This window comes from Macaca nemestrina, chromosome 12 (assembly GCF_043159975.1).
Source record: "Macaca nemestrina isolate mMacNem1 chromosome 12, mMacNem.hap1, whole genome shotgun sequence".
NCBI lineage: Eukaryota > Metazoa > Chordata > Mammalia > Primates > Cercopithecidae > Macaca > Macaca nemestrina.
Window position 1 is genome coordinate 122589125 of NC_092136.1, and position 202565 is coordinate 122791689.

A 202565-nucleotide genomic window follows, 5' to 3' on the forward strand; every position below is an offset into this window, starting at 1 on the left:
TTAATAGAAAAAGCATATACATATATTAACTATGTGAGCATGTAGAGTATCACAGAGTGAGTGCCCAATCTCCCAACGGGGTACAGAGGCTTATATACCCTACATCTTAGGGGAAAGAGGATGGGGAAGTGTGGATGATTTCAGGCAGATAGTAAATGATTTTTAAAGAAATTCAATGGACTTGAAGAACATACCATGGTCTGGGACAAAGTCGGTTGGACCCACAGAGTGGACAGTCATTTGGGACAAAAGTCTGTCCAGGTTTGTTGTCAGACTTTAGTCTACCTTCCTGTGATGTGAGTTCAGTCAATGAAAACTCCGAGAAGGGACCAGAAGTAATTGTTTCCTTCTTTGGTAGATATGAGAATAACCTCATCCTGTGCTTTGGGACAGGTAGAGGACTGAGAGACAGGGGACAGAGGAAGGAAAAGCAATTATTCTCCTTGGTGGGTCTGTCCAGTCTTTATGTAGATAGGGGAAAGGTTTCTTCTAGCATCTGTTGATCCCTAAGGGCCTTTAATTCAAAATACTCAGCTGGGTGTTGTGGCTCACACCTGTGATCCCAGTACTCTTGGAGACCAGAGCCGGAGAACTGCTTGAGCCCAGGAGTTCGAGACCACCCTAAGCAACATAGCAAGACCCTGTCACTACAAAAAAATACAAAAATTAGCCAAGTGTGGTGGTGTGCACTTGTGGTCCCAGCTAATCAGGAGGCTGAGGTGGGAGGATCGCTTGAGCCCAGAATGTGTAGGTGACAGCCATGATCGTGCCACTGTACTCCAGCCTGGGCAACAAAGCAAGACTCAAACAAACAGACAAAAACCCAAAATACTCATTATACCATATTTGGGGGGGGAAGCCATATTTGGGGGGGGGAAGTTCCCTGTGTTCCTTTACATAACACAAAAACCTTCATACAGAAATGAAGATTTGAAGAAAACCAGTTAAACCTGAATATTTCAATGCAAAATTTGGTGAAGAGTAGACAGTCATGGAGAAACATGATAGAGCTAAGAGTGTGATCTAATGGTAATAAACTGGGAGGACTTACTGAGGCCTGTGTGTTCAGATTCCCCTGGGTGTCCCTCTGTCTTCAGAGATGAAGGTGCTCATTTTCTTTGGGTCTAGGGAAGACACCTTTCCTAGCATAACAGCTAGGAAACATAACCTGCTTAGGAAAGGTTAGAGTCCTTCCTAGGTTTTACCACCAATTCAGGGGAGAAGGGTGGGAAGGGAGGAATGGCCAAAGTGACCTTCCTGCTCCTGTTGTTTTCTCACATTCTTTCATCTTAAACTATTCAAAATGCTGAGATGCAGTATTTTCGGGTATTGTGCCCTGAACTCCATGTCACCTTCGTGGCTGACTACTACCCACCATCCACCTCAAGGAGCTGCACCAAGAATGATCCAGAGAGTGAGAATTTGGGTAAGAGAGAGGGCACATTCAGCTCAAACTAGGATCTGCACTTCTAAAAGTCATATACCATTTTTGTTTTGTTTTGTTTTTGTTTGTTTGTGTGTTTGTTTGAGATGGAATTTCACCCTTGTCGCCCAGGCTGGAGTTCAATGGCGCGATCTCGGCTCACTGCAACCTCTGCCTCCCGTGTTCAAGCGATTCTCCTGCCTCAGCCTCCCAAGTAGTTGGGATTACAGGTGCCTGCCACCACTCCCAGCTATTTTTTTTGTTGTTGTTGTTGTTGTTGTATTTTTAGTAGAGACGGAGTTTCACTATGTTGGCCAGACTGGTCTTGAACTCCTGATCTCAGGCAATCCACCCACTTTGGCATCCCAAAGTGCTGGGATTACAGGCATGAGCCACCACACCTGGCCGACCCTATTTTTTGAAGTAATTATGTGTTAGGCTAATAAGATCTTAAAATAAGCCTTGAATGCAAATTTGTACCAAGAACATGAATACAGATTTTCATTAACACAACTATCTACTACCTTGGCAGGGTTTACTTCCTGAGGAAACATAACAGCTAATGTTCATATGCGACAAAAGACCAGGCTATATTTAGCCTTCTGGCTGGTTCTCAGCGGTTCTCTGCTTGACAGATTCCCAAACTCATTCTGCTCTTTTGTGATGTATGTAAAGGCTGCTTGCACATCCAGAGAAAATGAATAATGTACTTGGGATTTGTTTAAGTTAAATCAGCAAAGTGTCTGTTTTTGGTTTTTTGTTTTGGGGGGTTTATTGGAAAGTTGTTTGAGGACCAAAAACAATCTTCTTCCTGAAGAAAGAAAATACTTCACCGTGCCAGAAATAAGCATGTAAAAGCTCAGATGGCTTGGTTCTGGCTATGTAAAGAGGTAGAGGCATGAAGGGGAACGTACCAAGGGAACTGGGTGGAAGATCAAAGGTGATAAAAGGAAGGAAAGACAGAAATGGTAACTGGTAAAGTAAATTTTAGAGGAGCCAGTTTGGAAGTTTTCCAAAAAAGGCCAATGAAGTTCTAGTTAGCAAAAAGGAAAAAGAAAAAAAAAAGAAATGCCAGATGCAGTGGTTCATGACTGCAATCCCAACACTCTGGGAGGCCAAGACAGGCAGATCAGTTGAGGTAAAGAGTTCAAGACCAGTCCAGCCAATATGGCAAACCCTATCTCTACTAAAAATACAAAAATTAGCCAGGTGCGGTGGTGCATGCCTGTAATCCCAGCTACTTGGGAGGCTTAGGCAGGAGAATCATTTGAGCTGAGGAGGCAGAGGTTGCAATGAGCTGAGATGGAACCACTGCACTCCAGCCTGGGTGACAGACCAAGACTCTGCCAAAAAAAAAAAAAAAAGAAAAAGAAAAAAAAGTGGGGGTGTGGGATAATTCAGCTGACCAAGAAGTTCTCATGGGAAAAAATATCCCAACAAGAAGAGAAAAGCCTTAAATATATATATAGTCTGAATATCACCTTTTAATTAAGCTGACTTCTGAGAATAATACTCTTTTAAAATGTCTTTTAAGTATATTATTACCAGTTTTGGGCAAACAGCAAACATTCTCATTTCCTGGCTTTTCTTTCCCTGAAGTTTGCATTTTAAGAGGGATGGTTTCTTAGGTAAGACAGGGGAAAGAATTGACAGGTACAGAGAAATACTGGAAGTTTTTAGAGGTTCAGGGTAATTAATAATCAAATTTTTCCTTTTGAGTATAAAGTACCTTTTTAGCTCAAATGAGAAGGGAGAAAACAAACCAACAAAACAAAAACAAAAAAAAAAGTTTTTAACATGCTCTGAATATAAACCAAAATTTTAATCCAAACCTATATTCAACAAGTGACTGAAGACTCAACTAATAAGCCCCTTTATGGCTTTAACCAAGGTGGCCCTTCCAAGATCCAGACCATTCTCACAGGACAGCCAAAGAAAGGAAAGCTTAGCAAGCCACAAATGGATGTAAACCCACATTTTAGTTTGGCCACGTTCTTGAGGCTCTCAACTTTTTGTTTGGCTGCCTGCAGCAAAGAAAGGTGGGATAATCTACATGCCCCTGATAAATGGAGAATCAAAAAGAAAGAACAGTCAGTAAGACAAAACAGGAAAACAAAAGTTGTCTGTGGCAGTGAAACCACTTTTGCAAATATTATGACTGAGAAAATTATCACAGTGAAAGAGATCTGACCTAACCAATTTTGTCTGGCTTCTAACCTCCAGGCTGTCCTTGTTCATTTCTAGGTGTAGGCCAAACTAACTTGGGGGAACTTAGTTTATAGTTTAACTTTGAAACAAAGACAATAACAGCCTTCTCCAAAAACAAACCCCCTTCTTGTCAGGGGACTATACTGCCTTTGTAGATTTAACAAATTAGCCACAGGATTAGAAATTATGGTTTAAGAGTCATTGCTGTAAAATCTGAGATCAGTGTTTGAGATATTTTGAAGACCCTGCATTGATTGATACACCAGCTGACGCCACCCAAATTGATAAACTGGCTCATCTGATTTTGTGTCATCCACGCAGGAACTGACAGCACAAGAGGACAGCTTCAAACCCCTGTGATTTCATCTTCAACCTGACCAATCAACACTCCCTACTTTCTGACTCTCTACACACCAAATTATCCTTTAAAACTCCCATACCAAAATTTTGGGGGAGATTGATTTTAGTAATAACTTTGTCTCCTATGTGGCATGGCTGGCCTCACATCAATTAAACTTTTTCTTTACTGCAATGCCATGGTTTTATTTGTGCAGTGGGCAGGAAGAACACATTGGGAAGTTCCAAATTTGAGGGCTCGTCCAGGATCACCCTTGTGACTCCTGCTTGTGGCTTGGTAGCCCCCTCTCTGGCGATGAATCTAGAGGCCAGCCCAAGAGGCTGCCTAATTCTCTTGAACTGGAGGCTGTCTCTGGCATAGTTTCTACTGGCAGGGCATTGCCAATCCATGGTGCATGGATTTCATTGCAATGGAGAAAAAGTCCTATAACTGTAACACCATCATTAGGTGTCTGTGGTCCTATCATGGAGTGTCTGATTTGGTGCATATTCTAGGTGCTTCCAGCACCTCCTTTCTCCTCCTGATTGGCTTGGCTTCTTCTGGGGTCTTGGTTCACCTCCTTTAAGGGGTTTGGCTGGCTCTCCCCAAATAGTAGGAAGAGTCTTGGTTCAGGAGATTTTTCCTTAATCAGGAAGATTTTGGGGAGATTTCTCAGGAAAAGATTAGGTGGTTAGTTTGGGAAGAATACTTAGGAGTTTTGGTTAGGGATCTTGGTTTAGAAGGTCTTCTGTCTGTCTTGTCTTTGTTGTGTGTTTGTTTATATATGTGGAGGTGATCTCTGAAGGAATTGTTAATGGAAGTCAAGCAGGCCTAAGTTGGAGACCCCTCCTTATTTTTCTGGTCATATTAGGTAACCCCTGAAGCAATTGTTAGCAGAAGCTCCACAGGTCTGACACAAGGTGACCATCTGCTCTTCATCTTGCCCATAGTTCACCCACTGAATTCTGAGTTGAAGGTCATCTCTCCCCACTTTGAGTGGATCAAAGATGACAGGGATGAACAGGGGCAAATTTGAGACTTGCCAGGTCAATATCAGGTGCTGAGTAAGGTGACTAGTGTCTATTTTGTTATATGTAGTTTGCTTTGGCTGGGATGGAAAATGTTCATTTGTTCCACATGCAGTCTGTTGGGCAGCATCTTGCAAAATTGAAAGGCTTTTGCCTATGGTTTTACAAAACAAAAAGAGGTGATTTTCCCTTGTGATGCTTCTTGGCTCCCATGGTCATTGGAATAGAGGGGGAAAAAACAAATATTCAGTATTCTCATAGAGAGCTAATATATTCATGTGGTTTGCTAATTCAGTATCAAGCAGAACAGGAGTTAATGCATGTGCTGAACAAGTAGAAGACTGAAATTATCTCTTATGATTTTTTGTTTAAAATATTTACTGATCCTTTATGTTTTCTTTTTAGAGTCAAGAAAACTTTTTTTTTCTTTTGAGCTATTTACAGCTTTTATCTACTGAGTAAAGTATACTCTGTGAGAAAACCTTGGAACATATGTCTTTCTCTCTACCTAATTTCTCCAGAATTTGGAAACTATTTGTGAATATTCTTAACTTATGGCAGTATAGTTATTTACCTACATGTAATAACAATGTTTGCTTTTGTAACAGGACATCACTGGAGACACTGATTATTTTACCAAGGCTTTGACTGCAATGGCATACTTTCATATACAAACAGACTGCTTTAAGGAATCAAAGTTGACTTATAGGGCCAATAAAAGCCCCTGGTAAAAACTGGCCTCAAACCTTTTCTATGCAGTCCCTGTCCAGGGTTCTAATCTGTGGTAAGTAAAGAATGTCACTTTCTGACAAGCCCAGGAGCCCCCAGTTATCTTGGAACCTCAAGGAGAGGAATTCACCCAATTCATACTGATATTTGCAGGCACAGATAAATCCATAGCTGGGCTCAAGGCTTTGAAAAATCTAAGCTGAGATTCCTTATGGAATAAAGTTCCATTAAAGCCAATTTTCAAAAAGGCCTATATGGCAAATAATTATTCTTGCTGACTTTATGCAAATATTCATGCCAAGTACGATAAGACTAACACTTATTTTGCAAGCAAATTTGTTTTTAGTAAAAACGGGAATGGAGAGAGACAAAGTGTATTTCAGAGAAAGCTATAGTACCTCTGTTGTTAGATTCTAGTCTTGTCCACCATTTTTGAGTTTTTATTATTTTCTGCAATTTAGACTGATTCCTGAATTCTGTCTGGGTTACAAGTCTCAAAATGAATGCTTTCAAATCTTTCTTTCATTTTTCTGACTTGAACTCTATGAAATTGCTACTACATCTTCTCTGAGGCCCTGAAAGCTGAAGCTTATTCCTTGTGGCACAGGCAAGAAAAATATGTCCGATTATCACTGCCTTCCTCCTCTATAACTAAAGATGCTTTGAGTCTAAAGTTTCAATAAATTATGCCCAACATTAACCTTTGTTTTTCTTGTTTCCACAGAAATGCCTCGTATTAAAAACTTGTTTGCTGTCATCATATATAGAGGCCTAGCTCATCTGCACTGCCCCTTCTTGATATGGTAAACAGCTATTTAACGGGACTGATCTAGTCTCAGGACTAGGAAACCAACTAAAAATATATGGGTTGGTATATTTAAATTTGTCCTTTCCTGTCTATCCTAATCAGCCTTTCTAATAACCTCTGACCCAAATATCTCTCTACTAGAGACCCCATGTCTGATTGGTTCTCCAAGCTATTCACTTGGATCCCTCAGAGATTCAGATCAGTTCTACAAAGGCTTCTGAAGCTAGGTCTCTCACTCCTTACCCTAGATTTCATTATTTACTTTATAGCTCATTTAAATGCTGTGCTAAAACGATAGAGGAGAATACTAATGCTTTTGTCACGCAAGCCTTGAAACCCCAGTTAGGCACCCTGAGTGTGTGCAGATAGCTGCAAGGCAGTTCCACTCCTCTTACCTTGGAGTCAACTCCTACTCCCACCATGCCACGTGTCAGCAAGAAAAAGCTAGAGTGATCATTGCCCTTTTTCCTTCTTCATAGCCCACATCTTAAGAATAAGGTGTTATAAAACCCAAAGAGAGAGATTGAAACTGCCTTTGCAAAAATTATTACTGAGAAAATTATTACAGTGAAAGCTAGACTGAATCCATCTGGCTTCTAACCTCCAAACTTCCCTTGTTCATCCCTGGATGTATGCTGAACTAACTTTGGGAGGAACTTAGTTTAAGGTTTGACTTTGAAGCTAAGATGATGACAGCCTTTCCCAAAACAAACTCCCTTTTTGTCTGGAAATTAGATTGCCTTTGTATGACTAAAAAATTAGCCACAGGATTAGAAATTATGGTTTAGGAGTCACTGTTGTAAAACTTGAAATCAGTAGTTGAGTTTGTTTTTGTTTTTGTTTTTGTTTTTGTTTGCACTCCCTGTATTCCAGTGCACCAGTTGATGCCACCAAGATTGATAAACTGGCTCATCTGATCTTGTGGCCTCCACCCAGGAGCTGACTCAGCACAAGAAAACAGTTTCAACTCCCTATGATTTCATCTCCTGCCCAACCAATCAGCACTGCCTACCTTCTGACTCCCTACTCACCAAATCATTCTTTAAAACCCCAATCTCCAAATTTTGGAGGAGATTGATTTGAGTAGTAACTCCATCTCCCAGGCCGGCATGGTTGGCCAGCCTGACATCAGTTCAACTCTTTCTTTATTGCAATGCCGTGGTCTTTATTTGTGCAGCAGGAAGAAGAACCCATCAGGCAGTTACAGCAGGGGGAGGATCATTAAGGAATGTCCAGAGTCGTACAAATAGCTTCCAAACCTCTAAACGTATTCCTTCTTCAATTGTGACTCAAAATCAGTAAGAATTTTTATGACTTAAAACCAATAAATGTAAGAATTGAGTTTTATAGAGGATATATGCAGTCCCTCTCAAGATCTAAAGTCTCTTTCAAAGATAGCCTAAGACAGCAAAGATTCTCATTATTAATAAAACAACAAAGTTTGAGACAAGACAAATTTTCTTGAGAGCTGGTACATTCAGATAAACAGACATTTTGGACTCTCAGCCAACTGGCTACCTGCCTGGCATAAAGCTGATAATTTATTCCCTTCAAAGTAGCACCTGAGAACAAATTCACTGATTACAAAGCCAAGTTTCTCAAGACATAAAAACAGGACAAAAAGATAATCTTATGGTTTTCCTCCTTATGACAAACCACACCAAATACAAAAACAAGAAGAACAAAGACCATTTGTAGGAGTTTACAGATCAATAATCAATAAGCCTAAAATAAGTCTACAAGAGTCACAGATTCAAAGCACTAGTTTTAAAAAATCTCCTATTATTTTAAATTTGGAAAAGAAAAAGACAAGAAGTGACTCTTACTGTCTGCTCAACTGGATCCCATAAGTAAAGATTCACAGGACTGCCTGATAAGAATTTCTTAACCTTTTCCCAGCTTCATCAAGTCCTAGGTTCTCTCAGTTGTAGCTTCCAGAGGAGCAGAGCAGTTTTAGTATCCTGCCAGTTATGCCAAATCTGTAAAGCAAAGAGAAATTCCCACCTCCTCTGAAAGTGCAAGTCTGCTAAACAAATGGACAATACACAGATTAACAGGAGGAAAGGCATACAAATTAACTAACCTCAGACATAGGAGTTCCACAAATACACGACTCTAAGAAGGGCCAGATTATTGAGGCTTAAATACTCTCTTTATAGGAAACAGAGAAATCACAGTGTAGGCAATTTTGAGGGGTGGTAAGTGATTTTCAGGAGAATTAAATGAGCGCAAAGAGCCAACAATAATTTGTAAGTGATTCTCGTTTGAAACCAAATGGGAACAATAAGTTATGGAAAGGTGAAGGGCAGAATTGCACTGCAAACAAAGGCTGTCTTATTATGCAGATAAAGTCTCCTAGGTGATCTCTCAGAGCTGTCCTTAGAATAATAGATGAAAAGTCTGTCTGGGTAACAATTTTTAGCCTCTTCTCTGATGGTTAATCTTGCCTTGTTATTTGATGAGATACTTACAGAGGAGGTCTTTTTTTATTATTATTATTATTTTGAAATGTAGTCTCACTGCAATGCCCAGGCTAGAGTACAATGGCACGATCTCAGCTCACTGCAACCTCTGCCTCCCAGGTTCAAGCAATTCTCCTGCCTCAGCCTCCTGAGTAGCTAGGATTACAGGCACCTGCCACCACGCCCAGCTAATTTTTTTATTTTTAGTAGAGACAGAGTTTCACTATATTGCCCAGGCTGGTCTCAAAAACATGAGCCACTGCACCCAGCCCAAAGGAGTCTTAAGACAAATTGCATTTCTTTTGAAGGCAACTTCCAGAGAGAGCCCCTCTCTGGACTCGGGGGAGAAAAGCAAGAGAAGGTTAGAAAACCCTGGGTGCTGAGGCAGCTTCTCAGACTTTCCTAGTTTCTTTAATTCAAAAGTGTTCAGCACCATATTTTGGCGTATTGTTCTCTGAATCACAATAATAATGGTAAAAATTGATGTGTTGGTTGAATTCTGTAGCTTGTCTAAGATGTTGCCTTAATGATTTACCACTTTCCTTTGTATAACTCTTTATAATTAAAAAAACAAAAACAACAACAACAAAAAACACTTTCTCATTTGATCCTCATAACAATTTTACAAAGTAAGGAGATCAGGTATTATCAACTCATTGAATGAAACTAAGATACTGAGCTTGTGGATTCATTCATCATTCTGTAATACTTATTGAACACTATGTTTCCAGCAGAGCAGCAGGCTGGAGCTATAGTGGCAAATAAGAGTGCAAGGCCCCTGCTCTCATGAAGCGGGAGAGAGAGAAGAATACATAGATAAACAAGATAATTACAGATTTTGATAAATGCTCTTTAGGAAATAAATTGGGTAATATGATAGAAAGTAACTTTGAAGGGATGTAGAGCAGGGGTTACACTCTTAGATAGGGTATGGTGTCCCTGAACAGGTGATGATGAAACCAACAGTTAAAACTGAGCAGGAGCTGGTTGTGCTGAAGACCTAAATGAGGAGGGTATGAGGAAGCTGTACATACAGAAGCCCTCACATGGGAAGAAACTAGCTGGGTTAGAGCAGAAGAGGCTGGGGAGCTAAAGCGTAGTAAGCATGATAGAAAGTGGGGGGCACACCCAAAGACATGGGGTCTTATAGACCAGGAGTCAGCAAAGTATTGCTTATTGTGCAGAATCTCACTCATGAGCAGAATCTGGCCCACAGCGTGTCTGTACAGCTGCAGGCTAAGAATGATTTTTAGCTTTTCAAATCTTTGGGGGGAAAAAAAGCAAAAAAAAAAAAAAAGAATGATATATGAAATTAGAGTTCCAGTATATATAAATAAAGTTTTATTGGAACACAGCCTCATTCATTCATTTATGTATTGCCTATGGCTACTCCAGGATACAAGCGCAGAGTTGAGAAGTAAAACTATTTAAAAATGTTTATACTTGGCCCCTTGCAGAAAAAGTGTGTTGATCTCATCATAGACCATGGTGAAACATTTGGATTTTATTCTAAATCTGCAGAATCCAGCACAAAAACTATTTTACCTGACATAACAATTCATAGATTGGTGGCATCCAGTGGCTGGCAAAGTAACAGCCAGCATTTGAGTGCTTGTATTTATCAGGCACTTTTCTAAGTACTTCACATGTGTAAGCTTTTTAAATCTTCTCACCAACTCTGTTCGGTAGAAACTATGATTCCCAATTTATGAAAGAGGAAGTTGAGTCTTAGAAAGGTTCAATAATTTGCACACAGTCACACGTCTCATGAGTGTTAGAGCTGAGACCAGGACCATGTCAGCCTGGTTCCAGAGCCTGGACTAATCATGGAAAATGTTTTTTGAAAGACATTTCAATGAAAATATTGCAGAAGCCTAAGGCATCTTGGGGATGCTCATGTTCTTCAGAATACAGTTTGGAAACCACAGCTTTCATCTAATCTCATTTACAGATGAAGACACCAGAGCTGGTCACTTATCTGGGCAGAGCTCCATGAGCTGGGGCCTGAAGCTGGCCCTTGCTATCCTGTGGTATATTCTCCAAAACCACAATTGCTTTCTGAAATCACCTCATGTTTGGGTTGTTTTCAGAATGATCTATTTCACTAGACTAAATAAAGTTTCTACCCTCACGAAAGCCCAGGTTCACAATGGCAGGTTTTTCAGGCAGAAGCCTTCAGAACAAAAGCCAAATGATCCCTTCCTCCTCCCAGCACACCTAACCTACCACAGTTCCTGTGGGGAGGAGATGCTGCTCCAGCCACCTGAGGTCTGCAGATTTATGGAGGATGTTTTTTGTGCCAAGGTGCTAGGTATTCGGGGTATTATTATATATTTAATTTAACCCTCCGTGAGTGCCACACAAAGAACGTGTGATCCCGGGTGAGCTGATTCTCTTCCACTGAGGGCAAGTATAAAAATGTGAAGTCTCTCAAAGGAATCTCATAGACAAAGCAAAAGATATATGTGTGTGTGTGTCTGTGTGTATCACGGATTCACTGTGTCACTTCAGGCAAACTTCTTAATTCTTCTTTTTTTTTTTTTTTTTTTGGAGACAGAATCTCGCTTTGTCGCTCAGGCTGGAGTACAGTGGCGCGATCTCGGCTCACTGCAACCTCTGCCTCCCAAGTTCAAGCAATTCTCCTGCCTCAGCCTCCCAAGTAGCTGGAACTACAGCTACTGTAGTCTGGCTGTAGTCTGGCTAATTTTCCGTGTTTTAGTAGAGATGGGTTTTCACCGTGTTGCCCAGGCTGGTTGCAAACTCCTGACCTCAAGTGATCCACCTGCCTTGGCCTCCCAAAGTGCTGAGATTACAGGCATGAGCCACCACGCCCGGCCAATTCTTCATTTTTAAAAATGATACAATCCAACTTTCTCAGCTCCTGCCTTATGATTCCTGGACAGTCATCTCAGGCTATAATTACTCTTCCCATTTTACAGGTGAGGAAACTGATTCCAACAGGCAGGTAATGTGCTTAAGGCTACACAGCTGCTAGTGACAGGGCCTAGGGGCCAAGCCTGGGCCTGTCTGCTACTCACTCCCATGCTCATTCCACTAAGCTCCTACTACTCCTAGGAAACTTTTCTCTGAATCAATAATTAATTTCAAAGGCTGCTGCTCTGGCTTAGAAACTCCCCAGTGACTTTGTGCAACAACAGTGCTCAGAAAACCTCAACGCTGGGTGTGAATTATCTGAGGCATCTTCTGGGAGATGCAGGCAGGCCCACCTCTTACTCTGACTTGGGAAAGGCCACGATTCTTCACAGGAGCTGTGAAATGTCAAGAAGCAAGTGTAGGCCTCTTTTGTAAATGCAACAAAAAACCCAGTGGCTTCTAGACACAGGGAAATCCCCTGTTTTCTGACCCCTTAAAACAGTTCATCTTTAGCCTGTTTAACAAATGTCTTCTTTTTCATGTTTGCACCCCCCTCACCCCCAAAACTCATGTTGACAAGGGTGATGATGAAAAATAGAGAGGATGTTTGTTTATTTCTCCAAAATATGTCCCCCTCTGCCACCCCACCAGATGTTACTTCCTATTAGTATTGAAACCAAATATGAAGATTTCATGAAACAGAGATCAAAATGACAAACTAGCTATCAGTTGTGAGGTCTCCCACATACAAGGTGGTCAGTGGACTCTTTTCCATTAGAAAAGAGGTAGACCACTTATTACCCTCCAGCCTCATCTTTTTCTCCCAATTCACTGAGCGGCTACAATCTGCTGCCCTCTCCTGTTGAATATTCCATAAGCTGCAGGCTGAAGTGGGGGTAATGAGAACAGGGACCCTGGAAAGCACACATATATGTCGTCCACCAGTTCACCATGTAGCATTTCCCCCACCAACCGTTCTTAATGTCCGAGTCCAGTGGACTACTGTGACATTTGTCAAGGTTTTCAACCAGTTGAATATAGCACCCGTGGATGAAAAGGATACACTCACCATTGTCCAAAGTGCAATTTAAAGTAAGCTCTTCTCTAACGCTCTGGGGAAATTGTAAGTCAAACATCTTTTTAGACTTCAGAGCAAAAAGAGTAGCATTTACATCTCAAATAAAGAGTCCATTTAGTCTTTCATTCACTCACTCATTGACAACCTATGTCAAGTGTTGTTTTGGGTCAGGTTTTGGGGAAACAGATGCTGAGACAGAGATCTGTGTGCCGAAGTTTATAGACAAGTACTCTCAGTGACAAGAAGGAAGCAAGATGGGGAATCAGTAGAGGCTGGACTGAGGTGCAGTTACAAAAGATCTCAGCTGATCCTGATCCCTTGGGGAGCTTCAGAGTTGCTCCACCTCAAGGCAAGGGAAAAGGGCCTTGACACCCCCTCATGGATGCCCTATGGAGGAACTGTGACCCTGGGTAAACCGTTCTCTTCTACTGAGGACAAGTATAAAAATTAGAAGTTCCTGGATGGAATGTTACGAGCAAAGGGGAAAAAATCAAAAAACGAAAAATTTGAAAGACGAAATATTTTGTTTTGGAGGTTTCTTTTACTTTTATTTTTTTAAGACAGGGTCTCACTTTGTCACCCAGATTGCAGTATGGTGGTGTGATCATGTCTCACTGCAGCCTCAACCTCCTGGGTTCAAGCAACCCTTCCACCTCAGCCTCCCAAGTATCTGGGGCTACAGGCATGCACCACCACGCTCAGCTAATTTTTGTATTTTTTGTAGAGATGAGGGTCTCACTATGTGGCCCAGGTTGGTCTTGAACTCCTGGCCTCAGATGATCCTCACACCTCAGCCTCCCAAAATGCTAGGATTACAGGCATGAGCCACTGTGCCCAGCCAACAAAATATCTGAAAGACATTTTTGATGAGTAAGACTTTTCCTACCCAAGCTATCATCAAATTTATCAGAATATTAACATTAATTTCAATTAGAACCAGTAAGTAGTGTTTCCTTTAAATTTTCCAAGCATTGCAGACTGATCTCTGTTTTCTAAACATAAACCTACTAATATTTTGCTGTGTGCCCCTGGAAAAACTAAATTACATCTATCTCAACTTGTCCAATTAATGAAAATTAACTACCAAAATTGTTCGTATGTACACTGTCTCCCCCACTAGATTATATTCTCCTAAAAAACAAGGAATTTATGTTTTTTATTTGAGCACGTCTCAAAGTAGTGCATACTAGATGTTGTATAGGTGACAAGATGAATGGGTGGATAGAAAGAAGGTTGGATACATATGGATGGACATATGTATAGATAGATGGGTGGGTGAATGGATGAATGGGTGGGTGAATGGATGAATGGGTGGGTGGAGAGATGGATGGGTGGTTGGGTGGATGGATGAGTATATGCATGTATAGATAGATGGTTGGCTGAAAGAATAGGTGATGGACGGATGGATGGATGGATAGATGGATCGATGGATAGATGGATGGATGGATGGATGGGTGAATGGATGGATAGGTGGATAAATGGATGGATGGATGGCTGGCTGGCTGGCTGGCTGGCTGGATGGATGGATGGATGGATGGATGGATAGATGGATGGGTGAATGGATGGATAGGTGGATAGATGGATGGATGGCTGGCTGGCTGGCTGGCTGGATGGATGGATGGATGGATGGATGGATAGATGGATGGGTGAATGGATGGATAGGTGGATAGATGGATGGATGGATGGATGGATGGATGGATGGATGGATGGCTGGATGGATGGATGCATGGATGGATAAATGGATGGCTGGCTGGCTGGCTGGATGGATGGAGAGCTGGATGGATGTATGGGGAATGAGTGGGAAGGTCATACATGAGTGAGTGGGGTGGATGGATGGATAAATGGATGGGTGGATGGATGGGTGGATGAATAGATTTGTATTTGTGAGTGGGTGGATGAAAAGATGGGTGGATGGGTGGGTGGACAGATATATGGATTTCAAAAATGAGTATATATATGAATGAATGAATTCATTCCCTGACAACAATTATAAATTGATGTCAGCATTAGAAATATAATATTCCCAAAGGTTGAGCAAAAATTGTCTAATTGTATTTATCTAATAAACTAGAAAAGTCAAAATAAGGATGACATCACTACACAGGGACATTTTACAGTATTTCTCTCACCCATCCTCCCTCTAAAAACCTTTGTAACTAGTTGATTTACCAGTACTACCCACTTGTGGTAAAACAATTTTTGTCACCAACACATCACTCACACTTCTCTACCATCAAGATAATACATGTGGTCCCCAAAATGTTCCACCAGGAGGTGTTTTGGGGGCAGTTAACTAAGAGGGGGCTTCCAGACAGGTGGAGGAGTTGATATACATGAGGTCACAGATCTACTCCCTCTCCCCCTTCAAAAGAAACTAGTTGGCTCCATTTGTCTCAGAATCTAGAGGAAGTTGACGAAGGTGCCACAGCAGCACAGCACAATATGTGGTGGGGAGTTTTCAGCTTGCTGGCTTGGTTCCCCTTACAAGGTAAGGACTTAGAGTCATTATTTTTGTTGTTGCTCAGCTGACCTAATGTTTTGCCAATCTACCTATCAGCCAGTCAACTGCATTTACAGAGGAGCTGCTGTAGAAGACAACCCAGGTAACTGCTCATACTTTCCAAGCCATGCTCAAATCATGCATCTGAGGGATGTTACTGCATTTATTTGATCTCTTGTTCAATGGCTAAAGAGTATAGAAAGGATCACTATAGTGTGTGTCTCTGTGGGTCCTATGTTATAGCAAGATGTAACAAGCTTATTAGGCTCTGTCTTTTAAGGGTATACCAGTTGAGAGAGCATCCACATTGAATTTTAAAATTTCCTTGCTGTATAAATCTTAACCAAATGATTTAATCTCTTTGAAACTCAGTTTCTGCATCTTAAAATAAAAATGATAAAAACGTTCGATCCACCAAACTCCCTGGATTGTTAGAAGGATCAAATTTCAAATGTGAAAGCACTTTGAAAATGATACAGTGCTGTACAATACTTACCTAGCTCAGAGGTAATAATGAGAGCAATGAAAACTTCATGTTTATTTTTAAAGAGTAAGTTATATTTTACATTTTACTGTAATTTTCAAATTTGGGTTTTAGTGCTTAATCCTAATGTAGCATTATGAAAATTAAGGATAGAAACAGTTACTTTTTTGAAGCAGGTCAAATTATTTTCTACCCCAAAGAGTGGGGGCAGGGGTGTAGGAAGGGACTCCTGTTGTCCTTCAGTCTCTGCAGTTGTATCAGATTCATGCAAAGGACATTACTCATAAATCCACTCAAAAATTTTGCTTTTTGTGTGTTTGTTTCCAAATACTGAATCTGTAGTTCTGTTTCATGAAATGCACCTATCCTTCCAAATCAACATTTAATCTAGCATGGCATCTGAAGGACGCTACTTTAAAAAACTCGATTTCCTATTTTACATGGTACTTCAATTCCCTATTTCATATACTTCAATTAATGCCTTCTTTTTTTGGTCCCTGTACCCTGAGGCACTTAATAAGGATTCAATTTTGGTAATGAATAATATTATTTTCTTCAATAAGTGGCTTAAAGAATAGCTAATACATTCAGAAAAAGTACATTTAGACAGCTAAAATTAGAATGATTTCAATTTTTCCAGAGTTTAAAGCCTTTAACTGACCTTAACTTTTTTAGGCTTTGAGTTATTGCCTCATACAAAAAAACTCATAAAAATACATTTTTTAAAATATAGCAAAACTTATGTTTCAAGGTAAACCTTAATTACTTAAATATTATTTATATGGAGAGGAAAAATATTTATTGTTTCACACACAGTGTTGAGTACTCTATGTTAATTACACTTAATCATAGCGGAAGTACTGAAGTAGTAGGTACTAATATCCCCAATTTAAAGATGAGAAAAGAAGTTAATGTAACCTGCCCAAGTTTTCAAGCTAGAATATGACAACATAAATATCAGCCTATAAAGCACACAGTAAAAATATTTATTTCATGAAACTTTTAATTCGTGTGTGTGTGTATGTGTGTATATGTGTGTGTGTATGTGTGTGTGTGTGTGTATGTATGTGTGTATGTGTGTATGTATGTATGTGTGTATGTGTGTGTATATGTGTGTGTATGTGTGTGTGTATATGTGTGTGTATGTGTATGTGTGTGTATGTGTGTGTGTATATGTGTGTGTATGTGTGTATGTGTGTATGTGTGTGTGTATGTGTGTGTGTATGTGTGTGTGTATATGTGTGTGTGTGTGTGTGTATATGTGTGTGTGTGTGTGTGTGTGTGTGTGTACTAGGTTGTGACAGAAAATGTGTTTATTAATGTGGATCAAAAGTTGGAAAACCACTGACTTTCACAATTTGGAGGATTCAATATTAAAAAGTCCTCATTTGAAAACTCGTTCAACGGGCCACCCGAGGGCATCTAAGCTCAATGGCATTTGAGCAGTGGCTGCCACATTCATTTAACCTTGCTCAAGCCCATCCCAGATGTAATTAGGAGAGGAGTTGACCATGTTGCTTTCTTGTCAGCAAAAAAGGCAGCAAATCATCAGTTTTGGCAAATCTATAAGCTGTCAGCTGATTTTAGCAAATTAAATTATGGGAAGATCACTGTGACTGCTTCTACAGTGTAACTTCTATGGCTGCCAAAAATTTATGGAAAAAAAAGTCACATAGTTTGAGAGCCTGCCCTCTTTTCAAGGCTACTCCCAGAATAAATAGTCTTAGGATTGGTAAAAACACCATAAAAATGAAGCATTTTTCAAAATTCATCCCATTAACTTACATTGTAGACAATGAAAATGTCAAATCCAAAAAATTTTGAACCCTCTATTTTCATTGTTTTGTGGAGGGTAGGATGCAGAAAACAAAGGAAAATTGCAAATTGAGTAGTTCTTTTCGTATTTTCTTTGCCCAGGAAAAAGTCACATGTTAGATGACATGTTGAGACAGCTTCTTTAAAATGTACTAAAAATAATTTGATTCTGACAAGTCTGATTTATTTTTATACCTGCAATTTTCTCTATTGATTCAATCTAAAAATAATAAAAATCTTTTTTTGTGATGATCTGAATTAAAACACATTTTTGCTTAACACCTCATGGCAGTCATGTAACTAGGACTCTGATGTGAGAATTAATGCATTGCATGTCTCTAACTTTAACTTAGCCCTAGTCTTTATTATTTGATATAACAGTTAAAGAGCAAAGTTAGCATCCTATTAAAATATTTATTCCTAATACATACATTTACTCTTTTTTTTTTTTTTTTTTTTTTTGAGATGGAGTCTGAGTCTTGCTCTGTCACCCAGGCTGGAGTGCAGTGGTGCGATTTTGGCTCACTGCAAGCTCCGCCTCCTGGGTTCACACCATTCTCCTGCCTCAGTCTCCCAAGTAGCTGGGACTACAGTCACCCGCCACCACTCCCGGCTAATTTTTTGTATTTTTAGTAGAGACAGGGTTTCACCATGTTAGCCAGGATAGTCTCGATCTCCTGACCTCATGATCTGCCTGCCTCAGCCTCCCAAAGTGCTGGGATTACAGGTATGAGCCACCAAGCCCGGCCTATTTACTCATTTTTATCCACTAATTCAACCAATATCTAAAATTTTACATTATGCTAAAATGAATGAATGGTAAATATCTTTTCCATGGGGAGTTTGTAATCTATCTACAGAGAAATACCTGTAACCAAATAATTATAAAGTAATGTGCTAAGTGCTATAATAGAAGTATATCTCAAGCCTTTGGGAAACTAGGGGAAAGACATTATGGGGAAAAGGGAGGCTAAGGCCTGTTTTGGAAGTTTTGACAAAAGTTGTGTAATTTGAGTTGAGTCTTTAAGTTGAGTCTTGAGTTGGGTCTTAACGTTGAGTCTTGAAGGAGATAAGAAAGGCATTCCAGGCCAAAAGAATATCATAGACAAAGACAGACTATCTTCTGGAGCCTGGAACTTTCTGGAAACAGCAAGTGGCCATCCATATACAAGGACTATCTGAAAAGGAGTATCAGGACATGACAAAGGAGGAGAACACAGGAGTCAAGTCAGCTGGAATTTGGGCCTGATTCCTATAGGCAATGGAAGCCATAGCAAATATTTGAATGAAGGAAGAGACATAATCAAATTCATGGGTTATATGTTTGTTTGTTTGTTTGTTTGTTTGTTGAGATGGAGTTTCATTCTTGTTGCCCTGGCTGGAGTGCAATGGTGCAATCTCAGCTCCCACAACCTCCACCTCCCAGGTTCAAGCAATTCATCTGCCTCAGCCTCCCAAGTAGCTGGGATTACAGGTGCCTGCCACCCTGCCCGGCTAATTTTTTGTATTTTTAGTAGAGACGCGGTTTCACTGTGTTGGCCAGGCTGGTCTCAAACTCCTGACCTCAGGTGATCCACCAGCCTCAACCACCCAAAGTTCTGGGATTACAGGCGTGAGCCACTGTGCCCAACCTCAAATTCATGTTTTTAAAATGTAATCCTAGAACCAGATGATGATGATGAATTACAGAGAAGAGAGACTAGAACTAAGTTATTACAATGGTCCAGGAAAGAAATGATGGAGTCCTTAAGTAAGGCAACAATAATAGTGACAAAAGAGGAATAAATTGATTAAAGAGATGTTTTAGAGAAAGAAGAGTTTGGACCACCTCTCAAATATCTGGTGTGCAGTGGTTGGTGATGACATTAATTTATATAAGCGAACTCTAGAATGGGGCAGGTGGTATATCTGTGTTAGACATGGGTAGAGCATGGGGACAGTAGAGATAATATATCTGTGTTAGACATGGGTGGAGCATAGGGACATGTAGAGTTTGGGGTCTTTGCAGGACAAACTTGCTCTGCTCTGGTTTTAAATTTCTGGCATGTAAAAACTAGGTTATTAAGGCAAGAAAAGGAAAGAATATTTTATTCTTTTCTCAGTCTACATGATAACCTATAGTAGAGGTAAAGATTACACATGTGAACTTCCAAAATCTTGGGAAAGAACGAAGAATCTTAAGAACTGCACTGGTTTTATCTATGTGTACTTTGGTAGGTGGCTGTTACTGCTGCTTGTCCTTTTGTTTGGGAGTAGATCACATGTGCTTGGGTGTAAAGTCATCCACTGATAGGACAATTAGTTCATGGGATTTGGGGTGGTGATGATGGTGAAGGTCACAGGTTCCATTTCCATATATAAACCAGTCACAATCTATAGCCCCAGGATCGGCTAGCAATCTCATAACACATGGCCATGCATGGATGGATGAATTCAGTCACGGAGATAATGACAAAGCCCAGAAGTCAATAATCCATTCCGTAAACACAACCTACCAGTAGGAAGTGGTGACCTCACAGGAGAAACACCACAGTCATTCATTGTCAAGCTCTGTATGCTCAGCATGTGGGGAGCCATGCAGGGCTAATTTGCAGATAAGAACTCTGAAGCTCAGATAGGACTAGGAAGTCGGTGTATGACACTCGGGGTCTAATAAGAAAGTTTAAAGGTGAATGGGGATGTACATGTCTCTAGAGCCTACAGAGGAGGAAGTGGTAAGCAAGGAAGAGATCTCACACCCTATCCCTCTGACAACAAAGGTGAAAGTCTGACTCCAAACTTAGGTGAAAGAAAAGTCCAAAGAAGTTCCAATTTAGTTTCCAATGGCAATGAGGAGACCATGGGGAACTTGTCCTTGGAAAATGTGCCACCAAAACTTAGGCACAGCATCCTGCTCATCCTCCTTTAACAAAACTACAAACATTGAAACATATTTTTAAGCAATACAGCCTAAGCAAAGCTGGGTGGGTCTGTGGCTTCTCACTGGGGCTATTCTTCCCTTCTACAGTGATTTCCTGTTTCTAAATCAAACATGGGGTCTACATGATAATACTGCAAGATAAGCAGAACTGTAAAGCCAAAAGTGAGGCTTGGTGCAAAGAGTAAAGGAAACAACTGATATTCTATGCCTCAAACACAGCCCTTTCTATATGAAACTCAGGCATCCATAGTGTGGTCAATAGCAGGCTGATACTGAATTCTCAAGAAGTGCAAACATTAATCTTAAGACATACAGTACTTTAGCATGTAATAAAAAGCCAAACTATATTTCATCACAATTTTTAAAATGTTGTAAGAATTAAATTATACCATTTAATTCATAAGCATGCATCCTATGAAAGAGAAAAATGATACATACAACCTTAAAATGGCAGACATTTATTCCTAAACAGGCTGCAGATAAATCTCACCACTCCCATCTTACCCAACACAGGCTTTCTGTTTAGACCATCATTTTACCAAAGGTAAGAACATTGGCAAAACTTCTGTCAATGTCTAGTCCCCAAGGATGAAATTAGGGCATGTTTCTTAACACTAGTCTTTATTCTATCATTGATTCAATGTGTAACTTTCTTCCAGTAACTTCTTTCCTGTTTCTCAGAATTTTTATTAACAACAGGAGAACAAAGATATCTGTCAATCACCTACATTATAGTGCCATCATGAAAACTAGCATTAAGCCAGAACTTTTCAAGCTCACCTTGTAATAGTTTCTGTAAAGAATGAATTTTAGAGAAATATAAAACATAGTCATTGTCCTCTAGAAACTTCAGTCTATTTATAGGAATCAAGACAGTGCACAAGAACTAGTGAGTGAATCGGGAAGCATCACAATGCTATGGAAGTTAGACAGTTCTAGATTCAAATCTTGGCTCAAAAAATGCTTAACCTCTGAGCTTTGATGTCCTCATCTGTGAAATGGGAATAACAACACCTCCTTTACGGAGTTATTGGTTTTGGGCCTGAGTAACTGGGCTATTTGCTGGTGGTGAAGTCTCAAATAACACATTTAGGGGGAAGAGTATCAGGAGTTTGTGTTGTACTTGTTAGGCGTTCAGACTTGTAACTGATCATCAGAAAAGTGATGAGGCCAGATGAGATGACCTACGGAGTGAGTATAGAGAGAGTCTATCCAGGATCTGACCTCCGTTGTGTGGAGGGCAGATTGATGAGAAGAACCCGGAAACGGAGCTGAGCAGCAGCAGCAGCCAGTGAGTTAGGAGGGGAGTCAAAGAGACTGACATCTAGGGAACCAAGTAAAGACACTGATTTAAGGAGCAGAGAGTGATCATTTATGGCAAAGGCACACCATAGATTGAATAAGATATGGTCTGAGAATGGAGCATTGGTTTGAGCAATGTGAAGGTCTTTGGCAACCTTGACAAAGAGCTATTTCAACGAAATAGTGGAGTTGAAAACCTGGTCAGAAAACAAAGAGCGGGATAAACAAGTATAGATAGTTCTTTAGAAAAATGTTTCAATAAAAAAGAGGGAAGGCAGGGCATGTGGCTCATGCCTGTAGTGCCAACACTTTGGGAGGCAGAGGCGGGTGGATCACTTTAGGACAGGAGTTCAAGACCAGGACAACATGGTAAAACTCCACCTCTATACTAAAAATACAAAAATTAGCCAGATGTGCTGGCAGATGCCTGCAGTCCCAGGTACTCGGGACGCTGAGGTAGGAGAATTGCTTGAACCCAGGAGGTGGAGGTTGCAGTGAGCTGAGATCATGTTACCGCACTGCAGCCTGGGTGACAGAACGAGAATCTGTCTCAAAAAAAAAAAAAAAAAGAGGGGCATAGGGGAGTATAGGGGAGTATAGGGTAGTAGCTGGAAGGAACTGTGATATTTTGTTTATGCATTTTAACATGGGAGAAATAGTATACATTTGTGTGCTGATGAGAATGACAGTTTTTTTTTTTTTCTTAATGTTTTGTAGAGACAAAGTCTTATTATGTTTCCCAGGCTGGTCTCAAACTCCTGGCCTCAAGTGATCCTCCCACCTTGGCCTCCCAAAGCGCTGGGATTATAGGCGTGAGCCACCACATCCAGCCAAAGAAAAAAACAATTAGAGAAAAAAAACAATGAAGGTAGAATTATTTTTGTACCAAATCATCTTCTGAAAGATGGAGCAACACAGAAGGGAATTCCTAGAGTAAATAAATGGGATGAAACCTGGTGCCCAAGTGGAGATACCAGGTACCCATTCCATTCACAGTGATGGAGGGCAGGCCAAGTATGCAGGATCTAAAAGCAAGTAGATGTGACTTGGGGATGACATTGACAAACACATATGCAAATAAGTTAGTGTTTCAATAGCAAACAATTTATGTGATGAAGAGAGGAGAGAAGTGAGAAAACATGTTATTATTTAATTTAGTTTAATTTAATTTTGAGATGGAGTGCAACGGGCTGGAGTGCAATGGCACGAACTCGGCTCACTGCAACCTCTGCCTCCCAGGTTCAAGTGATTCTCTTGCCCCAGCCTCCCGAGTAGCTGGGATTACAGGTGCCCGCCACCACGCCAGGCTAATTTTGTATTTTTAGTAGAGACAGGTTTCACCATGTTGGTCAGACTGGTCTCTAACTCCTGACCTCAGGTGATCTGCTCACTTCGGCCTCCCAAAGTACTGAGATTACAGGCCTGAGCCACCGCACCTAGCCATAATTTTATTATTTCACAGAGTTCTAACACCTCTGCCTGTCTGCCTGTCTGTCTCTCTCTGTCTTTTCATCAAATAATGATTGTGTACCATGAACTGAGTGGTATGATTAACTACACCCTTGGTTGGAATCTAAGGTCCAAAATAAAAAGACCTCATGATCACCGTTTGCTCCTCAAAATCTTTAATCCTCCTGAACTGTTCCCATTTAGGTTTACTGTGACTGGAACTGCTTCTTCCTTAATGTCTACTAGGACCTTAGAATGTTTAATAATAAATAGTCCCATAACACTGGGGAAGGAGATCCCTAGTGAAGAGCTGCAGAGCTACAAGGCGTTGGCTTTTGACACTGACTCTTTCCACTTTTCTTTATAAAGCACGAGTCAGCTCAGCTCTTCATATAATTATCAGGCACTACATACCAAGTGAAAGCAGCATGTCATGCTCACCTTGGACTAAGTACTATACTAGATTGTTTACTTTTTTTTTTTTTTTTTTTGAGACGGAGTCTCGCTCTGTCGCCCAGGCTGGAGTGCAGTGGCTGGATCTCAGCTCACTGCAAGCTCCGCCTCCCGGGTTCACGCCATTCTCCGGCCTCAGCCTCCCGAGTAGCTGGGACTACAGGCGCCCGCCACCTCGCCCGGCTAGTTTTTTGTATTTTTTTAGTAGAGACGGGGTTTCACCGTGTTAGCCAGGATGGTCTCAATCTCCCGACCTCGTGATCCACCCGTCTCGGCCTCCCAATGTGCTGGGATTACAGGCTTGAGCCACCGCGCCCGGCCAGATTGTTTACACTTTTTAAAAACATTTTCTCAATGACTCTATGAGATGAATACTATTGTTTTTCCTATTTTTATGGTAAGAAAACTCACACACATAAATTGCCCAAGTTTGTGCTGTTAGTAGTGGAGGAGCCAGGATTCCAACCCAGTCAATGTGGCTCGTGTGTGTGTGTTACCACTACATCCCATGCCACCCAGGTTAGGGACGCAGAGATGATTATAAACAGCTCCTCTCTGCAACAGGTTCAGATGGTACAAAGCCTAAGGGTCTATTGACAGATAAGACAATCAAGAGCAAGAATGTTCTCAGAAAGCTTGAACCCTCACTCCAAACTTATCAAATAAGACTGATGAGGGAGAATATGAAATCTGAACTTTGGTTCCAAAATGAAATGCATCATCAACACAGGATAGGGAGACGTGATGTGACACAAATTCTCTGAAGAAGTTCTGGGTGTTTTGGGTGACTGCCTCAACAGGAGCCTAGTGAGATGTTACAGCTCAAGGGTGAAACCCTGGGCTTAATAGAACAAGGAAGTCCAGAGGGTGGATGGCAATGCAAGTGAACGTCCCCCTATGCTCTTGCCAGCTCTGATGACACATGAGTCCCCTGTCCCATGCAGAGACATATTTTTGGAGGGACATTGACAAACTACAGTATATTCACATGTGGCTGTTGGGAAGTGGTGAAGAAATGCTAATGAAACTAAAGGCAAAGTTTCTTTCATTATTTGACCATGCTATGGAAAAGACATTTATCTTCGGAAGACCCAGTCCAACTAAGGGCATAAGGGCTTGGACACAGTGGTACAGTAGAATGTCTTCTGGAAGTCTTTGAAAGTGAGATTGATACTCATCTTCCTGTTCCATGTGGTTTTTCAGCAGCAGAGAGTTGGTCCTAAGTATCTGAGGAGCAGCCACAGAGCTCTGGAATTTTATTCATTACACTGCAAATGTGGGCTCTGGGAACAGGATGCTCTGAACACGTAGGCCTGGGGTCAGGAGAACCGATGTGTGGGCCCCACCAAGAATTCCGAGTTAATTAGTAGTGAATGAGGCCAGGACACAAACTCCCTCAGTGAGTCTAATGTACTGCCAAGGTGGAGGACCACTGGCTTTCCTACCTTCTTAATATGGATGTCATGAGGACACAAAATAGGGACTTACTGGCTTCTTAAACCTTTACTATCAGCAAAAATCCCTTAGAAGAAATTCTATTGTCATTCTCTATTAATATCCTTATGACTCAATTATGGATTGATGTCACAGAGAAGAATATTTCCAAATGGCCAAACCTAAGCAGAATTCTGGCCTTATGCCCCAATGCTTTTTTTGGAAAGCACAGATCTCTTTTTATTGCCTCCTTGTTGTTCATTTTGGTATTGGTGGATGATATGGGTGTTTTTCCATTAGAACTTCAGCAAACAGTTTCCCATGAAAGCTTACAGGAACACAATACAATAATTCTGGGTTATTTCTGCTAGAGGCTAGATTCAAATTAATGACCTAGGAATGGAACAAACAAAAAAGTAGACGCCAATTAATTCCCAGAGCTCTCCAAAGCACTTTTCCTAACACTTAAAATTTATCACAAGAAAATAAACTCTCCTGGTTTCTTTTTTGTTGTTGTTGTTACGGTTTAAGATGATGCAGTAAAACTTGTTGTATTTGCTATTCATAATTTATAGCCCCACGGTATTCTTCTGTTTATAAAAGTGTTTTATACCTTCATTGATAAGAATTGCCTTTTCCTCAGGAAAAATAATTTCATTTAAAATATGAAGGCATAATGAATGGCAATAAGCATGCCAAATCAGTAGGAATGCCAGTTTATTTTTCCATCAATTTCTTTTTTGGGGAGATAAATGTGAGCTACTTAGAACCAATTGTTCATCATTCTCTGGGGGTTGTGATTTGGAGAAATTAGACTCATGTTTGTCTGCAGAAAGCTCGGCTGTGGAATACTGAATTGAATGAAATCTTAGGACATTCTCCCTCTGGTGTAGAAGCTCTCGGACAGGTGGGACTTAGCTACTTGCCCTGAACTCCGCAGTTCACCAGAGCACCATGATTACAACATTCTTTCTTAGAATCCTAGACACACAACTTGAAGGTACTAGATGCTCTTTTATAAGCTGAGGCCAGAAAGGTTGCATTTTCTGGGGTCTTGTGGCTTAGATAGGCTGACGTGGTTACATAAGCATGGCCTTTGCCATCCACAGCCCTGGGTACAGATCCCAGCTCCATGACCTCTGTGACCTTGAGCCTCTATTCCCTGGTCTGTAAAAGTGAGCACAATTCTTCCTTTCTGGGATTAGTTTGAAAATTAAATTCCAGCCGGGCACAGTGGCTCACATCTGTAATCCCAGCACTTTGGGAGGCCGAGGTGGGCAGATCACTTGAGGTCAGGGGTTTGAGACCAGCCCGGCCAACATGGTAAAATCGCGTCTCTACTAAAAACACAAAAACTAGCCAGGCGTGGTGGTACGTGTCTGTAATCCCAGCTACTCAGGAGGCTGAGGCACAAGAATTGCTTGAACCCAGGAGGCGGAGGAGGTAGTGAGCCAAGATCACACCACTGTACTCTAGCCTGGGCAACAGAGCGAGACTCTGTCTCAAAAAAAAAAAAAAAATTAAATTAAATACAGGTAAATGGCGTGGCACAGTTCCTGGCATATGGCAGAGCAAGTGCCCAACACTGGTTGAACTGTAGTTCGACCTTCCCTTTCTTTCGTCAAAATCCTACCCCTTCCTTCAGACCTGGTTCCAGGGTCCCTTTCTTCAAGAGATGTCATTACTGCTCCTGCTCTCAGTTCTTGCCTCTCCCCTCCCATTTTGTTTGTATTTGCTTATTTTTTGGTTTCTAGAAGAAATAGATAATACATGATTGAACGAATGAACGAGACAAAATCCCCGAGACAGTGTGGCCACCCCAGGCCTGACCATCCTCATTTCTCTTCCCCCCCAGAGGCCTCTCTGACTAACCACACAGAAACCATCACCGTGGAGGAAGGCCAGACGCTCACTCTAAAGTGTGTCACTTCTCTGAGGAAGTCCTCCTCCCTCCAGTGGCTGACCCCCTCAGGGTTCACCATTTTTTTAAATGAGTATCCTGGTAAGTGAAAGAAAGAAAGAAAAATGCCACCAGACCTCAACCTGAGGGATTTTCCAGCTGGACAGGTTGGTGGGACAGAAAGCCTGCATGAGTCACCCAAGGGGTGAACTCAGCCCACCTACTGTTACACGTGAATCATGCCTCCAAAGCCTGTTATTATAGACGCGGTGGCTTGCTGGGGGCAGGAACTGTGAAATGGAAACCCCACCAGAATGGTTGTTAAAGGGGGTTCAAATTACAAAGCACATTTCCATGTCCCCACTCCACACTCACATCACTTTTTCACTCTCAGTAACCATCCCACAACCACAGCACAATGACAGACAGGCAGCCAACTGCCTGGGAGCTCGGTTCTCATGCAGCCACCACCACCACCCCACATAGGAAGCCAGCTGCTTCATTTTCCATCTGAGCAATCCAAAGGCACATTACAAAGCTCCCTTCCAGATAGCTCTTCTTCTCCTGTTGGTCTTAACACAAAATCAAGATTTTTAAGCAATAGAAACAGACAGGATGTATTAATGTGGAAATGAGGACAGTCATTTCTTTCTTCACAAACACACATGAAGAAAGTACAAGATGTCTTGAGATGGAAAAAGACTCTTAAAAGTCTCTTGGGTTCATCTCTTTGACATTAGGCAGGGTTTTACTAAACCCTAGATCATTTTATATCTCCATTTAATATTGCTAACTCCCAAATACTTGAAAAAGTCTAAAACACATTTCAATCTTATTTACAAAGCAGAGCCTCTTAAAACATGTCATGCTGGCTGGGCGTGGTGGCTCATGCCTGTAATCCCAGCACTTTGGGAGACTGAGGCGGGCAGATCATTTTGAGGTCAGGAGTTCAAGACCAGCCTGGTCAACAAGGTGAAACCCTGTCTCTACCAAAAATACAAAAAAATTAGCTGGGCGTGGTGGAGCACTCCTGTAATCCCAGCTACTGGGGGAGGCTGAGGCAGGAGAATCACTTGAACCCAGGAGATGACAGTTGCAGTGAGCCGAGATAGTGCCACTGCACTCCAGCCTGGGCAACAGAGCAGGACTCTGTCTCTAAAAAAAAAAAATTGTTATGCTTTAAAAGCATTATTAGATACTGATGTGTTAACATAAAGAAGTATGTTATTTCAAGCTAAATCAACTAGTAATACTAGATTCCAGTAGAAGTAAATACTAACTGTCAAAAGTTCTGAGAGAAAAACATTTTAAATAGAGATAATTCTGTTACACAATGCTGTTTGCTGTTTTGTTTCTGGTTTCGGTAAACTAGGAGAGGAGGGACTCTCGGGTTTCTGCAGCAGAATGGCTTGATCTAGCTCAGTGGGTCCCCACCTGGAATGATCTTGCCTTCCAGTGGACACTGGACAAGGTCTGGAGATAGTTTTGATGGTGCCAAATGTAGAAAGTGGGTGGTACTTCTGGTATCTAGTGGGTAGAGACCAAGGATCCATCAGATACCTTTCCTCATAACAGCTCTATTTCCCTCTTGTACAGCTTTTAAAAATTCCAGATACCAGCTTCTTCATCACTCGGCCAATCAGCTCTCCATCAGTGTGTCTAACATAACCCTGCAAGACGAAGGCGTGTACAAGTGCTTACATTACAGTGACTCTGTGAGCACAAAGGAAGTGAAAGTGATTGTGCTGGGTAGGTACTTGCAAGTAAACCCAGTAGGGGAGCAATATGGATAGGAACACGATACGTCATTTTTAAACCGAACCTTTTAGTTTAAAAATGTTGCCTAGAGCAAGGCATTGCCTGGGACACCTCTGCCATCTTGTATTGAAAGGAAACAGAAGAGAGCATTTTGAGAAGCAAGCCCTAGACTGAACTGTGAACTTGAGAAATTTGTCTTTGACAGCAACTAAATTTTCTCTCCGGGGAACTAAAAGAAAAGAAAATTAATATCTGATGAGCTGCAACTATGTGCCAGGCACCATGTGAGGCTCTAGGGAACCAAAGATGAATTAGGCACGATCTCTGCCCATAAGGAGTCTGCACACCAGCTCGGGAAGGAAAACATGTATGCAAATGAAGTGGAACCTCGCGACAGCAAATCCTAAGATAGAATGAATTCAGATGTAGCTGCACTGCTTGATCTGCTCAAATCCTCTCTGCCAAACAATTCCTCTTTTCTGTAGGAGGGTGGGATTAGGAGGTGCAGATAAGAAGTGACAGCCTCCTAATTGCCTAGGACTCACTCAGTTCTACAGATGATCAGCTGTGTCCAGTACGTGTCTTACTATCCTTACTCGTTTTGTCTTTTGTGGCAGAGCAGATCGATTAAAAACATTGCTTTTTATTGATCTCTGAGTAACATCATCCCACATATCACACAAATGAATGTCTTAGACTTCTCTTGTTGAATTACTGCAGTGTGGTGCCTGCCATTGGGTAAAAGCATGATGGGAAAGTAGCTGGGGAGGAGTGGCTCTCGAGGGGGTTTTGAGAACCACCGTGACTCAGCTCAACGTTGTCTTTTTGTAAGGGAGCACACATCCTGGCTCGGCTGCTTGTGTGCCCTTCTGGGCTCTCTTAACACCCCATGCATACTCTGTCATTGCCCTCAACACATAATCTTTTCATTAACAGTTTAGGGGCTGAAGCTACCACCAGACTATTAGCTCCTTGAATCACATCTTTTTCATCTTCGTATTGCCAACAAGTAACACATCTAATGTATATTTGGAGCTAAGAAGTGCCTTTACGAGGTCTTGATGGCAGATGGGTGGGTGAGTTAAGAAAACGGGGAAGAGTTCAGTTCTGGACCGAAGTGAAAGTAGAATGGGAAAGAGGAAGAAGCAAGCCTAACTAAAAAGTATTTCTAAGACAGAGGTATAAAGAAAAAGACGAACGTGCCCTTTATAAGATAAACGCACCTTTTTTTTTTTTTTTTTTTTGAGATGGAGTCTCGCTCTGTTGCCCGGGCTGGAGTACAGTGGCGCGATCTCGGCTCACTGCAACCTCCCCTTCCCAGGTTCAAGCGATTCTCCTGCCTCAGCCTCCCGAGTAGTTGGGATTATAGGTGTGCGCCACTATGCCCAGCTAATTTTTGTATTTTTAGTAGAGATGGGGGTTTCACCATGTTGATTGGCCAGGATGGTCTCGATCTCCTGACCTCGTGATCCGCCTGCCTCGGCCTCCCAAAGTGCTGGGATTACAGGCGTGAGTTAACTCGCCCGGCCTCATAAATCACATTTTAAGAATTGTTGCTACATTGCTTGTTTGGGAATTTTCAGAGACTCACAACACACTGAGTAATACACATTCTGGCTTCAGCCAAAGTTGCTTTGCAAGCACATAAAAGCCCTTTAACATGGCTGTATTCTGGAACAGATTAAGTTAAAAACATGGGCCGGGCCCAGTGGCTCACGCTTGTAATCCCAGCACTTTGGGAAGTGGAGGTGGGCGGATCATTTGAGGTCGGGAGCTGGAGACCAGCTCAGCCAACATGGAGAAATCCCGTCTCTACGAAAAATACAAAAATTAGCTGGGTGTGGTGGTAGGCGCCTGTAATCTCAGCTACTCAGGAGGCTGAGGCAGGAGAATTGCGTGAACCTGGGAGGTGGGGGTTGCAGTGAGCTGAGATCTTGCCACTACACTCCAGCGTGGGCAACAGAGGGAGACTCTGTCTTTAAAAAAACAAAACAAAACAAAAACAAAACAAAAAAAACACAAAAGGCCCATTAATTAGAGTATACCCTACAACAATCACCTACAGATTATTAGGCTCTGTGCTATGTTGAGATATGCAGACTCATACCTAATTATACACAGAAAAATCCATTTTCTTCTAGCAACTCCTTTCAAGCCAATCCTGGAAGCTTCAGTTATCAGAAAGCAAAATGGAGAAGAACATGTTGTACTCATGTGCTCCGCCATGAGAAGCAAGCCCCCTCCGCAGATAACCTGGCTACTTGGGAATGGCGTGGAGGTCTCCGGTAAGTGGAGAAATGGTTCTCTTCTTTGTCTTCCTTCCTGCTCAAATTTCCAGGGGATTTTTAAATGTTTTGGCACCCTCTAGTGGCAGAAGGTGCCAGAAGACACCATTTAATATTCTATTAGTTCTTTTCCAGACAAATTATTCTTACAACCAATCAACATTATGCCTTAATCTTGAAAGGCTAATCACAGATAATGAAAATGTTTTTGTTTAAAACAGGTAAAAATCTAAAGTGAACTGTAATGACTTCTTAAAATTTCACAAAATTTTCTAAAATAAGTAAATACAGAAGTATAACATCTCAGGCTGGGTGCAGTGGCTCACGCCTGTAATCCCAGCACTTTGGGAGGCCGAGGTGGGCCGATCACCTGAGGTCAGGAGTTCGAGACCAGCCTGACCAACATGGAGAACCCTTGTCTCTACTAAAAATACAGAATTAGCCGGGTGTGGTGGCGCATGCTTGTACTCAGGAGGCTGAGGCAAGAGAATTGCTTGAACCAAGGAGGCGGAGGTTGTGGGGTGAGCAAAAAAATCATACCATTGTACTCCAGCCTGGGTAACAAGAGCAAAATTCCGTCAAAAAAAAAAAAAAAAAAAAAAAAGAAGTATAATAGCTCTGAGCCTGAACTTTTTCCCAAATATAAAATTGAAAATACATTTAACATAATACATATAATTGAAACAGATATGATCTTCCCTATATTGTATAGTACTATATTGTGTCATACCCACAAGGACAGATTAAAAATATTCTTGTAATAAAGCATCTAAAGGTTGAGCCTTTGAAACAGAATAACTAATTAATTATGATGCCTGGGTACTGTTTATAGTTTGCTTACATTTCAACAGACATTACCTTTGATATCTATGTGATGAACAATTTTTTTTTTTTTTTGAGATGGAGTCTCACTCTGTCTCCCAGGCTGGAGTGCCGTGGTGTGATCTCGGCTCACTGTAACCTCTGCCTCCTGGGTTGAAACGATTCTCCTACCTCAGCTTCTGGAGGAGCTGGGATTACAGGCGCCTGCCACAACACCCAGCTAATTTTTGTAGTTTTAGTAGAGGCGGGGTTTCACCATGTTGGCCAGGTCTTCAACCCCTGATCTCAGGTGTTCCACGGCTTCCAAGAGTGCTAGGATTACAGGTGTGAGCCACTACCCCCGGCCTGTAATCAACATTCTTAGAGTTGCAAAGGACCGTTTACAGTTGAGAATACTGAGGGTCAAATGGAGTTCTAGAGAGAAAAGACCTAAACCTAGATCTGATTCCCAGTGCAGTGCCAATTCTGCTTCGTTATAAGACTTCCCCTTTAATTCGCCTTATTCATATAACCGGAATAAGGTCTTGGATCTTTGTGTTTCATAACAACATCAAGCTATCCTTCTTAAGCTTTGAATTTTTTTTATTTCCAGTAGTGAAAACTTTGTAGAAAACCATCATCTACTCTCATTCATCTGTTTGCCTTTGTGACCAGAGCCAAGCCTATACAAGGGAACTGGCTGAGGTTAGAATGAGGTTAGAAATCTAATGTCTGCCCTGAAGTCAAGGCCATTGGCCTCTAGTAGAACCTAGCATTAAATAGCCATAACCTCTTTAAATTGCTACGCAGGTGGAACCCACCATGAATTTGAAACTGATGGGAAGAAATGTAATACTACCAGCACTCTCATAATCCACACTTATGGCAAAAATTCAACAGTGGACTGCATTATCCGGCACAGAGGCCTGCAAGGGAGAAAACTAGTAGCACCCTTCCGGTTTGAAGATTTGGGTAAGAAGAACTAATGATTCTCTTTAATAATTTTTGATTTACTTTAATATTACACTATCAAACAAAATTAAATGCAGTGGGCAAAGTCCTTCAGAGTGAGATTACTGCCAACAAAGCTCTTCCTAATAGCAAATTCCTGTACTGATTGAAATTTCTCCAGGTGAGTGACGGAATTTCAACTATTCCAATGTTCAAAAGAACCCCAGTTAAGCAGAAAGCCTAGCAGAGCGCCATATGCAAATAGTGTTATGCTTGCTTTTTGATAATGACTTTAAATAGTTTTATTGCCGTTGTGTTTTTGGAGCAATCATATGAATCATACTACATCTTTGTACTTGACCCAGAAGGAGATAATATTAGCTGAAATAAACCGAAATTGTCAATATCATTTTATGTCAATATGAAACACACAGTTACATGAAGACATAATTCCTGTTTAGATTTATTTTATCGTTATAATTGCTTTGAAGATTTTAGTTTAACCATGTTAATATTCTGAGTTGAACACCATTTTAAATATCCAATATTAAATGTGAAGATGAGTTGCCTCCATTCTCAGAACCTCTATTCTGTGATTCTTTCCCCAAAAGTCCAAGAAATAATTTTAAAACTGTCCACAACTCTTTGAGCCAAGAGGTATCCTTTAAGATGCATGAGTCCTGTAAGAAGTTTCCAATTAGCAGGACTCTGAGTTTCATTGTTTTACAAGGTACTTCGTGTAATCAATTCCTGAAGTATAAGGAATTACTCACATTAGTGAAAGAGGAAACTGTAGCATGACAATGCATTTATTGAAAAACTTTTATCAAGCTGATGCTGAAAGTCAAGCTTGCTTAGGAGAACCTCGCTGTGGGAAAGCTGCCATACTGCCCTATGGGGGCTGTGGCTGCGGTTAACAGGCCCCCTCTGACTACCACATACTTTCCACGGGTCACTTTCTCACCAAACCAAAAGTAGTCATTGCAGAAGCTGCACTGTGAGACCCATGAACTCACAGACTGAGCTGCACAGTAACCTTACACAACCACCCCCGCCCCGCTGTGAGTCATCCCCACCCCACGCCCCCACCTCCAGCAGTAGAACTGAAGCACGGGGCCTGTGGGGGATGAGGCTATATCTAAAAGCTTCCTAAAGACATTCAGATTCTTCAATAGGAGAACCAACAATGTTGGAAAAAAATGCATTCTTAATTTTCAGCAATTGTTCAAGCCATCTACAAAAATTACTATGAAGGGGGAAATGGCAGTTCTCCCTTATGGCAATAGCTCGACATGACTCAAAATTATAGCTAAAGATGTTTTTAATAATAGGCTAAGGCCAGGTGTGATGGCTCACGCCTGTAATCCCAGCACTTTGGGAGGCTAAGTCGGGTGGATCACCTGAGGTCAGGAGTTCAAGACCAGCCTGGCCAACATGGCGAAACCCCATCTCTACTAAAAATAAAAAAATTAGCCGGGCATGGTTGTGGGCACCTATAATCCCAGCTACTTGGGAGGCTGGGGCACAAGAATCGCTTGAATCCGGAAGGTGGAGTTTAGTGAGCTAAGATCACACCACTGCACTCCAGCCTGGGCAACAGAGCGAGACTCTGTCTAACAATAATAATAATAATAATAGGCTAAGACTTAATTTTTATTTGTGATCTATTTGCTGTACTCACTGCCAGATCTCCAAATAGTATTCGAAGAGCAACACCAGCATCAGCTATTGACGGCTTCCATTAGTTCACTGTTTTTTCCATTTGGCTAGCTGCTACTATATTGACATACAGATGCTACAAACATTTTGTTCACCCAATTAGGAAAAAAATATTACTAGCCGAGGATGCTTTAAAACACATTTACACATAAGAGTTCTGACCCCTTTCATTCCTATGCTCTGCACGGAGGGACCTGGGGAAAGTGAGGGTCATGCCAGCACCAGGACTAGAGTGGTCCTGAGGAAAGAAGTGCCTTCCTCTGAAAAAGCCACAGTGTGATGCTTGGAGAAAGAGAGCAGAGCAACAGGAATAGATTTTTGAATAGGCTATCTTTGGTTTTTTGTTTTGTTTTGTTTTTTGAGACAGGGTCTCACTCTATCACTTAAGCTGGAGTGCAGTGGTGTGATGATGGCTCACTGCAGCCTCAACCTTCCTGGTTCACAATCAGCCCCCCAAGTTGCTAGGACTACAGGCATGCACCACTACATCTGGCTAATTTTTAATTTTTTGTTGAGACAGGGTCTCCCTATGTTGCTCAGGTTGGTCTCAAAACTCCTGGTCTCAAGCAATTCTCCCTCCTTGGCCTCCCAAAGTGCTGGAACTACAGGCATGAGCCACCTCACCCAGATTTCATAATTATCATTTATTTCTTTCTTTTTTGAGATGGTCTCACTCTGTTGCCCAGGCTGGAAGGCAGTGACACAATCTTGGCTTGTTGTAACCTCTGCCTCCCAGGCTCAAGTTGATCCTCCTGCCTCAGCCTCCAGAGTGGCTGGGAGCACAGGCATGAGCCACCACGCCCACGCCCCGCTAATTTGCATATTTTTTGTATATGGGGTTTCACCATGTTACTCAGGCTGGTCTTGAATTCTTGAGCTCAAGCGATCCCCCAACCTCTGCCTCCTTCCCAAAGTGTTGGGATTACAAGCATGAACCACCACACCTGACTCTTTTTCCTTTTCTTTTCTTTTTCTTTCTTTCTTTCTTTCTTTCTTTCTTTTTTTTTTTTTTTTTTTTTGAGACAAGGTCTCCTTCTGTAGCCCAGGCTGGAGTGCAGTGGTGCAATCACAGCTCACTGCAGCTTCTACCTCCCGGACTTCAGTGATCCTCCCACCTCAGTCTCCTGAGTAGCTGGGACTACAGGTGCACACACCACACCTGGTTACTTTTAAAGTTTTTTATAGAGACAGAATCTCATTATGGTGCCCAGGCTGGTCTGAGCTCCTGGGCTTAAGCTATCCTCCCTCTTCGGCCACCCAAAGCACTGGGATTAGAGGCATGAGCTACTGCACCTGGTTTGTTTCATCTTGTTAGTATTTAAAATGAGGAATCTTGGTTTTCTATTACTTAACTGGGGATAGGATTTTTTAAATATTTGAAAAGCAGTTCTCAAACTTTTGGATTTCAGGACATCTCTACACTCTTAAAAATAATTGCTGGCCGGGCGCGGTGGCTCAAGCCTGTAATCCCAGCACTTTGGGAGGCCGAGATGGGCGGATCACGAGGTCAGGAGATCGAGACCATCCTGGCTAACACGGTGAAACCCCGTCTCTACTAAGAAATACAAAAAATAGCCCGGCGAGGTGGCAGCGCCTGTAGTCCCAGCTACTCGGGAGGCTGAGGCCGGAGAATGGCGTGAACCCGGGAGGCGGAGCTTGCAGTGAGCTGAGATCCGGCCACTGCACTCCAGCCTGGGCTACAGAGCGAGACTCCGTCTCAAAAAAAAAAAAAATAATAATAATAATAATAATAATTGCGAACCCCAAAGAACTTTTACTTATGTAGGTGATGTCTGTCAATATTTACCTATTAGAAATTCAAACTGAGAAATTTAAAAAATATGTATCTGTAAATTTATTTTAAAATAATAAATCCACTACATGTTAACAGAAATGGCATATTTGTTTTATTTTATTTTTTGAGATGGAGTGAACTTATTTTTGGAGATAAGTGCAGTGGCCCGATCTCAGCTCACTGCAACTTTCGCCTCCTGGGTTCCAGTGATTCTTCTGCCTCAGCCTCCTGAGTAGCTGGCATTGCAGGCACCTGCTACCACACCTGGCCAATTTTTTTTGTATTTTTAGTAGAGATGGGGTTTGCCATGTTGACCAGGCTGATCTTGAACTCCTGACCTCAGGTGATCCACCTGCCTTGGCCTCCCAAAGTGCTGGGATTACAGGCGTGAGCCACTGCACCTGGCCTAGAAATGACATATTTTAATGAAAAAAAAAAAGGCATATTTTGTAAACTGAAAAGATTAGTGTGAAAAATGTCATTTTTTTTACATTTTGAAAATCTCTTTAATGTCTGGCTTAATGGAAAACAATTAGGTTCTTGTAACTTTTGCATTCAATCTCTTCCAAAATGTTATTTTGCTTTAAATAAAGACATAAAAATTTAATCTCACGTAAATTTATAATTGGAGAAGGGTAGAGTATTTTAATAGCTGGTTCAGATAATTGTGGATGTTCCTCTTTGACGTTACACCAAAACTTAACAAGTAGTAGTTTCTTAAAGATTAGTCGCTGGGCCCATGTCAATTAACTTTTCACACTGTTGTATTAAAATCCACTGAACTGTCTTGCACTTTGAATAGAACTTCTACCCAGGCATGATTTTTCTAACATTATGTGTTAGTCATTTGGAAAATACTGATTCACTAAGTTCTACAGAACTTTCAAATGTTGACATTTCAGCATCAGAATCACATTCATTAATATCATCATTGATCTCATCAGAAGTCTTTAAGCATTTGGAGGTTGTCAGGCTCACACTGGTTGACACAAGTTGCCCAAAATTCGAACTTTAAGTGTGACTATTGCAACTGAGAAAGTAATTTTTTTTTTTTTTGAGATGGAGTCTTGCTCTTGTCGCTCAGACTGGAGTGCAAAGGTGCTATCTCAGCTCACTGCAATCTTCGCTTTCCATCTCAGCTCACTGCAACCTCCACCTCCCAGGTTCAAGCAATACTCCCACCTCAGTCTCCCGAGTAGCTGGGATTATAGGCGCCCACCACCATGCCCAGTTAATTTTTGTGTTTTAGTAGAGTCAGGTTTCACCATATTGGCCAGGCTGGTCTCGAACTCCTGGCCTCAGGTGATCTGCCTGCCTTTGCCTCCCAAAGTGCTAGGATTACAGGTGTGAGCCACTGTGTCTGGCCTAAATTTTGAATATATTTTCATTTTAATTAATTTTAATTTAAATAGTCGTTGGAGCTAGTGCGTACCATATTGGATAGCAGAGGTCTACAATATTCTGACCAACTAGGGAGGTAGATCATCATGTGCCAGTATTCACCTAATCAAAACAACATTCAGTCTAAACACAATAGTTTGCTAGCTCGTTAATTAACAGGATAAATCAAAGCAAGTACAGAACCTAGTTTTAAATAGGCATAGATAAAACTTGTTTTGTACATAAACATAATTTTCTGAATTCACATAGTATATACTATGTTAGAAGATTTTAATCACTATTGATAAATTTTATTCTATATGTCCCCAGTGATGTTCTTCTTTTTTAAAATTTTGAGACAAGGTCTCACTGTGTCACCCAGGCTGGAGTGCAATGGTGTGATCACAGCTCATTGCAGCCTTGACCTCTCTGGGCTCAGATGATCCTCCTGAGTAGCTGGAACTACAGGGGTGCACCACCATGCCCAGCTAATTTTTTGTAGAGATGGAGTCTTGCCATGTTGCCCAGGCTGGTCTCAAACTCCCGGGCTTAAGCAATCTGCCTGCCTCGGCCTCCCACAGTACTGGGATTACGGCATGAGCCACTGTGCCCGGCCCCATATTCTTCTTAAAATTTGTTCCCAGTACTTCTATTTGACTAGCATTCCAGCTTTTCCCTCTTTTCATTGCCAGCAGTTCTCCTCTTTCTTCAATTTTCTCTGGCACCTGTGTGGTCAGAGTTCATTTTAGCCTTCTAGTCTATACTACTATCTCTATAACATTTCCTTAGTAATTCTTTCTTTCCTCAGAGCTGTTACACACAATTCAGGTATTTTTATATTTTTCATACATTTAAATGTTTGATCAACCAGATACATTTTCAAAATCATGGAAAATTATTTGATTAAATAAACACCAGGAAGCACTCACAAATTTTATAAAAAAAGAACCACCTGTGACGTGTCAGTATATATATATATATATATATGTATATACACACACACACATACATATACATATACGTGTGTGTGTGTGTGTGTGTGTGTGTATATATATATATATATATTTTTTTTTTTTTTTTTTGAGAGGGAGTCTCCTTGCTCTGTCACCCAGGCTGGAGTGCAGTGGTGCGATCTTGGCTCACTGCAACCTCTGCCTCCCAGGTTCAAGCAATTCTCTTGCCTCAGCCTCCCAAGTAGCTGGGATTACAAACACACACACCACCATGCCCAGCTAGTTTTTTGTATTTTTAGTAGAGATGGGGTTTCACCATGTTGACCAGGCTGGTCTTGAACTCCTGATTTCAGGTGATCCACCCACCTCAGCCTACCAATGTGCTGGGATTGCAGGTGTGAGCCACTGCACCTGGCCCGACATGTCAGTATTGGTATTTGTAAAATGACAGGCGTAGTTGTTACATGCTTCCCGGACGTGGGTCTGTTCAATGACTGGTAAAACCTATACTAAGCTGACCCTCTGGAAACATTCCTAAGCATTGACTAATATTATACAATAACGTGTAGCATTGTGCTTAATAAATAGCTAGGCATTGTACTAAACATGTTATATAAATGAACTTACTAATTCTCATGAAACACTCGAAGAGGTAAATGCTGTCAGTATCTCCATTTTACAGATAAGAAAAAAAAAAGTGTTAGAGAGATCTGGTATCTTGTCCAGCTCATTCAGGAGCAAGTAAATAGCAGCACTGGAATTCAGCCCAGTCTGAGGCTGATTCCAAAGCCATCTAACTAATAGATAGATAGGTGGATGGGTAGATAAACAGACAGAGGGATTGATTGATGGATAGAAGGACACAGATCGAAACAGTGAACACCTTTTGCCTAGCACTGCCACCACACAGAGGTCCAGCATGCTGTGCTTTAACCAGGCAGGTGAGCAGATGGACACTCAGTGGGATACAGATTCAAAAACCAGAGCAGGAGCCGCAGAACACACAGTTCTGGGGTTTCTGCACAAGCTCTACAAGCAGGTAGCCGCCAAATATATTCTCCAATCTCTTTTACTGAGCACAATGTGGGTAAAACTGCTCTCCATAGTAGCAGAATTTTGTTTTTCCCCTTTCCTAGTTACTGATGAAGAGACAGCGTCAGATGCTCTGGAGAGAAACTCTGTATCCTCTCAAGACCCACAGCAGCCCACCAGTACTGGTAAGTGTCAAATCATAAAAACATGTTTTAAAAAATCGTGCCTCCTTGGGAGGGTTATTTTTCTCATTCTAAGTTTTAAGAATATTTTTTTGTTTTAATTTTTACTAAGACCATACAGGCCCCCTCCAGCTGGCTCCAGCTTTGTAGCATCCTAGAGTAGAACCACATCAGGCATTGGAATACTTAGTGGGATGGGCTTCAGGGTGACATAAAGCCTTGCAAGTTCAGTTCTAGTTTGCTTGAGATAGAGATGTACACATATACACACACACATTCACGACTGTGACATTTGAATTTCCTCTGCGGTAAAGGACAAGGTTGAATTCATTTATACGGAGACTCATTTCTTTGTTTTCCCATCTAAAGCACACCAAACACAAAACACAGAGTTGGTATCAATAAAGAGAAAAGAAACAGAAGCTGGAGATTTGGTGTTGTCATTGAATAACAAAATCACCTTTGAAGGCACATCAATTACTTGATTGTCAATAACTCAGGTCATTTTTTATTATGGGACTGAACTACAAATGCGGAATACTTTAGAATGTCTGGATTATAATTCCAGTTTTTTAGACAGTGAACTCACTAGAAGTTAACTCAGAGCAATGATCATATATCTGATTTAACTTTGTAGTTTACCTAGCATAGTATCCAGCAATCGCAGCTGCTCAGAAAATGAATTACAAATGAAAAGAAAGAAGGAAAGAAAGAAAGATACAAAGAAAGAAAGAGAAAGGAAGGAAGGAAGGAAGGAAGGAAGGAAGGAAGGAAGGAAGGAAGGAAGGAAGGAAGGAAGGAAGGAAGGGAGGGAGGGAGGGAGGGAGGGAGGGAGGGAGGGAGGGAGGGAAGGAGGAAGGAAGGAAGGAAATGGTTATGGTGCTTTGAGTAAGACTATTAGCCTCATCCAGAAAGGCATAAATTCCTACATACTCTCTTTCCATTTCATGTAGTGTGTCAATAAGAATTTCATTTGGTGGAATGAGGGCTTTCAGATCATTATCATGTTCATAGTTCTGAGTATCAGATCACATTTTTTAAAAAAGTGTATCCTAAATAATATTTAAAAGTAAATGTTTGGGATTTCTAAACACTGATAAATACAATATGTACCATATAATTTTTTGAAGAACAATGGAAATTGAAAATATTATGAAGTGGAACAGCCACATCACTTGCTTTAATAATCCAATATTTGTAAACGTGTTTAGAATCTAGTTACTTTTAATGGCTTGCATCATTACTGAACAGCTCAATTTTCTGCTCTCTTTTTCATACATAAGACTTTAAAAATATGGTTTCTAAAATTCCTTTCAGCTTTCCATTTCTACGATTTTATTACCTTTAATACCCATTTTCAATAGAATGGGAGGCTTCATTCCCCTCAGGGTCCACATAGTGGCGCTGTGCAATGGACTAAAAGGCAAGAAACTGCAGAGTTTTGGAAAAAAGGAAATTGGAAACATAAGCAGTAAGATCTGAAAAACAAACGAACAACAACAACAACAAAAAAACCCACAGTCTCTTATTTTTTATAATTTATCTTGCCTAGAAAAAAAATCATAGTACATCTCACCTCTAATGGGGAGGAAGCAGAGGTCTGAATGATAACTGAAGCTATATTTCAACATAAAAATCATTGCTTTCTGCATTTCAGGCAGTAGGTTTTTTATAATTAAAACTTGGGGCCGGGCGCGGTGGCTCAAGCCTGTAATCCCAGCACTTTGGGAGGCCGAGACGGGTGGATCACGAGGTCAGGAGATCGAGACCATCCTGGCTAACACGGTGAAACCCCGTCTCTACTAAGAAATACAAAAAACTAGCCGGGAGAGGTGGCGGGCGCCTGTAGTCCCAGCTACTCGGGAGGCTGAGGCCGGAGAATGGCGTGAACCCGGGAGGCGGAGCTTGCAGTGAGCTGAGATCCGGCCACTGCACTCTAGCCTGGGCTACAGAGGGAGACTCCGTCTCAAAAAAAACAAAAACAAAACAAAAAAACACTTGGAAAGCCATTCCTCGGTGTTGAGTTGTTATCTTGAAGCATCCTAAAGACCTTCTCCCTAACAGGCCTGATTCAGGATGGAAGTATGAAATCATGGTTTAAATGCTGGGTTCTAGAGTTAGGTAAAACAGAGTTTATGTATTGGCTTTGCCACTTACTTGCTACAGGACTTTAGGTACTTTACATAACTGCTCTAAATCTCCGTTTTCTCAGAGCTGTGGTGAGAAATAATATATACCAAGTGCTCAGTTTGAGGCCGGGCACAGAGTAAGTGTTCAAAACATTTACCTTAAAAAAACAAGGCAAAGTGAGCCCAGTCATTTGCAAATATGTTTACAAGAAATCCATAGTTCAAAAATGATCTCAGTGCTGTTTTTTAATTTGACTTCCCAAGCTGCTCTGGGAAGACTTATCTAACTACAGTTGTGTATAGTCACATGCATATAATGTATGCATAGCTCATGTTTTATTTTCTTTCACTTTAGTGTCAGTAATGGAAGATTCTAGTACATTGGAAATTGACAAAGAAGAGAAAGAACAAACCACTCAAGATCCTGACTTGACCACCGGTAAGTATCATCCACTGCATTTAGAATAAACACTCGACATTTTAACCTCTTAATCGATAAATTCAATGGCCTTTGTCAGTCCTCCTTTTTCTTGACCTTTCTGCCCTTTAGGACATGATTGGTTAATCACTCCCTTGTCCCTCCTTGATTTAGTTACCTCTTGGCTTCTTGACATACTTTTCCTGGTTCTGTTATCTGTTGCTAACCACTGCTTCCCTGTATCCATCAATTAACTTATCTTCCTTTTCTGACTTCTTAAATGTGTATATACTTCTGATTTTACTTCTCCATCTTTTGTTCTTCCTGTTTTTTTTTTTTCTTTCTTTTTTTTTTTTTTTTTTTTTGAGACTGAGCTTTGCTCTTGTTGCCCAAACTGGAGTGCAGTGGCATGATCTCGGCTCATGGCAACCTCCACCTCCCGGGTTCAAGTGATTCTCCTGCCTTAGCCTCCTGAGTAGCTGGGATTACAGGTGTGTGCCACCACCCCAGCTAATTTTGTATTTTTAGTAGAGATGGGATTTCTCCATGTTGGTCAGGCTGGTCTTGAACTCCCGACCTCAGGTGATCCCCCCACCTCGGCCTCCCAAAGTGCTGGGATTACAGGCTTGAGCCACCGCTCCCGGTCGTTCTTCCCTTATTTCTTAAAGAGTTTACTCATTCCCAAGACGGTTCCTGTTGCCACTAGGCAAAAGATTTCTCTCTTTTTCTTTTCTGGTTTTGTTTTGTTTTTAGAGACAGGGTCTCTCTCTGTCGCCCAGGCCAGGGTGCAGGGGAATGATCATGCTCCCTGCAGCCTTGAACTCCTGGGCTCAAGAGATCTCCTACCTTCACCTCCCAAGTAGCTGGGATTACAGGTGTGAGACACTGTGCCCGGCCAGCAAAATATTTCTATACCTATATTTTCAGAACATCCTCCTCAGCATTAGTCTCAATTTCTTTCTATTTTCTATATGTCTGTAGCTGAATTTTCTGCGATTTCCTCAAACTCAACATTGCTAAATACCAAGCAACACCTTCTCCCACAAAATCAGCTTGTCCAAAGCATCACACAGGCCCCAAACCTTAGTGTCATCTATCACTCCTGTGCATGTGTACAAATATATATATATATGTGTATGTGTATATGTATATGCATATGCACACACGTGTATAAAATCGGTCAATTTCCAAGAACTTTTGAGTCTTCTCTTTCAGGTATTCTGTCCATTGTCACTGTTAACATCCCAATCCAGGCTCTCATCATCTCCTGCATGGAGTATTATAACTTCAGTTTCCCCTCCTCTGGTTCACTTTCAGCACCCTACCATCAAAATATCTCTTTACACTCTGCATATCTGTGTTCTAAAACCCTTTATGGCTTCCTGAAATCTACAACACAGAGCATGAGTCCCAAACACCTCATTAGGTGTCATCTAATACCTACTTCTGCAGTCTCATATCTACAAAGTCCCTACGAGATATATATTTTTCTCTGAAAACATCATCCCTTTTCAATCACCCTGCTCTTGTTTATTCTCACTGCCCCGGTGGAAGAGGAGACCTCCTGTCACCTCTCCTTACTTCCCCTTCAAGGCCAATATCTTCACTGAAAGCTTTTTTGACCAACTCACTCCTCAGAGACCATTCTTGCCTCTGAACCCCTGAAAACACTATGATATAAATATATATGGATCCAGAATTTGACATATCTTACTTTTGTTTGTTTTTACTAATTTGTTTATGTATAGAGAAGTAATTCCCAAAGCATATGAACTGTGCCTTCTGCAGGTCCAAGTACAATGTTCTACAGGTAGCTGGCACTCCTTAATTATTTGTTGGTTGATATAAGGTGACCAGAACATTTAGCAAAGCTATATCCCATAGAATCAGAATTCTAGGTTTAGAAAGCTTTTTTTTTTTTTTTTTTTTTTTTTTTAAGAGACAGGTCTCACTCTGTCTTCTAGGTTGGAGTGCAGTTTCACAGTCATAGCTCACTGTAACCTTAAACATCTGGACTCAAGTGATCCTCTGCCTCAGTCCCCGAAGTGGCTAGGACTACAGGTGTGCACCACGGCTCCTGGCAAATTTTTATTATTATTATTATTTTTGTAGAGACAAAGTCTCGCTATGTTGCCGCGGCTGGTCTCAAACTCCTGGCCTCAAGCAACCCTCCCATCTCAGCCTCCCAAAGTGCTGGGATTACAGGCATAAGCCACTGCACCTGGCTAGAAATATTTTTAAGAGCTCATCTGATTTAGCCCAAATGCCTTCCTGTAGGGCCACATTTAACCTAACCAAGATAAATAAATTTTCATTTTATTTGGATAGTTTTTTAAACTCCTTAACAATCCCTCTTGCTACTTAACTATATTTTGCTAAAAATCATTCCTATAACTAATTTGAATCCCCTGAGTATAATTTAAGTTGATTTTCTTATATGCTTTCTCTAGAAATAAAAAATAACTAGCCCAATAGCTATGTAACTTAAAAGATCTTTTCAAATCATCACACATAATTGCCTTGTTTGTTGTATGCCTGTTTGCTTGTTCTCAGAGAATGAACAGTGTAAGTCTCTTTACCTTCAGGGGTAAGCTCTTTCTCATCTCTTCATCTGAGCTGTTTATTAGCTTATATCACATTGTAGAAGTATTGTTACGTATTCTCCAGTGACAAAAAAAAGAAAAAAACCCCAAAGTATATAAATTTCCTTTTTCATTTTCCTTACAGAAGCAAATCCTCAGTATTTAGGATTGGCAAGGAAGAAAAGTGGCATCCTGCTGCTCACGCTGGTGTCCTTCCTCATCTTCATACTCTTTATCATAGTCCAGCTCTTCATTATGAAGCTGCGGAAAGCACATGTCATATGGAAAAAAGGTCAGTGGGCAGGGAACCTGACGGAGGCTATAAGACGCCAGAACAAATGGCTAAAAAAAGGGAAATTCTGTCTATTAAAGCTTTCTGTCAGACACTACATAATCTAGTTGATAAGTGCTGTCACTCAGATAAGCAATTGTTTGTTTTCTAGTAAACTCGGGTGCGAATCTCCAGGGACTATAGTCTAAGAGTGCATAACCAATAGAAACTAGCATAGCTCCAGAAACTGGCATTCAATGATAGACACTTCTATTCACAGAAGGATACAAATCCCAGGACTGCCTAGCACAGTGCCTACAGGAATCAAAAAACTATGTGTTGAATTAATGAGGGTATGAGTTATGGGAGGGGCATGGTAAGTCTACTATTGCACAGTAACAGAGGTATTATCTTATTCAAACACACATTTCTACATGTCCGTGGCATCAGAAATTAGTCACTTGATTTTCTTTTCTTGTAGAAAACGAAGTTTCAGAACACACACTAGAAAGTTACAGATCAAGGTCAAATAATGAAGAAACATCATCTCAAGAGAAAAATGGCCAATGTAAGTCAACTGTACGACCTGAGATCTGAACAATGAGGTTCATTAATGTATTAGAGTTCTCCTGAGAGACAGAGACCACAGAATATATATATATATATGAGGAGGGGATTTATCAGGGGAATTGGCTCATGAGATTATGGAGTCTGACAAGTCCCTGGACAGGAGGTCTGCAAACTGGAGATCCTGGGATGCTGGTAGCCTGGCTCAGTCCAAGTTCAGAGGCCCAAGAACTCAGGGGACCACTGGCAGAAGTCCTGAAATCCAAAGGCCAAGGAGTCTAGAGTTCTGCTGGCCGGAGAGGAGGGAGTGTATTCCAGCTCCAGCAGACAGATCAACACATTTGCCTTCTTTCTGATTTTGTTCTTTCCGGGCCCCCAGTGGATTGGATGGTGCCCACCCACATCAAGGGCAAATCTCGATGCCCACCTACTCCACTCAGACTCACACACTAATCTTCTCTAGAAACAACCTCATAGACAAACCCAAAAATAATGCTTTACCAGATTTGAGGTATTTCTTAATCCACCCAACTTAACACTTAAAATTAACCATCACAATTAATTAGTCACCATTAAAAAGGAGAAGAATAAAATTTGACTTTTTTAGCCCCAGAAAGTCTCCTAAATCATATTATAGAACTTAAGGAAACTCATCTGCAAAAAATAAATAGTAGCATTCAAGTTCATGTAGCAGAAGGTGACTTCCTTTTGGGAAGCCATCCTTGACTCTTTGACGTCACACACAGGGATACCCCAAGACCGCCAGAGGATCCTATGACACCTTTGTCATAGAAGCACTTCTTCCCCCATATTGTAATTTTCGGTGTTTTTATATAGCTACAATACTCCTTTAGGTGGTAAGTAATCAGATTTACTCTGTATCCTCAGATTCTAGCACAGGGTAGTTGATACATTTGTATTAAATGAGTGACTATAGGCTTAATTAATTCAAGAAGGCATGTTTCAGGTCCTTTGGATGACTTCATTGCAATTCCCCAGACAAAATATGTAAAGAAAATGAAGAGAATGGGGTTGGGAAGGAGATTGTGTATGGGAAGTGGAGGTTGGGGGTTGTATTCTTGATAAAGATCTGGAAGGCAGAAGCTAGGACTATAGAAAAGCAAGAATATTCCACCTTCCAACCATTTTATTTCCCCCATGCAAACTAACTTATTCTACCTGCCAGGAGTTGCAAGAAATACAGCGAGCTTTGCCGCTCTATTCTACTGATTTTACTGAGGTTTTTGTAGGAGGCTTGTCTTTTATAACACCTCTGCCTCTTCAGGTGTTGACCTACTAGTGTGAACTGCAAAGACCGAATAATAGACGTACTAGCTGGGGGAGGAACACAAGCGAATTGACTGTGTGAACACTGGGGGTGGGAGGGGAAAATGTGTGTAAACAACATCCAAGTCAATTGTGTTGCAACACCTGTTTCTAAATACTAGTCATCACATACTCACCTGGCGGACAGGAAAATGATGTGAATATCACGTGTGAGTTGGCTTGCTCCCTGTGCTGTTTTTCCTAGGCAAGAGGAACCAAAACAGTGGGAGTAGAATTATGTCTATTAGCTGGAAAAATGGAAGCCCGTCCAGTTCAACTTTTAAAACAATTTTTTTTTTTTTTTTTTTTTTTGAGACAGGGTCTCTCACTCTGCTGCCCAGGATGGAGCACCGTGGTGCCATCATAGGTCATGCAGCCTTGACCTTTCAGGCTCAATCAGTCCTCCTACCTCAGTCTCCCTAGTAGCTGGGACTACAGGCATGCACCACCACGCCCAGTTAATTTTTGCATTTTTAGTAGAGACAGGGTTTCACCATGTTGCCCAGGCTGGTCTTGAACTCCTGGACTCAAGTGATCCACCCACCTTGGCCTCCCAAAGTGCTGGGATTACAGGCGTGCGCCACCGCGCCCGGCCAACTTTAAGAAAATGTAAAATGAGTACCTGTACTACTCAGGGGCTCCCTTCCCCAGAAAAGTACATCTCGGGGGTTTCACTTTCTCCTGAGCGCAAGCCTTCACTTTCATCCTCCTTGCCTTAGCGCCCTCAAATCCAGCATTTTAATTATGTTGCTTTGCACATGTTAAAAATACTATCTGGGGCTGTCTCTAGTCTGTTTGTACAGAGTTGCATAGGCTTTGAGTGATCTGCCCCGATCCTGTTTTTGCAGTAAACCCTGTTATTTTTAGTGTACAGTTTTGCTAAGGCAATGTTTCAGCAGCAGATTATTTTACAGCAGAAATATCTGTATATTTTCTTTCAGTTTTACCAGTAAATTGTGTATGTAGTAAGACTTCTTAAAAAATTATAGTATAGGCCGGTGCAGTGGCTCATGCCTCTACTTCCAGGATTTTGGGAGGCCGAGGTGGGTGGATCACTTGAACCCAGGTGTTTGAGACCAGCCTAGGCAATATGGTGAAACCCTGTCTCTACAAACAATTTAAAAATTAACTGGGCATGGTGGCATGTGCCTGTAGTTCCAGCTACTCAAGAGGCTGAGGTTAGAGGATGACTTAAGCCCTGGAGGCTGAGGCTGCAGTGCGCCATGATCACACCACTGCACCAGCCTGGGCAACAAAGTGAGATCCTGTCTCCAAAAAAAAGCCAAAAAACAAAAAAGAGTATAATAATGCCTTCAGACCATTTATATGCATCAGTAAGTTTTAGGTTTTTATAAAGTACTTTATGAACCTAAAAATGTGATATCCAATCAAAGTGTTTCACGTAAATGGGTGCAATGTTATTCAAAATAAATATTCATCTTCAACATGTTTCTCTTTCAGCTTCCCACCCTGTGCGTTGCATGAACTACATCACAAAGTTGTACTCAGAAGCAAAAACAAAGAGGAAGGAAAATGTACAACATTCAAAATTAAACGAAAAGCACACCCAAGTACCAGAGACTATTGTGTAGTGCTCTCTGCAATAGAACATGTGATTTCAGGGTTGCTGCAGTGTCACCTCAGTGGACCAGCCTGGGGGAAGGAGTTTAATTGCTGAGACATTAACAATGACCTCACAGTGCAATGCAAGACGGTGTCCTTGGATAATGATCTGCCCCAGAGCTAGGGCAGCAACATGAGGATCAAACCATGCACATAAAGCTTGTAGTTTAAAAAAGAAAAGAAAAAAAAAAAATAATTATGTCTGACACTACTTCAGAGCAGGAGGATTCTACGAAGCCTTGGGGATCAGGGTCAGTGTGACCAGCTAACATCTTACCTCAAATGGAACAGGATTTTTCAGATGCTTTGCTCTAATGGAACTGCTTTAAAAAAAAATTTTTTTTTTTTTATATTTTCTTCTGGTCACAAAATAAAGAAATTTGGGATGCAAAGTACCTAAAGATCCCTGATCCTAAGAAGTTACTTCTGCCTGGGTGCGGTGGCTCATGCCTGTAATCCTAGCACTTTGGGAGGCTGAGGTAGGCGGATCACTTGAGGTCAGGAGTTCGAGACCAGCCTGGCCAACATGGTGAAACCCCGTCTCTACTTAAAAATGCAAAAATTAGCCAGGCGTAGTGGTGTGCACCCGTAGTCTCAGATACTCGGGAGGCTGAGGCTGGGTAATCACTTGAACCTGGGAGGTGGAGATTGCAGTAAGTCGAGATCGCACCACCATACTCCAGCCTGGGCGGCTGAGGGCGACTCTGTCTCAAAAAAAAAAAAAAAAAAAAAAAGAAGTTACTTCTAAGACAGACTTTTAAGATGTAACCAGCACAAACCAATGTCAGGGAGGAGCGATGCATGACAACAAATGAGTCAGATGGGCATGAAGGCCCCAGGACCCATGCCCCAAGGCACAAAGAAGAGCTCAAGGTAGGCCCAAATATTCGAATTTCTTAGATTACTAAACCACCTGAGCTGACCTTGTCTGTCAGACAAGATTTTTACCTGGAGATTCCATGACAAATACATGTGCAAAAGAAAATGATGGGTTTAATTTACTAATTATTGACCTAATGGATGGCTTTTTAAAATTTTTTAATAAAAAGCAGACTATATGTTTTTCTAGTGGCTATAATAAGTTATACTTCCTGTTTTCATATGTGAAAGTAACTGGGACATGCCTTTCTTTTTCAATCAGTTTATTTAAGCTATACAGCAAACTCTGGCATTTATGTGGAGCATTTCTCATTGTTGGAATCTGAATAAACCGATTACAAAATAATACACGTGCACATTCTAAGTCTGTAATTTGTGACAGGGGCCAGATCCAACCATGCTGATTTTTTGTTCTCTTGACAAAAATGTTTTGGACAATCACAACGTTACAGAAAAGTGTAAAGATAGAACAAAGCACTTGTCCCCCGGAATCATTTGAGAGTAAATTGACATAATACGCATCACCCCACAAAGCCTTAAGTGTGTGCTTCCTATAAATAAGAACACTCTCCTTTAAAAATACAATGCAACCATCAAAAGTGGGAAATTAGCACTGTTCTGCTTCCATGAACAGTCCTCAGACTCCATTCAGGTTTCTCCAGTTGTCCCAAAGGATCCAGTTCATTTTAGTCTCATTCAGTTTGGAACAGTTCTTCAGTCTTGGCTTGACTTTCATGACCTGGATATTTTTGAAGATTACAGGCTGATTATTTTGTAGATCATCCCTCAATTTGGCTTTGTCTGTTTTCTTGTGGTTATATTCAAGTTACACAACTCTCATAGGACTGTCACAGAAGTGATGTTTAGTCTATTTCATTGGACCAGGTGCGATGGCTCACGCTTGTAATCCTAGCACTTTAGGAAGCCGAGGCAGGTGCATCAGGAGTTTGAGACCAGCCTAGCCAACATGGTGAAACCCCATTTCTACTAAAAATACGAAAATTAGCTGGGTGTGGTGGTACATGCCTGTAATCCCAGCTACTCAGGAGGCTGAGTCAGGAGAATCGCTTCTACCAAAAAGTACAAGCCCAGAGTGCTGGGATTACAGGCATGAGCCACCATGCCCGGCATATAATGGGGCTTTGATCTAGATGAAATGTAGTTCTATTTTTCAAAGTTGTACCTTCCAAGAGAGAAGCCCTCTTCCTTCCTATGATTGCTTTGAACAAATTTGTTCAAGAGCAAATTTGTTATAATTGATAATTCCTCCAGACCTGTTGAAATATGTTAATTTTTAGACTAGGCGCAGGTGGCTCACACCTGTAATCCCAACACTTTGGGAGGCCGAGGTGGGTGGATCACGAGGTCAGGAGTTCAAGACCAGCTGGGCCAAGATGGTGAAACCCCATCTCTACCAAAAATACAAAAATTAGCCGGGTGTGGTGGCAGGTGCCTGTAATCCCAGCTACTTGGGAGGCTGAGGCAGGAGAATCGCTTGAACCCAGGAGGCAGATGTTGCAGTAAGCCAAGATCACACTACTGCACTCCAGTCTGGGCAACAGAGCAAGTCTCCGTCTGAAAAAAAATTTAAAAAAAAACCCAAATGTTAATTTTTTCCTACATTTTCTGATCTATGTCTTGTTTTCAGTTAGAAGCAAACCAAAACTAAGGCCACAAAAATGTCATTATTCTCCCCAAATGCCGTCTTGCCTAGGTTGATCTCAAACTCCTGGGCTCAAGTGATCTGCCCACCTCGGCCTCCCAAAGTGCTGAGATTACAGGCATGAGCTGCCAACCTGGCCCACACCCTTTTAAGCAACCAGATCTTGGTGAACTCAGAGTGAGAACTCACCCATTAGCAACGGGTTGGTGCCATGATATTCATGAGGGCTCTACCCCTGTGATCAAAATACCTTTCACCAGGCCCCACCTCCAACACTGGAGATTACATTTCCACATGAGATTTGGAGGGAACAAATATCCAAACCACATCAACGAGGCTAGAACATTTTATACTAGAAAGCAAAGAAGCTATCAGAGACTCTTCTGGGACTGTGTTAAAGGGCCCAGAAACCAAATTGTGTACACCCTACAGGGACTTTCAGTAGCCAAAGATGGGATCATCTGAGCATTAAAAAAGAGTAGTGATTGGGCCTGGCACGATGGCTCACGCCTTTGGGAGCCAGCACTTTGGGAGGCCGAGGTGGGTGGATCACGAGGTCAAGAGACCAAGACCATCCTGGTCAACGTGGTGAAACCTTGTCTCTACTAAAAATACAAAAATTTGCTGGCTGTGGTGGCGTGTACCTGTAGTCCCAGCTACTCAGGAGGCTGAGGCAGGAGAATTGCTTGAACCCAGGAGGCGGAAGTTGCAGTGAGCTGAGATCACCCCACTGCTCTTCAGTCTGGTGACAGGTCGAGACTCTGTCTCAAAATAAATAAATAAATTTAAAAAAATAAAAATAAGTAAATAAATAATAAAGAGTAGTGATCAAAACATGTTAAATACATTAAAACTCATGAGTTTTTACAACACTTTAAAAACGTACCGATCAGCTTTAGAGATTGCTCAGACACTAGTTTTTAAACTGAAATTGGAAATATATTATTAAAATAACTATGTAATAAAAACGGCCACGAGCACAAGAAAAGATGGGAAACCACAATTCACAACTGGAATATAATGCCACTTCACACCCATTAAAATGGCTGTCATAAAAAAGACAGAAAAGAACAAAGTTTGGAAAGGTTATAGAGAAATGACAGCCCTCAGACATGACTGGTGAGAATGTAAAATAGCTCAGCCGCATTGGAAAACAGCCTTGCTGTTACTCAAAAAGTTACACATAGGGCTACCATATGCTTCAGCAGTTCTACTCCTAGAGAGAATATACCCAAGAGAATTGAAACATATGTTCACACAGGCGGGGCGCGGTGGCTCATCGTGAAACTCCATCCTACTTTTTAGTACTCTAAAAAGTGGCACAATCTCGGCTCACTGCAACCTCCTCCTCCCAGAGTTCAGGAGATTCTCCTGTCTCAGCCTCCCAAATAGCAGGATTACAGGCACGCGCCGCCATGCTCTTGTACACACAAAACTTGTACAGTAATATTAGCCAGGTGCGGTGGCTCATGCCTGTAATCCCAGCACTTTGGGAGGCCAAAGTGGGCAGATCGCTTGAGTTCAGGAGTTTGAGACCAGCCTGGGCAATGTGGCGAAACCCCCTCTCTACAAAAAATTACAAGAAGGAATTAGTGGGGCATGGTGGCCCTCGCCTATAGTCCCAGTTACTTGGGAGGCTGAGGTGGGAGGATCACTTGAGGTCAAGATGGCAGTGAGCCACAATAGTGTCACTGCACTCAAGCTGACAATAAGACCTTGTCTCAAAAAAAAAAAAAAAACCTTGTACAGGAATATTAATAGCAATATTATTTATAATAGTCAAAGGTGAAAACTACCTAAATCGTCATCAAATGATGAATGGGTAAATAAGTTGTGGTATACTCATAAAGTGAGACGACGTGTGGTGGCTCAAGCCTGTAATCCCAGCACTTTGGGAGGTCAAGGCGGGCAGATCACCTGAGGTCAGGAGTTCGAGACCAGCCAGACCAACATGGAGAAACCCCGTCTCTACTAAAAATACGAAATACAAAATTAGCCGGGCGTGGTGGCATATGCCTGTAATCCCATTTACTTGGGAGGCTGAGGCAGGAGAATCGGTTGAACCCAGGAGGCGGAGGTTGTGGTGAGCCTAGATCACGCCATTGCACTCCAGCCTGGGCAACAAGAGCAAAACTCCATCTCAAAAAAAAAAAAAAAAAAAGTGAAATATTGTTTGGCAATAAAAAGAAAGAGTACTGATACATGCTGTAACATGAACTTTGAAAACATTATGCTAAGTGAGAAAAGCCAGACACACACTCACAAAACAGATATTGTATGATGCTGTTTATATGAAATGTTCAGAATACACCAATCCAAAGAGACAAAAAAGAGATAAGTGGCTGCCAAGGGCTGAGGGAAGTGGGGAATGAGGGGTGACTGCTAATGGATACAGGGCTTCCTTTGGGGAGACAGTCTGGAATTAGCTGGTAGTGATGATTGAGAAAACTCTGAATATTCTAAAAATTATTCAGTTGTGCATTTTAAGAGGGTGAATTGTGTGGTATGTGAATTATACCTCAATAAAGCTGTTATTTTCTTTTGAGACTGAGTTTTACTCACTCTGTCACCCAGGCTGGAGTGCAGTGGCACAATCTCGGCTCTCTGCAGCCTCCTCCTCCCAGGGTTCAGGAGATTCTCCTGTCTCAGCCTCCTGAATAGCAGGATTACAGGCATGCACCACCATGCTCAGCTAATTTTTGTATTTTTAGTAGAGACAGGGTTTCACCATGTTGGCCAGACTGGTCCTGAACTCCTGGACTCAAGTGATCCGCCCACCTTGGCCTCCCAAAGTTCTGGGGTTACAGGTGTGAGCCACTGTGCCCAGTCGAGCTGTTAGCTTTTAAAAATCACTTTGTAGAACTTGTTTGGGTCCTAATTTAAACCAACCAATTATAAAGACACGTAGGAGACAGTCTGGGAAGTCTGAACGCTGAGGATTAGATGATATTAAGAAGTTATTACTAATTTTGTTTTAGATGTGATCGTGGTGTCATGGTTATTTAAAAATGATCTCTTAGGACACATCATAAGTACTTACAGATTAAACCATGCGATAGCTGAGATTTGCTTCTAAATGATTTAGCCAGGGAGGAGCACAGTATGTATAGAAACAAGGTTGGCCACATGTTGATCTTTGTTAAAGATGGGTGAGAACAATGTGCCCATTCATTATATTTTTCTCTCTACTGTTGAATATGGTTTCAAATTTTCATAATGAAAGGTTTTAAAATTATTTTTAAGAAAGAAAACCAAGGACACAAACAAGGAGAAAAAAGGCTGTTATTAATAATCTGTTCAGGCCGGGCACAGTGGCTCATGCCTGTAATCCCAGCACTTTGGGAGGCCGAGGCGGGTGGATCATGAGGACAGGAGATCGAGACCATCCTGGCCAACATGGTGAAACCCCGTCTCTTCTAAAAAAAAAAAAATACAAAAAATTAGCCGGGTGTGGTGGCAGGCGCCTGTAGTCCCAGCTACTCAGGAGGCTGATGCAGGAGAATGGTGTGAACCTGGGAGGCGGAGCTTGCAGTGAGCCGAGATTGCACCACTGCACTCCAGCCTGGGATACAGAGCAAGACTCTGTCTCAAAATAATAATAATAATAATAATTGTTCATTTGCATTCCTAAGAGCCATCCTTCCAGATCATCTATTTCCCAAAGCTGATCCCAACCAGGCTGAATTCTCTTCCCCTGGGCTTCACCAGCACGTGGCTCGTTCTTTTAGAAGGGTGTCAAAGTTACTCATATTTCTGTCTGTTGAGTTTCATTTTCTGTTTAAACATATATTTATTGCCATTTCGGTCCTCTAAAATTCTCAGCCCACTCATTCTAAGTAAATTCTTTTCTTTTGGATAACTGAGATTTATCTCTTGAGATGTTAAATGTTTCAATATTTTGGATGAAAGTCTTTGTAAAATAGGCTACGTGACTTTTACCTTTCTTTTTTTTTTTTTTTTTTTTTTTTTTTTTGAGACGGAGTCTTGCTGTGTCGCCCAGGCTGGAGTGCAGTGGCCGGATCTCAGCTCATTGCAAGCTCCGCCTCCCGGGTTTTTACGCCATTCTCCTGCCTCAGCCTCCCGAGTAGCTGGGACTACAGGCGCCCACCACCTCGCCCGGCTAGTTTTTTGTATTTTTTAGTAGAGACGAGGTTTCACCGTGTTAGCCAGGATGGTCTCAAACTCCTGACGTCGTGATCCGCCCGTCTCGGCCTCCCAAAGTGCTGGGATTACAGGCTTGAGCCACCGCGCCCGGCCGACTTTTACCTTTCTAGTCAATATTTATTAAAGTTTCCAAAAGTTAATCATTATGAAAATTAATCTTGCCATAATACTGTGATTCTCATACAGGATATTCAAGGATAAGGCTGTTCCTTACACCAAATGAACCCAGGTTGCTTTGTTTGAACGTCTCTTGTTTTTGTGATATATCTGTTACTTCTCTTGCTGGTACTGTCCCTTCTTTCTGCCGTGAGAGTGCCTTCCTTGACCCGTTTGCTGCTCCTGATTCATTCTACATGCGAAGAAACCAGACAATTAAACTTATTACAGTTATATGTAGAATGACTACACTCCCTGGCTACCCAGGACAATTTCAGTGTGTACCTATTGTCCCAGTGTAATTAATGAATAGCATCCTTTTAAAAAATCTGGAATGTATCCTAGTTGGCTTTTTTTTTCTTTTTTTCTTTTCTTCTTCTTCTTCTTCTTCTTTTTTTTTTTTTTTTTAGTGGCAGAGTCTCACTCTGTTGCCCACACCGCAGTGCAGTAGTACAATCATAGCTCACTACAGCCTTGAACTCGGGCTCAAATGATCCTCCCGTCTCAGCCTCCTGAGTAGCTGGGCCTACAGGCATGTGCCACCACACCTGGCTATCCAGTATTTTAATAAATTATCTGATCATCCTTGTTATATGCCAAATATGAGTATATCCTTGTTACAAAGTTTGACTGGCCACTCTTACCAGTTCTATTAAAGGGACTGACTACTTATCCACTCCCCAATCAGGTACTAAAGTCTAAGGATATTCTGGCTTTTTTTCAACATTTACTGAGCATTTATTAGGTGCCATTCACTACGTTTGTCCTTGTTCTCTGGTTCTCTGGGAGCTTACAGTTTAGTAAGGAGATGACATAAATATAAACATGTAATTCCAATGCAATGTTGTACAAGCATATGTATAAAGCTAGAAGCATGCAGTTGGGTGCCTTGAGACCACAGACCAAGGGCCACTAGCCTAGCACAGAGTTTGTCAACCTCGGCATTATTGACATTTTGGATCACATAATTTTGGCAGGGGGGTGGGGGGACCGTCCTATGCATTTTAGGATGTTTAGTAGCATCCCTGGCCTCTGTTCGTTAGACGCCAGTAGTACTCCCTTAAGTCATAACAATAAAAAATGTCTCCAGATATTGTTAACTGTCCCTGAAGGATAAAACTGCTCCAGGTTGAGAAGCACCCTAGTCCAAGAAGCATCAATGTGGGGAACTGTCCCAAAATTCCTGCTGGAGGAGATGCTGCTGAGCTAGGCATAGGTCTGGTGGACTCAGGAGGGGTAAGACCAAAAAGGGAAATGGAGTAGAGGAAGGATTTCACGAACAGAGCATGAGTGATGTGTAGGACAGGGAAACAGAAAGAAGGGAGTTGCATGAATGGGTGGCATGGGGTGGAAAAGGAGTAAACTCAGTTCAGTATTACTAACCTATGTATTTAAGTGTTTTTTGACTTGTTTTTCCTATTCTGTGTGTTTTGGTTAGTTTGGGGTCAGGTTGACAGCTGAATTCTAAAAGATAATATATGCAAAAGCACTTTGCAGACCCTGTGAAGTGCTATTCATATGTAAATTATCAACATTATTACCATAACAGCAGATGAAAACAATGCACTTTACGGTTTTATTTTGTTTGTATGCATTCTGTAATCCTTAAGAATTCTGAAAAGCAGAGCATTACTGTGCTGCTTGTTAAACCATTGTCTCTCAGCTTCACTCTCATATACTGTGATCATAATGCTGGGGCAACACCTACAAGCCTCATTTTTCTTTGCCAGCCGGCTCCTTGTGGGACTCTGCTGGGAGGGGACAGTAGAGGGAGACCCTAAGCCTGGAGACCGGAAAAGGGACTGCTCCTTCCTTTTCCTCTCAAGGTCACCTTGACAACGTCTGTTCACTCCAGCAGCTCAGTTGGTTTCAGTAGCAGTAGCTGATTCTAGTTTTCCCAGCACTCTCAGAACCAGCTTCATGATTCCTTTTCAAAAACGCCAGCACGTACTAGCTTGGGATTTCACCCTCCTGAGAGGCCTGGGTCCCAGCTCTGAGTGTTAATAATTTCAGTGTTAATCCTTCTAAGTGTAAATAATTCTTTCCTGTGATCCCCAGCCATAGAGGTGGAAGCTGCTTCCCGTGCTTACTACCCCTATGACACTTGTGTTCCCTTTTCAACTTTTCAGTTAATAAATCTTCATATTAAATTATTTCCATTATAGTAACTGGCATGGTTTCTGTCTCCTTACAGACCCTGACTACTACTCGTGTTGATTATTCCGTCCTTTAGTCACTCCAAATACTCAGGACAGCCATTACAAGGAGAGAAGGAGGAAGATCAAGCCCAGAGTGTCCCATGCTCTATGTGTGACTAGCTCTGCAAGTAGCTGCTGGGTTGACAGACTCCTCAATCAGGTAGGGACCACTGATTTTCAGAAAAGCCAGTTAAAATCTCTTCTGGATAGTGCAGAAAACATTGGAAGAGTCTAAAGAACCACAGCATCAAAAGTGGACAAGTGTGAATGACTCAGCATTGATTCTATAACATATTCTGGAAGCCACTATTAGGACTAAATCCTTTTGCTTGAAATTTGCTTTCATGTTTGCAGTTGCTATAATAATACCTTGTATAATATACTGGGCAGAATAACACTAACGGTTTCAGCTACCTTGCTTTTATTTCTTCTACAGACATCGAGGTCCTACTGTGCACTCATAAGACAAGGTTCTTGCTGCCAAAAAAGTTAAAAAAAAAAAAAAACTAACTCAAATAAAAAACAGAATAAAAAGTGTGAAAGCTGGGTAGTAAGAACATTTTCCAATTTCCTATGTTTCCTATCATTAATGAGGCAACTGGTATTGAAGCATTCTTTTTTTTTTTTAATTTTTATTTTGAAACGGAGTCTCACTTTGTCACCTAGGCTGGAGTGCAGTGGCACATCCCAGCTCACTGCAACCTCTGCCTCCCCAGTTCAAGCAATTCTTCTGCCTCAGCCTCCCATATAGCTGGGACTACAGGCGCATGCCGCCATGCCCAGCTAATTTTTGTACTTTTAGTAGAGACAGGGTTTCGCCATGTTGACCAGGCTGGTCTCAAACTCCCGACCTCAGGTGATCCACCCACCTCGGCCTCCCAAAGTGCTGGGATTACAGGCATGAGCCACTGTGCCCGGTCGAAGCATTCTTTTTTTTTTTTTTTTTTTTTTTGAGACACGGTCTCCCTCTCACCCAGGCTGGAGTGCAATGGCACGATATTGGCTGACTTCACCCTCAACCTCCCGGGCTCAGGTGATCCTCCCACCTCAGCCTTCCAAGTAGCTGAGACTACAGGCGCGCGCCACCACGCCCAACTAATTTTTAACATTTTTTGTAGAGACAGGGTTTTGCCATGTTCCCCAGGCTGGTCTTGAACTCTTGGGCTCAAGCAATCCTCCGACTTGGTTTCCCAAAATGCTGGGATTACAGGGTGAGCCACTGCACCTGGCCTCAAACCAATCTTTGAAGATAGTTATTCAAATCTACTTGTTGTTTTAATGTGAAGATAATTCCTAATGCTTCCTTTCTTTATGTTTTTTTGAAACCTTTTTTGATAGTGAAATATTCTACCCATACATAAATGTACAGCTTAAGGAATTTTTACAAGATGAACATCTATATAGCCACCATTAAGGTCAGGAGATACAATCTCAAAAACATTCTTCTCCCTACCCGCCAGAACCGACCACAATCCTCCAAACTTCATGGAAATCACTAAGTGGGTAGTGATTCCCAAACAATTGCTTTTTCGCTTTTTTTCATAGTTTCCTCCACTAAGTATGGAGCCATAATCATTGTAGAGTGTAATTTAGACTGTCTTTAACTTATATACAAAAATCATACAGTATGTATTTTTTCTGGGTTTTTGTTGTTCAAAATTGTGTTTTTAGTATGCCTCCATATTGTTACACGTAGTTGTATTTCATTCATTTACATTGCTGTGTAGTAGGCCAGTATAGGGAATACCATAATCTAATTAACCATTCTATTGTTGATGGATAGTTCAGTTATTTCCAGTTTGCATGCACAGGAGCACTCACTTCTTAGGGAAAATACCTAAGTGTGAAATTGCTGGATCCCAAGGTATACATATCCTGGCTAATGTCAAACCATTTTCCAAAATGGTTGGTTGCATCGGTTCTCACGTCCGCCCGCAGGTGAGGCTTCTTTGCTTGACATCCTCCCTAGCACCTGACGCTGCCAGACGTTTCAGCTTTGGACTTTTCCACTCAACTTATGGTGAGTGTGGTATTATCCGCTGTGGTTTTAATTGGCCATCTTCTGATTACTAATGAATTAAAGCACCATTTCAATAAACAGATATTTATTGGCCATTTAGATTTCTCGTGTGTTTGTGAAATACCTTTCCATTTACCCATTCTTTAATTGGGTTCCTTTTCTTCTTGATTTGTAGTAGTTCCTCGCGTATCCTAGTAGTTTTACTTGTGGCAAAGATCTCCTGCCCCGGGCGGCCTCTGCCCTCCGGCGCTGGAAGTTCGGCGGCGAGGCAGCCTCTCCCGGGGCGCTAGGGCTCCTCCAGCTCTGCCCCGATGTCGTTATTACGGCCGTTTGCAGCCTCCGTGCCAGGGCCAGGGGTGCGGTTCGGGACGCGGGATCCTAGGTCGGGTCCTGCTCCGCCCAAGTGGAGGCCGGCGTCTGTGTTGTCTGCGGTCTCCAGGGCAGCGCCGGGGCGGGCGGGGGCCCGGGCGGCGGCGGCGGCGGCGGCGCGGGAGGATGCGGGGCCGCCCGCGTCTTGGCCGCGGACGAGCGCCGGGCAGGTGACGGGCGGTGGCCCCCCGGATCCGGGGTGGGCGGCGCGCCCGGGGAGGGAAACGGGAAGGGCTGACTGGGGATAGGGACTGCAGGAAACCACCCGAGCAAGCTGGGGAGGAGCCGGCGCCGGAGCCTTCGGGACGGAGTGGGGAGCGACAAGGGGGCGAGGCCGCACCAAGGGGCTGGGGGGCTGTGATCCGAGGCTTCGGCGCCCGGGCACCCAGAGCAGCCCTGTTCCCGGTCAATTAGGACCGGTCCGGGGCACGAGGCCCGCCGACTCGTCACTTCCTGGACCTCCAAACGCCCCTTGTGACGGGTCTTGTTCCTCAGGAACAAGCAAAGGTAAAAAACAAACCGAACGCCTCTACTGGGCAGCTTCCGGCCTGTTTCAAACCAGGGTTCGTTCCTTTTTCTTTACGATTCATCTTGGTGAGCCCAAGCAGGGTTCCTTTTCCCCTCCAGGAGGAAGTTCGTTTGTCCCATCCTAGTGGACTAGACCCACTGCAGGGATCCCTGGGGAGCTGGCCGCCTCTTAGTCCCTAGGTGCCATGGGATCTATCCCTGTCTTGTTTATTCAGGAGACTGGTCACTTCTCTTGGTAAGAAATTTCAGCGGCACAACCTTTTTTTTTTTCCACTGGACGGAAGGAGGGAGCCACATTCATTAAATTTAAGCGCCCACTTTCTAACTTATTCAAGCTGTCAGCTGTTCCTTCTTCAACCCCATGTTTTCGTAAGATCAGGCCTCCACAGAAAACCCAGCTTTTGTGGCATTTGGCTTTGCTCTTTGCATACTTTAGCAAACTTCAGGAATCCGCTAACATCAACAAAATTATCTTCTGTGGTTACTGTTTTATTATTTATTCATTCCAAGAAAGCTTAGCCTGTTTCATTTAAGAAGCGAAGTTCAAGGGGCTGAATTATTTTAAGAGTAATTCTAAGTTGCACTATAACGCCTAAGCTTGCCCGTCAGGATCTCGAATTCAGTGACCTTAGCTCTTCCAGTAAAACTGATGTGAAACTCTTTTAGTTAAAATGTGTTAGTATTTGATAGATTTGCTGCTTTCTTGGCACATCCTAAAAAAGCAACAATTAAAATAATAAGGCAGAATGCAGTGTGTGTTTTAAAAATAAGAGACAAAATAATACAACAAACCAATCTGTAAAATGAGAGAATACTATGTTAGTCTACCAACAGGACAGACTTCAAATTCAATAGAAAACTCACTGCATGTGTATTTACATATGAACGTTCCCTTTTGCCTGTTGTTTGTTAAGGTGCTTTCCTCCAAGGATTTGATGATGTTCCTTGGAAACATTAGCAACAAGGTCAACATTATAAGCAGTCCTAGGAATAGTAATTAGGTTGTGTCATTTAATTAAAGTTAGGATTTGCCAAAAGAACAAGAGCAAGCCATTAAGACAAATTTTACACTAATTTCTATTGGTAAAGGTTTCTGTTACCTGACTCACAGGAAAAAAAAAAATGAGTATAAAGGCAGTGAGATAGAAAATAGACCAAAATAGAAATGCTAGGTAGAGATGAAAGGAAGCACAATCCAAAAACATCATGTCCGTTCGGTCCTATATGAACTCAAAGCACCCTTTCCATGGGTCTTTATAATGTCCCTTAGAGACAGCGAAGATTCACTTGAATCATACTCATAAGTGAGTTGGAAGGGACTCCAGCTAACTCCTAGCTGTAATTCAGGCCAATCTCCCACCCACTCAACTTTCCCCAGGATAGCATCCCATTCCGTAATGTAGACCTCCAGGCTCCACTTTGAATCGCTCAGTGGCAGAATTCACAAGGCCACTAAATCTTTTGTTGAATAGTTTTATTTATTTTTTTCTGATAGGGTCTCCCTCTGTTACCCAGGCTGGAGTGCAGTGGTACAGTCTTGGCTCGCTGCAGCCTCTGCCTGCCTGGCTCAAGTGACCCTTCTACCGCACTCTCCTGAGTAGTTGTGACTACAGGCCCATCCCACCATGCCCACTAATTTTTTTTTTTTTTTTTTGTAGAGACGGGGCTTTACCATGTTGCCCAAGCTGGTCTTGAACTCCTGGACTTAAGTGATCTGCCCACCTCAGCCTCCCAAAGTGCTGGTATTACAGGCATGATTGTTGAACAATTTTAATCGTTATTATGGGTTTTAAAAAAATACTGGATGAGGTTGATCTCCATTTATGTCCACCTAAATTATGTGTTCCTATCTAGTCACAACCTGGCTATCAGAAAGTCTTTTCCAAATGATGTTGCCAGCCCAGATAGGTCTAGGAACAAAACAGCTTCCCCATTTACAGTTCCAACTATGGAAAACCACACTCTTCTTCTTACTTTACTTTCCAAAAGATAGCCCCTGAACCTGGTTTACTCTATCCATGAATAACTATGGGCCATATTTATATTGTTGCCCTGGGCATTTGAAATAAGGCTATCCAAGTACTGTCTATAATTAACCATTTGTCTTAGTCAAGGTTTGTCTGGAACAAGCCTTTTCTAACTTTATTGGAAGTTAGAAATAGAATCCACTTCCCAAGCAGCCATTTATTTCATCAATAAAACTGCATTCGATTACCCAGGCTGCTTATGAGCGCTACATCAGATGTGTTTCTGTAGAGAGAAAAACAATTGTTTTTCTAATAGACCTTTCTTATACACACAAAAGGGTGCATACAAAAGCCCTTTTTTAAAAAAAAGATAAAAAAAGATAAAAAGATAATAGAACAAGGTTTTCTTACTCATTTAAATATTTGTTTAACATTGACATTATTGAGATTTCAGTAGTCGCAGAGTAACATACATATAATTTTTTTCAGGTAACGCCTTTGTGAACCACAACTTTAAATATCAGCCAGCTGCTCCTATCAACAAGAGTATCCCCCTGTTAATTTTTTGCATTTTTCAAGATGAGTAAAAGTAAACGAATTCCCAAGCTCTCTATTCAGTCTCCTGTCCGTCATACCAACTTAAATGTCCAGCCCACACACCCACCTTTGAAGAAAGAAGACTTACATCGGATTTCAAAAGACTCCTTGGAATCTGATTCAGAAAGCCTCACTCAAGAGATGATGTCCCATTCTGAGTTTGATGATCGAATCCAGGACGATATGGAGCGCGACAGCTTAGACGAGGAAAGCCCTCGACGGGGAAGCCTGCACGAGACAGGAGAGGAAGCAAGTGGAAAAGCAGCTCGGATGGCTCGCGAGCAAAACCACCATACCTGGGACCAGGGCGCCAATAACAGGTGAGGAATTGGCTTGTGTAAGATAATAATGGGCTGTAAAATATACAGTTAAATAATTACTGGTGTCATTCCAAATGAGAGTAAGGGCAAGCTGCCCTAATGAGCGCCATGTGTGTGAGACGGGTCTCCAAGCAGCCAAGGAGAGCTGGGCACCATCTTTTTTCCATATTCAGATATTTTTAAATTAAAAAGTGCAGTGGGTATTAATCAGGGGATTTGCATTTCTCATACCATTTATTTCCTGTCCATATTCCAAGTGTCTCCAGACTAGGACCTCACCTGGGAGAAATTCCAGAAAGCCTGGTATAGAAAAGGATGTGGAGTCAGGTGGACTCGATTTGGTCCAGGCATTACTGTTTAGTGTATAATCTGGAATAAATCACTTAACTCTTTTTTTATTTTTTAAAAAATTTTATATAGTATTAAATATTTATAATAGAGATGGGATCTCACTATGTTGGCCAGATTGGTCTTGAACTCCTAGCCTCAAGCAGTCCTTCTACTTCAGCCTCCCAAAGTGCTAGGATTACAGGCATGAGCTACCATGCCTGACCCACTTAATTCTTTTTTTGGCTCACTTTTTCTCATCTGTCAAACAACCTGACTTGCCTATCTCACAGGATTGCTATGAATGTCAATAAAGTACAAATAATTGGGGATCGAATCTTACTTGGCCCATTCAGAGCTAGTAGAAGTCTACCTCCCAGGGCTTGTATGATCATATAAAGATTTAATCTAATAACCAGAATTTAAGGGATTTAACCTTGTGCTATGAGCTACCAAAAAAAGTAAGGGGATGTAAAATAATGTGGTGATACCACTCTGTTACAACTGAGGCACTGAGGATATGATAGAGTACAGAAGAAGGTAAAAGCTATTGATTAGGAGGTTTTAGTGTGGTGGTGAAGTGCATGGTGTCTGAGGCAGACCATTTGGGTTCAAATAGTGGCTCTGCCACTTACTAGCTGTATAACCTTGGCCAAGTCCAATTAATGTTTCTGTGCCTCAGTTTCTTCATCAGTAAAAATGGGATAATAATAATAGTTAACCAGTTATCATAAGGCTAAAATAAATATATCTAAATTGTTTAGAATAGTGACTGGCTCCTTATAAATTATATTGTGTTAGTTTTTGTTTGCGTGTGTGTGTGGTAGGGGAGGAGTCTCGCTCTGTCATCAGGCTGGAGTGCAGTGGTGTGATCTCAGCTCACTGCAACCTCCGCCCCCCGGATTCAAGCGATTCTCCTGCCTCAGCCTCCTGAGTAGCTTGGACTACAGGCTTGTGCCACCACACCCAGCTAATTTTTGTATTTTTAGTAGAGATGGGGTTTTACCATGTTGGCCAGGATGGTTTCTATCTCTTGACCTTGTGATCCACCTGCCTCGGCCTCCCAAAGTGCTGGGATTACAGGCGTGAGCCACTGTGCCCGGCCGATTTTTTTTTTTTTTTTAATTCAGGCTGAAATATATTAAGGAAAATTTATTGGAAGGCCTGGAACTTGGGCAGGGTCTTGAAAACAAGCTAAGATCTGGATAATAGAACAGAATGGGAGTGACATGTTTGCGGCACTTTCGGGAGCCCAGCTGGCTTGCGGAGGATTTGAGTGTAGGGAAAATGGACTGAGTAGGAGTCTGATTATAAGGGAGTCTTAAAAATGTGCTCATAGTATTGGAAGATACATTTTCAGGTCATGAAGTGTAACCATCCTACCACAGATGAGGATATTGAGTCTTACAGAACTCACATGACTTGTCCTCAGGATAGAGTCACTGCAAGGGCTCGTGTGGGAACCAGAAGTACAGCCCAGTCCTGAGTCTTTTCTTTCTTTCTTATCTTTCTTTTTCTTCTTTCCTTTCATCTTCCCCTCCCTTTTTTTCACTGGGGATATCTAGTTGAATCAATCTCATAAGTGTCTTAGTGATATGTCACAGTAAAAGTGATAAGAGCTGTCACCAAGGTGCTAGAGGCGGAAGAGGCATCCGGACAGCTTCAGAGAGACAGACACCCTTGATTGGACTGGGCTGGGAAAGCCAGGCAGAGAGAATACAGGTTCTTGGGGAGGGCAGTGAGATGCAGCAGTGTTTAAGGACGATTATTATGCAAGCTGGTGCATTTTGAATTAGAGACTAAACACACAATGGACAGAGAGACTGTTGGATGGATATGACAACAATAACAATGACATCACTTTTTAAGAGCCTATCTTAGTTTCACTCAATTCTCCATCACAATCCTGTAGGGAAGGCGTTGCTTTTCCTATTTTACAGATAATGAAAATGAGGCTAACAGAGATGAAGAAACTTGTCTAAGGTTATTGTGCTTGGAGGATGTCCTTGTTTTGTTACTGATGCTGTTTTTTTTTTTTAAATCATGCAAAAATTCTAACCGATAAAAAAGTACAGAGAAAAATACAGTAGAACCCTTACTGCCATATATGTTTCAGACATATTTTTAAAATTCATACTATATTACAGATAAAGTTTCCATGTATCCCTTCTCAAACTCATTCCCCTTTCTTCCCCCTCAGAGGTAATCAATACATACTCTTACATGAGTGTGCATCCTTCTCACCAATCTTCCATTCATTTATTTCATGGGTAATCTATAATTAGTAGATAAATATGTATCTATATATGGATGTATGATGCCCATTTTGCTCAGTCAATATTATGTTTTTGGGATTTTACAATCATTCTTTTGAACTAAGACATGGTCTTGGTTGAATATTGACGAATATTTAGTTTTTTTCCAGTTTTCGTTATTTCAGACAATGCTCTGTGCCCGTCATCGTATGCCTCCTTGGGTATGCATGCAAGAGTTTCCTTAGGGTCTAAGTCCCCAGGAGTGGAACTGTGGTTCATGGGCAGATGGACATCTTCAACTTTACCCACAAGTGCCTACAAGTTACCAGTCCTCAGAATTACTGTCTTTTAACTTCTGCCATTCTGATGGGTTATAAAATCCTGTCCTATTATAGATTTAAATTACTTTTCTCTGATAACTTGTGAGCCTGAGAATCTTTTTACATGGTTTTAACCAAATGAGATCGATTTAGACATCCTCTTTGGCAACTGGTTATTTTCATTTAACAAAATACCCATGTGTATCTTGGGTCTCTTTCTGTAGAGTTGGTCTTCCGTATCCATGGCTTTCGCATCTGTGGATCCAACCAACCACAGATCAAAAATACTTGGAGAATAAATGGATGGTTGAATCTGTACTAAACATGTACAGAGACTTCTTTTCTTGGCTTTATTCCAGAACAATATAGTATAACAACTATTTACATAGTATTTACATTGTGTTAGGTATTATAAATAATCTAGAGATAATTTAAAATATATAGGAGGATGTGCATAGGCTATATACAAATATTACTCCAATTTATAAAAGGGACTTGCCCATCTCTGGATTTTGGTATCGGCAGGGAGTCCTGGAACCACTCCCTCACAGATAGCTGAGCAATGATTATATTTATATGTTCATAGTACATATGGACATGGTACATAGTATTCTAGTATCTGGAGGTGCCATGATATATTTATTCAGTCACCCAAGGGTGGACTTTGGGATGTTCCCAGTTTGTTTGTTTGTTTGTTTGTTTGTTTGTTTGTTTGTTTTGGAGACAGTCCTGCTCTGTCGCCCAGGCTAGGATGAAGTGGCACGATCTTGTCTCACTGCAACCTGCACCTTCCGGGTTCAAACGATTCTCATGCCTCAGCCTCCCGAGTAGCGTGCGCCACAATGCCCGGCTAATTTTTTCCACTTTTAGTAGAGAATGGGTCTTATCACGTTGCCCAGGCTGGCCTCGAACTCCTGAGCTCAGGCAATCCGTGCACTTCAGCCTCCCAAAGTGCTAGGATTACAGGCGTGAGCCACCCCTCCCGGCCCCAGTTTGTTTTTTTGTTTTTTTGTTTTTCAGACAAAACTTTAACTGAAATTTTATATATATAAATGAAATAATTGATAGGGTTGGGTGACAGATTAGATACGAGGATTGAAGGAACAAGAGAAGCCAAAGATTAAGGGTTCCTCTAACAACAGCTAGCATTTATAGAATGCATATCATGAGCCCATTTGTGCTAAACACTTTACATGTATTATCTCATTTAATCTTTATTGCAGCCGTGGTAGATGCTATCATGATCCCATTTTGAAGGTTGCAAATGAGGCTTTAAAAGTTTATATTATACCCATTTGTTGCATCTAGTGAGTGGTGGAGCAGAAAACTCAGGCAGTCTGACTCCACGGCTCCAAACCCTGTTTTTATCCTGGCTCTAAGAGATTTATAGTCTCCTAGGTAATAAATGGGAGTCGTTTTAGTTACAGAAATGGGGCCACTGGAAAGGAAAAATCTTTTGCAATGGATAGGTATTTTTGTCTGTGTTTTTAAGATGAAGAAACCAAGGTAAGGATCCATTAAGTGACCTCATTTCCCCAGTTGTTGGGTTTTTCTTCCTTTTGTCCAGTGCTCGGGGACCTGACTTTAACCCTTGTTCTTACAAAAGTACAGTTTAAATACCATCTAATATAGTTCAAAGTAAGAATAATGCTTATAAAAATCAAAATTATGGTTAGATTCTTGGTTCTGATTCGGAGATCATCAAATAACGCTGTTTTCCTCAGATTGATTTGCCTTGGACTTTTTAAATGATGAACTATAAACCCTCGGGTTAGAATAGGTTATAGCCCTAGTCATTGTTTGGCTATATAGTGCTTCGTACACTGAACATTATAGGATAACCAGTTTTCCAGTAAAAAGGAAAACAGAACGGAAGCAATTAGACAAATAATGCCTCGAAAATATTATTCAGGTGAGCGTTTCATTATTGGTCCCTTTCCCTGCCTCATGTTAGTCTTCGAAGCCTCTCCTAGGCATACTCTTGCTTGGATCTGAGTAGTTTATGAGCCATGAAAGAGACAAGGAAATTGATCTCAGACTCTCAATATGAAATTCAAGTAGGCTTTTATTTCTATAAAGTAGATGGCATTCTGGGAATTGTAGTTCCAAAAAAAAAAAAAAAAAACACACACACACCGTCAAAGCTTGCCTTAAAACCAAGGAAAATTTCTTTCTTCTTGCTTTTATAATCAATAATTTTAAAAGCTGCCTGACAAATCACTTGAGTCCTACACTTGTGTTTTGATGTTACTAGAACCTCCTCAAAGCAATTATTCCCTTGTATCTGACCAAAGTCAAGCCATAGTTCAATGTATATGGATGAGAGAAAACCTTTTACTTAATGGAATTTGGAGCAGCATTGACTGTAGCGAATAAATGAAGAGTGGAGAGGGGATCTTCACGTGATAATCCTTAAACCCCACTCCAGAACTGGCCTTATGACACTCAGCACTCACGAAGAAAGAGATCTGTGTAATTCCTAGAGCATTAGAAACAACCTCTTCAGTCCTGGGGACTTCTGAAACCTTGTATATTAAAAAAAAAAAAAAAAAATCAGAGAGCAGCCATACAGTACTTTATGTGTGTGTTTAATAAGGGTTTGTTAACAGGAATATTTATATAATTAGCTACCATTTGTAAAACTCTTTGCTTTATCTCATTTATCCTTACAAGAGCCTCTTGGATAGGCATTATTATCCCCATTTTGCAGATAAGGAACTGAGGATCTGAGAGCTGCATAGGTATAGGTAGTTACTAGATAGTAGAACCGGAAATTAAATTGACCTCTCTCCAAACGCCAAAGTCTGAGCCACTAATTACACGTATCTAGATAGGTAATCAAGGATTGAGCTGATAAAGGATTCTATTTCACTATCTAGTAAAAATTAAAACTATGACAATTTCAATACAGATTAAACTGAGGCCAGAGTAAATATGCATGTAAAATGATAAGCTTTAGGAAAGTAATAAACATTTTTAGAGGATATTGTGTCCTTAGAGTAGATAGACATTAATTATATTTTCCTTTGGGCTGGGAGTTCATGGTAGCCATATTCTTCCGCACTTGTCCTGGGAAACCAATGTTTTCATGCAGTGAGGTCTGCAGTGCTTTCCTCTCTGATCACCTCAGACCATAACCTCCACAAAAGGGCCCATATTCTGTCTAAGAAACCACCTTGTATTAGAAATTAATAGGAGGGAGATAGGCACATGAGGAATTACTAAACTGAGTATTCAGAATTGTCTGAAAGTGAAAAAAAGGGGCTCCTAATAATGTGCAATTTTTTTTTTTTTTTTTTGAAATGGAGTCTTGCACTGTCGCCCAGGCTGAAGTGCAGTGGGGCGATCTTGGCTCACTGCAACCTCCACCTCCCGGGTTCAAGCAATTCTCCTGCCTCAGCCTCCCTAGTAACTGGGACTACAGGCACATGCCACCATACCTGGCTAATTTTTTGTATTTTTAGTAGAGACAGGATTTCACCGTGTTAGCCGGGATGGTCTTGATCTCCTGACCTCGTGAACTGCCCACCTCGGCCACCCAAAGTGCTGGGATTACAGGCGTGAGCCACCGCGCCTGGACAATAATCTGCATTTTTATTGTTGTATATAATTGTTAATCTCAGATGCTTTCATGTGTGTTGTTTCTGATTAATAATACGAAAGCCAGGTGAAGTATTGAATGATGACTTCTAGGGCTTGAAGAGTGGCACTGGATAACCAAAAGATACCACAGGTAGAGAAAGACTTAGGGAAGACCAAAACTCAGGATTTTCATTTCCCCCAAATTTCCCAGGCTGTTTTGTAGAATGCATCAGGAATATTTAGGCTGAGACTAGACTACCGCCTCTCCATAGGTGGTGTAGAGATGTTTTTCGTACTGGGTAGGAGATTATAGAAGCATCTGAAGTTAGGTCTAATATGCTAGGACTATTGAGAACATTCTAGGAGCTTTCAGGAGTCAACTTTCATTCCCATTGATTTCTAGCAACATTCATCCACATTATTTTCTGTTGCCTTTTATTAGATTTTCAATTTCAGGCCATTGTTTTGTCAACCTCTTCCAATACATTACACTACCTGCCATGTTCTAGAAGTTTCCATGCAGTACTCTGGGAGTAGCTACTAGCACTTATTTGTTTCTGATCACATGGGAATAGTTATATCAGAGGAGTGACTTTTTGTTGCAGGTATTAGTCATTTCTGTTTTCTGTTCATTCATTTACTCACAAACTATGCTTTAGTTAAACCCCGACACGCTCCTCAGAGCAGGCATGGTGCCATCGTAACAGATGAGCAGTCATAGAGGGAAGTAAAGGGTGTGCATGGGCATGAATTGTGGCTATTAAAGGCTGAGTCCCCGCCAGAAATGCTAACACCATAGTGACTCCTGAGGCTTGTTGCCCCCGGAGACAACCACTAGTTCCTTTCTAGGTTATTTCAAAACTAGGATGCATTATTGTGTTAAAATAAGTACATACATGAGTTCAAAACCTCACAGAGTGTGATTTATTCAAATTTAAATGACATACAAAGCTGTGAGTTTATCAAGAGGATCAAGAAGATTGTAACAAAATTCCTAAAGGGATGCTTTAATTCATGACCTTTGCCTTTTCATTTATTTCTACTCCCTGACAAGTTTGAAAATATAGAAAACTTTAATGTAATTTTTTAATATATGGAATTAAAAATAAATGATTTTCCCAACACTTCCATATATTGCTAGGTTTTGCCTGATAGACCCAATCCAACTAATAAAGTAATGGATTATTAGAATTGTTAGGGCTCAGAAAGGTCAGCCCATTCCCTTTATTTATTGTACAGAGGAGGAACCCAAGACCTAGAGTGGTGGAAAGACTTGCCCAAGCTCACATGACTGGTTAGTGGCAACACTTGGACTAGAACCCAGGTGTCAAGACCACTCCATTGCCTTCTTATGATATCACAGCTGCCTTGCAATTTTAATGCTGCTAAATCTGGCATTTAAAATATAAGAAACTTGGCCGGGCATGGTGGTTTACGTTTATAATCCCAGCACTTTGGGAGGCTGAGGCGGGTGGATCATTTGAGGTCAGAAGTTCGAGACCAGCCTGGCCAATATAGTGAAACCCCGTCTCTACTAAAAATGAAAATTAGCCGGGCCTGTAATCCCAGCTATTTAGGAAGCTTAGGCACAGGAATCACTTGAACCCAGGAGGCGGAAGTTGCAGTAAGCTAAGATGGCGCCATTGCACTCCGGGATGGAGCAAGACTCCATCTCAAAAAGCAACCAAAAAGCAAAACAAAACAAAAAACATAAAAAGAAGAAGAAGAAACTCTACCTAAAGAAAGTGTAAGAACCTGCACATTTTATAAATCTAGGTCTCTGTCTCTTAGCTATTATTTTGGAGAATGAAAAAAAACACTCGAGCCTTCCTTAGAAAATGTCTGGCATGAGCACTGTAAACTCTCATTGAATGAGAGGAATTATGTTTCTGAATACTGTGTCATACAGCATTTCCCTTGTGAAGATGCAGCCTTGGTTTCACATGACATAATCTTAATAGAAGTGAGGTACTAGAATTTTACATTGCAATTACAAACATGTCTTCTTTAGATAATTTTCATTTAACTCACAGATTGTTCTTGAATCAAGACTGGTACTATTAAGAACCCAGGAGAAATATCTGGTGTTTTGCAGTCACAAATCTGTTATCAAAGAAAAAAAAGGACTTCAGTTGGAATTATCCAAATTGTGTATTTTTATAAATAAAATTCACTAAATAACAATCCAGCCCCTTTAGTGTGTTTCTATAGACAGTCTTTGACCTTCATTTCATTAAATCATCCTTTTTTCTATTCAAACGCTTAAATTCTTAGCAAAATAAATGCCTGCATTAAATAAAATTTTCTGGATTGCAAATAACCTTCACAAAGCATTTCAGTATATTTGTGGAACCGTTTTATTTCATATTTACAAAAGTGAATTTTTAATCTTTCGGATTTATTTCATTTTATTTACTTAAAAGCTGTTGATAAGAAGATTAAGGCGAGCATAGAATTCAGAAATCCTTGGAAGCAATGATCAGTTTTATAGTTCTTTAAAGAAGCATTAAAAACTTTACACTTAAACAAAAATTGAATTTGCTGTTCATATGCATAAAAGATTTAATGGCATATAAATTGGGAATAATTATTCTGTTTAAAAGGATTAAATTAAACCTAAATCAATAATAACATGTGCAGTTTCAATTTAACTGCCTACTTAAAATGAAGTGACAAATAAATAACAGCTAAATGATTAATAGCAATGCTTTTATTCACCTCCTCAACAGGCAAAATGGCCAGTTATTGAATATTTTATTGTGAGTGCAAGGGATGTTAATTGTACTAGAAACATGCTCTAATTTTAGTAATTTTTTGATTGAATACAATGTTGAATATGAAGCTCTTCATTAAATGGAGATTTTATTTTATTTTGTTTGAAGTTATCACAGTAAGTACTCAAATATGGTCCATTAAAGCCAGCAAATATCATGGCATATGCATGTGAAACCGTCCCCCACTCCCTTCCTCGCTGCCTCCATTTCTAACCTAGGCATCTAAAGAGCAGACCCCGCATCTGCTGTCTGAACAGTAACAAAAGAGTTGTGTACTCATTTTCTGTGTAACCTTTCTATCAAATGGGGAGGAAAAGAGGTGCATGTTTTGTGTGCAGATGATTACTGATGAAAGGGCACTTCACACTCATTTTGTCCCAGTGTGTTGACCTGGACCACAAACACAATGGAGCTTCCAAGCACACAAGCCCAGTACAATGGGGTTCTTCAGTATCATGTTCTATTTTGACCATTAGATTTGTTTCTGTGAAGTATTACAGCTTTCCAGGCTCATGATTTTGCAAAACATAACCTCCTATTTGTCTCCACATATGGTTTCCATCCAGAAAGGGGAGAAAGGGGATGTTTTAAGATAGTCTTTTCAGGTGTAAATGGTGCAACATAATTAAAACTCTTATAAGAGCCACATCTTCAGGCTCTACCCTTATATATACACATTCTTAGAGTTTCTCTGATTCAAAAACATTTTTCTCAGCCAGAGCAACTCATTTCCTCTAGTGTGTTTCTAAATCCTTTGTACTTTCTAGGTTCCACTTAAAACATCAGTCTTTTCTTTAATGGGTGATATTGCTTCTACAGCCATTTAAGAATGGAAATTTGGCTTGAACCCAAGCGACTGAGGTTGCAGTGAGCCGAGATCGCACCACTGCACTCCAACCTGGGCAACAGAGTGAGACTCTGTCTCAAAAAAAAGGAAATTTGCTGAGGCTAGAAATTACAGCTTTTTCAGAAGGTCTAAAATAATTTAATTCTCTGAGTTTTACCTTATTCATCATCTTTCAGCAATTGTTCAAATGTTTCATCATGTGAAAGTACTGACGTTTCTTAATCCCATTCCCTAAACTGTGGTTTGGCCATTCTCCACTGTGCCTAAGTCGTGATTAAACATCTTTAAAACTGGAGTTTTAAAGAGAAAAATCCCTTGAGATCCATCACCAGAAGCATAATACACAGCAACGGTGTTATGTCACAGGGACTGAATGTGATGCACAGCAAGCAAGGCTAGTGCTGGAGCTGTCTGACACGTGCTTCTACAGCCAGTCCTCATGGAATCCTTACTGTGTGCCAGGGACACAGTTCCATGCATTTAGATTTCTATTTTTTTATTTTTTATTTATTTTTATTTTTTTTTTAGACAGAGTCTCACTCTGTCGCCTAGGCTGGAGTGCAATGGCACAGTCTTGGCACACTGCACCCTCTGCCTCCCGGGTTCAAGTGATTCTTCTGCCTCAGCCTCCTGAGTAGCTGACATTACAGAAATGTGCCACCATGCCCGGCTAATTTTTGTATTTTTAGTGGAGATGGGGTTTCACCATGTTGATCAGGCTGATCTCAAACTCCTGACCTCGTGATCCACCCACCTTGACCTCTCAAAGTGCTGGGATTACAGGCGTGAGCCACCATGCCTGGCTGCATTTAGATGTATTAATTTGCATAATCCTCTCAATAACACTGTGAGGTAGGTACTATTATTTTTTAAAAATTTATTTATTTTTATTGAGACCGGGTGTCACTGTGTTGCCTAAGCTGGAGTGCAGTGGCACAGTCATGGCTCACTGAAGGTTCGACCTCCTAGGCTAAACCATCCTCCTGCCCCAGCCTCCCGAGTATCTGGGACTACAGGCGCATGCCACAGTACCTGGCTAATTGGTTTTATTTTATTTTATTTTTGTAGAGACGAGGGTCTCTCTGTGTTGCTCAGGCTGGTCTCAAACTCTTGGCCTCAAGTGATCCCTTTGCCTGGACCTCTCAAAATTCTGGGACTACAGACATGAGCTACCACACCTGGCCAGTACTATTATCCCCATTTTATTGATAAGGAAACTGAGGCACAGAAGTTAAATAACTTGCCCACATTCACATAATCTTGTGGCACCAGGAAATGAATGCAGATAGTCTAGGACCCTTGTTCTTAGATGCTCTGCTGTACCATTTCTCAGAACCAAAATAATCCATATTATCATACAGAGAAACAAAGCACCACAATATTACATATGACGGAAGGAGGTCTATAGTCATGACTGTAGAAACTATGTCCTTATCAGCTGATGCTGGTTAAATACCATGACCAGTATGAGTGCACCAGTTTTCTTAGCATAACTGCAGAGATGGAAACCAGGAAATCTATTTCCTTAAACTGAAGACTACCTAATTTTTAAAAACAGTGGGCATTACTCAGTTGTTTATTTTTTTCATGAGTCTATCATAGGATCATAGAACAATGGAGTTGGAATGGACTTTGCAATATCATCTAGCAACTGAATGTGGAAATAAGAGGCTAACATACTTTTGTGATAAGTCACATCCTCCTGTTTTAAATACCCATAACGTCCTGTATTTCTTTATGCATCTAATTCATTAGTTGATGACTATATTACAGTTGGTGCATAAAACCTGTCCTCCTCATTGAAGAGTAAGATCCAGCAGCCTGCTTCTGTTTTCCTTGCTGCTGTACCTTCTGTGCCTAAGATTCTGCCTGTATGTAGGGAGGTGCTCCGTGCATATCTGTTGACTGGCTGATCCATTCGCTGATTCACATAAGGCAGACACCGCAACTCACTTTCTTCACTGTCACCTATGGGAATAGCAGCAGGATACAATGCAACATGATGTACAGGAGCCCGATCCAGAGCAGACTGCCAGGCTCTGTGACCTTGGGAGAGATACATAAGCCCTCTAAGCCTCAGTTTCCTCGTCTGTTAAATGGGGGTAATAATAGTACTTCCCTCAACATTGTTCCAAGGAAATAAACCTGAAGACTCACGACAAACATTCCCTAGATCATCAAACAGTAACATGTGCTGTCTTTCCACATCTCACTCCTGTGTGAGTAGCAGAACAGTGATCCCCAGTGTTGTCACCTGTGAAAGGTGGCCGGCCCTGCTCTAAACAGTACAAAGTAGAGGATTACCTGTTCTAGGCTTTCCAAAAAGGACTTCATAGCCTCTGTAGATAATCCCTTCCAGAAACTCCTCACTTTGGCTGTCCAAAGGTTTTTACATCTTGCTAAAATCTTTGCTTTCTAATTAACTCTCTGGTTAATTTTGTTAAGCCCGAGGTGCTTCAGGAGTTTGCAACGTCCCTCGAGATCTGACCTTTGCTTACCCTTGAGCTGTGCTCCTCGACCTGCCCTCCTCTCACCCTCCATTTTGTCCACACAGAATTTGTTCCATGAAAGTACCACATTGTCTCTGCCTCCACTCCTTTTTACATGCTGTTCCCTCAGCCTAGCATAGACTTCCTGCCCTTCTTAGCCTTAGCTCTGAGCTACGCTGGCACTTCCTCCAGAAGGCTTTCCCTGACCTCCCAAGATAGGACTGGATGTCCCTCTGTGTCCTGATGGCCCGGTGCTCCTCATGAGAGCGCACATCACTCCAAAGTGTCAATTGCTGTTTCCTGGTCCGTATCCCCCACTAGGCTGTGCGCCCACCGCTTCACCATCTACCACTATTCCTGTAGCTTCATAAGGGCTCAATAAATAAGTACCCGCTGAATCAATGAATGAGCAAATGAATTAAGAAAGTTAAATTCAGTTTTTTTCTTTCAGCACAGCATAAATATGGGAAAATAGCACCTTTCTTTACAAAAAAATCTGTATTTACTTGAAGATAATAATTGAGCTTTCTCCCCCACCTAAACAACCACAGTTGAAACTTATGTTTAATTCAGTACAATTCATATCCCTGCCCTATGATGCTTAAGGGTCAAGTGAAAGGCAGGGACAGGAAACACCGTGAGTTCCTAGGACAGTACATCACTTGGGAGAAACCTCCCCATCAAAGCCCCAGAGGCAGGTGACCCTGCAGGGCAGGGAGGGGTTGGGCGTCCCATCTTCTAACAAATGTGGACCATTCCCATTTTGCTGAAGGAGAAGAACATGTCTCCTCTCTTGTTGGAAAAGGAGGAGCCACTTATTTCAAGAAGTTCCTTATCACAATATGTGAACTAAAAAATTCAAAGTGACAATTCAGCAAGGCGTGACAGTTTTGGCTTTTTGCTCCAGTTTTTGCTTTACATCAAATCAAAGAAACCCAGGTCCACATTAAGAAAAGTAAATTAACATTAGGGGGGACCATTAGTTTGTTTACCCAGCATACAATTATGTCCTCTGTAAACGGGAATATCAAATAGCATAAAAAGCCTAGGTGATTTACATTTTCTTTTTGATTAGGGGGTTGCATCTACTGTATTCAAGGAAGGAAAATCTCTCCCATTTAGCTTTTTGAAGATCAAAGAGGCCATTAAATATGCCATATTACCAGCTTTTTTTTTTTTTTGTTAAGACTGGGGGTGCTGTACAAATTGAGATTGTCGTGGGGAAAAGGGAGACTTTATTTTGGGTCACATGAACTGATTATAGGCTAGTTCGTTTTTCTCAGGCAGGACCGGCTGCTTAACCTTTTCTTCAGATAGGCCCCTCCTGCAGTGTCCAGTGCATTCTGACTATCGACTGAGCTACGTGTGCATAGCTGACAGCCAAGAGGCTATGAACCTTTCAGTGAGCCATGATCTGGTCTGATTTGAAGCCTCGGGGATCTTTCTGTAGTACATTAGATACACTCTACAAAGACAAAATGAAGTGAAAAGCAAAATCACTGAAAAGAAGAATGAACCTATATAGGTATTCAGTCAAGAATCCCGGAGGGAAAGCAAGGTTTTATCTTGACTGAATACCTATATAGCTTCATCCAAAGCAAATGTTGTCTAGGCAACAATTCACAGTTCTCTTTCTAAACAGCCAGATGTCTATACAGTCATGCATTGCCTGATGACAGGGGTATGGTCTGAGAAATTTGTGGTTAGGTGGTTTCAACATTGTGGGAATATCATAGAGTGTACTTATACAAACCTAGATAGTACAGCCTACTACACACAATTTGTACAATGTGTTACTGTACTAAACACTGTATGGAATTGTAATACAGTGGTAAGTATTTGTGCATCTAAACATAGAAAAGGTACAGTAAATATACAGCATAAAAGTTTTTAAATGGTACACCTATATAGGCACTCACCATGAATGGAGGTTGTAGGACTGTACGTTTCTCTAGGTGAGGCAGTGCGTGAGCAGGGAGCAAATTTCAAGGCCTAAGACATTACTGTAAGCTACTGTGGACTTCAGAAATACTGAACACTTCAACTCCTCTACATTTATTTTTAAAAATATTTCTTCATTAATAAATTGACCTTAGCTACTGTAACTTTTTTACTTTAGGCACTTTTAATTTTTTTTTGACTTTTTCACTCTTTTGTAATAACACAGCTTAAAACACATTGTACAGCTGTATAAAACTTCTTTATATCCTTATCTGTAAGCTTTTTTCTATTTTTTTTTTTTTTTTTTTTTTACTTTTTAAACTTTTTTGTTAAAAACTGAGACACCAACACACATATTAGTCTAGGCCCACACAGGGTTAGGATCATCAATATCACTGTCTTGCCTGTCCATACCCTGTCTCACTGGAAAGTCTTCAGGGGCAGTAACACACATGGAGCTGTCATCTCCTAGGATAACAAGGCCTTCTTCTGGAATCCCTCCTGAAGGACCTACCTGAGGCTGTTTCACAGTTAACTTTTTAAAAAATAAGTAGGAGTGTACTCTAAAATAATGATAAAAAATATAGTGTAGTGACTGGGCACAGTGACTCATGCCTGTAATCCCAAAACTTTGGGAGTCTGAGGCGGGTGGATCACAGGAGGCTAGGAGGTCAAGACCAGCCTGCCCAACATGGCAAAACCCTGTCTCTACTAAAAATTTAAAAAATACAAAAATTAGCCAGGCATGTTAACACATACTTGTAATCCCAAGTACTCTAGAGGCAGAGGCACGAGAATCACTTGAACCCGGGAGGCAGAGGTTGCAGCCAGCCAAGATCACACCACTGCACTCCAGCCTGAGCGATAGAGCAAGACTTGTCTCAAAAAAAAAAAATTATATATATATATATATATATATATATATATATATATATATAGTATAGTGTATTAGCCTGTTCTTGCATTGCTACAAAGAAATACCTGAGTGAGACTGGGTAATTTATTTTAAAAACAAAGTTTAACTGACTCACAGTTCCGCAGGCTCTACAGGAAGTATGATTCTGGCATCCGCTTGGCTTCTAAGGAAACCTCAGGAAACTTACAATCATGGCAAAGGCAAAGGGGGAGCAGGCCTCTTATAGCAGAGCAGGACCAAGAGAGAGGGTGGGAAGCTGCTATACACTCTTAACCAACCAGATCTCACCATAACTCACTCACTACTCAGTACCAAGGGTGGATGGGGCTAAGCCATTCATGAGAACTCTGTCCCCATGATCTAATCACCTCCCACCAGGCCCTACCTCCAACATTGGGGATTACAGTTTGACATGAGATTTGGGTGGAGTCACAGATCCAAACCATATCATATAGTAAATACAAAAGCCAGTAACATAGTTGTTGATTATCATTATCAAGGATTATGTGCTGTATATAATTGTATGTGCTACACTTTTATAGGACTGGCAGTGCAGTAGGTTTGTTTATATCAGCAGCACCACAAACATAATAAGCAACACATTGTACTATGATATTCCAAGGACTACAGCGTCGCTAGATGACAGGAATTTTTCAGCTCTATTATAGTATCGTAGGACCTCAGTCGTATATGTGGCTTGTCCTTGACCAGAACATTGTTAGTCAGTGTATGAATTGTATTACGAGCCAAAGCGTGAAACACAGTTTTATCTTCACCAGCTAAAATACTGAGTCATTATTCTTGTACATAAGTAATTGCATTCATTGAACCACAGTGATTATTGGTTTAACATTATAGACATTTGTTTTTCAGTTGTTTTCTGACACTTAAAAATTAATTATCCCCCATTTTTATTCCATATTTCAATGAACTTGGACAATTAAGGCCTTGCGCCCTTATGTGTAGTGTGTGGGTCTAATTGGGGCCTGGGATCTGTCTTTATGTTTATTAATTAATTTATTTATTTTTAGAGACAGGGTCTCACGCTGTCTCCCAGGCTGGAGTGCAGTGTCATGATTATAGCTCGCTGTAGCTTCTAACTCCTTAGCTCAAGCAATCCTCCCTCCTCAGCCTCCTGAGTAGCTGGGACTACAGGTATGACACCATACCCAGCTAATTTTTTTTAACAGTTTGTTGCAAAGATGGAGCCTCACTGTGTTGCCCAGGCTGGCTTTGAACTCCTTGCTTCAAACGATCCTCCTGCCTCGGCTTCCCAAAGTGTTGGGATTACAGGTATGAGCCACTGCACCCTGTTGTGATTTGTGTTTAACATACAGATAATAAAAGGAAAACTATAGGAGAAAGACTGAGGTTGATTTCAAATAAAATGATCAACTGACTATAAGGAGTGAATTTATTTTAATTAAGGACTTGACATTTCTCTTCTGCCTTGGGCAGGCAACAACCAATAGAAGACAAATATTCAGACCTCCGCTATGACCCAAACTGGAAGAGTAAGAAGGAGGAAGGTCAGCTGCTGTCTGTGGAAGCGTTGCCGGAGTCCCCGGACAGCTCTTTAGAAAATCTGCCTTTGGCTCCCCTCTACCCTTCCCAGGAGACGTCAGTGGAACTCGCGGGGGGAAAAGGTGAGCAGAAAGAGAGTCCACAGAGTGCAGCTTCTTTACTTGGTAGTGAATTTTTAAGCCCAAACTATGAGCATGGTGGCCGTCGCAGCAAGCCGTTTTCAGAGCTGAGCGACAGTGACCTGGAGGAGAAGTCGAGCGGCCTTTCTCAGTACGGGAAGAGCTCAAGTTCACATAACGAGGTTTTCCTGCCGGGATCACGTGGCCCTCGGCAAAGGAAGTCCAAACAACATTTTGTGGAAAAAAACAAGCTCACTTTGGGACTACCCACCCCTAAAATGGACTCTTATCTTCAACTTCACAATAAAAAAAGAGGAGAATCTTATCCAGAACAGGTACGTAGTGGCTACTTTGAGATGTCTTCGGAAACATTAAACTAGAAGTTGCGTTTGTTTGCAATGTCTAGATACCACTTCCTTTAGGATGAGGATAGCAGCCACCTAGCTGGGTAAAACAAATGCTTCCACAGCATACCCTGTATGTTTATGTTTATGTTTATTCCACAAATTCTTATGACCAAAACAAAAGCCACCAATGGTTTACAGTGTAATTGCTACAAGTCAATTATTGCTGTAAGTCAATTATTATATCCAAAATTGCTATAGTTGCTATAAGTCATTATAAGTCCATTACTATGTCAGTTATTATATCCAAAATTCTCCATTCAAAGAAATCCAGAACTTTTTAAAACTGCGTTTTCCAAATGATAAAATATAGAACTGAAGCATTTGATTCCCTGTGTGGATTACCTTTGTTACCACCGCAGCAGAAGTTTTCAACCCTGTTAAATGCCCCAGCACATTCTGGTTAATGTGGAACATGCCCCAGCTCACATACAGAAGCGATTCTCAGCTCAGATTCTGTATACATATTGGGTGGTCGGGGAGAGGGTAGGGTACAACATAAGGTGGGGGTTTTTTTTTTTTTTTTCCAATCTTCAGATGTTTCTATAAACCCCATTGAAAATCACATCATTTGTTATTGTCCTGTGTAAATGGTATGATATAATTAAACATTAGTCTCTTTATTTATAAAATTGGGACAGTAATAAATGCCTTCTCTTCCTCATCAGATCATTTTGAGAGTAAATTCTCTCCCACATGATGGATTCAAAACCTTTTGGAGCCAGTAAACTTAGTTCTATTTCACAGGGGCACAGAAAGATCTTATCCGCCCACCTCCTATGGGTATGTCCAGGGATACAGGCCAAGAATGGGGTTAGAATTGTAGAGCCCACCACTCTTACTGGAAAAAGAGCTTGATATTTATCAGCTGCTAACGTGAGGTCATTTTCAAATACAAAGGAGAGGTTATTATGTTAAATGTGGTTGCCCTTAGACCTGTTCCAAATCCCAATTGGTATTTTTTTTTTAACATACTCTAACCTGTTCTAACCTCTCAGCATTTTCTAACGGAACAAAATAGATGAGATGGATGAACATTTGTGGTTTTTATTCAGAGACTCCCTTTTTTGTCTTAAAGAATTATGTCTGGTGGTGCGTTGGCTCACGCCTGTAATCCCAGTACTTTGGGAGGTCGAGGTGGGAGGATCACTTGAGGCCAGGAGTTCAAGACCAGCCTGGCCGACATGGTGAAACCCATTTATACCAAAAATACAAACATTAGCCGGGTGTGGTGATGCACACCTGTAATCCCAGCTACTCGGGAGGCTGAGGCACGAGAATCACCTGAACCCGGGAGGCGGAGGTTGCAGTGAGCCTAGATGGCACCACTGCACTCCAGCCTGGGTCATAGAATGAGACTCTGTCTCAAAATAAATAAATAAATAAAAATAAAGAATGACGTCTGGTGAGATTTGGGCTTAAAAATACTTTAATCAAAAAATAAAAATAAAATTCAAAAAAAGAATTATGTCACATCTTTGCCATTGTACTAATAAATGAAATAGGTGTAGTATATCTAGCTGAAATAGTTTAAAAACTAGGTGAATTCAAGCAGTTTTTAGTATTTTTACCCAATTTTAGATGTTAATATACTCTTGTTCCATAAAACTTACATGAAATTTTGAATTTTGCTTGATTGCTCATTTAAAAATGTAAATAAATTCAACAGTCCAATATCTTTGAAAAAAAATTTCTATTGAGACAGGGTCTGGCCTTTCACCCAAGCTGCAGTGCAATGGCACGATCGTAGCTCACTATAACCTCAACCTCCTGGGCTCAAGCAATCCTCCTGCCTCAGCCTCGGCGAGTAGCTGGGAACACAGGCATGCACCACCACATCTAGCTAAATTTGTTTTTAAATGTCTTTGTAGAGATGGGAGTCTCATCATGTTGCCCAGGCTGACCTCATACTCCTGGGCTCAAATGATCCTCCCACCTTGGCTCCCAAAGTGTTGGGATTACAGGCATGAGCCACCATGCCTGGCCTGAAAAATGTTTATAGCCAGTAATTTATCCCAAACTAGGACAATATTTTTCATTACTAAAAAGTGTTCTCAAAAGAAGCTGATCCGGAAGGAGAACATTTGGGGTTTTTCTTCATTTAGAAACTCTCTTTTTCTTCTGAGGTCAAAAGAAATAGTTCTATTTCCAATAATAAAAGGGAGAAATATTTATTGTGAACTCTTTAATTGTTGCTTTATTAATCGCTAGTTTTGTTAGTAGTTATAAGTTAATTTACTAAACAATATTAGGGCGTATTAATTGTCAGTGGTTCCGCAGCTTAATTTTCTTTTCTTTGTGCCACGGAGGAAAGTTTCTTTAAGTTCTTATATTACTCTCTGAAGGGGCCATTGACTTTTCCCAACACTTTCTCCAAGTTCAAATATCTAAAGACTAATTGTATTTAAAATTGTCCCTTTACCATTTTCCAACATATATGTACTTCTTGCTGCTACTATTACTATTATATATATATATTTTTTTGAGATGGAGTCTCGCTCTGTCGCCCAGGCTGGAGTGCAGTGGCGCGATCTCGGCTCACTGCAAGCTCCGCCTCCCGGGTTCACGCCATTCTCCTGCCTCAGCCTCCCGAGTAGCTGGGACTAAAGGCGCCCGCCACTATGCCCGGCTAATTTTTTGTATTTTTGGTAGAGACGGGGTTTCACTGTTTTAGCCAGGATGGTCTCAATCTCCTGACCTTGTGATCCGCCCGCCTCGGCCTCCCAATGTGCTGGGATTACAGGTGTGAGCCACTGTGCCTGGCCGCTCCTATTATTTTTTTTAAGAGATTACTCCTATTATTTTTTTGAGATGGGGTCTTGCTATATTGCTGGAGTGTATTGCTATGCAAGATTCGATCATCACACACTGCAGCCTTGAACTCCTGGGGACAAGTGATCCTCCTGCCTCAGACACCTGAGTGGCTGGGACTATAGGTGTGTATCACTGACCTGGCTTCCTATTATTTTAAAAAGAATAGAAATGAATTTGACCTAACAGTGACATAATGATATGTGTGATTTAGTGAATTCTAGTCAGTAGCATAAAATGATGTGGTTTTTTTTTTTTTTTGAACCATTATTCATATGTAGACGTGTGTGTGTCTCTCCTCCCGATACAGATTATATTTTCCCTATGGGCAGGAGCTAGGGTTTGTGCTCATTTTTAATCTTCATAGTCACTAGCCTAATACACTGAAAAGGCTGAGTAAACATAAGGGAAATTAAAAATGTATCTCTTCCATCACCTCCAAACTGTCTACTCTTTATATTAACTTGAAGTTTATATGGGGGGAATGGCATTTCTAGAGCAGTAGTTTGCAAATCTGGCTGGATATCAGAATCACCTGAGAATTTTTTAAAGTGATTTGTTTTGGCCAGGTGCTGTGGCTCATGCCTGTAATCCCGGCACTTTGGCAGGCCGAGGCGGACAGATGACCTGAAGTCAGGAGTTTGAGACCAGCCTGACCAACATGGAGAAATCCCATCTTTACTAAAAATACAAAATGAGCCCGGCTTGGTGGAGCATGCCTGTAATCCCAGCTACTCAGGAGGCTGAGGCAGGAGAATCACTTGAACCCAGGGAGGCGGAGGTTGCAGTGAGCCGAGATCACGCCATTGCACTCTAGCCTGGGCAACAAGAGGACCTCCATCTCAAAAAAAAAAAAAGTGATTTTTTTGCCTCCCTCAGACCCATTTACATCTCTGAGAACCTGAGCATCAGTTTTTCTTTTTTGTTTTTCATAAAGCTCCTTGAGTATTTCTAATGTGAAGCCAGGTTTGAGAAGCATTGTTCCAGACTAGAGCGGTGGTTCTCAGCCTTGGTTTCACACTGGAATCACCTGGAGAATTTAAAAAATATTGATTCCCTGGATGAACCACTGAAATTGCAATTCAGCTCATCTGGGCTGCACTCTAAATATGGGGAAAGCCGCCACACTCCCCAGGTGATTCCAATATTTAGCCAAGATTGAGAATCACCGATCTAGAGCAGTGGTTCCCAAACGTTAGAGTGCACCAGAATCATCTGGAGGGCTTATTACAAAGCTTGCTGGACCTCATCCCCCCAGATTTCTGATTCCGCAGGTGTAGGGTGGGACCCAGGGATCTGAATTTTCTGCATGGCCCCAGGTGATACTGCTGCTGCTATCAGGCCTACACTTTGAGAACCACTGATCTTTTGCTTCTCACAATTAAAAATGCTAACGAACCACTTTAGACTCTTGTTAAAATACAGATTGTGATCCAGTAGGTCTGGGGTGAGATGCAGGGTGTGCATTTCTAACAAGTTCCCAGGAGATGCAAGGCTGCTGGTCCATGGACCACACTTTGATGAGCAAGGGGCTAGAACAGAGAACACAAAGGTTTTATCAAAATCTAAAAGTCAAAGTTGTGTAAGTCATTATCTACAGAGCATTGATGTTTCCCATAGCTAAGAGGATTATTCAGTTGATTTGTGGGTAGGAGGTGGGAAGCTTGGGTACCAAGTGTGGAGGCTCTTGGTTTGTTTTGTTTTGTTTTTTGTTTGAGACAGGGTCTCACGCTGTTGCCCAGGCTGAAGTGCAGTGGCGCGATCTCAGCTCACTGCAGCCTCCGCCTCCCAGGTCCAAGCGATTCTCCTGCCTCAGCCTCCAGAGCAGCTGGGATTACAGGCACCTGCCACCACGCCTGGCTAATTTTTGTGTTTTTGTAGAGATTTCAGGAAATCCTAGAAATCAGTAAGAAAAAGACCAAGTTCCAAGGAAAAATACACAAAAAGTATAAATGAACAATCTGTCAATAAGCAAGGATAATAAAGAAAGCTCTGGAAATTAAGAACAATGAGAGGAACAATCTGTGAATTGTTCATTTATACTTTTTGTGTATTTTTCTTCGTTAATGAAAGTTAACAAAGAAAAGTTAATATATACGGTTATTACACATATAAGAGGTTACCCAGTCTCAGCCTATTAGAGAAGTGCAAATTAATACTATAATAGGATTCCGTTTTTCAACTGTGATTAAACTATCAAAATTCTGTAAGTTTAATGACCCTATGGGCAAAAAAGTACAGTCAAGCTGGTGAGAGAATAAATTAGTATAACCAGTATGGAGGACAATTTGTTAATGTCTACTTAAAACACAAATATACTCCTTGAGAAAGTAAAACATAATGACTAAGAGTATGGACTCTGGAGCCAGGTTGGTTGGCACTGCCACCTGCTAGCTGTCTGACCCTCTGCAAGTTACTAAACCTCTCTGTGCCTCAGTTTCCTCACCTTTAAAGTGAGGACAATAGTAGGACTTTCCTCATAGGCTTATTAAGAAGATTAAATAAATGAGTTAGGCTGCACACAGTGGCTCATGCCTGTAAACCCAGCACTTTGGGAGGCCAAAGCGGGCAGATCATTTGAGGTCAGGAGTTTGTGACCAGCCTGGCCAACATCGTGAAACCCATCTACACTAAAAATACAAAAATTAGCTGAGCATGGTGATGTGTGCTTGTAATCCCAGCTACTTGGGAGGCCGAGGCAGGAGAATTGCTTGAACCCGGGAGGCAGAGGTTGCAGTGAGCCGAGATTGCACCACTGTACTCCACACTGGGTGACACAGCAAGACTCCGTCTCAAATAAATAAATAAATAAATAAAATAAAACAAACAAATAAATGTATAGAGAGTGCTAAGATCATTGACTGGCCCATAGCAAATATATAGGTATACATATAAGTATAAAAGTGTTCGAAATTATTATTTTTATTTGACCCAACACATTTTGCTCCAGGAATTTATCCTAGATATTTGTGTGCAATTTTGAAATCACATCTGTACAAAATTGTTCATTTCAGCCTTATTTGTAATAGCAAAAGATTGGAAAACTCCCCAATATCTGTCATTTGGGGAGTAAATAAGTTATGGTACATCCATATAGTAGAGTACACAGCAGCTGTTTAAAAAAAAAAAAATAAGGACACTGTCCATGAACTATAAGGGATAACTTACCAGGATTTCTTATTAAGAAATAAATTCAAGGTGCAGTATGTGAAAAGTGGAGAGGGGCCAGGCGTGGTGGCTCATGCCTGTAATCCCAGCACTTTGGGAGGCCGAGGTAGGAGGATCACTTGAGGTCAGCAGTTTGAGACCAGCCTGGCCAACATGGTGCAACACTGTCTCTACTAAAACATACAACAATTAGCCGGGTGTCATGGTGGGTGTCTGTAATCCCAGCTACTCAGGAGGCCCATGAGAATTGCCTGAGCTCGGGAGGCAGGGTTGCCCGTGAGCCGAGATGGCAGCACTGCACTGCAGCCTGGGTGACAGAGTGAGACTCTTGTCTCCAAAAAAAAAAAAAAAAAAACAGTGGAGAGAAATAAAAATATATATTACATTTGCATGGCATGCATAAGAAACTGGAAGTCTACAAAAGTAGTTAATTGTAAGGAGTGGAGGGGAAATGGGCGGGAGCACAACTTTTTACTGTGTACCTTTTCAAATCTATTAATTTTAAACCATGCTTATGTATTACCTTTTAAAAATTAAAATGGAAAATAGCAACAAAAATAGGAGGAGACATTTATAATGTAAATTTTGTAGTAACCCATATAATTTCACACCCCCAATTGCTCACCCCCCTAAATTGCATTTTATGCTTGTAATTAATGCTTAGGGTAGAACTATTGATTTTTAAAGTCAATTGTTCTGCAATCTTTTGCCATTTTGCATAGATCTGCTGACTGTACATTAAAATACATTGGAAAAATCAACTTTGAATACACGACAAAATCTTAATCACGTGATGTGTGAAGCGCGGAACCGATATAAAAACCAACACACACTAGAGGGCACCTAAGTATCACGGTCAGGCAGAAACTTCGCTGGTGAATAATCAATTCTTTCTTTTATTCATGATTTGTTCACTAGCCTAAAGTATTTGTCCGAAACTCATTCCACTTTGAGTCCATTTGTAATCCACCGTTAAAGAAAACTGTGTTTTGAAAAATGAACTACCTTTCTATCTTGATTCTAATGTTACTTTAAAGACTGATGAAGATGAAATTTAGTCTGAGTTTAGAAAAGAGTTAGAAATGCTTTATACATGTTACTCAACTCTTTCCTTGTAATTTCTTGGAAAGAAATTACACATCGTTTACAAATGTGATATGGTTATTGAATGGCCTATAGTCAAGATAATATAAAGTCACAAACAATTCACAGTCCTACCTTCGATTAACACATCTTTGTGGCTGTTGCTGAGACAGCAGGTCAGTCAGCCAACAGATATTGATTGAGCACCAAATATGTATTAAATATTAGGTACTCTTCTCAATGCTGGGATATTAACAGAAAACAAGACAGGCAGAGCTCCTATCTTGAAGGAGTTTACATTCCAGTCATACGGCAAAGATAAGAACCATGTAACAAAATAATTTCAGATACTGATAATACCTCAAAAGAGATTGAATAAACTGTATTTAAGAAAGTAATGTGGCTCACGCCTGTAATCCCAGCACTTTGGGAGGCCGAGGCAGGCAGATCACCTGAGGTCAGGAGTTCGAGACCAGCCTGACCAACATGGAGAAACCCCATCTCTACTAAAAATACAAAACTAGCCAGGCGTGGTGGTGCATGGCTGTAATCCCAGTTACTCAGGAGGCTGAGGCAGGAGATTGGCTTGAACCCGGGAGGCAGAGGTTGCGGTGAGCCGAGATTTCACCATTGCACTCCAGCCTGGGCAAGAAGAGCAAAACTCCATCTCAAAAACAAAAACAACAAAAAAAAAAAAGTAATGAAAGGGAATAAAGTCCTTTATTTAATAAAGTGATGACTTTAATAAGTAAACTGGGGATCAGGTGTGGTGGCTCACGCCTGTAATCCCAGCACTTTGGGAGGCTGGGGTGGGCAGATCACCTGAGGTCAGGAGTTGGAGACCAGCCTGGCCAACATGGTGAAACCCCGTCTATACTAAAAATACAAAACTTACCTGGGCCTTGTGGTACGCACCTGTAATCCCACCTACTCAGGAGGCTGAGGCGGGAGAATCGCTTGAACCTGGGAGGTGGAGGTTGCAGTGAGCCGAGATCTCACAACTGCACTCCAGCCTGGGTGACAGAGTGAGACTCCATATTAAAAAAAAAAAAAAGAAAAAAGAAACTGGGATGTCTAGCCAGGTGCTTAGGGAAGGTCTCTCTGAGGACATATCATTCAAGTGGAGGTGCAAATGGATGAGAAGGAGAAAAGTATGCAAGATCTAGAGGAAGAGCTTTGGTTGGCCCCATCCCTGGTAGCAGCGTTTTTACTAGGGAACAACGAAATATTGTGGGAGAAAAACTAAAACCAAAACAAAATACTGATTTAAGAGTCAATCTCGGATTCAATCCTGGCTCTTCAGCATAGCCCATATTAGCTCAACCTCATCGCCACCAAAAAATGCAAAAGTTAGCTGGCCATAATGGGGTATGCCTGTATTCCCAGCTACTCCAGAGGCTGAGACAGAAGGATCGCTTGAGCCGGGAGGGCAAGGCTGCAGTGAGTGGATCTTACCACTGCACTCCATCCTGGATAACAGAGTAAGATCCTGTCTCCAAAAAGGAGAAAAGAATTAAAATTAAGAATAAATGAAAATAAACCTCACCTCACCTTCATATATATATATATTCCTTGTTTGATATATATATATTCCTGCTTTGGAGGGCTATTTGAAGAATTTATACAAAGCTACCGACTCGGGGCAGACACTCAGTGAAGGGAAGCTATCGTTACCACTAGGCACTCCTTACACCACAGGAGAAGATTCCACCCAGGGAAGAGGCCCTTCTAACCAGCTTTCTCTTTTTTTGAGGCTACGTTGCCTCAAAATGAAAGAGATATAACTTCAGACAGAGTAAGAACAAAGTGTAGGCAAAACAATAATGTCCACATGCCCTAGGAGGCCATTCGATGGTAAGACTCTCAAAAGACTGCCTACCTAGGGGACCTATCCAGGTACACCCCACACTCACCATGCTCTCTCTTGAGGGTCCCCAGTCAGTCAAACACTGTCAGGGATTACAGAACCCTACAATCTTGTATGCAACTAGTTGACAGTATTTAACAGTTGCATGTGGTCTCAGATACTGTTTCAAATATTTACACTTTACAATAAGGAATTTATTAATAACCCTGGGTCATATATTTGGTACTTTAGTTTTGAAGGACAATTTCATAGGGCAATTTTTTCAACACTGCTTAATGTGACACCGTGTAACCTTCAAGATAAAATTCAAACTCTCAGAGTGGTACGAAAGGCCCTTCCTGACCCAGCTCCTTCCTGCTCCTGTGGCCTCATCCTTCATCACTCCCTACTTGTGTCTCACGCCTGGCCATACTCCAGGAACTTGCAGCGCCCAGACCCAGCATTTCCTTTAGCCCCTTCTTTGTTCATGCTGATGGGCTACTCTTGCCTTGGCTTGTTTGCTTGGGAAAACCTTATTCTCCTTTTGAGATTCAGCTCATATGTCTCTGCCTTTGTAAAGGCTCTTTGAAGATCCTCCTTCCACCACCTCCCTCATTCCTGAACATCTCCCTCAGAACCCATCACCCCGCAGTGCTCTGTCTTCATCATGTAAAGATGACTGCTTCTTAAGATCATGGGCTTGTTCATCTTTGAATTCCCAGATCCTGGCGTACAGCAAGCACGAGCTAAATATTTCAGGAAGAAATGTAAGTTTTAAATAGTTTTTCTTTGGTACAAAATTTCATTGTTTTCAAAATGAAAAAAGAAAAAAAAAAAAGCAGAGGTGGGGATTAACAAGAACTTTTGCTGTTAAACACCAGAATTTGAAGTCAAAAGACCTGATTTGAGTCCCATTTGGAGCCATGGCAAATCACAAACTTATTGAGTCTTATTCTTCCTCAATAAAATTACAAATCTTTGCCTTATACCACAGACTCAGGAGTGTTGAGATAATCAAATGAGATATGCTATGTGAAAGCTTTTTATAATCTTACAGCCCTATATAAATATGTTATATTTATTATTGAATGTTTGGTTTAAATTTACAGTCAGTCTCCTCATGTGGAAGGTTACCACCTAAAGGATATATTGCTCTTTTTCATAGTTTTAAATTTAGTGAAACTTTTGGTTGTTTATAAGATTAAGCTTTACCTTTATTTAAGTTATGGTCATCTTTCTGTAATTATATTTGGTTAGAAACATAGAATTCTTTTCTTATAGGATTCTTCCAGGTTGGTGGTGTTTTGAGTCCCACCTATCCTATTATACTTATAAAAATTATTCTTCTGCAGAATAGGAACTCTATAGATGTTCATTGATTGATAAATTTTCTTATTTTGCCCTCTGCTATTACTACAAGAGCACTTACTTATGACAGCATAATTTCAATTGAACTTTATGATTTTTTTCAATACAAGCCATTTTTAAGGCCTCTTTCTTGTGTGCACTGTTCAGCACTTGGCTGCTTAAACTACCAATTTGTATGATCTATAGAGTGACACTTCATTAATTTGGCATTATTGAAGAGGGATCCATAAGAAAAAAAATTTCCGGCCAGGTGCGGTGGCTCACGCCTGTAATCCCAGCACTACAGGAGGCTAAGGCGGATGGATCATGAGGTCAGGAGATCGAGACCATCCTGGCTAAGCAGTGAAACCCCGTCTCTACTAAATATACAAAAAACTAGCCGGGCGAGGTGGCGGGCGCCTGTAGTCCCAGCTACTCGGGAGGCTGAGGCAGGAGAATGGCGTGAACCCGGGAGGCGGAGCTTGCAGTGAGCTGAGATCCGGCCACTGCACTCCAGCCTGGGCGACGGAGCGAGACTCCGTCTCAAAAGGAAAAAATAAAATAAAATAAAAAATCCACATAACTAAAGCACGCCCCTTTGAAAACCAGAAATTTAACATAAATTTCTATCATTTTTATCATTTTTAAGGATAGTTTTCAAAATGTACCTAGCGTACCTGGTAATTCTATGCTTCCTTACACGGGTCATATTGCGCCGTTCTGTAGCAAAGTAAGAAGCTGTGGCAATGTGATCGCTTCTTTGCCTCTTTGTTGAATGACCCAGACTGCTATGAGTCCGCGGTAATTTTCTGCTGCTGTCTGTATCTGCTCTTAAGGAGCTTATGGCCGAATTGGAAGCAGACATGCAAACAGTCAATGCCAAGTGAAGATTGCTGTGCTAGTATCAGATAAGGTCCCAAAGAACCTGGAAGAAAAGGTGCCTGACTGTCCAGGGAAGTCAGAGAGGGCTTCACACAAAAGGCAATCATGGAACTGATTCTTTAAAACGAAGAAGGGTATTGTTTTTTTTTGGTTTTTTTTTTTGAGACGGAGTCTCGCTTTGTCGCCCAGGCTGGAGTGCAGTGGCCGGATCTCAGCTCACTGCAAGCTCCGCCTCCCGGGTTCATGCCATTCTCCTGCCTCAGCCTCCCGAGTAGCTGGGACTACAGGCGCCCACCACCTCGCCCGGCTAGTTTTTTGTATTTTTAGTAGAGACGGGGTTTCACCATATTAGCCAGGATGGTCTCGATCTCCTGACCTCGTGATCCGCCCGTCTCGGCCTCCCAAAGTGCTGGGATTACAGGCTTGAGCCACCGCGCCCGGCCGGGTATTGTTTTGTTTGTATTTTTGTTTGTGTTTCTTGAGACAGGGTCTCGCTGTGTCACCCAGGCTGAAGTGCAGTGGCACCATCTCGGCTCACTGTTGGCAACCTCTGCCTCCCGGGTTCAAGAGATTCTCCGGCCTCAGCCTCCCAAGTAGCTGGGATTACAGGTTTCTGCCACCACGCCTGGCTAATTTTTGTATTTTTAGTAGAGCCCGGGGTTTCACCATGTTGGCCTGGCTGGTCTTGAACTCTTGACCTCAAGTGATCCACCCACCTCAGCCTCCCAAAGTGCTGGGATTGCAGGCATGAGCCACAGCACTCAGCCCTAAAAAGTAGAAGTTAACAGGTGGAAGTGGGTAGTAAGGGCACTGCAGGCAAAGGGGGCAGGGTCAATGGCATGAAGTTGTGAACACTGTTTCAGTAGAAAGCTGTCAGCACAGAAGAAACCTCCATACTGCTGGTCAGGAACTGATAGTTTGTCAGTTAAATCAAAGATCTCATGGAGGTAAAAGGTAGAATGATAGTTACCAGAGGCTGGGAAGGGTCTGAGGGGTAGGGAAGATGAAGAGAGGTTGATGAATTGGTGCAAACATACAGTTAGATAGAACAAATAAATTCTAATGTTCCATAACAAAGTTAGGGTGACTGTAGTTAGTAAAAATGTGTTGTATATTTCAAAGTAGCGAGCAGAGAGCATTTGAGATGTTCCCGACACCAAGAAATGATAAATACTGGAGGTGATGGATACCCCAAATATCTTGTTCATTACACATTCTGTATATGTAACAAAATATCACATATACCCCATAAATATGTACAAACATTATATATTAATAAAATTTTGTTTTTAAATTGGTTAAAGCAGATATGAAAAATGATAACTATATACCATAATTACTTGAGTTTCACTTAAACTATATAAATATACACTGATTCACTAGTTTTTTTTTTTTTTTTTTACCAAGGGGCCAAGGTCTTTTCTACCAGTGCAGATTCTACTAATTGGAGTGTCATTGTTTCTCTTGCATCAGTTTGAGAGCATCTATGATTTGCAGTTTTGATTTCTTGATAGCAGAGTACGAACTTAAAAAACCTTAAGAAACAATTTAAGAACATAATTTCTAGGGGTGTGTGGGGGTTTTTTTTGGTTTTTGAGATGTAGTCTCCCTCTGTCAACCAGGCTGGAGTGCAGTAGCACGATCTTGGCTCACTGCAGCCTCCACCTCCCGTGTTCAAGTAATTCTCATGCCTCAGCCACCGAGTAGCTGGGATTACAGGCACCTGCCACGATGCCCAGCTAATTTTTGTATTTTTAGTAGTGACAGGGTTTCACCTAGCTGCTCTCAAACTCCTGGCCTCAAGTGATGCTCCCACCTCAGCCTCCCAAAGAGCTGAGATTACAGGCGTGAGCTACTGCACCTGGCCATAATCGCTAGGTTTTTGTGGTGAATGTTTCCCCTAATTTTTTACAGTTCCCCCCGCCCACCCCCAACATGTTATTTTGCCATTTGCTTTTATTGGGTCATTCTAAATCATTTAACTAAGTTTTCATGAATATAACGCCTCTCTATTCATGCTCAGATTTCTTCAGATTGTCTAATCTTTAAATAAATTTCATAATTTTAACAACAGGTACAGTAGGAATAAACAGGTTTGGGAACAAATGGAAAAGACTCTTGGTAAACATACAACTGAACAAGTGGAAGTAGAAGTACCAAGGTGTACCAGAGAGAGCCTAGCAGCCATAAGCATTTAGCTATGGCCTCAGGATATCTTCAAGACTAGAAAATGTCACTTCATCCAGTGAGTTAGTTAAGGAGAAGGTGGATAGTGCCGTAGTTGTATGTGGCTAGATTGTGAGGATGAGAATATGGATATTTAGGTTAGAGAAATTGGCAGACGTCTTTCATGCAGGCCCTGTATGTCATTTTAAAGCAGAAGCTCTCATATTGTGTTTCTCGGACCAGGGGCATCAGCATCACCTGGGAACTTAATATAAGTGGAGATTTTTGGGCCCCATCCCAGACCTCCTGAGTCAGAAACTCTGGGGTGAGGTCTAGCAATCTGTGTTTTAACAAGCCTTCCAAGTGATTTTGATACAAGCTGAAATTTTAAAACCACTGTGCTAAAATGTTAGGCCTTTCCTCTCAGTCGTATGAATTCATTGAAGAATTTTAGTAATGGAGCAATTTCAGTGCAATGTGTGAGCTTTGTGAATTTTTTTTTTTTAATCTCTAATGTGTCCATTCAGAGGTCACCGTTACATATTCTTAGTTTGTTATGGAGAGTTCAGATTGCTGGATAATCAACCTTTCTCTAAGTTATATGAGATATTCCTAAAAATCTTTCACATTCTTGAAAAAGGCCATTATTCATTTAGCATGTATTTATTTATTTTATTTTACTTATTTACTTACTTTGGAGGCACAGTCTCGCTCAGTCACCCAGGTTGGAATGCAGTGGCGCCATCTCAGCTCACAGCAACCTCTGCCTCCTGGGTCCAAATGACTCTCATGCCTCTGTCTCCCAAGTAGCTGGGATTACAGGCATGAGCCACCTACACCCAGCTAAGTTTTGTATTTTTAGTAGAGACAAGGTTTTGCCATATTGGCCAGGCTGGTCTCAAACTCCTGGTTTCAAGTGATCTGCCTGCCTCCGCCTCCCAAAGTGCTGGGATTACAGGTGTGAGCCACCGCGTCCAGCCTAGCAAATATTTATTGAGAGATGATTATGTGTCAGACATTGTCATAGGTGCTTGGGATACATCCCTTAACAAAAACAGACAAAAATCCCAGGCCTCCTGAGGTAGGAGATGGACAACAGACAAAACAGATAAATTAGTGCATTGGTGCATGATAAGTTCTGTGTTTTAAGGAGGTAAAGACAGAAATAAAGCTGGGAAGAACTGCTGAGGATTGCTGAGGTGGTGGGAAATCACAACCTTAAATGGACTATGAGGCAGAGTCTCCCTGAGAAAGATACGGAGGAGGTGAGAGGGCCCGCCATGCGAATATTTGAAGAGGATTTCTGGAAGAGGGAGTAGCAAATGCTAATTTCAGCGACTGAAGCTGGGAACAAGGGAGAGTGGAATGGAAGATAAAGTTCTAGTTTCCACCTTGTTTTGTCAACAGCTGGCTACCTGACTTTAAAATAAACCACACATCCTACCAGATAAACAAGTAGATTATATGTATTCTGATATAAATGCAAGTTCAGTGAGCAACCCAGATTGATCTTTTCATGCCGTTGTATTTATTGACCGTCTAGATGCCAGGCACATTCAGAGCATAGCACAGATGAGTAGTACCCCTAGAGCCATACAGCAAGACAGCCCTGCACATGGTCCCTCCTTTCTCCTGCCTTACTGGAATTTACAGTGCAGAGGGAGAAAAAAAAACAATGACCAGGGTGATACTTGTTACAAAAGGAAAGTACAGAGTACTAAGGCCGTGAGCTCAGATGCAACTGTTGTAGCCGCCTCTGGGGTGGCAGGGAAGGCTTTCTGGAAAAAGTTGTATTTCAGCCAAGGCTGAACAGTGGATGGGGTGGGTCAGAATAAGTGAAGTGGGCCGGGCACAGTGGGTCACGCCTGTAATCCCAGTACTTTGGGAGGCTCGGGTGGTGGATCACTGGAGGTCAGGAGTTCAGGACCAGCGTGGCTAACATGGTGAAACCCCGTCTCTACTAAAATTACAAAAATTAGCCAGGCATGGTGGTGCACGCCTATAATCCCAGCTACTTGGGAGACTGAGGCAGGAGAATCACTTGAACCTGGGAGGCGGAGGTTGTAGTGAGTCAAGATTATGCCACTGCATTCCAGCCTGGGCAACAAAGAAAGACTCTGTCCCCCCCCCCCCCAAAAAAAAAAAAAAGAGTAAGTGAAGTGAAGGGGCAAAGAAATTCCCTAAATAACTGAATTTCCAGGCAAAGAATGGCCTATGCAAAGACCCAGAGACAATAGTGCCCCTGGTGCATCAGCAAAGCTGAAACGTACAGCAGGAAGAGAGCAGGGCCCACGGCTGAAGAAGTAGACAGGAACCCGAGGCCACGGGGCCTTATAAATCTTTGAAGACTGAGGGTAATGGAAAGCTATTGAAGGGTTTTTAAGTAGGCGACTGACCATTAGCTTGGGGCTTTTTAAAGTTCAAGTATCTGATGCTGAAAATGAATGTAGAAAAAAATATATTCAAAGGTTTCATGGCCAGGCATGGTGGCTCACGCCTGTAATCCCAGCACTTTGGGAGGCTGAGGTGGGCGGATCACCTGAGGTCAGGAGTTCAAGACCGGTCTGGCTAACATGGCAAAACCCCGTCTATACTAAAAATACCAAAAACAAAAAAAAAAGCGTTTCAGTGTTATCCAGTTCTCACTGAACATGTGCATGCTAAATACATTATGAGGCCATCTATAGGAATGGAGACTATGGCTAACAGCAGAGCCAAAATATTTCATGTCCTTTGCCTCTAAACAGGTGAATAATACAAACTTTTGGATAATTGAAACAGCTGTGCTAAATATCAGGGTTGCAGCCTCAGAATGGCAGACTGGCAGACAATTTCTATCATTGTGTCTCCGTCTCTTTTGCTGGCTGTGTATAAACACAAGTGGCAGCAGTGCTGCCGTGAGCAGGTGTGAATCAACACACAGCAAGGTATATTAGAAATAGGGTAGAGAAATAAATACTTCAGCTCACTCCTTAGCCAAGTTAATCGAGAAATGCTCACTGAATCCAGTATTATGCCTGGAAGCAGGGAATTGAATAATAGGTGTTGGAATGATGGTAAGCTAACACTACTTAAAAAATCAACTCTATTTAATTTGGGTATGTGCTAGTTGTCAATACTATCAAAGAATGAGAGTAACAAAGAACCCAATAAATTAATGTGGGGCCCCCCACAACATCTGAACATAAGGTCAGTAGTAAAAACAATATAAAGGAAGAAAGGCAAAACCTCCAGTGATTGCAGAACTTAATGGTAACGTCCTTATTTAAACATGTTTCAGTGTGTCTTTACGCGGATTCGACTCACATACAGCTCTTGGTAAAGCATCAACTTTTTTTGTAGTGCTGTCTGATTCTCTAAGAACCTGATGAGTTTCTTTGAGCAAGAAGTAGCAGCTCAATCTAGCTCAGCTGTACTCAATCTGAGTTGCTTTCCTACCTACAAACCCTCACTTCAAAGCAAGGAACATAATGTACAATTTTTTAATGGCTCTAGACCCAGGCACTCAGCCGCTCTGCTCTGCGCCTTACCTCAGTGTAAACACCTCATCAAGATTGCCTGCGCTTCAACAATAGCAGCCAAATGCAATTCGAGAACCACAAGCCTTTGAAGTCCTCCCTGCAAAGGCCGGTTTTCTAGTCTGGGATAATGACAAGCCATGATTGCTGTCTTTGTTGTATCTTTTCAGTAGAGAAGCAATTATAGGCCCCAATTTAACAGAATAGACATTACACAGCTTATGATGCTCAAAATGCAATTTCATTTGATCATTTTCTCGATTTGATTGGTATTAATAGAATGGTTCACAAAAAAAAAAAAAAAAAATAGCTGGCAGAGGTTGTGTCCCATTCCACTTTGAAAGAGATAATGTAGAAGTATGCTTTACTTGCCCAGGGATTGCACTGGGGTGATTCAGCTGCTGTGTTCTACCAAAACAGCCTGTGGAGGGAAATATTGTATATCCTACATTTTCTGGAAGAGGAAGCGTGGGACACTGTATTTTTCATTTGTAAACTTTTCGCCAGTGCTATAGAAGAGATTCCATCATTGTCAATCAAACAGTACCAACAGTAATAACCTGAATTAACTAAACTAAGTCCCCTTTATTTCTTAGACACTTACGAAAGTCAGGCAATCAGCATCCTCATGGCAGATATATGAAAGAGTTCAACTTCCTTTTTTCCCAGGCTCCAGATGACAGTTTCTCTGAGTCATCCCCACTTTGAGGTTTGAAAAGGATGATTTCCTTGCCTGCTAAGTCAGCTTAGTTAGGTTTTTTACTCTTGACCTTAATTTCTCCTCCAAGATAGAGTTGATTTTTCTTTTAAATGAGTCATGTTTCTGTTGAACATCATGGTCATATGAGATTGAAACCTGCTATAACATTGAGAAAAGTTGTGAAATCTAATACTTTTATAATGATCTAGTGTTTCATCTTGAACTAGCACTGTGAGAGGGACTGAGATAGAAATATGATAAATAGCTGGCTTTGGTGGCTCACACCTATAATCCCAGCACTTTGGGACTTTGGGAGGCAGACCGATCACTTGAGTCCATTACTCTGAGACCAACCTGGGCAACATGGTGAAACCCTGTCTCTACTAAAAATACAAAAATTAGGTGGGTGTGGTGGCACATGCCTGTAGTCCAAGCAACTTGGAAGGCTGAGGCAGGAGAATAGCTTGAGCCCAGGAGGCAGAGGTTGTAAGCCAAGATCGTGCCACTGCACTCCAGCCTGGACCACAGAGCAAGATCTGGGAAACAAAAAAGAGAGAGAGAGAGAGAGAGAGAGAGAGAGAGAGAGAGAGAAAGAAGAGAAATAGCTCATTTATAGTTCTAAGCTTTTCATTTCAGCACAAGTTGAACTGTTTCATGATGTGAAGTTTTCCATTTGCCGTGTAGGTTAATCATTCAAAACCTGGTGATTACTTCCATTTGTAATCAGAATTCCGTGATCAAATAGTCTGTTTTTGTTTCGTGTTTTAGGAATGAAAATTCAAGCACAAAAATGTTAAAAAGTTTTTACTTTTTCCCACTTTCAGATTAACCTTAAGTGTTCAAACGTTCACACTGTCTATCCGCCCTACCTCTCTCTCTATATAAATACAGTAATTGTGATAGTTACTTTAGCAAAGTTAATAGAGATAGCTCTGGTAGAAGTAAGGTTACACCTGAAATAAAAGAAACAACATGTTGTGTTTTGTACAGGGAAGCCACATTGAGTGGTCAGGAATGAGGGTGTCTTCATTGTCAAATATTTACTTATCACTTAATATTTAACAAATATTTTACCTCTTTCTGTATTGAATACAAGTCTGAAGTCAAAGTAAACAGCAGACAGAAGATCTGAACACAAACAGGACAGATCCCAAAACCCAAGTTCTTTCTAGTCGTACACCTTGCTGCTTCTCCACTACACAGCCCGCCAGAGGAAATGTAACAAAACGCATGTAAAGTCCTAAATCTAAATTTTAAAACTAATTACATCAGTTCTGCGGGGAGAGTTAACAGCATTTCTAGGCAGTGGAACAGAGAGTGGGCAGAGGAGGCTGACCTGAGTACTGCAGCACAGGGGAATGAGACAGTCGGTCCTCTAAATAAGAGCAGGCTCACAGGAGACCGGGGTCAGCTTCTACCCACGCAGAACTGTTGTCTGAAGAAGGGGTTAGTCTGGTCTGTGTTATTCCAGAGGGCAGAGGCATAGAAAATACAGAGACATATATCTGCGCATATAAGGAAGAGCTTTCTGGCATTCAGGTTGCTCAGTTAGGGAGCAATATGTTCATCATGCATGAAACAGATTTCTTTTCTCCTCCTCAACCCATAGAAGATCTTTAAACATACTAATACTGACAAACAGGTAAGGTAAGTCTTGCCAGGAAAGGGGGCATGAATTTAGGCAGACAGTGAGTAAACATCTACCAGGGATGGTGTGGATGTACTGGAAAACTGGATTATCTCCAGAATATTTTCCAGCATTAAGATTGCATAACTTTAAGTTTTATTCCTGCAGTACATCCTGAGGGCTAGAATGCCACATAGCACAGACACTAATTTCTTGATTTAAAACAGGTAACTAATGGAGGCAATGAAGGGCCCTTAAATAATTTAGGAGCCTAAATCCTGTGTAGCTGCCTTCATTCATATTTCCCAAACCTGGATGCAGATTAGACCCACCTGGGGAGCTTTATTTATTTATTTATTTATTTAGAGACGGAGGCTCACTCTGTCGCTCAGGCTGGAATGCAGTGGCATGATCTCAACTCACAGCAACCCCCGCCTCCCAGGTTTAAGCAATTCTCTGCCTCAGCCTCCCGAGTAGCCGGGATTACAGGCACTGGCCCCCATGCCTGGCTAATTTTTGTGTTTTTAGTAGAGATGGGGATTTTGCCATCTTGGTCAGGCTGGTCTTGAACTCCTGCCCTCGTGATCCACCTGCCTCAGCCTCCCAAAGTGCTTTGATTATAGACGTGAGCCACCGCGTCTGGACTTTAAAAAAATTTTTAAATAGTAGATAGGGAACTTTTAAAATATATTGATATCTGGGGCCACTCCCAGAGCTTATGATTTAATGGGTTTGAGGTGGGATCAGGGCATTAGTATTTTTTTTTAATTTCCTCGGTTTTTCTAATATCTAACTAAAGTTGAGAACCACCGACTTTACATTATTCAAATTCAAACCAAAACTACTAATCGTGCAGGTCTAGGATATTTCTAATAAGTGAGTTAGCAACACTGCTGCATGTGCAGGCTCCGGAGAAAGACCACCCAGCTCTTCTACTTACTAGCTGTTGATCCTGGGCAAATTACTTAACCTCTCTGTACATTTGTTTTCTCATTTGCAAAAAGGGAGTAATAACATGTGCATACCTAATAAAGTGGTTGTGAGGATTACCTGAGAACATTGTGTGCTAAGGGCCTAGGACAGATGCTGGCACACCACGAGCATTCCATGTGTAAAAACATTGTTATTTCTGTTGTCGTCATCATCTCGGCATGTAGTGTTATTTCATGGTGTTTCTATTGGCATGATCAAATGTTACTTGCTGCATCCAGTTCAGATAACTGTTCTAAAATTGGGTCTCCTGAGTATGTATTGAGCATGTAAAGTAAGTAATAGTTTGACCTTAAGGCTACAGTTTTCTCTTCGTGTCTGCAAGATAAAACATTGTTTATTCCCATTTTCCTTGGGAACAATCAGGTCCCTGAGGACTGATGAGAGGAATCCTTGAAATTAACTGAAAATAAAACCTAGCCCAGCAGGACTGTTTTCTAGAGTGCACTGACTTGAGTCCCATGGCTCTAAGACTAAAATGAATCCAGTTAACATGCTGTATGTGTTTTACCTACCTAGATCTCCTACCCCGTCAGAGTAACAGACAAGACGTCTATTCAGAATGCCAAGGAAATTGAAAATGCTGCCATCGATCCTGAAGACAAATGGCATCAAAGAGCACAACAGCTAAAGGTTACCTGCTAGATTGCATTTTAAGTGTGTTTCAAGCAATACTGCTGAATATAAGTAATGATCGTGACTGAGTTCTTATCACTTAAGGGTTTATTTTTATGCTTGAGAATAATTACCCACTTTCCTATGGATAAGACGGGCTTCTGCACAGAGGAGCCATGGCCTGCCCAGCCAGCCAACCCTACCTGTTTTTCCAAGGGTTCCGTTTGCTGGAAGAAAATAATCATATCACACTTTCAACATACTCAGTTAGAATCCCACACAGAAGGAAGGCATGGAAAGACATGCAGGAAAAATCACAGTTCCAAAGAATTGTCCAATTCTGTGCTGCTCCCAAGTCTGATTCCTTTTGTAGTTGGCAGTTACTTATTATTCCTAGACAATGGGGACACTATTCCTGAAAACTGGATGGGAACTCCCAGAGCCTCACCAAACCCTCATTTTCAGAATATAAAAACTTACCAACTGGTCATTTAGCGTGATGACATCCTTTTTGGCCATGGGTGTACTACTTTGAAATCATAAATGTGATTTCAGGAAGATTTTCCCGAAATTCTCCACACTGTTTTTCTAGAAGAAACAGAAAAAGGCTGGGCGCAGTGGCTCACACCTGTAATCCCAGCACTTTGGGAGGCCAAGACGGGTGGATCACCTGAGGTCACTCAGGAGTTCGAGACCAGCTTGGCCAACATGGTGAAACCCTATCTCTACTAAAAATACAAAGATTAGGCCGGGCCCAGTTGCTCATGCCTGTAATCCTAGCACTTTAGGAGGCCGAGGTGGGTGGATCACAAGATCAGGAGTTCAATACCAGCCTGGCCAATATGGTGAAACCCCGACTCTACTAAAAATACGAAAATTAGCTGGGCATGGTGGCAGGCGCCTGTAGTTCCAGCTACGCAGGAGGCTGAGGCAGGAGAATCGCTTGAACCTGGGAGGCGAAGGTTGCAGTGAGCCGAGGTCATGCCACTGCACTCCAGCCTGGGCGACAGAGCGAGACTCCATCTCAAAAAAAAAAAAGAAAGAAAGAAAGAAAAAAGAAAAGAAACAGTAAAAGTACTAGAAGCTCAGGTTTTTCTTGACCCATGTATGTGGAACCTCCCTTGGACCAGGTTTTATCCCTGCCTAAGAAGAGATGAGTCCTTTGAAACTGCTGAACCTATAGAGCCTGTTGACATCAGTTAAAACTATGTACAGTGATAAACATAGTAAAAAAAAAAAAATAGTAAGTTTTATCCCAGCTTCAGAGAGGTTAGAAAGAAGGGACAGCCCAAATCATCTCTTTTCCTCCCCAGTGACCTCCAGGCCACTCTTAAGAGTTGCAAAAAAAGAAAGAAAAAGTCATTCACCCAGAGCTTCCTGAAAGTTGATGCCAGTGAGGCCACACCTAGAAGTTAAGAGGATGGGGACCGAAATGTCTCATGACTGTGGGATGTGGAGGACAGGATCCACTACCAGACCTGATAGAGAGCCAGGGGAGCTTGGTCAACAGGAACCGGGGACAAAGGAAGTACCTTAAGGTTTGCCATGCATTATGGGTAATGGGCCACAAGAGATGAATTTCTGGGCCTCAACCTGCTATTTACTTGATGCATGACTGGGCAAATCTCAACTTTTTCAAAGCCTTAAGTTTCTTCTTTATTAAATGAAGGATTAGCCTAAATGACCTTCAAGGTCTATCACAGCTGCAAAATGCTAGAATTCTATGACCATGTATGTCTAGTTATTTAAATTATTATAGAAAATACATTTAAAGCATGTAAGATTATTGCAACCTGTAGCTTTCATAATTGTCACTAAGGAAAACCATAGGATTCTCAGCTAATGATAAAAGGTAAAAAAAACTTTGCCCAGTGGTAATATCATAACCAGGGAGATTTATACAAGGTGCGATTATTGCTAACTGAAAACTTTTCCTAATATCCGCCATGATTACTTGAAATATAGTCAACACTGGCAATTTTGGATAGTCTCTGTGGAGACCGAAAAAAAATAATAATCAAGGTAAAATCACACTGCTTGATTGATGTCATGACCTTTGACAGAGGCAGTAAAACTTTTGTACGGAAGAAAATCAGAAGAAAACCAAAAGAATGCTTTTTGTTCTTTGCGTATACTGTAATTAATGTGCTTATAACCCATTCCTGAATGAAGACATGGAGCAAAACATCTAAAAAGTGTTAGACCTAAAATGACAATAACAATGAATGGCCTAAGGGATGTTTCCCATTCTTTAGGTGGAAAGGATTTGTGGACTGCCCACTGCATGCTACACACCGGCCCAGCACTCTGGGACACAGACACTTCAGGCTGCCTTTCTTTTTCCTCTTCAACTACCCAAATCCAGTGTCTTCTTTTCAGTGCCTCCTCAAGGGCCACCTCTGCATGGAGATTTCCAGCCTCTCCCACCCTGCTCCTCTGCCTTCAGCTCCTGCTGTGTCTATAGTCTGGACCACTGGCTCAGGGCCTGCCATATTTGGCCGTGTCTCATTAGCTGCTGTCTTTGTTTCTTTCTTTCTTTCTTTCTTTTTTTTTTTTTTTTTGAGATGGAGTTTCGCTCTCGTTGCCCAGGCTGGAGTGCAGTGGTAGGATCTACGCTCACGGCAGCCTCCGCCTCCCGGGTTCAAGCAATTCTCCTGTCTCAGCCTCCTGAGTAGCTGGGATTACAGGTGTCCACCACCACTCCCAGCTAATTTTTGAATTTTTAGTAGAGACTGGGTTTCTCCATGTTGGCCAGGCTGGTCTTGAACTCCTGACCTCAGGTGATCCATCTGCCTGGACCTCCCAAAGTACTGGGATTACAGGCCTGAGCCACCGCACCTGTGTTTCTTTTGTACCCACTACACTATGAGATCTTTAAAGGTACTGATTGCATTTTTCTCTACATCCCCTACCACAATGCTTTGCCCAAGGCTGATGCTCAATAAATATTTACTGACTGATTAAAGATGCATTTAAAGATCATGGACCAGGCACAGTGGCTCATGCCTATAATCCTATTGCTTTTTCGGAGGCCAAGGAGGAGGATTGCTAGAGGCCAGGAATTCGATGTTACAGGTGCCACTGTACTCCAGCCTGGGCAATAGAGCAAGACCCTGTCTCTACAAAATACAAAATGCAAAATACAGATAAAAAGATTGTTTAGTATATCTCCAAGGGAAAATGGGCCTTATTTGAAATTTTTTTCTTGAAAAATGACTTCCAAAGTTTCATAAGCTTACCCTAACAGCAATAACCCTCACTAATGTGAAATATCTTTATGCAAAATCAAAATATTTAACACAACAAATATTTATTGACTATCTACTGTATTCCAGGCACTGTGGATTAGGTGCCTGGCCCAAAAGATAAGAAAACAAAAAAACAAAAAAAACAAAAAAAACAAGCAAACAACAACAAAAATTCTTTAAAACAATAAATAAAACTTGAAGAAAGTTTGTTTTTTTGTTTGTTTGTTTTGAGACAGAGTTTCACTCTTCTTGCCCAGGCTGGAGTGTAATGGCACGATCTCAGCTCACCTCCGCCTCCCAGGTTCAAGCAATTCTCCTGCCTCAGCCTCCCAAGTAGCTGGGATTACAGCTATGCACCACCACGCCCGGCTAATTTTGTATTTTCAGTAGAGACGGGGTTTCTTCATGTTGGTCAGGCTGGTCTCGAACTCCTGACCTCAGGTGATCTGCCCACCTTGGCCTCCCAAAGTGCTGGGATTACAGGCATGAGCCTCTGTGCCCAGCCAAGGTTATCTTTTTTTAAAGCAGTACCTCCCCTCTAGGAGTTCAATACTTTAGTGGGAATACGGTTATGAAATCATTATAATGCAGTAATATGGACATGGGTACAAAATGCAGTGGAACTAAAAGAGCACCTAATTCTGCCCTAAGAAGACAGAGAAATACCCCCCATAGGAGTCAGTATCTCCACTCCCCCTAGAAGGACAAATGCGGGCAAAGGTGTGAAAGTGGGAAGAGGAACAAGGAACCATGACAGCCCTGGCTGCTGTTTCTGTGGTCTAGGGAGGGAAAAGTTGACATAGTTGGTAAGGGCTGCTGTCTGCCTCACGCATCCCAGGACTCAGACTGAAGAAGACATTGTTCACAGTCTAAGCAGGTACGCAGCAGTGAGGTGCCGTGCAAGGGGCATTACACATGCAACTCATATATAAGGAAGGCTCCATGGCTTGAAAAAGCTAAATACCAAAAATGCAAACAATAATAATTACATATCTGTATATAGATGTATATTTGTGTGTTTATGTGTGGAGTGACAGAGAAAACAATGAAATGTGACCAAATGTTTAAACTTGTTCAATCTGGATAAGAATCTTTTAGAGTTGTCTGTACTAGCAATTTTTCTGTAAGTTTGAAATAACTTGAAAATGAAAAGTTCAAGAAAAAAGTGCCCACAGGATTTGGTGACTAAAAGTTTATTGGTGTACTGAACAGAGCAGTTTCAGCGGGATGGGGAGAAGGAACGCTCTATGGCAGGGGACAGAGGTCAGCATGAGAGATAGGGAGCAGAGACCAGTGCAGTCTACACCATCAAGATGCCCAGCTGTGAATTGAGAAAGAGATAGATTATTCTTTGCTTTTGTTTTTTGAGACAGGATCTTGCTCTGTCACCCAGGCTGGAGTACAGTATCGTGACTTTGGCTCACTGCAACCTCTGCCTCCCAAGTTCAAGCGAGTCTCCTGCCCCAGTCTCCTGAGTAGCTGGGATTACAGATGCACGCCACCATGCCTGGCTAATTTTTGTATTTTTAGTAGAGATGGGGTTTCACCATGTTTGTCAAGCTGGTCTCAAACTCCTGACCTCAAGTGATTCACCCGCCTTGACCTCCCAAAGTGCTGGGAGTACAGGTGTGAGCCACTGTGCCCGGCCAAGAAAGAGATAGGATTTAACCAGAGAATGGCATCAAGTGAATGTTTCTTTCCTTCTTTTCATAGGAGAGACTTAAATACATTTACATACTAGAAAGAACGAGAAACCAGAGAGAGGGCGAGGAAAGAGAGACGATATGCCTGAGACCATTTCAGCCTACGTATTTTTACTTTTAAAATACTGAGAATGATGGTCATGATCATATTCTATGTAAGAGTCTTATCCACGCCTAGAGTCTTCACTTGAAGCCAAGTCATCATCATATTCTATTTAAGAGTCTTGGCCGGGCGTGGTGGCTCATGCCTGTAATCCCAGCACTTTGGGAGGCTGAGGCGGGCGGATCACGAGGTCAGGAGATCGAGACCCATCCTGGCTAACACGCTGAAACCCCATCTCTACTAAAAATACAAAAAAAAAAAAAAAAAAAGGAAAAAAAAAGAGTCTTATCCATGCCTAGAGGCTTCACTTGAAGCCAAGTAATCTTTCTTCATTTAACCTTGACACATAGGCCTTAGTTCGCGCTTGCCTATGAATCTTCACGGGTTTTCTGAATCCTACTCAGGTTGTGTGCCCAGACTGAATGGAGTATGTATAAGGCTCAGGACTCTTGCTGGGCAATGTGACAGGCACATTCCCACTGGTTAAGATCTTAACCAGGTATCTTAGTCTGTTTGTGCTGCTATAACAAAATACCATAGATCAGGTGGATTGGAAACAACAGAGATTAATTTTTTTCACAGTTTTGGAAGCTGGAAGTCCAAGGGCAGGACACTGGCAGCTTCCATGTCTGGTGAGGATCTGCTTCCTTGTTCATTGGTGCCACCTTCTCACTGTGTCCTCACACTATGGAAGGAGTGAATGAGCTTCCTTGAGCCTATTTTATGAGGACATCAATCCCATGCAGGAGGGCTCTGCCCTCCTGACCTAGTCACCTCGAAAAGGCCCCACCTTTAAATAGCATTACCTTGGGGGTTAGAATTTAACGTCCGAGTTTAGGGAGGACACAAATGTTCAAACCATGGCACCAGGCAAGAAACAAGTCAGTAGAAAAAAACAAGAGGTTCCCCAAGTAAGTAATGTTTCAAAAGGATAAATAGGATGTTTCCTTTCTTACCCCTCTAAAATAACTCTTAGCTTTCCAGGCAAAGAAAAGATAATGGTAGTATTAAAGATATGTAGGATCTTTTACTAATTAATATGAAAGCCCTTGTAATCAAATCCTGATTAACCTTTCCAAAAAGCTGTTAATTTGGTTTTGCCTCCAACACTATCAATAGATCTATGCTTCTTCTATTCATCTGAACACAGAGTTCTTCCTTACCCACAGAGAAAATTAGAGCCAATTAATATTTTTGCTTGAGATTCTCTTAATATTATCAGATGGAATGTGTATCTCAGGCTTAAAGTACTCATGTTTTATTGTTCATAAACACAGCAGAAAAGCGGAACACAATAGAAATTTCTCCACTTTAGAGCTGATCTCGGAGCCCAGGCACAACTCTCGGGACCGTGGTTGAGTCAGGTTAACTAAGAGCAGGAGTGGCTTTTGTGTTGAAGCAGATGAACTTTTTGGTTGCGATCAGAGCAGGCATTGTCCCGTCTGCTTAGGACATGTGAAAGGAAAAGTTGTAAAAGAGAAACAACCAGGTGCTGCCTTTCACAGGGTTGGGGACAAAGTTCTCTTGGGTGGCACAGTATGAATGAGCATCACTTAATAACTGAGGATGAGTCCTACTAAGAAATGATCATCCCAGCATTAGGCATCAGGATTCCCCCATGCTAACACTCCACGTGTGACGCAAAAACCTACTGCCATTAAGCAGTTATTCTAAGTGCATGGAGTATGTACTGATTGCAAGTGTTGGTAACAAAAGAACCCCAGTGAGAGCAGGATGGAATAGAGGATTTCAGTGCTGATGGAGATTAAATCGTCTGAGAATGGCTTTGTATATTAACTTCAGGGAACTCAGGTCTTGCCACCTAAAGAGTGACACCTGATGCCCCAATTGTAGGGTAATAAATCTTTAGTAAACCACAGATCTCAAGTAGGCTGCTTGGAAGGTGAGAAAAATCGTATCAAGCCTATAAATGGCTTCCTTTCTGGGGACTGAAATGCCATCTCTGGGCACTTATATTTATGTGAATAGAAGATTTAACACTTGAGACAATTGAAGTTTCATAAAATGATGAGTCCTTGGCCTTGTTGTTGTCAAAGCGCCCTGTGAAGTGTACTATTGTGATCTGGATTGTCAGCAGCAAAGGTAATAACGTGATTAAGATCAAGTGGTAACCCAGGATTTCAGATCTAGTACCCAAGAAATTTCTGAGAAGTAAGTATTTTCTTTTTTGGTGAAAATTAAGAGAGAAAAGTAGGGAAAGTACATTTAGATGGCAGCATCCTGGTTACTTCTCTAGTGAGTTAAAGGCTGAACAAATATTGAAAAGAATGACATTATCAGCATCAATTAGTATTTTTAGGTCACAGTCAAGGGGGGCATTTTTGACCTTCACAAACAGTGCTGCCAGTCATAAAAAGAGCTGCTGTGTTCCATGACCACACCTATAACTTTGTAAAATAGCAATTATTTTCTGGATCCATTACAAGAAAGGATTTTCTTGGCGCTATGTATTTGCAGAGCCTTCCTGCCCACATTTCCCCAAGCAGCTCAATTTACTGCATGAAAGGAATACCTGGAATTTACCTGGAATACAGAAAATAAGTTTTCCCTTTTTTTGGAGCACCACAAGTAAAAATTTAAAGTATGTAGGAGCTAATCAGAGCCTGGCCAATCCCCTAGAAAGCTCAAATTCTCAAAAGAACAGCTTCTAAATTTCAAATTAGAAGCGTTATTTCTTAAAAATGTGATATAATAAGTAACACTGTATATTGCTGTTTTAAATTTAACAATCAACATTATCATTATAACGTGATTTCACTAGAAATAGAACACTGCTTAATATTATACACGAATAGGATGAGTCTTAGTGGTTGTATCAGAATGTATCAGAAACGAGAAATCAAAGCTGAACTCTTATCACAGTAATTTGATCATTCTTTCTAGCAAGCTAAAATAATCATTCATCCAACTGCTGCATTTTTCAGTTAATGTTTTATAGATATAGGCTAAAGAGATTTTTTAAATATATGTGTTCAGAAAGGAAGAAATATATTGCAGTTATATAACACACTGATGCATATGGTCATCCTATTGTTTTCAATAAGCATGTAATCATTCTTTGCAAAGGTCTCTTAACTCAGCCAGTTTTTCACAAAGTAATGAGTGCTTTATTCCTTGGAAAATATTTCTAAATGGCAATAGCACAATATAGTTACATAGTGTATCTATTATACCAGGAGTACATTTTGTTGTTAGGAGACTTTGAAAAGCATAAAGACTGTTCTGAAATTGAAATATTTCCCCCAGATGTTTGATTGCCTAAGCGCAGGCTATATTAAGGAACAGAAGCAAAACAACCCTTGTGGTTTCACAGATGTCCTATCACAGCACAGACTCTTTTATAATCCTCTGAATAAAATCTAATTTGTTTCATCTGGTGAAGAGGTCATTTCTAGCTTCTGACCAGCATGAGTAAAAAGATCTGATCATCTGAATTGTATTTAATATTAGATTTGTACTTGGTTTATAAAGCAAATTATTAGTGTTTTCTGGTTAAGATTTTTTAAAATATTCATGTTACTTAAAATAAGCTTATATATTGTGACGTAGATTCGCGTTTGTACTTTCTTCGTATCGCTGGAAGTAAAGCTTCCCCACCTCATCCCCCAAGTTGGCGACACTTTTAAGTCAAAGACTTAACTTTTAAAACTTAAACTTTTAAGCCAAAGACTTGTCCTTAATATAAAGCCTGTTCTAAGCTTTCTATTTCTTTCTAGGCTTATAATCCTAAATTTCCAGGAGGGATCACTCAGTTATTAACTCTCCAATGCCCTGAAATTAGGTAAAAAACAAAAACAAAAACAAAAAACCTCTACTTTTTCTGTATCTGCTTTCGGTTCTATGGTCAGCTTCCCAGTCCCCAATTTGAAAAACACTGATTTAAAATTTGTGAAGAGTGCCAGTCTTCTAATTTTACATTAACCAAAAATATCTCTCTAGAATTACCAGGAACACTGGTCTCAATATGAGAGTACAAAATCAAGCAGTGTACCAAGAGGGCAGCCTTCTGAAACGGTGAATGACCATCAACCTTCCAGAAGACCAGCCAAGCCCAAGATTCGAAAACAGCATAAACACCAAAATGGCCTGAAGTCTTTCACAGCGGAAGAGGTGACTGCCAGTCTGGAGAACCAGAATAACCCTCCCAGGCAGCAACAGAACCAAAATAAGCCTCTTGATACTTCACCAAAGCCTGAATCGATTGTGATTATGCACGCCTCTAACAATGATGCACAAGCTTCAAGGGCACTTAGGGGCCAGAATCTCAAAGAAACCTCCAATACATTTGCTCCACCAAAACAGGCTTTTGACAAGGTCTTATATAAAAACTCTACTGGATATGACTCTGGACTGAATGTTAATAAAGAAAGAGGACACAAAGACCAAGAAGAGAAAGGATTTTCCTACCAGCAGCTACACACCCTTTCTGACATGGATTTGAACAACCTTAATGAACTCTCTAAGAGACACGTGCTCCTGAGCCAGAAAGGCTCTCAGTTGGTTTATCACAGAAATGTTCATGGATCAACTGAAAATAAGAAACAACCCAAACAGCCTTACACAGAGACAAAATACAGGAACCTAGAAATGTTATGGTAAGAATTCCCTTTTCTCAAGCGGTTTTCTAGAGGAGAAAGGAGAGACTGCTACAGAAAGACTGGAGAGAGAGAAGGGCAAGGGGAATCCATCAGGATGGCTAGGTGAGAAGAAGAGTTCACCTAACAACTTCCTTAGCTCTGATTCCTGCCTCCAAGAGTCCACTTTTTTTTTTTTTTTTTTTTTTTTTAGAGTCTTGCTCTGTTGCCCAGGCCGGAGTGCAGTGGTGTGATCTTGGCTCATCACAACCTCCGCCTCCCAGGTTCAAGCAACTCTCCTGCCTCAGCCTCCCAAGTAGCTGGGATTACAGGCGTTCACCACCATACCGGGCTAATTTTTGTATTTTTAGTAGAGACGGGGTTTCACCATGTTGGCCAGGCTGGGCTCGAACACCTGACCTCAAGTGATCCACCCGCCTTGGCCTCCCAAAGTGCTGAGATTACAGGTGTGAGCCACAGCGCCCAGCCAAGAGTCTACTTTTGATGGATTTCTTTTCCTCTTCCCTGTCTCCTCTATTTTTCCCCTGTAGTTAAACTAGAGGTTGGAGGGAGACAAGGACAGAGGGACCCAGTCAAAAAACATCAGTGCTTTCTGAGGGCTGCAAGTAATGTTTGGAGGAAACAAATGATCTCCAACGTTATCTTGGCCTATCCTGAGAAAATAATCTAAAATACAGAAAAATGTGCACATACAAAAAAATCATCACTTGTAGAAGTGACCTAAAAATCCAACAATAGGGAATGTTTAGGTAAATTATGATATTTAGTATCGTGGAACCACTAAAAATTATGGTTATGGGGAAATGCTTCTATAGGAAGAAAATAGTAAGGTACAAAATTACACCTTGGGTTGAATAACACTGGTGGAAAAAAAATTACATCTAGGGAGTATGAGCTCTACTGTGTGAGTTCTACTGTGTTCAAATATGCACAGAAGAAGAAAAATTCACCAAAACATCAATAGTAGTTATCTCTAGCAAGAGAGATTGGAATTTTAAAAATTTATTCTTTATATTTTCAAAACAGTTCAAGTTCCCTACAATGTAAATGTGTAACTTCTATAAACAGGAGAATAAAAGTTATTTTAAAAATTACTTCAGGCACCATTTCTTGGTGTACTTCAATCAAACATCCTTTCTACATCCCTAACATGCTGAATATAATGCCACAGTGCTCAATGCTATACAAGATACAAAAGAAGTATGGTGTGTGAGGCGCCTTCAGGGAACTTACTTTCAAAGTAGGGAGACAATTACTCCCTTGTGAATTGATCAAAGAACATTTAAGTGCTACACTTGGTGGTATGGAATGTAGATTCAATAAGACTTAAAGTTAGCTTCCTAGAAGAGATCATGATAAATAGCAGGCATCTTTGTCTTTTTTTTCCTGATTTTAGAAAGATCATTTCTAACACTTTTACCATTAAAAATAATATTTAGTTTTTGGTAGATAGATAGATGATAGATAGGAAATTTCCTCCTATTCCTCTTTGCAAATAACTTTCAACATAAATGGGTATTTGATTTTATCAAATACTTTTTCTGCACTTATTGAAACATTTCTCCATTAATCCTTTAATGTAATGAAATATGTTAACAGATTTTCTGATGACACACTATCCTTTTATTCCTAGGGTTAACCCAATTTGTCATACTGCATTTTTAATAAGTTGCTGGATTTGATGTGTTAACACTTTAAGATTTAACATTTTCATATACATGAAGTGAGATTGGTTTATAATTTTCCTATCTGCCAGTGGCCTTGACTGGGTGGATGATCAAGAAAATACCAGCCTTATAAAATGAGTTGAGGACTGTTTCCTCTTTTTGCGTCCTCTGGACACTTTATATACAATTGGCCTTATCTGTTACTTGAAGGTTTGATAGGATTTTCCTCTAAAACTATTGGGCCATAAATGGGTTTCGTTTGGCTTTTTGTTGTTGTTTGTGAGCAGATTTTAAACTCCTGATGCATTTACTATAATCATTATAAGACTTTGCAGTCTTTTCATTTTCACTTTAGTCAGTTTAATAAGTTATATTTTTCTAGGAAATATTTTCCTTTTATGCTAAGTTTTAAAATGTACTGTCATAAAACTTTTTGTAGTATTTAAATAACTTTAATATTATTCCACTTTTATTATATCTATAATCATGTCCCTCTTTTCATTTCTTTTTTTTTTTTTAATCTTTTTGGCAACCTCAACCTCCTGGGCTGCTTCTGCTTAATTTTCTCTGTACGTATAGCTAATTGATCTTACACTTTTGAGTAGCCTCTTAGTGTAAGTTTCCATAAGGACAACTACATCTGGCAATTTCTCAATTCTTGTCTCCTTCTTGGAGCTCAACTTTCTAGACTGCTTTCTTTCTCGTTCTAGACTTGCTACGCAGCTGTCCTGCTGAGGATTCCCTTTGCCTTTCTTCTGATAGGATTCTCTTTTCAGTATCTCACATTTTCCTTAGTTTGTTTGAGCACCCCTTCCGGTGATTTTTTTCAGATTGAAAATGTGGTCTAAGGACAGGGGACAGGGTGATGGTCAGTTCTCAGCATGCCAGTGTCTTGTGCCACACTTGTTTTCTGACTGCATTCCGCTGTTGTTGTGCTCATATTATCCTTGAGAATCTCCATGTCCTCATGGAGACTCTCTTCACTCTTCTCCTTCGTCACCCTTCCTGTTTTTTTACATCCCCGTTCTCTTTCTTAGTTTCCTGTCTAATTTTGGTAGAGAACATCCTCCACTGCTTGAGAAGTAAATGTTTTGAGATCTTGCTGAAATTATCTTTCTTCTGCCCTCGCCCCTGATTGGTAGCTTGGCAGAGGATTGTAGAATTCTTGATTGAAAATTGGCCGGGCACGGTGGCTCACGCCTGTAATCACAGCACTTTGGGAGGCCAAGGCGGGTGGATCACAAGGTCAGGAGTTTGAGACCAGCCTGGCCAAAACAGTGAAACCCCGTCTCTACTAAAAATACAAAAAATTAACCGGCCATGGTGGCAGGCACCTGTAATCCCAGCTACTCGGGAGGCTGAGGCAGGAGAATGGCATGAACCCGGGAGGTGGAGGTTGTGATGAGCCAAGATTATGATGTCACCCACTCCAGCCTGGGTGACAGAGCAAGACTCCGTCTCAAAAGAAAAAAAAAAAAAAGAAAGAAAGAAAGAGAGAGAGAGAAAGAAAATCATTGTCCCTCAGAATTGCCTTCTTGCATCCAGTGTTGCTGTTGAGAAATCTGAAGCCACCTTATTCTTGATCCTTTATATATAACTTGTTTTGTTTTGTTTTGTTTTGTTTTGTTTTGTTTTCTGGAAGCTTTAGGATCTTTTCTTTTTCTCTACTGAAGTGAAATTTCATAATAATGTGCCTTCGTATAGGTCTATTTTCATAGATTAAGCTGGGGCTTTTAAACCTGAAAACACATGACCTTCAGTTCTGGGAAAATTTCTTGAGTCATCTTATGGGTAGTTCCATTCAACCATTTTCTGTTTGCTCTTTCTAGAAACTCCTATGATTCAGATGTGTTTTTCCAGGACTGTTATTATGATTTTGTTTTCTCTTTCCTTCTCCATTTCTTTGTAATTTTGTTCTACTGTCTGGGAGGGTTTCTCAGTCCTAGCTTCCAGTCTTTCTACTGCTATCATGTTTGTTAATTTCCGACAGGATTTTTTGTTGTTGTTTCTGTTATTGGTTTCTGAGTGTTCCTCTTTTTATAGCCTCATGTTTTTGTTCGTGGATGCAACATCCTTTTTTCTCAACATCTTCTTAGATTTTCAACAAGGCAAAATAGGCTGTAAGGGCCCTTGTGACTGAATTTTTCAGTGTTTTTAATTCCCCGCTTTGTTTCTCTTTCCTCTAGGTCTTTGTCAGTGATGTTTGTTTCTCTTCTCCTATTTTGCTGCCTTCCACCTTACGGCTTGTGTCAGATGTCTGGCAATGCTTGATCATCTTCTCATGATCAAGTATGAGGGACTAGAAAGCTTATTGGAAGCTCTGAGTGACAGTGCTTGTTGACTTGGAGTACCTATAGAATGATCTGTGGGGGCCATCTGATAGGAAGCTCCTCCTGTAAGTTTTAGGTCTTTTATCTTGGTGGTCAGATTTATTATCTGTGCTTGGTGCTTCACGGGCAGGAGACTCGTTGGCTTCTTCAGAATGAAAACCTCCAGTGAGCTGTGGAGAGAGGGAAGGGACAGTTGCCTAGGTGCACAAAATGGAGATTGTGATCTGGAGATCTGACTGGTTCTTCTTTCTTTTTTTCTGAGACAAGAGTCTCACTCTGTCGCCAGGCTGGAGTGCAGTGGCGCGATCTCAGCTCACTGCAACCTCTGCCTACCGGGTTCAAACGATTCTCCTGCCTCAGCCTCCCGTGTAGCTGGGACTACAGGCACGCACCACCACGCCAAGCTAGTTTTTGTGTTTTTAGTAGAGACTGGGTTTCATCATGTTGGCCAGGATGGTCTCAATCTCTTGACCTCATGATCCACCCGCCTCGGCCTCCCAAAATGCTGGGATTACAGGCATGAGCCACCACGCCCGGCCCCCTTTGAATATTATGTGTCTCAAATTTACTCTATTTTCTCCTGTAGGAACCCCAAATAGCTGTATATTAGATTGTCTATTCTAGACTTCATGCCTTTTAAACTGTTTTTAGTTTACACCTTTTATCTCTCAGTGCTTCTTTTTGAAAAATGTATTTAAATAAGTTTTCCAGCATAATAAATCTCTCTTTACCTGTGTCCAAGATGTGCTTTTTAATGTATCCATTGAGTTTTAAATTTCAATGATGATATTTTCCATGTCCAGAATTTCTATTTGGTTCTGATTGAACCTCTCTGTTCTTTTTCCAAAATACAGGATTTTAAAATATGTCTCTTGGGTTCTTAACTTCTTTTTTCGTGTCTTTACTCATCTTAAACAACCTTATGAATGTTATCTAGGATCTCTCTATGTGAAGTTCTTGGAAGTCTACTATTGCTATTTGGATGTGTGTGCATGTGTGTCTGCTGACTCTCATACTTGACAGATTATTTCCTCTTCTGGGCAAGGACCTTGGATTGTGAACTCACATTTAGCCACCTTTCCTGTGGAAACCTAGGCAGGCTTGGGTGGGAGTGTATTTATCCAGAGAAGTTTTATATTTGCTTCTGCCAGATACTACAGAAGTATCCCTCATCCAAGATCATTTTTATGTTAGTTTCTTCATGTTGGATTTCCATGATTGTGTGGGTAAGGTAAATTTGAAATCCAAATATTGTCCTATAGATACTCACAAGAGCTTGTTGTTGCTGTTGGGTTTTTGTGGGGAGTGGGGTTTGTTCTGTTTTTCTATTCAGAGCCCAGAGACCAAGACAGACAGACTTGCTTATTGTTTCTCATGGCTGGTGAATGGGTTTTTAATTAATGTGGCTTTTAACTGAGGATGAGGATGTAGCACCTCAAGTTATAGTCTTCTTACAACGATCTTAGTTCTGATTCCCTGCCTCACACAGCACCAAGATCTTGCATATCCTATACCAGCGTTAACTATTAAAACTCACGCCTGTAGACCCAAAACTCTTGTAAAGAAAGCTATAACTTCAGCTAATCTAAAATCTGCTTTGGTTTTTATTCCTTTTGTTCATTTTGGTCTTCGGAGATTTCTATTTATGTTACCAATTCAACTATGTATTTAAAGGATGTTTAATGTAATGCAACATTTCTAGGTATTTTGCAGTGGGAAGGTCTTTGAGTTTTCAAAATGGTGTTTTTCTATTCTGAATGCACTAAACAAAAGTTCTAAATAAAATGTAGACCATCCTAAAGGAAAAAGAGGAGGAGTTTAAGATAAGTAAGAAATTAATGTAGTCATGAAAAGATTAAGCTAAATGCCATTAATTTGATTTGGGAGTGATAAATTCGTCAAGTTAATGGTTCAGAAAGACTTTTATGCTAGAGGTCTTATGTATCCAGATTTTATTAATAGATTTGTGCTTTCTTTTTTCATTAAGGAAATTCCATTCTTCTTCTGACAGCCAGCCCGTTAGAGCTTCTCCAGATTCATGGCTCACCCAGATAATGGAGCAGCATCAGCAAGCCTTGGTGCAGCTGACCGACGTGCAGCCCAGTGAAGGGGCCTTATCCAGCGTCACGCTTCCACCTATACTGTCAAGGGTAGAAAGTGAATCCCAACTCAGTTCAGAGAGAAGCCAAAGAAACCAAGTGAATATTAGCCGTAGCAATTCTGAAGGCTATCTGTTTCAACTGGAAAAGGGAAAAAAGCATAAGAAAAGAAGCAGCAGTAAGGTAATAAAAGCACCATTTTACCAAGTAACCCTTCAATTTTGAGAATACAGATGGACCTTTATTTAATTATAGCCCTGGAACAGGGATGGTCATTACTGAGTTGCTGCCACACTGGCTGGCCCAGAGTCCTAAGGAGTTTCTTACTCCTGCCCCTGCTACTCCCTGGGGTTTCCCTCCCCTTCTTTCTAGAAGTTGTTGCTGCCAGGGATGCCCATTTCTCCCTCTTGTTCAAGTCATCTTGGCGAGAGGTCTCCACTTGCAGAGTGGCAAAACTCCTCCTTTCATCCCCAGCTGAAACATCCCTTCCTCAGAAAAGCTTCCATACTCCACCCCAAGCCCCATGCTAACCTGAGTCTTCATGGTTATTAAGTCATTTCTTCCCAGCTCATTCTCATATCTTAAAAAGCAGAGAAAGTGGGGTTGAGTGAGTGAAAGCGCTTGTTGCCATTGCATTTTTCCCACCATCCGCCACCATGAGAACTCATCTTGGCCCTAATCTTACCCCAACTTCTGCAGTAAAATACGTGGGCTGGCCAGTGATTGAACTTTCCTCTCAAACGTTAGCTGACCTTTACTGAGTTCTTTGTCTCAAATCAATTCACCATTACTAGCATCTTGGTGCACTTAAATCTTTTCTCTTAGGGCCTACATGATTTAACAAGTAAAATTGGAGGCCCAAAGTAGAATGTTTTCAGTAAGAAATGAAGGAGCGTAGGAAGGAGACTCTTTATGTCCTGTGTATTTCTCTTCTGTCACTGGCAATAAAAAGCCCTCAGGAAAGGTCACTTGCTTCCAGTGTCAAATAATAAGGAAAAAGCTAGAAAATGCATTATATTTTACAGGCAACAGGGAAAGGCCTGGTTGAAAGCAATAAGCCTGTGGTGAGTTGGGTTTTCAGGGAACAGACTGAAATGGAGATTTGCATGCAGGAGGTCTATAGTGGAGCAACCTTGGGAACCTCCCCTTTAAGGGAGTGAGGGAAGCGGGGCTGGGCAGAGATGGGCTGTGATGCAGACACAGCAGTAGCCTTGGCCACGGTTCTGAGGGTTCTAAAGTTGGGATGGCCCTTCAAAGGCAAGGGGCCCAGGCTTTTGTTCTCCCATACCGACCTGCCATTGGATAGTGACTGCCCCTGGGGAAGGGTGGTGACTTTGGGCACAGCAGCTCCGCGTGACTGAGGCAGTTTTTAGGGAGGAACTCAGCTGTGAGCCATCAGCGGACAGCACTCCCAGCATCTGGGGAAATGAGTGCCTTAGTCCAGAAGGGCCTCCACTCTAGACAACTTGAGAGGAATTAAGCAAATGATTTCTAAGTTGAATTCAGTTTGTTATTAAATAATTTCTAGTCTGGGCGTGGTGGCTAACGCCTGTAATCCCAGCACTTTGGGAGGCCGAGGTGGGTGGATCACCTGAGGTCAGGAGTTCAAGACCAGCTTGGACAACATGGTGAAACTCCATCTCTACTAAAATACAAAAATTAGCCAGGCATGGTAGTGGGCGCCTGTAATCTCAGCTACTGGGGAGGCTGAGGCAGGAGAATCACTTGAACCTGGGAGATGGAGGTTGCAGTGAGCCGAGATTGCAGCATTTCACTCCAGTCTGGGTAACAAGAGTGAAACTCTGTCTCAATAATAATAATAATAATGATTTCTACTAGGAACTTGTAAGGTGCTGGGATGTAAAGATGAGCCATGACCCTTCCTCAGAAGAAGCTTCCAGTTGCATGGAACTTGGGAAGGCAGACATGTAAATGCTTATTATGTTGCAGTATAATGTTGCAAGCAAAAAACAAATAATGATATTAATTAATAATAAAAGTGGTAATAATAATGTAGGCACGCATGGGGAGCACAGAGGAACATAAAGGAAAACTGATATCCTGACCCGGGGGTCAGGCAAAGCGTCAGAAGATAATTCAGAACTAAGTCTTAGAGGGTGGTGAAGAATTGGCAAAGAAGACTGCAAGAGCAGACGGGGCGCAGTGGCTCACACCTGTAATCCCAGCACTTTGGGAGGCTGAGGCAGGTGGATCACAAGGTCAGGAGTTCGAGACCAGCCTTACCAATATGGTGAAACCCCATCCCTACTAAAAATACAAAAATTAACCGGGCGTGGTGGCAGGCGCCTGTAGTCCCAGCTACTCGGGAGGCTGAGGCAGGAGAATTGCTTGAACCCGGGAGGTGGAGCTTGCAGTGAGCCAAGATTGCGCCACTGCACTCCAGCCTGGGTAACAGAGCGAGACTCCATCTCAAAAAAAAAAAAAAAAAAACAGACTGCAAGAGCAATTCAGGCGGGAGTACCAGCACAAACAGAGGTGCTGAAGCTGTAACATGGTGCATGCTGGGGATGAGAGCATTTCAGGTTCTTGTGACTAAACCTGGGAGGCAAGGAGTGTTGAAAGATGGGAGCGGAGTGGTAGATAGGGGCCAGGTCTTAGAGGATCTCATTTTCCATTCAAAGAAGTACTTTATTCTGTAGGCCAGGGGGGATCATGGAGGACTTTTAAACATGGTTGGATTTGTATTTTAGAAAGGCAGCTCTGGCTATGGTGTGCAGGACAGATGTAAGACATCCCAGAAAGTGACGGGATTAGGAAGTCTGTGGATCCTCAAGTGGAGTCTTTAGAGAAAAAGATAAGGGGTGGCCTCAAAGAGAAGGGGAAGCTGGCCTGGAACAGGCAGCAAGAGGTACTAACGAGAAGAAAAGGAGGATGTCTTGGGGCTGAGATATGACCCCAGCCCAATCCTGCAGCTCCCATCTTGAGCCCGTCTGTGTACCGCGGGTCTTCAGCTCACAACCCTGGAGTTCTTACCCCAGCTCCCTCACATACCCGCTCCTGGGGGCTCTTTGAACTCCTCATTCCAACTTCACCCGCTCATGTCTTCCCCTCTACTGGGGACAGGACCCTATCCATGCCCACATTGTGGAATCCACAACTAGTGACTTGGAGCTGGGAGAATCCCTGGTTCTGCTGTAAATAAGGAGAAAGGTGTTTCTTGTTTCTTTTCTTTTTTTGATATAGAATCTCGTTTCGTCGCCCAGGCTGGAATGCAGTGAAGCAATCTCAGCTCACTGCCACCTCCACCTCCTGAGTTCAAGTGATTCTCCTGCTTCAGCCTCCTGAGTAGCTGAGATTACAGGCACGTGCCACCACACCCGGCTGATTTTTGTGTTTTTAGTAGAGATGGGGTTTCACCATGTTGGCCAGGCTGGTCTCGAACTCCTGACCTCAGATGATCCACCTGCCTTGGCCTCCCAAATTGCTGGAATTATAGGTGTGAGCCACTGCGCCCAGCCACAAATGTGTTTTTTTAATCACGGGTAACTTCTTTTTCCACAGAAACATCATTACATGGTAGTTAGGCTGTCAGGTATTATTAGTACTGTTTTCAAGAGTTTTGTGACTAAAGTAGGTTTTGAAGACTTGACTAGGAAGCTGCACATCATCCATATTATTTCTGTAGGGACATGTATTCAGAACACATTTTCGAGGTGAGGACAGCCTGTTCACTGCAGTACATATAGATTACCAGGGCCTAAATTTAGCTCAAACACACTAGCTCACAAGGGAATCTTCTAGGTTAGGGTTCTTGCCAATGATGGGTTGTTGCTGAAAATGCAAGCTTTTGAACTCAATTCTCACTCGGCAAGATTTAGAGGAAGCCATGGACCCATTCATTCCTAGGTTCTCATCTCTGTTCCCAATATCTCTTATGACTTGGATGAGTTATTAATGCACCTGAGCCCTCTTTTCTTCATCTGCAGAATTATTCTTTCTTTTTGTAGATTTGGTGTGATATTAAGTGAAATAATGTATTAAAACCATAGCTTAGTCCCTAGCAAAGAAGAGACATCAACTAAATGTTAGTTTCCTTTCCCTTTCCCCTTCTTTTAGTTGATTGAATTTATGTTTCACTGAGAAAAATAGAGGAAAGTTCTCCGACGACAGTGTGTGTCACCAGAAATCTAAGCGCTTGGGAGGTCAGGGGAGAGGAAGGAAAATTTGCAGTTGCTGCCTTCCCAGCCATCTTTCCAACTGGGAACATCCCCCTTCCTGCTTTCTATCAGGAATGTTACAATCTATATATCCATTTTCTCAATCCAGCACCTTCAGCTTACATCTGACAAATTCACAGAAGTGCTCTTTGTCCTTTAAGATATTCCAGAAGCTAAAATGACTTAGAAATGAGCTATTTGTATAGGACAGCAGGTAGTCGAGGCACCAGACAGAGGGGATCATTATCCAGGTCATGGCCATTTGCTGGTCACATCAAATCTTTTGGTTTCCAAGGGAATTGCCCTGAATCACATTAAAACTTTGAGGATTTGTAAAGATAATAGGCCCAAACACCTTTCCTCTTCTCCTGACAGTTCTGTTGTAACTGAGTTCTGAATGCCAGGCATTGTCCATGCCATGAAATCTAGACATCAGGCAGTCAGGGATCAACGGATGACAAACGGCATAAAAATATCTGTCGCAACCCACCACGAAATGACTGCTTCAGGAGTTTGCTGATAGCTAACTCTGCTGAGCTGAAGTAATTAACTCATGTGTTGGTGTCACAGACAATTTGGGCATTGCTGCTTGACTGCTTCTAAGAAGGGGTTTATTTGGATTAAGTTTAGCAACTGCAGAGCAAATTTCCTTCACTTGCTGTTCCACAGTATTTGAGGCATTGTTTTTTGTCGTGTTTTTCAGTAACTTTCTCACACTTACACATCTGAGGAATTTTCTGGAGAATAGCTCTGCAGTGGCCCCCCAGCAGGGAACCACCTTTCAGAGCTGAAACAGGTCCTGACAGGAACAGTCAATGTCATTGCCAATCAGGGCACACTGTGTCCCAAGTTTGCAACTAAAAACTCTGCTGTCTTGAGAAGAACTGTGGTTAATTCCTGGTACAAACCTCGCATCAGGAAAGTCCTATGCCATCGTCCACTAAAGCGATCAAGTGTGAACACCAGTGCAGAGGGGCTGGTCTGGCCTTAACAATCCTCAGATGGTGCCAGACTCGGTCGATGCCAGCTCGTGTACGTCTTATGCAAAGACCAGCAGCAAATCTCATCAGGGATTGGTTGAGAGCATGCCTGCATTTTCCAATTTGTACCCCTTGTGTTTGGAGACCTAACAAGACTATCATTGTTGATTTACTTTTTTTTTTTTTTTTTTAATATTGTGCTACTATGACCTTTTAGTCTTGTAACAGCCATGGAGAGATAAATCAAAGTGAATTCTGGGGGATTATTTTTACTATAAAAGACTTTTGAGGAGCCAGAAAGTAGATTAGTGGTTGCCTAGGGCTGGAGGTGGAGGGGGCAAAGGGAGTGACTGCTAATGGGGACAGGATTTCTTTTCAGGGTGATGAAAATGTTCTAACATTGGAATGTGGTGATGTTTACACAACTTGGTGAATATACTGAAAACCATTGTATTGTACAACTTCAAGTGGGTAAATTTTGTGGTATGTGAATTATATCTCTATAAGCTGCTAAAAAGACTTTTGATGGAGAGAGATCAAACAAAATTGCACCTCTGAGAACAAATCAAGATTACTTGCGCCAACCTTAAGTAAATCCAAGATTTTTCATTGCCAGTCACCCAGAACAAACTCCTTTAGGAGCCATCACCATCCCTTGAGAAAAGTCCCTTTGCTATAAGCACTTCATCCATCTTGTAAAGGGATCAGCAGCACTTGGAGATCACCCTTTGGTCCACACTCTGGCCCTTCATATCGAGGTGTAGTACTAGACCCTGGCTCTGTTTTTCTGTGATAGCCAACATGTTTATTGTAGGTGATAGTAAGAACTGTGGCTGGAGAGCACTGGGCAATTATTCATGCTTCACACTGTGTCTTTTGTAAGTCAGTGGAATGATTAGAAGTTAAGCTGCTTCAGACTTAGGATGTGATTTGTGAGCACTGATCATTTCTTTCTCATCACCTTTGGACAAATTGGATTTACGACTTGGACATGAGCAGGCGTTTTTTCCTTCCTTTTAATTATTGGTTTACTTTGGCAAATAGATAGTAATTCAGTGACTGCAAAACAACCATACAGATGGCATATGTAAGAGAAAGAACAAATTTTCATTTGTGAAATATACGTTGTCTGAGTTCATTCACTCACTGAAAATTGGTAAAGGTTTTAAAATGTGATAATACCCAGTATAATCAAGGTTTGGATGAAAAGAGCGATCTTATGGCTCCATTGCTAATTAATTGATGGCCTTAAACATATTCATTTTATTTCAATAATTCTACTGCTATTAACTTATCTCAAAGAAATAATCAAAGTAGCCCAGAAAAACAATGCTTAACCTAGGACAGCTTAAATGTTCAACATTTAGAGGAATAAACAGTCCAACAAAACTAGATGATAGAATGTTATGCATAAAACTCACATTAAAAAATATATATACTGACAGAAAAATGTACTGTAGTACTAAAATACTTAGAAAAAATAAGAATTTGGGCTGGACGTGGTGGCACACCCCTGTAATCCCAGTACTTTGGGAGGCCCAGGCTGGTGGATCACCTGAGGTCAGGAGTTCGAGACCAGCCTGGCCAACATGGTGAAACACTGCCTCTACTAAAAATACAAAAATTAGCCAGACATGGTGGCGGGCGCCTGTAATCCCAGCTACTTGGGAGGCTGAGGCAGGAGAATCGCTGGAAACGGGGAGGTGGAGGTTGCAGTGAGCCAAGATCGCACCATTGTACTCTAGCCTGGATGACAGAGTGACACTCCATCTCAAAAAAAAAAAAGAAAGAAAAAAGAAAAAAAAGAAATGAAATGAAAAAAATAAGAATTCATGGTGAATGGACAATTGTATAAAAGTATGAACAGACAGATATAATGGACAGGCAGCAGCTCTCGTGGTTGTGCTGAGTGGTGACTTCTGTTTTCTGAAAGGAGATGTATGACTTTGAAATACCCTTCAATGAACAATGTGTCTTCTGCATACTTTAATGTTACTAATTTTTTTATGATTTTAGTCCAAAGCCTTCCTTAAGAATATTGTTTCACTTTTTAGAATTAGAATTAGAGTATTGACTATAAATGTTTAACATTCTAATGGGGCAAATTCTATTTACAGAACTTGGAATCCTTGCAGTGTAGAAGTGTTGCCCATATAGTGCATCATTTTGGCCCTTTTAAATTATTAATGCAACATGAAAGTGCTGAGATGTTAGGAATATTGCCTTCAGTGGGCAAGTAACACAATTACCATTTACAGTGATTTCTGAAATATGAGTTCATTCTTCTTACATACAAATTAATCCACAAGTAGGTGATTGCTAGCACTGGTGGTTCCACAGCTCAGAACATCAGAACCAGTATTGTGATTCTCTTTTTTCCCTGGCTACAAAATTGCTGCTGCAGCTCCAGCTCCAGGAATCACATCCTTATTTGAGCCAAGAAAAAAGGAAGGGGAAGGGGCTACCACAGCCTTAAAGCTTTCCAAAATATACACTGTACCCAACGAACTTTTGCTTAGACTTCATGGGCAAGAGCTCAGTGCTGAGGAGTCAGTGCTGGAGAATGTTTGTCTTTTGAACATCGACAGTGGGAAGTGGCAGTGGAGAAGTGAATTGGAATGACTCTGGGTACTCAGTAGACCACAGTGAGCAGGACATGGTTGATACAGTGTGTTTATACAAGTTCATTTTTAAGATTGGAGAGTTATATGCAATAATTATATCTAATATGAGAAAATGTCCTATATTAAGTCTCTGGACTATCTCTGCTAAGTTTTGTCTTAGAAAAGGGCAAGTTAGATGTATATCTTAGGACTTAATAATTAACAGGAGCGCAGCTGGTCACGGTGGCTCAGACCTGTAATCTCAGCACTTTGGGAGGCCGAGGTGGCTGGATCACTTGAGGCCAGGAGTTTGAAACCAGCTTGGCCAACGTGGTGAAACCCCGTCTCTACCAAAAGTACAAAAATTAGACAGTCTCATAACCTGGCCTCAAACTAAATAAACAGATAAAATTTTTAAAATGGAATAATTAACAGGAGATTTCAAAATTGATAAAAATTCTGTGCTTTGTCATTAACGTATAGACAGGAACTAACATCCACAGTTAGGTACACGACAGCTGCTTCTTCAATGTGGTGGATTTTTCTCCATTTTAAGCAGTAACTTACATGTGCCTTAATAAACTACTGTCATCCAACCACCTCTTTTATATTGTCTTTCCCATCCTTCCCAAAAAGGAAGCCAAATTAATTAACAAACTGAAATTTCAAAAGGATGTGAGTTCCCTGTAAGGGGAAGTAGCGAGTCTAAACTTCAGGGGATTTTTTGTGTTTTTTGTGGGTTTTTTGTTTTTTTTTTTTCCTTAAAACAGAGTCTCGCTCTGTCAACCCAGGCTGGAGTGCAGTGGTGCGATCTCGGCTCACTGCAACCTCCGCCTCCCAGGTTCAAGCGATTCTCCTGCCTCAGCCCCCCAAGTAGCTGGGATTACAGGTGCCTGCCACCACACCTGCCTAATTTTTGTATTTTTAGTAGGGACAGGGTTTCACCCTGGCCAGGCTGGTCTCGAACTTCTAACCTCAGGTGATCTGCTCACTTCAGCCTCCCAAAGTGCTGGTATTACAGGCATGAGTCACCATGCCCAGCCTAAACTTCAGTTTTAATTTTGAAAGCAGTGGTTTGGGGGATATCTTAATCTATCAGGGGATAGACAGGCAGTAGAATATTAGGGTTTTTTCCTGCCTATTATTGTGCTCAGGTGCCATGATCTAATCAGTCAGTTGTCTCACTTTCTTGCTGTCCATCCTTTTAAATAGGCAATACTAATAAGAGTTGTCATATTAAATTCTGTGTGCCCTTCAACATATCTGAAATCACACTGACTGAACAAAATGAGTTTCTTAGTGAGTCTTGCCAAGACTCTCAAATGCTTACTTTTCTTTTGAATATTATAAATGGATTATAATTGTTTTTCCCTTAAAATTCTCTTTTTCCCCCAATAATCAATAGCAAAACTTGAAAGGTTGGTACCTTCTTCTCTTCTGGAGTGTCTCCAACAGATAATGCTGTGACATCACTGGACAGGGTATTCTCTTTTTGAAGCACTGTGTTTATCTGATGCGTTTCGATGCTTTCTTCCAGGGAAGTTATTTGGCTCAGCAAACTGTCTAAGACTGGACAAAATGGTAATAGGAGCAGTGGCAAAGTAATAACATATATGTTGTGTTAAAAACGTTAATAGCAAGGGCCAGGTGAAGTGGCTAACATCTGTAATCCCAGCGACTCAAGAGGCTGAGGTGGGAGGATCACTTAAGCTCAGGAGTTCAAGCCCAGAAGTTCAAGACCAGCCTGGGCAACATAGCAAAATCAGGTATCTCCAAAAAAATTAAAATAAAAAACATTCATAAGAAAACAGGACATCACTAGCTTGAAAACTTTTATTTGTAATTTCAGAATTTCAAGTTTCTTTATTGCAGAAGTGGAAAAGTGAAAATATGTTAGCTAACCAGCTACAAATTACCAAAGAGACTATTACCAATAACTACCACTAAAATGGAAGAATTGTCTGGAAATGCAGCCATTCTCTGACAGTGCACACAGGCTTTCATTATTTTCCTTCTTACTTGATGTGGCTATGACACCTTTCGGAGTGGTAGGAGTAGGGGGACACACAAGTCCTTAAAACAAACTGTTTCTGTGGTTGTATTTTTAGAACACCAAGCTGAAAGGTTATCAGAAAAGAGACGTGAAGCTTGGAGGCCTCGGACCTGACTTTGAGTCCATCAGAGACAAAGTGAGTGAGATGCACATACAGTGTTTCCAGACCTGACTCAGCCCATCTGTCTGTTAGGAAACTTTATGAAGATGCCCCCCCAGAATTAAGCCTTAATTCAAATGTCTCACTCTGAATAGAGACCCTTCCGAAATAACATTGGTATAGAGACCCGGACACGCCTCTTGCCTTAAAATAAAAATATGTAGCCCATGTTGTTATATGTATCTGTCTTTCGGTTAGTTTTGAAGGCCTGCACGGCACAGTGGGACCCGTGCACATGAAAATAAATGTGTATGTTACGTGGTCGTTGGTCTTTCCCACTAGAGTTATCTTGATAATCGTGAAGAGTGGCTACAGAGAAGACACTTAGAGGAAGAGTTACCCAACCCCTGAAAAGTGCATCCACTTTATTCTCTTTCCTCTAGTGAAAGGAGATCTTCATTTAATGTGTTTTAACTGCAGTTGCACTCAAGGCATAAAAAGAGAGTATAGTTCAAAGTTGGAAGCAAAAATGAAAATAAATTGGGTAAATGCAACAAAGAAGGTTCTGAATGTGATTTAGCCCCTGTTAAGGGCATACTGGGCGTGCTATTGCAGTGAGGTGCCTCCTCACAGAGAGACTATTTCAAGGAGAAACAATTAACTTAACCGTTTCACTGCTACCACCTTACTCTAGGTGATCCCATTTCTCCTCTACAGCTGATAAGATATGCCCAGTATACCAAAACCAGGGCATCACTTTAAATAGAGAGCAGAGAGGAGTAGCAGCACCTGGATTCATCATAACTTTGTTTCTCTGAACAGACGCAAAAATTAATACACCAAAAGGAATATGCAAAACAAGTCAAGGAGTACAACATGAAGACACTATCCGTTCTATCAAAACCACAAACAGAAAAAGCTCAAAATAAATCTGCTATCCCTCGGCAGAAGGTAAGAAATTCTCAACAAGGCATTTATATTTTCAATTAAAAGGAAACTTTTATTACCGCTCTTTTTTTTTTTTTTTTTTTTTTTTTTTTGATTAGCAACAGGGTCTTGCTGTCTTGCCCAGGATGGTCATAAACTCCTGGGCTCAAGCTATCCTCCCAACTAAGCCCAAAGTGCTGGGATTACAGGCAGAGCCAACACACCCAACCTGTTTTCTTGTAACTTAAGAAAAACCTGCCCATGTTTTTTGGAACACAGGAGATGTTTTAACTACTTCCATTCCTGTAGCTACCCATCATTCACAAATAGCAATGCAATAGTCACACACACACACACACACACGCACACACACACACGCACACACACGATGCTGTAAAGTTAACCTTTATTTTTCCTGAAGTGATTGTCTCCACGTCTTTTCTTCCAAGAACAGTATTTTAAATTTGTCACACATAAAAATTAAATAATCATGTGATTTCTTAAATGAGCAAGCTTCATCATCAATTTTATTTTGTATCATTAAATAAACTTTAAGGCAGTTGTTGTCTTCTTGCTGCTTATATGTCAAAGAAAAGACACATAATCATCGTTTCTCTCAACTTCATTCCCCTACACTTTCCGTAAGGATTGTAGTATATAAGTTCCTCTATTGAAGAAAAATGATTTCATGGAATACAGAATGTTCTCCCTCTCAGATGGCATCAACCATCAGTCATGATGTGAATGAAATATGTACACAGAGCTTTGCAGTACAAGTCTCTGCCTCAATTGATCTCTCCAGTCCCTGTAAGGACACGGGACCCTTTGCACGAGGAACAAGAGATCCTTTGGTGCCTGCAGGAATTTGTACTTCATGTTCTCTTTCACAGACCATCATATTTTCTATTTATTGCCTTTCTTCCTCAGACCTTGAAGACCTCAATCCACTTGATTGAGTTTCTATGGTGCTACTTTTTCTTTTTTCTCTAATCCCTTATTTTTTCATGAAGTGTTTCAAGGCAACAAACCTATAATTAGAAATATCTGTAACCTTCACCTACATGCACTGAGAAGTCTAGACTTTTCCTTCCTACATTTTAGAGGTTTTTTCCCCCTCTTGCAGGACTGAAAGCGTACAATCCATTTGTATTTCAGCTATCAACAATCTCTTACTAAAATGCAAAACTGTTATAAAGGCAGGTTTAGAAATCCTATTTAGTGATCTCATTTTTATTGTAATGCCTTTCATAACTGACATCACTGAGAAAAAGACTGTGTTTTTCAGCATCTAGATTGCTATAGAAAGGAAAAAAATTCAACCTCAAATACTTTCTAGATCCTAGGAACAAGAATATCTGGTATAATGATGGGAGCTCAAGTGTATGTAAACTACAGTGATGTCTGTGGTCTCAAGCTGTAACAAGTCTTCTTTGGATAGAAAGGTCTATTAATATCTCCTTAATAGAAGTTTGGTTTTACTAAGACTTCCAGAAACTAAGTAGACCAAACACATAAGAAGGAACACTTGAAGGAAACTCAGTTTTATGACAAAAGCATCCAAAGGACACAACTGTATGTATTATTCTTCAACTCCTTTTTTTCCACAATATATTGTTTTGGGGCTAATATATTTTGTTTAAACTGTGTGTTATATTGCATTATTTGATCTCCATTTCCACCAATGTCTTAGTAAGTTATAGTGATTTTTCTCCATTTATATTATGAACAAACATTTCCTAGATTTTATTTAAGGAATCCAGGCTCACTTGGCATTTCAAATAAAATTTCATCTTTATGCGTTTAGGCTTTGGAATACGCTAAGACCATCCCCAAACCCAAACCATCAAATCTGACTCATCAAGCATCAAAGGAACAAAAAAACCCAACCTATGCTGGGAAAGAAGAAAGTTTACCTGAAATCTCACTGCTGGAAATACTACAGAACAGACACGAAAGGGAAAAACAGGCTGTGGCTGCTTTCAAAGTCCTTCACATCGTATAGACAACATTTGATAGGAAGGAGACCAAAATTGGTCCAGGAATGGACGCGGAGAAAAGAAATGCCACCCACCTTCTCTGCGTTGAGAGTAATGGCTTATTATTATCATCTATCTGCAGTCCATGCTTGCTTTCTGCAGGATTTAAAATATGAGGCCCAATTGGATTATGGTGCCATATTTTACTTTCTAGGAAGAAAATTTTTTTAATTATTTATTTTCAAATCAGTTAGAATTGGAGCTGAATAATAACTAGAGAATAAAGCTTTTGGTTTTATATTGATCTTTTGATTTCTTAATCTCTACCCCATTCCTTAGCGTAATGGAAACCTTAAAGTTACCCAGAAATAAATGTAGTTGTGTTTCTCTCTTACCTTCCTAGTAAGAAAAACAAGTGTAAACACTTCAGTTTCTCCTAAAATGAACTCAGTCATCCGTAAATTTTGTGATAACATTTCAAAATGTTACTAAAATCTCCAAGTTTGGCAAAGGGCATATATATATATATATATATATATATATATATATATATATATATATATATATATATATATATAAAGTTGAGGCCGGGCCCAGTGGCTCACGCCTGTAATCCCAGCACTTTGAGAAGCTGAGGCAGGTGAATTGCTTGAGGCCAGGAGTTTGAGACCAGCCTGGGCAACATGGTGAAACCCCATCTCTACTAAAAATACAAAAATTAGCTAGGCGTGGTGGTGCATGTCTATAGTCCCAGGTACTCAGAAGGCTGAGGCACGAGAATCGCTTGAACCCAGGAGGCGGAGGTCACAGTGAGCCGAGATTGTGCCACTCCACTCCAGCCTGGGCAACAGATCAAGACTCTGTCTCAACAACAGCAACAAAAGGTTCCTGCCCTGACACATTCTCTGGTCGGGGTCTCAGGGATGTGAAGACAGCTGGCTGCCTGTGTCTTCGCCGACCATGCTGTCCTGGGTGGCACTTTCTGCCACTGCCACAGTGGCCCCCTCTCTGTAGAATGCAGTTTTCCTAGGTCCAGGGGTATTGCAGGCGACAAGGACCTTTCACACAGGGCAGCGACTCCTTGCCCCTCTACCCCCTCTTCCTTCCTTTTCCTATAGAGGAAAAGTTCATTTGGGGCTGATCCCTGAGGAATTCTTCCAATTTCTTTATCCTAAAAGCAGTGTAACAGGACACTATGTGCCCTAAAATGGGCTTATCTTGTATGCTTTATCCAAAGAAATATACGTGATTACCACAGAGACCTTCTCTACTATATCAATAGTAGGGTTACTTTCTGTAATTTAAAAATATGGTGCCTCTATTGGAGAATCTGCTTATAAACTCAATGAGCAAGACACTGCCCAAACTAGAAGAGGTGAAGCAGGCTTCCATCAAACAAATCCAGGATGCAATTGATTTGGAGAAGTCGCAGTGCTCACTGGTTCAGAAGCGCCATTACCTTTTTGATGTGCAGAGGAATAACATTGCTATGGCTTTGAAGGTTACTTACTGGGAATGACTGCATAGAGTGTATAAGGAAGTAAAGAATCACCTGGACTATCATATATCTGTGCAGAACATGATGCGTTGAAAGGAACAAGAGCGCGTGATAAATTGGGTGGAGAAGCACGTGGTGCAGAGCATCTCTGCACAGCAGGAAAAGGAGACAATTGCCAAGTGCATTTGGGACCTAAAGCTGTTGGCAAAGAAGGTTCATGCACAGCCAGTTATGTAAATGTATCTATCCCAATTGAGACAGCCAGAAACAGTTGACTGACTAATGGAAACTAGTCTATGTGGCAAAATCTTTCTCTATTGCCCTCTACTGAAGTAGATAGTTTCTATCTCCTAAAAATGAAACATTTGTTCACTATACTGAGAGAACTCAATCTGTTGGCCAGTCAGATGTTTCCCATCCTTCTTACTGGGCATTTGAGTTGTTCCATGATCACTTTTTTTATTGTTTTTTTTTTTTGTTGTTGTTGTTGTTTTTAGACGGACTCCCGCTCTGTCGCCCAGGCTGGAGTGCAGTGGCACAATCTCGGCTCACTGCAAACTCTGCCTCCTGGATTCAAGCGATTCTCCTGTCTCAGCCTCCTGAATAGCTGGGATTGCAGGCGTGCACTACCACGTCTGGCTAATTTTTATACTTTTGGTAGAGACAGGGTTTCGCCATGTTGATCAGGCTGGTCTCGAGCTCCTGATCTCAGTTGATCCACCCACCTTGGCCTTCCAAAGTGCTGGGATTACAGGCGTTAGCTACTACGCCTGGCCCTATGATCGCTTTTGAATAAGCGGTTTGCCTTTATTAAATCTTGGTGCCTGACTAAAGATTACCAGGTTATAGTTTAAATTTGTAATTAATTCTACCATCTTGCAATAAAGTGACAATTGAATGAAACACAAATAAATAAAGAAATAAAGTTGAAAAAAATGAAGGTACATCTGGTTGTGCCTGCTCAGATGGAACAAATCCTAATGTTGTTCTAGGAGAGCATCAAGACGTTAGTTAGAAACCCTCCAACAAGTCCAGAAACACCTGATGCAGGCACCTCTGAGAGACACACTTTATCAAAGCTCCTTACTCCAAGTACATAAATTTGCTGGCCATCTTACCATCACAGATATCTTAAAATATTGTCAAATGTGTGTTTTCACACACACACACAAATAGATAAGACAAAAGCATTCCATAGTTTACTACTGAATACAAATGTCAATAAATATTTTTTAGTTTTTTAACCTTTTTTAATATTGCAAGAATTCCCAGTCTTAAAATAATTACTGGAGGGTTTAATTTTTTTACTTTCTTCCTTATATTAGATGGACATTACATTTTTAGATAGGCATATTCAGAAGTGGATATTTTGAACATCAATTTGGGGTAAATCTGTTTATCTATACGTGTATTGTAAGGACTGCTTTGGAAATTTACTCCTATGTTGTATATATTTTACATGTACTGGAATGTAGCGTAAAAGGTGCCCATACGAAACCTTCTCTTAAAACTGTAAGCAGTTAGAATTGAGAGTCTGCAAAGTAACAAGTATCTGAAGATAAACAGAAAACTGGTGAATCATGTTTCAGTGAGATTTGGAAAATGTAATATATGAGGCATTAGACTCAGGAAAATCACAGGCCAAAATGCTCCTAAAATGTATTTGTAAGAGAAGAGGCCCCTTCTGGGTGCAGGAAGACATTTCTAGAAATATGAGGTAGAATGAATAACCTTCATTAATTGTTTCCGAAATGGCCTTAAATTCTAACTTCATCTGGAAGAGAAAAAGAATGCATATAGAGACATTCGTATTTAAAGGGACAGGGTAAAAATTTTTAAATATTCCATTTGTATTAGAATATCTTAAAAGAATTTAGAGCTTGGAAAGAGTTTATCACATTCAACTGCCAGTTTTTCAGAAGAGGAAATGGAGGGGAAGAGAAAGGCTACATGACTCAGAAGTCCATCAGTCCTACTGAGAGTAATGGGAGGGTAGCCAGGTCTGAATCTCCCATCCTTCAACACCAGGAACAGTACTGTTTATTTGTCGATGGAAGGAGGTTGTCCTTGTTTCTCTGTGTGGACAAGCAACATATAGTTGCTATGAATTTCTATTTTGGACCTGAATTTCCACCAAGTTCAGTTTTTAGAAATATGCATTACTATGTACCTAATACTTTTTTAGCATGTACAATCTGCCAACTCTTTACTACATTGATAAAATTAGAATACACATATAAAGCAACTCAAACTTAGAAAATGACCAATAAAAGAGACACTATTTATTTTCTTTTTTTTCCAGAACATTTCAAAAACTTCCCAAACTGTTTTTCTGTTAGCTTAATCATTGTTAAATCCTTCACTTTCACACCTACTGTCAAGAACCTAAACTTAGCTGAAGCAGCTTAAGTGATTCAGTTCCTGTCAAACAACATTCAACAGGATTCTTACCTCCCAGGCAACTCTTTACTATCCAGTACATAAGACTCAAGGACAATAAAATTCTTTATATAGTGCCATGTGGCATCTAAAATAACTTTGGCTAGGAAATAAAACATATTTGCTGAAAGTTTGGGGTTGAAATCAAAGAATGGATTAAAGTGGCCCTTCATTTGGCTCCACGTCATCTCACAATAGTGAAATATAGCAGAATGTCACTGAACTACCATAATACTAAGGGGAGACATTTTGCAAAAACAGGGAATGACAAACACGTTTTTTGCTCCTGTTTTAAAGTAAATTGTACTAATGACAACAATAGTGATCTTTTATAGACCCAAATTGGATCAGTGATCAATTTTGTAGCATTTCTGTTTCAAATATTCAAAAACAAAAAATAATCGAATTAGAAAACAAAAAACTTCAAACTTAAGTGATGTAATGATGGCGCCCCTGTATTTGACTAGATGTTATATACATGCCATTGAAAGACACAGTACCCAATCTGCCTAATGTCTATAAACTGGTGCAAATAAAGGACATTTAAACCATGTATTCTCTCTTATTAAAGCCTCCTTTTAATTGTGTTTTTCCATCTTGAGTTTCCAACAAGAGCATCCTCTTAAAGGGAGCTTTTTTTTTTTTACAAGTAGCTGAATTTAATGACAGCTGTCTTCCTGATATTGTTTTGTATAGTAAGGAGTCTCTTGGGAGTTATCCAGAAACCAAGTCAAGAAAAGACAATGTTGAGGAACAAAATAAAAGGTAAGCCTAGCAGAGGCACTGATGCCTAATGGTTCCAATTGGGGCCTTATTATTGGTTAATGAATCATTGTCAAAACATCACAGCAAGCGTGAACGTGCACAGTCTAGTCTATAGTGAGAAAATGACTCTTCATCCCAACAGTTATTAACTGGGAGTTGTTTGAAAACACGTCCGGTAATTATAACAACACTGGAGCTAATTGAGAACTTTGTGTTGATAGCAAATGGCCCGCAATAGCAGACTAGATAACTCAAGGGGGATTCTTCTTTAATTACTTATTGAAAAATAGCAGAAAATGAATTGGATGTGGGCGATAGTCTGCAGATATCAAGACAAGTTTTGCTAATTCTATCCCAAGATGTGCTTCAAAATGTATCTGTTACCATTATATTAGAAGTAGCATTTGAATATGTGAAGTTCCTAAGTAAAAATCAGTGTTGCTTTCCTAAATATGCCTTTTTTAATATTACCTTTTCCTAGTTGGGCGCAGTGGCTCACTCCTGTAATCCCAGCACTTTGGGAAACTGAGGCGGGTGGATCACGAGGTCAGGAGATTGAGACCATTCTGGCTAACACAGTGAAACCTCGTCTCTACTAAAAGTACAAAAAAACTAGCCAGGTGTGGTGGCGGCGCCTGTAGTCCCAGCTACTTGGGAGGCTGAGGCAGGAGAATGGTGTGAACCCTGGAGGTGGAGCTTGCAGTGAGCCGAGATGGCGCCACTGCACTCCAGCCTGGGCAACAAAGCGAGACTCCGTCTCAAAAAAAAAAAGATTACCTTTTCCTGTTAGAGTAAGAATCAGACTTGAATAATATACATTTCATTCTAACAGTGAAGTATTCATAGGACAACTATAGGAATTCTCCTCCCTAATGCTAACTGTGTTTCCACAATTTCTATTCCTAATGGGTAAAAACAAGGAGACACAAAGATACAGAAATGCTCCATTTGCCTCTTTAGTTGTTTTCCCAGTCAGGAAAGGATTTAAAAGTGTAGCATGAAGTGAAATTTTTGAATGACTGTGGATTTTGTTTATCCATTGTGCTTGTTCTCCCTGCGTCAGTGATGATAAGATATTGCCAAAATAATATTATTCCCATACTATAAAGGCAAAATAAAAGCAAGGACGTATGTTCTAATAAAAAGTTATATTTAGATGCTTATTCCACTTTTTGAAATATATTGAAGCAGGGTCCCAGAAGCTGAAAATCTGATGCTCAGCACTGTCCCCTCACCCTACTGCCTCCGGACTAAGTGCAGTGTTTGTTTCTACACACCCTGTAACTTCATTAAGCAAAACCACACATCTGTCTCACAAAGAGACAGACGAAAGAAACATAAAATATCCCAATTTCCTAAGCAAACATCTGGCTAATAGAAAGCAGAAGGCTTCGGATGGAAGACTTCATTCATTCATTCATTCATTCATTCATCAAACTCTCTAAATTACTCCCTAGTGTGAAACACTCCCACTTTTCATGTTTGGTTATTCACTTTTGGCTCAGTAAAATAACTGGAAAGTTGACACTTTTCCAAAATGTTAGACAACATGTTGCAAGATACAATAAGATACAAAATGAATAGTATTTTCAGCTCTTTCCACCTCTCAATATAGGGGCTCTGGAAAATATGAAGAAAGGAAAAAAGAATTTGGTGAACTGGATTTATCTCCCTTGCTGCCTCTCCATTGCCTTTTCATTTCCCCCTTGCAAACCTGGGTAATGTAAGTAATTAATTTTCAATAAGCTGAATAAATGGTCTTCCGCTATTAAATAGCTCTAACAGGTTGAGAGGTTTACAATGATGTGAGCATTCCAGGCAAATGTATTTAGTGGAGACTTGGAAATATCTGATAAGATTTCGTAAATACCCTTTGCTGAACTGGCAGCTTGTAGAGACCAGCACTGATACTGGGGCTGCTAAACAGGCTACTCAGGGCACCCTCTGTCACTAAGGTCTCACGCTTTTGCAAGAGAGGTTTTAGTGCTAAGTATCCCAATGGTTCAAATTTCATAGTAGGGGAAATAACTGCCCAAAATTTAAAACCCAGAAAATATGATCAGCCATTCTTTGGGAAGCTGTCTAAACAGAGGAAGGAAGCCAAGAACACACTGAATAAAACCAGTTCAGATCTCTATGTTTTACTCTTTCCTCTGTGGCAAAATCATCTCCCAAATTAATCTTACACTTTATTTTTTTTTTACCATCCAGACAACTGTCAAAATCATGATCATGAAGCCTGGTTGGCCCTGCCTCATATCATATCTCCACCCTGTCACCTGGCAGTGATGCCTTTTCCCATTTCCCCTGCTTCCACACAATGGTGACACTTTGAAGTAGTGCTGATGAGGTTCCTAAATCTGTGGTTTCTGCTTAAAATTGATAATCTCCTATGATACAAATCTCAAGCATCTATTTTTAATGAAACCTTTAGATGAATATCAAAGAACTATTTAGCCATGCCTAATATTTTAATTAGATTATATTCTCAATTTAACCCATTAAACCTCCTTTGATGATCCCAATATTTAGTGTTTAGCCTCAGATGCATGAGGTAATGAATACTGGACCTTTTGATTTAATGAGAATTTCAGCTCTTCCAGCCTGCGCCTCTTTGTATACCTTTTATTTTGCTGGCTATAGAATTCAGTTAATTGAAGGAGTCTCTTACCATCACACATTAAGGAGTATAAATTAGCATCCCTATTCTGATTGGAAAATGCAAGCAGACAGTTTTGCTTTGATCTGAGGAGTGAGCTGCAGAAGCCAGCAGCCCTCTGAAAATGAGCTGATGGCCCTTGTTCCCAGGGCAAAATGCAGATGCATCCATGTGTCACAAAACACTTAATGTCTTAATTGATCACCTCCCAATTCTTCCTGTCCTGTGTGCGTCATTCTCTTTAGAGACTTGTATATGCGTGTGTCTGTATGTGTCTATTTGTGTATCTGTATCTTTGTCTTGCTTTCTCGGTTCATCCTTTCTGTTTCTCCCCTCTCCTCAGGCAGCTAGGGACCTAGGTTTTAAATTAATCTGAGACAAAGGAAAATGAAATAATATAAATTCCCTCACCTTGAAATTTATAAGACTATCTGGTAGAGCTATTCAGAATCTTTCACAGACAAAGATTCTTAAGAACTAACTCTAACTTCCAATTTTCTCAACCAGGCAGATGCAAGCCGTTGGTACTACATCACTTAATATGAAGTAGACAGGCTATTCTGTGTTTTGGCAAGGAAATCAGCCTTCTAATCTGTTCCAGTGATAATGCAATTCTCCTGTACCTCAACAATTCAGTTACATAAAAGAAATGTTAACATAAAAGATCAACACCTCCATTACTCACTATAAATGCCAAAATAAAATAACAGAAAATTCAAAATATGGTATACTAAACACACACACACACATACGTTCTCTCTCTCACACACATGCACATCTATTTCAGTCCCTTGACAAGTCCTACTAAAATAATAGTAAAGTTTTTAAATTGCATAAATATATAAAAACAAGGAGAACAGGAGGAGGAACAATAGTAATAACATTTTGAAAACTGGAAAGCATATGAATGAGTTGTTTTAAAAACTTAGCAGACCCAAAAAACACTAAATTCTTTTTACATTTTCATAGAATATCAGATTTCTCAAAAATACTAAATTCTAAGCTAGCAATAGGAAAACCAAGAATCAACCTGACTTACACTCTAGAATACCCAAAATGCTCAGGAATTAATGGTGTCAGTTACCTCTCAAAGTAGGAATGAATGGAGATGTGGGGCCGGGGGAGCTAAGGAAGGGTGACTGCATGAAAGTCAGTTTAAGAGCAGTTACACCTGTGAATCCTTTCCTCAGTTCCCACACAGCCACGCACAGCTCCTCCACTGACCCAGTAAAATACACTGCCCTAGTATCTTTGGAGTCAGGGACAACTGGTTCTATTGAGGATACACAGTAAGTACTGAAAAAAGAGTCAATAGTGACCATGTGTACTGTAAACACAGAAACCTCTGGTCTTCTTCCATTTGGCTCCCAGAACATTGGGACTTTATTCTACAAGCAGGAATTTGGAAAGTTCTTCTCTGGAGAATCTGACCAGCCTAAAAGAAAAGACTTAAAAATCCTGACTTCAGAGGTTCGCCAACTAAAGACCCCAACTTTGTTATCCTACAGTTAAACCTCACAATCAACAAGTCCCATCCATGTACTCATAGTTTCCTGTCAGCCTTCTAGCCTCTCACTTAAATATGAGCAGACAACCAAGAATTTCCAAACATCTGAGGATATGACACAGGACTATTTTTAAAAGGAGGTGGACAAGAAAATTAAAAAGAGATCTTGGGAATTACAATTGCAGTCAAAAAATTACAAACACAAAAATAAGGTTAGAAGACAACATTGAGGAATTTTTCCAAAAGTCAGAGAAAAAAGGCAAAGAGATAGAAAATAGGAGATAAGAGATTAGGAATTTAGAGAATAAACCCAGGGGGTAAAAATCCAAATAACAGGAGATATATAGAAATCATTAAAGAATTCAAGAGTACTCCCCATAACTGAAAAAAAAAATGCATTTTCAGACTTAAAGAATTTATTGAATATCTGAAACAATGGATGACAATAAACCTAAAGCAAGGCATATAATTGTAAAATTTCAGTACACTAGCTACAAAGAAAGTATCCTACAAGCTTCCAAAAAGGAAAATAAATGAATAAATAAAACAGGACACACATAAAAAATCAAGAATCGAAGTCATTTTATACTTCACAATAGCAATTGGAAGCTAAAAGTCAGTGGAGTGATGAATTCAAAAGTATTCAAAAATGATTTCCAACTTAGAATGCTATACTTAGCCGCATTACTAATAAAGCATGAAATTAGGATAAAGAGATTTTTAGATAAGGATGATCTCCAAACATTTACCTCTCACATACCAATTGTCCAGAAACTACAGTAGACTGTGCTTCACCAAAATGAGAGAGTAAACCAAGAAACAAAAAGATATGGGAAACAAGAGTAAAATACAGTGGGCCCGGCGCAGTGGCTCACGCCTGTAATCCCAGCACTTTGGGAGGCCGTGGCGGGTGGATCACGAGGTCAGGAGATGGAGACCATCCTGGCTAACACGGTGAAACCCCGTCTCTACTGAAAATACAAAAAAATCAGCCAGGCGTGGTGGCGGGCACCTGTAGTCCCAGCTGCTCGGGAGGCTGAGGCAGGAGAATGGTGTGAACCCGGGAGGCGGAGCTTGCAGTGAGCTGAGATCCGGCCACTGCACTCCAGCCTGGGCGACAGAGCGAGACTCCGCCTCAAAAAAAAAAAAAAAAAAAAAAAAAAAAAAAAAAAAAAAAAAAACAGAGTAAAATACGGTGAAATTAAAGGAACCCCCAGGATGATTGGGAAGGGAGAGCCATTTACATAGAATCCAGAATGGAGCAGATCAGAAGGCTCTGGGAGAGGTTTGTTTAGGAAAATGGAATGTTAGGAATTTGTGAATATCTTGAGAGTGTGATACAGACAAATGGCAAAGAGTTTGGGAATAAATTAGTCATAAGTACATTAAAATTAAAAATAATAAAATAAGTATTAATTGCAAGGAAAACAAAAAGTCTCACAGAAAAGTCATTGATTTCCTGGCTTAGCTGAGAATTGCATATACACATCGTAACAATGGTCTAGGCTGGGCGCGGTGCTTCACTCCTGTAATCCCAGCACTTTGGGAGGCGAAGGCGGGCGGATCACTTGAGGTTGGAAGTTCAAGACCAGCCTGGCAAACATGGTGAAACCCCGTCTCTACTAAAAATACAAAAATTAGCCGGGTGTGGTGGTGCATGCCTGTAATCCCAGCTTCTCTGGAGGCTGAGGCAAGAGAATCACCTGAACCCGGAAGGCAGAGGTGGCAGTGAGTCAAGATCGTGCCACTGCACCGCAGCCTGCGTGACAGAGCAAGACTCTGTCTCAAAATAAATAAATAAATAAATAATAATTTTAAAAATGGTCTAACCAAAATTATGCTAGAAGGACAGAAAGGGTGCACACATATGTGTTGGGAATAGGGGAGAAATAGAAATAGGGAATAGCAACAAAATGAAAGTTTTACTTTTTATAGTGTGAAGTACTAGATAATTTCCAAAATATAAATTTCAAAACAACAACAACAACAACAACAAAAACAGCAATTCAGTGACAATTTAGAAACGTGGCGATAAATACCAAAATTATCAGCTAAAAATTGAAAGTGATTGCCTCTGTAGTGAAGAAAACAAGAAAGGGGGCACGGGACTGCTCTATTTAAAAATAATCCTCGGGCCGGGCGCGGTAGCTCACGCCTGTAATCCCAGCTCTTTGGGAGGCCGAGGCGGGCGGATCACGAGGTTAGGAGATCGAGACCATCCTGGCTAACACGGTGAAACCCCGTCACTACTAAAAATACAAAAACATTAGCCGGGCGCGGTGGCGGGCGCCTGTAGTCCCAGCTACTCTGGAGGCTGAGGCAGGAGAATGGCGTGAACCCGGGAGGCGGAGCTTGCAGTGAGCCGAGATCGCGCCTGGGCGACTGAGCGAGATTCCGTCTCAAAAACAACAACAACAACAACAACAAAAAAAAAACTAATAAAACTCATGGAAGTATTTGACTCTAAACAATGTGCATGGTGATAAAAGCCTAATATTTAAAATTTAAAATGAAGAACTTAGGATGGGAAGGAGAAAAAAATAGATGGAAAAAGAGCAGAGCAAGCATACAGTATTCGTTTTTTGCTCATAGCATGTAAATTATTCTCATTTGAAACTCAGGATAAAGAGCCACGCTTCTATCCTATACCCATTGTTTTCCACAGCCTATTTCCAATCCCAAGTTAAGCACTGTGGAAAAATAAAAACTATTTTACCATTCTTTAATTTCCAGCTAGAATTTGGCAACCACATTTAATAGCTGCATCATCTATAGCCATGGAGACTAGGGTGACAAAAGATGTTAGAAATGTTCAGCTAAGGGCGGGCGTGGTGGCTCACACCTGTAATCCCAGCGCTTTGGGAGGCCAAGGCAGGTGGATCACGAGATCAGGGGATCGAGACCATCCTGGGTAACACGGTGAAACCCCGTCTTTGCTAAAAATACAAAAAATTAGCCAGGCATGGTGGCATGTGCCTGTAGTCCCAGCTACTTGGGAGGCTGAGGCAGGAGAATGGCATGAACCCGGGGAGTGGAGGTTACAGTGAGCCGAGATGGCGCCACTGTACTCCAGCCTGGGCAACAGAGCAAGACTCTGTTCTGGAAAAAAAAAAAAAGAAAGAAAGAAATGTTCAGCTAATTCCCAAAGTTTATATTTGTCAATATTTTTAAACAACTTGTTCTTGTCATAAAGAGATATCTATCATGGGCGGGTTTTTTTGTTTGTCTTTTCTTTTCTTTTTCTTTTTCTTTCTTTTTTTTTTTTTTTTTGAGACAGTCTTGCTCTGTTGCTCAGGCTGGAGTGCAGTGGTAAGATATTGGCTCACTGCAACCTCCACTTCCCAGGTTCAAGCGATTCTCCCTCCTCAGCCTCCCAAGTAGTTGGAATTACAGGTGTGCGCCACCACTCCCGGCTACTTTTTGTGTTTTTAGTAGAGACGGGGTTTCACCATGTTGGCCAGACTGGTCTTGAACTCCTGACCTCAAGTGATCCACCCACCTCAGCCTCCCAAAGTGCTAGAATTACAGGCATGTGCCACTGCACCCAGCTCATCATGTCTTTTTTTTTTTTTTTTTTTTTTGAGGAGTCTCGCTTTGTCGCCCAGGCTGGAGTGCAGTGGCACTATCTCGGCTCACTGCAAGCTCCGCCTCCTGGGTTCACGCCATTCTCCTGCCTCAGCCTCCGGAGCAAGACTCTGTAAAAAAAAAAAAAAAGGTAATAGGAGAAGGCTTGTGGAATTGTTATCAATGAAATCATGGAGGAAAGGTTATCAGTGTACACACTGGGAATTCTCAGAGAACAGTCATAAATAAAATGGAAAAGAAATGTGTCATTGGGAGGGGGTTACAACCAGAAATACAATAGGAGAGAAAACAGAACCATTCTGAATTTTCATCTCACTCCTAAATATTATTGGAATTATCTCTGACTGTTAGATGTATTAATTTCATAACTTCCCTGATAACGGGCTGTCTGACTTCAGACAAGTCAGTGTCTCTGACTGTCAGTTGCCTCATCTGTAATTAAAAGAGATCAGGTCAAAATTTTTATAGTAGAGAAATGTAGAAATGTAAGATGGCTAAGAGATCATCTAGCTCATCCTATTGGATATAGGACTACTTTCTAAATTGGCTTCAAGGAAAACAAGGCTCAGGAATTTAGTACTCTCAGGAAAGTTCATTCAACTTTCAGATGGCTCTTACTCAGAAGTTTTTCCAAAAGTTGACCTAAGATTTTACTGGATAATTTCTACCTGCATTGTTAAAAACTTATATCCAAAATTGCTATGAAAATCTTCTCCTCCACATGCTACAATGGCAATAGTTCCACAATCACTTTTATTTTTATTTTTATTTTTATTTTTATTTGAGACTGAGTCTGGCTCTGTCGCCCAGGCTGGAGTGCAGTGGCCGGATCTCAGCTCACTGCAAGCTCCGCCTCCCGGGTTTACGCCATTCTCCTGCCTCAGCCTCCGGAGTAGCTGGGACCACAGGCGCCCGCCACCTCGCCCGGCTAATTTTTTGTATTTTTTAGTAGAGACGGGGTTTCACCGTGTTAGCCAGGATGGTCTCGATCTCCTGACCTTGTGATCCGCCCGTCTCGGCCTCCCAAAGTGCTGGGATTACAGGCTTGAGCCACCGCGCCCGGCCACAATCACTTTTATCACAACATGAGTTACTTGTAAGGTATGATAATTAACATTGGCTTCTAGTCTTAATTCCACCACTGTGTTTGTGACGTTGGCAAAGCACTCACCACTATATCTGGGCCTTAATTTCTCCAACTTATAAAATGAAGGGCTTAGATTTTGTCAAATGTCTCTTCTAATACTGACAATTTCTTCCTGACTATATCTTTGTCCTTGACTTAGTTCTCGCTGTGTTCTCACTGACCTTCTAGAATGAGGTGTTGGAATTTCTTTAATAAAGAAAGAAATATCCTTTTCCTGTCTTTGTTGTTTCCCTTAAAACTTCTCATTGCTGTGGATATATGTGTTTAAATTAAAGTATAGAAACTGAAATCTTTGTGAGATAAAAAAATTTAATAACTTGGGACTTGCAGTCCCTTTCCTACAAAAAAAGAGATAGATTAGGATCTTAACAGTTAGAAAGAACCGTACAGGATATCTAGCCCAATCTCCCACTAACGGAGAAATCTGTAATAGAGAAGCCCTTATGTTTTGTCTTCCAGCCTCTAGGATTTCTAGTGAAAAGGTACTCAATGTTTTGTGGACTTACCCTGCTCTGTTGATGTACGGCACAGTGCCTGTCCTCGAATGTTGTTCCAGAATCTGCTTCCCTGCAACCACCCATTGATTCTGGTTCTATCATCTGTTAGCATGGCAGACTAGATATACCTCTTCATGCTTAATAGCCCCATAACCATTCAGATTCAACTACCATAGCTGAACCTCCTTCCCCACTTATCCCCCAAAGCTTCGCTCCTCCAAGCTAAAGCTCACTCTTCTTTATTTGTTGTTTTCCACACCCTTTCCTATCCAGTTTCCTGCATACTGGATGAGTTTTAGCTTGTCTATATTCTCTTTAAAATGTGATGCCAAAAATATAAATATATAAAATATGTCAATTAACTTGTTATTTTTCACATATATTGAACCCAATTCAGGAAGACCAGGGAGTCACTGCTTAAACTAAGTATGTTTATTGCACAATTCTCTTAGCACCAGAAAGCATTCCGCTTGCTCTGTGCCTTCACATCTCTCTCTAATTATCAAATACATCAATGAAAGCCAACCCTCTATCTTTTGAAGTGGTGTCATAGACTCCAGCTCAGCATTTCTTAGTGCTACCATCAGCTAAAACTGAGCTGTATGGTATGTTGTCCATTTCTTACGTTCTCACATCATGTGAGCAGAAATATTATCAGGAATCCCTCTCTGAGAATCTATGAAATGAAGTCCATCAGAAACAGAGCATTCGAACAAGTACAGAACAAATTATTTACGACACATGGGATTAGATCTAAAATGACTTCCCTACATTGGCTATTTTGTGATATTTTTGATTCTTAAAAATTAGACCTCTGAATGTCTTTCTTTAATATATCATAATAAACATAGTTTTGTCAGATCTTTACCACAAGTGAAACTGAGTTGAGGCAAAAGCCTGGGTTATTCAGAAAAAATACTTTTTCAGCCTATGGAAGCTTCGATCAGTATTGAAAGCCAAAACCAAAAAGTGCTGTCATATTACATTAAATCGAGACTAAATTGTGCTTATCCTCTACCACTATCACTAACTCATTATATGAAAGTAAAAATAAATAAAACTAGGAGAACTTTGCTACTGGATTGTTTGCCACCAATTTCAGGGAATTTTTTGATGAGAAAACTGTGCCATAGTTGGTGTGGCTGGTGCCACAGTTCTCACCTCTTCCCTTGCTACCTAATCCGCCAAGAAACCACCACAGGGGAGGACAAGGGTAAGAAGGAATGAGTATCTTCCCAAGTTTAATGTTCATGAATTATAGACCTAAATAGTCCCTGGGCTTCAGGACTCATCCTGCCTCTAATCAGGCAGAGCTGTGCATATACTAACAGCTTTCCTATTTCTCTGCTTTTCCAAGCAGATTCCTATTGTCTGCTTTTCCAAGACAAAAAGGTCATGAAATACACCCAATCCACTCTTGTTAGACTCAGAACAAGCCCTTGACAAGTTGTTGTGAAAGCAGAAGACAGAAATGCCTGGTGCTTTTGCGTTTGGGTTCACCATCTAATTTGCACACACATACACACACACACACACACACACACACTTTTGCCCAAATACAGTTTTTCTACTCACTTTAAAGATTCTTTCAAAATCCTATTTAGTAGTTGTTCTTCCTGGGATTAGAAGAATTCGATTTTTCCCTTGGCTCCATAATCTTGTGTAACAGTATCACTATACACAAGGGATACACACTTTCCTTTCCAGGTTACTAAGAACATTCTCAGTCACAAATCACTTTTTCTTCCACCAAGTCTTTTGTCTTACTGTAAAGCATTTGCCAAAAACTTCTGCCTTAAAAAAACACAGTACTGTCATTATCTTAACAAGGGAGGGAGGAGAGAAATCTGAGCCTAGATTTGCTTTTAATAGCCACAATCTTTAGGCTGTGTAATCTAAAGAAATGAGAGAGGTATTCTTATAAAGTGATAGAGACAAAATGCCAATCAATGCATTGTTACCAAGAAAAATGAAGAAATAAACTGCATGAGAAAAGAAATGAACAAGGAGTCAGGGACATTTTTCAATCCTTCCTTGGCTGTCAGCTAGTCCTGATTTCATGAGTAAATCCTTCAATCTTGCTAAGCCTCAATTTCCTCATCTATGAAAGGGGAAAATACCCATGTCATCTGAGACCCACATGATCACTGATTGATTACAGAGCACGCTGGAAAATCCAAAAGGCTATACAATGCTTATGTTTTAAAACCAATAATTTTGCCTCCTACATGATGCACCTGGATAAGCTGTCACGCTGACACTTATCTTTACCTGGGATAATGTTTCTCCAACAAGCCTATTGCAGAAAAATGAAAAGGCCTCCTGCTACATTCACATAAGTATAGAACTTAGACCTAAAATGATCTTTAGGATTCATCCCCATATTGGAGAAATAAGAAAACAAAAAGATTAACCCATGCTCACACCCACTATTGTTTATATAATTATTATTAATCATTAGAACCCGAGGGTCAGGATTCCACTTAGTCCTACTCATTCTTTTCCAGCCTTCCCGGACTCACTTACCTAAAGACACAACCAGAAGCGAAAGAATCAGAAGTGAGAGTGCCTCTGGCGCAGCTGCTATGTTTGATATGTGGACTGAGTGTGTAGGGTCATCACACAATTCGGTAGTATAATTTCAAACTCCAAATATCAGTACATCTCTGTCTCTTCAGCATTTCAGAGCCACAAAATACCAGAGCCACTTTTCCACGTAAGTGGAACTCAAGACCATTAATCAAACGATTAGAAACAGAAAAATTGGAGTGAGAGGGAGGGGATCTGTTAATGAAAGGTTATTCGCAAGTTCATTTCTACAGGGACTAGGAAACTGCCTAGGACCGAGGGGAGGGGGCGTACGCGTGGGAGAACGCGGTCGCAAACCATTCCTGGAAACGCGTGATCATTCCCAGTTTTGCCTGGCGAGCCTTTCATTATCTAAGAGACTACAAACCCGGTAAAAGAAAAAGAGACCTCCCAGGGGAAAAGGAGAGGGGTAAAGCGCAAAGTCAATCAGACCCCCGCCCCATCTAAGTCCCCAAACAGGTGCACGGCCGGAACGCCTTTATCCTTAACCCTTTGGCCTTCATCTTGATTTCCTAAAATGCACTGAGAATGAGTATTTCCACACACAACCCGAGGAACACTCAGTTTTAAAATATAAGTAGCCCGTGAAACGTGGAAGCGTTGCGGGACAGGAGCGCAACAAGTTCGGGAAGCAGAAATTGCTCTAAGGGTTTTCTGTGCCCAAGTTTCCCGCCGCGCGCTGGCGCCGCGCAGTACGCGGGACACAGGGCGTAAGGGGCATCTGCGCCTGGGGGCCACAAGTTGAGGAAGGGTGCCAGGATGCAGAACCGCGAGCTCTAGCGGAGAACAGGGACGAGAGAGGATGGAAGCGCCGCCCAGAGAAGGGGGGAGTCGCCTTCGTATTTGAGTCAGAGATGAGACTCGGGGCATGGGGGATGGGAGCGAGCGGGAGGTTAGTGACGAGCAGTGCATGAGTCTGTCCTGACACTGGACGTTTTAAAGATCAGATTGCGGTTCTATCTGGATCTCCGCGGAGCGGAGGCCCCAGAGACCTGGTCCCTTTGCAGCCAAACGGACTGCCCAAGAAAGGGCAAGGAGTTGGCGTGGTGAGGAAAGAACAGAGCTAGGGGCAAGTTGCTGAGAGGCGAGGGAGAAAGGGGTCTCTGATCGCAGAAAACAGAGAGCCGAAAGTCGAATTTCCAGTCTAGGACGCGGTACTGGGCTGGTCCCCGACCCCAAGGACGACCAACGCAGGAAAATGCGCGCCCGGGCGCACACTCTCCAGTGGCTGGGACCGGGAGGGCGCGAGGGGAAGCGGGAGGCCGGGCCGCGGGCCGCAATGGCTCCGCACCGGCCTGGAGGACAGGTGGGTTTTGTTTGTCTTCCAGGAGCGAATCTCCAAGGCCCGCCACGAGACTGGAGTCTGAGTCTTCCTGTCCGGGAGGGAACGGCGCTCGGCCCCGCAGTCTCCTCCCCTGCCTACCACCCTCCCCAGCCTGGCGACTCAGAGCACGTGCGGCCCTGAGCCCAGCTCCCCCTCGTCTCCAATGTCCACCTCGTCCTCTGGCTCGGTCAGCACGAAGGGGCCGGCGGGCAGGCTCAGCCGAGCCTCGGAGGCTGCGGCCTCTGAACCGCGGGGGCTGCCCTCGGGGCTTTCTGGACCGTCTGGTGCTTTGGGTTCGTCTTGGCTTTTCCGCAGTTGCTTTTTATGCTTCATCCGCCGGTTCTGGAACCATGTTTTCACCTGATTTCGGAGAGATAAAAATAAAATCATGTCATTCCTCCAAATCTGAGCGATTGCTGGGGTTTAGGAAAATGGGTGGCAGTCCGTTGATGAAGTATCCAAGAGCGGTGATAGCCTCAACTGCTCATAAGTTATCGCCTTGAGCCGAATGAGAATCGAACAGTCTGAGGCTTTCAGGAGTAACTGTCCCAAAATAATGATGAGGATTAACATGGGTGGTTAGCAGTTATGCATATTGTTATTAATTAGAACTACTAACAGTAAGTGCTCCGTGGGCAAATCTTTTTACGCTCAGCTGATGTTCCTCTGATTGAGACATCTAACCACCTGATCCGCAAGACTCCTGGACAGGAAGATGAGAATTGAACCTCCTGGTTCTCATCCGAGAGAAAATCAGACCCGGGCCTGGCAGAGCTAATGATTTCACAGCAAGAGGCGTTCTGGGTAGAGACTATGAGAAATGGGGAAGAGAGGACGGGGTTTGAGGTTGCAGGTGAATAGCGCTTGGAGGAAGATAAAAAGCATTCTTCCACTCAGGACAGGGGAACAGGGAGGGGACTTAAACCACAGTGTGTGTGTTGGGGTTGGAGCGGAGGTGCATGTGAACATTGGCCGCTGTGAGAGAGACTGAAGAAAGAAGGGGGAAGAAATCTCCGTGTGTGGACTTCTCTCAGTACAAGAACTCGCCTAAACACTTACCATTTACCTCTGACCCGGGTTCCTAGCCTGGTCGGAGAGACTCCTCTCTCTGACGAATATTCATGCGAATAAGAGTTCTTAACCCGGAGGTGGTCATCAGAATTACCTGAGGAGTGTTTCCTTCCTGTCCAGAGCCCCGCTCGAGACTTTTTTTTCTTTTTCTTTCTTTTCTTTTTTTTTTTTTTTTTTTAGATGGAGTCTGGCTCTGTCGCCGTCGCCCAGGCTGGAGTACAGTGGGGCAATCTCGGCTCACTGCAACCTCCCCCTCCCGGGTTCAAGCGATTCTTCTGCCTCAGCCTCCCCAGTAGCTGGGATTACAGGCGCGCGCCACCACGCCCGACTAATTTTTGTATTTTTAGTAGAGATGGGGTTTCACCATGTTGGCCAGGCTGGTCTCGAACTCCTGACCTCGTGATCCGCCCGTCTCGGCCTTCCAAAGTGCTGGGATTACAGGCGTGAGCCACCGCGCCCGGCCGGGTATGGGTAATTTTACGAAAGCTCTTAGGAAAGGCCTAGAATAAGCGTCAGCGGGGTCCATTCCTACTCGAACTCCACAAGGTCCCGAAGGTATTAAGAGCTGAAGGGAGACAAGAACGAAGCAGAGATCAGGGCCTCCCTCTCCTCCCGCCCACCTGCGTCTCGGACAGGCTGAGGGCCGTGGCCAGTTCCACTCGCTCTGGCGTGGACAGGTAGCGCTGGATCTCGAACCTCTTCTCCAAGCCCGAGAGCTGCGAGTCAGAGAAAACCGTGCGGGCTTTGCGGCGGCGGCAGTGCTTCCCCGGCAGCTCCGCGTGCTGGGGGTGCTGGAACAGCGCTGGGACAGGCATCCCTGCAGAAAGAAGAGCAACCAAGTGGGCAGAGCCTGGGTCGCCGCAGAGCAACCTCCGCACCGCTCCCCTCCCTTCCGCTAGCCCCCAGTGCCTCCCTCCGCCCCTCGCCTCCACCAGTCTGCTAGCCCCAAAGCCCCTCAAGCCTTTCTCTCAGGAATCCAGGGCAGAGAAACAGGGAGAAAAAAAAAAAGCCTCAGAAATAGCGCTTGGAGATCTTTATCTGGAGAGTCATCTAGAAATACAAACAACAAACAGTAAGTAAAACAGAAAAGAAAATCGGAAAATAGATCCGGAGGCCGTTTAAAAATGTCTTCTTGGAGAGACTTCCGTAGGGTAGGCCAGAGCCGTCTTCAGTTGCGCCTGGCGAAGTTTTTTTGCAAATGTCAAATGGCCCAGGAGCAGTCCTGTCCCCAGCCCCCACCGTATCCTCCTAGACCCCTGATGACAGTCAGTGCTGTTCTGGGGCTAGCAGATGCATGGATATAATCTTGCCTCTAAACCTCACTGAAAAACACCTTTCTGTTTCCCAAGCCACTCCTATCCCCCTGCAGCCAAAGGGAGCCGAGCAAAACTGCCTTATCCGGAGAAGCCCCCGAGCGGGAACAGAGGGGTATTTCCCGCCTCTCACGTCTCCTCGCCCGTTTCTGGGTCGCGCTGGGGACCCGGCTATCTAATCTGGTCCTCATTCTTTTTCTCATTCTTTCCCTCTCCAAGGCCAGCGAAGCAGAAGGATTTGAGGCGCTTTTCCATGGCCCGGTCCGGGAAAACTTGTCTTTCCTGACCCTCGCGAGATTGACTCTGTCCGAGACGCGCCAAGCGAATAGAAGCTACCACAAGCAACATCGGCCAATCCCAGGGAAAATAAACAAACATAACAACAAGTAGTGCGGGTACCGCGGGCTTTGGCCACTGCTGTATGGGTGAACCACTGGCGCCACTGAGAATAGACTGTCACCAGCGGGTGGCGAAGCCAATGCAGAGATGTGGACCTGGATGCAGCCTTTATTTTATCACTGCCCCTCCAACTGACTGCCCCGGAGTCTGGATTTTTTTTTTTTTACCACCTTACAAACACTTTTAGCTTTGTTCTGGATTCCAGAGCCCACAAACTACCTCCTGTCTTGCCCCCAGCCCCTGCACCGACTATGGTTGTTGCCACCTCCGAGCTATGAGTCTGGACTCAAGGAATTATTCTACTCTGGCTGGATTGAAAACGCCAGAGAAAAAACCATGGATGTGGCCTTTTAGAGGGAGACAGAAAAAAAAAATCTGGGTATTTTCCCACATCCTCCTGTCCCAAACAGACTTTGCTAGTCTCTGCTTTTTGTCAGACCAGAGAAATCAAAATACTTTAGCACCTGGCTAAATGATGGCAGCTGGGGCAGAGGAGGTAGCCCAGATTGTGAGTTAAATGTTAGATGTTGAGGTTGAGGAGGGTTAAAGAGCTGCATCTCCCCCAACCCCCATTTTTTCTCACGCGTTCTCTCTTATTCAGGCTAGCCCAAACCTTTCGTTCTCAGAGAAGCCCAAACCTTCATTCACTTCTATGCCCCCTGCAGTATCTGCAAATGCTCAGTGCCTGGGGAAAAAGAGAACTGCCCTGGACAGAGTGTTTTGAGTTTCTGTGCAGGAAAAGTTCTGTCCACGGGGTGGGATGCTCAAGGGTCTCCCTCTGAGTGGGCAGAGGCGGAGAATCAGGATTGAGAGATGGACCAAAGTGGCCAGGAAGATCACAAGCAGGGAGACTGAGCACTGCCCAACAAGAGTATTGTCAAACCCTATACGCTGCCTCTTGACCAGGCACCTATCCTCTGCTATGAAGAGTGCGGGGGGGGATCACGAATTATCCCCGTGAGTTGGCATGCCTCCAAGGAGCTCCGCATGGCCTCAGCCATATCCCCAGCCTTCCACTGTCACTTAGGGAAGGAGGCCACCAAGCCAGGCCGAGCCAGTCTGGCCTTTCCTTGGCTCCATCACAGGCTTAGAGTCTGTGCTAGAAGCCCTGCTCTCTCACTGCCCATACCTTGAGGCTCCTGTTACTTACCCGAGGTGGTGAGGAAATAAGGATGGTGGTGGTCTCCCTTATGCAGAGGGTGATGGGCGTGAGGAGCCAAGAGGGTGGGTGTGGGCATGAGGGGGTAGCCATAGTCTAGCAGAGGCACCCGAGAGGCCAGAGAGCTGGCGAAATGGTCTGGGGCCACCTCCCTCAGCGGCTTGGGCTTGTGCAGCAGGATGTCCTCGATGAAGAAGGATGTGGGCCTCTGAGAAGACGCCGGGTGTAGAGGAGAGGTGAAGTTGAGATTCATCTTGAGCAGAGCACCTGCCACAGGACAAGGGCCGGGACGAAGTGGAGGACACAGGCAGAGTCTTCAAGCCTGCTCGAAAGCCAGCAACCACCCTCCGAGGCTCGAATCTCCTCTGCTCTCTCCCGGGCCTGGGCTACCCCCGGCGCTGGAGAGGCAAGAAGACAAGCTCCTGGGTAGGTTGGGTCTCTGTGTTGGAGAATTGGCAGCTTGGAGAGGGGAGCGGGGAGAGCCAATGACGAGGCTGCCAGAGGCAGAGGGGAGGGTGCGGGAGGCTCGGGGCGGGGCGGGGAGCTGTCCGCGGTGCTGAACACCACCGGCCAAGCCTGGGAACAACAGAGTCCGCAGGGTTCTTGTTCCTACCTGGTTTCTTGACCTCAATTTCTGCCCCGTCACTGCAGGGGCTGCTTTGTTTCCAGTCGTTTTTAAAAGAAAGCTAAAAGGAAAAAGTCTCTGTTGTCCAGCAAACTCCTCTTTACAGAGGAGAAGGCACTAAAAGGGCACCAAAGCAATAGGGATAAAGCACTTATTCAGGCATTTAGGCCTGGGTTTTAAGAGTTTCCATAATTTTGGTGGCAAAAAAAGAAGGGAGGAAGTGAGGAGAAAGGGCACCCGATACTTCAAATTGCTAGATTCTACTTAAGTCTATGGCTGAGGGATGACTGGATTATTAAGGTAAAGAAAGAAAATGATGATGGTCATCATAACAGTCTTTACTTCAGTTATAGGCAGTGGGCAGGAGGAGGGTTATGTCTACGTTAGTCAAGTTATATGGTCTGTGTAAATATGTCCAGAGTCATCTCTTAGTGCCATCCTCCATGTCCCCTCAAATATTTACTTTCTCCTCATTTCACTCACACAGTTTGCTATTTCTGCTGTTACTTTTTCAACCCTAGCCCCCGAAATAATTGTACTACGTTTTTGTTTCCCACTCCTCTTTCCCAGCCTCTTTCCTTTCATTTCTGTCCCTACCAATCTTTCATTTTTTTTCTGTTTGTCTTTTTCTAATCTGTCACATTTATTTCCCTGGAGTCAATTTGCTAAAATTAGGGTGATCATCTACAACACAGCAGGGGTAATTTCAGCTCACATCTCCGAAAATTGCTCTAATTATTGATGTTAAACTCAGGGAAATTAAAAGAAGCCACTTCTCTCCCATCTCCCCATTTTTAAGCTCTAATTTGTTGAAATCTAGTCGTCATCACAATTCCAATCACTACTGCTAATAGTAAAAGTGTTTTAATAGAGACTGAGTCCTCACAACCCATGCTATTAGATAATTAGAGGAGGTGTTAGAAAGCCAAGTGCTAATCCTGGGGCGCATGGGTAGGATTTCCATCTGATCTAGCAGGTAGAACAAATTAATTACCAGAATCAATTAGGCCCCAAACTACAGTGCACTAGGAAGTGGCAGCATTCTATTCCATAAGGATGAACTGGTAAATGGTAAGTAGATGAAGAGCTTGAGAGGAAGGAGGAATGGATGTGAGGGAGACTTTAAAATAAGATCTTGGCAAGTAGGCATCTAAATGAAATCAGAATGCTTTGACCTGAAGTCCAAAATGCGATTTTAAAAAAACTCTAATAGTAAGAAGAGAAGAGGCCCAGTGTGGTGGCTCACGTCTGTAATCCTAGCACTTTTGGAGGCTGAGGGGGGAGGATTGCTTGAGACCAGAAGTTCAAAACCACCCTGGGAAATATAGTGAGGTCCCAGCTCAGAAAAAAGAAAGGAGGAAAGGAAGAAAAAGAAGGAAGGAAGGAAGGAAGGAAGGAAGGAAGGAAGGAAGGAAGGAAGGAAGGAAGGAAGGAAAGAAAGAAAGAAAGAAACAAAGAAAGAAACAAAGAAAGAAACAAAGAAAGAAAGAAAGAGGAAAGAAGGAAGGGAAGGAAGGAAGGAAGGAAGGAAGGAAAGAAAGAAAGAAAGAAAAAGAAAGAAAGAAAGAAAGAAAGAAAGAAAGAAAGAAAGAAAGAAAGAAAGAAAGAAAGAAAGAAAGAAAGAAAGAAAGAAAGAAAAAGAAAGAAAGAGAGAGAGAAAGAAAGAAACTGAAGACCTGAAAGCAGGTGGCCATGGAGAGGAAGACAATAGACTTTCCAGAAGTCCTTTCCTAGCGCTAAGCCCTGGCCCATCGTCTCAGCAGGGCTGGAGGCAGACGGAGGAGACTGGTGAGGAGGGGCCCGGGGTGACTGTCCACATTTTACAGACTTCCACATTCACCCCCGCTTCCATTGTGAGCTTACAGCATCGGCAGAGTAGAAATCAAGCCATTCTGTCTCCCCACCCTATAGGCCGAGTGGCTATCGAGGGCTGGACGGGTGTACAACCAGAGTGTGGCCCGTGCCTGAGGGCACCCTACACTCCAGCCCCACACAGAGCACAGATCGCACCCAGCCTTGAGGGCAGAATTTCGGCTTCATTCTGGGGAGGGGACCAACTTCTGTCGCAGAAGAAGAAGTGATTGTTGAATGTCCCTTTGAGAGCTGGGGCAGTAAAAACGTCTTCAAGTGACAGTTACCTTTGAGCCAAGGCATTGCAACCCCCCGTCAGAACTTACACACCTCCCACAGTGTTTGCGGGATCGGAAAGGGAGTGGGGGGCGATGTAGACCGCCTCCTCCGTCCTTATCTTTCCCTTGTTTCGTAAGCCCTGGACTCAGTGTCCCGCTTTCCCCCAAAGCTAAGGCAATCTCCGCAGGCCCTGCTCTCAGGCGGAGAAGCCGGGGGCGATGAGGGGCGGGACGGCTCCTGGCGCCCTCTTTTCCAGCCCCGCTCGCGCGCTGCCTGCCCGAAGCCCGCGCTGCAGCCAGAGAGAGACTCGGGGCCCAGCCGCCCCGCCTCTGCCGGGGCCCCAGGAGGAACCTAAGAAAGGAGAGATGGAGGGAGGAAATGGCATCTCTTCAGGAAGGGGCAGGACCTCCAGGACCGAAGGCGTTTTCTTTCTCTTTCCCTTTCAGCGACCCTGGGAAACAAAGCTCCGCGGCCGAGAGAACACCACGGGCTGCCGAGACCCGAGCAGGGCCCTGGGGCGCTGAGGGAGGGGAAAACAGGGCATCCGGAGTGCAGGGGATTCCTCAGGGCCGCCCCCTTCTCCCGGGGTGCCCAGAGGAACGGCGGCGGGGACTCGCTGCTGGCAGACTGCGGGTCCTGGTGCCAGCAGCGCGCATGGGCGGGCTGTGCGGACGCGTCTGGTCCTCCAAAGGTTTCAGATCCCGTCCCGGCCCCGCAGTCCCTTAAAGCTGTGTCCCAAAGCCTAGGGGAGATAGCGAGGCTGGAGAAGCCGGCAAGTTTCTCTGCCGTGTGGGGCTCCTGAGCAGAAACGCGCGGGGGATTGCCAGGGCTGCAGAAACTTTGGCTCGAGGCGGCGGCTGGCCCGCCTTACTTCCGTGGTGGGGTTAGGGAGGCCCCATTGAGATTCAATCTTGGTATTGAATCGGGTATCTTCCTGTGGCAGGCAACGCATACCAAAGGTAGCGGCATCACCTTCCTGCCTGCTAGAGCCCTAACCCCCACCCCACCCACCGGCCGCAGACGCCCAGGGAAGGCGTACATTTTTAGACAGCTTGTAGAGGTTGGCTGTGGCAGGGGACGGGGACAGGGAAACTATTTTCTCTTTAAAAGCAGAGATGTTACATCGCCTGGTTTATCTCTAAAGTCTATACCAGTGCTGTCCAATAAAAATACAATGCAAGCCACGCAGGTAATTTTAAATTTTCTATTAGTTACATTTTTTAAAAAACAGAAAGTCACATTTAAAAAGTAGGAGAAAACAGGTGAAATATTAATGTGTTTCACTGAACCCCAACATATCAAAAATATTATTTAACATGTAATCAATATAAATATTATTAATGAGATTTTTGCATTCCTTTTTCATACTAAACCTTCTAAATCCAGTGTGTATTTTACACTTTCCACAAATCTCAGATTAGTCATATTTCAGGTGCTCAATAGCCGCATAGGGCTAGTGGCTACTGTGTTGCACAGCACCTTTAGTCAATTGCCATAGTCCCTATTACCCTCTCAAATATCCATAGATACACACAGAAAATGGAAATCAGTTGCCGAAACCAGCCTGGCACATCCTCCAGGCTTGCCCTCCATCCATTCATTATATTCGATTATTCTAAGTATTCATTGAGCACCTACTATGTGCCAGGCTCCTTGCCACATACCTTCCCAAGTCTTAGATTAAGTAAATGCACCTAAATTACACTTACTTTTGATTCTTACTTGACTAGAATCTGTCACCCAGGGCCAGCAGGCTGTGTCTCTCTGCAAAGCTGACACATAGAGCCCAGATCCTACACAGTGCCCAGAGTAAAGAAATAAAGATCAAATGAAGCCACCTCCCCAAAAGTACTCTGTTTGTGGTTTCAGCTGAAGAATTATTAAAGAAAGAAAAAAACATGCCTTTCAGAGAGCTAATAATTAAACAGTCCCTCTCTCTTTCATGTCAGCCTCAGCTAAAATGGTCATCTGACCTGGGACTTAGTTTCCCGAAAAGATAACTCTATTGATGATCAAAGGAAGAGACTGGTTCCATTAGCCAAGTTGCCTATACCGTGGCCTTCAAAATAAAGGAAGAAATGTATTTTAGAAGTATCTGAGTAACACACTTTACTCATAATATTGCTTGTTGTCTGTTGCAACTTACCTTCTATCTGAGTACTTTATTTTAAGCACTACCAAAGTGGATGACATGTCTACAAAAATAAAGGGAGTTGCTGGCTGCTTCTGACAAATGCATCTTCAAAAATAATGTGTTTGCAGTGGAAATTAGGGTGTGAACCCACATGAGAACAACATGCTTAAGGATGTGGTATTCAAATCACAGTGTATTCGTAATACAAGGAGGACTAAATCCATCCAGTTTGCTCCTTCAGGTTGGGTCAGTCTATAGGGTCAAAAACTCATTTCATTTCTCTTGAAGTTCTCTATTCTGCCTTTGAGATCTCAATTCAAAGCATATTTCATGAAGTGATAAAGAGAAAAGAAGACCTTTGTAGCATGAGAAAACTTACACCTTTTTTTAATCCTGCAAAAGATATATGGTGGAATAAGAATGCTCTTTCATCAGTCTTTTGCTAGTATTCCACCAGCTTCTCCATTGTATCCCAAAGAGTAGCCAAATATATTACTAGGGGAAAAAACCCAATAAGCTAACACACATACCTTTTGAATATTCTTTTCTTCCATTCTAAGTCATTCAAATTATATGACCAGGTTTAAAATAAAGTTTGACACAACAAACTTCAAACAGTTATACCAAATTAATATGCTTACTTTTGAAAATAAAAGGCCATGAGAGTTATTACCAATATATGTTGAGAGTATTTGGTGTTAGAGATCATAAGACCTTATCAAATTGTATCATGAGGTATGGAGATGAGCCTGTAAACATTTCTCAAAAGGACTTTGTGTGTAGAGTTAAATATTAGGTATATGTTTGCTAAAGTGCTGTTTTGTTTGAAGATACTTTTCATGAAGCCAATTGATTTTTATCTTCTAACTCCTGTTGATAATGCAATCAAATTATGAACAAAAAAATGGAAGGTGCAAATGTTGTCACTCTAAAGGGATTTGTCTTACAATGATAAATAATCTTAAAAGGAAACAGAAGCAAAAATATTGAAAAAATACTTTTAAACAACTTAAAACAGGAAAGACCATTCTGTGTATAAAATAAAAGTTTAAAAGTCATAAAAGAAAACATTGATAAAATTAACTATGTTAATTTTTAAAATTCTGTATGGCAAAATTTATCTGAAGCAAAATAAATAAAAGAAACAACAAACTGGGAGAAAGTATTTGCAGTTCATGACAAACACAGGGGTAATTTGTTATATATAAAAAGTTTCTACAAATCAACGAGATAAAAAAGGAAGGGCATTATTTTAAAATAGGCAAAGGATAAAAAGAAATAGTTCACATAAAAGAAATTATAAGTGACTCTTAAAAATTTGAAAAGGTGCAAATATAAGACTAACACAAATTTAACTTCACTGAGACAACATCTTTCATTTATAGAATTAAAAGACCAAAAAATCTAATTACCCACTCTGTTGGTAAAACTGTATGGGAAGTTGGCCGGGCGCAGTGGCTCACGTCTGTAATCCCAGCACTTTGGGAGGCTGAGGCGGGTGGATCACAAGGTCAGGAGATCGAGACCATCCTGGCTAAAACGGTGAAACCCCGTCTCTACTAAAAATACAAAAAATTAGCCGGGCGCGGAGGCGGGCGCCTGTGGTCCCAGCTACTCGGGAGGCTGAGGCAGGAGAATGGCGTCGGCCCGGGAGGCGGAGCTTGCAGTGAGCCGAGATCGCGCCACTGCACTCCAGCCTGGGCGACAGATCGAGACTCCGCCTCAAAAAAAAAACAAAAACAAAAACAAAAAAAAACTGTATGGGAAGAATAACTTTCATCTATTGATGCGAAGAATATAAATTTATACAACCTCTATGGAGAACAATTTGATAATGTCTATCAAAATTACAAATGTACATTGAAATGTATGCAACATATATACTTTGCACATCACAGCTAAATTATACACACTCAAAAAAGGAGCTCTAAGATATATTGTTAAGCAAAAAAAGCAAAGTACAGAGAGGTAATACTTCTGGGGAGGGAGAAAACGATACATATTTGATTGTCTATGCATACCTCTGGAAAGATACATAAGAAACTCACAACATTAGTTGCCTCTAGAGACTGAAGTGCTGGGCACTTGACAAGAAGGAGATTTTTTCCCCCTGTTTAGCCTTTTGTATCTTTTGAGTACAAATCATGTAAATGTAACTTTGAAACACAAAGGGGAAAAGAATGATTTTGCTTCAACACAAAAAAATGTCCAAATCAAATTCACTAAATTTTAAAATTATAACTTTTAGATTTTCTGCATAAGTTACTGAGCCCAAATTGCACATAGTTCTGTTTGACATTTGCCTATAAGGGATATCAAACTTTTATTTCTCAGTAAAGATTATGCAACTGTTTACTTTTTTTTTCTTTTTCTTTTTCTTTCCTTTTTTTTTTTTTTTTTTTTTTTTGAGTTCAAGTCTCTCATTGTCACCCAGGCTGGAATGTAGTGGCACGATGTCAGCTCTGCAACCTCCGCCTCCGGGGTTCAAGCGATTCTTGTGTCTCAACCTCTTGAGTAGCTGGGATTACAGGCATGCGCCACCACACACGACTAATTTTTGTATTTTTAGTAGAGACAGGGTTTCTCCATGTTGGCCAGGCTGATCTTGAACTCCTGACTTCAGGTGATCCGCCCACCTCGACCTCCCAAAGTGCTGGGATTACAGGAGTAATCCCAGGCCACCACGCCTGGCCTCACAAACTGTTTACTTTCATACAAATTATATGTGGTTTCAAAAAGTTAACACCTAACCCCCATCTAGAAATTATGGATAATATCTATTAATTACCTAAACAAAAGTCTTTAAAGAATGCTTTTCACTATTATGATGAAGCTTTTTAAATGAGGTAGATTTCTTGCATTTATATTATATATCAAATATTTTGCTTTGCCTTCTTATTTGAGTATCATCACTTTTCTATTTTTACAGATAAAGGAAGCAGGGGAGTCACTTGGGTAGAGTTGTGAGCTTCAGATTACACAGTTTGTATGCCAGGATTTGAACTCAGGTTCATATGACCTCAGAGTTCACACTTTGTTCACTCTACCACATTATCTTTAAAAAATAAACAAATAAACCCGGGCACGGTGGCTCATGCCTATAATCCCAGCACTTTGGGAGGTCGAGGCGGGCAGATCACAAGGTCAAGAGATTGAGACCAGCCTGGCTAACATGGTGAAACCCCGTCTCTACTAAAAATACAAAAATTAGCTGGGCATGGTGGTGGGTGCCTATAGTCCTAGCTACTTGGGAGGCTAAGGCAGGAGAATCACTTGAACCCGAGAGGCGGAGATTGCAGTGAGCAAGATCATGCCACTGTACTCCAGCCTGGCAACAGAGCGAGACTCTGTCTAAAAAAAAAACAAAAAAACCAAGATTAGAGTTTGCTTATTTCTCATCTTGAATGCAACTTGAAACTATAGCCTTTGATTTAAGAGGCTGGTCTCTCCAATTCTTCTTCTCATTGGATGGTTTTATAAATTCATATCATGACTTGCACTAACTAGAACCTAAATGCTAGAAAGGTTGTTTTGAGGTTTTCACTTTGGAATGTGTTTGTGTGTGCACATACTTGGAATAAGTGTGTGTGTGTATATATATGTGTGTGTGTACATATGTATACATTCCAAAGTCAAAACCTCAAGACATTCTTTCTACTCACACAGATATACACACTTGTGCATCATCTATCTATCTATCTATCTATCTATCTATCTATCTATCTATCTATCTATCTACCTACCTACCTATCCATCCTTACCATCTTTAAATCAACGCAATGAAGGCAGTATATATTACCAGTGGTGAATAGAACAAAGTCTGGAGTCAGATCTAAGTTAGAGATCTGGCTCCATCACCATTATATACCAGCTATATGACCTTGAAAATTTTAACCTTTCTAAGCCCTGTTGTCCTCATTTGTAAAATGAATATAATAACATTTCTTATCTCACAGGATAGTTTTGAGGAGTAATTAAGGTAAAGTATGTAAAGCATTTTGCTCAGCACCTGACACACAGCCAATGCTCAATAAGTAGCACTGCTGTTGTTGTTGCTGCTGCTGCTGATGATAGTGGTGGTGATGATGGTGGTAGTGGTGGTAGTGATGATGATGGTGGTGGTGGTGATGGTGGTGGTGGTGGTGGTGGTGATGATGGTGGTGGTGATGGTGGTGGTGGTGATGGTGGCGGTGGTGATGACGGTGGTGGTGGTGGTGATGGTAGTGGTGGTGGTGATGGTGGTGGTGGTGGTGGTGGTGGTGATGGTGGTGGTGGTGGTGGTGACGGTGGTGGTGGTGATGGTGGCGGTGGTGATGGTGGTGGTGGTGGTGGTGGTGGTGGTGATGGTGGTGGTGGTGGTGGTGGTGATGGTGATGGTGGTGGTGGTGGTGGTGATGGTGGTAGTGGTGGTGGTAGTAGTGGTGGTGGTGGTGGTAGTGGTGGTGGTGGCGGTAGTGGTGGTGGTGATGGTGGTGGTGGTGATGGTGGTGGTGGTGATCGTGGTGATGGTGATGGTGGTGATGGTGGTAGCAGTGGTGGTGGTGATGGTGGTGGTGGTGATGGTGGTGATGGTAATGGTGGTGATGGTGGTGGTGATGGTGGTGGTGGTGGTGATCGTGGTGATGGTGATGGTGGTGATGGTGGTAGTAGTGGTGGTGGTGATAGTGGTGATGGTAACGGTGGTGATGGTGGTGGTGGTGGTGATGATGGTGGTGATGGTGGTGGTGGTGATAGTGGTGATGCTGGTAGTGGTGGTGGTGGTGGTGGTTATAGTGGTGATGGTGGTAGTGGTGGTGGTGATGGTGGTGGTGGTGATAGTGGTGATGGTAACGGTGGTGATGGTGGTGGTGGTGGTGGTGATGATGATGGTGGTGATGGTGGTGGTGGTGGTGGTGGTAATGGTGATGGTGGTGATGGTGGTAGTAGTGGTGGTGATGATGGTGGTGATGGTAATGGTGGTGATGGTGATGATGGTGGTGGTGGTGATGGTGGCCTGACTAGTCAATAAAAAGAAGCCCAAATGATCAATGCTGAAATTCTAGAGCTACCATGGACATGAATCATTAACAAATCTAACATAATGTTGCTATGTAAAAGCGGGCTTATATAATTCTAGAAAGAGTCATGGAAAGAAAAAAAAGTACTGAGAAGAGGTGATGATGCAATAAGGAGTGTTTCCTGGGTAGGAGTGAGGAATCTCTATTTAGGTCTAGAAGATACCTTAAAAACGGCTTTAAACATCTTCCTAGGCCAAGCGCGGTGGGTGTCTCATGCCTGTAATCCCAGCACTTTGGGAGGTCGAGACCAGGAGTTCAAGACCAACCTGGTCAACATGGCAAAACCCCATCTCTACTAAAAATACAAAAAAATTAGCCAGGCATGGTGGTGGGCGCCTGTAATCCCAGCTACTTGGGAGGCTGAGGCAGGAGAATCACTTGAACCCAGGAGGCGGAGGCTGCAGTGAGCCAAGATTGTGTCATTGAACTCCAGCCTGGGTGACAAGAGTGCAACTCCATCTAAAAAAAAAAAAAAAACAAACAAAAAAAACTTCCCATTGGATGACTGCAATTTTTGTGTTTCTACCTTCCCCCAACCAGAGGTTGAAAACATTAGGTTAGAAAATACTTGAAGATCAGCCGGGCATAGTGGCTCAAGCCTGTAATCCCAGCACTTTGGGAGGCCAAGGCGGGCAGATCACAAGGTCAGGAGATGGAGACCATCCTGGGCAACATTGTGAAACCCCGTCTCTACTAAAAATACAAAAATTAGCTGGGCGTGGTGGTGCGCGCCTGTAGTCCCAGCTACTCGGGAGGCTGAGGCAGGAGAATCACTTGAACCCGGGAGGCAGAGGTTGCAGTGAGCCGAGATCACACCACTGCATTCCAGCCTGAGGACAGAGTGAAACTCTGTCGCAAGGAAAAAAAAAAAGAAAAGAAAATACTTGAAGATCAACTCTAAGTCTGGTTTCTTTTAGGTATGTGGGAGACAGGAAACTAATCAGGCAAAGACCATTTATTGATTGTCGACCATGTACTAAGCTCTGTGTGAAGTAGTTTGGAGAGATAAGGTGTCTCATGCCTGTAATCCTCACACTTTGGGAGGCTGAGGCAGGTGGATCACTTGAGGTCAGGAGTTCAAGACCAGCCTGGCTGACGTGGTGAAACCCCGTCTCTACTAAAAATACAAAAGTACAGGGAACAAGGAAACATAGGAAAAGTAGAAGCCTTCCATTACCTCTGAATACATACACACACAAGCCTAAATACATGCAGCCAGAAAGGCAAAACAAAGAAATAAACAAACAAGGGCTTCTCTGTGCATTTAACTCAATCAGTAAAATCATTTATCATTAATGTGATACAGACTCAGTTGTCTTTGTAATTCAGATAAGAAATAATAGTGGGAAATGAGGAATCCAAGAGCTCTATGGTTTATGCACTCATATCTGTAAACACTTATTAAACATGTACCTTTCGTAAAAAAGTAAGTATGCATTTGGAGGTTTTTTTCTCACAAGTGTATATATTTTGCTTCCACATTTAGGTCAAGGGTTTAATTTTATCTACTGTTTTAATATTTTCCAATACACAATATTGAACTCTCTCAAAATTGACACACAAATACATCTATGATTGACTGCAGTGGTATTTGACATCTATGATTGACTGCAGTGGTATTTGACACTTCAATTTTGTATTCTGGAGTCTTAACCTTTCAAAGCTCAATTTTTACAAGTTGCTTTCAAATGTCTTCTTCCTAGAAATATCTTCGCTATCACCTCTCCTTCTACATAGATAACTTCCATCCAAATCTAGGTCCACTGTATTCCCTTCTTCCTCGGAAAATGACTCCTGTCCACAGCACTTAATCATCATATTATTAGCAAATGTACAACTCACTGGGTTTTGGCATAGGCTAAATACGACATTGATATGTTTTCTCTTTTTTTTTTTTGAGACGGAGTCTTGCTTTGTCACCCAGGCTGGAGTGCAGTGGCCGGATCTCAGCTCACTGCAAGTTCCGCCTCCCGGGTTTACGCCATTCTCCTGCCTCAGCCTCCCGAGTAGCTGGGACTACAGGCGCCGCCACCTCGCCCGGCTATTTTTTTTTTTTGTATTTTTTAGTAGAGACGGGGTTTCACCGTGTTAGCCGGGATCGTCTCTCGATCTCCTGACCTCGTGATCCGCCCGTCTCGGCCTCCCAAAGTGCTGGGATTACAGGCTTGAGCCACCGCGCCCGGCCATGTTTTCTCTTTTTATAACCATGTTCTGTTTTCCCAACTAGAGCGTACATTATTGTCTCTTTGGATAATATATTCAAATAATTCAAAAGTCAAAAGTTATAAAAAGTTATGAAGTGGGCCAGGCACAGTGGCTCATGCCTGTTAGCCCAGCACTTTGGGAGGCTGAGGTAGGCAGATCACGAGGTCAGGAGTTCGAGACCAGCCTGGCCAATATGGTGAAACCCCATCTCTACTAAAAATACAAAAATGAGCTGGGCATGGTGGCGGGCACCTGTAGTTCCAGCTACTCTGGAGACTGAGGCAGGAGAATCACTTGATCTCGGGAGGCAGAGGTTGCAGTGAGCCAAGATTGCGCCACTGCACTCCAGCCTAGGCGACAGAGCAAGACTCCGTCTCAAAAAAAAAAAAAAGTTATGAAGTGATATATCTTCCCCTTTCCCTCTCTTCCAGTCACCCAATTCACCTTTTGGAGGTAACCATTGTTATCATTTTCTTGGTATCTTTCTGGAGATATTATAAGTATATTTTAAGCAGATAATGAGGGACAGCTGTATGTGTTTAAGTATATATTCCTCACACATATGCACATTCTTTCTACCTCTTTTTACACAAAGGATAATATACTGCATAGTCTTTTGCACTTTTTTTTTCTTAAGAACTTTTAAAAAATGGATGAATCATGATCTATTAACTAGTCCCCATTCGATGATAATAAGATATTTAGAATGTTTCTAATCTTTTGCTATTACAAGCAATGCTGTAATAAATTACCATACACATAATTCATTTTGGAAATGGGCAGTTATATCTGTAGGAATTCTTAGAAGATTAATTGCTGAATCAAATTTGTAATTTTGATAGGTGTTGCCAAACTGTTCTCTATAGGGGTGATATCAACGTATGCTCCTATCTGTGGCATATTAGAGAGTCCCAGATAATTCTCATGCAGACGATCTAAGATCTTGTTTTCCTAGGTCACTTAATGCTTGTGAGCCTTAGTTTTTGTTTTTTTTTTTTTTTTTTTTTGAGACGGAGTCTTGCTCTGTCACCCAGGCTGGAGTGCAGTGGCCGGATCTCAGCTCACTGCAAGCTCCGCCTCCCGGGTTTACGCCATTCTCCTGCCTCAGCCTCCCGAGTAGCTGGGACTACAGGCGCCGCCACCTCGCCCGGCTATTTTTTTTGTATTTTTTAGTAGAGACGGGGTTTCACCGTGTTAGCCGGGATCGTCTCTCGATCTCCTGACCTCGTGATCCGCCCGTCTCGGCCTCCCAAAGTGCTGGGATTACAGGCTTGAGCCACCGCGCCCGGCGAGCCTTAGTTATTATCTGCAAAATGGGAATGTCATCTACCTCAGAGGCCTATTGTGGGGACTATTTTGTGATGAAAATATGCAAAAAAAAAAAAAGCTGTGAAAACTGTTCAGCAAGATGAAAATGTTATTTATTAAGAATAATAGCTTTGGCTGGGCTAGGTGGCTCATGCCTGTAATCCTCACACTTTGGGAGGCTGAGGCAGGTGGATCACTTGAGGTCAGGAGTTCGAGACCAGCCTGGCTGACGTGGTGAAACCCTGTCTCTACTAAAAATACAAAAATTAACTGGGCGTGGTGGCACACACTTGTAATCTCAGCTACTAGGGAGGTTGAGGCAGGAGAATCGCTTGAACAGAAGAGGCGGAGGTTGCAGTGAGCTGAGATTGTGGCTTTGCACTCCAGCCTGGGCTACAAGAGTGAAACTCCATCTCAAAAAAATAATACCAGGCTAGAGTGCAGTGGTGTGATCTCAGCTCACTGCAACCTCCACCTCCCGGATTCAAGCAATTCTCCTGCCTCAGCCTCCCGAGTAGCTGGGATTACAGGTGCCCACCACCACGCCTGGCTAATTTTTGTATTTATTAGTAGAGACGGGGCTTCACCATCTTGGCCAGGCTGGTCTTGAACTCTCGGCCTCCCAAAGTGCTGAGATTACAGGCGCGAGCCACTGCGCCTGGCCAAGACTTTTAAACTTCATGATAATGGCATGATCTGAAGTGCCATCAGTCTCTCTGTTTCTCTTTTGCCACTCCCTTCAATTCTCCCTTCACTAGCCAGAGGGATCATTCAAAATGCAAATCTGATTACATCAGTCCATGCTTAAGATCCTTTGGTAGTATGTTACGTACATTTTACTACAATAATTTCTAAAAGCCTTTAGTGGTTTTCCAGTGCTCTAAAATCTTTCACATATCATATTATCTCTCATCTTTGAGCCTTACTTAGTATATGCTTCCTCCTCTTGCAGGACTATTTACTGTTCTAGCTATCTCTCACTCTAACACTGGCTTGCTTCTACACAGTTTTCAGCTAAAACATCACTTCTAAAAGGAAAAAAAATCACTCCTTCCTAGAAGCCTTCCTTGATGCCACCAGGTCGGCTAGGTGCCATTGCCCTGCGTTACCACACACTTCTGATATCATCATGTTTTTTTCACTGTACTATAACTACCTCTTTAATTGTCTTCCTGTTTAGACTGCAAACTCTCCGTAAGGAGGATCAAGTATATCCCAAGCATCTAGTGCAGTGTCTGGCACATGGTAAAGTCTCAATAAATACTGACTAACTGAGCGAATGAGAGAATAAATAAATAAATGCATAGGTGAAATAGTCACTCAAATGATCCAGCCTAGAAGATTTTACTTTGCTTGGGAAAGAAGCAAGTGTTTTCCATCATTTATAAAATGACATGAAGGTTAATCAATCTCTGGTCACCTTTCCAATTCAATATCAAATGGGGCAGAAATCCTAGGCGGCGATGGAGTTGGAATGGCTGGTTATCAGATAACAAGCTGTGGGGAGGGTGGTTGCTATGACAACCTTTAAGCTTATTAAACACCAAAAGGCTATAGTGCACAGGAAAAACCCACGTTCAAGTGGTGTTAAGATCTGCAGGCTCCAACTATCTGGTTTATACATTTATTTGTGGTGTTTTTTGGAATCCTAGAATGCCAAAGCTGGTAGCATCTTGGAGATTTTTCCTTTTTGCATTCCTTATGGTACAAGTAGGTTCCAGAAAAGGCAAGGGATTTGTCCAAAGTCACACAGGAAATGAGGAGCAAAGCTGAAGTTAGGAAACCTGATTCTCCCCACATCCATTGAAATGTTAGCATTTCTTGATTTCCAAAGATGCTGGGCCTTTCACAAATGTATCAATCAAAAATAGGTTTGCAGTTTGCGCGTGGTGGCTCACGCCTGTAATTCTAACACTTTGGGAGGCCGAAGCAGGCGTATCTCTTGAGGTCAGGAGTTCGAGACCAGCCTGGCCAACACGGTAAAACCCCGTCTCTATTGAAATATAAAAATGAGCTGGGCATGGTGGCAGGTGCCTGTAATCCCAGCTACTTGGGAGGCTGAAGCAGGAGAATCACTTGAACCCAGGAGGCCGAGGTTGCAGTGAGCCAAGATAGCACCACTACACTCCAGCCTAGGTGACAGAGTGAGACTCTGTCTCAAAAAAAGAAAGAAAGAAAGAGAAAGAAAGAGGAAGGAAGGAAGGAAGGAAGGAAGGAAGGAAGGAAGGAAGGAAGGAAGGAAGGGAAGGGAAGGTATGTAGCAGTTTCTCATTATATTAAATTTTTAAGTTTAGTCACTCAAAACATTTTGCATTCATTCATTCACCCTTCAACCAGTATTCACCAAATGCTACTGTATATCTTGCACTACTATGTGCTGCAGAAAATAGAAAGCTTCTCTAATGCAGGATCCCTGGCCCTCATTTGATTTGGGCTGTGAAATGGGGGAAACTGAATTTTTTCTCAAAGTCAAATTATCACCCTACACATTACTTGCTGTTTATAAAAAGAAAGTATAACTTTGATATGGGGCAACCAGGCTGTACCCACTTTAACCCTGTGTCGTATGTTGGTATCGCGAATGGTGAGACAACTAAACATTATGCGTGCCCCCCATTGTCGTGCTAACTGAAGTACTTGTAAAGTATTGGTACCAAACTGTCAGACAAATCCAAAAGGTCCAACAGTCTGTGGAGGCAATGTTAATAAGAAATTTTTTTTTTTTTTTTGAGACTGAGTCTCACTCTGTCACCCCGGTCGGAGTGCAGTGGCATGATCTCAGCTCACTGCAACCTCTGCCTCCCGGGTTCAAGTGATTCTCCTGTCTCAGCACCCCCAAGTAGCTGGGATTACAGGCATGCACCACCACGCCACCTGATTTTGTATTTTTAGTGGAGACTGGGTTTCACCATGTTGGTTAGGCTGGTCTTGAACTCCTGACCTCAGATGATCCGCCCACCTCAGCCTCCCAAAGTGCTGGGATTACAGGCATGAGCCACCGCACCCGGCCTAGGAAAATTTTAAAAACTTAAATGATGACTAAAGACTTAGACAAAATTAAACACTATTTGTGGTCCTTGATTGAATCCTGCTTTGAACAGACCAACCATAAAAGATACTTTTGAGAAATGGATAAATTTGAATATGGACTGGGTATTAAACGGTGTTAAGGAATCATTGTTAATTCTGTTAGACATGATAATGACATTGTGGTTATATAGGGGAAATGTCCAAAAACAGAGCTGTGGTGGGGTGCAGTGGCTCATGCCTGTAATCCTAGCACTTTGGGGGTCCAGAGAATCACTTGAGCTCAGGAGTTCAAGAACAGCCTGGGTAACATAGTGAGACTATGTCTCTACAAAACATTAAACAAATTAGCCAGGTGTGGTAGCAGACACCTGTAGCGCTGGCTATTCAGGAGGCTGAGGTGGGAGGATTGCTTCAGTCCAGGAGGTTGAGGCTGTAGTGAGCCAATCGTACTCACTGCACTCCAGCCTTGGAGACAGGGTGAGACGCTGTCTCAAAAATAAATAAATAAATAAAAAGAGGTGCATTCTTAAGTAATTAAAGTGAAAGTTCTTGAAATCAGAATTTACTGTAAGTAAACCTCAGGGAGGTAAAAATAAATATGACAGAAGGTTAATAATAACTGTTAATTTTTGGTGATAGACATGTGGGCTTCCTTATACTCGTTTCTTTGTTTTTCTATTTGTTGGAAGTTCCCAACCTTGCAAATTAAAAGAAAAAGAAGGGAGTGAAAATACCACTCAAGCTAGAAAGAAAGTTGAACAATGGCAAAAGTGAGTGTATGATCAGCACTCTGTGTCCGGAAAGTAACACAGACCAAAAAGTTTCTTGAAGTCTAGAGAAAAAAAAGATCTCTTGGCCTGAGGTGGGCAAAGAATGGTTCATGGAAAAGGTGACACTCAGATGAATAGAACTGCAATGTGCATTGACAGAGCCAAGCGCTGATACCTATAGAAGGATCAAATCAGTTGCCAATTTACAAACACACTCCCCAGCCAGGCAGGGTGACTTTTGCCTGTAATCCCAGCACTTCGGGAGACTGAAGTGGGCAGATCACCTGAGGTCAGGAGTTTGAGACCAGCCTGGCCAACATGGTGAAACTCCGTCTCTACAAAAAATACAACAAATTAGCCAGGCATGGTGGCACGTGCCTGTAATGCCAGCTACTCGGGAGGGTGAGGCAGGAGGATCACCTGAATCTGGGAGGCAGAGGTGTTGCAATGAGCCGAGATCACGCCACTGCACTCCAGCCTGGGAGACAGAGTGAGACTCCATCTCAAAAAAAAATAATACTCCCCTCCCACTGTGGGCTGCAGAAGGGAACCTGGCAAATCTAACCCTCAGAGATACCAGGCCTCATTGCTTAAATTGATATTAAGTCCACTCGCCATTGGTCGACGGGTGAACCCTGAGCCTGACCTCCTGCTGTGCACTGCCTTAAGCTCCCAGCCAAATAAATCAAAGCTAATTACAAACACAAAGGGATGCTCATTTGCAAAGAAATGACCTCCAGATACTTGTTGCACTAGTCAGAGGCCACCTCAGTCCAACCCAATTAGCACTTTCCCAAGAGATTCCTTTGACCCTGCTCCCACCACAACAGCAGGCTGTAGTTCCAGCCCCAGCAAAACTACCCAGAAGCCTTTGAAAGGCAGAGTCTCAAGCGCAGTGTTGAGCATTTTACCTAACCCTTATCCCTTAAGAACAAATTCAGTGAGTCCACATCAAACAAAACAACAGCCAAATGGATGATGTTGCCATTTATAAGCTCTGACTAATGCAGCTCCTGATTTCCCTTCCAAATTAAATGCCTTTCGCTTAGTACATTTTCAACAGACGTTACTCATCTGCTCGATTAATGAGTTTGCTGTGAAAGCGTACTTTGGTAGCCATTTGAAACAAAAGCACCTTAACATGACTGAGGCTTTGCTTCCCGTTCTCTTTCCATCTCAGCCTCTCTTTCTCCCTCTCCCTCCCCAGGGCAAATGCATCACTGATGTAAGGGTGGGGAAGCTGGAGTCGCCAAGGGTTCTCTTCTGTGTCACTACACTACATTAGGAATAAAACCTTCCACTTAAACACTTAAATGAAAACATCGAGAAACTAATTTACTATTTGCAATCACATGACTTAAACCGAAGCTGCCTTAATTTCCTTCCTATTTTGCTTCAAATTCAATGTGAGCGCACCCTAGATTGGTCTATGAAAAGGCTGTCTTCGAATCACAACACTTAAGGCCTCTTTCATTTTCTTTTTGATTAAATAATTGAAATTCCTGTCAGGGCCTGCACTTTACTGATGCACAGATTTGGTGTGTGAGGATAAAGACCATGTTTTGTTTGCTGCCTGGGTCTTAAAAGCCAGTGGGCTTTACTTCATTGAGGGGCAGATCAAAATGGACCCATGCTATTCACCCATTTCGCAGAAATTTCCTGCATCCATTAAGTGATTGTTTGAAGACAAATTACAAAAAGCATGTCCTCTCATTTAGCCATCCTTGTTCACCTGGAGGCTCCTGCCTGCTGAAAGGAGCCCAGTGACTCCAATGCCAACGTCATCCATTAGGAAAACAAAACCGAAGACTCGTACGCACGTATATGTACATACACAAAATGCACAAATAGTGGAAAGAATTATTCTAAGTCTTAAGTCACAGAAAATTTGATTTGCTTCAACTGAAAAACCTGAGGATAGGCCGGGCGCTGTGGCTCACCCCTGTAATCCCAGCACTCTGGGAGGCCCAGGCGGGTGGATCACCTGAGGTCAGGAGTTCGAGACCAGTCTGGCCAACATGGTGAAACACCATCTCCACTAAAAATACAAAAAATTAGCCAGATGTGGTGGCAGACCCCTTTAAAAAAAAAACAAAAAAACAAAAACAAAACAAACAAACAAAAAAAACCTGAGGATAACCTGAGGTCATCCCGTGACGGACTGTGGTAAGAGAAGCCCAGGTGGATGTCATGATCCTGTATCACCATGGGCCCCTAAGCTCCTGGTTATCAAGGAGGCAAGTGGATCTTAAAGGAGACAGGGAGAGGCCTTCACTTAGAGGAGAAGCTGTACTCCCCCTTCTCCAGTCCCCTCGTGGGATGAGGAGTGGTTGAATTGGGTAGCTGCAGGTATTTATGTGGCTCTGCCCTTTGACACTGTCTCTAACACCTGTACAGCCTTAGAATGTGTGTCTGTGTTTGAATACAAATCATGCGTTCTCCTTAATGAAGCTGATCATCAGACACTCCAGGATATACCTCCCCACTCTACCGAGCTGTGTGCCCTTGGGCATATTCCCTGTGACCTCTCAGAGCCTCTGTCTTATCTGTAAAACCAGGACATTAACAAATGGCCCCTACCTCCTCACAGGATGGCTGGGAGTTTTAAATGAGACAAGCGTGGAAAGTGCTTAGGGCAGCATCTGGCACGTGGTAAGTGCTTAATAAAAATTAGGCAATACTGCCACTCTGTGCTCATGTATCTTTACGTGTGCATCTCCATGTGGACCACGTTCACATTCCCTCAAGTACTGCACTTGCGGAGGATGATCTTGGCCACATTCTCCCCATTAAAAAACAAAAACCTTCCTGGGTACAGGAGAGCCTATATTGTATATAACACATGCGTGCCTACACACACACACACACACACACACAATAGCAAAAAGAGGCCTTAAATATATCTGACCCAGCCTCTACCCAAAGTGGGCCTCACATGGAAAACATCGAAGACAGTTTAATGTCTTCCGCATTGGACGCCTCAATTTACTTCCATGAAACCTCTACTACTGATTCCTATTCAGATCTCTGAACTCATGGAAGAAAGCTTACTGCCATAGAAAAGCCTTTCCAATATTAAGAAAACAAAACAGCTGGACGCAGTGGCTCACGCCTGTAATCCCAGCACTTTGGGAGGCTGAAGTGGGCAGATCACGAGGTCAGGAGTTTGAGACCAGCCTGGTCAACATGGTGAAACCCTGCCTCTACTAAAAATACAAAAATTAGGCAGGCGTAGTGGCTCACACCTGTAATCCCACCTACTCAGGAGGCTGAGGCAAGAGAATCACTTGAACCTGGGAGGTGGAGGTTGCAGTGAGCTGAGATCATGCCACTGCACTTCAACCTGGGCAACAGAGCCAGACTCCATCTCAAAAAAAAAAAAAAAGCATATGATATGGTTTGGATTCATGTCCTGCCCAAATCTCATGTCAAACTATAATCCCTAATGTTGGAGGTGGGTCCCAGTGGGAGGTGATTGGAACATGGAGGTAGATTTCTCATGGATGGTTTAGCACCATCCCCCTTGGTACTGTCATTGCAATAATGAGTTCTCCTGAGATCTGGTCACTTAAAAGTGTGTGGCACCTCTTCCCCCCCACAACCTTGCTCCTGCTCCTGCCATGTGAAATACCTGCTCCCCCTTTGCCTTCCACCATGATTGGAAGCTTCCTGAGGCCTCCTCAGAAGCGGAAGCTGCTACGCCTCCTGTACAACCTGCAGAACCATGAGCCATTAAACCTCATTTCTTTATAAATTATCCAGTCTCAGATATTTCTTTATAGCAATGTGAGAACAGACTAACACAGAGTGCATCCCCTCAAGTGCCAAACAGAAAGATGTTGGCATTAGCCACTGGTTTTATTATCACTTAGTCGCCCTTCTTCTTCGTAGTAGAGTAGTGGATTGAGGTAGAATTCCCTCATAAATGAAGAAAATTGAATGTGTTGTCAAAGTCAGATTTGCGAATGTACCACAGCCAGCCACAGGAGGTGAGTTGGGAAGGTCATGTTTAAAAGCAGGCGTTTAGGTGGAAGAGTCAGTCTGTACAGCTTTGGACAAAGGAAGTGGAGCACTTCCTAATGGCAGCCACCAGCAATGATGCAAACACACCCCTGCCTGGAGGCCAAGGGAGAGACATGGTGTCCTGTAAGTGTTCCAGCCAGCCAGAATTCCCTTTCCGTAAAACAAAACTAATTAACCATGTTCAGACAGAGTAGAGAAGGCTGTTAAAGTAGGACAAGGATCCTGTCTTCTCATCTCCACATTCAGATCTTGGTGACCGGGAGAGCTAACAGAACAGTCTTCTAGCCTTGACTTTCAGCTCCTACCAGAGCTCCTGCTGCTCCCGCCTTGCTCTTATCTCTTTCTTTCTTTCTTTCTTTCTTTTTTTTTTTTTTTTTTTTGAGACAGAGTCTCACTCTGTCACCCAGGCTGGAGTACAGGGGCATGGTCTCAGCTTGCTGCAACCTCTGGAACTCCCGGGTTCAAGCGATTCTCCTGCCTCGGCCTCCCGAGTAGCTGGGATTACAGGTGCCCGCCACCACGCCTGGCTAATTTTTGTATTTTTAGTAAAGTCGGGGTTTCATGTTGGCCAGGCTAATCTTGAACTCCTGACCTCAGGTGATCCACCTGCCTCGGCCTCCCAAAGTGCTGGGATTACAGGGGTGAGCCACCGTACCTGACCGCTCTTACCTCTTTCTTGAGCTCTTTCTCTGGTATAATCTGTCAGTATTTGAACATTTTATATCCATTTCTAAGCCTGCTGGGCCCCTCAGGAAGGAGGAGATATTAGCAATGCAAACTTGTTGCCCTGAACTCCCAGGGGCACATACTTTGGGCAAAATGGGAAGGGTGATTTTGAAGAGTTGGAACTCAAATAATCTAGGGGGAAATCCAAGCAAGGTTGCTCTTGTGGGGCCATGGAGAATATACTTCTGGCCTTTACTACTCTGAACAGACATGACTCTGAGTTGTTCAATGAGCAGATACGTGGATAGAAGCAGAAGAGCTGGGTTTTGATCCTCAAGCCATTGCTGCCTTCCCAGGTGACCTCCTGCAGCTCAGTTTCCCTTGTGTGGAATGAACTCAGCCTCCTAGACCTGCTAATGAGCTACAATGATTGCCAGATCAAAGGGTGTTTGGGAACATTTCCGGCCTTACCAGTGAGGTGGAGAAAAAGCAGGCAAAGCAAGGTGATTTAGAAAATGCCACTTTACCTGTTGAACCAAAGAGCCAGAAGTTGAACTCATAGAAATCCGACTGAGATTACCCCGTGGTGCACAGTAAATAGTACAATTCCTTTCTCACCTAGGCCACCAAGTCTTGTCCCTAGGAGAATCCAGATTATATCCAAATTTCCTTCTGATTTCCTTCCATCTGTGATAACTTCATTGTTCTGTCCCTGGAGATGAGCTAGATCCAGAGTTCCCAAATGCTGGTCTATGGACCAATGCTGATACATGACAAGGTTTTTATTCATTAAATGAGAACAATAAGGATACTGTAAAGAATCTTTCAGAGTTCAATGTATTTCATTTAAAGGGCTTTTCTTCTGAGATGATATCATTGAAATGTAAGCTCCAAGAGGGTAAGGACTTCGATGATATTCTTTTTCTCTGGTTTCCAATACCTAGAAGAATACCTGCATGTAAGAGGCACTTAATCAATATTTGTTGAATGAATGAAGGAAAAATTTTTCCTTTTTATTTTCCTGGGATTAAAATATCCTTTCTTTAATGAAATGGTATCGAAAGTAAGTGGTGGGAGGTTTTGAAAACTTTTTTCCTATGGAAAAATAAAAGTATATAATTATTTTTAAAAGGCTATTGATCTTTAAGTTTGAGAATTTCTAGACTAGATGATCCATTAAGGACCATTTCATCTTATGATCCATCAGACAGAGTGGGAACACATTCAAAGCCCTTTAGTTAAATCATAGCAGGCCACACACGGTCCCAGCACGTTGGGAAGCTGAGGCAGACAGATCACTTGAGGTCAGGATTTCGAGATCAGCCTGGCCAACATGGTGAAACCCTGTCTCTACTGAAAATACAAAAATTAGCCAGGCGTGGTGGTGCACGCCTGTAGTTCCAGCTATTCAGGAGGCTGAGGCACGAGAATCACTTGAACCCAGGAGGCGGAGGTGGCAGAGAGCTGAGATCTGGCCACTGTACTCAGCTTGGGTGACACAGCAAGACTGTCTCAAAAAAAAAAGAAAAGAAAAGAAAAGAAAAGAAAAGAAAAAAAATCACGGCCGAAATGTTTTCCCTCTGAAATCTTAGAAGCAGAGTGCTGAGTTAAGATACTGGAAAACATGTATTAGCCATGTAACCTTGGGCAAGTCATGAAAGCCTATTTTTCTTCTGTAAGATGGGAATAACGCTACCTCAAAGGATTACGGTGGCTTCAAATGAGAGAGCAATGTATGAAAGCACGTGCGGCCTGGCTGTTTATTTTAAAAGTCTGAAATTAATAAAATTTAAGGTTTCCACAAGAAAACCCTGAAACCTACACTACGGTTTGAAATTGACCCAAGACAACTTGCTTATGTAGAAATACTGTATTCTTTTTTCTTTCTCAACTTTTTTTTTAACCTTTGGATTCTTTTTGATAGCTATTAGTAACCTCCAAGAGTGGAGATAGAAAAGGAATGAAATTCTCCACAACTTCATTGTCCAGTTGTCTATTTACAGAGAAAGAGGCACAGCCTAAAGTCAGCCACACACACAAACATCAGCAGTTAGTTCTGTGAGCTTAGTGAAGTTGAAGCTCTGTCCTTTCCCAGGGTTTCTAAACCTTGGCACTCTTGACATTTTGGAATGGGCCATTTTAAAAAAATTATTATTATTATTATACTTTAAGTTCTAGGGTACATGTGCATAACATGCAGGTTTGTTACATATGTATACTTGTGCCATAGTGGTGTGCTGCACCCATCAACTCGTCAGCACCCATCAACTCGTCCTTTACATCAGGTATAACTCCCAATGCAATCCCCGCCCCCACTCCCCATAATAGGCCCCGGTGTGTGATGTTCCCCTTCCCAAGTCCAAGTGATCTCATTGTTCAGTTCTCACCTATGAGTGAGAACATGTGGTGTTTGGTTTCCTGTTCTTGCGATAGTTTGCTGAGAATGATGGTTTCCAGCTGCATCCATGTCCCTACAAAGGACACAAACTCATCCTTTTTTATGGCTGTATAGTATTCCATGGTGTATATGTGCCACATTTTCTTAATCCAGTCTGTCACTGATGGACATTTGGGTTGATTCCAAGTCTTTGCTATTGTGAATAGTGCCGCAATGAACATACGTGTGCATGTGTCTTTATAGCAGCATGATTTATAATCCTTTGGGTATGTACCCAGTAATGGGATGGCTGGGTCATATGGTACATCTAGTTCTAGATCCTTGAGGAATCGCCATACTGTTTTCCATAATGGTTGAACTAGTTTACAATCCCACCAACAGTGTAAAAGTGTTCCTATTTCTCCACATCCTCTCCAGGACCTGTTGTTTCCTGACTTTTTAATGATTGCCATTCTAACTGGTGTGAGATGGTATCTCATTGTGGTTTTGATTTGCATTTCTCTGATGGCCAGTGATGACGAGCATTTTTTCATGTGTCTATTGGCTGTATGCATGTCTTTTGAGAAATGTCTGTTCATATCCCTTGGAATGGGCCATTTTTCGTTGTTGCTGTTGTGGGGGCTATCTTGTGCATTGTGGGATGTTTAGCAGTATATCTGGCTTCTACCCACTACATACTCACACACGTACGTGCTTATAATTGTGACAACCAAAAATGTCTCCAGACCATTGCAAATGCCCCCCAGGAAGGGTTGGTGGGGAAAGCAAAGTTGTCCCCAGTTTAGAACTACTAACTTGCAAGTATCTTGCAAGCAAGGTTCACTTGCAGTGACTTCAGATACTTTCTTATTTAGAGCCAGGCAGTCAAATCCTGTATAAGCTTCCTAAAATATGACCACGCAAAATTTTAGGCCTAGGGCACTATTCCAAAGGGTAGGCCACTAAGCAAGCTTCCAGCAAATTCCCTGATCATTCATGAGTACCTTGTCAATATTTCTAACCAATCCATATATCTTGAACACCATTCATTTCACCAGTAAAAAATCTTTCTAACACCAATTGTGCACATTAACAAGACTCTGATGTTAATAGGAAATAAAGATTATTAAAGTGCCTGATAGTAGCCACTTCAAGGGCATGGACTTTTGATTAGAAACACTCAAATGCTAACTAAGCCACCCTGAAGTGTGAGAGATACACCACACTGTTCACACAGAAGTAATTTTAAACAAAGGCAATATAGTAGCTTAAAATAACTGCTATTTCAATATCCCAAATCTTTATGTCATTATTATTATTATTATTATAGAGATGTTATTGATCCATGAAATCCAGACAGCTGAAAACCATTGTCCTGGCCAAACGTGGTAGCTCACACCTATAGTCCCAGCACGTTAGGAGGCCGAGGTGGGCCAATCACTTGAGGTCAGGAGTTTGAGGCCAGCCTGGCCAACAAGGTGAAACCCTGTCTCTGCTGAAAATACAAAAATTAGCCGGGCCTGGTGGCACATGGCTGGAATCCCAGCTACTCAGGAGGCTGAGTCAGGAGAATCGCTTGAACCTGGGAGGTGGATGTTGCAGTGAGCCAAGATCGTGCTACTGCACTCCAGCCTGGGCGACAGAGCAACTCTGTCTCAAAACAAACAAACAGCAACAAGAAAAAAACATTGCTCTGCACTGAACTGGTCCTTTGTGAAAGGCTATTCAGGTGGGAATGAGTCTCTCCAAAGGAACCCTTGTGCTCAGACTGATCCTGCATGTGATTTGTAGCCAAATTTTAATGAAAACCAAGGTCCCCAGCCACTTTTCCCAACCGACAGTGAGGCCGGTGTAGAACAGAAGTCAACCTGGAGTCCATCTTGGGGGTGAATTGCATGATTGCCAACCAGAGTTTGTTTCTCAGTGAGTTTGTGTGTATAAGAATGCACAAGTTGCAATTAATTCCCAGCGAAGTCACTTCTCAAGTTAATTAGAAATGCAAAGTGTGAGTCTAAATGTTATGAGATTATAAAATGGCTTAATAATGGGAACAATGAGATTGAAGCATATGCATTCTGGCCATGTAAATATTTCATAACAGTGCCAATCTGATTTCATTTGCCTAATCATGCCATTGATATGCAGCTGCCAGTCTGCAAATAGAAAGCCTGAATTGCAGCAGATCACCCTTCTAATGTCATAATTATTAATATTGGAGGGAAATGGAGCTGCTACACTCCGACGGAAGCTGCTAGGCCTTTTGAATTGAGATGGGGACAGCACTACTGGGGAAAGAGGAGGAAGGTGATACACCAGCCCCAACATCCCCATTCTGCTTCTTGGCCAGAAGTATTTAGGTAATTAGGCAGCGCAACAAATTAAAGCGATGAGAATGCTGAAGAGAAGAGTTGCAGGGCATCAATTCCCCAGTCCTCAATCAAAATCATAATGAAACACACACACACACACACACACACACACACACCCTGGAAAAAAAAAGAAAAAGAAGAGGTGTTTTGTGGCAATGAAGGATTCTGTGCATGAGGGTTCAGCTCATTGCTGGATGCTGTTGTGGGGCCGAGCAGGGCAGCATCCTCTCCCTTCTGGCTTCCTCTGTTTGGTCAGCATGTTTCCTAGAATACTTCATGCACAAATCCCTTTTATTGGCATAGAATGTGGCTTTCCCATTGACACTTGAGAACTGTTTTCCCTTCCTTTCCAATTCTACCGCTTTGAAACTTTTCTTCTATCCTTAACTCATTTCCCCATGTGTGTCATGTCTTTACACTTTGAGCATAGGGAATGTCTAGAATACTCTCTATATCCTCTCAACATTTAGTATGATGTCATACATTTGGTGGCTTGATTGATTCCACTGGTGGTGACACCAACCCCTCCAGGTGGCACAGTGAGGGAAAGGCTGGCCCTGCACTTGGCTGTGTCAGCTTGGGCAAGTCACCTAACCCCTCAGGGTCTCACTTTTTCCATTTGTAAATGGAGATTATAATGCCTATCTCACTGTTGTGAGGGGTGTTTGTTTGTTTGAGACAGAGTCTTGTCCTGTCGCCCAGGCTGGAAATATAAAAAAAGAAAATATATTGCATAGTAAACAATGTTATTATGTTATTACTATTTGTTGTTATTATTAATTACAAAATGAGAAATGAAGATATAAAGGTAAACTCCAGAAAACCCAGAAAGTTAGAGATATTGCCACAGATAGAACTCTTGATTAGCTCCTTGCTGTCACACTATACACAGACTGTTATTATATGTCCACAGCATCCAGAACTGTGAAATGGGTACTATAGATACAATAATTGCTAACACTTTTGCATGCCACCAAATATGCACAAGGCACTATTCTAAGCACTTTAGAGATAACTCATTTAATTCCTACAACAGCTTTAATGAAGTTTGTTCTATCATCATCCCCATCTTGCAGATGAAGAAACTGAGGCAGAGGAAGGCATATAACCTGTCCAGAGCTATAGCGTCAATAAATAGCAGAACTGGGATCAAAATCACATAATCTGTCTCTGGAGTCTATCCATGTCCTCACAGTGTGGTGAAACCACACTCTCCTACTTCCTACTGTCAAGAAATGCACAAGAGGCCAGGTGTTGTGGTTCACACCTGTAATCCCAGCACTTTGGGAGGCCAAGGCGGGTGGATGACTTGAGGCCAGCCTGGCCAATATAGTGAAGCCCCATCTCTACTAAAAATACAAAAATTAGCCAGGTGTAGTGATGTGTGCCTGTAGTCCCAGCTACACGAAGGCTGAAGTGAGAGGATTGCTTGAGCCCAGGAGGCAGAGGCTGCAATGAGCCAAGATATCACACCACTGCACTCCAGCCTGGGTGACAGAGTGAGACCTTGTCTCAAAAAAAAAAAAAAAAAAAAAAAAAAAAAAGAAAGAAAGAAAGAAAAAGAAAAGAAAAGAATTCACAGGAAAAAAAGAAACTCTGGGCCCTCTGCCATTGCTCCTCCCCGTTGAAGGTAAGAGCCTTGTAGTGATGGAGCCACAGGGGTCTTGCCTGGTCAGCACAGTATTATCAAACACTTTTCATGCTGAAAGCCTTTAGGGAAAACATACACGCCATAGCTTAAGGTAGGCTAACCACTCATGCTGGATTATACCTCCATTGTTTGTGTGTTTCACCTGACGGACTCCCGAGGACATTTGAATGTGCAGCCATAAGCTCTAAGAAACGGAATCTGACATTTGGATGTGAACGCAAGCAGTTTTACTCCAACGATGGAGGGCTGGGCATTGCCAGTGGAGTCAGAATGAGAAGAAGCTGTTACTTGGGAGAAAAATTTCATCTTTGTCTTCACGCAAGGTGAGAGCTCCAAGCCTGCAGAGGCTGGCAGAGGCCACAGCGGGGAGAGGCCTTGAGTGCTTTGAGTTTGGGCTTTGGGTTTCAGACAGTTTGCCCCTGATGGCAGACATCAACTTGCCTTAGCTTATCTCAGTATTTACAAGTATTTCCCCGTTAGGCCCCGGCTCCCTGAAGTCTGCTTGTGTTTCCTCTGTGTCTCCCCTACTGCAGCCAGGTCAGAGTCTGTAGCAGGGGAACACTCCCTCCCTGGCGCACATCATAGCTTTCTCCAGATAACAAAGATCACAAAGAAAGAGGCTTGTTGGTTTCTCAGCAGGAGTTTTTGGTTTTTTTCTCTGCAGCATAAGCTGAACTTGAGTCTTTGCTCCAATGTTGCAGTTGATAACTTAGTTCCTTAAATACAGCCAATCGGCTGGCTGAGGAAATAAGCGAGCACGGCACAGGCATCTTGAGGCCCAAATCTTGGTTTCCCTTTCTTTCTTTCTTCCTTCCTTCCTTCCTTCCTTCCTTCCTTCCTTCCTTCCTTCCTTCCTTCCTTCCTTCCTTCCTTTTTTTTTTTGAGACAGAGTTTCGCTCTTGTTGCCCAGGCTGGAGTACAATGGCACAATCTCAGCTCACCGCAACCTCCGCCTCCCAGGTTCAAGCTATTCTCCTGCCTCAGCTTCCAAAGTAGCTGGGATTAGAGGCACGTGCCACCATGCCCAGCTAATTTTTTATATTTAGTATAGACAGGGTTTCACCGTGTTGGTCAGGTTGATCACGAACTCCTGACCTCAGGTGATCCACCCGCCTCAGCCTCCCAAAGTGCTGGGATTACAGGCGTGAGTCACCACATCCAGCCTCGGTTTCCCTTTCTGTCTAGTTATGTCACCTTGGGCAAGTCCTTACCCTCTTAGTGACTCTATTTTTTCTCATTTTTAAATTTTTTAGTTTAATTTTTAATTTTTTTTCCTCATTTTTAAATGGGAACTAACAGAGAGAGTTGTGATAATTCTGTTAATCCATATAAAGCATTTAGTATAGTGTCTGGTACATATTACAATAAGTATTCAAGCAATTCATTTGTATTGCTTTTCATTGCATGTAAATCAGCCACTCAGTGTCTAGGCAGTTCCTCCATCATTGACCTCTGATCCCTTTGGCCAGTCACCCTCTCTCTCTTCCTTTGGGCTGGAGACAAAGGAAGACAGAGCCCCCTCCTTCCCTCCCTCCTTTGCTCTTCTCTCTTGGGGCTACAGTGAACAAATGATAACAGCACAGGTTTGACTCAATTAGGGCAAAACCCCAAAGCAGATGATGCTTGTGTGCAGAAGATGGAGTAAAAGAATTGGCTCCAGAAGGCTTGGGACCTGCTTGTAGAGGATGCTAATTGGTTTCTTGCTGGTAATTTTTCACCCCTAAGTGAACAAGAAAGAGGGTATCTCAGAGGCTCATCTGCCTTGCAGGTTCATTGCAGGCAAATGAATATCTGTGTCTAGGGAGAGATGGAGATTGTCCTCTCCAAAGAGAACATAATCTCATTTGTCCCAAGCAAAGATTTCATTCCTGGCAGGACTGCAGAGGTGGAAGGGGATAAAAGTCACTTCAAAATTGCATGGGAGCTCTGTGTCTTACACACTCTCAGTAAGTCCAAGGGTTGTGGAGTTTGGGTATATTTAATCCTCATTTTCTCACTGAGTAGTCTGGGGAGAGGAATGGGAATGAAACATTAATAGGAATAACAGGACAAGAATAGGAAAAATAATAGGAACAATAATAGGAAACTGTGAAAAGAGCTCTGCTCTGCCGGGCGCAGTGGCTCATGCCTGTAATCCCAGCACTTGGGGAGGCTGAGGCGGGCGGATCACTAGGTCAGGAGTTCGAGACCAGCCTGACCAACATGGTGAAACTCCATCTCTGCTAAAAATACAAAAATTAGCCGGGTGTGGTGGCACTTGCCTGTAATCCCAGCTACTCAGGAGGCTGAGGCAGGAGAATAGCTTGAACCCAGGAGGTAGAGGTTGCAGTGAGCCAAGGTCTTACCATTGCACTCCAGCCTGGGCAACAGAAGGAGATTCCATCTCAATAAAAATAAAAATAAAAATAAATTTTTTTAAATAAAGAGCTCTGCTCTCAGTGGAAGAGATAAGGATGAACAATAGAAAAGGTAACTGTAAGAATTGCTCCCCTTTAGAGCTCTTTCTGTCCCTTGTGTGTGCATCTATTATTACAGTGTCCTGTATGCATCCTATTATCCAACTGTGTCCTTGAGAAGAAAGGCTTTATATAACATTAGCAAACACTTACAAATCACTTACTATATGCCAGGCATTGTTCTATTTGCTTTCCCTATATTAACTTATTTAATCCTTACAGCAACCTTGTAAGACAGGTGTGTTATTATTCCCATTTTATGGTTGATGGAATCAAAAAACAGAGGTCACATATAGATTGAAGGAGGAAGCCAGACAGAGCCCCACACCTCTGCTCGTATATCTCAAACCCTAACACAGTACGGGCTTAATGCATTTTATTGAACTAAGTGCAGAAAAAGTGACGATGCTGATGCTGTGAGCCTATAAAATACTAAGTGCACCAAAAATACTTGCTAAAAAAATGGCTTCCCAGAGGCTCTGCCAAGAAGATGACTGGTTTAAAGCAATCCCACCACAGAAGCTGCCACCCACCTGGAGGTAACTCTAGGAAGGGGGAGGTCACCATAAGAGAGATGCTGCTTCATCTACTTGTCACTGCAAATCTATCTCTGAATTTCAATGTGGCTCCATTACTTGAGGCATTTGAGTTTCTTCTGACATCATGACCTCCTTTCCATTCTTACTGTTATCACCTCTATTCAATGACTGGTTACTTCCTCCTCAAATGATGAATTAATGACACTGGTCTCATCTCTCTGAACTCTACGCCACCCTATACATTTCTGCTAATCTTTCTGGCCGGGCGCAGTGGCTCATGCCTGTAATCCCAGAACTTTGGGAGGCCAAGGCGGGCGGATCACCTGAGAGCGGGAGTTTGAAACCAGCCTGGCCAACATGGAGAAACTCCATCTCTACTAAAAACACAAAATTAGCCGGACATGGTGGCGCACGCCTGTAGTCCCAGCTATTCGGGAGGCTGAGGCAGGAGAATCGCTTGAACCTGTGAGGCGGAGCTTGCAGTGAGCCAAGGTCACACTGTTACACTCCAGCCTGTGCAACAAGAGTGAAACTCCATCTCAAAAAAAAAAACAAACAAACTTTCTAAAACACAATTCTAATATAGTAAAAATTTTGCATTAACCAGTGCCTTTCAAATTCAAAGTTCTCAGCTCAGCATTCCTGGCCTCCCACACTAACATGATTTGCAGTCTCAGTCCTCTCTCTCCCTGTGATCCATGCACGCTGACCACTCCCTCCTCGCAAACACACTTTTTTTCTTTTCTTTTCTTTTCTTTTGAGACGGAGTCTCTCTTGCTCAGTCGCCCAGGCTGGAGTGCCGTCGCGCGATCTCGGCTCACTGCAAGCTCTGCCTCCCTGGTTTATGCCATTCTCCTGCCTCAGCCTCCCGAGTAGCTGGGACTACAGGCGCCCACCACTATGCCTGGCTAATTTTTTTGTATTTTTAGTAGAGACGGGGTTTCACTGTGTTAGCCAGGATGGTCTTGATCTCCTGACCTCGTGATCCGCCCGTCTCGGCCTCCCAAAGTGCTGGGATTACAGGCTTGAGCCGCCGCGCCCAGCCAACAAACACACTTTTGCATATTCACATCTTATCTCAGAGTTGTTCAACCTAGTGTCCCTGGCTCTAGACAACTCCGATGGAAGAGACTTATAGAAGAAAGAAGACAGACCCAGCATTCACACTTCTGCCTGTCACTCAGAGTAGCAAGATCTCGGGCAAGTGATTCAATCTCTTTGAGTGTTAGTTTCTTCATCAGTAGAGGAAGAATAATCCTATCTGTCATGCAGAAGTGTTAAGAGATCATTTATTTGGCCAACAAGTATTTGTTGAGCACCTATTATGTGGCAGGTATTGTCAGCCCTAGAGATGTTAAATAAAACATGGAGCTGGCCTTCTAGTGAAGGTGCAAGAGAGACATGAAACAAACGAGCAAGTATTTATAAAGTGCTCAGTGCATGTCTGGCACGTAGTTCTCTCTCAGTGAATGATTGCTTTTCCAGATATTGCAAAAGGCCTAATAATAGATGTATGTTTATCTACCCAAGAGAGTGCCGAACAGAAATGTTTAGTGTTTTTGGATTCAACTGGAATACTCAGAAAGTTTCATGAAAGAAGAGGCAGTTATCGATCAATGTACTATCAATGTATTTCAATTACTGGATACAGCACCATACAGACAGCAAGTACTAAATACTTGTTTATTGAATAAATGTTGGCTAATGCATAATGATCAGGATCTTTAATCAATAGTTGTATTGCCTTTAATTATAAATAGATGAGCAGGTTACTTAAAAAGTCTTGGCTGGGCACGGTGGCTCATGCCTGCAATCCCAGCACTTTGGGAGGCCGGGGTGGGCAGATCACCTGAGGTCAGGAGTTCGAGACCAGCCTGACCAACATGGTGAACCCCTTCTCTATTAAAATACAAAAATTAGCCAGGAGTGGTGGTGTGCGCCTGTAATCCCAGATACTCGGGAGGCTGAGGCAGGAGAATCGCTTGAACCCAGGAGGCAGAGGTTGTAGTGAGCCGAGATCTTACCACTACACTCCAGCCTGGGCGACAGAGCGAGACTCTGTCACACACACACACAGAAAGGCTCCCAAACCCAAATGTCATTCACCACCTGCTGGCTGGCGCCTAAAGTCTACACAGTTAGAGTGTAGGTTTTTGTTCAAGTCCTGCTCCCTTACTCGCTAGCAGTGCAGTTTGAGGTAAGTCTCTTGAGATTCTATTTCCCATCTTTAAAATGGAGATGGTGGAGATAATATGCTCCACTTAAGAACATTGAGAGGATCAAATATGAGAATACATATAAACTGCTTAGGATAGTGCCTGCTACACAGTAAATGTCAATAAATATTGGAATTAATGCTACGGCCACCACAGTTTCATCCCATTGCCAAAGGTTTTGTCCATTTGTTCACACCAAGGGAAAGATAGCCTAGTGGTTAAGGTCTGCCATTTACCCCACAGTGAGAGTGACTCTTAAGATTCTACCCTATTAGAGGTAGGAACCTGGAAGCAGAGATGACTAAGACATGATTCCTGTCTTCCAAGAACATTCGATCTAGTCCAGTGAATCCGGTCCCTAATGGCTAACAGTGCAAGAATTTCCCATTGACAAAGCACTTTCTCATATACCATTCTGTGCATCTTCACAACTCTGCAAGAGATGTTACCAGCCCCGTTTGGAATTGAGGAAACAGGTTTGCTTAGGGTATGTGCCTCACAAATGTCACATAGCTAGTGAGTAGCTAGGTCAGGATCAGAATGTGTGTCCTGTTCACAAGGCCATTCCTCTGGGACCTGAGAGAATGGATTTTGATAGGTGCAAAGGGACGAAGGACCTGGGATTCCTGAGGGAGCTCAGAGAGTAGAAGAAGGAGTAAGCTGGATGCAAGTAACAACTTCCTCCTCTTTTGTCCCACCAGCAGTAGAAGGCAAGTGACAGTTATGAGAGAAATGGTGGGGTGGCAGAGAGAGCTCCCTGGGGAGAGGTCTTGTCTATAGGAGTCTCCTTTGATTGCTGGCCCCTCCCCACCCCTCCTGTTGTTTTCCCACTGCCCCAGTTTTATCAAAGGGCAATTAAGCTCTTTTTTCTCAACAGTCTAAGGAGGCTACATTTGTCACTCAGGTCCTTTATTTTCAGGTCTGCCTTCTTCTCCTTTTTTTTTTTTTTTTCCAACTAATGCGTCCTCTTATAATTAGAGTTTTACAGTCACTTGTAATTAGGCCCATTTAGTGCTTTACAGTAGGATACTTTTAACCTATTTCCCCTTGTAATTAGGGACCTCCACCCAGGTATACGTACCCAGGAAACAGATATAGATAAAGGGAGAGGGTAGGGGCTGGGTCAAAGGCACACAGGGATATATGTACACACAAGCACACACATACACACAGGACTGCATGCTCGCTGGCTCCGTGCGTGGGGATGTCTGTGAGTGCAGCAGATGCACTGTTGCCTTTGTACAAATGCTGGAGCCATGTGGTTGTAAGGAGAGCATTTGGTTGTATGTTCAAGTATACTTGGGAACAGAAGGTGGGTATGGAGGGAGTTCCGGTTGCGTGTGAATGTGTTAGGGAAAGGGAGTAGGCAAGTTGAAAAGTGGTCAGCTCCTATAATCTCTATCCAAGGAAGGAATTTATTGTTAATAGATAATACATGACACATGGTTCCAAATTCAAAAGGTACAAAAAGCTATACAGTAAAAAGAGCTCTCCCTCCTCTCCATCCCCAACCATCCAATTCTCTTCTCAAAAGGCAATTTTGGGTCTGGCGCAGTGGCTCACGCCTGTAACCCCAGGACTTTGGGAGGCCGAGGCAGGTGGATCACTTGAGGTCAGGAGTTCGAGACCAGCCTGGCCAACATGGCAAAACCCTGACTCTATTAAAAATACAAAAATTAGTCAGATGAGGTGGCTCTCACCTGTGGTTCCAGCTACTCAGGAGGCTGAGGCAAGAGGATCGCTTGGATCCAAGAGGCAGAGGTTGCAGTGAGCCGAGATCTCGCCACTGCACTCCAGCCTGGGCAACAGAGCAAGATTACATTAAAAAAAAAAAAAAAAAAAAGACTGAGCATGATGGCTCATGCCTGTAGTCCCAGCACTTAGGGAGGCTGACGCGGGCAGATCACGAGGTCAGGAGCTCAAGACCAGTCTGGTCAATACGGTGAAACCCTGTCTCTACTAAAAACACAAAAATTAGTCTGGCGTGGTAGCGCGTGCCTGTAATCCCAGCTACTTGGGAGGCTGAGGCAGGAGAATCGCTTGAACCCGGGAGGCGGAGGTTGCAGTGAACCGAGATGGTGCCACTGCACTCCAGCCTGGGCAACGGAGCGAGACTCCGTCTCAAAAAAAAAAAAAAAAAAAAAAAAAGGATTGGCGGTGCGTGGGGCCGGCGGGCAGTTGGCGTGAGCGGGACCGGAGCTGAGGCAGGAAGAGCCCACGCCACGGTGGAGAAGGAGGAGACTGGCGGCGGCATCAGCGGGCAGGAGGCTGGTGCAGTATGACCGGCAGATCCGCCTGTGGGGACTGGAGGCCCAAAAGCGGCTGCGGGCCTCCCGGGTGCTTCCTGTCGGCATGAAAGGACTCTGGGCTGAAATTGCCAAGAATCTCATCCTGGCTGGAGTGAAAGGACTGCCCATGCTGGATCACGAACAGGTATCTCCAGAAGATCCCGGAGCAGAAGATCCCGGAGCTCAGTTCTTGATTCGTACTGGGTCTGTTGGCGGAAACAGGGCTGAAGCCTCTTTGGAGCAAGCTCAGAATCTTAACCCCATGGTGGATGTGAAGGTGGACACTGAGGATATACAGAAGAAACCAGAGTCATTTTTCACTCACTTTGATGCTGTGTGTCTGACTTGCTGCTCCAGGGATGTCATAGTTAAAGTTGACCAGATCTGTCACAAAAATAGCATCAAGTTCTTTACAGGAGATGCTTTTGGATACCATGGATACACATTTGCCAATCTAGGAGAACATGAGTTTGTAGAAGAGAAAACTAAAGTTGCCAAAGTTAGCCAAGGAGTAGAAGATGGGCCTGATACCAAGAGTAAAACTTGATTCTTCTAAGACAACGATGGTCAAAAAGAAGGTGGTCTTCTGCCCCGTTAAAGAAGTCCTGGAGGTGGACTGGAGCAGTGGGAAAGCAAAGGCTACTCTGAAGCACACGACCTCTGGCCACTTTCTGCTTCAAGTGCTCCTAAAGTTCCGCACAGAAAAAGGAAGAGATCCCAGTTCTGATACATACGGGGAAGATTCCGAGTTGTTGCTCCAGATACGAAACGATGTGCTTGACTCACCGGGTATTAGTCCTGACCTGCTTTCTGAGGACTTTGTCAGGTACTGCTTCTCCAAGATGGCCCCAGTGTGTGCGGTGGTTGGAGGGATTTTGGCACAGGAAATTGTGAAGGCCCTGTCTCAGTGGGACCCTCCTCACAACAACTTCTTCTTCTTCTATGGCATGAAGGGGAATGGGATTGTGGAGTGCCTTGGCCCCAAGTGAACCCAAGACTTGGCAGCCCCGGAGATGCCAATTGCAACATGCCCGCCTATATTCCCTGTCCCCCTGCTTCATGAAGGCATCTCCAGGCAAGGAAAACTGAAGTCATTGGCCCAATACAAAACATTTCCTGCGACGAAGGAGGTGGTGCCGTCATGCTGTTTCCCATCACCAGCAGCTGCTCGACAAGGGGCGCAGGGCAGCTGTCTTTGTTCCAGCACTGTTCAGACAGCCTGGCATCCCGGGCCTGCCAGCTCCCCTGAGTGAAGAGCACTTCCAAGCACCCCTCTGCCCCTTCTCTGTCCTCATGCTGTCATGGCCTCGCCAGCCCTCTGGGGTATTGTGGGTGATGCCTGCCAGGAACGAGCATGCTCTGTTGCTTAGGAGCCTCTTGCCACCTTCTCGGACTTACTCCCCACCTGACGTCTTGCAGAGAGGAGCGTGACTTCAGATGGAGAGTAAGCCCAGGTCCCGTGAGGCACCAGTGGAAGTGCAGCTCCAAGTTCAGACAGGTGCCCTTAGAGAGGAAACCCACCACAGGCAAATGCATTGGAGTTTGAGACCCTGACAAACAACAGGTGGCATTTGGTGTACTGTTCTTGAGTTTTCATTTAGGATTAGTTGAGTTCCAGCTGGGTTTTGGGAGAAAGGAGATGTTACTAAGTCTTGGATGTTAGGGCAAGACCCTGCAAGTTGCGTATTAGTAGGAGAGCTTGTCTTTCAAGGCAGGTTCCTGGGGCTTCAGGGCTAGGAGGGAGGAGCCTGCCCTTTTAACAGAACCCCAGTCACCCATGCGGCCCAGGCCATTCAGAGGCTGTTGCATTTCAGGGCTGTGTTAGACCTTTGTTTACCTCCCAAACCACAGCTGTTTGTGTTTCACATATGTTCTGAATTTTCCTTGGTTATTTTTAAAGGAATGATAATGAAGTCACTTGCTTTAGGGGGAAAAAAAAGTCAATCTTAGGTAACAAGAAAAACACAGGCAATCTTTATTACCAGAGCTATTCTAAATAGAGTTTTCCTAACAGAGTGATAGCCAAGTGTACACCTTGTTCTAAACCTTGCTTTTTTCATTTAAAAATATATCTGTTGTCTGTTATTGTTAATAGTCTTGGTTAGTGTTCCACATTTGTCTAGACAGAGCTTTTCTCTATCTTTTTAATGCCTGTATTGTGTTTTGTGTTCATACCACTATTGCTTAATTTACAACTCTCTCATGAAGTAAAAATGTTTTTTTTCTCATTTTAGGAAAGACATTTTTCTTTTTTCTTTCTTTCTCTTTTTTTTTCTTTTTGAGATGGAGTCTTGCTCTGTTGCCCAGGCTGAGTGCAGTGGTGCGATCTCTGCTCATTGAAACTTCTGCCTCCTGGGTTCAAGTGATTCTCCTGCCTCAGCCTCTGGAGTAGCTGGGACAACAGGCGTGTACTGCCACACCTGGCTAATTTTTATATATATATATATAATATATTTATTATATATATATTTGTATATATATTATATATTTATATATATATATATATATATATATTTTTTTTTTTTTTAAGCAGAGATGGGGTTTTACCATGTTGGCCAGGCTGGTCTTGAACTCCTGACCTCAGGTGATCCGCCTGCCTCAGCCTCCCAAAATTCTGGGTTTACGAGCATGAGCCACTGCACCCTCCTTCTCTCATTTTTATGCTGAGGAAACTTAAGCATGTTCAGAGCAACTCAGGCAAGTCTAGACCCTGAAAACCTCAGGCAGGAATTCCAGCAAGGATTTAGGGCAGGAGGGAAAGGTAGTTAGGTAAAGGACCTGCCTTAGTGAGGAGGGGGCTGCAGGTGTGGTTGGAATTCTGAGACACCAGACATCAGAGGTGCCTGAAATTTCCCTGCTTGGCTCTAATGCCCTAGGGTGGCCAATCAGTCTGTAAACACTTACTGAACACTTATTAGTGATCTATGGCTTCATAACAATTTACTCCAAAACAGTGGCTCACAACAACGAGAATAAATTTTTATCTCTAATGATGTATGTAAGTCAGGAATTCCAAAGCAGCTTGGTTGGGTGTTTCTGGCTCAGACCTTTGCATGAAGTGGTGGTCAACATGTCAGCCAGGGCTGCAGTCATCTGAAGGCTTGACTGGGGACAGAGATCCATGTTTTCAAGGTGGTTCACTCACATAGCCAGCAAGTCAGTGCTGGCTTTCAGCGAGAGCCTCCGTTCCTCTCTCTGTGCGTCCCTCCACAGAGCTGCTTGAGTGTCTGTATTTGTTTCGAAATTGTTGCATAGAAAATTACCACAAACTTAGTAGGTTAAAACAGTACCCATTTATTATCTCACAGTTCTGCAGGTCAAAAGTGCAGGCAGGCTCAACTGGTCTCTCTGCTTCCAAGGCCAAAATCAAGGTGTCAGCTGGTCTCGGTTCTCACTGGGAGATTCTAGGGAAGATTCTGCTTCCAAACCCATTGAGGTTGTTGCCAGAATTGTTCCATGCAGTTTACAGGATTGAGGTCTCCATTTTCTGGCAGGCTGTTAGCTGAGGGCTGCTCTCAGCTTCCAGAGGCCACTCTCAGGCCCAGGGGCTCCCTCTATTGTTAAAACAGCAACAATGCATCAGGTCCTTCTTGAGTTTTGAATCTCTCTGACTTCCTCTTCTGCCCCCAGCTGAAGAAAACTCTCAGCTTTTAAAGGGCTCATAGGATTAGATTGGGCCCACTCACTCTTCCTATTGTAACATCAACTGATTAGTAAACTTAATTACATCTGCAAAATCTCTCTTGCCATGCAACATAAGATAGTGATGGGAGGCCAGGCATGGTGGCTCACACCTGTAATCCCAGCACTTTGGGAGGACGAGGTGGGCAGATCACTTGACATCAGGAGTTCAAGACGAACCTGGCCAATATGGCAAAAACCTGTCTCTACTAAAAATACAAAAAACAAACAAACAAAAAACAATAGCTGGGCCTGCTGGGATGCACCTGTAGTCCCAACTATTTGGGAAGCAGAGGCAGGAGAATCACTTGAACCTGGGAGGCTGAGCTTGCAGTGAGCTGAGATCATGCCACTGCACTCCAGCCTGGGCGACAGAAAGAGATTCTGTCTCCAAAAAAAAAAAAAAAAAATAGTGATTGGGGCCGGGCGCGGTGGCTCAAGCCTGTAATCCCAGCACTTTGGGAGGCCGAGACGGGCGGATCACGAGGTCAGGAGATCGAGACCATCCTGGCTAACACCGTGAAACCCTGTCTCTACTAAAAAATACAAAAAACTAGCCGGGCGAGGTGGCGGGCGCCTGTAGTCCCAGCTACACAGGAGGCTGAGGCAGGAGAATGGCATAAACCCGGGAGGCGGAGCTTGCAGTGAGCTGAGATCGGGCCACTGCACTCCAGCCTGGGCGGCAGAGCGAGACTCCGTCTCAAAAAAAAAAAAAAAAAAAAAAAAATAGTGATTGGAACACACTAGAGTGCAAAGATTATAGGGGCCAGCAGAGTATGAGATTTCCAGTTCTTCCACGTCTTCACTAACATTTGGTAGTATCTTCTTTTCTCACTTTTACTGTCCCTGCTGGCCATTTAACACTATTAATTCAGCAAGCACTTACTGAGTCTCCACAACTTTGTGCTGAGTGCCTAAAATCACGTAAACATGAACCAAGTAGGTACTCAATAAATATTTGTTGGCTGATTTTCCAGATGTTGGAGACATAAAATTAATTAGACATGAACTCTGCTCTCAAGGAGCTTAAAAGTAAATATGTAGAGAAAGACTGATGACCAGCACATAAACAACACAATAAAAAAAGCAATAAGGGCCAAAAGGAGGGGAATTCAGAAGAAAGAGAAAATGCCTTTTAATTTAGAAAGACTCAAATCAAGGGAAACATCCTTGAGTGAGTGGCATTTGAATGGGTTTTGTAAGAACAAATTAGGATTTAGATATGCAGAGGTGATGGAGAACAGTGGTAGTGGCTAATATTTCAAACAGAAAGAGCATGGGTGAGGCTGGGCGCAGTGGCTCATACCTGTAATCCTAGCACTTTGGGAGGCTGAGGTGAATGGATTGCTTGAGCTCAGGAGTTTGATACCAGCCTGGACAACGTGGTGAAACCCCAACACTACAAAAAAATACAAAAATTAGCCAGGCATGGTGGCACGTGCCTGTAGTTCCAGCTACTTGGTAGGCTGAGGCAGGAGGATCCCTTGAGCCTGGAAGATCAAGGCTGCAAAGAGCTGAGATTGCACCACTGCACTCCAGCCTGGGTGCAGAGTGAGACCCTGTCTCAAAAAAAAAAAAAAAAAAAAAAAAAAAAGAAAGAAAGAAAGAAAGAAAGAAAGAAAAAAGAAAGGAAGAAAGAAAAGAAAAGAAGCCTCAGTGATAAAGATTCTCCGGTCTAAGAACTGCACGCTTGGAGCTTTCTGAACACTTTCAATGCCCAGAGGTATTTTGTTTGGTCTTCTCAATCAAATTTAAATTTGAATGCATTTCGTAGAGCATGCATTTTGTAATTCTAGTTTAGTCAATACAAGATCCTGTTGTCCTAAACCCCTCTTCAGCCTCTTCATAGATTTATGGTATCCACCTGGCATCTGAGGGATTTGTGTTTGAGAGCATGGAGTTCAATCCATTTGTTTTACACATAAGAAAACTGAAGCTCCAAAAAAGTTAAATGACTCAAGGAAGTACTGAGAGTCAGTGGTGGAGTTTCTACCTGAATTCCAGCCTCTTGATGTCCTGTCTGAGCTTCTTTGGCAGAGGCTGATAGACTAAGGAGCTCCGTCACTCTTAGATAAACCTGCTTTGGCTGTCAACCAATATGTATGTTTGTTTTTTCTTGAGATAAGTTTTATAAAGGAAGAGGGAAGAGTTCACGATTCCTAGGCAAAGAAGAGGAGAGAGGCTGAAATGTGCTTCCTTTTTTTCATTTTGCTTGGACCTAAATGGAGGAAATTTCTTAACTAAAATTAAAAGGCAACTAGAATATCTCTTCCCATCTCATGAAATACATTGCTTTCTGAAGTCAACCGAATCCAAGCAGCTGACTTTCAAAATGGGGCCGAAGGAAACTCTAAAGTGCCACCTGGTGGCCATCTTCAGCACACGCGAAAAGGAAAAGGGATTGCAGTGAGATACTTGATTCAAGTAGGGCTGATAGCGTAGAAAACTCCCCAGCAAAAAAACTGGTATTAAAAGTAACAAGAAAGGCCGGGCGCGGTGGCTCACGCCTGTAATCCTAGCACTTTGGAAGGCCGAGGAGGGCGGATTGCCTGAGTTCAGGAGTTGGAGAATAGCCTGCGCAGCACGGTGAAACCCCGTCTCTACTAAAATACAAAAAATTGGCTGGGCGTTGCGGCGTGCGCCTGTAGTTCCAGCTACTCGGGAGGCTGTGGCTGGAGAATTGCTTGAACCCGTGAGGCGGAGGTTGCAGTGAGGTTCAGGACTTTTAAAGCACTTGTGAGAATGTCTTCCCGTAGGACTAAGGAAACAGGTGATACAGAAACAGATAAGGACATCCGGTGAGAGGAGTAAGGTAGGAAGGGATGAGGGTTCTAACCTTCCTACAGGCTTGGGAGTACTTAGCCTGGGGATGTTTCTCCAAGCCTTCAAGTTGTCTGCAAGAGAGACAGTTCCATATATATGGTGTTTTTCAATATATTTTTACAAATACTATTTATGTTTTAAAATATGCATTGAACATGGAGAAACACCGTCTCTACTAAAAATATAAAATTAGCTAGGCGTGGTGGTGGTGCATGCCTGTAATCCCAGCTACTCGGGAGGCTGAGACAGGAGAATCGCTTGAACCCATGAGGCGGAGGTTGCGGTGAGCCAAGATCGCGCCATTGCACTCCAGCCTGGGTAACAAGAGCGAAACTCCGTCTCAGAAAAAAAAAAAAAAAGCACTGAATTTATTACAGATTTATAACATAACCACAATAAAAGAGGTGAGAAAAAAGATTTAAGTAACTTTGGACTGTTAGTTAACTATGTACTCTAAAGGTAAAGAGCACACAATATTTTACTGTATTTAGTAAATTTGTTTTTCACAAGGCTGTAGGTTAGAAATTCTAAAATTGTTTTATGTGTAATCTGGTGTTGAACAAATAAGTAAATATATTGTGAATAATAACCACCAAATTTTTTACTGTCAGAGAAAGGAATTAAAAACAAGAAAGGGAAATAATATAATGAACCCTGAAAACTGGAATGGAACTGGAGGTATCAATATAAAATCATAGTTTTTTTTGGTTTTTGTTTTTTGTTTTATTCAGATGGAGTCTCTCTCTGTTGCCCAGGCTGGAGTATAGTGGTGAGATCTCAGCTTACCACAACCTCCATCTCCCGAGTTCAAGCAATTCTCCTGCCTCAACCTCCCGAGTACCTGAGACTACCGGCGTGCGCCACCACCCCCGGCTAATTTTTGTATTTTTAGTAGAGACAGGGTTTCACTATGTTGGCCAGGCTGGTCTCAAACTCCTGACCTTGTGATCTGCCCGCCTTAGCCTCCCAAAGTGCTGGGATTAAAGGCATGAGCCACTGCACCTGGCAAAGTCATAGTTTTTAATAGAGACAGAAACAAGTACAGACATGTTTAAGTGTACACATACGTATATTTCCTAGCCCTGCTCACTGAGTGAGGAAGCAATGACACCCCAATAGCAGTAAGCATCTAGTGCCCAGATCTCTTTTTGTTTGTTTGTTTGTTTGTTTGAGACGGAGTCTCACTCTGCTGCCCAGGCTGGAGTGCAGTAGCGCGATCTCGGCTCACTGCAAGCTCTGCCTCCTGGGTTCTCACCATTCTCCTGCCTCAGCCTCCCGAGTAGCTGGGACTACAGGTGCCCGCCACCATGCCCGGCTAATTTTTTTTTTTTTTTTTTGTATTTTTAGTAGAGACGGGGTTTCACCACAGATCTTTCTTTCTAGATATTATTCTCCAGTAAAAAGGAACCCGGTCTACTTAAAGGGATAGCTGATTATACGGCTGGGGCAGGGAAGAATGGAATGAACTTAGGACAACTTGTGGAGCACTATAGTAACTAAGGAAGTGCTCAAAAAATGATGGACACAATGTTGAAATGACACAAGCCAACTTGGTAGGACTCCTAGATCTGGGACAATCTGAACAACAAAAATGTTTAAAAGATAATAATAAAATGTTCACTCACAGATTAAAACCAATATTCATGAACCCATACTTATTTAAATAAAAAATTGAATAAAAAAATAAATGAGGAAGAAAGGAGAGTTCTTTCTTACTGTAACACTCCGATTAATAAATGCAGAAGGAGTGATGCAAATAGAAAGTCACCAGTTGCAAAGATCACGGTAAAAATTGTTTTTCAAGAACGCATCAGTGGATGCTAAAATTCATGGATGAAGCTGTTACCAGAAACATGATATTTATATAGTCTCTAAGTATTTTTCCATGAGATACTTATTAATTACAGTGAGAAATGTCGTAAGTTCACAATGTAGAAATGTGGCATGTATAGCCTTAACCAAGATTAAAGCTTATTGTGTGCTTCCTGATATGATGAACTGAGAAGAACATGGCATCCCTTATGTGATATCCTTACCAAAAATGCATAACCTGAATTTAACGTCTGCAAGGAATGCAGACCTACCCAAATGGAGGGATATTCTACAAAATAACTGACAGTCGCTCTTCAAAGGAGTCAAGGTTGGAAAAGATAAAGAAAAACTGAGACATCGTCCCAGCTTAAAACAGGCTAATAAATAAAGGCAATGTGTAATCCTGGTTTGGATCATGGATCATAAAAAGGACAGTATTGAAACAGATAACAAGAATTAAATAAGATAGTAATGAATTAAGTAGTAATGTTAACTTCCCAGTTTTATCTTTGTACTGTTATTATATCATATGCTAACATTTGGAGAAGTTAGGTAAAGAGGATATAGAAATTCTTTGTACTATTTTTGTAAGTCTTACATAATTTACAATAAAAAGTTTTTAAAAACTAAGCAAGAATTATGAATCATCCACTGTGTATCAGGCACTTTAACCAGAATATAATTTCTCAAGAAATATGTATCCTGTACATTAGAGAACTTTTAACATAATATCAAGTAATTAATCAGAACATTGTCCTTCTATGAGCTAGAAATCCAGTAACTTTCTTCTTGTACATCTCACATATCTCTATCTTAATTAATTAATTAATTTGTTCTTTTTTTTAAAATTAAAAAACTATGGGCTAGGCCTCATGCTGAGAACACAACAATGAATGAGTCAGACATAATTCCTACCTTCCATAAACTAAAAGTCACATGGAGATATAATTAAAGAGTCAATTACAGTGCATAATAAGTACCATGAGGTGTTAAGCAATTTCAGGCAGCAGAATGTGGCAGTTAGCACAAATTCTAGAGCCATGTTGTCTGGGTTCAAATCCGTGCTCCATCACCAGCTGCGTGACTTTGGGAAAGTTACTTAACCTCTCTACGCCTCAATTTTCTCATCTGTACAATAAAAATAATAATAGTATCTACATCATATGGTTGTTGTGAAAATTAAAGGAGTTAATTTTATAAAGTTTGCACTTAGAATGGTGCCTGGTGAATCGCTTGAGCTCAGGAGTTTTGAGACCAGCCTGGGCAACATGGTGAAACCATGTCTCTACAATAAAAGAAAAAAAAATTAGCTGGGCATGGTGGCATGCAGTATAGTCCCAGCTACCTGGGAGGCGAAGGCTGGGGGACCAATCGAGCCTGAGAGGTCAAGGCTGCATTGAGCCGTGATAACATCACTGCACTCCAGCCTGGGTGGCAGAGCAAGACCCTGTCTCAAGCAAAAAAAGGTGCTTGGCACGCAATAAGTCTAGAAAATGAATAGGCACACATCAGTGGGGCCGAGGGGGCTCCACTATATGAAGGGGAGTCTTTAAGAAAAAAGTGCAGAGCAAGTGACAAGTAGGCTAAGACCCAAAAGGCAGAACAGTCAGGCTTTGCGAAGGCCCGGAATTGAGACAGGGCAAAGAGATTTGCAAAACTGAAAGAGTAAGTGGCCCAAGTGATGAGTGGTGAGAAATGAAGTTAGAGATAAGTAGGGACCAGATCATACGGGGCCTTTTCAGTGGAGCGAAAGAGCCTGGACTTCACCTTTAAGGCTGTGGGAAGCCGTGGTGAGATGGAGGCAGGAGGAGCATCTGAACCCGGCCTTTCAAAAGATTTCTAAGGCAACGAAGTGGAGGTTTATAGAGGAGATTCACAGCAGGCCACATGGAGCCACGAGAGGCGGGAGGCTTCTGTGGTGATCCAAAGAGGAGATGATAACGTGCTGGACAAAGAGAAGTGGACAGTTGGAAAGATCCTTAGAAGGTTGAATCCTTCTGCTTTCCACTAAGATATGAGCACTATGAGAAGAGAATTTTTCAACAGCTTTATTGAGATGTTAGGCACGTACCATACAATTCACCCCTTTAAAATGTACAATTGAATAACGTTTAGTATATCCGCAGTTGGGCATCCATTGCCACAATAGATTTTAGAACATTTTTGTCAACCAGGCAAAATCCCATATCCATGGAGTAGTCACTCCATATTTCTCCCCAAACTCCCCCCGCCAAGTCCCAGGCAACCACCTGTCTACTTTCTATTTCTATACATTTGCCTATAGATATTTCATATAAATAGAGTCATACAATATGGTCTTTTGTGACTGGCTTCTTTCACTTGGCATAATGTTTTCAAGGTTCTTGTACGTTGCAACATGTATCAGTACTTCATTACTTCATGGCTGACTAATATACCATTGTATGGATATACCACATTTTATTTATTCATTCAATAGTTGGACATTTGGAGCGTTGATACATTTTGGCTATTATGAAGAATACTGCTATGAACATTCATGTATGCATTTTTGTGTGGATGGGTGTTTTCATTTCTCTTGGTATATACCTAGGAGTGGAATTTCTAGGTCATATGGTAACGCTATGTTTAACGTTTTGAGAAATCACAAAGTGACTGCACTATTTTACATTCCTACCAGCAGTGTATGAGGAGTTCAAATGTTTAATATCTTTGCTAACACTTATTATTAGTCTTTTTTATTGTAGCCATCTTGATTGGTGTGTAATGGTATTCCATTGTCATTTTGGGTTGCAATTCCCTTATGGCCAATGATATTAAACATCTTTTCATATGCTTGTTTTGAAGCCTGCCTCCCAGGTTCAAGTGATTCCCCTGCCTCAGCCTCCTGAGTAGCTGGGACTACAGGTGCCTACCAACACACCCAGCTTTTTTTTGTATTTTTAATAGAGACAGGGTTTCACCATGTTGGCCAGGCTGGTCTCCAACTCCTGACCTCAGGTGATCCACCTGCCTCAGCCTCCCGAAGTGCTGGGATTACAGGTATGAGCCACCGTGCCCATCCTATGATGACTATTATGAATGCCTGAAGTAGAGCAACTGGTAATTACTGTGCATCTACTGTGTGTCAAGAGCTTTCATAAATGACCTACTATGTATTCTCTTTAATCACCTTGTGTCGACAACATTTCCCTGATGAGCCAGTTTGATCACAGACAAAATGGAAATTATACTTCATTCTAAATAAATGACAAACCTCTTTCAAAGACTTACAAAACATTGTTTTTATAATGTATTCTGGAGTTTTGCCATGATCAGTTTCAAGAATACTGGCCTACACTTTCCAGAATTTACTTATCCCCTCCCATATGTACCTGTCTTTTGTTTTCTGGCACTAATTTTTTTTTTTTTTTTTTTTTTTTTGAGATGGAGTCTTCCTCTGTTGCCCAGGCTGGAGTGCAATGGCAAGATCTCAGCTCACCGCAACCTCCGCCTCCCAGGTTCAAGTGATTCTCCTGCCTCAGCCTCTCAAGTAGCTGGAATTTCAGGCGCCTGCCACCATGCCCAGCTAATTTTCGTATTTTTAGTAGAGATGGGGTTTTGCCATGTTGGCCAGGCTGGTCTTGAACTCATGACCTCAGGTGATCCACCTGCCTCAGCCTCCCAAAGTGCTAGGATTACAGGCGTGAGCCACCGCATCCAGCTGTCTGGCACTAATTTTGCCCACAATTTTTTTTAGCTAGAACTAACGCCATTTCCATAATCAAGTGAATTTGAGTTCACAGTTTCAGAAATACACACGACCTAGAATAAATGTCTCTGTGTCTTTCTTTCTGTGTTTCCAGCTGCCTGTTACTTTCTGTAATATCAGCTCAAAGGACACAAATGTCACTTCATAGACAACTCTTACAGAGGCTCTTCAACTTCTTCCTAACATTAAGCACAGCTCGACACAAAACCGAGGGAAAGTGGGCAAATTTTATTACTGGGCAAATTGTATCCACTGCCCATTTTTCCATTTCCTGAGGCCCACTGGTATTTAAATGGGGTCAACTCAGATTACCTTTAGGCATATGGGTGCAGGGCTAATTTTCAGAACTTATTTTCAGCACAATAGGGCATTCTCATTTCAAACAAAAAACCCCATCATGCTTTCTTCACCTGCTCAAAGATGCAGCCCCACCATCCCCATCTCCCTAAAAGCTTTCTGCAGCCCACTAAAAATATCCAATGTTGACAGATGCAAGCTATCAATACAGAGACTCAAGATCCCAGGGTGAGAAGTGGCCAGAGGCAAAGTCTTGATAAACAGCTCAAATTGGCTCTTACTCCACAGGTGACGCCTAGTTTATCTGGGTAATTGTAAAGGGCATTTTACAGCAAATCAATTAAATGAAAATCTTTTAAACCCTTTTTAAATGGGGGGAGGAAGGGGAGGGTGGAGAGGGCCAACCTTTGTAAGCTAACAGGTGATTTTAATTGGAACCAGCAGTGTTATACCATGTTTTTGACCCATTCGGTAAAGGCAGAAAAAGAAATCAATAAATTTCCATCAGCATTTGCCCTCCTGGAGTCTATAAGTAGAATGGAGACACGAACCCCAGTTAATGGCTTCATCAAGCACCTCACTGATTCTCTAACAGAATTAAATAGGTTGCAGGTCTCTCCCCGTTGTCCTCTGCATTGAGATTCAAAATACCCCAGTCTGCTGGGTGCTCCTAGGTGACACATGAGGTACCATCCTCCTCATTACAAGCACAACTAACCACCCCCAGGCCCAACCATGACAGCCCTCCTGAAGCAGTCCTGTCTCAGAGATGGGAATGCACGCACTGACTCTTTATTAAAAGCAAAACACAGGAGCTCCATGTTTTACTCCTGGAAATAGATCTATGGAGAATCCACAGGGCCTAACAGTTGGGCAGCTTGACTTCAGTCACATGTTAGTTGTGTAACCTTGGGTAAATTACTTAAACTTTCTAATCTGCCGTTCCCTCATCTTTATACAGGGGAATAATGATGCCAACTCTCATTGGCTTGTTTTGAGATTAAATGTTGTTGTGTGTCAATATACTTAAAGGTACATCCAAAGATTTGAATAGGCAGTTTACAGCAGACAAAAATTAAAATGGCATCCAACACACGAGAAGATACACTATCTCACTCATAATAATAGCAATGCCAAATAAAACCATACTGAGATGCTACTTTTCATCTGTCACTGGCAAAAATCCCATGATTTGAGAGTATATTCTATTGATGAAGTGATGGGGAAACAGGCACTCATTCATTGTTGAGGACTCAAAACAGGATCACCTATTAGAATGGAATTTGTAAATATCTGAAAAAATTATATATGCATTTACCCATTGAGCCAGAAATCTAGGGATCTATCCCAAGATACAGGAGCAAAAATTCAAAATGACTTATATGCATGTTAAATCTCTGTACTATTATTTATAATTGCAAATGTATGGAAATAATTCAAATGTCTATCAACAACTAGTTGAATAAAATAGGATTACATGGATGCAGGGGAATACTCTGAAGCTATAAAAGGTAATGAGATAGAGCTGTATATGCTGATGGTGAGTGGCATCCAGGATATATTAAGTGAAAAAAGGATGTGGAATGTATAAAGAGAGACAGAAAGAATCATACCTTTTGTGTAAAAAAAGAGAAAACAAGTATAAATACACATATGTGTTTGCTTATATTTACAAAAAGAAACATTGGAAAAATTTTTAAAAACTAATAAAAGTTGAGAAGGAGCAGCAGGAATATAGTTAGAAGCAAGATTTCT

General features: G+C 42.0%; 3 protein-coding genes, 1 non-coding gene and 2 pseudogenes across 17 annotated transcripts; 5 read left to right on the plus strand and 1 right to left on the minus strand.

The window, feature by feature from the left end:
* The first annotated feature begins 15279 nt into the window (after positions 1-15279).
* On the plus strand, positions 15280-49321 carry LOC105476333 (cytotoxic and regulatory T cell molecule). The gene is made up of 10 exons (XM_011732156.2): positions 15280-15435; positions 27160-27306; positions 28801-28953; positions 31104-31247; positions 32859-33020; positions 39983-40063; positions 42545-42628; positions 45335-45481; positions 45942-46028; positions 48815-49321. Exons 1-10 carry the CDS (start codon positions 15390-15392, stop codon positions 48943-48945), a joined length of 1182 nt encoding a protein of 393 aa, XP_011730458.1. The 5' UTR covers positions 15280-15389; the 3' UTR covers positions 48946-49321.
* Positions 49322-60467: 11146 nt separating this feature from the next.
* JHY (junctional cadherin complex regulator) lies at positions 60468-137346 on the plus strand. 14 transcript variants are annotated; one of them, XR_011611132.1, is made up of 11 exons: positions 60794-60932; positions 62612-62695; positions 63410-63837; positions 80747-81266; positions 101993-102106; positions 111103-111758; positions 117743-118037; positions 127724-127804; positions 128591-128719; positions 135305-135373; positions 136989-137346. XR_011611132.1 is itself a non-coding variant. In XM_071075738.1 (10 exons), the coding sequence occupies exons 3-10, from the start codon at positions 63500-63502 to the stop codon at positions 130695-130697; spliced, it is 2331 nt and encodes a 776-aa protein (XP_070931839.1). In that variant the 5' UTR covers positions 60468-60595; positions 62612-62704; positions 63410-63499; the 3' UTR covers positions 130698-130969. The 14 variants fall into 14 exon arrangements, 13 of the variants coding, with proteins under 13 accessions (XP_070931839.1, XP_070931836.1, XP_070931840.1 ...); XM_071075738.1 differs by lacking the exons at positions 60794-60932; positions 135305-135373; positions 136989-137346 and adding exons at positions 60468-60595; positions 130500-130969 and having other exon boundaries at positions 62612-62704; XM_071075735.1 differs by lacking the exons at positions 60794-60932; positions 135305-135373; positions 136989-137346 and adding exons at positions 60468-60595; positions 130500-130969.
* Positions 103949-104088, plus strand: LOC112425698 (U4 spliceosomal RNA). Its single transcript, XR_003016835.1, has one exon. It is a non-coding gene; the product is annotated as a U4 spliceosomal RNA (small nuclear RNA).
* LOC105476332 (ATP synthase F(0) complex subunit B1, mitochondrial pseudogene) lies at positions 131215-132423 on the plus strand (annotated as a pseudogene).
* Positions 137347-148588: 11242 nt separating the features above from the next.
* Positions 148589-152981, minus strand: LOC105476329 (brain specific homeobox). The gene is made up of 3 exons (XM_011732147.3): positions 152615-152981; positions 150373-150569; positions 148589-149041 (listed from the first exon to the last, which is right to left on the minus strand). Exons 1-3 carry the CDS (start codon positions 152874-152876, stop codon positions 148802-148804), a joined length of 699 nt encoding a protein of 232 aa, XP_011730449.2. The 5' UTR covers positions 152877-152981; the 3' UTR covers positions 148589-148801.
* Positions 152982-188516: 35535 nt separating this feature from the next.
* Positions 188517-189486, plus strand: LOC105476328 (SUMO-activating enzyme subunit 1 pseudogene; annotated as a pseudogene).
* Positions 189487-202565: the final 13079 nt, after the last annotated feature.

What these genes read in the sequence shown, in the direction of transcription:
- JHY (XM_071075738.1), top strand. Translation starts at nt 63,500, where the DNA reads ATGAGTAAAAGTAAACGAATTCCCAAGCTCTCTATTCAGTCTCCTGTC. An exon ending in TTGAGTCCATCAGAGACAAA is followed by an intron (nt 127,805 to 128,590) that starts GTGAGTGAGATG and finishes TTCTCTGAACAG; the next exon opens with ACGCAAAAATTAATACACCA. An exon ending in CTGCTATCCCTCGGCAGAAG is followed by an intron (nt 128,720 to 130,499) that starts GTAAGAAATTCT and finishes TTATGCGTTTAG; the next exon opens with GCTTTGGAATACGCTAAGAC.
- LOC105476333 (XM_011732156.2), top strand. Translation starts at nt 15,390, where the DNA reads ATGTGGTGGGGAGTTTTCAGCTTGCTGGCTTGGTTCCCCTTACAAG. An exon ending in TTTTTTAAATGAGTATCCTG is followed by an intron (nt 27,307 to 28,800) that starts GTAAGTGAAAGA and finishes CCTCTTGTACAG; the next exon opens with CTTTTAAAAATTCCAGATAC. An exon ending in AGTGAAAGTGATTGTGCTGG is followed by an intron (nt 28,954 to 31,103) that starts GTAGGTACTTGC and finishes ATTTTCTTCTAG; the next exon opens with CAACTCCTTTCAAGCCAATC.
- LOC105476329 (XM_011732147.3), bottom strand. Translation starts at nt 152,876, where the DNA reads ATGAATCTCAACTTCACCTCTCCTCTACACCCGGCGTCTTCTCAGAGG. An exon ending in TTATTTCCTCACCACCTCGG is followed by an intron (nt 150,570 to 152,614) that starts GTAAGTAACAGG and finishes TTCTTTCTGCAG; the next exon opens with GGATGCCTGTCCCAGCGCTG. An exon ending in TCAGCCTGTCCGAGACGCAG is followed by an intron (nt 149,042 to 150,372) that starts GTGGGCGGGAGG and finishes CTCCGAAATCAG; the next exon opens with GTGAAAACATGGTTCCAGAA.